The sequence below is a fragment of the Zosterops lateralis genome (genome assembly GCF_965231275.1).
Source record: "Zosterops lateralis genome assembly, chromosome: 24".
NCBI lineage: Eukaryota > Metazoa > Chordata > Aves > Passeriformes > Zosteropidae > Zosterops > Zosterops lateralis.
In genome coordinates this window covers 4,710,582-4,984,965 of record NC_139784.1, presented here as the reverse complement: position 1 = coordinate 4,984,965, position 274,384 = coordinate 4,710,582, and the positions used below count along the sequence as shown (strand labels likewise).

The 274,384-nt window shown below is 54.1% G+C and overlaps 17 protein-coding genes and 1 pseudogene across 27 annotated transcripts in view; 11 read left to right on the top strand and 7 right to left on the bottom strand.

Annotated features, from left to right (window-relative positions):
- Positions 1-33,759, bottom strand: part of FBXL20 (F-box and leucine rich repeat protein 20) — a 42,135-nt gene extending 8,376 nt beyond the window's left edge. Inside the window, exons 1-10 of the mRNA XM_083877473.1 lie at positions 33,691-33,759; positions 20,108-20,169; positions 12,722-12,776; positions 10,899-10,973; positions 8,864-8,958; positions 7,915-7,983; positions 6,850-6,945; positions 5,718-5,844; positions 1,527-1,601; positions 13-143 (exon numbers count right to left, since the gene is read on the bottom strand). Coding sequence (XP_083733599.1) covers positions 13-143; positions 1,527-1,601; positions 5,718-5,844; positions 6,850-6,945; positions 7,915-7,983; positions 8,864-8,958; positions 10,899-10,973; positions 12,722-12,776; positions 20,108-20,169; positions 33,691-33,732 — 827 coding nt within the window. The 5' untranslated portion in view covers positions 33,733-33,759. The remainder of the gene's footprint in view (positions 1-12; positions 144-1,526; positions 1,602-5,717; positions 5,845-6,849; positions 6,946-7,914; positions 7,984-8,863; positions 8,959-10,898; positions 10,974-12,721; positions 12,777-20,107; positions 20,170-33,690) is intronic.
- Positions 33,760-34,716: 957 nt separating this feature from the next.
- Positions 34,717-52,294, bottom strand: MED1 (mediator complex subunit 1). The gene is made up of 17 exons (XM_083877844.1): positions 52,205-52,294; positions 50,213-50,319; positions 49,433-49,511; positions 48,621-48,675; positions 47,304-47,436; positions 46,481-46,509; positions 46,046-46,117; positions 45,761-45,835; positions 45,305-45,378; positions 45,007-45,096; positions 43,965-44,076; positions 43,648-43,772; positions 43,348-43,466; positions 42,082-42,283; positions 41,781-41,876; positions 41,565-41,670; positions 34,717-40,539 (listed from the first exon to the last, which is right to left on the bottom strand). The coding sequence occupies exons 1-17, from the start codon at positions 52,230-52,232 to the stop codon at positions 37,293-37,295; spliced, it is 4,749 nt and encodes a 1,582-aa protein (XP_083733970.1). The 5' UTR covers positions 52,233-52,294; the 3' UTR covers positions 34,717-37,292.
- An 895-nt stretch (positions 52,295-53,189) lies between these two features.
- CDK12 (cyclin dependent kinase 12) lies at positions 53,190-82,643 on the top strand. 3 transcript variants are annotated; one of them, XR_014591727.1, is made up of 16 exons: positions 53,190-54,332; positions 60,317-61,201; positions 64,779-64,955; positions 65,913-66,052; positions 67,222-67,392; positions 68,394-68,583; positions 69,041-69,097; positions 69,606-69,707; positions 70,953-71,030; positions 71,776-71,892; positions 72,477-72,608; positions 73,679-73,896; positions 75,929-76,372; positions 78,614-81,165; positions 81,228-81,296; positions 81,336-82,643. XR_014591727.1 is itself a non-coding variant. In XM_083877652.1 (14 exons), exons 1-14 carry the CDS (start codon positions 53,296-53,298, stop codon positions 79,288-79,290), a joined length of 4,425 nt encoding a protein of 1,474 aa, XP_083733778.1. In that variant the 5' UTR covers positions 53,190-53,295; the 3' UTR covers positions 79,291-81,223. The 3 variants fall into 3 exon arrangements, 2 of the variants coding, with proteins under 2 accessions (XP_083733778.1, XP_083733779.1); XM_083877652.1 differs by lacking the exons at positions 81,228-81,296; positions 81,336-82,643 and having other exon boundaries at positions 78,614-81,223; XM_083877653.1 differs by lacking the exons at positions 78,614-81,165; positions 81,228-81,296; positions 81,336-82,643 and adding an exon at positions 77,157-77,704.
- A 16,792-nt stretch (positions 82,644-99,435) lies between these two features.
- Positions 99,436-102,216, bottom strand: NEUROD2 (neuronal differentiation 2). The gene is made up of 2 exons (XM_083877390.1): positions 102,110-102,216; positions 99,436-100,977 (listed from the first exon to the last, which is right to left on the bottom strand). The coding sequence occupies exon 2, from the start codon at positions 100,970-100,972 to the stop codon at positions 99,896-99,898; it is 1,077 nt and encodes a 358-aa protein (XP_083733516.1). The 5' UTR covers positions 100,973-100,977; positions 102,110-102,216; the 3' UTR covers positions 99,436-99,895.
- Positions 102,217-113,146: 10,930 nt separating this feature from the next.
- On the top strand, positions 113,147-118,984 carry PPP1R1B (protein phosphatase 1 regulatory inhibitor subunit 1B; the record flags this gene model as incomplete). Its single annotated transcript, XM_083877724.1, has 8 exons — positions 113,147-113,803; positions 115,354-115,414; positions 115,925-115,947; positions 116,819-116,894; positions 116,986-117,093; positions 118,097-118,165; positions 118,662-118,808; positions 118,896-118,984. The coding sequence occupies exons 1-8, from the start codon at positions 113,519-113,521 to the stop codon at positions 118,982-118,984; spliced, it is 858 nt and encodes a 285-aa protein (XP_083733850.1). The 5' UTR covers positions 113,147-113,518.
- Positions 118,985-119,973: 989 nt separating this feature from the next.
- STARD3 (StAR related lipid transfer domain containing 3) lies at positions 119,974-139,185 on the top strand. The gene is made up of 15 exons (XM_083877658.1): positions 119,974-120,034; positions 124,902-125,151; positions 127,982-128,059; positions 128,264-128,341; positions 128,432-128,485; positions 128,590-128,707; positions 129,730-129,825; positions 130,941-130,996; positions 131,708-131,800; positions 132,988-133,050; positions 134,014-134,109; positions 134,594-134,673; positions 135,023-135,127; positions 136,294-136,387; positions 138,334-139,185. Exons 2-15 carry the CDS (start codon positions 124,939-124,941, stop codon positions 138,436-138,438), a joined length of 1,329 nt encoding a protein of 442 aa, XP_083733784.1. The 5' UTR covers positions 119,974-120,034; positions 124,902-124,938; the 3' UTR covers positions 138,439-139,185.
- Positions 139,186-139,996: 811 nt separating this feature from the next.
- Positions 139,997-141,519, top strand: TCAP (titin-cap). The gene is made up of 2 exons (XM_083877613.1): positions 139,997-140,159; positions 140,938-141,519. The coding sequence occupies exons 1-2, from the start codon at positions 140,014-140,016 to the stop codon at positions 141,191-141,193; spliced, it is 402 nt and encodes a 133-aa protein (XP_083733739.1). The 5' UTR covers positions 139,997-140,013; the 3' UTR covers positions 141,194-141,519.
- A 1,643-nt stretch (positions 141,520-143,162) lies between these two features.
- PNMT (phenylethanolamine N-methyltransferase) lies at positions 143,163-145,942 on the top strand. The gene is made up of 3 exons (XM_083877406.1): positions 143,163-143,317; positions 143,462-143,669; positions 145,373-145,942. Exons 1-3 carry the CDS (start codon positions 143,164-143,166, stop codon positions 145,806-145,808), a joined length of 798 nt encoding a protein of 265 aa, XP_083733532.1. The 5' UTR covers position 143,163; the 3' UTR covers positions 145,809-145,942.
- Positions 145,943-146,441: 499 nt separating this feature from the next.
- Positions 146,442-151,506, bottom strand: PGAP3 (post-GPI attachment to proteins phospholipase 3; the record flags this gene model as incomplete). Its single annotated transcript, XM_083877389.1, has 8 exons — positions 146,442-146,958; positions 147,859-148,063; positions 149,156-149,292; positions 149,594-149,655; positions 149,787-149,849; positions 150,353-150,505; positions 150,578-150,675; positions 151,317-151,506. The coding sequence occupies 8 exons, from the start codon at positions 151,504-151,506 to the stop codon at positions 146,895-146,897; spliced, it is 972 nt and encodes a 323-aa protein (XP_083733515.1). The 3' UTR covers positions 146,442-146,894.
- A 258-nt stretch (positions 151,507-151,764) lies between these two features.
- On the top strand, positions 151,765-163,945 carry ERBB2 (erb-b2 receptor tyrosine kinase 2). The gene is made up of 27 exons (XM_083877536.1): positions 151,765-151,833; positions 155,777-155,928; positions 156,012-156,198; positions 156,437-156,574; positions 156,671-156,739; positions 157,382-157,494; positions 157,568-157,709; positions 157,780-157,896; positions 158,394-158,520; positions 158,601-158,674; positions 158,756-158,846; positions 159,309-159,508; positions 159,602-159,734; positions 159,826-159,916; positions 159,998-160,158; positions 160,253-160,300; positions 160,384-160,522; positions 160,611-160,733; positions 160,809-160,907; positions 160,998-161,183; positions 161,259-161,414; positions 161,504-161,579; positions 161,657-161,803; positions 161,891-161,988; positions 162,064-162,234; positions 162,383-162,641; positions 162,739-163,945. The coding sequence occupies exons 2-27, from the start codon at positions 155,794-155,796 to the stop codon at positions 163,065-163,067; spliced, it is 3,609 nt and encodes a 1,202-aa protein (XP_083733662.1). The 5' UTR covers positions 151,765-151,833; positions 155,777-155,793; the 3' UTR covers positions 163,068-163,945.
- Positions 163,946-163,994: 49 nt separating this feature from the next.
- Positions 163,995-166,533, bottom strand: MIEN1 (migration and invasion enhancer 1). The gene is made up of 4 exons (XM_083877537.1): positions 166,400-166,533; positions 165,618-165,715; positions 165,252-165,328; positions 163,995-164,744 (listed from the first exon to the last, which is right to left on the bottom strand). The coding sequence occupies exons 1-4, from the start codon at positions 166,486-166,488 to the stop codon at positions 164,661-164,663; spliced, it is 348 nt and encodes a 115-aa protein (XP_083733663.1). The 5' UTR covers positions 166,489-166,533; the 3' UTR covers positions 163,995-164,660.
- A 1,154-nt stretch (positions 166,534-167,687) lies between these two features.
- Positions 167,688-174,158, top strand: GRB7 (growth factor receptor bound protein 7). 2 transcript variants are annotated; one of them, XM_083877681.1, is made up of 15 exons: positions 167,688-167,779; positions 169,607-169,745; positions 169,850-169,994; positions 170,649-170,805; positions 170,879-171,000; positions 171,085-171,159; positions 171,248-171,385; positions 171,467-171,577; positions 171,695-171,793; positions 172,189-172,269; positions 172,340-172,456; positions 172,531-172,591; positions 172,673-172,760; positions 173,117-173,210; positions 173,285-174,158. In XM_083877681.1, the coding sequence occupies exons 2-15, from the start codon at positions 169,615-169,617 to the stop codon at positions 173,429-173,431; spliced, it is 1,566 nt and encodes a 521-aa protein (XP_083733807.1). In that variant the 5' UTR covers positions 167,688-167,779; positions 169,607-169,614; the 3' UTR covers positions 173,432-174,158. The 2 variants fall into 2 exon arrangements, with proteins under 2 accessions (XP_083733807.1, XP_083733806.1); XM_083877680.1 differs by having other exon boundaries at positions 171,082-171,159.
- A 320-nt stretch (positions 174,159-174,478) lies between these two features.
- Positions 174,479-176,755, top strand: LOC310918581 (retinol dehydrogenase 8-like; the record flags this gene model as incomplete). The annotated part of the gene is made up of 6 exons (XM_083877481.1): positions 174,479-174,575; positions 174,646-174,807; positions 175,287-175,466; positions 175,539-175,632; positions 175,718-175,901; positions 176,516-176,755. 6 exons carry the CDS (start codon positions 174,479-174,481, stop codon positions 176,753-176,755), a joined length of 957 nt encoding a protein of 318 aa, XP_083733607.1.
- Positions 176,756-179,179: 2,424 nt separating this feature from the next.
- Positions 179,180-214,926, bottom strand: IKZF3 (IKAROS family zinc finger 3). Of its 5 annotated transcripts, none has more exons than XM_083877596.1 (8): positions 212,590-212,684; positions 210,227-210,280; positions 208,876-208,986; positions 195,405-195,665; positions 194,566-194,733; positions 193,490-193,606; positions 186,665-186,781; positions 179,183-183,131 (listed from the first exon to the last, which is right to left on the bottom strand). In XM_083877596.1, exons 1-8 carry the CDS (start codon positions 212,639-212,641, stop codon positions 182,428-182,430), a joined length of 1,584 nt encoding a protein of 527 aa, XP_083733722.1. In that variant the 5' UTR covers positions 212,642-212,684; the 3' UTR covers positions 179,183-182,427. The 5 variants fall into 5 exon arrangements, with proteins under 5 accessions (XP_083733725.1, XP_083733726.1, XP_083733722.1 ...); XM_083877597.1 differs by lacking the exon at positions 212,590-212,684 and adding an exon at positions 214,860-214,926 and having other exon boundaries at positions 179,184-183,131; XM_083877599.1 differs by lacking the exon at positions 195,405-195,665 and having other exon boundaries at positions 179,180-183,131.
- Positions 214,927-217,151: 2,225 nt separating this feature from the next.
- Positions 217,152-224,436, top strand: ZPBP2 (zona pellucida binding protein 2; the record flags this gene model as incomplete). The annotated part of the gene is made up of 7 exons (XM_083877818.1): positions 217,152-217,179; positions 220,355-220,480; positions 220,778-220,939; positions 221,675-221,944; positions 222,949-223,034; positions 223,625-223,802; positions 224,336-224,436. The coding sequence occupies 7 exons, from the start codon at positions 217,152-217,154 to the stop codon at positions 224,434-224,436; spliced, it is 951 nt and encodes a 316-aa protein (XP_083733944.1).
- A 5,647-nt stretch (positions 224,437-230,083) lies between these two features.
- LRRC3C (leucine rich repeat containing 3C) lies at positions 230,084-238,670 on the bottom strand. 2 transcript variants are annotated; one of them, XM_083877347.1, is made up of 2 exons: positions 238,628-238,670; positions 230,084-232,730 (listed from the first exon to the last, which is right to left on the bottom strand). In XM_083877347.1, the coding sequence occupies exon 2, from the start codon at positions 232,674-232,676 to the stop codon at positions 231,879-231,881; it is 798 nt and encodes a 265-aa protein (XP_083733473.1). In that variant the 5' UTR covers positions 232,677-232,730; positions 238,628-238,670; the 3' UTR covers positions 230,084-231,878. The 2 variants fall into 2 exon arrangements, with proteins under 2 accessions (XP_083733473.1, XP_083733474.1); XM_083877348.1 differs by lacking the exon at positions 238,628-238,670 and adding an exon at positions 234,469-234,523.
- Positions 237,981-247,590, top strand: ORMDL3 (ORMDL sphingolipid biosynthesis regulator 3). 2 transcript variants are annotated; one of them, XM_083877349.1, is made up of 4 exons: positions 237,981-238,051; positions 241,925-242,125; positions 243,320-243,471; positions 243,600-247,590. In XM_083877349.1, exons 2-4 carry the CDS (start codon positions 241,952-241,954, stop codon positions 243,733-243,735), a joined length of 462 nt encoding a protein of 153 aa, XP_083733475.1. In that variant the 5' UTR covers positions 237,981-238,051; positions 241,925-241,951; the 3' UTR covers positions 243,736-247,590. The 2 variants fall into 2 exon arrangements, with proteins under 2 accessions (XP_083733475.1, XP_083733476.1); XM_083877350.1 differs by lacking the exon at positions 237,981-238,051 and adding an exon at positions 238,915-239,030.
- An 8,770-nt stretch (positions 247,591-256,360) lies between these two features.
- LOC310918845 (gasdermin-A3-like) lies at positions 256,361-259,413 on the top strand (annotated as a pseudogene). The gene is made up of 6 exons: positions 256,361-256,510; positions 256,583-256,676; positions 257,737-257,885; positions 258,081-258,231; positions 258,949-259,021; positions 259,157-259,413. The product of its transcript is annotated as a gasdermin-A3-like (transcript).
- Positions 259,414-274,384: the final 14,971 nt, after the last annotated feature.

Here is a 274,384-nt window from a genome sequence, read left to right as displayed (position 1 = left end):
GGGAAAACTCACCGGAGGCGTGGGCAGTTCTGTCCCAGGGCGTTGAGGATGGCGTCGGTGATGTTGGAGCAGCCAGAAGCACACAGGGACTGCAGCTTGTGGCAGCCCCTGCAGATGGTGATGAGCCCGTCATCCGTGATTTGCTGCCAGGGGAAACCACAACAGCCTCAATCCCTCTCCCAGTTCCAAATTCCAGCCCAAAAAAGTGTTATGGGGATGTTTTAGTGGAGCAGCAGAGGGAGGATAAACCTCGCTGGGTTTGGGAACATCGGGGAAGGGATTTGTTTTGGAGCTGGGCCAGGTGAGGGGTAAGGAAAAGTGCTGGGATTCCTGCAGGGCTTTGCAATTCCTGCTTGGAAAGACACGGGGAGTGTGTCCATCTCTGTCCCTGGACACAGGGGGTCTGTCCATCCCTGTCCCTGGACACAGGATGTCTGTCCATCCCTGTCCTTGGACACAGGGAGTCTGTCTATCCCTGTCCCTGGACACAAGGAGTGTGTCCGTTCCTGTCCCTGGACACAGAGAGTCTGTCCAGCCTCATCTCTGGACACAGGAGGTCTGTCTATCCCTGTCCCTGGACACAGAGAGCGTGTCCATCCCTCTCCCTGGACACAAGGGGTTTGTCCATCCCTCTATCTGGACACAGGATGTTTGTCCATCTCTGTCCCTGGGCCCAGGGGTTCTGTCCATCCCTGTCCCTGGGCACAGGGGGTCTGTCCAGCCCCATCTCTAGACACAAGGGGTCTGTCCTGTCCTGTTCCTGGACATGGAGGATCTATCCAGCCCCATTCCTGGGCATGGGGGGGTCATCCTATTCTGTCCCTGGACACATGGAATCCTTCCAGCCCCCTCCCTGGACACAGGGCATCTGTCCATCTCTGTCCATGGGCACATGGAGTCCATCCAGTCCCATCCCTGGACATGGGGGGGTCCATCCATCCCTGTCCCTGGACACAGAGGGCCTGTCCATCCCTCTCCCTGGGCACAGGAGGTCTGTCCTGCCCCATCCCTGGACATGGAGGATCTATCCAGCCCCATTCCTGGGCATGGGGGGTCATCCTATTCTCTCCCTGGACACAGGGGGTCTGTCCACCTCTGTCCCTGGACACAGGGGTCCCTCCAGCCCCATCCCTGGACACAGGGGTCTGTCCACCTCTGTCCCTGGACACAGGGGTCTGTCCATCCCCGTTCCTGTGTCAGACTATGATGCCACAGACAGAGAGCTCATGCCAATCCATTTTTTGGCATAAACACACATTTTTGGCACTGCAGAGCTGGCTGAGGGCCTTTCTGTGCAGGGAAAGTGTCTTTGTGGGCTCAGCTCTGCACGGGGACCAGAGGAGAGCGCTGGCAGGAAGGATTCTTCCAGCTCATCCCACAGACAGAGCTCAGAGGGACAAAAAGGAACAGCCCTGACACAGCTGAGGTGTGGAGCTCAGTGTCCCTGAGGTGCCACCAAGGAGCTGCTGGTGACAGGAGCACATTCCATGTGGGAATTCCATGCGGGAATTCCACGTGGCACTCACCAGGCAGGTCTGCAGGTTCAGGGTCACCAGCTCAGGACAGTGGGCACCGATGAACTTGAGGGCCTCGTCCTCCAGCTGGAAGGGAAAACACAGGGATGGGACTGGGAGCACTGGGAATTAAAGCTGGGAAATTGGGATTTTCTCTGGGGAGGAGGGAAAGGCAGCACAGGAGTGTTCCTGCCTTTCAGCCCATCAGGAGAAGAGCCTGGCCCCAAAAATGCTCCCCCTTGGCCTGGCAGGGACACTGGATATTATTATTATTATTATTATTATTATTATTATTATTATTACCACTATATTTTATAATATACACATATAACATTAACATTATAATCATTATTATCATTATTATCACTAGTATCATTACCATCATCAGTATTTTAATTTATGATTATTTATCATTATTTTTAGTCTGATTGTACAATTATTATCATCAGCATTATCATCATTATTATGGTTATCATCATTATTATTATCATTATAATCATCATTATTATAATTTTATTTATTATTTATTGTTATTTACCGTTATTTTTAGTCTTATCATATAATTCTCACTATTATTCTTATGAATATGGTAATCATAATAAAATATAAGTTAAAATTAAATACCAATATAAAATATGGGATGCTATTATGTTATCATATGCATTATATGTAATTCTTATTTTGATTATTGTAAAATATAAACACCTATTAAATAATATAGTATTAAAGTATTATATATATAATAATATAGTAATATTTAAAATATTTGATTTTACACTTTTATATTATCATTATGTGTTACTATTATTACTGTTATAATAAGAATTATTACCATTATTATAAAATATAATAAATAAACATTAAATAATACTATAAAATCAAACATTTTACATTATCATGTTGTTTTCTGTATTGTGTATTATTACTATTATCATTATAATTATGGTTATTTTGGTTATTATTACAAAATACAAAAAATACTAATTAAATAGCATTATAATAATTAAATATTTTACATAATTATATTTCATAATATTATATTATGTGTTATAAAATATTATGAAATTTAAATATTTATATACAGTGACATTAAATATTTGACATAATAATACCATGACATATATCACATGTTACACATAATAATAAATAAAAGTTTTAAAAAATTCTAATTATATATATATATATTAAAAATAATAAAATGACATAAAAATAAATAATAATAAACCCAATAAAAATCACTCACAACAATAAATTACAATAAATAAATAAATTCAACCTCAGCAATTCCCAGGGGTTCAATCCCACAGAGCCCCTGCAGCTCCCCAGGACTTTCAGCACCCACGGACACAAAAATGGGATTTTTTTCCCAAATAAAGACATGGAGCTGCTTTATCTCCACCCAGCAAATAGAAATGGCACTGATTGATTTTTTTAGGGGATTGTAAATGCAAAAAAACCCCATTTATTCCCTGTCCAACTCCAGGGGGCTGGTGAAGAGCTTCCACAGCACCACCTGATCTCCAGCACTGGGGGGGATTTTGGAGAAGGGAATAACCCAAATCCCTGATTTTCCATGTCCACATTGCCATTCCCACATTTCCAGAGCTCCAAATCCCTGATTTTCCATACCCACACTCCTGAGGAACAGCAGGACATGCCAGCAGTGCCCATTCCCATTTTTCCAGAGCCCTAAATCCCCGATTTTCCATGTCCACACTCCCATCCCCACTTTTCCAGAGCCCCAAATCCCTGATTTTCCAAGCCCAAACTCCCATTCCCACATTTCCAGAGCTCCAAATCCCTGATTTTCCATGCCCACACTGCCATTCCCACTTTTCCATAACCCCAGATCCCTGATTTTCCATGTCCACACTCCCATCCCCACTTTTCCAGAGCTCCAAATCCCTGATCTTCCAAGCCCACACTCCCAAGGAACAGCAGGACCATGTTGTTCATGCCCATTCCCACTTTTCCAGAGCCACAAACCCCTGATTTTCCATGCCCACACTGCCATTCACACTTTTCCAGAGCAACAAATCCCTGATTTTCCACACTCACACTCCCGAGGAACAGGACATGCCAGCAGTGCCCATTCCCACTTTTCCAGAGCCCCCAAGTCCCTGATTCTCCATCCCCACACTCCCATTCCCACTTTTCCAGAGCCCCAAACCCCTGATTTTCCATGCCCACATTCCCATCCCCACTTCTCCAGAGCTCCAAATCCCTGATTTTTCAAACCTACACTCCCATTCCCACTTTTCCAGAGCAACAAATCCCTGATTTTCCATGCCCACACTCCCAAGGAAAAGCAGGATGTACCAGCAGTGCCCATTCCCACTTTTCCAGAGCCCCAAATCCATGATTTTCCATGCCCACACTCCCATGCCCACTTTTCCAGAGCCCAAAATCCCAGATCTTCCACGCCCAAACTCCCATTCCCACCTTTCCAGAGCTCCAAACCCCTGATTTTCCACACCCACATTATTCCCAAGGAACAGCAGGACATGCCAGCAGTGCCCATTCCCACTTTTCCAGAGCCCCAAACCCCAGATTTTCCATGCCCACATTCCCATCCCCACTTCTCCAGAGCTCCAAATCCCTGATTTTTCAAACCTACACTCCCATTCCCACTTTTCCAGAGTTCCAAACCCCTGATTTTCCATGCCCACACTGCCATCCACACATTTCCAGAGCTCCAAATTCCTGATTTTCCATGCCCACACTCCCGAGGAGCAGCAGGATGTGCCAGCCATGCCCATTCCCAGATGTTCCAGATCCCGAAATTCCAGATTTTCCATACCCACACTCCTGAGGAGCAGCAGGACATGCCAGCAGTGCCCATTCCCACTTTTCCAGAGCCCAAAACCCCTGATTTTCCATGCCCACACTAAGGAGCAGAAGGACCATGCTGTTCATGACTATTCCCACTTTTCCAGATCCCCAAATCCCTGATTTTCCACACCCACACTCCCAAGGAACAGCAGGACATGCCAGCAGTGCCCATCCCCACTTTTCCAGAGCCCCAAATCCCTGATTCTCCATCCACACACTGCCATTCCCACTTTTCCAGAGCCCCAAATCCCAGATTTTCCATGTCCACACTCCCATCCCCACATTTCCATAGCTCCAAATCCCTGTTTTTCCCTGCCCACACTGAGGATCAGCAGGACATGCCAGCAGTGCCCATCTCCGCTTTTCCAGAGCCCCAAACCCCAGATTTTCCATACCCACACTCCTGAGGATCAGCAGGACATGCCAGCAGTGCCCATTCCCACTTTTCCACAGCCCCGAACCCCTGATTTTCCATGCCCAAACTCCCATTCCCACTTTTCCAGAGCCCCAAATCCCTGATCTTCCAAGCCCACACTCCCAAGGAACAGCAGGACCATGTTGTTCATGCCCATTCCCACTTTTCCAGAGCCCCAAACCCCTGATTTTTCATGCCCACACTACCATTCACACTTTTCCAGAGCCTCAAATCCCTGATTTTCCATGCCCACATTCCCATTCCCACTTTTCCAGAGCTCCAAATCCCTGATTTTCCACACTCACACTCCCGAGGAACAGCAGGACATGCCAGCAGTGCCCATTCCCACTTTTCCAGAGCCCCAAACCCCTGATTTTCCATGTCCACAGTCCCATTCTCATTTTCCATCGCTCCAAATCCCTTATTTCCATGCCCACACTCCCATCCCCACTTCTCCAGAGCCCCAAACCCCTGATTTTCCATGTCCACACTCCCATTCTCATTTTCCATCGCTCCAAATCCCTTATTTCCATGCCCACACTCCCATCCCCACTTTTCCAGAGCTCCAAACCCCTGATTTTCCACGCCCACACTCCCAAGGAACAGCAGGATGCACCAGCAGTGCCCATCCCCACTTTTCCAGAGCCCCAAACCCCAGATTTTCCATGTCCACACTCCCATCCCCACTTTTCCAGAGCTCCAAATCCCTGATTTTCCATGCCCACATTCCTGAGGAGCAGCAGGACATGCCCAAACTGCCATTCCAACTTCTCCAGAGCCCAAAATCCCTGATTTTTCAAACCTACACTCCCATTTCCACTTTTCCAGAGCCCCAAACCCCTGACTTCCCATGCCCACACTCCCATCCCCACTTTTCCAGATCCCCAAACCCCTGATTTTCCATACCCACACTCCCATCCCCATTTTCCATATCCCCAAAGCCCAGATTCCCCTACCTGTGTGCAGCCCTTGAGGGACAGGGCCCGCAGCCCCCCGCAGCCCCTCACCAGCGCCTGGATCCCGTCCTTGGTCACTTGGTCGCACCAGGAGATGATGAGCTGTTCCAGCAGCGGGCATCCCTCGCTGGGGACACACATGGAAAGGCTCATTTCCCTCGGGAAAAATCCCAGAAAACACCAGAAACTCTCATATTCCCATTTCTGTGAAGGTTTTTGCTTCCTTTTTTTCCCTGGCCAAGGTTGGGATTAATACACTTGGTGTCTGGACTTGGGTGTTTATTATTTCTTATTTATTTCCAGACTCATGAGCTGTGAGCTCTAGCAGGTTAGAGAAACAAGGTAAAATAGAGCACCTCAATCTATTTCCAATGTTATTTAATTTAATTGGGTAATTTAATTACCCAATAACAAGGTGACACCTGTATAATTTATATTTCTGACCCAATAATGACCACCCAATGTGGACCTTTTCTACCCAATTCCAGAAAACCACCTGAAACCACAAAGAAGGAAGGAGAAGGTGAAGAAGAAGGACTTAGACAATGCCCCAAATCTTCCATCTTAACTCACATGTACCAAAACCCCAAATTCTCAGTTTCTAGAATTCCAACATATTATTATGATTTGGGACAGCTCAAATAAGTTTGGTGTCCAGACTTGGATGTTTATTATTTCTTATCTATTTACAGACACATGAGCCATGAGCTCTAATTAGCAAGTTAGAGAAATGAGGTAAAATGGAGAATTTCTCTATCTCTACCAGCTCTTTTCAAGGACAACCTGTCCAATTATGAAATGCCACCAAAATTATTTTTATTTTAAACCCAATAACTAACTAGAATTCTGCAATGTGGACTCCATCAACCAATTACCCAAGAAGAAGGAGGAAGGAGAATGTGAAGAAGGAGGACTCAGACAATGCCCAAAGCCCTCCACCTTGACTCACATGTATTACTACAGACTAAAACCCCAAAATCTAAGTTTCCAGAATTCCAACGCTGCCCCATCCCACAAGGCAAAGCCCAGCTCCACAGGGAGGCTCTGTAGGGAATGTTGGGTTGGCTGGAGGATCCTAGAGGTCTTTTCCAGCCTTAATGATTCTGAAATTCCACAAAAAAATCCCTCCTACCTCAGTGCTTTCAGGGACAGGTTGGTTATGGAGGTGCAGGAAGCCAAATCCAGGTGCCTGAGTTTGGAGCAGAACTTGCTGAGGCTGGTGCAGGTGCTGGAAGAGACACAATCCTGCAATGGATTCACCCCAGGCCACAGAAATCCCACGGGATGGGCAGGTTGGGGTGAGGATGGAGGTGGGAACCTGGCACAGTGTAGCGGTGTGTTTTTGGCTTTATCAGTTTTATGTATGTATTTGTTCCTTGTTTTATATTCTTTTTTATAAGTTGTAATGGTTGGCCCCATGTCACCCATGTTCCACTCTTATTGGTTTTACCCCAACCCCAGTTATGTGTCAATCATAAGTCATCCAGCCCCTGGGCCTTGTCTGTCACTTTGGGGTCTCTCCCAAAAGTCTGGAAAGTTCCAGTGAGGACCCCAAGTGACTGGACAAGACTTCAGCTGTCTCCCCACCCGAGTTATTGATTTGTACAATGTGTGTCATTTACCTGGAGAGCCAGACCCCCTTGGGCCCTGATTTGTCCCCAGTTAGACCCATCCCTGAGTTCCTCCCCCAATAAAAGGTGTTACATTGGGGGGTTTCCTGCTTTTTTTCCCTTGCCTTTCTTCCCCACTGCTTCTGCTGAGGGGTGTCTGCTGGGGCAGATCAATAAATAAATGATGAATAAAGCCAGCAGTTAACCCAGAACAGCCTCCTCTTTTCTCCTGCTGTCGTTGCTTCACTCCTTCAATCAAGACAAGAACTCACAGGGGTCGGTGAGGTTCACCCTGTTACCAAACCCTTTTACTGTTGAGGGGTCAGGGCTGGCCCAGGCAGGGACAGACACCTCCTCAGCACAGGGTGCCCAGAGCAGCTGTGGCTGCCCCTGGATCCCTGGAAATGTCCAAAGCCAGGTTGGACAAGGCTTGGAACAACCTGGGATGGTGAAAGGTGTCCCTGTCCTGGCAGGGGTGGGAATGGATGGGATTTAATGTCCTTCCAACCCAAACTATTCCATGGAAAACCTCCCACACACCCCCAAGTCTGGATTTTTTTTGGCGCCCAGGGAAGAGTTTTACTCACGCGTCCGTGATCTTGGTGCAACCATTGAGGTTCAACACTTCGATGTTCCTGCAGTTCTGGGCAAAGGTCCTTGGGGAAAGGGAAAACATTGGATTTGTCAGTGGGATTCCAGGTGGTTTATAACACGTCAGATTGAAGTTTTACAAAACGGCATCAAACAGATTGAAGAAGAAAATAAAGAAGGCAATCAAGAAGAAAATAAAGAAAATAAAAAAATCGAGAAAGGAGGAAGGAATCAAGAAAATCAATAAGAAAATCAGGATGAAAATCAAGATGAAAATCAAGAAAGAAAATCCAGAAGAAAATCAAGAAAGACAATCCAGAAGATCAAGAAAGAAGGAAATAATCAAGAAAAAAAGAATGAAGAAAACCAAGAAAAAAACCAAGAAGAAAACCAAGAAGGAAATCAGTAAAGAAGAAAAGAATCAAGACGAAAATCAAGGCGAAAATCAAGACAAAAATCAAGACAAAAAAAAACAAACCCAAGGAAATCAAGAAAGAAGAAAAGAATCAAGGAAAGAATCTATAAAGATGAAAATGATCAAGAAAATCAAGGAGAAAATCAGGAACAAACCCAAGAAAATCCCTGATTTCTGCTGCCCCACCTCTTGCCCTGGGATGTCCCAGCCTGGAGCATCAGATTCACCCAGAGCCCATCACCCTCAGCATTTATTTTCATGAGAATTGAGAGAAGTGGCTGCTGGCTGAGGTCAAAAATGATAAATTAAGTGATAAAACTCCCACAAATTAAATTATAAAAACCCGACAAATTAAATTATAAAGATGATTAATGAAATAACGATAATAAAAAAGATTAATTAAATGAGAAATTAATAATCTCCATCACTGCTCTCCAGGTTTTGACATCCTGAGGGGCTCAGATCCTCCAGAAATGGGGATAAATTCCCCCACTCTGGTTTCCCAGCCCATCCCAGAGGTGCAGCTGTACCTTAAGGCGTTGTCCCCCACTCCCAGGCAGCCCCTCAGGCTCAGCTTCCGCAGGAATCCCCCACATCTCTTGGAAATGTTCTCCACCACTCGGCCCTGGGGGAGACAGCAGGAGCCACCTGAGAACCCCAGAGAGCTCCAGGAAGCTCAAGTGAACATTGTGCAGATTTAATGATAATTTTGGTTATTTGAGGGAAAAAATGGTGCTAAAGGGAATAGAAAATGTGGTGGGAATGGGCTGAAGGGAGGGGGAGGGAGAATTATTCAGCTTCTGAAGATGGAGAGACAAGGAGCAATCACCTAAAGCAGATCAGCTAAAGCATTTTGAGGAATTTCCTCCGTTTTGGAGCTCCTGGACACAGGCACAGACCCTCACAGGAAGGTGAGAGCAGCTACACCCCAGATTTCCAAGCACAGCCAATGGATAAACTCCAATTTCTATTCAAAACAGAGATGAGCACAACCAGCCCACGAGTTTGATTCAACCATTTGTGCTCCAAAGATCCAGAAAAGGCGTTTTAATTTCAAATCTGGATCCAAAGACCCCATTACAGCCAGGATTTATCTTTTGGAACCAAAGGGCAGAACCACTGGAGAATATTTGTACCAGAAACTCAGAACCTTCCCCTGTTCCTCACAGAACAGGATCCCTCAGTTCATCCAGGACTAACTGGTACATGGGACCTCTGTCAGATGAGGATTTTCTTCCAAAATCTTTTTTCCAATCTAAAAAAAGCCCCAAATCAACCACCAGGCTCAACACAACTCAAGCAACTATCAAGAATTTACAGGGATTGATGGATTTAACTCTGTTACAGCAGAGCCAGGAGGCCCAGCAGGAACTCTGAGGTGAGGGACAACAAACTCCAGTGTTTTGTTTTCAGAGGGGAAGCCGGGGCTTAGGCAAGGACACAGGTTTTGATGTGCAGGGACATGAAAAAACACCCAAAAACCAATGAGGAATGGGAAAAGCCTGGTTTGTATTCCCAGCCTCTCCCTCTTCCCAGGCTGAGCCTCCCAGTCCCATCTCCTGCCACTCCACACAGCAGGAACTCTGAGAACTCCACCCTAAAGAAATAATTCTATGGGTCTTTTAGGGATTTTTAGGGCACAACATGAGGTGAAGGATTCATTATGAAGACCCCAAAATCCCCAATTTCCTTCCCCCAGGTCACTCAGACCCTGCTGAGGTGACAGTGGCACTTCCTGCTCCTCATCCCTGACTCCCAGCTGCACAAGGGGACTATTTTAACACTTTCCTGCAAAACCAGGGCTGGATTTCCCACCAGGTGATGCCTCTGTCTGATGCCTCAAGCTAAAGCCACACATTCCCCATTTCCCTCCAATGTGAAATGTTCCCCATTTCCCTCCTCCAGTACGTTTTAAACAGGATAAAACACCCTGATAAGATATTTAAGGATTGGGTTTTTTTCTTCATCCCTTTTCCTGCTTAAGACAATTTGAATTTTCAGCCTCCAGCCCTAGTGGAGAATCCACATCCCACAGGTTCAGCTGTGAGGGAGCAGCTCTGAGGCTGCATCTTTTGAGGACAATTTGGACCTTGTCCTTCTCAAATCATCTTCATCTCAATTTCAATTTTTGGTATTAAGGATGCAAATATTTCATGATTCAACAGACATTCAGCCCTCGTGTTCTTATCTGAGTGCAAGGAGTAGCAGCTTAAATTCTCCCCTATACAAGCAGAGTTTTTCCCAAAAATGTACCTTTTCTACTAATTTCTGTTTTCAGGACAGACAAAAACTACTTTCCTTCCATTACTAGTTTTAAGTCTCGCTAGGGATACAGAATTCTGTCCATTTTCAAAAGCTGAATGGATTGCCAAGACTTCAAAAGACTCCCTGAAGCTGAAAGAACTGAAATTAATGATTTCTGTCTCCAGGGAAGGTAGAAAGGGTTACTCTGGGAACATGAATCCATTCTAGGCTGTAATTACATTTTAACAAGAAAAAAAAAAAAAAAAAAAAAAAAAAAAAAAAAAAAAAAAAAAAAAGGGTTTGTATGTCACTTAATTATACCTCAATATCCCTCTGGAAATCAAACAGGTCAATTCGCTGCCAGTTACTGCCATCCAGGGCCAGAACATTCCATGCCTTTATCGGGGGGAAAAAATGTAAATGTGTGGTTAATATGAAAAAAAAAAAAAAAAAATAAAGGTCAGTGGGGACCTAAGTGACAGTCTGTTCCTTGGAGAAACAACATTCTGTCCCAGGTAATTCCAGCAGGGAGAACTGGGCAGGCACCAGGAGCATTTGCAGGGAGCAGGGTCTGCCCACAATTTGGAATTCTGAGTCCTCTCAGCCAGGGAAAAGCATCAATTCCCTTGGGAGGTGCAAGTGTGAGCCAGGAGAGTGCCTGGAGCTCGGGCATCTTCACATTCCTGGCTGGAATTGTCCTCAAGGGACACCTGGGCACAGGTGAGTCCCCCAGTGCAATGACAGGGTTTGTTTTTTGTTTAAATCACCAAGATCTCCCTGGTTCCTGCTCCAAAGGAGAAGCAGGAACCCGGGGTTGGTCGCTGTGCCCTCAGCCAGGTGGGGAGCACAGAGCTGTGTTTAAAGTCTCAGTTACATCATCAAGGTAAACAAGTGGATCTTGTAATAAGCAGGAGCCAGAGTTGTGCAAGAGCCAGGGATAAACACAGGGGGGTTTTCCACCCCAAACCCCACTGCACTGAGTCCTCCCCACCACAGAGCACCAGTTCTTGGGCAGGAGTCAGGGCACAGTTACAACAGGTGACAGAACTGAGCATTCATTGATTTTTTGGGGTTTAAAACTCACTGCTGATGTTTGTTTTAAGGCTGGTTATGGCCAGGAGAAAAGCAGTGGGAAATGGCCCAGTGGCCCATAATTCCATGGGCAGTGTAGGGAATGTTCCAGAGCCTTCCTGCACATCCCTGCAGGAACCTGCCGTGCTCCCTGTGCAAACAGGAGCTGGGACAGGCCAGGAGAACACCCTGACATTGGCAAAGAATCCCTGACAGCCCATCCTGGCCAACACTGCCCTGCTGGATTTCAGCTGGGAGCTCTTTCCCTGCACAACCTGTGCTATTCAGGTGACAACTGTAACGCCCTGACACCACCCAGGGTATTTTTAAATGCAATTAACAATGTTTAAACACTTTTTTTTTTAAATTCCAATGTGGCTAGAGTAATTAAATCAGTCGTGGCTGAGGTTTGGAGGCAGAACTGATGGGTTTGTGCAGGTGTCACCCAGCCAGGATGGTGAAGACACCACTCCAACACCTCCCCTGGATCACAACCCCACCCCTGCTGTGCTGCTTCCCCTGAGAGTCACCAGACAGGGGCAGGAAAAAGCACCAGAATAAATCTGGCAGCTCCAGAGAACTGAACCTTCCAGTCCAGCTGGAGGAATTCTCCCAAGCAAATAATCCAAGTTGGGTTTCATTAACTGAAGCCCACAAAGGATAAGAATAAAAATTCATTTTATTTCCATGCTTACTCCAAGGAGAAAATGGACTGTGCAGCATGTCTGTGAATTAAAATTCCTTGTGTTTCCACCAAAACCCCCAGGATGCCATTCTGGGCTCGTCCCACATTGGGATTTCAGCAGGGTGAGCTCCCTGGACAAACCCACAATGAGGGGAGAGTTCTGGGCAAAACATCAGCCCCCTCCCCTTTGCACCTGGGCCACGGGAAAATGCTATTCCAGCTTGGAATTCCCCTTCACTGCTACTATGGGAATTTTCCAGGACTTCCAGGGGACACTAAATAACCCCAGCTGAGTGGCACAAAAAAGCCCAACCCCCCCTGGGGAGGGAGGATTGTCACCCAAATCCAACCCCTGCTAAAATCCACCAGGAAGGAGGAAGGTTCTTACCCTGGAAACTTGAGCACAACGACACAGAGTGACCACATCCAGGAAAGAGAAAATTCTGGAACAGAAATAAGAGAGACCTTATTGGTTATGGACATTTAAAATAAAAGGGGATGTGGAAAACAAAGTGGGGGGAGGCAAAAAAAGAAAAAAAAAAAAAAAGGACTGGGACAGCAAAACTTCTTTGTGATTTGGCTGAAAGCTGAACTGTGAAAGGAAGTGCAGAGGCAGCAGTTCCCAAATGGAAGCAAAACACGGCCATGGAGTCACTGGGAAACAGAAGCCTCACACCTGGAGGGGTTCCTGACCCCAAATCACTGACTGCTCACCCCAGGTGACCCTTGCAGGAGCCCCACACCGAGCCAGGACATGGAGCACCAGCAGGGAATGTTGGGCTGGCTCTGACTCCATACAGGAGTGACTCAAAAACACCTTCAGCTCCCAGGACTGGGCAGTGCCATCCCTCTGGGCAGTGCCATCCCTCATTCCAGCTCCCAGGACTGGGCAGTGCCATCCCTCTGGGCAGTGCCATCCCTCATTCCAGCCCCCAGGAGCGAGCAGTGCCATCCCTCTGGGCAGTGCCATCCCTCATTCCAGCCCCCAGGAGCGAGCAGTGCCATCCCTCATTCCCAGCTCTGGGATCAGGGCAGTGCCAGCCCTAATTCCCAGCTCCCAGAAATGGGTAGTGCCATCCCTCTGGGCAGTGCCATCCCTCATTTCCAGATCTGGGATCAGGGCAGGGCCATTCCTCAGTGCCATCCCTCATTCCCAGCCCCCAGGAGTGGGCAGTGGCATCATTCTGGGCAGTGCCATTCCTCAGTGCCATCCCTCATTCCAGCTCCCAGGAGTGGGCAGTGCCATCCCTCGGTGCCATTCCTCGTTGCCAGCTCCCAAAAATGGGCAGTGCCATCCCTCTGGGCAGTGCCACTCCTCTGGGCAGTGCCATCCCTAATTCCCAGTTCACAGGAGTGGGCAGTGCCATCCCTCTGGGCAGTGCCACCCCTCATTCCCAGCCCCCAGAAATGGGCAGTGCCATCCCTCTGGGCAGTGCCAGCCCTCATCCCCAGCTCACAGGAGTGGGCAGTGCCATCCCTCAGTGCCATCCCTCATTCCAGCCCCCAGGAGTGGGCAGTGCCAGCCCTCAGTGCCATCCCTCACTCCCAGCTCCGGGATCAGGGCAGTGCCAGCCCTCAGTGCCATCCCTCACTCCCAGCTCTGGGATCAGGGCAGTGCCAGCCCTCAGTGCCATCCCTCACTCCCAGTTCCAGGATCAGGGCAGTGCCAGCCCTCAGTGCCAGCCCTCACTCCCAGTTCCAGGATCAGGGCAGTGCCAGCCCTCAGTGCCAGCCCTCACTCCCAGCTCTGGGATCAGGGCAGTGCCAGCCCCCAGTGCCATCCCTCACTCCCAGTTCCAGGATCAGGGCAGGGCCAGCCCTCAGTGCCATCCCTCGCTCCCAGCTCTGGGATCAGGGCAGTGCCAGCCCTCAGTGCCAGCCCTCACTCCCAGCTCTGGGATCAGGGCAGAGCCAGCCCTCAGTGCCATCCCTCACTCCCAGCTCTGGGATCAGGGCAGGGCCAGAGCTCAGTTTCGGTGTCTGGATTATTCCTGCCTTTCCCAGCACTGATTACAGGGCTGGAGCAGCTCAGCTGTGAGGAAAGGCTGGGACAGCTGGGATGGCTCAGCCTGGGGAACAGAAGCTGCAGGGTGACCTAATTGTGGCCTCCCAGAACCTGAAGGGGCAACAGCAAAGATGGAGAGGGGCTATTTCCAAAGTCTGGAGTGCCAGGACAGGGGAGAATGGGGTTAAACTGTCAGAGGGCAGGGCAGGATGGGATATTGGGAAGAAATTCCTCCCTGTGAGGGTGGGGAGAGGCTGGAATGGACTTCCCAGAGCAGCTGTGGCTGCCCCTGGATCCCTGGAAGTGTCACAGGCCAGGCTGGACAGGGCTGGGAGCATCCTGGGACAGCAGAAGGTGTCCCATGGCAGGGATGAGCTCATCACTGGGTGGGCTTTAAGGCCCTTTCCAGCCCAAACCATTCCAGGATTCTGCACTCCCACAAGTGGCAGAGCCAGATGTGCTCAGCCAGGAGGGACAATGACGCCGCGGTCACTGCTGAGTGTCACCCTGGGCTGGGCACACCCAGCCAACACCCAGGACTGCCAAGGAATGACACAGCTGAGGCTGCCAGGATTCCCCTGGGGATCACAACCCACCCCCAGCTGTGCCTGCAGGAAGCACCGAGCCCATGGAAAGCTCCCAATCTGCACCAAGACACATCAATAATGTCTAAAATTCAATGGGGTTTCAATGTCGTTTTATGGTTTATGGTTATTCAAACAATCGTGTCCCAAAAGGGACGAGGTCAAGAGGAGGGTGGGGGGACATCAAGGTCTCGTTCCCTTTGGGAACAATTATAAAACTGGAGTTTTTGCAAAGATAATACAAGAGTTCACCCACTATATGCTTTAGTATTTTAATTTAGTATTTTCAACTCGAAGGCCACCCGAAAAGAGAAGGCAAATGTTGTCAGCCACAAACAACCTGAGCAGCAGGGATGGAAAAAGCCCTTCAGAAACACCAATACTGGGGGAAAAGAGTGTTCCTGATGGAGGGTAAATGCAGATTATTGATCTAAATGATAAACCAGGATGAACAGCCACATTATTCCCTCTTGTACTCGTGCACTTCCCAGGGATGCTCATGGATCCAGGGAGTTAAGGGGTTAAGATCCAAGGGGTTCAAGGCACTTCTGATCTCACCATGAGACAAATCTGACTGTGATGTGCTGGGGAAAAGCTCTGGAGAAGAGCCCATGTGCTCTTGAACACTGTCTGGAACCCCAAATTGTGGATTTCAGAGCAGTTTTATCCTCCCTGCCCACAGACAAGGCTCCCCCTGAGCCCAAAATGTCATTTACTGGTGTCCAGGGGTTTATCCAGCACCATGTCCATGCACAACAGACAGGAAAGGCTGGGAAATGAGGGAAGCTGGGGAAAATTCTTCCTTTCAAATTCCCATCACGGGAGGAAATAAAACTTCACATTCTACAGGTCACTCACTGTGGAATTTTTCTCTATTTTCATTAAAATTCCATGGGAATCCCAGACTGTTAATGACCCTCTATCAGGGCTGGGAGATCTGAGATCAATTCTCCCCCACTTCCTGCTCCTCCCTTCCCTTCCCAGCCTGCCCACACACCAACAGCAGGGATTCACCCTGGGGGAACCCCCACCCCTCTCCCTTCCCCAGCACGGAGATCTCGGCTCTGAGGAGCTCCAGAGACTTTTCCAGGGCTCCCTCAGCTCCTCCTGCACTTGCCCAAGACCCTGAGTTCATAATTCAGCAGAATCAGGCTGCAAAAAGGACTTTTTTTTTTTCACAGCAGGCACTCCTTGGTTGTGGATTTTCATATTTTAGCTGCTCCCCATGGCCCGGGAGGAGCAGCAGGAGCACAGGTCAAGTCCTGCAGGCACCATGACCCGAGCTGAGAATTCCCCTGCAGCCCTCAGGATGGGATTTTCCCTCCCCAGGGAACTGCTGGACAACATTAAAACACCCCAAGCCCCACAAATAAGCAGTGACTGAGCTGCAGCAGTAGATCAGCACTGCTTGGATCATTTTTCCCAATTCTGCATTAACAGGCCCAAAGGCACCGTGCTGGAACATTTATTTTTCCACCCAAACAGGATTCCTGTCCTGCTCCCAGCTGCCTGATGAGCCCTTTGACATCAGTCTTTTTATTCTTCAGAGTCGACAGCAGAGAAAATAATCCACAAAATTAACTTTATCATCTCACAGCGATCACAGATGAAGGCAGACTGAGCTTCCCAAACAGGAATTAGATCTGGAACTGCAGCAGATTAAATTGTCTCACTGCAAAAGGACTCCCCATGTGTACGATTTTGTCTGAACAGCTCAGCTCTGCACAATTTGGGTAAAACACACTCGCTTTGAACAATTTTCAGGTTTCAACCTCTTAATCCACTATGGGGTTTCTAGGACTCCTCACTTTCCCACTGCTGCCCTAATTAGATTAGGTCAAGACTCCTGCTCTGAGGTGAGCCAGCTTAGACCTTCAGCCTTCTAAAATTATCCACACCAATTTCTGCCAGTGACCCCCCAAATCATCCCAGTGCAATCCCAGTTCAACCCCACTCCCAGGGGCTGGACAGGGGGACAGACACCACAGCTCTGCTGCTCCCCAGGGCACAAGTCCAGCTCCTGAGGGATAAATCAGCCTGTGGGGATGGCAGAGCCAGGGCTGGGGATGTGCTGCATGGGCAGAGCACGGAGTCAAAGCTGCTTAGGCCAGGAGAGAGCTGCAAACTGCCTGACCTGCCTGTGACCCAGCAGAACAGCTGAATTCCAGCAGCCTGATCCTGCTCCTGGGCCAAGCAGGAGCTGTGCAGCAGCCCCACGTCACGCTGGGAGTGAAACCTGCTCCAGGAGGGCAGCAGAGAAATCCACCTCTGGCAGGGGAAATGCAGGCTTGGGGCTGGGGGCTGGCTCCAGGCAGCCTCAGGGGAGGAAAGCAGCTTTCCAGCAGCAGTGGGAATGCAGGGAACAGGGACAGGCTGCCCCTCTGGGGACACAAGCACAGCTGGAGACAACAGTGGATTCACCACTGGGAGTCACCGAGGCAGACACTGCCCAGGGAGGAGCTGGGGCAGTGGAGGGAATTCTGCTTTTTGCTGCTTTGGCTCATTGCTGTGTGTGTGTGAAGGCACAGCCACCTCCAGGTGTCCCCTCCTGGCTCTCAGCTGGCAGGGAACAAGGCTGGAGCAGGTGCAGCAGTGCCAGGACATGGACTGGTCACCAGGGGCTGGGGCTGCCCCATCCCTGGCAGTGTCCCAGGACAGCCTGGACAGGGTTTGGAGCACCCTGGGATAGTGAGAAGTGTCCCCACCCATGGCTGGGGTGGCACTGGATGAGCTTTAAGGTCCAACCCAAACCATTCCATGATTCCATGAGCACTGTCAGACAATTGGAGAAGGATTTTTCCTTCTCCTGCATGGAGCAGGGAATTGCATCAGGACAAGCCCCAGCGTGGCTGAGTTCCCATTCTCCTGCCCTGTGGAAATGTCTGTGCCTGTTGTTTCCTGCTGTCCCTGATCATCCCAACCTGCTGCAGAGCAGGGAATTGTTCAGGATTGAACCCAGGGGAAATGGGGAGTTGATAAATGTTTAAAGCTCATAAGTAATGGTTTGGAGAGCTGGAATTCACTGTTAGCATACTGCGAAAATTAATTACTGTGCATTGACAGTGCAGCCTTTGAAAGAGAAGCTTGGATGGGTTTTCTGCAGGAATCTCCTGTAAATGGGTGTCACTGTGTGCAGGACAAAGGCTGGTGTGTTTGGGCACTGCTCTGTGAAGTCCTGTCCCTGCTCTGGGCACTCAGACGGCTTTGGGGTCCCCTGGGCGTGGAGTGAAAGCTGCACTTGGGCAAAATAAAGAGGAGGAGGATGTGAAATGGGAGAACAACAGCCTTTGTTATCCCTAAAAATACAGGGATGGACCAGGAGGGGTGCTGCTCCTCCCGAGGGCTGTCCTGGGACACGGCCCTGGGTGCAGCAGTGACATCGTGTCCTGGAATGGGGACATTTGTCCTGCGTGTCCAGAGAGCAAGACACGAGTGGGGACATCACAGAATCCCGGGATGGTTTGGGGTTGGAAGGGACCTTAGGGATTGTCTGGTTCCACCTGCTGTGGCAGGGACATCTCCCACTGTCCAGGCTGTCCTGGGACACTGCCAGGGATGGGGCAGCCCCAGCCCCTGGTGACCAGTCCATGTCCTGGCACTGCTGCACCTGCTCCAGCCTTGTCCCCTGCCAGCTGAGAGCCAGGAGGGGACACCTGGAGGTGGCTGTGCCTTCACACAGAGCAATGAGCCAAACCTCAGCCCTTGGCTCCCCTCAGGACCACCCCACTTCCATCCATCAGAACCCTCACCCTGGCTCCAAGCAAGGCTCTGCTCCTGGGGAGCCCGATGCCCTCACACTTCTCCCTCCCCTGAAATCCACACAAAATCCCATTTACATTTCCTCACCCAACCTTTTTCTCCTCTACCCTATTCCCCACATTCCCAGTGCCACACAGACTCCCTGCCTCACCCATCAGAGCCCTTCACAACCTGCCCTCAACCTACCCCTGCCTTGTCACCTCAGCACAGGGACAAAGCCCAGGTTTGTTCCAACTGCTCCCATCAGAAAAATGAAATCACCTCAGAAAATCCAGAAAGATAATTTTTTGCCATTTTTTTGCTGCTCCACATTCCAGCCATGGTTCAGGATAAGCTGCCACCTGCAAAGCCCTGTGCAAACTCCTCCTGTGGAGGTTGTGACTCCATGTGTACCTCCCACAGGCGCCCCTTGTTCTGAGGTTCTGGTTTCACACAGGGATCTCCACAGCCATGGACAATCACTCCCTGTGTCCCAGGCCCCAATCCCAAATACCCACCCTGGCAGCAGGGAGGGCTCTAACAGCCACACTTGGTGCTCTGGGGTGAGCAACACTGGAATAAAAGAAATAGAATCAAGTGGGAAATACCCTTCCAGAGGAGGCAGTGCACTGGAAATTAAACACAGTCATCCCTTTTCCCTGTTCCTTTCACTCCAGAAGTGAGCCAGCAGCACTTCCCTGGGTCACACTCCCCTCCCCAGACTTCACTGTAACTGAGTGTTGACAGAACCAGTTTCTTGCAGTGTAAGAACGTTGTTGTTGTTAATAATTCAAGCTTTCCACCTGCCTCTGCTTTCCCCATTTCCAGTCCAACACCTGAGCTCAAAGCACTGGCAAACTCAGCTCTACTTCCAGAGCCCAAAATGAGGGACAATCACCCCCAGACTCCCCTCCTGCTTCCCACAGGGGAAGAATTATCCACAGGTCAGGGCAGAATTATCCAGAGAGACCTGAAAGGATTTTCACAGCCCACAAAGTCTGATCTGTTTGGTGTTTGCCAACAGGACCATCCTGCCAGGAGCTGAACATCTGGCTCCTATTGACAAGGGACAGGACAAAGTCTGCTTGAGTGTAGCTGGAGCAGAGGGATTCACTTTGGCTTTACACTCAACCCCCAGAGAAGCAGAATCCTGTTCTCCACATCAGCCCATCCTCATCAGAAGGATTAATGAAAGAATCCTCACTCTCATTAAAGACCTGATTTAAAGTTTCTCCATTCACTAAATCACCAGCAAATCAATCCAGCATTTAAACCCCCCCCAAAAACTTAATCCCATTTAGCACAAACTGCTGACACAGACCTTTGACCTGCCTCTGTTTGGGTCTGGCTTTATGAGTGACCCCGATCCAAGCTCAGGATTTGGGAGCACGGCAGCAAAATCCTGGATGGAAATACCAACCCACCGGTGTCCAGGGACAGGACTCACCGAAGCAGCAGCTCTTTGGGCAGTTTTTTGTTGATTGCAGCTTCATCGTTGTTTGAGAACATCTGTAAACACAAAAAAAAATGGCACAGCTCAGTCACATATCAAGGGAACAAACCCTGCTTCACCCCAGGGAAGAAGTAGTTGGTTAATGAGGTTGTTTTCAGATGCCTGGATCAGGAAATTCCTCACTGATAAATTCTGTGCTGCAGTTTCCAGTTCCTGCACTGGACCACAGCTGGATGGAGCATTACATCAAAATATCTTAAAACACTGTACAAAGATGCTCTGGGGACTGAGAGGTTAAACATAAACTGAGATTTGCAGCTGTTCCAGGGAAGTAAATGATAATTAGGATGTGGCTGGGAGCTGGCACTGACTCCCTCAGCACTTTGGGGGGTGAACCAAGGCACAAACACATCAAAATTGGGAGATTTTACAGACCAAACATCTGGCCAAGGGGCTGGAGGGGAGAGGAGTCCAGCAGCCCAAAATATCCACCAAACAGAGGTGGAAGGTGCAGGTGCAGCAGGGCTGGTTTCTGTGATGGAAAAGGTGCTGGTGAACAGAGAAACAACAAACTCTTGCAGAGCCCAGAATGTTCTCCCAGCCCTCAGGAGCTCTGGGACAAACAGGACAGATTTTTAAACCACCAGGAATGGTTTAGGGGGAGTTGTGATTTTTGGTGCTGCACCAGGAGGAGGGATAATGATGGGAAAGCTCCGTGCTCTTCCAAAGCAACGAGGCCAGAGCTGGTTCTTGTATCCCTCCAAATCCATGGAAAACATCTGGTGCACCTGGAATGGACTTTGGGACCAGGAAAAAGCATCTCAGACACTCTAAGAACAAGAAAAACTTCTCTTTTCCAAGGAGTCCCAAGGAAAACAGAGAGCAAAGCCTCATGAGGCTCTTGAGAAAAATCTAAATAAAATCAGTTCTAAGACTTGGTATTGTCCTGCTGTGGGGAAAGTCCAGCACCTCCCAAATATCCATCGCCATGACTTCCCAAATATCCTGTACCTGAGTATGGATCCATCACTAACAGCTCTTAAATATCCTGTTCCTGAACATAAATCCATCACATCTCAAATATTCTGTACCTGAGCATGGATCCAATCCCATCACCTCCCAAATATCCTGTACCTGAGCATGGATCCATCACTTTCCAAATATCCTGCCTCTGAACGTGAATCCCACCAGATCCCAAATATTCTGTACCTGAGCATGAATCCAATCCATCCAATCCCATCACATCCCAAATATTCTGTACCTGGGCATGAATCCAATCCCAACAGCTCCCAAATATCCTGTACCTGAGCATGGACCATCACCAACAGCTCTTAAATATCCTGTTCCTGAACATGAATCCATCACATCCCAAATATTCTGTACCTGAACATGGATCCAATCCCATCACATCCCAGATATCCTGTCTCTAAGCATGGATCCATCACCATCACTTTCCAAATATCCTGTCCCTGAGCATGGATCCATCACATCCCAAATATTCTGTACCTGAGCATGGATTCATCACCTCCCAAATATCCTGTACCTGGGCATGAATCCAATCCCAACAGCTCCCAAATATTCTGTACCTGAGCATTAATTCAATCCCATCATATCCCAAATATCCTGTACCTGCGCATGGATCCATCACCAACAGCTCTCAAATATCCTGCTCCTGGGAATGGATCAAATTCCAGCATCTCCCAAATATTTTGTACCTGAGCATGGATCCATCACTTTCCAAATATCCTGTCCCTGAAACCACTCCCATCACATCCCAAATATCCTGTCCCTGAGGATGGATCCAATCCCACCACAACTTAACACGAAACCCAGTGTGAAAATCCAATGTGCTGCCACTAAATGGCCCTATAAAGGCTCCAGCTGGAAAACTGGGAATTGAGGAACACCACGATCCCCCAGGATTTTAGAGTCACACACTGGGCTCCCAAATCCCACTTTGCTTTTGAATTATCCCAAGAGCCAGAGCACGGTGCTGAAGTGGGAACTCTCCAACTTCCACCCCAAAAAGTCAGCCAGCAGAAGTGTTGCCCTCCCCACAGACCCTTTTATCACTTCCCACCAGGAACATCACAAGTCCTGAGCAGAAAGCAGAGCGGCAGCTCTCAGCCCAGTTTGCTGCTAATTAAACTGAGGTTTTGCCATTCCCAGCTCCGAGGGCTCTTCCCTCACATCTCCAGGTGACTCTGGAGCCACAGTGGGTGGGGACAGATATTCCCAAGGCTGGGAGAGCAGCACCTGCACATTCTGGGATGGGAGCAGCTAATTAAATTGATTAGTTGATTGATTAGGAGATCGAGGAAATCGTGGAGGGAGCTCTAATGGAGGAGGAATGCAGAGGAATTATTAATAGGAAAACAAGATTTGATTTCTTTCCCTGAGTTACAGGAGCACACAGGCAGATCCAAACCCTTTCCCACCACTGCCCAGACCTCAAATCAGGACTCTCATCCCAAAAAAAAGATCACAGAAATTAAAGGAGCAAGCAGAGAACAGGAGCAGACTTCCAAAAAGGAACCAGAGCAGAACAAGGGCAGGAAGAGTTAAAACAGAGATTCCAGAAGCAGCCAGGAGCCTCCTCTGCCTGATCACAGGGAACTCTGCCCATCAAACCCCCCAGCAGGAAAACCTCACCTCAGTCCCAGCACAAATCCCATCCCCAGACTGGTTTCTGCAGGAGCTTCCCTTTGACCAGCACTAATCGAAAGGAATGTTTGTTTTTTTGTCCTACTAAAAATAGTCCTTGGACTTAAACCGTGACGGGGCCCAGGCAGGATGGGCTCCATGGGGGAACCTCAGCCCTGGAATTCCCCCTCCCCTGGAAGGCTGGGAAGAGCCAGGATGCGTCTCCAGACCTATTTTCTCCAGCCCGAGGCTCAGATGGCAGAGGCTGGGTGAAAACAGGCTGGAATTGGGATTTTGCTAAGTCATGGCAGCACATACAGCTAAATATACCACGGACATGGGGACCTTCTGGCAAGTCCATACAAAAATAAAGCTCTGAAAATAAAAATGTCAGAGGCTATTCTAGATTTCCAGGCATTCAAAATGCTTCAAGGGATAAAAACTAAATTCCTCAAGTTTGTTTCTCCTAACTTCTCTTTCATCTTCTTTAATACCAGGTGTCCAACAGAAGAAATTATTCTGGACAAGACACAGAAAAACACATTTTTCTTGTATGTAAATTTTGAATTCTGTGCCAGAATCCTCCATCAAGGAGCAACTTTGCTGCTGTGTGAAGCCACATGGGATATTGGGAAGAAATTCCTCCCTGTGAGAGTGGGGAGAGGCTTGGATGGAATTCCCAGAGAAGCTGTGGATCCCTGGAAGTGCCCGAGGCCAGGCTGGATGGGGTTTGGAACACCCTGGGACAGTGGAAGGTGTCCCTGCCATGGCAGGGGTGGGGCTGGATGGGATTTAAGGTCCAAACCAGACTGAAATTCTATGGAATTTAGGAAGGTGATGAAAACAGACAAAAGTGGTAAAAATGACCAAAAGGCAGAGCCGATCTCACAGCCCCACACTCAGCACAAAGTGCAATTGCCCATTTCCTTTAAAAACTCCTCCTTTGCCCTCCAGAATACCCAAAATGTGCCAAACTGGCTCCACTCAGAGCAGCCCAGAGCGAATCCCCACATTTCCCTGTTCACAGGGCAGGACACAGAGGTGCTGCTCAGGCCTTGGTCACACCAGGGCTTTGTCACCCTGAACTGGGACACTCGTGTGTCACCCCTGTGCCCAGGACAGGTGGCAGTGTCTGGGTGTCCCCGCACAAGGAATGAGCCCAGGAGGGTGTGAGGGGCAGCCGGGCCCAGCCTGGTGTTCTGCAGCTCCAGCAGGAGGCACAGCCGGGTGTCACCACTGCAGCAGCTCTTTTGGGGTGGCTGTGCCACTGACCAGGCTCCAAAACCCACGGGAGCACTCGGCTCTCTCCTGGCTCATGGAATCACAGATGGGTTTGGGTGGGAAGGGACCCTAAAGGCCACCCAGTGCCACCCCTGCCATGGCAGGGACACCTCCCACCACCCCAGGGTGCTCCAAGTCCTGTCCAACCCGGCCTTGGGCACCTCCAGGGATGGTGAGTCCATATCCTCTCTGGAAAACCCATTCCAGGCCCTCAGCATCCTCACAGGGAGGAATTTTTCCCCCTAACACCCAATACAGCCCTGCTTTCTCAGTTTGAAGCCATTCCCCTTGTCCTGCCCCTGGAATTCCTGATGGAATTTCAGCAGCCTCAGTGCCAAAGCCAACACGGTGTCAGCCTGACACCTGCTCTGAACCCAAACACCTGAAAGCAGAAAATTCAAATTTCAGTGAGGAAAAAGGGATGAAGATAATTCAGGGAATTAGTGGCTGCAAGGTTAGAGGAGGCACCTGGGTCAGTGGTGACACAGAGAGACAGAATTATCCACCCTGATGTTCATTCCAGGGAAAAAGAACCTGGATGTGGCACCTCTGGAGAGCCCGGGGCCGCCTGGGAAGCACCAACACAACACCGAGGGCACCACAGGGAGGGGAAGGACCCCAAGGGAGACACAGAGAGAGGAAAGGAGAAGGTGACGCCCATTTCTGTACAAAAATCAACCGAGAGACACCCTCAGAGGTGGGCAGGAAATAAAAGCCAGAAACACTCCCAGAAACACAACCAATAAAGTGCTGCACATCTCTGTGTTAAGCAAAGCTCATCATGCCAAAGAAATAATGCAGAATTTAAAACTATAATCTATGAAATATTAGTAAATATTCTGATTTTAAACCAACTTCTCTACTTGTGGGACAGAAACTCTGTGAGACGATGAAGTTGCAGGCCATGATTTGCTGAGGATGAAACTGCAGCTGCTGTGAGACCTGGAGCTCACTGCCCTCATGGGCCCCTCCTAACTCAGGATATTCAGGGTTCTGTGAGCTCTGCTCCACGAGGAAATGCTGGCCAGACCCTCCACAACTGCTCATAACCACAGGAAATTAAGCAATTCAAACCCAGCCAGAAAACTGCAATTATTAATTATTAGAGAGCAAATAATGCGCTCTGGAAACTGTTTTTGGGTTGGGAAAGGTGGGGAATCAACCACTGATGGCAGAAATTAAGGATTGCATCCACAGCTTGAATATTTTGGAGTTTACAGCCCACCCAGTCTGTATCAAGACATTCTGGAGATGAACCTTCCAAGCTCCCAAATTCTTTTCTGTTCTGAAAGCTCTGTGTGAATTTGTTCAGAGTTTAAACCCTGACTCTGAGATGCACTGGGAGGTTCCTCCAGCTGTAAGGCTGCTGGCTCCCAGCCCAAATTCCAGGATTTCTGGTAAAATTTGTACCAATTTTGTCTGTTATGGTCCACATGGAGATGAACAAGCCCAGCACAGTCACTGACATGAGACTCACAACAAACCTCACCCACAACTCCAGCCTAGTGGGAAAAAAAAGCTGAGCACGAACCCTAAAACAACAGGAAAAATGTGGAATTCACTCTGCATTTCCTTTGGAAAAGCTCAGTGAAGCTTTGAGACAACTGCTTTACAAACATGGTCAATATGTACTGACACCTTGCCTCGAGTTCTGCTCATTTTGGGAAAAAAAAACTTCCACCGCTGTGACAAGGCTCAAACAACAGAGACATGAGAGACATCAGTTCCCTCTCCAGGACAAGATTTGGAGAAGCAGCAGCTGGAGCAGGCTGAGCTGCCTTCCTGGAGGCAAAGAAAATATTACACTGCAGAGATAAGTCACGGTGAAGTGACAGAGAAATCCGAGGGCTCCTCGGAGGACGCCATCCAGAGAATGAAGTTGTTTACATCCACAAGCAGCTCCGACCGAGGGAATCTTCCCTCCAGCCTGTAGTTACACGGGGAATTTTATTTAAAAAGCCATCCAGTTTAATCTGCATGAAGTCTCCAAGGAAATGGCTGGCTGCTGGGTGAGGCCAGGCTGTCACAAGCTCCGGTGTGGCCGTGGGGATGCTCCATCGGGATGGGAATACGGGTGCTGCCCTCCTGCCCCGGCCACGCTCGCCCCTCTGGCTCCCAACCAGCTCTGAGCTCTGCTCAGGCAAAATCCTGACTAAGCAGGACAAACAGAAATAGACCCCGGCCAAAAAAGGCTTATTACAGGCTTAATATTCCTAAAAATAGCTGGATAGGCAGGGGGCTGGATGGGCACTGTCGTGTCGCCGGTTCCTCGGTCGCTGCTGGGTTGGGGAAGGTTAAATTCCTGCTGGGATGGAGGAGCTACCTGAGCCCAGCCTGCATTTGGGACACATTAAATAAAGAGCCTTTTTTGAGTTTTTTTTTTAAGCAGGAATGGTTCAGACCTCAGTCAAACCCTACAGAAATGGAGCCCGGGATGAAGCTCTTCCCACTGCACATCCCTCTGTGCAGTGCCCTGGAGGGAAATCCCTCAGTGATGGACGGGCAAAGGGACAAGGTCGTGCTGCTGCCACCAGAAAGGAAAACTCCACAGGCACAGGTGAGACACCAAAAACCCACTGATTCCACAACCCCCATTTCAGCTGCCACGTGTCCACATCCCACTGAAAGGGAACCTCTCCAGAACCTGCTGCTGGGCACCGAACGGGCACATTCAGCCTCTTTTTGTTCACCTGTTTTGTTCTCCTCCCTCAGTCCTGGCTGCCAGACAGTTCTCCCATCCCAAAGCGCCCCTCAACCCTCCCTGTGCTCAGCTGAAATCCCACTCCCAGCCCCCCCAGCCCCAGTTACCCGAGGGGCACCGGTGACATCCGAGCGGCTCCTCCCTGGCAGGACCTGGGGACAGCCTGGGGACAGCCTGGGGACAGCTCAGGGGAGGCAGCAGCTCCCAGTTAATCAGCTTTGATTCCCCACGAGCTGTGCCAGGAGCTGAATGAGAAAACACCTCCCCAACGTCAGTGGGATGACAGGGATGGATGGGGTGAGGCCTGGGCAGCACCAGCCCCATTCCTGCTGCAGCCCCAGCAGGAACCTCAGCTCCCCACAGGTGACACCTGTGGACTCGGTGACACCTGAGGACTCGGTGACATCAAAGGACTCGGTGACCCAGCACAGATTTCTGATGGAAAACGGTGCTGCTTTCCTCACACACACCTGCCAAGGTTTTAAATATAGAGCACTGCCCATAAGAACAACATCCAGCCCCAAAAAGGAAGGGTATAAATAAGACAAAGACTTCCTGACTTTCCCAGGACAGCCTATGGCACAGTCCCTGGCCATAAAACACCCACTATTTATTTTTGTCTTTTTAGAAACTCGTTTTAGCAGGGCAACAATTTACTACAAATACACTTAGAATGGATCAAAAAAAAAATAAAAATAAAATCAAACCCAAAAGCTGAGACATGATTCGGTATTTTCAGCTTAAATCCAAGACTTATCCAGCTCTCTGAGGCTCATCACAATTCAAATAAGCTGCTTTGATAAATTACAGTTCTGCCCCTCCCCAACACCTGCAATTCTGTTATTATTACTGGCAATATTGTCATTATTACTATTATTATTATTGGTAATAAGGTGTTTTTTTCACTGCTGGGTTTGTATCCAGCTATTATGTAAGAAGGTGCTGGGATCATTGGCATAAATATTGGGAAATAAAGTCAAATGATGGAGTCCTATATTAAAAAATCCACCTGATTTAAGGTGTGAAGGGCATGGGGGGAGTTTATCCCAAAGGAAAACTGTGGGATCAGGCAGAGATGCACAAAGGCCAGGCAGAGGGGGCCTGGCCCCTCCTCAGGGCCCTGCAGATCCAGGTTTCACCCCGGATCAGGGAGGATCAAACCCTCCCAGGGCTGACTTTCCCAATGGTGTGACTCAAAGGAAGCTCCCAGCCAGGCAGGCAGCGAAAACAGTAATTACTGCAGTGTCCCAAGCCCCAATTAATGATGGTGTCCACATGAAGTGGGATGTGCCCATGGGTGCTGGCCCTGAGTCCCTTTCCTGGCACAGCCCCTGTCCCCAGGGCCACCAGGGCTCCCCAAAATGTCCCTGGCAGGAGCTGCTCCAACCAACAGTGAAACACCCCAAGATCCCTGTGCTGTTCAACCTGGAACCGACCAGGAAATCCCTCACTGGAGTCAGACAGGAGATCATGGCATGGTTTGGGTTGGGAGAACCTTAAAGCTCATCCAGTGTCACAGGCAGGGACACGTTCCCATTGTCCCAAGGTGCTCCAGCCTGGCTTTGGACAATTCCACGGATCCAGGGGCAGCCACAGCTTCTCTTGGCACCCTGTGCCAGGGCCTCCCCACCACCCCAACCAGGAATTTCTTCCCAATATCCAAATCTCTCCTCTTTTAGTTTAAAACTTTTCCCCTCTTTTCCTTATAATTATCTGGAAAAAGCCTCGTGTCCCTTGTGGGGGAACTGGATGAGCTTTAAGGCCCTTCCAACCCAAAATCTCCTGGGGTTCTGTGAAATCAGTTTGCCAGGGCCAACATTCCCACTGTCACCCAACTCATTCACACAACTCCTGGCAGAGGGAGACGGAAGAAGCAAATCCTATTTGGGGCAAAAATAGCAATAAAAATTTGGGACACCAGTGCTGCCTCTTGGGTGTCACAGGCTGAGGACAAAAGTCATTTTCCTGGTGGACCTTCCCCAGCTTCCCTGGGCCAAGCCCCTTTTGCACAACCAATTTAATTTTTGCTTCTAAATCTCCCCAGATTCCTCTTCCCTCTACTCAAGCCACAGGGGCAGCACAGTTGGGGGGGTGTGTGAAACACAACTTGTGGTTTACATTTGTTCCTGTCCCACAATTTCAACCACTTTGAACCAAAGAAATTAAGAGTTTATTATTCACTTGCCCAAATGAAGCTCTGCTTTAAAAAGTGTTACGTGTGATGTGGCACGACACTGAAATTCAAAATAAATGAGGGTGGAGGAGTGAAAAGGAATACGAAAAATCCATCAGCTTGGACACCCCCCTCCCAAAATCTTTATTTTTTTACATTTTTTCTCATTATCTATGAGCCACATTGTTAGACACCATCAAAAAAACCTGTTTCAGCTGGGCCACCTCAGGTGTTCCCTGGGTTGGGTCACCAACAGCTTCTCTTCCCATATAAAATCAAATTCCATGGTGTTACATCAGTTTTTGCAAGGAGAGTCAGAGCAAAGTTTTCCCTGCTCCCTGCCCTGTTTGTGTCCCTCTGTTTGCACAACCCCCATGCCTTGGAACAGTAAAATTCCAGCCAGGAGCACAAGGAGCAGCCCAGGAAAGGGAGCAGGGACAACCCCAAAAGGATCAGCCCTAAAGCCAAACCCCCTGAAAACACAGGAGCAGCGTTTCAGAGGCAGGAAGGCAGCAGATTCCAAAATGGGATTAGGGTTAGTGAGATTATTCAATTCAGCTTTCTGAACACAGACAGGATTAATTATTAGAAGGCAACTCGATTTTGGAGCCTCTGAAGTTTCCCGTTTTGCATCCAGCTTAGCTCACTTCACGTCTCCACAACCCAACAAGAGCTGGGAACTGCAGAAGGGTCAGAATTCCCTCACACCAAGGACCCTGAATCCAGAACAGCAATGCCATGGATTGAAGCATTTCTCACAAGGCTCACCACACACTCTCATTCCTCAGAGACATTCCTGGAGTTCCCAAAAATTTCATTTTCCAGCAGGACAGACTGCCCCGTGGACACACAGACTTCACAGCCTGGAGCAGCTCCTGCTCACTTGGAGGGTTTGGAGACTCCCAGAGGAAGCTGGAAAGGATGGAGCTTTTTTGTGTGCTGTTGTTTTGGAGGATGTGGAGGAGACTACACAGAGGGTTCAGTCAGGGGGAGGGAATTAAAAAAAAAAGAATTGGAATTATTTAATCTTGATGACGTGGCTGAGGGAAAGCCAGGACAGCTCCAGGTGACATCCCAGGGCAGGGGAACAGGGACAAGGTGGATTAAGGACGTGCTGAGAACTTGGGCCTTGGTCAATGAGTCCTCCAAGAGCATCAGGGCTCACTCAGAAGCACCAGGAGATGCTTCCCCTCCTCTCTGCTGTTATTTGGCTGCTCTTCATCAGGCAGGAAGCAGAGAAATCCCAAATACAAGCACGGACTGGGATCTGTCGGGGCATGTTCCACATTAAACCGACACCACAGAGAATTAGGAGTCAATCTGGGTAATGTTTTCCCTTTTCTGTTTGCTTTGCTGCAGTAAGTGGTGATTTTCTCTGCGGTGGCCACACCTCCTGTAAAGGGACTAATCCCAATGTGCTCCTGAGGCCGGGCATGGCATTCCCAGGAAAAAGAGAATTCCACTCTTCCTGGAACCAGAAACCCACATGCGAGTCCAATTTAAGGAGCTTGGCCCATATTTTATTCCTACAGTAAGGAATTATTATCATTAACCCCCCTCACCACTGGATTTGTGCATTACCCAACAACAATGGCTCAGGAATCTGTTTACGTGGCTCCACAAAAGACAATAAACCAAGTGCAAAAAAAACCCAATCCAGCCTCCCCCTCTGCAATTCACCCGTTATTTCAAGCCTGAAACAGACACAAGAGATCAGTCACAGCCCCAAACTGGGCTGGTTTTACCCCAAAATAAGATTCTAGACTCAAACTGCCTGATTTCCCCCTGCTCAGTTTGGGGAACTGCCCTGGCACAAGAGGGAGGAAGAGAGAAGGGAGGAAGAGAGAGGGGAGGAAGAGAGAGGGGAGGAAGAGAGAGGGGAGGAAGAGAGAGAGAGGGGAGGAAGGGAGAGAGAGGGGAGGAAGGGAGAGAGAGGGGAGGAAGGGAGAGAGAGGGGAGGAAGGGAGAGAGAGGGGAGGAAGGGAGAGAGAGGGGAGGAAGGGAGAGAGAGGGGAGGAAGGGAGAGAGAGGGGAGGAAGGAAGAGAGAGGGGAGGAAGGGAGAGAGAGGGGAGGAAGAGGATTAACCACCTTCATGACCTGACAATATCCCACAGCTCTGAGCAGCAGCTCCCATTCTCCAGACATCTCAGCCCAATTTTCCTCATCCCACGAAATGTGAACTCTCACAGACCTTCCACTTGCACAGCACAACCATTACAAACTGGTTTCTAGGAAGCAGAGAGGAATTTCCACCCATACTGCCCCTCTGGAAAATAAATCTATTTCTAAGTGTGAACTCACATTTTGGAAGCTCCTTTGACCAACAAAACCTCACTGGAAAATGGTGGATTTAAAGGAAAACAGCTCTAAAACTTGCCAGGTTTATCCAGGTGAACAGGACAGAGATAATCCATAAAGGATTATAAATAAATAAAATAAAATAAAATTATAAATAAATAAAATAAAGGATTTCTTGTATTTATAATCATGGAATGGTTTGGGATGGAAAAGACCTTAAAATTCATCCAGTGCCACCTCCTGCCATGGGCAGGGACATCCTCCACTGCCCCAAATTATCCCACTCCAACCTGGCCTTGGACATTTCCAGGGATGGGGCAGCCACAGCAACCAAAACAGCCAAGGAACAGGATGATGTTTAAAGGCACTTCTTGTAGCTCAAAATAAGCCTTTCTACAACACACCAACTCTTCCTGTATAAATATAGGTTTTAAAAATTAATTTAGGCCTCAAAGGCTCCTGGAGCATTTTGCTTGCTTTTTCCAACTCGTCTGTTTTGTTTTTTTACTATGAGAAGAAAATAACATTCCAGCAAAGAAAAAAAAAAGACACCCCACCCAAAACAAGCCAAACAAAGCTCTTCCCCACTTTTTTTTTTTTCCCCCAATGAATTGGGTTCATCGTGTCCTGGTGCAACCCTGATGAAAAACCCTCCCAAAACTGGAATGAACTCCAGCACTGCAAAACCAAGGCTGAGGAAGCAAAGGTTGTTATTGCCCTATGAGACATTTCCCCCCAAAAAATCTGTCACCAACCCGCTTTTACTCTTTGCTCTGTAACCAGCCAATCTGCAGCAGTGCAAGATTAAGAAAAAAGCTCTTGGGAGGTTAAAAAAAATAATTAAAAACCTGTGCAGGCAAGAAGTACCCAGAACAGTAAATACAATAACCTGGATGATGCAGGATTCATGTGCAGGCTCCTCTCCGGAGTTCCCAGTGTTTTTAGCACTGGATGCTCCACAAACACGAATATTAAACTCTCAGAGAAGCTGAGCCCACCCCGGACTCACAGGGATCTGCCAGAGGAAGAAAACAATCCCACGTGCAGCAGGAGACCACCAGCATTTCCTGCACCTTCCTCAGCTCCGGGGCTGAGTGAGGAATTCCACACCGGAGCTCCAGAGCCTCCTCCGTTTACCATTAACCAGCATTTTCCCTGGATCGCCATCCCACCCCGGAGAACAGCCACGTCTTTACCATTCCAGGCTTTTTTTTGTCCCCCACACGGGCCGGGCAGGGATTTCCATCCTCCACAGCCTCTCTCAGCGGCGATGGGAAGTAAATCCCGCCGCTGCCCTTCCTCCCTACCCCCTCCTCCTCCTCCCCCGGGAAGACAGCTGGGACAACAATGCGGCTGGAATCGCCCTGGCTCCACACTCCGCTTTGTGCCATGTCCTTTGAATAGATCTCATTGTTTACCCTCCGCTCCTTCCGTCCTCTCCATCCCCCACCTCTCTGTAAGCAAAAAAAATTTTTTCCCCGGCTACTGCCCCCCAAAAAAAAAAAAAAAAAAAAAAAAAAAAAAAAAAAAAAAAAAATTAAAAAGTAATTTTAAAAAGCGGCGCTGGGGGCACTTTTTTCCCCCCTGAAGGCCCCCCCAGCCCCGCTCCCCAAAGGCTGGGGTGTTTTTTCCAGGCGCAATTCCCCACAGCTCCTGCTCCATCATCAACTTCGCTGCCAGCGCTCACACCCGCAGCAACACGTTGGCAGCAGCTCCGTCCCCCCCAAAATCCCCCCGGGAGTTTGTAACAGATAAACTGGACCCCAAAAATGGGGTGGGAGAGAAGTTTTGCACCGGCACCCCCCAAAATCGGGCAGGCACAGATCCTCCCCAGCCCCATTCACATCAGGGCTCCCCTCGAGTTTAAACCAGACGGGGGGACCCCTCCCCAAAAGGGATGGACGGGAAAGAGGTTTCACATCGACACCCCCCAAATCCGGGAGTCCAGGCCTGAGCCCCCTCCCCACACCCAGAGACACCCGGCAGACCCTCCCCAGCCTCATTCACACCGAGCCCCCCACGGGACCCCCAGAAATGAGGCGGGGGGAAGCTCCACCCCGGCCCCCCTAAACCCGGGGGTCACAGCCCTGAGATCCTCCGAGTCCCCAGGGTCACCCCCGACCTCCAGCCCCATTCACAGACCGCCCCCCCAGGGGAGTTCACATCCGCCGACGGAACATCCCCCCCGGAAAACGGGAGGAGTTTCACACCAACCTCCCCCCAAAGCCGGGGGGTCACAGCGCTGAGCCCCCCGGGCCGCGCACAGCCAGCCCCGACCCCCCAGCCCGGCCCCATTCACACAGACCCCGCCGTGCCCCCCCGGGGCCGGGGGTGAGCGGGATCTCGGAGCCCTCAGGGGGGTCTCACACACACAAAAACCGCGGCCTGATCTCCCCCCGCCATCAGCGCCTCCGCAGCCGGGCCGGGCCGGGCCGGGCCTCCCCCCGCCGGGGCCGGGCCGGGCCGGGCCGGGGCCTCACCTCAAAGCGGCTCTTAGTGACCCCGTTCATCTCCCTGCGCATGGCGGGGCCGGCCCGGGGGCGGCGGGGGGCGCGGGGCCCGGGGGGAGCGGGGCTGCCCGAGCCGAGCGCGGCCTCCGCCCGGCGCCGCCGCCGCGTCCGCTCCGGCCTCAACTTCGACCCAAAACAAAAACACTCCGCACCTGCCAGCAACGAGCGCGCTCATTGGACGGCGGGGCCGCCGCGCGCCGCGGGGAGGGGACGGGGAAAAGGGGGGGAGCACCGGGGGGGGGGGAGACCGGGGAGAGGGAGGGGAAGGGAAGGGAAGGGAAGGGGAAGGGGAAGGGGAAGGGGAAGGGAAGGGGAAGGGGAAGGGAAGGGAAGGAGAGAGGGGCGCACGGAGGGGTGCGGAGTGAAGGGTTTGGGGAGGGGAGAAAAGGGGAGAGAGGAGGGGAACCCGGAGTGCCCAGAAAAGGGGGTGCGGAGAGGAGGAGGAGGACAGCAGGGAGAGAGGGGTGAGGGAAATGGGGAGCAGGGAGAGGGTCCGGGAGCGGGACTGCCCGCGGGGACAGCGGGGATAGGGGGGAAGGACAGCGGCTGCCTTGGGGATATGCAGGAGCCGGGTTGTCCCGGGGAGGGAGAAGGGATGGGGAAGGGAAAGGACCGGGTGGACACGGGGGGGACACACGACCCAGGCTCCCCCCCCACCTACCCCGCAGGCCGCCGCCCCCATCGCGCCGCCGCCAGGGTCCTCCCGCCCCCTCCCCCGGTGCGGAGCGAGAGGCGCTGCCCCCCTTTTCCGGGGGGCCCGCAGGATCCTCCCCCCGGTGAACGGGGGGCTGCGGGGATCGGGGGTCCCGGGAACGGGGGGGGGGGAGAGGGGGGCGTCCCCCGCCCCTCCGCTCCCTTCCGGGAGCAGCGAGTTCAACCAATCAGCGCCCCGCGCAGCGATGACGTCATGGTGATGTCATTCTCGCGGGAAAATCAAGCGTGGCGGGGATGCCCTTCCGGGCCTCCCCCACAGCACCGAGCCGACACCGCTTTGTACCAAAGGGGTTTATTTGCGTGTAAATAAACATGTTCTCTGCGATATTTCCAAAAAAGTCGAAATTCCACTTTCCGCCCAAAAAAAAACCCGCCGCGGGAGCCGGGATATTCACAATTCCAGCGATTTTTCCAGCCAGGGATTTATATGTACATCATGATAATCGAGGAAAAAGAACCAGTTTCTTTTAATCTCCGTGTTCGCTTCACCACCTGAGATTAAAAGGTTTGGCTTATATTTAATTTTCACTTTATTTTTATCTTTCTGAAATACTGAAAGATGTTAAAATAATCGAGAATAAGCAAAAATACTCCAAAAATAAACCATTTCTCAGAGCCCGAGCACTGACACCCCAAAGCCTCTGCGTGGTCACGCACCTCAGCTCCCCAGGACTGACGTCATTGGAAGGGGACAGGGCACCAAAATGGGGTGAAAAGCTTTAAATCTGGGACTCGTGCCTCCTGCAGTGCCTGGAGGAGACGTTGTTCCCTCTGTTCCCACCTTCCACAGGGGGAATTTTGGATACTGAGCTTTGGTCTGGGTGAGGGGAGAGGAAACGAGTGCAGCTTGCTCCTTTAAAACAGGTTTTTGTGTCAATTTTGCTGCTGAACGGGGACTCCCTTCTGACTTTCAGCAATGCTGCACAGCAGGAAAACACAGCTCTGGCTAAGGAGCAGTCCAGAGAGCCATCCTGGGGGGATTCCCAACCTGGATTCCACTTGAAAGTGCTTCTTTTGGAAGGCCGGTGGTGCCCTCACACAACTCAGAATAGATCTCAGAAGGCCTTTTGTCACAAAAAACTAGGATTAAATAAAAACAGGCAAGGGGGACAGTCAGCTCTCCAGAGGCTGAGCTGGCACCGTTCCCAAGGGAGCCCCTGGAGCAGGATTTCCAGCTGAATTCCTCTGGGATTGCACTCCTGACATTGTCCTTGCAGCCCCCCACAGTCCAACACTGCGTCAGGTATCAGCCTTTGCTCCCTCCAGGTTTGGATTCAGTTCCTGCTTTCCTATCACTTCCAGCTCTGATGAGGGGGAGGTTGTGGCGTGCAGGACACCAGGAGCAAGGGATAAATACTGGAAAATATGAGAAGGGTGAAGCTTGGGAGAAATTCGGGCTCCCATGCTCTGGGAATTACACTGGAGGCAGGAGGAAGGGGTGAAAAATCCCTACAATTAATGGGATAGTTGCCAACCTACTAAAAAGACTTTCCAAAAAGCTGGAAACCAAACAGCTTTCCTGGGGTACCCCTGGGGTCAGCCCAGGATGGGAAATTTCAGTGGTTTTAAAAGAAAATCATATCCTTGACATCTTTTCACGCTGCATTCCCAAAGGTGAAGCACAATCTCATTCCCACAGGGAAATCCTGGCCTCCAGCACCAACAGCAAAATCCAGTGGGAGCAGGATCCTGCTCAGTACATAATTCCAAAGGAGATGTGTTTGCAGAACTCCTGATTTCCCACATTCCTCTTCAGTGAATCAGATTAAACTGCTTTTAAAAATAAAACACTCTCCTGAGTCTCTTTTCCTTTCAGGGACCACAAGATCAGCCCGGAGAGGATGCCTGAGTCATGCTCCTAATTCCAGCCAAAAGAGGAAAATCCATCTTTTAAGGAAATCAACACTTCTGCTGCAACTCTGATCCCAGCTGAGCCACTCTGGGATATTTTTCCAAGCAGGACGCAGTTCCTTTAGCCAGACAATCCTTCCCAGGGCAGTTCTCCCGTGTGTGACCACAATTCCCAGCTCAGCAGCACGAGGAGATTCCAGGGAAGCTCGTTGGTGCAGACAGGAGTCCCTCTGCCATTGAGATTTGCTGGAATTTCACCATGCTGGAATGTCACCAAAGCTGCAGAGCTGCCCAAACCCATGGGCTCTACCCAAATTCTCGTTGGGGGGAAACAAGGAGCACGAGGTGTTCCCACACGGAGGTGAATAAATAGTGAAAACAAGTGGGAAGGCAAAACCAAGGCAGCAGCAAATCCCTCAGAGCTGTGACCTGGGATAAAATCCTGATTTCCATGAAGAAACAGTGCCCAGCTCGTGCCAGAGGCACCATGCTGAGCTGGGCATTGAATGAAGGAATGCCGTGGCAATAAAATAAATTAAAAACCTCGTGGTTTTCCTTCTTCCAAAGAATTAAAACCCATCCCTAAAACATTTCCTAAAATAATTACTTTAAAACTTCCTAGATCCAAAAGGAGCTTATCCTGAATGGGAAGAGGGCAGAGGGACTGGGATGTCCCAGACCAGCCTATGTCTGTTTGCTCCATTTGGGAGCTGCTCCCACATTCCCACACTCAGCTTCATCCCCGTTAACTCCAACAGGGATGATAATACTCATAAATTCAGGAAGAATGGAAGTGCCCACAGGATGAAGGCCACAGGCAGGGATTTGGATGCTGGCACTCACATCCTCCTGCACAGACCTTGGTGGTCTGAAAACCTTGGAAACACCTTGGAAATACTGATTTTTTCCCCTCTCCAAACACACCCCGTGAAGATCCGCGTGGCAGGTTGGGGATGAATCCTTCCTTCCTTCCCTCCAGGAACCTGCAGACAGCTCATCTGGGAGAATTAATTGCCAATCAGAGCAACATCCATGAGATCATCATCTTCCTCCCCAATGAGGAACTCGGGGCTGGCCCGGGACGGCCGCTCGGCCGAGAGGATGGCGTTGCTGGCCATGGACAGAGACTGATCGGCCGAGATCGGGGACTTGGACCAGCTCTCGGGCTTCATGCCGTGGGATTTCTTCTTGTCCCTGTCCTTATCCCGCTCCCGCTCTCTGTCCCTGTCTTTGTCTTTCACTTTTTTCTTCTCCTTTTTGTGCTTCTTGTGCTTCTCGGCGCTGTACTCGGGCAGGGGCCGGATGCCGTCGTCGGAGCTGGGGCTGTTCTGGTAGGATTTCTCGGCGATGGAAGAGCCCGACTCGCTCTCGCTGTCGATGTTCTGGGGGGTGTAGGCCGGGGATTTGCTGTGGCTGGGGGAGCAGCGCTCGTGTTTGGGGGTGGAGCCGCTGATCAGGGGGGATCCGTAGCTTTTGGAAGAAGCCATCTGAGGCCTCAGACCGTCCCCGCCCCCTTCCCCGGGTTTCTGCAGAGTTACTTTGGCTTTAATGCTGGGGGAGCCACCATCGTGTTTGCTGATGATAATTTTGGCCACTCCGGTGCTTCCGACGTTTTTGGAATCCGAGTTCTTCTTGGAAGAGTCGACAGATCCTCCAGAGACAGAGACCTTCGATTTCTCCTTGTCGCTCTTCTCCCGCTTTCCCTGGAACTCCCCTCCAGACATGTTGTGCTTGGAGGACATTGTATGGCTTGAGGAATTGGAACTCGGCCCCATCTGTCCATCCATGGGGTCGTCCCCGCCAGGCCCGCTCGTGACCACCCCGTGCTTCAGCTTGTCGATGACCGCGGTCAGCGATGGCTTCTTGTTTCTGCTCGGGGACTTGCCTTTGGAGCTTCCATGCTGGTTCTGGGACGAAGACATGGAAGACCCACTGGATGAAAAGGAAGATGAAGATGCTGTGGAAGAGTTGGACGAGGGAGGCGGTTTCTGTGACATAGACCCAGAGGATCCCATTCCTGAAGACGATTTCATGCTCGAGCTCGATCCAGTCCCAGACATGTGGGACCCCCCAGAACCTGAACTGATGGGTGACTTCGCTTTAGATGACGGGGGAGTACCTGGGACAGGTTTCATGGGAGAGGCAAGTTTGTCAGAACCCCCCGAGGGCCTCGAGTGCGACGGGGAGATGTTTGGTTTGCTCATGGAAGGGTTCATGAGGGACGATGGCTTTCCTTGAGGTTTCATCTTGGTGCTGCCAGAGCCGGTGCTGAGGCCGTGCTTGGTGATGGGGGAGGATCCTGGCTTTCCCACCGACTGGGACGAGCCCTTGGACTGACCCGAACCGGAGCCGCCTTGGCTGGAGTAGAGGCTGCTGCTCATCTTTGAGCCAGAAGACCCTTCTGATTTGTTTTTAATTTTGCCTGAGGTTGAAGAGGAGGAAGAAGAGGAGGAGGAGGAAGAATGGCTATGATGGCTTTTGCTGCTGGAGGAGGTGACAGAACCACTACTCGTGTACTGGCCGTGTGAAGATGGTTTGCCAACAGTCACTGTTCCTTTTGGGATCTGAATGGTTATTTTTGGAATAGGAGGAGTAGCTACCCCGGGAGGAGTCTGGGATCTGCCCGAACTCCCTGGAGATTTGGACCCACCTGTGCTTGCTGGTGGCGTGAAGGGCCTGTTGGATGAACTGTGGGATGGGGATTTCCCATCTGTCTCCTGCTTCTTCCGCTTTGGAAGTTTCTCTTTGCTTTTGCCATCGCTGGATGGCGTCCGGCTGCGCTTCCCTGGCTTCCCATCTATCCCAGCACCTGCCATGGCACCTCCAGACCCATTGCCTTCCTTTACCCGTTTCTGAGACTTCTCTTTCCCTAAATCCCCCGTGTTCAGCAAAGGGCTCTGACCTCCACTGTGGTGCTCCATGATGTCAGAGGACCCCAGTGCTTTGCTGGCAGCTGCAATAATACTAAAATCCACCGTATCGGACGGAGTGCTCCCCTTAAATTTATTTTCCCCCCCGTCAGCCCCCAAGACTTGCACCCCCAAATTAGTTAGAGCCTGGGGGGCATAGCCCTTGAAATCATCAGTGTCTCCGCTCTGACTGCTCTCATCAAAGTATTCCTCCCCAAAACCACTCTGGCTCTGGCTGTTCAGCAAGTCAGGGTTGAAATCTACCCCGTCTGGAAAAAAATGGTTGGAGGAGTCGCTGTTGGGGCTGACAGCGGCGTCCGCGATCAGGTCGGCGGGGTCTGTGTAGGGGTTCTCGCTACTGTTGGTCTGAAAAACATCGGGGTCAAAGAGGGCACTTTGTGAATGTCCTGAACTAGAAGAATCTCTGACTGGAGTCCCGATGGGCGGGCAGTCCTCAGTGCTGGTGGGCAGCTTGGAGGCCTCCTCGGCTATATCCGAGAGGATGTCGGTGACATCGGCCCCGATGCTGTCCGAGCTGGACAGGCGAACCATCCTCTGGATACTGGGCTGCGCGTGCGGGAGCGCCTGCGGGTAGGTGGTAGGAGGAGTGCTGCACTGGCTGGGTGCTGGAGTAATATGAGGGGTGTCCAGTGTGTCTGCAGTCATGTTGACGTCAAAAATGGGGTTCTGCGAGTCAACATCCATGGAAAAGAGCTCCCTCTGGAAATCGTCCTCAGTCTGGTGCTTGGGTTTGTCGGCTGGCATGCGGGATTTTTTTTTCTTTTGCTTATTCCCCCCAGGGCCCATTTCCATTCTAGGGGAGCCAGAGGAAGAGTTCTGCCTTTCCAGAGGGCTGCTCCCATACAGAGTGGAGAAATCCTGAGGGGGATTCTCCTTAAGAAGGTTCATGAGCATGGGGTGGTTCTTGGTGTTGCTGGCTGGTGAGGATACTGGTGGTGGTGTGTGGTGGGGAGGGGTTGGACTTGAGCCAATGGTAGACCCCACATTCCCTGTGATCTGCAACAAACTAGTGAGAATAGGGTTCTGAGACACTTTGCTGAAGTCCTCCCCATGGCCCACCGAGTCATGCCTCTCTTTCATGCTTATGCTCATGTTAAACAAAGTAGTGATGGGCCCCCCAGGAAAAGTGTTGGTTGGGGTGGTGGTCCCACTCATTGGGTTGCTGCCTGTGGTCATGCCATACCCTGGGCTGCTGGCTGGGGGCAGGTTTTTCTTCACCATGTCTTCAACTGTCTCTGCAATGAGGGACAGGGCTGGCGTGTCAGCTTGGATGGTTTCTGCTTTCCTACGGATGGCTCTCATGGTGACAGGGATGGACATGCACCTGCAAGACACAGCACAGGGTCAGGCTGGGGCTGGCTGCCCTCAGCAGAGGTCACTGGGCAGGTTTTACACCTCCAGCAGGTTTAAAACGACCACTTGCACAGGAGAGCAGCAGGTCCAGGTTTTATGTCCTGCTGTTCTGCTTGGATTCACACTTCTTCCACCACTCCTATCCTGCACTTGCAGTCATGGAGGGAGAATTAATCAATTATCTCTAATAACTCACAGCTGACAGAGCATTATCTGGTAGTTAAAAAGCACAGGATGCAATCATAGAATCATGGAATGCTTTGGTTTGGAAGGGGCCTTAAAGCCCATCCAGTCCCAGGGGCAGGGACACCTCCCACTGTCCCAGGCTGCTCCAAACCCCATCCAGCCTGGCCCTGGACACTTCCAGGGATCCAGGGGCAGCCACAGCTTCTCTGGGCACTCTGTGTCAGGGCATCCCCACCCTCACAGGGAGGGATTTCTTCCCAATATCCCATCTAGAACTACTGTTTCAGTTTAAAGCCATTCCCCCTTGTCTTGTGTTCATGAAGGAATCTGGGTTGTTACTCCAGTTCTGGCAGAAAACACCTTTATCTAAGCTTGGCAAACCTGATTTCCTACAACCTTATAAAGATCTCAGGATGGCTCTGGTTGGAAGAGCTTAAAGCCCATCCAGTTCCACCCCTCCACCAGGGGCAGGGGCAGCTTTTTGAGCTCAAAAATCAGTGATAACACTCCATTCTCCTCAGGGATAACAAGTCTATAATGTGCTGAAAGCAAAACCAGGGTTCCCACTCAAAAGGTGACAGGAGTGCCCTGTGAACGTCCTGCTCTGTTCTGAATGTGACTGAGGTGAGGGAACCTGGATAAAAGCCCTGTGTAAACAACAAACTCAAAAATAACTAGCTCCAGTTCAATGTCTGGCATTGAATTCTCTGTCTGGCATGGCTCTGAGTTCTTCTCTCTTCCAAACAACCACAGAACAGCTCCAGAACTGCTGGATAAACACGAGGTGGACCAGAGCTCATCCCAGCTTACCTCTGAACAACCTTGGCAATGAAATCATCTGTACAGATGAGGGCATCTGACAGCCCTTTGTACAGCTTACAGTTCACATGGCTGGAGTCCTGCACATCCATCACCACTGCAAGAGAGCAGGGAGAGATCAAAATCCTGCCCAGAGGGTGAGGAAACCCTGCCAGCCTTCCCACAAACGCTGCTCCTGCTGCCCCTGAGCCCACACACCACACTTACCACACACCAGGGAGTCGTTCACGGGGTGCTGGAAGGATACACTGAAACAGGAGTCAGACAGAGGACAAACTTCAAACTGCAGGATCCCAGGGGAATCTGAAAGGCACGAGAATCATTAACTGAGGGAACGGTGGAGATGAACCAGAACCTCAAAACCTCCACACAGAAAAAAAAATAAGGGGATTTTTTTCCCCCCACAGGGAAAAAAAATAACAGAAGCAGAAAAGGCCTCAGTGCTTACGAGGAAAACTCCCCAGTGTTCATCATTCCCACTCCACATTCCTCTGGAGGTGGCACCCACCTTCCTTCAGGACTGTCCTCTTGACACAGCTGCCGATGAGGGTGTTGTAGGCCACCTGGTGCCGGATCAGGTTGAGGATGAGGGGCACCCGCCCCGGGTGCTGGAAGGCGATTTTGCTGATCAGAGTCCCCTGGAGGCTTCGTCCGTCCGGGAGAGGAGCGTCTTTGTTCAGGAAGTAACAGTGCTGCTGTCCTGGAAGGGCCTGACAAACAATCCCTGCTTTAGCCCTTGGGTACTGTTGGTCTCATTTTTTTTTTTCAGCCTTCTGATGTTTTCACGTTTCTACTGGAGCTTTCTTAGGCTTGTAACAAAAAAACAAAGACTGATATTTTGTAAAAAACGCATTCCTTCCAGGGGGAAGGACAAATTGATGGACTTCTAAGTTGACCACTGGGGTCAGAGAGGTGTTACTCTCATCCCCCAATCCCTGACCAAATTCCAAACCCTATTTAAACCCCAAACCATAGTAAATTTTCTCTTTCTCTTCTCACTTCTCAACTTGATGGGTGAGTGTGGTTCTTTTGTGTCCTCTAGAAACAGGTAAAAGTGGATAACGGGCATCCAGCAGTGCCCAGGTGATGCTGACACCATGTCACCTTTCTGGCTGACAGGGACAAACACTGAGGATGTTTTCCTTCCACTCTGAACAAGGAAAACATGATTTTAATTCCTCAGAAATAGTACTGCCCAACAGCATTCGCTGTTCATTCACTGTTCCCACTAAAACAGTTTCACACTGGATGGCATCTCCTCTGGGGAGAGAATCCTCTGGAGTTAATACTCATCCAGAAATTTAAGGATTTCTCCCAAAATGCTGCAATTCATTCAGCCACACATCACTGGACAAAAGGAAGGGACAGATCCTGGGAAGGCTCAGCCCCTCTGCTCTCCTCCCTGCACTCCAACAGCAAAGCACCTTTCAATAACTAGTTTTCCTAAGCACCATGGTCATCACAGAATCATGGAATGGTTTGGGTTGGGAGGACCTTAAATCCCATCCAGTGCCAGGGATTGGGACACTTCCCACAATCCCAGATTGCTCCAAGCCCTGTCCAACCTGGCCCTGGACACTGCCAGGGATGGGGCAGCCACACTCCTCTGGGAACCTGAATCCTAATGCTCCAAGAACGAGTTTTGTCTGTGAACAAACACAGAACTCATTTTGTTTATCCCACTCGGAGGACACCTGAAAGAGTGTCTGAAACCTGAAACCCCCTGAAATGCAGCAGAGGGGGTGTCCCAGGCTGGCTGGGAGCTCACACTTACGGCGTAGAAGCGCATGTTGTGGTTCAGGGGCAGGGGATCAGCCTCCTTGGACAGCTCAAACTGCGTGATCAGCTCGTACAGGGGCACAAAGGTGGGTGGTGTGTCAAACAGTGGGATACCTGAGGGGACAAGACAGGAATGATGGCACCTGGCAGCCAGGGAGAGATGGTGGGAAAAGCAGGTTTGACTGAAAACCCCCCAGCAACTCCCCAGGCACTCAAAAATCAGCAACATTTACTGATAGAAACGAGGGAACATTAATAAAACCCCAGAGATGGGTTTGACAGGTCTGCAACCCACCTGTGCAGCTCTGGAGTTTCTGGATGAAGGCTCGAGACACTGGAATGGGACGTGGGAATTTCAGGAAGAAACAGGCGGGCAAATCCACGCTGTTGGCACTGGTGATCGAGGAGAAAGATGGAGTCCTGGAAGATCAGGGGGACAAAAGGTCCTGTCAACTGACACAACATTTATGTTTGCTCAAATACACTTTGTTCCACCTTAAAAATGAAGGCACTCCTCAGAAGCACCTGAAACAGGCGTTTCTTGGCCTCAAAGCAGCACATGTGGAATTCATATAGTGCTGTGACGATGCTGGGCTCGTGCTCTGCCCTTACCCTTTGCTGTCCACAGGGTGGGAGCCCATGATCAGGGGAGCAATTGGAAGTTTGTGCATTGCCATGGTTCCCTCGACTGTCACCGACACGTTCATCCCCAGCGAGCGAGGAACTGCGGGGGGAAAGCAGGAGAAAAATCCAACAATGACATGAGCTGATGGAAAAAAAACCACTCACCAGTGGCAAGTTTTGTGGATTAAATATGGACTAAATATACTCTCCATCACTGGAAGTGTTCAAGGCCAAGCTGGATGGGGATTGGAGCAATCTGGGATAGTGGAAGGTGTCCCTGCCCATGGAGCTGGATGAGCCTTAGTGTCTCTTCCAACACAAAATATTCTGTGATTCCATAAAATATCACCCACAAGGCACAGAGTTCACTGTTCACCTTCAGGCCCAAATGGACAACAGCCAAACTGACTGTTCCACCCAAAGCTCCACTTCCCTCTTGCCAGGTGGACCAATTGTGTCATTCCCAAAATATTTTCCAAATGCATTTGCGAGTTCATAGTTTGCTCTTTGCAAAGCAAAACAAATAATGATCTTGGATAATTTCCCCCTCTTTTTTTTTTTTTTTCCTGACAACTGCAGCTTGGGTTTGGCATCGTAACAAGAGCCAGATGTCCTTGCATAAAAACAATCTTCCAGTTTGATGGGAGAGGCACGAGGGCTCTGAGGGACCTGGAATAGTGGAAGCTGCTCCTGCCCATGGCAGGGGATTGGAACTGGATGAGCTTTAAGCTCCCTCCAAACCCAAACCATTCTGGGATTCCATGTTTTTATTCAGATAACAAAACAAAATGAGATTCACTGCAAGGGAAAAGACTCTGCCTGCAAAGTGTCACCCCACAGGAGCCCAGCTCCAGCTCCAGCACAGCCACAGGGTCCAATGGTCAGTGGTCACCTGGGGTCAGTGTCTACACCTGGGCCCAATAAACCCTGTGAGTGTCCTGCTGGACAGGGTGACAGCAGAGAGAGCTGGGCTGGAATTCTGCCTCCTTCCCTCCTTCAAGCAGCAGCAGCAGCTCCACAGCTGACCTACCATTGTTCTCGTGCAGAACCACGGGGGCTCCAGTGCCATCCTCAAACAAATCATAGGGGGAGACGTAATATTTCAGGTTCATCAGGAGACCTGGGGGAGAGAAAACTCCTGATGAGGCATCCTGAGAGGTCAACCTGATCATCCCCACCCCACAAAGCCACAAAAACACACAAAGACTTTGGTCCCTCCTTTATTTTATTATTTTCCATCAGTTGATGTGAAACTATCAGCCATACTGGGGGCCAGGAACAGATAAATTTTTGTTAATTCCTTTAATTAAAGAGTGAATCACAAGTACCTCCACTCCTGGGGGTGAGATATCCAACACTGCCATGGAGGATCTTGTCCAGGGGGTTTGCATTGGTGGCTTGCCTGCAAGAGAGACAATCACAGTCTGAAACAAGCCACAGTCACACCTGAAACCAAAATCCATATGCTGAAACTGATTTCAACTCAAAATTCACATTTCTGGGACCCAAAGAGGGATTGATCCTAAACTTCACACTGTACAGGCAAAACTAAAGCTGCTTTACCCTCCACAGCATGGCTGGTTTAGCACTGAATTCACAGCAGAGAAACGTGGCCAAAGCTTTCTCAATTCAAAACACATAATCATTGAATCCTTTTAAAATCCTTTAAAAATAAACTTTTTATTTTGCCTTTTAGACTCTCCTCCAACCAAATCCTGCAGTTAAAAACTAATTTCTCAGCATTTATAGATATTTACAAAACCACACAGATACCACAAACTTACCAATACATCCCAGCCATCTTTTGGAGATCCAACTCCAAGGACTGCAGAGCCAAGTACATTTTAGTTTTAAGTTTGCTAAGAGAAAAAAAAAAAAAAAAAAAGGAAAGAACAACAAACAATAAAACAGGATAAGAAAAATTGAAAGGAATTGTGCAGTCCAAAATCTACAAGCTTGGAGGGTTTTTTTTCATTTTATATGTGTGGATATAAATAAATGTATTCTAGACTTGTTATTTTATTTTATTTTATTTTATGTATGTGGATATAAATCTATCTTAGACTTACTTGTCCCCTGGCAGCTTATACAGGTTCACAAGTCCCCTCAGATGCTTAGAAAACTCATCAAAATTTTTCTCTCTGAAAGAAAAAAAGGGAGGAAAAGTTACAAAGTATTCAAGTTAGCAACAGATAACTCTTCATTTTAAAAAGTGATGTTAATAAAGATGCTGAGCCACTCAATAAAAAAGACTTTTGCTACACGAAAATGTGTTCTTTACATGATACAGCTTTAATGTGCTGTGGGCTTTGAAGATGCCTCACACAGCAGCCAGAATCACAAGATCTGAGCCAAAGGCAGAAAATCCCCTGGAGAAGTGAAGACACTTTGTGGGGAAGGAGCAGCTGTGAAGAATTTTGTGTTTCCAGACATCAAATAGCATCAGATCATCACAGCAAAGAGAAACCTGTGAGAAAACACAACAAGCCACCCCTGTCACTCACCTCAGATGTTGCACCAGCTCTGGACAGCTCTGAAAAGGAAAGAACACACAAAGATGTCAGTGTGGGATGCAGCCACTCCAGGCTTTGTGCAGCTCAGGACAGGGAAATTCCCAAGCACCAGCTTTTCCTGGGAAGCCACACAATGCTCACAATCACACCTTGCTGTGGCTCTACTTGTGCCCCTCAAACCTGGCTGGGATAAGTCCAGGTAAAAAATTTTCCCCTTAAATTATTAATTTGAAATAAACTTCTCAAAGTATGAAGCTTTAGGTTGAAAATCTATGAGTTTACATAGGAATATTAAAGATGGGTAGTTTTGAGGAGAGGCCAATCAAACACCAAGCTCAAACTCTCCTCCATGTGCACAAGGGCAGTAAAACCATTTTCTCCCAGCATTCCACATTTGAGAACTTTCCATTCCCAGATCTGAGCTTTGTAAGAATAATTTCCCTATCCTTTCCTTTCCTTGGAAACACAGAGATAACTGCCACAAAATTCTCAGAAACATTGAGGTAATTCAAATAATTAAGCCTCAAATAATTTTGCAAGTTGTGAATCCATGGTGTGCATTGATTAGAAAATCCCACAGGAGCAAACTACTCCATGGAGGATTTTACTTCTAACAACTAGTTAGTATTTAGTACTTCTAACAACTACTTCTAACTAGTAGTTCTAGCAAACTACTTTTACATGGAGGATTTAGCAAAGGTGTAACTCTGTGTCTAAAGGAATGTCAAATAAAACCCATTTTCCTGCTCAGAAGAAAGGGAGATAAGCAGAAATCCCAAAAGCATGAAGGCTCCTCTTTCCCAGGAATACTCACCACGGGGTTTTCTCCATGGTGAGCCACCTTGACATCACAGAGCAGCCCTGTGGGGTCCAGCTGCACTTCCACATAAAACATGTCTGAGGTGATGTAACACTCGGTGCCGTTGGCGCTCAGGTGGGATCCAAGGCTTCACAAGGAAAGAGAACAAAAATTGCTGTGAGACGAACAGAAAACCCCACAAACCCCCACAATCCAAGCACAAAAAACCCACACAGAACCCACACAAAACCCCCAATCCAAGCAAGCAAAATCCTACAATCCAAGCACACAAACCCCCCACAATCCAAGCTCATAGAATCCCACAATCCAAGCACAGAACCCCCCCCCCCACAAACCAAGCTCATAAAATCCCACAATCTAAGCACACAAAACCCTCCAATCTATCACACAAATCCCCCACAATCCAAGCTCATAAAACCCCAAAATCCAAACACACAAAACCCCCCAATCCAAGCACACAAAACCCCAAAATCCATCACACAAACCCCATAATTCAAGAACACAAAACCCCACAATCCAAGCACACAAACCCCACATTCCAAACACACAAAACCCTTCAACCCAAGCGCACAAAACCCCAAAATCCAAACACACAAAACCCCACATTTCATCACACAAGCCCCATAATCCAAGCACACAAAACCCCACAATCCATCATACAAACCCCATAATTCAAGCACACAAACCCCACGATCCAAGCACACAAAACCCCACAATCCAAACTCATAAAATCCCACAATCCAAGCACACAAACCCTCACAACCCAAGCACACAAAACTCCCATAATCCAAGCACACAGAACTCCACAATCCAAGCTCATAAAACCTCGAAATCCAAACACACAAAACCCCCCAACCGAAGCTCACAAAACCCCAAAATCCAAGCACACAAAACCCCACAATCCATCATACAAACCCCATAATTCAAACATAGAAAATCCCACAATCCAAACACGCAAAATCCCACAATTCAAACACAGAAAATCCCACAATCCAAGCACGCAAAATCCCCAATCCAACACAGAAGCCCCCCAATCCAAGCACACAAAACCCCAAAATCCAAACACACAAACCCCCACAATCCATCGTACAACCCCCATAATTCAAGCACACAAACCCCATGATCCAAACTCATAAAATCCCACAATCCAAGCACGCAAAATCCCCAATCCAACACAGAAGCCCCTCAATCCAAGCACACAGAACACCCCAATCCAAGCACACAGAACTCCCCAATCCAAGCCCCAGGAGGTTCTGGTGTGGGCAGGGAAGCAGGAGAAGGCTTTGCCATGAGCCAAAGGAGGAGACCCACCCGCTCTGCCTGGCGATGGACTCCAGGCGGTCGGTCATGGCGGGCAGAGATGACACTGCATGGAGGGAACAAAAAAACAAAGTTTAAGGGAATGATCCAACATTCCCTAGGGAATGAGGCATCAGCAATGAACCAAATCTCAGCTGGTTATTCCCCTCTCAGGTCTGCTCACACTGTCCCATGTGCCCAAACAGACACGAGGGTCTGCACAGAGAAACCCAAAATATTCCCACTCTGCAAGGAGAGAATGGAGTTTCTTCTGCAAGTGGAATCCAGGTGTGGGCACTCACAGAATCATGGAATGACACAGGAAATAATTTGGATTTGCCTGCTATTGAGCATCTGGAAGGGATTGTAATTAATGTTATCCCTCTGCTAGTTAATTTTTAACTTGGATGCTCAAAGTTTTTAACATCCGATTTATGTTGAAGCTCATACATAAAATTACCACACAAATTTCTTTCAAATTTCCTGTTTGGATTGGGAAGGACCTTAAAGCCCATCCAGTCCCACCCCTGCCATGGGCAGGGACACCTTCCACTATCCCAGGGTGCTCCAAGCCCTGTCCAACCTGGCCTTGGACACTGCCAGGGATGGGGCAGCCACAGCTGCTCTGGACAGAGGGAGGATTTTCTCAATAAAAACAGCACAGCCAGTGCTGACTGTCCTGCCTGGTACTGAACTCAGCATGCTGATGAACCCCTGAGCACCAGGAACGCTGTGAAACACCCCAGCAACACCCTGTGTGTGTTTTTATGGAGAATTTCCATAGGATTTTCCACCTGTGGAGAGCACACAGAGAACACACCAACCTTTCAGGGCCTTCTGCAGAGTCTCCAAGCAGCTCACCAGGTGCTGGTGTCCCCCTGAGTTCAGCACCACTCGTTTTTCCTTGGGCAGACAGAAGAAAAAAGGTGATTTTTCCTTGTCCCTCAGTAGGAGGGAATCATGGCAACTTTTGTGCAGCCAAGTGAGGTTTATTTAGATAATTAAAAGCAGATTAGATTTCATCACCAAATTCTACCACCATGGTTCCTGTAGGTGAACAGTATCTGTTTGCAAGCAGATTGCAAAGGCAGGCCTGGAATCGATTTATTTTCTTTTAAGCAACTTGCTCAGCTGGAAGAAGAGAATGTAGCAATTTTTTATAGGTCAAAGCTGAGAGTTTTAGAAGAGGTGACAGGAAAATAAAGAGCCAAGCAAACTTTTAACACCTGAGTACGGGCAGGAGGCTTTGCTGTAGCTCTCCCCTGCCCCCTGCTCCTCCTTCCCCCACCCAGGCCAATATTTCAAATCCATTTTTGACTAAGCCAACACTGAGTGTGGAGTGAACAAACTGCTCCACCAAACAATATCCTAGAAGGGTGAGCAGCAGAAAATACAAGTTTGACACTTTTCCTGGCACTGAACTGGCAATTAATCTGTAATTAGGGGAGGGAAAGGCACATCAGGCAGGGAGGGTTTGGACATCCCTCAGAAGAGAGTGAGGTCCTGGACACAACAAAAACATCTTGAAGAGATCTAAGAATCCAACACAAAACCATCCCCAGAGGAGCCCCAGGCAGGCCCTGGCAGAGCCCAGCAATGCTCACCATGACCTGACGGACCAACTTCATGGTTTCTGTCCAGGGCCTGTTCTGGCTGTACTTGGCGTGGAGCCTTTCCAGGAGGGAGCTCATCTTGTTCAGCTTCTCCGCCTCTGGGGGACAGGAATGGTTCAGGAAAGTTTTATAAATCAGTTTAGGAATAAAACTCTTTCCACCTTCAAGCTGGAGATGACTTCAAAGAATTTACTCGCTGCTGGTTTAACCCCAGATCTCGAGGTGAGGTAAATGTTACGGAATATCCCAGGCTGTTAAAACTAAAAGACCAGGATAATCCTGTGGAATGCCTGTCTGGTAAATGCCCAGCTCCTGTTCTGCACAATCCCTGAGTGATGTGGCCCCAGCAGGGGCAGTTCTGCCAGGACAGGATCCCCATGTTTCCCTGGGGCAGGAAACTGAGGGTGTGGGGAACACGGGGTTAAATCAGTGAGGTGAGGGTTTGTGTCCTGGATTCCCTCTCTGTTCTCTCTCCCAACTTCTTGAAAGGTCTTCACACCTTCCATCATTAAAAAGCCTCAACCAAGTCATTCCAACTGGCATTTGTCACAAGTTCTGTGCTCAGACACACTCCTGTCCCACACCAGGACTCGGGGGAGTGGCTGGAGCTGAGCCAGGGAGGTTCAGGTTGGATTTTGGGAAAGGTTCTTCCCCCAGAGAGTGTCTGGGCACTGCCCAGGCTCCCCAGGGAATGGGCACAGCCCCAGGGCTGCCAGAGCTCCAGCAGTGTTTGGACAGCACTCTTTTAGGAACACTCAAATCATGTATTTTATTGCCAAGAGTCAGAGCTTTCCACACTTCCATGTAAAAAAATCCCAGTGGACATCATTCCAGAATAAACCCTGTTGCTGGCACCAGAGGGTCCAAGGCAAACATGACATTTTAGTGTCACCTCACAGGATCCTGTGATTTCCACCTGCCAAACTTCCACGGTTTGGGTTCCTTAGTGATGCTCTCCCAGCCCACAGACCTCACAGTGAGCTCTCCAAATCCAAGTGTAAGGAGCAAATGAATATATGCTGGATGTTTTGGAGTCTCCTGCTCTGGAGACATTCCAAACCCACCCACAGCCTCTCTCCAGGTGACCCTGCCTCGGCAGAGGGGTTGGACTAGATGATCTCTAGAGGTCCCTTCCAACCCCAGCTATTCTGGGATTTTGTTTTCAGGCACTTTATACCTCTCAGCTGCATCACCACAGGATGCTGGAGGTGGGGAGGGATCCCTGGAGCTCACCTGATTCAAGCCCCCTCCCCAACCAACAGCGAGTTGTCCAGAATCCCAGGAGAGAGCTGGAAGGGACCTCTGCAGATCACCCAGCCCAAGCCCCTTGATAAGGCAGGGTCACCTGGAACGTGCCCAGGTGGGTGTAGAATATCTCCGACAGACTCCCCCCCCTCCCTGGGCAGCTCTGACACCGTCCCGGAAAGAAACTCTTCCTCATGTAGAGGTGGAACTTGTTGTGTTTCGGTTTCTGGCCATCACTCCTCTGTCCTGTCGCCGAACAGAGTCCGGCACCACCCTGTGACAGCCCCTGGAGATTCCTGTCCGGATTGACGGGACCCCCTCTCAACCCTCTCTCCTCCAGCCAGGCCCGGCTCCGCGGCCCCTCCTCGGCACAGCGGTGCCCCAGATCCCAAATCGCCTTTATGACCCTCTCCCGTTTCACGTTTCGGGGCGACACCTCAGCCCCAGCCCGGGGCTGCCCAGACCCGCAGCCCCGGATCCACAGAGACCCCCTCGGATCCACAGGGATCCCCCTCGGATCCACAGGGACCCCCACGGATCCACAGGGATCCCCTCGGATCCACAGGGATCCCCTCGGATGCACAGAGATCCCCCCGGATCCACAGGGATCCCATCGGATCCACAGGGACCCCCTCGGATCAACAGGGACGCCCTCGGATCCACAGGGATCCCCTCAGATCGCCCCTCGTTCCCTCACGGGGCCGGTGGGAACCCCCGCCTCCCTCGCGCCGCACTCACCCTCGGCGCTGCCCGGCGCTGCCTTCATACTGCAGGTCCGGGGGCGGGATCGAGAGGGGCAGAGAGGGACCGGGAGAGGGATCGGGCCGGGCGGGGAGCGGGGGCGGCGGCCGGGGCGGGCCGCCCTGGCCCTCACACGGCGGCGGCCGCCGCCATCGCTGCGCCCGCGGCTGCGCTCCCGCGCTCTCGCGAGACTCCGCCGCGCCCGCGCGCGCAGGGGGTGGGCGTGGCCCAGGCGGCAGCACGCCCCGCCCCCTCAGCCTCCTGGAAGCGCGGCGGCGGCCGCAGTGCAGCTCTAACGGAGCCTTAACCGCCCGTTACCCGGCGGTGCGCCGGGGCGGGCTCCACAGCGACCCGCCGGCGGCTTTAGGGCGTAGTGCGGCGGAGCGGGAGAGCGGCGGGAGGCCGGACCGGCGGGGCGGCGGCGCCGCCATGGAGCTTTGTTGCGGGCCGGGCGCTAGGGGGCGCTGTCCCCGCCCCGCGCCCCAATAAAGTTCGCGGAGAAGCCGACGGGCCGCGCGATTTCGCGGCTCTCGCGAGAGGACGAGCGCGCGCCCCCGCCCATCTCCGAGAGGACTCGCGGACGAGGAGGACTCGCGCGGGGCGAGGGAGGGGCGGCCGCGGCGCTATCGCGAGAGTTGCGGGCGGGTCTCGCGAGAGTTGGCGGTGCCCCCGGACGGCGCCGCTCCGGTTCGGGCAGAGCGCGGGGGCCGGGCCGGGGGCGGCGGCGGCTCCGGGGCCCTTCAGGCCGGGGATCCGCGCCCAGGCCCCGCCACCGCCGCTGAGGCCGCGGGCAGCGCTCCGGGCCCGGGCCCCGCCTTCCCGGGGCGCCCCCGCGGCCGCGCTGCCCGCCGGGCCTGGGCCCCTCGGATGAGGCGGTGAGGCCGCGGCGCTTCCCCCTCCCCTCCCGGGTCCTTCCCCCCTCCCCTCCCCTCCCTCCCGCCTCCGCCGGGGCTCGGGCCCCGCTCCCCATGTAGGAGGGAGGACCGGGACCGGGGTGGATGGTGCGAGCGGCGGGCGCGGAGGGAGTTTGAAGTTCGGGGCTTTCGCCGAGTCCCCCCCTCGCCGTTCCCGAGCGCAGCGGGGGAGGAATGCCAAATCCGGAGAGACATGGGGGCAAGAAGGACGGCGGCGGGGGGTCCTCGCAGCCGGGCAGCGGGAGCTCCAACAGCAAGGAGAGGCACCGGGCGGGCTCCAGGCACAAGAGGCACAAGTCCAGGCACTCCAAGGAGTCCCCGCTGGCGGCCCAGGACGCGGCGGCGCCCCTGGGAGCGATGATCAAGCCGCTGGTGGAGTACGATGACATCAGCTCCGACTCGGACACCTTCTCGGACGATGTGGCCCTCAAGCTGGACAGGAGGGACAACGAGGAGAGGAGGGCGGAGAGGAGCGAGAGGGCCCAGAAGCACCGGCACCACCAGCACAAACGGCTCCGGGAGCTGCTGAAGAGCAAACAGGCGGAGAAGGACAGGAAGTTGGAAAAGAGCCTGGACGCTTCCAGCAGGTCCGCCAAGGAGAGGATCTCGGGATCCTCCAAGAGGCTCCTGGAGACCGACGAGCACCCCAAGGCGCTCTCCTCCAAGAGCAGCAACAAGGAGTCGCGCTCGGCCAAGGCGCACAAGGAGAAATCCAGGAAGGAGCGGGAGCTCAAGTCCAGCCACAAAGAGCGCAGCAAAAGCCATCGGAAAAGGGATGCTCCCAAAAGTTACAAAACCATCGACAGCCCCAAGAGGAAATCCAGGAGCCCTCACAGGAAATGGTCGGACAGCCCGAAACTGGACGACAGCCCCTCGGGAGCCTCCTACGTGCAGGAGTACGACCTCAGCCCGCCCCGCTCGCACACCTCCAGCACCTACGATCCCTACAGGAAGAGCCCCGGCGGCTCCTCACGCCGCCAGTCCCTCAGCCCGCCCTACAAGGAGCCCGTGGGCTACCAGTCCAACGCCCGCTCGCCCAGCCCCTACAGCCGGCGGCAGCGATCCGTGAGCCCCTACGGCCGGAGGAGATCGTCCAGCTACGAGCGGGGCAGCGGCTCCTACAGCGGGAGGTCCCCCAGCCCCTACAGCCGCCGCCGCTCCAGCAGCCCCTTCGCCTCCAAGCGCTCCGTGAGCCGGAGCCCCATCGCCAGGTGCGTGTGCCCCACCCTGGGAATGGCCGGGGAGGGCTCGGGATGGGGCTGGGAATGGCCGGGGAGGGCTCGGGATGGGGCTGGGAATGGCCGGGGAGGGCTCGGGATGGGGCCGGGAATGGCCGGGGGAGCCCCTGGAGGGAGTTCCAGGGAAGGTGTAGCAAAGTTGTTCAGGAATTTGGAGTGGTAGGATGAGGAGGGTGGGTTTAGATGGGTAGTTAGGAAAAAATTCTTCCCTGTGAGGAGCTGGGACAGGTTGCCCAGGAAAGTTGTGGATGCCCATCCCTGGAGTTGTCCAAGGTTGGACAGGGCTTGGAGCAGCCTGGGATGGTGGAAGGTGTTCCTACCCATGGGATGGTCTTGAGGGCCTTTCCAAGCCAACCCATCACATGGTTCTATGGCTCTTTTCCTCCCCGCTGGCGCCCAGTTTGGCCACCGAGTGACGAGTGTGGAGCTGCCTTGGCCGGGGCCTTGAGGATTCCCTTGGAAATGGGAGTTGAGGCTTTGGGAAAGGCCTCGGTGCGTGGCGGGAGGCAGCGTCCATGTTGGCTCCGGGCAGGGAGCGAGGCCGGGAGAGCTCCTGGGATGGAGTTACACCCACCTCTGGAGTGGCCCCTGCCTGGGGAGGCTCCCGGAGCGGGATCTGAGGCGCTTTACCTGGCGGGAAGTTCAGCCACAGAAAGTGTTTTCACCTGTTTCTGGAAGCCTTTATCTGTTTGCTGCGTGTGGGGACTTGATCCCGCTTTTCAGGAGGGCTCATTCGGGGTGGGTTTTGCTCTTCCTGAACTGACTTGTCTTTTCTTTCCCCTTGGATTAGAGACAACCACGTACCAACTCCATCTCTCAGCCTAAACTTTCTTTTCTCAGCACTAAAGTTTCTTCCTTTCCCTTCTGAAATTTGGGCAGCCTGGAAGGGCCAGGAGCAACCAGCTGGATTTTGACTTACCTCTAATTTTCTCTCTTTTCCCCCTTTTACTCAGTAACTTTGCCACAGAAGGAAACAATTATTCCAAGGTAGCTCTGCGTGTTTTATTTCAGGTGTTCATTAATCAACCTGTGACACAGCCTAATGTTGATCTTTTCTTTCTCCAGCCCTGGCTTACGTTCAGTGAGTTTCCAGTTGTCTCCATGGATGCTGTGGAGCTTTGCTTGGAGCTCCATGGCAATTCAGATGTGACCTGGAATGTAATGGCCATAGGAATGCTCAGCTCCGTGGTTGCTGTGCTGCATCCTCCAGCTCAGCAGTTCCCAAAGCACACGGGGCCTTTTGGAATTTGGTCTTTGTTAGTAAAACTCTGAACTTCAGGAATGCTGTCTTCCATGGAGAACTTGCCTTTGTCCTTGCTGGCAGTTCTGTGTTGGTTTCAGCCCCCTGGAAGCTCTGACGTAAAATCTCAGTATTCCGCTGTGATTTTACAGTGAAAGTTTCCTGCAGGTTGCTCCTGCTCTGGCCTGTTTTCTCTGTGTACACCTGGGAGGCTCTGGATGGTTTTCTCCTCTTTCCCTTCAGTCTTTTTTGTCTGGTGGTGCTACTCTGACACGTTATTTACTAATCCTTTGGAAGAGTAAGGGTGCAGCGATAGGAGGTGTCTGTTCACTGATACAACTCTGAGTTACAGCACTGGATAAGTGTCCAGCCCTGAGCAGGGGGCAGCCATTGGGAACTGCAGTGTCATCCTAAAAGTTTTCCCCCAGGTTACTCCACTTCCCAGGAGAACCTCTCTGTGTGAGTGGCTGGCTGCTTCTGAGTGCAGAAATCCAGCAGTTCAATTTCCCTGATTGATGGCAGCAGCTTGAGAGCACTTTGTGCTGCTTCCCTAAACTTTCAGAGCTGCTTTTTAAGGACATCTTTGACTCTTGACTCAATGCTGGACCCCAAACCAGACAGGTTCCAAAGGTTACTCACTGTTTACACTCAGCTTGTACCAAACTCTCTGAACCTCTGGCTTGATAACTTACTCCTCTCTCTTTCCTGGGCAGATAACTCACTGGCTCTGTGAGGTGTTCCAGCCCCTTTGGAAAACACCTGCCTGCAGTGATTGTAGTAAAGGGACAGAGGGAATTTCACGTGTTTTCCACGTGTCAGGTGAAGTCTAAGTTGTAATTCAGCGTGTTTAGTTTTGTTTTGTGGAGTTCCCAGGCTGTGAGGTGAGACTGGAGGAGGGAGAACTCTTGGTCAGGTGTGTCCAGGAGGCAGAGGGGGCTCACCTGGGGAGGCTCAGGGCTCACCTGAGGGGCTCAGAGCTCACCTGGAGGCTGGGGAGGCTCAGGGCTCACCTGGGGGGGGGCTCGGGGCTCACCTGGGAGGCTCAGGGCACACTGCAGGGAGTGGATGGACTGAGCCTTCCTCACCTTGACATGCTGCAGATGAGTATGAAAGGAGGCAGCTGACTTTGGGCAGTGCCTGATCCCTTCTGTGCTTCCTGTGGAGGGGCAGGAGCATTTTTGGGAGAGAAAACCTCTTTAACTGGCACACTCAGGCAGGGAACACCTGACCACATCTTGCCTTTCTCAGGCTTTTCTGGGACAGTTATTTCCACTGACTGACAATATGCAGGATTTTTTTTTTTTTTTTAGTGCATTCTGTGTTTTCTTTCATCTCCATGTCCAAAACACATCATTAGGGAACTGCACCCATGTGCTGGTGCTGATTGGAGGAAATCCAGAGCGTTTGCATTTCCAGTGGCTGTGGAAAACAACCCACTTCCCATCGAGGAGGATTTGGTCAGCAGGGAAAATAACAGATGTGCTTTGCCATTCTGTGTAGCAACTGTTGTCACTGCAGCTAAAACAAGGAGATGGAATTCCAGAGTCCCTCAGCTTGCTGGGGGTGGGATGTGCTGAGTGCTCATGGATAGTGAGTGTGCACATGCTGAGTCCTTGCTGTGGTGAAAGGTTGCTGGGTATTCAAAAATAAGAATTAAAGCTTGTTTCCTGAGAAATTGAGGAAGTCAGGTTTCCCAGATGATATTTCCTGTCTTTATCCTTAACTCTGTGTTGTTTAGAGCAGGTAAAATACTGAAATATCTGTAGGTGATTCTGGGTGGGTGATGTGGGGCTTTGCAGGTCACCTCTGCTGTCACCTGTTACCCCTGGCCATCTCAGCATGGAAGGTTCTAGCACTCCCTTCTCCAAAGACCATCCCAATCTTCTGATTGTATGACTTAAATAAATCTCATGGTGCTTTTTAATTTGGATTTTTACATGAAGCCAACGTTTCTTTGTTAATTCCCAGCTGTCGTGGTTGATATCTTTTATTTCTCTTTTCCAGTTCTGGAGGGACAGCAGGGTGGGTTTTAATCCCAGAACATTTTTATCCAGAAAGAGGAAGGAATGTGAGGCTGAATTGCCCCTCATCCATCCTGGATAACCTTGACAAAGCAAGTAAGGTGTGGAATGTTTTTAAGCAAGGCTTAAAAAATTAAAGGTGAAAGGGGTAAAAGTGCTATTAAGTGGCTGCAGGTAAAGCCACAAAAAAAAAAAAAAAAAAAAAAAAAAAAAAAAAAAAATCATTCCAGAGGATGGAAATGGTTTTCTTCCAGAAGCAAACTTGCCTGTGCATCTTCTGTTTATTGCCCTTTTTCTGGAACTTTATTACCTGTTTTTCTGAGATGTGCAGTGATAAAAAGGCCCCTCAGCAGGTGCTGTGTTGGTGTTTTTGGGGCTGTGGATGCTCTGGGGATGGGAGGTGAGGTTTGCTGCTGTAGTGAAGGTTTCTGGATGTGGAGCCTTTTTCAGGTCTCACAAATCAGCTGTGAACAACCAGCCTGGAGAATGGGCTTGGAAAGAGCAGTTGTTTGTGTGGTAACTGTAGGGGGTTGTTGATAGTGAAGGGAAAAAGGGTGAGTGGTGCCTGTGGAGTGAGGGGGAATGGGTGGATTTATTCCTGGTGGAACAGAGGACTGTGGATATTTGCTGCTGGAAGCTCAGGGACTCATTCCAGCCCTGCTCTAAGAGGCTCTGACCATTCCACCACTGCCCCACCCTCACCTGTCCTGGTCTAGGCAGGTGTCCCTGGTGCCTGTTTCTGAATTAGCACCATTAAATAAGATAAAATTGGACTTTTGGAGAAGTTTAATTTGGATCTGGTGAGTGATCTGGTTTGACTGCTCTGCATCCAGCTGGATTAAATTCCAGTGAGGGTGGGGAGGCCCTGGCACAAGGTGACCAGAGGAGCTCTGGCTGTTCCTGGATCCCTGGAAGTGTCCAAGGCCAGGCTGGAGCTCCCTGGGATAGCGGGAGATGTCCCTGCCATAGCAGGGGTGAGACTGGATAAGCTTTGGGGTCTCTTCCAACCCAAACCACTCCATGATTCCATGAATTGGAGTAACTCTTGGGGGTTAATCATGGGATGGGCAGGATGGAAGGCAGGGAGCAGGAAAAGGGGCATTGCAGCACCTTGAGCAATCCATCCTGGATAAATTGCAGTAGGGAATTGATAACCCCAAAACTGTTTGTGGTTGCAGCAGGGGACATCCTACAGGATTCATTAGGAATGTTTTCCATACCCTGCAAATGTCTTGGAGCTGCTGAAAAGGTAACTGCTCTCCCAGCTCGTGGTGACAGGCAAACTGCAGCTCAGACTGCCAGTTCACTGAGCAGAAACCTTGGGAAAAGAGCTGATCCTGAGGCAGATCCCATGGCACAGCAGTGTGGTGAGGAGGGGAACAGCTGTGTGACTGCAGATCCTGCTTTTTTCTCCTGCTGGTTGTAGATTTATTTTGCAAGTCTAAAGGTAAGGACTCACCTAGAGCCCAGGTGTCCTTTGACCACTGTCAGGATGAGGCTTGGGGTGGTACCTCCAAGTGGGAGAGAGGAATGCTGATCCTTGGAGTAGGGAGAGAACCCCACACCCTCCTGCAGGGTGCTGCTGGTGTTGGGACAGGAACTTCCTGTTGCCTCACTCCTCCAGTTTCCAAATGTTTATTGTCTGGGGATAATATTAATTGGTGTTGTTAATTATGTTCTGAGCATGGTTACAAGGGAGCCAGTGTCACCTGTGTTTGAACCCCTGCTGTTAAATGTGTTTTATGACTACTGTGGGACTGTTCTGAGGGAATTCTGTGTTTGCCAAATTAGATGTGTCCTGAGTAGTAAATTGTGGAGTGTCATGTCTGTTACAGTATTTGTAGGGTCTGAACTCAGAGTTTTTGATTGTCCTGTTGGCACCAGAGCCCACCACACCATGAAAGTCTCCTGCCTCTCCAAATCCTCATTCCTCCTGGAGTAGAGGAAACAGTTCTTATTAGGAATTTGATACGAGCACTGGAATTTGATATTTCCACTTCCATTTTAGTGTTTATCTGGTTTGCCCATCAGTTTCTCCTCTCTCCTGAGCAGGTTTGTGTGGGGGGAACCCTGATGGTGTGAGGTGTTTCCTGCCTCGCTTCTCTCCCAGCACAGATTTTCCATGATTATTTCTGCACACGCACCTGATTTAGAGCCCATTCTTTGTACAGGAAAACCAGGACCAATAGAGTTAAAATTCCTGGGTTTTATTTTTCTCTTCCTCCAGATCACACTATGCAAATTTGAGTTCTGATAGCAGTAAAAGAACCAGGGGGGCAAAAGGAGCTTGAAGTGCCCGATTTCCTGAGGCAGCATTCCCATGAGGGCAGATGTGTTTTATCCGTGGTTCCTTTTAAAGTTGCACATAATTCCTGTGAAAGATTCCTAAACTGCCAGCTCATCCTTTTCACTGAAGTCTCCTGTTGAGTGTGTGAGCTGTGATCTTCTCTTTCCCTTGGGGCTTGTCCAGCCTTGATCCTTCTCTCCTGTGTGACGGTGGGTCTGGCACAGGAGGGATGGATGATGATGGTATAAAACTGGTCCTGATTGACTCAAAAACTCCTTTCAGTACCTTCAGTCTCCCCGACAGGTGTTGTGGACTCTGAGCTGACCAACACAGGATCCAGCTGTCGGTGAGTAGCTCAGAGGGCGAGAGAAGCTCCGTTTCATTTCTCTCCCCGCCCTTCTCTCCCCAGGAAATCCGTGAAGTCCCGGAGCCGCAGTCCTGGCTACTCAAGGCACTCATCTCACAGCAAAAAGCAGAGGTCTGGCTCCCGCAGTCGCCATTCCAGCATCTCCCCGACCAGGCTCCCGCTGAACTCCAGCCTGGGAGCAGAGCTCAGCAGGAAGAAGAAGGAGCGAGCGGCCGCCGCGGCCGCCGCAGCCAAGGTGGACGGGAAGGAGGCGAAAGGCTCCCCTGTTTTCCTGGCTAGGAAGGAGAACAGCTTGGCTGAACTGAAGGAGGCTGGGACGGAGTCTAAAAAAGTCACCAAAACCGTTAAACCCGAGAAAGCCGCGGACACGGACTCGGGTAATTTACTGTACACCAACGCGGAGCCCAAAGCCCCTGCGGAGACAACGAAATCCAAGGCGGAGGAGAACTCGGAGAGGAAACATCCTGTTCCACTTAGGGATTCCAAACCCACGGGAACAAAAGACTCGAAGCCCGTAGCAGCGGCAGAGGACCTGGTATCTCCAAAGGAGACAGACGCAGCGGAGAAGGAGATCCCACCTCCCCTCCCCGCCATCAAATCCCCTCCTCCACCTCTGCCCACCACCACCCCTCCGCCCCCCACGCCGCCGCTGCCGCCGCTGCCTCCGTCCCCCGCAGTCCCGCCGCTGCCTCCGCCCCCAGTGACTCCCGTTCAGGCCCCTCCTCCTCCAGCCCCAACGTCTTTGCCATCTTCTTCCCACCCAAGGACGTCTACTTTATCCTCCTCTCAGGTGAACTCCCAGTCCTCTGTCCAGGTGGCTACAAAAACCCAAGTGTCTGTGACGGCTGCTATCCCACACCTGAAAACTTCCACCTTGCCTCCGCTTCCGCTCCCCCCTATTTTAGTTGGGGAAGATGACTTGGATAGGTAAGGTCACACAGCAGAGCATCATCGCCTTGCATTTAAGAGCAAAGCCTTGAATAAAGAGGGGGGGTCTTTTTGGGGTTAGTTTTACAGTTTTAAGCTTATCCTGCAGAGTACAAGCGTGGTGCTGGTGTAAAGGAGTTATTCCAGGGCTGTTCCAGGCGTTGGCCCTGCCAGGTTTGTGTGGAGAGTTTTATGGTCTCGTGCAGGTTGTTGCCTCTTATCTCTGTGGGAAACGAGAGGTTTGGCTGCTGCTTTAGTGCTGCTTTGGTAAAGGTTTCACATCACTCCTTGCTCATGTTTATTACGGGGATGGAACGTGGATCTGGGATTTTTGCCTCTCTCTGTGTTGGAGCTGTTTGCACACTTACTTTAAAATTACTTTTATTTGTTTGTTTGCTTAATTCTTTAGGAACTTGTACTCAAGGAACAGGAAAAAGCTTAACAATTCCAATACAAGAACACAAACCAGAGCTTTTTCTGTTCCAGATTCACCAGCCACACAGGCCATGCCCACATGTAAAAATCACCATTGGTTTAATTTGATTATTGTCTTAATTCCTGAGTAATTGATGCAGTTCTTTATTGCTTGAGAAGCAGGTATTGTTTGTTTGAAAAAGTTTAAAAATGCATGAAACTGCACCTGCTTCAACATTATTTCCTGATAATTTCTGATCAAAATGTGCAGACTTGGCTCTGTCCTGTAATTGTAGCTCTGGCTGAGCTGGGGGTGGTTGTGGCTTCTGTGATGAACTGGTCTGAAAACCCCACTCTGGGTGTTTCTTTTGGTGAGAAGAAAGCAGCATAATATCCAGAATGGAGTGGAGAAGAAAAAAAACCCCAAATATTTAGGGTTTTTCTCTCCTTTTCTAGCTTTTAGTATGTTGCAATGCTGTTAACTTACAGTCATCAGTGATGCTTTTTTTTTTTTTTACTTGACTTGCTTAACCTGTAGTTCCCTAAAAACTCCTGTATCTTCCCAACCATCACTAAAGATGTGCTGGGATTGGGGAGTAAAGCACATTTTTAGTGACCAGTGTGGTACCCCACAGTTCTGACTTAATACAATCATTTTGTGGTGAAGTGATACATATTCAATAATTGAATTAATTCTCGTGGGTCAATCTGGTATTGATGGCAATCAGGGAAATGTTCTCACTGCCTCCAACCTAAAAGTGAGGCTGGTGTGTGTTTGTTGCCCTCCCTGAGCTGTGTGATGTTGTTCAGCAAATATTCCTGGTTTTAATGTCTCTGTGCTGAGCAGGAGCTTTGAGCTGTCTGATGATTCTCCCAACCCAAATACCAGGCAAAGCACATCCTGCTGTTCTGTTCCCTCCTTTCCAATCCCAAAAGTCATCCTGCAAATTTCTATTTTATTTTTTCAACCACTCACACCTAGAGCTCTTTTTTTTTTTTATCACCCAAGTGTGGCTTAGCTCTGTAAAAGTGTTTGATCCCTGACCTCAGGGGTGATGAGGGTGATGCTGGGGCTCAGTAAATGCCTCTGTGTGACTTTTTTCCCAATAAAAGGATGGGAAATCCCACTTGTTTTGCTGAGTCTGGTGGCAGTTCCATGTGGCCCTGACTGTGCAGAATCTCACCCTTCACCAGCTGCCTTCGTTTTTATGAGCAAAACTCTTTGAACTGGACTTTTGTCCTTGCTGAGCCTGGGGAACATTCCAGCCCCTGTGACAGATACAGGGTTGGAAATTGGGCTTTGAAGTGTCCAGGGACAGAACACACCTTGTTCAAGTGGAGCCTCTTTAACCTCTCCAGAATTACAACCTCCTGTAATGCTTTTAGGCCTGGATGGTTCATCAGGAGAGGAGGAAAAGCTGTTTAGGAGGAATTGGTTCAAATTTTGTCCTGGTTTGATGCAGAGTTTGTGCAGATTCCTGGGAGCACAGCTCTCACCTGGCTGCTGGAATCCCTGCTGGCTTTGGGGTGGCTATCCCTGCTGGCTTTGGGATGGCTATCCCTGCTGGCTTTGGGATGGCTATCCCTGCTGGCTTTGGGGTGGCTATCCCTGCTGGCTTTGGGGTGGCTATCCCTGCTGGCTTTGGGGTGGCTATCCCTGCTGGCTTTGGGGTGGCTATCCCTGCTGGCTTTGGGGTGGCTATCCCTGCTGGCTTTGGGGTGGCTATCCCTGCTGGCTTTGGGGTGGCTATCCCTGCTGGCTTTGGGGTGGCTATCCCTGCTGGCTTTGGGGTGGCATCCCTGCTGGCTTTGGGGTGGCATCCCTGCTGGCTTTGGGGTGGCATCCCTGCTGGTTCAGGGGAGAGGAGGAAAGGAGCTCCAAGGAGCCTTTGTTGTGTTCACTCTTGGTCTTTTCTCTGCTTGGGCAGCTCTGAAGGCTGTGTTTGGTTTCCACCCCCTGGTGACCAGCCCAGGTGTCCTGGGGGAACTGAGCTTAGAGGAACCGAGTGCTGCTATGCAAATAGGGAACTGAACAGATAAAAGGCAAGAAAATGGGAATTTTTGGTAAAAGGGTGAGAGCTGGGCACTGCAGGTTCACTCTCCAGACACATCTTTGTCCTTCCCACCCTGGTCTTACAAAGAAAATGATTTTGAGGACAAAGACTGAGTCTTTTAGTGGTGAATGTGGCAAAGTTCATTGTTGGACTTGATCTTTTCCAGCCTTAAAATTTTCCTGTGATTCTCTGTAGATATTTGAACGTGATTATTCCACTCCTAAGGATTTTGGTGTCAATGGGGGGAGAGTTTCAGTCCATCTGCCTCTCCCATTTCTGGTGTTTTTTGTCTTCCTCCTTCCTCAAGTAGATTTCACAAGAGGTTGTCGTGCAGATTAGGCAGTGTCTAATAAAATAATTAGGAAAACGACCTACTTCCATCAGTTCATTTATTCTGAAGTGTTAGACCTGATGGTAGAAGCACCAAACCTGCTCCTTGCTCTAAAAACAGACCTGGGGAGGCTGTTTGGATCTCCTAATTTTTTTCTTTTCCTGGTGAGGCAGAGATTTGCATGGAGAATTCGTGACTACTCAAACCTAGGAAGTCTCCTCACTGAATACATGAAAGAGAAAGTAGGTTCTGCTCATGTAAACCAAACTCCTGATGCCCTTGGTAATTGGATTTTAAAAATCAACTTTTGGTTCCTCGGCAGCAAGAGAGTTCAAGCCACATTTGAGTCCTTGCTAAGAGGTTAAAAGTTTCTTGTGGAGGAAGGTTTAACTCTGGGTCTGTATTTACAGTGGTCCTCACTAAGTCAAGCACTTAATTTTACGGTGATAAATGGAGTAAATAGAGGAAGTAAAGGTCAGAAAGTGGGTGCTGGCTGATCCCCTGAGCTGCCTCACAGGAAACTCCAAATTACTGATACTGATGTGTGCAAATTGAGCAAGTTCTAGTGTGTTCATTTCCTGATGTGCTCCACTCTGACACTTTTCTCTCCTGGTGTATTAACATTGTAACTTTAAGCTGTTTCATTTTATATTTGGATGTGCTAATTTTGACATTTAAGCCTCACATTGTCAACCAGAGAGCTGTTGTCCTGCAGTAGCTTTTTTTGTTTGTTTAACTGGCTCTGACTTTTGTGTTGTATTAACTTTTCGGAGTTTAGTCCAAAAGAGATTCTTCCTCCAAAACCTGTGAAGAAGGACAGAGAGCAGAGACCACGACACTTACTCACGGACCTCCCGCTCCCCCCAGAGCTCCCTGGGGGGGACCCATCTCCTCCTGACTCCCCAGAACCAAAGGCAGCCACACCACCTCAGCAACCCTTCAAAAAGAGACCAAAGTAAGGCTGAATTCATTTTTTTTATTATTATTTTATTTTAATCTTTGAGGTTTTTTAAGTCCCCGGACTCGTTTGAGAGCTTTTTATTGAGGGAAGTGAGATGAAGGAGAAAACAAGTTCCTATTTCTGTATTATTCAGTATAATGACTGATTCCTGTGAGTTGTTTCACTCAGCTAAAGGCAGCTTGCCCCATTCACTTGAGAATTAATGGTAGAAGTTGCTGGAGTGTGTCATGTCCAATCTTCAGCCACATCTACCCCAAAAGCTCTTTGATTCAGCTAGAAGAAACCTCTGGGTGAGCATCTCTGTATAAAGCTCTCGTTGCTTTCAAAAGTTGGTTGTTCCAAATGAGAGATTTGGAGTCTTTATGCACTTCCTGATTGAACTTGGGCCGTGGAGCTGCACTGGCACAGGGTGTCCAGGGAAGCTGTGGCTGCCCCTGGATCCCTGGAAAAGTCCAAATCCAGGTTGGAGGGGCTTGGAGCACCCCTGGGATAGTGAAAGGTGTCCCTGCCCATGACTGGATCATATTTCATGTCCCTTCCAATCCAAACCAGTCTGGGATTCCACGATTCCGTGCTCCATGGGGAACTTCCCCTGATAACAAATTCAAGCAGTTGTTTGGGGAGCAGAATCTCCTGATGTTTTGTACAGAGTGTTTTAAATAAAAATCAAACCTCCAGCATCCTGCAAAACATCCCAGACATTCATTTTTCTCCTGCTGTAGTGTGATTATGCCATCTAGGATAATATTTCTGTTCAGCAGTGCCTGTAGTGGGAGTAGTTGGGATAATACAGCAAAAATACATTAAACTGAACATTCCAGTTCTCGGAGTGCAAAGCCGACATGCCAGAGCTTTGATTTTGGGTTTTGGGGATTAACACAGTCGGGCAGGTGGGGTTTTGACCCTGAGCTGGAGCCCTGGGGTGTCTCACAGAGCTGTTCCCTCCTGCAGAATCTGTTGTCCTCGCTACGGGGAGAGGAGGCAGACGGAGAGCGACTGGGGCAAGCGCTGCGTGGACAAGTTCGACATCATCGGGATAATCGGAGAAGGGACCTACGGGCAGGTGTACAAAGCCAAGGACAAGGACACAGGTGAGGATGGCTCCAGGTAAATTCCACCTCGAGGCTGTGGTGGGTGTGCTCAGCTCCCTGCCAGTGCTGCTCCACAAAAACCTGCAGAACCAAGAGTGGTGTCAGCGCTGGGATCAACACTTCTTCCATCAGGTGTTTCCCAAAAAGGGGCAGAAGAGCAAGAGCTCTGGGGTCTTGAGTTTAGTGCCCAGGTTCCTGCTCTGCTGGTGAGGTGTGGTTTGATGCCTGGTCAGAAGGTTGTGGTGGCCACAGGTGCCAGCTGAACCCCTGCTTTTTAAATTGTCAGGCTTTACTGCAGCAGAGCTCGGGTGTCTTGGTTTGGAAAGACAGGTGTCTGTCAGGGAAAGCTGAAACCTCTCTTGGAATGGAGGATGTAAATCCTCTCCCTCCAAATTATAAGTTTGAAATTAAGGGGCTTTCAGGCAAAGGTATAGGAGTAGGAATAACAGTTATTTACTAGGAATATTAAAAATAAAAATGTAGTAGTATGAAAAAAAGCAAATAAACAAAAAAAAAAAATGCTGACAGAGTCAGAATACAGCCTGACACCCTGTTGGTCAAGGTGTTGGTAGCAGTCCAGCTAAGTCCTCCTGGAGTGACAGATGTGGTTCTGTTGAAGCAATGATTCTGTAGAAGGGTGTAGTTTCCTCTGAAAGTCCAGTGGTGCTGAGATGGGTCTGGTTTTCCTCTGGGAATCCAGTGCAAACAGGCTGTGTTGATGTTCTGAATGCCAGGTTTGATCCAGGTGGGAATTCCGGGCTCCTCCCCATGGGATGATGGAATTGTGTCAGCCCTGCAGGGAGCCTGGATGGGCCCTGGACAGCAGAGACCCCCTGGGGGAGGATGGGCCCTGGAAGGGATAAAGAAAAAACACTTCCCCAGCCAGTTCCAACAGATGGCAATAGAATACATACTTTTGGTTACATCTTACATTGCAACCCAAGACATTGGGAAATTCCAGGGTAAACTTCTGTTTCTGCTGCAGCAGGTTAGAAAAAGCACAGGTCTCATGTGAGAACTCCTAACAGAGTAAATTTAACCAAAACTAGTAGAGGTGTAACCAAAGCTGCTTCTACCATCCCTTGGTGGGCATTTCCCACGCTCAGGACTGCTCCCAACTTCCCTGGGAGCTCAGGTGAGCAGACTGTGACCCTGCTGTGCCCTGCCAGGTGAGCTGGTGGCTCTGAAGAAGGTGCGCCTGGACAATGAGAAGGAGGGATTCCCCATCACGGCCATCCGCGAGATCAAAATCCTGCGGCAGCTCATCCACCGCAGCGTCGTCAACATGAAGGAGATCGTCACGGACAAACAAGATGCACTGGATTTCAAGAAGGACAAAGGTACTGCTGGCTGTGAGGGGTGGTGTCCACCACGGATGTGTGGGGCTTTTTATCTTCTTTTCTTCCTGTTAGAGCTGGGATTAATACACGGGAGACACAGTTTTTGTGTTTAAATTTTGTATTTATTAATTCTTATCTGTAGTGCAGTCTCACCAATTGTGAGCTCTAACTCACAAGGTAGAAAATGGAGCCTTCTAACTCTTTCCAAGGTCTTAATCATAAGCTATCCAATGATGAGATGACACCTATATTATTTATACTTTTAACCCAAAAATTGACCACCCAAAGTCTGCAATTCAGACCTTTTTCACCCAGTTAGAAAAAAACACCCAAAACCATGAAGAGGAAGATGAAGAAGGACTTAGCCAAGACCCCAAATCCTCCATCTTGCCCCGTACTATAATTTATAGTAATATAAATCTAAGAATTTAGTATAAAGTTATATTATTATTACTTACATATTACTATATACTAAAAAAAAGCCTTTACAGGGTCAACTAAAAAAAAAGCCTTTACAGGGTCATTTTTAACACTGATTAGTGGCAATAAACTTACTAATAATGTAAAAAGTTCTCTGTCTTCAGTCACTGTGGAAAAAGAGAGTTCCAGCACCCCACTGGCTCTTGTTTGGGACATTCTCTTCCAGGAGAGAGAGAAGGGAGCAACCCAAACACAAGTTCAAACCATGCAGGGCAGTGAGCCTTCAACAAATTCTCCTGTAACAAATAACCAACCAATAATTTCAGAGGAAATTATTTTGAGTGTTACTTAATTTCAGATGTCAGCTTGGTGGGGCTACTTTGTTGTTTTGGGGCTTTTACCCCTTGAGGGAAAAGGACACCCGGTAAGCTCAAAACAGCACAGAACTGTTAAAAAAAAAACAACTCCAGCATCATTGTGCACAATAAGGACTCTTTCAACAATTGAATCTCCTTTCATTCCTCCTCGTTTTTTGTGTCTCTCCTTTTGTTTTCAACCATTTCTGTTTATTTTTATCCCAGGTGCCTTTTACCTTGTGTTTGAGTACATGGACCATGACCTAATGGGGCTGCTAGAATCTGGCTTGGTGCATTTCTCAGAGGACCATATCAAGTCTTTCATGAAACAGTTAATGGAGGGTCTGGATTACTGTCACAAAAAGAATTTCCTTCATCGAGACATCAAGTGCTCCAACATCTTACTGAACAACAGGTAACCCTTGGAGATGTCTCCAAGCTCTTTTCCCTGGGTTTAGCTGTGAGCACTCAGTGCTGTCCTCACCTTGGGTGTGGATATTCTCAGGAGTTCTGAGAATAATTTTATCCATAATTAAAACCAAATGTCTGAATATCCACCCCAAAAAATTCTTTGGGACATTGGCCTGTTGGGAAGGGTTTGTGATGCAGATGACACTGAATTATTTGTGATTTTTTTTTAAATTTGTATTTTTTTTGAAGCATTCTGTCAGAAGTGGAGAGTTAAGCCTGGCATGTCCAGCAGTAATTCCTGCAGATGTGACTTTGTGAGGCTTTTCTGCTGCAGGGAGGGGTTTCCTCACCCTTTAGCTGGGGTTTAAGTAGGAGTTGGGTTTTGATGGGTCCCTTACAGCTCAGTACATTCTGTGATTTAACTGTGATTTAAACCAGGGGCTGTTTTTTTTGTCTTCCAGTGGGCAGATCAAACTTGCAGATTTTGGGCTTGCCCGACTCTACAGCTCGGAGGAGAGGTGAGGAAGGGGAAAGGGTTTATCTGGGTGGGATGAGCTTCTTTCCTCTTAGTTATCCAAATAATCCCTCTCTTGTAAGTCCTGACAAATTGTTTTCAGTGGTATCATCTAGCATAACCCAGCTGTTGGACAAATACACTCCTGGCTGGTGTTGATAACTTCTCATTAGAAGAGCAGCCCAGAAGGAGCCAAAACTTCTTCTCTGCTTGCCTTTGACCTGCCCTGGAGCAGGTTTTGCTCCAAGATCAGTCACCCTTCAGTGATGGCAGCCTGCTGAGGGTCAGGGATTTTTAGTCTTGGGTACCTACAACAAGTCCTGATTCCTGTAAAATCCACGGTACCCCCTCAGCTGTTCTTAACCCATCCTGCTGCTCTGGAAATGCAGACATTTGAAACCCCTCTTAGTGCCAGTGACAGGTGTAAGTGCAGCTGGGAAGTAAAAGCAGTTTTTCAGGGTTTTGTGGCCCTTGGGATGAGTTTTATTTGTGTTTTTTTTTTGGCTTTGCAGCCGTCCCTACACCAACAAAGTGATCACGTTGTGGTACCGACCCCCGGAGCTGCTGCTGGGGGAGGAGCGTTACACCCCTGCCATCGACGTGTGGAGCTGTGGGTGAGTCCTGCTCTGCTCCCCTGCCTCTGCAAACAGCTCCTGAGCATCCCCAGGGCAGCTGCTCCTTCATTTGGGCCAGTTCCCACAGCTGGATGTGTCCCAGCCACACAGAGATAGGATGAGGCAGGAATACTTCACAGTGCTTTGCTGTGAAGGGTTGGGGATCTGTCCTCTCATTAAAATCACTTAGTAAAAACTCCTAGAATGAGGTTTTTCCTTGGTTTTGAAATGAGAAAGGGTAAAGAATAGAATTTTCACTGTTTAGAATACAAACCAACCTGATACTGATGTACCCTTGAGATCAAGAGGGGTGACACAGCCATGGAAGGGGGGGACGTATTTGCCCTGTGCTGCTCCCTCCTTCAGTGTGTTTTATAGAGAATTTCTCTCTTAACTCTTTAAGTTGCTGTTTGCCACTGATTTTTTTTTTTTTCAGCTAAAACATTTTTAAGATATCAGGAAGTTTCAGTAGTGCAGGAGCCTGGGCAGTTCAGCCACAAAGATGGAACATTTTTCCAAGTGATTCAGAAGCAGAGACTGGAGGATCCAGCAGTGGAACTGAGGCTGGATTCCCCAGAGTGTGCAATTCCCACAGGGATGTTCCCAGCTAAACTTCAGCAGGGATTATAACACAAAGAGAGGTTGGGAAAACCTGTAATTAATCATAATTACTGACTGTGAGGCCCAGTTGCTGCTCAGTTCCTGTTCCACATGCATGGGGTTATTCCCATTCCAGCCAGGTGCCTGCATCCCTCAGCTACTTCTGGCACTGATTCCTGGTGCCTTAAGGAGAGATGCTGAGGCCTGCAGGAATCAGAGGTGCTCCCTCTCTCCTCTCTTTCCCTGAGGGCTGTGTGTGCACAAACCCAGCTCCTCTGCTGACCCTGACAGCTTTGGACAGCTGGGGATGGCTCGGGCCAGCAGAGGGAAGTTGAAAATCGAAACAAAAGCTGAACCTGGAGGAAATGAGAGCTGTGGCTCTTTCTTTCATCACATTGACACATCCTCCTTTCCCTGCAAAGAGTTAACGTGTCAGGGGCTTCCTGCACGAAGCAGCCACTTGCAGGAGGTGATTCCCAGGAGCCCAGGGCTGGGGACTCCATACACACAGGTCACTTTGTCACTACAAGCCCTGATGCAAATCACCCTCCTCAGGCAAAGCCGCTCCCGAGCACAAACGCTGCCGTGTTCAGACGCTCATCCCCAGGGTTTGGTGTCGTGACCTCTTGCTTTTCCTCCTTCCAGCTGTATCCTCGGGGAACTGTTTACAAAGAAGCCTATTTTTCAAGCCAATCTGGAACTGGCTCAGCTTGAATTAATCAGGTAAAGCTTTGCACACGCATGTCTGTGAAGGGGAGGTGCTGCAGGAGCTGCTCTCGTGCACACAGGCAGCGAGTTAGGAGAGCCCTTGTTCTCTAACCTGCCTGGAAAACAGGGCCAGGAATGCCTGGGAGTGCAGATGGGAATAGTCAGGTGTCCACATCAGCATCAGGTGTGTGGTTGCTGATTTGTGTGCCCTCAGTAAACCTTGCTGTTTGCCGAGTCCAAAAATCACAAACCTGAATTACTTGTCGCACTGAAAGTTTTAATCCTGGAATGGTTTGGGATGGAAGGGACCTTAAAGCCCATCCAGTGTCACCCCTGACATGGACAGGGACACCTTCCACTGTCCCAGGGTGCTCCAAACCCTGTCCAGCCTGGCCTTGGACACTTCCAGGGGTGTAAAGTCCACAGCCTCTCTAGGCAACCTGTGCCAGGACTTCAATGCCCTTATTGTAAAAATACTAAAATTTAGTGAATTTGGAAAGTTTAAAGTAAGAAACATTAAGATTTTCAAATTTAGCAGTAAGAAAAATAAAATCTCATTGTTTTGATTTGTTTATAAACTCAAGCTCAACAATTCCCCTCTTCCTGATACCTCCTTTTATAACACCTCATCCGAGCCATGCCCAGCCCTGGATTATTCCTGCAGCGGGTTGCTTAGGAAAGGTGTTTTCCCTGGGTTTGGTGTCTCTGTGCTCCTCCTGGCTGGATTCCACCTGGCTGACTGTGTTTCCCTGCTCCCCAGCCGGCTCTGTGGGAGCCCCTGCCCAGCCGTGTGGCCAGATGTCATCAAGCTGCCCTACTTCAACACTATGAAGCCCAAGAAGCAATACCGGCGGCGCCTGCGCGAGGAGTTCTCCTTGTGAGTGGGGCCAGGCTCCCTGTGCCCTCTCCAGACACCTCCTGTGCCTCCAGAGAGGTTCCCTGGGGCTGGGGGCTGTGCTGGGAGCTCTCCTGGGGGTGTGTGGCATCTTCAGGGGGATGTTCTGTGGTTGTGGGAGTTGAGGCAGAGGTGCTTTTCATAAACGGCAAAAATCGGAGTGGGAATGTCATGGAATATCCTCAGCTGGAAGGGACCCACTGGGGATCATCCAGTGCAGCTCCTGGCCCTGCACAGACACCCCAAAAATCCCACCCTGTCCCTGAGAGCTTTGTCCAAACCCTCCTGGAGCTCTGGCAGCTTTGAGGCCATGCCCATTCCCTGGAGAGCTGTTCCAGTGCCTGAGCATCCTCTGTGGGGGGAAAAAACCTTTCCCAAAATCCAGCCTAAACCTCCCAGGCTCAGCTCCAGCCACTCCCCACGCCTGCTGCCTGCCCTGCTGGTGCCTTTGAGCTGCTGCATCGTGAGCAATGAACTCTGGCTGTGTGGATTCCCCATAGGCTGAGGTGTCCCTCTGACACTGAGCTTTTCCATGGACTCATCCACGTTTGCCACTGTCCCCACAGCATTCCCTCGTCTGCCCTGGACCTGCTGGACCACATGCTGACGCTGGACCCTGGCAAACGCTGCACAGCAGAGCAGGCCCTGCACAGTGACTTCCTGAAGGATGTTGACCTCAGCAAAATGGCACCTCCAGAGTAAGTCCCAGCTCCCATCCTCTCCCCCTTCGAGCTTTGAGAAGGAGATAAGGTGTTTTTTTCAGTCAAAATTGTGATTTCTGGGTTCTTCTCTCTGCTCTGCCCTTGTATTTGGTCTTGTTGTTGTGCCAGTGGGTTTTTCTGTGCTGTCGGTTTTCTGCCTGATCTCAGGCTGGGTTTATAAAGCCCAATTTAATGTTTGTAAGGTGCTCTAAAGCTCTGCTGGAAGTAGGTGTAGCACATCCTTGTCTCTGCCCTGGAGAAGTACTCAGGCCTCATTAAGGCTGTGTGTTAATTGACTGCCAGGGTTGAGCAGTGTCACTCAATTTTCTCCCACTCCAATCAAGCAGATGATAAAACTACGACTGGTTTGTGTGAAAATGCAGCCACAGCTTTTGAGATCCCTGTTTTCTTCAGTGTTTCTCAAGGAAGGGCCTTTCCTAACACTCCCAGAGGTTGCACTCACTGGTTTTGTGTTTCCTGCAGTGAGATCCCAGCACATTCAGGGATGAGATCCCAGTGCAAAGTAAATTATTTTTACACTGCCTTTCCTGGCTCTAGGACCTGCCCCTTCCTGTGATGGTCTGGCTGCAGTCAGGGATCATGGAATCCCAGGATGGTTTGGTTGGAAGGGACCTTAAAACTCATCCAGTCCCACCCCTGCCATGGGCAGAGACATCTTTCATTATCCCAGGCTGCTCCAGCCTGGCTTTGGACACTTCCAGCTTCTCTGGGCAATCCATTCCAGCCCTTCAGCACCCTCACGGGGAGGAATTTCTTCCCAATATCCCTTGCTGAGTCCATTTCTCCATCTGTAAAAGAGGAGCAGCATTCCATCGATCTACAAAGCTGCATCATGGAATGGTTTGTGTGAAAAGGAACCTTAAATCTCACCCAGGCTGGCCATGGCCAGGGACACCTTCCACCATCCCAGGTGGCTCCAAACCCCATCCAGCCTTGCCTGGGACACTTCCAGGGATCCACAGCTTTTTCTGGGCACCACCATCAGTGGGTTTTGAGGACTCCCTTGGTTTCCCTGCCATGTTTTTTCACTCACTGCTCTCTTGCAGCCTCCCCCACTGGCAGGATTGCCACGAGCTGTGGAGCAAGAAGCGCCGGCGGCAGCGGCAGAGCGGGATGGCCGTGGAGGAGCCTCCGGTATCAAAAGTTTCTCGGAAAGAAACTACCTCTGTTACAAGCACAGACACTGTGAAAAACAACAACAGCAGTCCTGTGCCCCCCCAGCCTGCCCAGCTCAAAGCAGAGCCTGGTGCTGCAGATGCAGTAGGTCAGTGCCCACCTGGGTCTTGGAAAAAAGGTTCCCTCCCTGGGTGTGGGAGGTTTGTGTCTGTTTTTTTTAAGCCAGTCTGGTTGTTTCACCTCTAATTCTGCAGAAAGGGCATTCCAGGCTCTTCCTGTCCTCGTTTCTTTTATTCTTTTTTTTTTTTTTTCCTCCTCTCTCTGCTGTGAAGACGCAGAAGGATCTGTCTGGTCTTTAGAAGTCACTGATGAGCTGACTGTGAATTTGTTCTGAGCTGTGTTATTAGTTCTAAAAGAGGATGGGTGATGAAAGGAGTCGTTGAGTCACTTCAGCCAGTGGAGGAACAAATTGTAGGAATCATAGGCTGGAAGGTGTAGCCACGTCCAGGGTGTGCAAATGGGCTGAAGTTTGATCTTGTTGATACAATATATGAAAATTAGGTGTGGGAAGTGTCAGGCTGGTGGGCAAAAAGGTAATTATTGCACTTTGCTGCAGAAAAGGTCATCCAGACTGGCAGGACCTGGACTTGTGTACTGTTCCAAGCAGTGACCAAACCCCCCTGTGCCCAGAAAATAGTTGGAGGGAAGTAATGTGGATTTACACAAAGCTGCCCTGATTGTTCTGTAGAAGCCTTAGAAAAACCCAGATATGGGCTAAGGCTTCCTTTGTGTCCAATGCTGTGCTGACAAGTAACGAGGAAGACAGTTCTTGCTCCAGGGAATGCACAATCCATGTGTTCAGTGAAACATGGCAGATGGACAAAAGGTGGTGCTTGGATTAACAAACAGCTGGGAAAAGAATGTCCCGTTCTCCATTGCCTACCAGCAAGAGAAGCTCCATTTTAAGCTGCTGAAACCAAACCCTTGCACCCTTATTCCCAAAAAGTTCCAGCGTCACCGTCAGTGTGAAGGGACACCCTTGTCACTTGTCATTGGGCTGTGAAGGGAGGTGATGCCACTCCCAGGATGTATTTTAGGATAACCTGGATCCTCGCAGGTCAGGACAGAGTCCTGTGATCCCAGGCCAGCTCCCAGCAAGGAATTGCCTTCTGCTTGACCTAATTCCTTGTGCTGTGTCAGGGAACACGCCCTTCCTGCATCCCAAAGAGCAGCTCAGCCCCATCCTGGGAAACCTTCCCAGAGCAGGAGGGAGTGATTTGGATCTGTGGGGATCTCGGGAGGGGCCAAGCTGTGACTGCCCTGCTGTGGGCTCGGGGCTTCAACTGCCATCTTCATCCATTGCCCCCTCACCCCGCCACCACCATAGCCTGGTATCCTTGGGATGCCCCACTTCCCAAACCCAGGAGTGGGGCCGTTTGTCTTGGCTGAGCTGATTCTGAGCAGCAGCCAGGTGTGCCGTGGTGCTGGGGAGGTGTGGGAGCAGTGCAGCAGCAGCTCTGTGGGTGCAGTGTGTGTGCAGTGCCACGGGGTGCTGCTGCCGTGCCACCGGAGCACTGCATCCCGAAATCCTCCTCACGGAGCATCCCTGCCTTCCCCCAGCCTGGGGACAGGGACAGGGGGTGTTCAGGTGCTGTGGGACGTGGACAAGGGGTCTTCAGTGCTGTGGGATGTGGAGGAGGGGTCTTCAGTGCTGTGGGATGTGGATCATGGCTGTGGGATGTGGAGAAAAGGGTATTCCTGGCTATGGGATGTAGGAAAGGGGCTTTCAGTGCTGTGGGATATAGAAAAGGGTTGTTCCTTGCTGTGGGGTGTGTATGATGGCTGTAGGACATGGGGAGCAGGTGTTCCTCGCTATGGGACATGGAGAAGGGATGCTCCTTGCTGATAGATGTGGATCATGGCTCTAGGATGTGGAGGAGGGGTATTTATTGCTGTGGGATGTAGATCATGGCTGTGGGACGCAGGGAAGGGATGCTCCTGCCTGTAGGACATGGAAAAGGGGGGTTGTTCATTGCTGTGGGGTGTAGATAATGGCTCTGGGGCATGTGGAAGGGCTGTTCCTGGTTTGGAGTGTGGGGAGGGGCTGTTCATTACCACATGCAATCCCAAGACCCCAAACCTCACCTCCCCCGCTGTCCTCCCCGCTGTGTGTCCCGCAGGCCTGGGCGACATCACGCAGCAGCTGAACCAGAGCGAGCTGGCCGTGCTCCTGAACCTGCTGCAGAGCCAGACCGACCTGAGCGTGCCGCAGATGGCCCAGCTGCTCAACGTCCACTCCAACCCCGAGATGCAGCAGCAGCTGGAGGCTCTCAACCAGTCCATCACGGCCCTGACCGAGGCCACGGCGCAGCACCACGAGCCCCCGGCGGCGGCGGAGGAGGCCGTGGAGGAGCGGCCGCCCGCGGAGGTGCCGGAGGAACAGCAGACTCCGGACGCAGCCAGCGCTCAGGGAGACATGCAGAACGTGCTGGCCGTTCTGCTGAGTCAGCTCATGAAGAGCCAGGAGCCTGGGATAACCCTGGAGGAGAGCAACGGGGAGAAGAGCAGCGAGCAGCAGCGGGGGCCCAGGAAAACCCCGACGAGGCATCCCGAGGAGAGCACAGGTAAATGAATGTGGTGTGAGGACTGAGAGCATCCCCAGCCTGTGCTGCTGGTTGAGCCGCAGCCAGGAATGAGATCTTGGAGTGTGTTGGGGGAAAGGCAGCAGGGGAGTGGATGGGAGGAGGGAAGGGGGATAGGATGTGGTTGGACATCAGGAGAAAAGACCCTGACCCCCTCCCTGCGGTAAGTGCTGGACTGCTCAGGAGGTTGAACAGCTGCAAACAGGCAAATATTTCCCTAAAATCCATGAGGGCTCCACTGTGAATGGGCCAGTGAAGGTGAATTGGAAGTTTTGGGGATTGCCCAAAAATGCAAGGGAAGTTTAGAGGGTCAGTTCTTTCTCAACCTCCCCCAGCAATCAGTTTGCATGTCCGGAGAGGTTTTTTGGCTGCATCTCTGCGTTTTTTCCCAGCTCTTTTTCACCATCCCTTCCCTGGCCTCTTGAAAAATAAATAAGTAAATAAATAAAACCTGCAGAGATGATTTTAAAGAATTGAAATAGTGGTGAGTGCTGACGGGAGGGATAGTTGCAGCTGTGTAGGTAAAACCTGGTTCTACCCGGAGCTGATTTTTGAGCCCTGAAACTCAGCAACTCCTGAAGCTGAACCAAAACCGCTGCTTCTTATAGTGAGAGTTTAAAAAAAAAAAAACAACAGACCTGCTTGTGTCAGTGAGCTCTCGGATTTCCTTTCCAAAGGTGAGTGTAAATGTCTCCATGTCTTTTTTTTTTTTGTTTTGTTTTTTTTTTGTTTTGTTTTGTTTCTGTTGATTTTTTGAATTTATTAGCAACAGCCTGTGACGACCTCACCAAATTGTAGAAGCGCCTCCTGAGTATGTCTCAGACTCTCCGGGGAGCCTGTTTTGGCCCGATCCCACCTCCTGCAATGTAGCTGAACGTGCTGTGTTCTCGTGCCTTCAACACCCGCCCACCACGAGCCAGTTGTGATCGTGCTTTTTTTTTTTTTTTTTCTTTTTTTTTTCTTTTTTTTTTCTTTTTTTTTTTTTCTCCTCCTCCTTTTTTTTTTTTTTTGTTGTTGTTGCCCTAGTCCTGGAAGATAACTAGGTTACTGTAGAGCAGATGGAATTCGATGCCGTTGTTCTCTGTTGATAATTCTTTGGAATGATTTGCTGTCCCCCAGATCAGCTTGGCTTTTACAAATTTTACCTGAAGATTGTTTTGTTTTTGTTTTTTTTTCTTTTTCGTTGTTGTTTTATTTTTTTTTTCTGGATTTCAATACAATCTAGTTTTCAAAGTGGACTGACGGATACGGGTGGAGGGGTGGTCCTGGAAGACTACTGGTTTTCACAATAAAGTTTGACCTTTTTAATAACCAGTTTTGCCAATGTTTTGAGGATCTGATTCCAACAAAAGGTGTCCGTGGGCTCTGCCATCGCCAGGGGGAAGAGGGAGAGGAGGCAGCTCAGGTGTGTTGCTCCAGAGGAGGCAGGGCTGGCTTTGGGAGGGGAGCAGGTTGTGTCACCTCAGGGGACAGTGCTCTGCTCCCTCTCCCCCCTCCCAGCCAGGCCCCTTTGTGTTTCCTCGGCGTCTCAGGCCGGGACAGAGCAGGGGGGGCTGGGGTTAAACGGAGCTTTGTTCTTCCAGGAGGGAAACGATCCCTGATTTGGGAAGAAATCAGGGGTGAAGAAGGGGCAGGGGGGAGGAAGCAGAGGTGCTTTTCTCGTGCTCAGGACAGTCTGTACATACTCGGGGGGGTGAGCTTGTTCTGGACTCTGTTGGCAATGTCGGGCAGCGGGGCCGGGGTCAGTGGGAGGGGGCAGCAATGGGTGCCCCGCTGCCCTGGGGGTGCCCTGGGGGCTCTCAGGAGCTGGCACAGTGTGCTGGGCTCGGCTTTGTGTTTTTCCAATCCAGCACACCCTGGCCACGCTCCCCGGAGCCGGAGCCGCGTCCCTCTGGCACCGGGGGGAGCTCGGGCCTGGCGTGTGGCTCCACATCTGCCTCCTGCTCAGAATTAGCCTTTGATCCAGAGCGGGAATTCCCTGCCTGGGTGCCCAGGTGTTAGGACAGCTGTTGCCGCCGAGTTGGGTGCGCGGGGCCGGGGCGAAAGCGTTAATGAACATTGTTAATGAACGTTGATCTCCCAGCCCAGCGTTCAGACTCTCCCTCTCCGCCTCTTCCCAGAGCATCCCAGAGCGGGCGGCCTCGGCAGGGCTTGGTTTGGTTTGCTTAGAAATGTCTTTGTGTCTGTTTGAAACGGTGTTTAAAGGAAATCACCCTTCCACAGCGTGTCCTCCTGGCATTGTGCCACCAGAGAAGAGACCCCCCGAGCCCCCCGGACCGCCGCCGCCTCCTCCCGTGCCCGAAGGGGATCTCTCCGGAGCAGCCCAGGAGTTGAACCCGGCCGTGACGGCTGCGCTGCTCCAGCTCCTCTCCCAGCCAGACCCGGAGCCGCCAGCCCCACCTGCCCCGGACTACGGCCGTTCCCACCCCGCCAGGACTTACAGCACCGACAGCAGCTCCGAGGCCGGATTCGGAGCCGAGGAGCTCAACCCGGGCCAGACTCTGCTAGAACCTTCTGCCCAGCCCCTGGGGAAAAGCAGGACCTTCTTGGGCTCCGTGAGCCACCTCGGGGAGAGCAGCAACTACCAGGGCACGGGCTCGGTGCAGTTCCCGGGGGACCAGGACCTGCGCTTCGCCAGAGTCCCCGTCGCCATCCACTCGCTGGGGCAATCCTTCGCCAAATCCGAGGGGAGCAACAACAGCAACAACGTGCTGGTACATCCAGAGGCCAAAATGCAGAGTTACGGCGAGTTGGGGCCGGGAACGGCCGGTTCCAGTGGGGCAGGAACAGGTCACAGCTGGGGTGCCCCAACCCAGGCGCCGTCTTCCTACGGGAAGACTTTCCGAGGGCCTGGCCGAGTGCCTCCACGGGGGGGCCGGGGCCGGGGGGTTCCCTACTGAGATTCCCCCTTGCCTCTCTCTCCTCCTTTAGCCACAGGACTTGATTTTTTTTTTTTTTTTTTTTTTTTTTTTAATTTTTTTTTTTTTTTTTTGGCCAGAGCAAGGTCTCGTCCGCATTTCAGCTGCTGCTGCAGAGCTCCCTGGGCATCCCTCCCTTGCTCAGGAGCTGCCAGAGGGTCCCCACTGGCTTCCCATGCTTGGTTAGTGATAAAAATAATCCCAGCCCCGCAGCAAACTGAGCCAGGAGGGGAGGGATTGATGGAAAAGTAAGAATGGAAGGAAGAAGGAATTTTTTTAAATGCTGTTTTCCTCAATCTGGGCACCAGAGTTGGCCAGTGGGTCAGGGAGGGCTGGGGGAAGGTTTCTTCCCAAAGCGGTTTTTTGTTTTTGTTGTTGTTGTTTGTTTTCCCCATTTCCTTAAGAGAAAAAAAAAAAAAAAGAAAAAAAAAAAAGAAAAAAAAAATGAAAAGGGGAATTTATTGATGCAGAGGCACCTGGATGGGTTATCCCAGCAGTGGGGACCTGGGATGTGACACTGGTTATGTTCAATTTATCTGATGTTTCCTTTCTTTCCATAAAGCGTCCAGTTTTTCCTCTGCTCCAGGGCCAGTCCTGTCCCCTGTGACAGCAGCCTTAGTACATTGATTTTTGGGAAGGGTCTCTCCCTCCTGCTGTAACTTAGCAGTTGGGATTTTCTTCTTTTTTTGGTCTTTTTTTTTACTTTTTCTTTTTTTAAGAGCCGCAGAGAACACCTCCCTGAAAAAAACAGGGATTTCTGTCACTCGTAACTTCCAGAACACTTCAGGAATTAAAAAAAGGGAACAAAAATCCCAACACCTGGTGGGATTTGCCACCAGATGGGAGTGATTTGTCCCCGGAATCCTGGGCTGGTGCTGCCCATCCTGCCGAGGTCGGTCGCATCTCAGCCCTTTGAGGTTTTCCAGGTGTTCCTGTGTCATTTCCATGAGCATATTTCTATTTTTGTTGTTGTCAAGGAAGTATTTACGCTGGATTTTCTCCTCCCGCAGACCCTTGCGCTGTTCATTTCAATGAGACTTAAAAAGAGATGAATAAAACAAAGGTACCTATTTATCAGCTTTTTTTTTTTTTTCCTCCCGAGTAGGCCTTTCCTATGGAAAACATTTAATTTTAGAGCCGACAGTTGTGGAGTGTTAAAGGGGAGGGGAATTTTGGGGTGGGCCAAGAGACCTTCTTGCTACTAACAGGATTTAATTTCTTTTTTATACAGAGAGATAAATTTAAATAAATGCACCTGAATAGGGTGATACTTCTCCACCTGGGGAGATCCTGCCTTACCCAGCTTGGCCGTGGGAGGAAGGAAGGGAGAGAAATTAAATATATAGATATATTTTTTATTTTTATTTGCTGGTGATGTGCAGGGCCCGGCGGCTCCCAGCACTGGGGAGCGATGCTGTTTGCAGAATTCCCACTGGAAATTTGTAGGGTTTGGAAATCTTTTTTGTGTTGGTTTGTTTGGGGTTTTTTTGGTTTTTTTTTTTTGTTTTTTTTTTTAATTTAGTTCATGCCTGATGTGCAGAGAGGAAAAAAAAAAAAGAGAAGTTCTGTGAGACACAGAGTGCACTGAACCCACCGAGAGGCTTCAGAGGAGTTTAATTTCTTTATTTTCCTTTTTCCCAGCACCAGCTCCAGGCTGCCATGGAGCTGCTGCTGTTCCTTTTCTCCCCAATCCCATCCTCTTTGGAAGGGAAAGTCTCGTTCCTGTGCTGAATCCTCTTAGGAAGCCGATGCCTATTTATTGTCTCTCCAAATTGGCACATTCCCAGCAAAGCTGCCGGGAACGAGCCGTCCTCGACCTGCTCCTTGTGTCGGTGTCGTCCCGGCTTTGGGGGCCCAGTTTGGGGGGGTCAGCCCCAGTTTGGGGGGGTCAGTCCCAGTTTAAGGGTGATCAGTCCCAGTTTAGGGGTGATCAGCCCCAGTTTGGGGTGGTCAGCCCCAGTTTAGGGGTCACTGGTCCCAGTTTAGGGGTGATCAGTCCCAGTTTGGGGTGGTCAGTCCCTGTTTAGGGGTCACTAGTCCCAGTTTAGGGGTGATCAGTCCCAGTTTGGGGGGCTCAGCCCCAGTTTAGGGGTCATTAGTCCCAGCTGAAGGGTCACTGGTCCCAGTTTAATGGGGATCAGTCCCAGTTTGGGATGGTCAGTCCCAATTTAAGGGTCACTACTCCCGGTTTAGGGGTCACTAGTCCCAGTTTGGGGTGGTCTCTCCAGCTGGGTGTCCCCAGCCCCCTCTGGCACAGCTCCATCTCTTGCAGCAGGGCTGGGAAGGGGCTCAGGGCTCCTGTCCCACCTCCAGCCAGGGATGGACATTCCAAGCATCTGTTCCCTGGCCGATGGCAGCTGCCAGCTGTCCCCAGGGGCTCCTGTGGAAGGTGATTCTGCCATTCCCTTCTCTGAGCCCCCGACCTCACTCGTTATTCCACTCCCAGTGGCTTTTCCTAACTGGTCCCAGCACAAGCCTTTCAACCCCTGCCAGGGCCACGGGGTCTGATCCTGGCCAGATCCTGGGAGGCTGTGCCACCACTCCTGGCTTCCATCACCTCTTATTCTTTTATTTCCCCACCCTTTTATTTTTTATTATTTTTTTATTATTATTTTACCTTTTTTCCAACGCTCTGCACAAAGAAGACAAAAGGATTCGCGCTGTTGGGTGGGATTTGTGCATTTAGAAGGATTTAAGCTGGTGCAGTTACAAACAAGGGGGTGAGGGCAGCTCCCCCTTCCTTCCCCCCATCCTGGCTCTGGGTTCAATCCCAAATTCTCCCTCTGTAGCAGTTCCCAGCAGAGACGCCTCTGGTCAGACTCTTACTGTACCTCTCTCCCGAGTTTCCTTTGGAGACCGAGCGCGCCTTTTTTCGGTTGTACCTTTGTCTCTGTACAGATATTTTGTAATATATTAAAATTTTTTTTTCTTTTCAGTTTATAAAAAAAATGGAGAAGTGGAGATTGGAAAATTAAATATTTCCTGTTACTGTATCTTGCTTGCCTTTTGCTCCGTTGCTTCCCCGTGTAGCCTTTGGAATCGCACGGTAACTTGTGTTTTCCTTGGAAAGCCTTTTATTCCCTCCTGGTGAGAGGGGTGGGATTTGGCATTGCCAGCCTCTGCAAGCCCCCAAATTCCACTCTCTAATTAAGCTCCGAGCCATCATTAGCCCTGGCTTTCCCCTCCACTCAAAGGGAGATGCCCAAGCTGGAGCAGGGGATGGTTTGGTTAAGGTGAAAACAGGAAACCTGGAGCTGATGGGAAGGGGGGAGAGGGATGGTGCTGCAGGATTTGAGCTTGAAATTTGGCCTGAAAGCTTCTCCCAGCTCCTGGCAGCCCTTTGGGCACTGGAGAGGTGCCTGGAGGGGATGGGTTGTGCTCCAGCAGGGACAGGGAGCTGTGCCTGTGTCATCGCCTTCCCCCACAGAAACCCCTCCATGACATTTCTCTGTGCCGCTCCCACCCCATCGTGCCTCCTGAAGGACTCGGGAGGGTTTGGGATTGGGAATTTGCTCCTGGAATCGCCTCCCTCCTGCTCGGCCAGACCCTCCCCGGGCTGAGGAGTCTCCAGGCCGTGTCTGTGCCGTCTCCCGTTCCAGCCCCGGCTTTCTCGCTCTCCTTTTGCCTGGTTCCGATCCCTGCGCTGACACCTCTTAAAATATATCCCTGTGCAGATGGTGGGGGGGTGGCGGCGCTTCCCGGTGCCTGCGAGAGCAGGAGCGACCCCCCAGCGCCCACCCGGCTCCCCTGATTTATGGAGGGGCAGCTGGGCCCCGTGCACTCGGCTGGGTCCTGATCCACCCTCTGCTCCCTGCCCGCGGCTCCATCCCGAGCTCCCTCCATCCCATCCCATCCCATCCCATCCCATCCCATCCCATCCCATCCCATCCCATCCCATCCCATCCCATCCCATCCCATCCCATCCCATCCCATCCCATCCCATCCCATCCCATCCCATCCCACCTTCCCTTCCCGCTGCCGGCAGACAAAGCCCCACGCGGGCCCGGCTCCTGCGCCATCCCCATCCAAAGGTGACCAGGCCGTTTTAGCCCATTTAATTTATTTTGGCATTGAACTTCCCCGGCGGCAGCTGCCGTGCCAAATGGCCGGGGGCTGCCCGGAGCCGCCGCTGTAAATCTCCGCTCTGCCCGCTCGGATTGTGCTCCAGCCCGGCGTGCCCGGCCCCGTCGGCTCCAAATGTGGGGTCTGGAGCAGTTCTCCTTCCTCCTCATCCCCCCAAATGCTCTCACGGCCTTGGGGGTGCGGTGGTGGCACCATCGGCTGCTGGAGCATCCCGGGCTCCAGGCACAGCCCTTGGAGCTGCTCGGGGGTGAAGATGAAATGCTGAGGATGAGGAGGAGGAGCAGGACGGGGCCTTCCCACGGGAAGGGACACCCGCGTCCCACGGGATTCCTGCGGGAATTTCCGCCTGGAGCAGGCCTGGCACCTCCGGCTGGATTGTCCCGGTGCACACGCGTGTGTCAGGTGTGCACACACACCTGGGGTGGTGACACGGGTGTGTCAGGTGTGCACACACACCTGGGGGGTGACACACGCGTGTGTCAGGTGTGCACACACACCTGGGGGGTGACACACGCGTGTGTCAGGTGTGCACACACACCTGGGGGGGTGACACACACACCTGGGAGAGTGACACACGCGTGTGTCAGGTGTGCACACACCTGGAGTGGTGACACATGCGTGTGTCAGGTGTGCACACACACCTGGGGTGGTGACACACGCATGTGTCAGGTGTGCACACACACCTGGGGGGTGACACAGACCCAGGGTGGTGACACACGCGTGTGTCAGGTGTGCACACACACCTGGGGGGTGACACACGCGTGTGTCAGGTGTGCACACACACCTGGGGGGGTGACACACGCGTGTGTCAGGTGTGCACACACACCTGGGCGGTGACACACGCGTGTGTCAGGTGTGCACACACACCTGGGGGGTGACACACGCGTGTTCACACGTGGCCCGGGGGGTGGGGGGGGTGACTGTCACCAGGTGTCGCTCTCGGCACGGCCACCACCTCCCACCGCGTCCCCGTCCTCCTCCTCCTCCTCCTCCTCCTCCTCTCGGGCTATATTTGTCCTTCCAGCTGCTCCGGCTGTCGGCATTAAAGGTTTTTCATCCAATTTAGACGTTTCCTTCCAAAAATCCGTTCACACCTTTCCCTGGCATTTGGAAAGGGGAAAGAAGAAAAGGACTGAGAAGGATAAAACCACCCAGAAACCCCCTCGGAGGTGTTGGAGGCCGCGGGTGGGGGATGCAGAGGGCGCTGGGGCCGGATTTTAGGGGGAAGGACGGGGGTGTGAGACCCCCGGTATTACCCATCCCATGGCATCCCGCCTTTCCCATCCCTTGGGATCAAGATGCCGCATTTTGAGGCCGCGGGTGGGTTTTGGGGCGGCAGCACAGGCGGCACGGATGAGGTGCAGAGGGGATGGCAGGGGGTGGCACAGCCCCTGTGCCATGGGGCCACCTGGCCCCGTCCCCTCGCCCCGGCAGTTTGATTAAAAGGGCGGCGCGGGCGGTGGCGCAGCTGGTGCCTCCTGCCGGCCCCGGAGCGGGAGGCGCCGCCATCAGCGGCTCCAATTAACGGCACCGCGGCCCGGGGGCTTCCCCAGCCCCGAGTGCCCCCGGTGCCACCTCCCGGGGACTCCGGAGTGGCCTGTGCCCGTCCCTGTGCCCGGGCAGTGACAGTGACAGGGCCAAACCCTCCCTGCCCGGCTGAGCACGATTTTGGGGACATTCCCCTCGCTGCCACCACATTCCACCTGCCATGCCCGGCCTGCGGGAGGGGGACAGGCGAGGTGACAGCGCTCCAGCCACCACAGCGGGCACCAGGATGGGGACAGGGCCCTGGCAGAGGGGACAGGAGCTGGCAGCGCCCCCCGGGCGGGCACAGCGCCCTCCCCGCTGCCACCGGCACAGCTGAGCCAAGGCGCGGGGGGACCGAGCCTCGCACGCTTTCACCTGCCATTTAATTGGATGTATTTTTAATTAATGGCGCCTCTGGGACCAACATGAGACAACATGATCTCTGAATAGGGGCAGGGGAGGAATTGGGGCCGCGGGAGGATTGGGCCGCCGGGTGCCCTTACGCGCCAAACGCTGCCATCAATCAGCCCCTACTTTTCGCTCTGGACTTTTGGCTGGGGCTCAAGGCGAGCGCCGGGGCCGCCCCCGCAGCCGCCTGGCACTCGTGTGATGAGCGGCGCGTCCTCAGCCGAGCTCGGTGATGGTGCTGGCGGAGACAGAGCCAATCCTGCCCCAAATCTGCTCTTGGGAGCATCCCTGGGTCATGGAAGGCGTCTGGGGGGCTCCCCACCATCACCACCAGTGCTCTCGGTGCTCCCCGTGTCCCCACCGTTGTTTTGTCCCTCCCGCCGGGCTCTGGGGAGGGGACACAGCTGGGTCTGGCGTGTCCCCGCCACCTTCTGGCACAGCCCGGGGGTCCCGGCCGGGCGGTGGGGCCGGGGGAGCTGCCCAGCCCCTCCAGGGCCGGCGGGGCTCGCCCGTGGCAGGTGCGATGGAGGGCGGCATTAATATCGAGCGGCGCTGGGGGGGCGGCACAGCTGCCTCCTGCGCTGGAATGCAGACGGCAGGCAGAGGGGACGGCGGCCACCAGGGCCACCACTGCCACCACTGCCACCACAGCCCCCCAGCCACCAGGGCCACCAGAGCCCCTGGGCCACCAGGGCCACCAGAGCCCCTGGGCCACCAGGGCCACCACAGCCCCCCAGCCACCAGGGCCACCACAATCCATCCCTTGGCCACTGCTGCTGCCACCACACCCCCTCAGCCACCCCTGCCACCACATGTCCTTGGCCACTGCTGTCACAAACGCCCCTCGGCCACCACGGTCCCCATGGCCCCGTGCACCCCCAGCCTGCTGCAGAAACAGGGGGGTCACAGCCCCACAGGGGGGTCACAGCCCCCCCAGATCACAGCTCTTGGCACATGGGAGGTGGAGAGGTGATGGTTGAACTCCAGGTTCTTGAAGTCATCAGCCACAGGAGAGGGGACAGGAAGGTGCTGGGGATCCCAGTCTGGCCGTGCCCTGGGCTGGCTCCCCAGTGCTGGGGCCACAATGCCACCATGGTGTCGGGGCAATGGTGGCACATGGTGGCCTTGGTGTCTTCCAGGCAAGTGTGGTGTCACCAGAGCCCCGTGCTCGGTGACAGCAGCCATGGAGGGGTCAGACCTGTCTTGTCTGGCACCCCTGGGTGCTCTGCTGGGAGCAGGCAGGGCCTGTGCCACCAGCCCTGCTCCTTGGTGAGTGGTGGGGGCTGGTGAGCCTTGGGGGTGGCCCTGGCCATGGCCTGACCCTGACCCTGACCCTGGGCAGACCCTCACCATGGCCAGAGCCTTACTATGGCTGGACCCTCACTGTGGCTGGACCCTGATCATGGCCATACCCTGACCTTGGCCAGAGTCTCACCATGGCCATACCCTGACCATGGCCAGACACTCACCATGACCAGACCCTTTTCATGGCCAGAGCCTCACTGTGGCTACACCTTCACCATGGCCAGAGCCTGACCATGGCCAGGCCCTCAGTATGGCCAGAGCTTCACCATGGCCAGACCCTCAGCACGGCTGGACCCTCAGCACGGCTGGACCCTCACCCTGGCCAGACCCTCGCCCTGGCCAAACCCTTGCCATAGCCGGACCCTCCCCACGGCCAAACCCTTCCCACAGCCACATCCTCACCAGTCAAACCCTCCCCCTGGCCGGACCCCCAGGGCAGCCAGGCCCTCAGCACGGCCATCCCCGGCCCGTTCCCGTTCCCGTTCCCGGCCCGGCCCAGCCCCGGCGGTGCCCGGGCGGTGCGGGCGCGGTGCGGGCGCTTGATTAGCGTGATTCCGGCATTGTGATGCAGAGGCGGTCGGGGCACCAGCTGCTCCTGCCCGGGTGTTTATTGTTACCTAGAGACGCCCCTGGCTCCCGCCCAGCTCCCCCCAGCCCCGCACGATGCAAAATTTATAGCGCGGCGGGTCCCGCGTTAACTCTCTGCCTCCCGGGCGGGGGGAGCGCGCCGGGGCGGGCGCGGCGGTGGCACAGCGGGCAGTGCCAGGCTGTCACCGCGCCCCGGGCCCGCAGCACGGCGCTCCCTGCGGGGCCCGTATCCATGACACGGCTAATCCCGGGGCCGGGCAGGGAGCCAGCCCCGCCGCCTGCTGGAGGGGACACGGCCCCGGCTGCCCCCTGCCCCCTGTCCCGGCCGGGCGGTGACAAGAAGGTCCCTACATGTCGCGCGGTGTCGCTGAGGGGCTCTCAGCGCTCGGTGTCACAGCACGGGAGGTGCCACCTGCCCCCGCCTGACCCCGCCCTGCCCCTGGCCACTCCCGGCCAGCCCTGGTGACACCATGAGGCCACCGGGACCCCGCCGTGTCCCCCCCGCCGTGTCCCCCCCGCCGCAGCGCCCGCTCCCCCCCCCCGCCGCTCCCTCCACCTCTCAGCAAGTTTTTTATGTGATTACAGGCACTGCATGGTAATTAGTGCTAAACTCATTTGCACAACTACAGTTAATTGGCTACAACAATTAATTAATGTGTTGGAAATTTGGCACTGGAAAAAAAAAAAAAAAAGAAAAGGAGAAAAGAAAAAAAAAAAAGTTTGTCATCAGAGGGGGAGAAGGGGGGGTTGGTGGGGGGGATGCACCCACCTGCACCCACCTGCAGCCCTGTTCCTTCCCTCAAGTTTCCCCCGGAGCTGCAGTTCCTGCCCTGCGCTTTGTTTTCCGTTTTTTCCTTCTTTTCCGTTTTTCCTTTTTTTATTTCCTGTTTTCCTGCTTTCTTTCACCCCTTTTCCCGTTTTTGTTGGTTTTTTTTTTTGGGGGTTGTTTTTTTGGTTTTGTTTTTTTTTTTTTTTTTTTTTTTTTGCAACTTAAGCAAACTCATTTCCCTGATAAAATACAGCATGACTAATGACTGAAGCATGTAAAAATCATTGGGAAAATGTCCTTGGAAGACGAATGCATTTTCAGCAGAATAATTAACTTAATTAACAAATTCACATGCATATTCATCAGGCTATTAATGTCTTCTCAGCTCAGCTTGACGAACATTGCGGTAATAACCATCTCATTTGCATATTGCATTCTACTGCTATCCAAAAAAAAAAAAAAAAAAAAAAAAAGGAAGGAAAAAAAAAAAAAAAGAAAAAAAAAGCAAACAGGAAAAAGAGGTGGATGCACACGCGTGTGCGCCCCCGGGGGACGGGACGGGACGGGTGGTGGGTGGGGTGTGTGTCCCGGGGAGGGTCCGCGCCTCGCGGTGCGGGCTCCGCGTGCCGGCGCCGGGCGGAGCGGCGGGAGGTGCGAGGCCACGGCGGGGCCGGTACCCGCCGCTCCCGGCCCCGGCATCTGCGGCAGGCGGCGCGGAGCGGGCGCGGAGGGGGAGAAGGACCCGTAGCAGCTGTCGGCCTAATTCGGCAAACGTGCTGCTCGTGGGCGGCTTAGAAAAACAGATTAGGCGCCTGCGACAGGCACTGATTCCTGACATACGCTCGGGGTCTGCGTCTTCATCGGTGGAGAGTGGAGGAGGGAGGGCGGGGAGGGTGGGGGGGAGGGTGGGGGTGAAGGGGGTGGTTGGGGTGGTGGGGAGGATGGGGATGGAGGGAGTGATGGAGGTGAGGAGGAGGATGGGGATGGAGGGAGTGATGGAGGTGAGGAGGAGGATGGGGATGGAGGGAGTGATGGAGGTAAAGAGGAGGAGGATGGGGATGGAGGGAGTGATGGAGGTGAGGAGGAGGATGGAGATGGAGGGAGTGATGGAGGTGAGGAGGAGGATGGGGATGGAGGGAGTGATGGAGGTAAAGAGGAGGAGGATGGGGATGATGGGAGCAATGGGGATGATGGGGATGGTTGAGGTAATGGGGTAACGGGGTTGATGAGGGTGATGGGGGTGATGGGGGTAATGAGGATGAAGGGAACAATGGAAGTGAGAGGGGAATGAGAGGGGAATGGGGATGAAGGGGATGATGGGAATGATGGGGTGAAGGAGATGATGGGGATGAAGGGAATGATTGCAGTGATGGAGTGAAGGGAATGACTGGGATGATGATGAGGATGGAGTTGAAAAGGATGATGGAAGTGATGGGGATGAAGAGGTTAATGAAGGTGTTGGGGGTTATGGGGAAAATGGGAGTTTGACAGGGTTGATGGGGTGATGGGGATGATGAAGATGATGAGGATGAAAGGAATGATGGAAGTGATGGGGTGATGAGAATGAAGGGGATAATGGGAATGATGGAGTGAAGGAGATGATGGGGATGAAGGCGATGATTGCGGTGATGGATTTAATGGGATGATTGGGATGATGATGAGGATGGGGACAAAGGAGATGATGGAAGTGATGGGGTGAAGGGGTGATGGGGTGAAGGAGATGAAGGGGATGAAGGGAATGATTGCAGTGATGGAGTGAAGGGGATGACTGGGATGATGATGAAGATGGGGATTATGAAAGCCATGGGTGATGGGGTGAAGGAGATGATGAGGATGAAGGGAATGATTGCAGTGATGGAGTGAAGGGAATGACTGGGATGATGATGAGGATGATGGGGGTGATGGAAGCAATGGGGTGATGAGGATGAAGAGGTTAGGGGTTATGGGGAAAATGGGGGTGACAGGGTCGATGGGGTGATGGAGATGAACAGAACAGTGGAAGTGAGAGGGGAATGGGGATGAAGGGAGTAATGGGAATGATGGGGTGATGGAGTGAAGGAGATGATGGGGATGAAGGGAATGATTGCAGTGATGGAGTGAAGGGGTTGACTGGGATGATGATGAGGATGAAGGGGATTATGGAAGCAATGGGGTGATGAGGATGAAGAGGTTAATGAAGGTGTTGGAGGTTATGGGGAAAATGGGGGTTTGACAGGGTTGATGAGGGTGATGAGGATGATGAAGGGAATAATGGAAGTGGGAGGGAATGGGGATGAAGGGGATAATGGGAATGATGAGGTGAAGGAGATGTGAGGATGAAGGGATTGATTGCAGTGATGCAGTGAAGGGGATGACTGGGATGATGAGGAGGATGGGGATGAAGGGGATGATGGAAGTGATGGGGTGATGAGGATGAGGGAGATAATGGTGTTGGGGGTTAGGGGGAAAATGGGGGTGACGGGGATGACAGGGTTGGTGGGGGTGATGGGGGTGATTAAGGTGATGAGGATGAATGGTGGAAGTGAGGGGAGAATGAGAATGAAGAGGATGATGGGAATGATGGGATGATGGGGATGATGGAGATGACAGGGATGATTGGGCTGATGAGGGTGATGGGGGTGATGGGGGTGATGAGGATGAAAGGAATGGTGGAAGTGAGGGGGGGAGGGGGATGAAGGGGATGATGGGAATGATGGGATGAAGGAGATGTGAGGATGAAGGAGATGATTGCAGTGATGGAGTGAAGGGGATACTGGGATGATGATGAGGAAGATGGGGATGAGGGGGATGATGAAGTGATGGGGCGATGAAGATGAAGGGGATAATGAAGATGTTGGGGGTTATGGGGAAAATGGGGATGATGGGGTGAAGGGGTGATGGGGAAGAAGGGAATGATGAGGATGATGGGGGTGATGGGTGTGGTGGAGGCGATGAGGATGAAGAAGATGGGGATGATGAAGACGAGAGTGGTGATGGGGAAGATGGGGTTGAAGGTGAGGGTGAAGATGAAGGTGATGGTGGGGATGAAGGTTGTGATGGGGATGATGAAAGTCATGAAAATGAAGGGGATGATAGGGGTGATGGGGAGGATGAGGATGGAGAGGATGGAGAGGATGGGAGTGAAGAAGGTGATGGGGAGGATGAGGATGAAGCAGATGATGGAGGTCACAGGGGTGAAGGTGATGAAAGGCATGATGGGGAGGCTGGGGGTAATGGGATGAAGGGGGCTGTGAGGATGATGAAGGTGATGGGGATGAAGGAGATGAAGAGAGTGATGAGGGTGATGGGGACATGAAGCAAATCCTGCCCCCAAGAAGACCCCACTGTCCCTTCCTGCTGACTCCTCCCATCCCTGCCACACCCTGAATGGCTCCACCCACAGATGCCACACCCTGCTTGGCTCCACCCACTCACAGATGTACACACACAGGTGTCAGTCATAGAGCACAGGGGTGTGGAGGGATGGATGGATGGATGGATGGATGGAGGGATGGATGGATGGATGGATGGATGGATGGATGGACGGACGGACGGACACATGGGATGGGCAGATGAATGGGCAGGTGACATACAGACGGAGGACAGACAGAAAAGTGCCCAGGTGGTAAGAATGTGGCTGGACAGACTGGCATACAGGACTGGACAGACAGACAGACAGACAGACAGACAGACATGATGACTTTCCTCAGCCAGGAGCCATCAGTGAGGGGACTCTGTCCCTGTGTTGTCCCCTAGAGAGGGGACAGATTATTCTGTGACCCCTTGTGGCACCCAGGGCCTGGAGGGGGACATGAGGCTGTGTCCCTGGGGTCAGGTGTGTCCCCTGGGACAGGGCTGGGACGGGGGGGGGGGGGGGGTCCCCAGGACACCCGTGTGTCCCCCATCACTGGGGGGCCACTAAGGACCTCCAGACACCTGGGATGGGCACAGGCCTCAGCCAATCCCCATCCAGGGCTTGCACTGGCAGCCAATCCCGTGCCAGGGCTGGTGCTGCTGACCAATCACGGCCTTTCCTGGATTTGGTCCCGCCCACCCTGGGTATTTAAAGCCCCTTCCCGAGCTGTGCTCGGGGGTCTTTGGGGTGTCCTGGCTCCTTTTGGGTCACCCTGGGGTCCCTGTTGTCCTTCCAGGTCCACCCCCATCACAATGCCCACATCCTTTCCCCCCATGGCAGTGGGTGGACAAGGGCAGGATCCAACCCCCCTTGTCCTGGGGGGGCCCCCAGCACCCTCAGGGTCCCCACAAGAGGGGGACACAGCCCAGTGCCACCATCCCTGTCCCCACAAACCCCTCTGGTGTCACCGGGCTCCTGGGGCATGGTGGTGGCTGAGGTGGGTCACCAGCCCTCACTGGGGTAGGGGGGGACATCAGGGATGTGCCACCAGCCTCCCCCCACAACCCACCTGTCCCCATGACCACACTGGGGGACACCCCCGTGGAGAGATGGCAAAGCAACGGGGGAAACTGAGGCACGGGTCACCTGGGGTCACCACGAGGCCAGGGGACAAAGCCACCCCTCATCACATCCCCAGCACCCCGCAGTCATCCCTGGCTGCTCAAACCTGGGGAAAAAAAAATCCCCAAATGGGGGGATCCATGGAAAGGGGGGGCGTGGACCCCTCGGGGCGAAGGTCGGGTGAAGGGCGCCGGCGGAGGGGCGGGGGGAGCTGCGGGAGCACCGTGCCAGCTGTATCCGGAGAAAGGCAAATAATTCAGCGGCACCAACCGGAGAGGAACCAGCCCGCGGAGCCACGTGCCAAAATACCAGCAGTAAAGTAGTTAAATGGATCCAGCGCGGGAGCGAGGAGCTGCGAGAGCGCTTGGGCCCCCATCCAAAGGAGTTAATGTCCCACAGTATGATCGATTAGTTGTCAGACGTGATTTCAAACCAATACAAGATGAATGGCATCATTTTCCTTCCCTCGGTTTCGGCGGAATTAAGAAGCCATTAGCTAACACAAATTTTTGGCAACTTTAATAAAAAGAGGAGAGAAAAAAAAAAAGAAAGAAAGAAAGAAAGAAAAGAAAGATAAAAGCTCCAGTGTATATTTTGTAGTGAACGCTCCCCAAGGTACCGGCCGGGGTGGGGATGTCCCGGGTGGCAGCGGCGGGGCTGGTGGTGACGGTGCCAAGGCAGATGCCAACAGAGCCCCAGCACAGCCCCTGCCCCGCTCGCTGCTGACACCGCCACACCTGTGACCAGCCGGGGGTCGCTTTGTGCCGGGGCGGCAGCGCCAGGCAGGGCCGGCCACTCGGCCTTGGGGCGGGGATGGGGGGACTCGTCAAGGACAAACGGCGCACAAGCTGCTCCTGCCCCGGTGCCCGCAGGCGCGGGGCCGCCGTGCCAGCCCAGCCGTGGCCATTACGGCTCCGTGCGCCAGCTGCGGCCGCCCGATCCCCTCCGTCCCCGGGGACGGCGCAGGGGAGGGGGCTCGGGCACGGTGCCATCGCCCGGGCACCGGGGCACAGCCACAGCGCGGCGGTGGCGGGGTCAGCAGGGCCGTGGGCAGAGCGGGTTTGGTGGCCGAGGGAGGGATGTCCCCACGGAGCGGCCACAAGGGGTCACACAATCCGCAGGGATCCCCAGAGAGCCTCGGTTTTGTCACCTCTGCGGTGAAAGGACAACCTGGAGGGCAGAGCTGGGCCCAGCCGCCCTCCCGGCCCCGGATTTCGCTGCCGGATCGCCGGATTTTAGGCACCAAATGGGGTTGAATTAGGATTATTATCACAGCTGCTCTAAATGTAATTAGTTTTGCTCAGAAGTTGTTTGCTTTGCCGGGATTACGGCGCGATCCTGGGCAAGGCTAACCTGGGCAAGGCTTTAATCGCTCTGATAACGCCGGGGCCGGGTTAATGTGATGATTCCAAAGGTGTGGGTTGCTTTTTTTTTTTTTTTTTTTTTTTTTCAATTACATTTAACGAAAAGATTTATAAGTCGGGTAAAATTTAATTAGGAGTGTGAGGGAGGGTTGGGACACTGATGGCAGGACCTCAGCTCAGGCCCTGCTGCTGCCACCAGGTGTGCCCACCCTGCCAGGCCCTGATGGGTCCCATCTCCCCACCCTGGAGTGCAGGTGGATGGAAGGGGACTCCAGAGTGATGTGAAGCCACCCCTGTGCTGTCCCCAATCCCTGCCCGTGTCCCCACAGCCTCAGGAGAACTGTCCTGGAGGCATCATCCCAGCTGCCGTCTCCAGGGCACCGGGATGTGCTCCAGGCAGAGGGATCCAGCTGCCAGAGCAGCACTGGGGATGTGCCCGGGGCTCGGGGGCCACAGGAAGGGGCTGGGGGCTCCCTCTGCCCAGCACAGACTCCGGCGAGCCCAGGCGAGCCAGAGCTGCCAAGAGAAATGGGCAGATTATGGGATGAACGCAGGCCAAGGCAGGGCTGGGATGCAGCCGCCGTAAATCAGCTTTTAAGTAGCAACAAAATGGACATTTCCCATATGAAATGAGGCACCGGCTGCCACGGAGAGGGGGGAGTGGGACCCCGGCCCGGGGGCACCGGGACAGGGTGGGACCCCCAGGCCGGGGCTCCAGAGGGGCCGTGGGGATGGGCTGGAGCCAGGGAGGGGAAGGGAAGGGAAGGGAAGGGAAGGGAAGGGAAGGGAAGGGAAGGGAAGGGAAGGGAAGGGAAGGGAAGGGAAGGGAAGGGAAGGGAAGGGAAGGGAAGGGAAGGGAAGGGAAGGGAAGGGAAGGGAAGGGAAGGGAAGGGAAGGGAAGGGAAGGGAAGGGAAGGGAAGGGAAGGGAAGGGAAGGGAAGGGAAGGGAAGGGAAGGGAAGGGAAGGGAAGGGAAGGGACTGCTGTGGGGTGCTCAGGTGGGCACCACCTGCTCTCCAGTGTTCCCAGCCAGAGCTGGCCTGGTGTCTGCTGGATCCAACCTCCCCCTCTGCCCCTGCTCGGGTTTTGTCTCTTTTCTCCCCCTGTAGCCCAGGAAGGGCTGAGGAGCAGGTTCCCACCTTCCCACAAACCCTGGGGCTGCAGAGCCCGGGCTGTTCACAGAGCCCCGGGCCCGCAGGTGCCCCCAGCCCTGCCCTTCCCTCGGGTACCCCCTGCCCCCATTGCTGTCTCCCCTCCCGGCCCTGCCCGTGTCCCCGTGTCCCCCTGGAGTGCAGGGCCCTCTCCTCACCCCTCGTTGTCTCCCACCTCCCCCGTGCCCAGAGTGGGGATGGGGACAGGGCTCAGTGGGGCAGGGGGTAAACAGGGAGGGAAAACACAACCCCCACGGGGCTGCGGGGACACGAAGGGGGCAGACACAGGTGGGGACAGTGCCCAGCCGGGCCGAGGCCCCCCTGGCCCCGCAGCCCCCGGGGCCGGGCCGGGGCTGCGGGCGGAGCTGCCGGCGGTGCCGCATTCCGGAGAAGCCGCCTCCGCCGGCGGCCGGTGCCAGCAGGCGCTGGCAGGTTCGGAGCTTCGCAGCGATTCCAGGCACAGATGTCCTTGTTTTAACTCCTCTGCGATGGAGCCTGGCAGACCGGGCGGGGGAGGGGGCGGCTCTGCAGCCCCCGGGGCGGCGGGGAGCGGTGCCAGCCCTGCCCGCCCCGGCCGCGGCTCCGGGGACCACCGGGACCCCCCGATCCCCCTCGGGGCCGCCGTCCTGAGCTCCCCACGGCACAAAACCGGGGACATCCCCCCCCATCCTGCCCCCCACATCCCTCCCTGTGCCCCACATCCCTCCCGACCCCCGGGCAGCCCCCGGCCCCCGGAGCGGGGCCGCCTCCGCAGCGCGGCGAGCGCCGGGCGCCGGGAGCCTCCGGTTTTTTATGGTATCTGCAATTTTGGCAGAAATCTGTCTTTAATTTAGCTGTCCATATAAAAATCCGCACTGTATAATAATGAACAGATGCCATGAAATTTAAACTGAAGCAATGACTCCTCCTCCCCCCCCCTCGGCTGGCACTCGCCGGTGGCAGCGGCGACCCGGAGCTGGCGCTGGCCCCGGGCCCCGCCGAGCCCCGCCGAGCCCCGCCGAGCCCCGCCGGGCCGGGAGAGGGGCCGGGCCGGGGGCACCGGGGGCACCGGGGGCACCGGGGGCGGGCAGGGCGGGGGAGACACCCACCCCCATCTCATCCTGCTTTGAAATAGCGGGGCTGAGTGGGGCGAGCCGGGTCCCCTCGGTGCTGGCCCGGCCCCAGTGCTGTCCTGGACCCCCCAAACCCGCCCGGGGTGAATCTGATCCCGCAGTCACAGGAAACACGGGCAGAGCCCAGCGGGGCGGCGGGTCCCGGCATCCCGTTTGACCCCCCAAGAACCACCGGGGAGGAACGGCTGGGCACCGGGCCGGGCACCGGGGCTGGGAACGAGGCTGGGCACCGGGGCTGGGCACCGGGGCTGGGAACGAGGCTGGGCACCGGGCTGGGCGCCGGGGATGTGAACGGGGCTGGGCACCGGGGCTGGGCGCCGGGGCTGTGAACGGGGCTGGGAAGCGGGGATGTGAACGGGGCCGGGCACTGGGGCTGTGAATGGGGCCGGGCACCGGAGCTCTGAACCGCGGCTGCCTTTCGGAGCCGGGCACCAGCGCCGGGCACCGGCACCTTGTACCGAGGCCGGGCACCGGAGCTTTGTAACGAAACCGTTCACGGGGACCGTGCACCAAAACCTTCCAGCGGGGCTTTGCACCGGGGCCGTTCTCCGGAGCTTCGCACCGGGGCCGCATTGCGGGCCCGGGCCCTGCCCCAGCTCCGGGCGGGTTCCCGCGGCTCCGGAGCGAACAAAAATCCCGACAATTGAACACAACCCGGGGCCGGCACCCCTGGCACGGCCGGGCCCGGAGCAGATGTCGGCGCCCCCCCGCAGCCCCCGGCCCCCCCCGCTCGTTCCCCGCCGCCGCCGCTCCGGTCCCGGCCCCGGTGCCGCTGGTTGGGCCCCACCGACTGTCCCCGAGCCCTCCCGGGGCTTTTCCCCCGGAGAAACGAGTCCCGGGGGATGTTGGGGCCGGAGCCGTCGGAAGAGGATCCGCTGCTCTGCGGGGAGCGGGGAGTGCCGGGGCCGGGCCGGGGCTGGGGGTCCCTGCAGCGGCTCCGGGGCCGCGGCGGATCCGCTCCCGGTGGCTCCGGGACCGGGCCCGGCACGTCGGGGCCGCGTTTGCAGTCACCGACCCTAAACCGGCCCGGTTTATCCCCAAAAACCGCGGGGCTGAGGGTTCGGACACCTCTCCCGGGAGGGAACCGGGAGGAAACCGGGAGGGAACCGGTGTCTCGGTCCCCGCAGCGCCTGTGTGGGCCCGGTGCCCGATGATCCCGCGGGGAACCGGCCCCCAGGACCCCCGCGGCCGGTGAGACCGGGAGCCCGGTGCCCGACCGTGCCCGGAGCCCGTCGAGCGGCGATGAGCCCGGCGGTGCGGGCGGTGAATAAACCCAGGGCCGGTAAAAGGCCCGGGAGCCCGTTCAGCACCACGGCCGCGGACAGCTCCGGGCTCCCGGGGCTGCACCGGCTCCTGAACAGCCCGGGAGCTCCCGGGGCTCTCGGAGAACCGGCACAAACATCCCCCTGGCGCCGGCACCGGCACCGGGCACCGAGCCGAGGCTCCAGCGGGAGCAGCACCGGGAACCGGCACCAGCCCGGGCACCGCGCCGGGAACTCGAGCCCCAGCCCCCGGGGGACGAGCGGTGTCACCGCCGGGGGGACCAGCCGGGCCAGGGATCCCGGTGTGTTTATTACCGGAGAGGGGACACGCCGCCTCCCCGCTCCCGGGGGGCCCCGGCGGGGCAGAGCCGCGTTATTTCAGCGCCGCCGCCCCGCGGGTCGCGCATTCGGGCGGCGGGAGCGGCACCGGCACGGCTGGGGGGGGCTCGGCCCGGTGACCCCCGCCAGGCGGGAAAGGAAAGCGGCGAAAGCGGCGGAATGGACATTGAATATTTATTAATCGCCGTGGAAGGACGCTCGGTAAGGGAATTACAGGCTCTCCGCGATCGCGCCGGGGCCGGGACCGGGCGAGGAGCGTCCGGCGGGGCCGGGGGGGGGCGGCCCCGGGAGGGAAGGGATGGAGGGGAGGGATGGAGGGAAGGGATGGAGGATGGAGGATGGATGGAGGGGCCGGTGCATGCAGAACGGCCGGGCCCCCGGCCCCGCCCAGCGCTGGCCGGGCAGCGGGAACGGGACCGGGAAGCGGCACCGGGGAGCGGGAGCGGCGCCCGGCGCGGGGGGGGCGGGGACGGGGGGTCTTGCATATCGTTGGCCATAAATATTTATTAATCGAAATGAAACGGAACGGAAACACGAAAGCACTTCTGGTGTCGGGCAGCGGGTCCCCTTTGCTACAACGGTTTGTGGGTTTTTTTGTTTCTTTTTCCTTTTTTTTTTTTTTTCCCATTTTAGTGGTTTTTTTTCCTAAAACTTTTTTTTTTCTTTTCTTTTCTCCCCCCATTTTTTCTTTTTTTTTTTTCCTTTTTTTTTTTTTTTTTTTTTTTCGTTTTCACAAAACATTTCTCAGAAATCCTCCTCCTCTCCTCCTCCTCCCTGGTCTCTAAAAATGCTGGTTTCTCGAAGGTGGTGCGGGCAGGATCCGACAAAAAAAAAAAAAAAAAAAAAAAAAATTAAAAAAATCCCAAAAAAACACAAAAAAATACCCAACCGAAAAAAAAAAAAAAAATAGCATTATCGGCTTCTCGGCATCTCCCGGCTGAAGGAATGCGGCAAACCGGGCCGGAGACCCCCGGGGGGCTCAGCCCCGTTTGCATAGCGGAAAACCGGGGCGGCTCCGCGGGGTGGGAAAAGTGGGGATATTTTTTTTTTTTTTAATATTATCTTTTTTTTCCTTTTTTTTTTTTTTTTTTTTTTTTTCCCCTTTTTTTTTTTTTCCTTTTTTTCCCTTTTTTTTTTTTTCCTTTTTTTTTCCTTTTTTTTTTTTTTTTGTGTTTTTTTTTTGTGTGGGGTTTTTTTTTTTTTTTGTTTTTTTTTTTCCGTTTCAAGTTTTTAAAACAGGTAAAAAACGTCCTGACACACACGCGCTGCTGCGAGGAGCCCCCGGGGGCGGGGAGAGCGGGGCCGGGGCCCCCCCAAAGCAAAGTGCATCTCGCTCGGAGCGTCCGCCGGGCCGGGCCTCTTGCATAGATAGAAATTGGGGTTCCTTTCCTCCCTGCGCCTCTTTATTGCTTCGGAAAGTTTCGCTCCTCTCGCTCCCACGGGCCGGGGTGTCCAATGCCGGGGGGTCCAGGGGGTCGGGGCAGGGCTGGGGAGGGGAGAAACGGCCCAAAATGGGGGTGGGAGGGAGGGGGGAATTTATTTTTTTTTTTATTATTTTTAAAAATAAAGATATAAAATTGAATTAAAACGAATTAAAAATGAAACGAAGCGTCTCGACCCGAAGGGTCGCGCTGGGAACCGGGGGGGGCTCCGGTGGGCTGGTTTGGGGGGGGTCTCCCCCTGAAAAATAATAATAATAATAATAACAATAATACTAAAATAATAATGATACCACTAAAATAATAATAATAATACCACTAAAATAATAATAATAATAATAATAATAATAATAATAATAAATGATAATAATAATAAATAATGATAATAAATAATGATAATAATAAATAATAATAATAATAATACTGTAGTAGTTATAATAGCTGTAATAGTTGTTATTATTATCATAGTGACGGTAACAGCGATAATAATAAAAAAGAACTAAATAAATTCCATTAAATAATAAAGAAATAGCAATAAATAATGAGAAAAAAAATTAAAAGAACGAAATCGACGGTAATAATAATAATAATTTTTAAAAAATTAAGGAAAAGGGAAAAATCCTCCCAAAAAAGCACTTTGTCCCCACGGGGCGCGGGGACCCGCCGCCGGGGCCGGGTCCCCATATTGCACCAAAGCCCACGGAGGAGCCCCGGGGGGGGGGGATTCACCCCCTCCCCACCACCTCAGCGATGGGGAGGGGTCTCAGGGACGGGGCGGGGGGGGGTCAGTTGTGGAAAAAGGCGTTGAGCTCCTCGTACATGGGGCCCCGCTCGTGCGGGAGGTGCATGTCGTAGGGGAAGATGTTCTCGGAGTGGACCCCCCCGCGCATCCCCGCCGAGCCGAAGACCAGGTTGTGCGCGGCGGGGCGGGAGCCGGGCAGCGCCGAGTAGTGCATAGAGTAGTGGTAGCTTTTCTCGTGGTCCGGGGATGAAGAGTCCTGCTTGAGGGAGAAGTTGCCGTTGATGCAGAGCGGAGGGCTGAGCCCCCCGTCGTACTCCGAGCTGTTGTAGTCGGGGGAGGCGTTGCCGTAGAGACTCTCGTAGGCCGAGGCGCAGTAGCCGTGTGTCCTCAGGCCGTGCGGGCCGGGCCCGGCGGCGGGCGGGCAGGGCGCCGCGGCCAGCCGCGAGCAGGGGTACGGGTACGGGTGCACGGCGAAGGAGGCGGCGTTGGGACCGTGGAAACGACCCCCCTCCTGGCCCTGCTCCGTCAGGAAGTTGCGGGAGTTGAGCTGCAGGCAGCCGGCCACCAGGTTGGTGGTGGGCTGGGACAGCCCCTTGCACAGAGTCTGCACGTAGGAGACCAGGTCGGGCCGCTTGCCCGAGCGCAGGATCTCGGAGAGAGCCCAGATGTAGTTCTTGGCCAAGCGGAGGGTCTCGATTTTGGAGAGTTTTTGGGTTTTGGAGTAGCAGGGAACCACCTTGCGCAGGTTGTCCAGGGCCGCGTTCAGGTCGTGCATCCGGTTCCTCTCGCGGGCGTTCGCCTTCTGCCGCCGCAGCTTGGAGCGCTCCAGCCGCGCCTTCGTCATCTTCCTCTTCTTGGGGCCGCGCTTCTTGGGCCGCTCGCCCTCCGCCTCCTCCAGGCCTTCCTCCTCCTCCTCCTCCTCCTCCTCGTCCCCTGCTAGCTCCCCTTCCTCCTTGCTCTCTCCCAGCGAACCCTCGGGCGGCTCCTCGGGGAGGGCGCAGCCCTTCCCCGCCCTCTCCTCCTTCTCGCTCCGGGCATCCTCCTCGCACTCCTCGGCCCAACCGGGGAATTTCGGGACTTCGGGGACCAGGCTGGGCTCGCTGAAAAGTCGCGTCAACATGGTGGCTGCAGCGGGGGGCAAAGAGCCAGGCGTTACCGGCGGCCCCCGCTCCCCGCCCCGCTCCCACCCGCCGCCACCGGCGACAACGAATTGGGCTCGGGGCCGCCCCCCGCCGCCCCCCGACCCGGCCGCCCGACCCCGGGGCCACCGGGGCTCTCTCGGGGCGCGGCGATTCCGTCCCCCCGGCCCGGCCCAGCCCAGCCCAGCCCGGCCCAGCCCGGCCCCACCGCGGGGTCCCCGGTGCCGCCGCCCGCGCCCCTCTCCCGTTCCTCCGCAGACCCTCCCGCGGCCCCGGCCCGCCCGGTGCGCCCCGCACGGTGCCCCGAGGGCCGGGCCCGGTGTCGCCGTTTTCTCTTTGACGCCTCCAACTTTTCCCCGCCGCGGGCGCGGAGCGGCCCCGGTGGCGGCTCCGTCACCGCCTGGCCGGGGCCGAGGGGGTCGAGGCGACACCGCCGCCCCCTTTCTCACCCCCAAATACCCCCCGTTCCCCTCCGGCCCGGTCACCGCGCCCCGGCTCCCCCTCCCCGCCCCGGGGCTCCCCGCGGCCGCCGGTGAAACGCGCGGCCCGTGAAATGCGGCGGCACCGACCGGGGGGCGGCGGGGGCGGCGGGGGCGGCGGGGGGACCCCCCTCGGGGCGCGGGGGCCGCGGGCGGCGGCGCTGCCGGGGGCGCCCCCGGGGCCGGGCGGGGCGGCGGGGCCGGGGCCGGGGCGGGGGGCACCGCCCGGGGCTCGGGCCGGGGGCGCCGCGGGGGAGCGGGGGGGCGGCTCCGCCGGGTCCGGCACCCCCGGGGCGGCGACGCGGCGGCTCCGCGCTGATTTCGTTGATGCCGCTCGGCCGGCGCTGCCCGCTCCGTCCCGCCGGGACCGCGGCGCCCCGGGCGTGCCCGGGCTGGGGGGGGGACCGGGGGCGGCCAAACCCCAACAAACCCCCCTCGGGGGGGGCTCCGGAAGGGGGGAGAAAACCCCATCGGCGGGGCCCGCGGGGAGCGGGAGAACCGAGGGCCGGGGGAGAACGAAAGATGGGGGGAAAAAAGGGCGAGACGTGGCGGAGAAACAAAATCAACATGGAAGTTGCCTTTTCTCCATTCAAGTTTCCTCCGCTGCCCTCCCAACCCTCCACTTCTTACATAACTCACCTTCGGGCGGACCGCAGGAATTCTTATTTCATTGTTCCCAGCATCTTCTGGGAGCGGGACGCGGCTCCTTGAGGTGCTCCAGCCTCCTGCAGTCCTCTATCCAAAAGGAGGCGAGAGTGGCATCTCTACCCAGCAAAGGGGGTACCAGCTCTGCTGCCAGTGCCATATGGTTGGCACGTCATGCGCGAGAGCTATCACATGAGAGCTAATGATTGACATGCGCTTGCATTCAGGGAGATTTGTCTCTCTGGGGAAGGAGGACTCGCCATCTGTCACTCTGTACTCTAAAAAAAAAAAAAAAAAAAAAAAAGAAGAAGAAGGGGAAAAAAAAAAAAATAAAAAAAAAAACCTCTTCCAAATCTCCAGCTCTGCCTACACGCTGCAAAATGGGACCCGGGCGAGATGTGCAGGCGATGGCGGGGCCGGGAGGAACAATGGAGCCAGCGGGAAAAGCGGCCATCCCGGCTGGGCCAAGCGTGGCGGGGACACAGGCGGGCGCTGGGGTGAGGGGGGCGATGCCACGGGGACCCTGGCTGGGAGCTGGCATCTGCGCCTCGCCGCAAAACGCCGCGCCGGCTCCGTCCCCACCCTCAGCCGGCAGCCGAGCGGGGATGGCTGCGGGGCCAGGGCCTGGCGAGGGCTGGGGGCTGTGACCAGGCACGGCTCAGGTGGTGGCAGTGCCCGGTTTGGCCGTGGCAGGGCTGGCAGGGGGCTGCAGGTGTGGCGTGGGCAGGGCCGCGTGTCCCCGTGCGGGTGGCACATGGAGGTGTTGGCTCCCCCATGGCCATACAGCCACGCCAATGTCCCTCCACCCCATGGCACAGCCCCACAGGGCCTTTGGCAGCCTCTGTGCACACACACACACCAACACACACCTCCTTGCACACTCACACCCTCCTCAATGCACACAGGCTGAGTCTCCACCGATGCCGATGCCACGGTGGTGGTGGCCGAGGCCCGGTGCAGCCAACAAGGCCTTTGTCTGTCAGGTAACTCCTCACTGCTCTGTCACCCTCTGGCCCCCAAATCTGTCCCCACCACAGTGTCCCTGCACCCAGAAATCACTGCTGCCCTTTTGGTTGGCAGCAGCTGGGCCGAGGAACCTAAACGGGCACACGGTGTCCCCAGAAGCCCCTTCCCATCGCCCAGTGCCCGGTCCTGGCTGCATCCATCCAGGCCAAAGCCGTGTCCTGGATCTCCTCTCTCCCCACAAGCTCAGAGGGTCAGGACCTGCCTGGCCTGAGGGGTGCAGGCAGGGGCTGGGTGTCACACACCAGGCCTTACACACCAGGCGAGGGTGGCACGGCTGTGACATGGACACGGTGACACTGGTGGCCGTGGACACGGTGACAGCGGTGGCTGTGCCCACACGCAGACAAAGGGCTCACCGTGCCCGGCCACCGGGGCTTTGCCAGGGCCACCAGCGGTGCCCGTTCCCCCGGTGCAGGTGCCGGGGCTGGCAGGTGACAGAGGGGCTCCGTTCGTCCTCCCGGCACCAACCCCACGACTGTCACTCACTCACGGCTGTGGCCGAGCAGATGGCACCTGGGCTGGAGCCGGCCCGCAGGGAGGCAGGGCCCACCCCGGGCCTGATTCCTGGGCATCCTCCTGGCACGGCTCATCCCTTTCCCGCAGCACCGTTCAGCTCCCTCCGTCGCTGCCATCTTCGTTTTGCCGCGGGGTGACCTGCTGGGATCACTGTGCGCCCTCACCTGATGGCTGTGGCACTTCAGAGCCGGCTCTGGGTGAGTCACCACTCCCCTGCCATCAGTCCCCAGGCCAGGGGACCCCCAGCCCTCGGAGGGTGGCCACACCCCGGGGGTCAGGGCAGTGAAGCCATCGGTGCTCTGGTTCCTGGGGCTTACAGCCCATGGGGGCCCTGATTGTGCCTGAGGCCGAGGAAATGCCACAGTGTGAGTGGCCGAGCTGGCCCGTGCGGGGACAAGGATGGGGACAGGGACGAGCCACGAGCCCCTGGCCCAGTGTCCCCATCACAGCCTCATTAGCAGCCGGTGAGCGCGAGGGTGGGCGCCGGCATGAGGCTCATCAGCATGCGCAGAGCTTGGAGGGAGAAGAAAGTGGAGACATGAAACGGGGAGAGGAGATGAAAGGGGAGCAGGGAGATGAAAACCCAAACCGCTGCCTCGTGGCTGGGAAGTGCTGAGGGCCCTTGGCCGGACTGTGCCTGGACATGGCCCACAGAGAGGGCAGGAGTGGGATCCTGGTGATGTCCCTGTGCTGTCCCTTCCACCACGGCCAGTGATGGCACAGGGCAGAGCGGGGCAGGGCAGCCCCATCCTGGTCCTGGGGTGACTTTGGGAAGGGGCTTCATCCAGGGAGGTGAGCAGGGATGTGACCCCACAGCTCAGGGGCTGGATGGGCAGGATCCATCCCAGGGGAACTGGGGCTGTCCTGGGCAGCAGGGGCAGGTGAGGCTGAGGTGAAACCAGAACCAGGCACAGTTTGGGGTGGGAGCAGGGGCAGGGCTGGGTGTTGCCTGGGGGAGATGGTCCCAGTGACCCCGGGGCTCTGCTCCCCATCCCACTGATGGTCCTCGTGTGCAGGGACCGGCTGTCCCAGCACTGCCACCTCTGCTCCTTGGCCACCCCGTGATGTCTCCGGTGGCCTCACTGCCAGGCAGGCACAGTGAGGAGTCTGGCTGAGGCACGAAGCTCTTTCCTCCTCCAAAATCCATCCTCCCCATCCCTTCCCTCCCTCCAGCAGGCGATGGCTGCAGACAGGGACCCTGTGGCAGCGATGGCTCCATCCCCCGGTGGGTGCCAGGGGACAAGTGCCACGGGGAGGGACACGGCGAGGGCAGGGAGCAGGTCGGCACTGGCAGGGCCGGCGGTGGGAGCTGGGGCTGGGTGGTGCCGGGACGCGGCTGGGAGCCAGCTGGGCCCGTGGCGGCTCAGGGGCCCCGCGTGGGGCGAGTTTACCGGGGCTCAGCCGCCGCCACAGCCCCTCCTCGGCCGGGCCGCTCTGCCCCTCCCCGCTGCGGCCACGGGGGTCACCGCAGCTGGCCCCTGTCGCCGGTGGGGTCCCCGCTGCCCCTCAGCCAGGCCGATCCTTGCGGGGCCCGAGCGATGGATCCGGCTCCGGCATCTCCCCGCGAGCGGTGGCGGGGGGAGACGGGGGCCGCTGCCAGATGGAGCCGGCTCCGCACTGCAATATTTCTGGGAGGTGAAGGCTGGGGAGAGATGGATGCGCTAACGTGCGGCGGAGCCACCGCCGGGAATGTCACTGAGGGGAGGAGAGCGGCGGGAGCAGGAGCTGAGCCCATCCCTGTCCCCATCCCTGTCCCCGTCCTTGTCCCCGCTGCCCTCGGGCCGGGTCCCTGCAGCAGCTCCTCCCTCGCAGGAGCCGTCCCTGGGCATCTTCCAGTCACCGGGTGAGCAGGGCCCAGCTGCGGGCGGGGGATCTGGGGATGGGGAGGGCTGGGTGTGCCCTGCCTGTCCCCGTGTCCCTAAAAGTCCCCGCAGCGGTGACTGCAGGGTCATGGTGGGGAGCCTGGGAGGAGGCAGCTGATGGAGGAGGGAAATTGAGGGGAGAGAGGAGGGCCCTGGCTGAACTGGCATCAGGGGCGTTTAGGGAACTCCCTCACCTTCTGCCAGAGGAGGATGGGGAATGCTGTGCCAGGCTGTGGTGTGGCTGCCTCACCCTCTGGTCCTGCTCCCAGGGCATGCAAATTCCTGCTCATATCCCCCTCTCCTGTGTCCCCAACCTGTCCCCAACCTGTCCCCAACATGTCCCCAACATGTCCCCCCAGCCTGTCCCCCACAGTCACACACAGGCCAGGGACTTGACAAGTGCTTTTTAAGCCACACGTTGTTAATTAGGAAAATGACACCTGGGAATTGCCCAGTGGGAAACTGCCGGAGCTGTGGCTCCATGCGGGGCTGGGGACAGATAACCACGGGGTGGGGACACACAGGGGACTTGTCCCCCTGCCCCAGGCCCCTTTGTCACCTGGTGTGTTCACCCCTGCTGGGGTCAGATGTCCTTTGGGGACACTGGGGGGGTTGGGACAGGAGACCCCAACCCAGGAGCTGCCATTGTGCCACCAGCAGGGCTGGCTGCTGCTGAGGTAACAAGGCCACCCTGACGATGTCACAGAAGTCTATGACATCACAACCGGTCTGTGACATCACCAGGCTTCAGGAGTGGCCACAGCAGCCCCTCCATGGCCACTGTGGTGGGTTAGGGGCACACAGGGGTGCTGTCACCAGCACGGACGTGGCTGTGTGGGTGTTGCTGGCAGCAGCCCTGGCCCCCCCACGACAGATGGTGACTGTCTGGGCACATTTTGGGGGGCTGCCATGGCCTGGTGTGGGGGGATGCAGCTCACAAGGGTGGTGGGGGCTGTCCATAGCCATGGCCCCCTCCATCGCCCCCCATCTCACTCACCTGCCCCCCAAAACCAGGGACAGGTGGCTGGTGGCCCTCCCAGAAGTGCACTGAGTGTGTCAGGCCTCAGCCCAGCGGGTGGGCACCGGTGAAGGGACACCTGGGTGGCACCAGGGACAAAGGCCAAGGGCTGGACTCGGAACTGTGGGGCTGGAGGTGCCAAGCCCCATCCAGGGGGTCCAGGTCACATCCCTTGGGAGTGGGTCCAGCCTGGTGCTGCCGTTGGGAGCTCAGCTGCTCCTGCCAGCCCTGCAGGACAGGGGACCCCAGTGTGGGGCACCCTGGGGTGCTCCCCTATCCCCTGGTGCTCCAATCCCTGGGGACACCGGGGACCCCCATCCCACCTCCCGGCTGCTTTCGGGGACCCCCCACCCCGAGCAGCAGCACCCCCAGCCCAACCCCGAGGTGGGGGGGCCCGGCAGGGAGTGGATTTGGGGAGATGGGGAGGGTCTCCATGGCGACAGAGCGCGATGACGACAGTCGCCATGGCGAGGCTGCGTGGCCCGGCCCGTTGCCATGGCGATGCGCCTGGCACAGCGAGTCGCCATGGAGATGGCCGAGGGATGGAGCGGTCCCCATGGCTTGGGGACCGGGCTTGGGATGGGATGGGGGGAAAGGGGGTGTCCTGGGGGCTGAACCCCCTAACCCTTCACTCGGGGGCCTCGCTGGTGCTGCCGCCCACCCGGTGCCGCCTCGTGCCCGGTGCCGCCGCCGCCGCCCGGGATCATTTTCACGAGGCTTTTCCACTCCAGTTCACACTCCCATCTGACAGGCCCAACTTCTCATTTTCAGAGTAATCACTCCACTGCACTAATTGCACATGCAAATATGCAAATTCGTATTAATTAATTACTATACTAATTAGTTCTGTGGTATTTGCGAGTAATAAATCATTCGGAGGGAGCGGGAAGCTGGAGACCTGGCCCATTTACACTTCGCATAAAAATTTAATAGGCGCTCCGGCTGATCCGGGACAGCCGCGCCACCGCGCTTAAAGGCACAGAGCTGGCCTGGCACGGCGTGGGGGGCACCAACCCCCCGGCCCTGCCACAGCGAGGGGGGTCAGGGCGTGCAGAGTGGGCAGAGAAAGGCAAAAAATGGGGAAAAGCGCCAGGGAGGAGGAATAGGGGTGGTTTAGGGGGCGTGTGGTGTGAGTAGGGTGGTGGATGTGGTGGTTTTGGTGGTTTCCTGGTGGGGAAACTGAGGCAGGGAGGAGAGGCTGGGGGTCCCCACTGCTGCAGCACAGTATGGGGGGGTCTTTCCTTGCCTGGTGGTGTCAGGCCTCTCCTGGCACCCAAGGATGGGGGTACCCAGGGGTGTCACCCTGCTCAGCAGCTGGGCTGGCTCTCACCGGCCACCGCTGCTACCACACCAGAACGGTGACCACTGCCACCAGACTGGCACCGTGACCACACTGGCACCACGATCACACCAGCATCGTGCCTATGACCACACTGTCCCAGTGACCACACTGGCACCATGATCACGCCACCATCATGATCATGACCACACTGGCACCGTGACCACACTGGTACCACAATCACGCCAACATCGTGCCTATGACCACGCTGTCCCAGTGACCACATGTCACCACACGCCAGCGCGGTGACCACGCCGTCCCAGTGACCACGTTGGCACCACGATGGCTCTGGCACTGCCGCCACACCGGCGCTGTAACCGTGCCAGCACAGTGACCGCGTGCTCTCAGGGTGACCACACTGGCACCACGACACCGGGCTGGCACTGCCACCGTGCCGGCACCGCGCTGGCGCCAGCCCCGGCGCAGCCGCTCCCCGCTGCCACCTTGGGGGATTTTGCGAGCCTTTAATTGTCGTAAGCACAGATTAATTAAGCAGCGATAAACACAAACCCATGCATTATTGATGAATAAGGGTGAGTTCAGGTTGGTGCGATCGGTGTAATTAAATATAAACCTCAAGCTGCCCATTGTTAACGGACAAATTACATTACTATTGCGACACGTGTCGGGGCGCCGCGGCCGGCGAGGGGCTCACGCCCTTGCACCTCCACCCACGGCCTCCAGAGAGGGGGTGTGGGGCAGGAATGGGGGACCCCCCTGCCCTGGGGCCAGGCCCTTTTCCATCCTGGATCCGTGTGCAGTGAGGATGGTGCTCCATAGGCCTAGGGATGCATTACCAGCTCATGGATATGTGGGGACAGCAGGAGAGACAGGGTGTCCTTGCATGGCCCTGCTGGGGTGAGGGGATGTGAGGGGGCCTTGGATGGCACAGCCCTGGCACACACAGCAATACACATGTGTGCACACACAGCAATACACACATGTGGGCACACACATGAAGACCCCTGGCACACATGTGCAGATGTGCACGGCCTTGGCACACACAGCAATACACACATGTGTGCACACGCATGACGTTCCCTGGCTCACACGTGCAGATGTGTACGGCCCTGGCACACACAGGAGTACACACATGTTTGCACACGCATGATGTTCCCTGGCACATACGTGCAGATGTGCACGGCCCTGGCACACACAGCAATACACATGTGTGCACACGCATGACGTTCCCTGGCACATACGTGCAGATGTGCACGGCCCTGGCACACACAGAGGAAAACACACATGTGTGCACACACATGACGTTCCCTGGCACACACGTGCAGATGTGCACGGCCCTGGCACACACAGGAGCACACACGTGCCTGGTGCACACACACACACACACCCACACACCCCCAGACTCCTCCTTCCTTGTTCCCTCCTCCCCTACCCAAACACCCCCCTCGCAGCAGGGACACTCCCCCCTCACTGTGTCCCCTCATCCCCGACCCCCCTGCATGACCAGAGCCCCCCCGTGGGCACCACACTGTCCCCTGTGTCCCTTTGGGATCCCCCTGTGCCAGGCACCGCGGCCGTGTCCCCTCCCCGCAGGCACCGGGAGTCCCCGGGGACACCCCCAGACCCCCCCGGGGACAAGTGACAATGACCCCGGGGGGCTGCGGGAGAGTGGCGAGCCCGGCTGTGCCCCCCTGGCCCCCCTCGCCCGGCGCGGGGTGGGGGTGCCAGCTGGAAGCTATTTATTAACCAGTCATGGTTAAATTGGTTTATAAATTAACAGATGTTTTAACTTTATTCTTTCTTCTGGGAATGGAGGCAGCAAACTGGTCTGTGCTGGCGGCCGGGACCCCCCGGGGGGGTCAGCGATGGGCTGGGGGGAGCGGGGCCGGGAGCCCCCCCTTCAGCCCACCCCGGCAGGGCTCTGTGGGGGCACCACGATGAGTTTTGGGCTCCCTTGGGGTCCCACCTCCACAGGGAAGGGGGTGGGTGGGGCTTCAGGCACGTGCTACAGGTGGGTAAACTGAGGCACGCGATGTCCCCCCCCCCAGGCAGAGGAGACCCCCGGGCTGCCTCTCTGAGTCTCACCACTGCACCCCTTCCCTCCTGGAGCCCCCCAGACTTGCCCCCCATCCACATTTCCCCTTTTTCCTCCCCGTATTTCCCAACAAAATTCCCCTCTCCAGGATTCAGCCCCTCCTGGGCCAGGAACACCCTGTGTGCATGAACCCCCCAAACCAGCCCAGCCCCTGCTCTGGTGGGTGGGTGCCCACCCCGGGGTGCTGCCCCAGGACCCCCCAGTGCCCCCAGCCCCCAGTCCCAGCCCGTGGTGTGGCTGTGAGGTCTGGCCTGGGCCTGGGCCGGTGTTTGCCAGTCAGGACGGCTCCACTCCGGCCACCCCGTGCCAAAGCCCTTGAGTGGCTGCCCGGCTCCCACGGCCGTGCCAGCCCCGGGTGGCCGTGCCAGCCTGGCCGTGCCAGCGCCGGGAGTGACATCTGTCACCGCGTGCCGCACGGGCCACACGGGGCTGGGGAGGGCACCCATGGCACCAGGACAGGGCACACCCGGGGCCGTGCAGCCCCCTGCCCGCCCTGGTGGGTGTTCAGGGGTGTGAATGCTCCTTGTCGGGCTGGGGACGCGGCCACCCCTGTCCTGGCAGGTGTGGGGACACAGGGACACGGCCACTCCTTGTGACAGCGTTGGAGTTCCTGCACTTTTCCGGGGGTAGGGGGTGGGAGACCACCCCACATCATGCTAAAAACATGGGATTGGATTATAGGGGAATCCCCCCAGTCCTGCCAGCTCTGGTCAGTGCCTCAGTTTCCCCATTGCATCCCCCAATGGTGCCCAGTGTTCCTTGAGCAGGGCAGTGAGTGCTCCTTCCCCAGCCCCCCATGAAACCCCCATTTAGGGAAAGTCCCTCCCAGGTCCCCCTTCCCCTGTGCAGCCCCCCAGGTGATCGCTGGGGGGTTCCCAGCAGCGAAGGGGTTAAGCCCCCCTCCCCCTGGGGCTCCCACGCGGGCTCTGCTCCCACGCCTGTTCCCACTCCCGCCATCTCCTCTGCACCCAGGGGAGCTCCGGCCCCCACCCGCCGCCCCCGCTGCAGCTCCCGGGGGGCGGCTGCACCCACGGGGGGTCTTGGGGTGCGGGGGGATCTCGGGGGGCTCAGCCCGGGGGGACCTGGGAGGGGACACACGGGAGGGGGGAGGGACACCCACACAGGGCCGGGCGGGGGACCCGGAGGGGGATAATCGGGGTGAGGGGCGCCGAGGGGGGTCCAGCACCCCCGCCCCGACCCCCGCCCATCCTGTGGCCACGCCCCCTCAGTGCACAGGCCCCGCCCCCCGACACTCACCCTTGGACCGGTGTGTTTGTCCCCACGACGCGCTGTCCCCGCAAGGCCCTGTCCCTACGATGTCCTGTCCCAGGAAGGCCCTGTCCCCGTGGCAATCTGTCCCCACAGCCCTGTGTCCCTGATGTACCCCGTCACCACAACACTGTCCCCATGGCACATCCTGTCCCCAGCGTGCTCCACCCTGGGACAGTTCATCCTCATGGGACCCTGTCCCCACCATGCCCCATCCCCAGCACACCCTGTCCCCACCATGCCCCATCCCCAGCACACCCTGTCCCCACCACGCTCCATCCCCAGCACACCCTGTCCCCACGATGCTCCATCCCCAAGGGACCCTGTCCCCACGCCACCCTGTCCCCACGATGCTCCATCCCTGCTGTCCCCCCCCCACCACGCCGCTCTGTCTGTCCCCATCTCTGTCCCCATCTCGTCCTCACTCCTGTCCACCCCCACACCCCTCTGCCCCCGCTGACACCGCGCCACGTCCGTCCCCACGGCTCCGGCTCCTCGCCAGTGCCCGCTGGCAGGGCTGGGCGGGGGGCGAGCGCTTCTTTCCCTCAACCTGCTGCTATTTTTACTCCCTCTCTGCGGGAGGATTCGCTGTTGCGCGGAGCTGCAGCCCCCGCGGCACCGCGGCACGGGCACGGGGACGGGCACGGCACGGCACGGGGTGCCCACGGTGCCCGTCCCGGCGACGGGCGGGGGGCCATGTGCGCCACACGTGCGCCTGGAAGGTGCCCCCGTGTCCCGGGCCCGGTGTGTCCCGTCCCTCCCCGTGCCGAGCTGCAGGTGCCACCCGCGGGTGACGGGGCGTGGGCGGCGCGTGCCGATCCCGGGGGGCTGCGGGTGCCGGCGCTGCCGCAGCGCAGCGAGGGGAGGGGAGGGGGCCCGGCCACCCCCTCACACGGCGGCTTCGTGGGTGGGAGAAGCGGGAACAGCAGAGGGATGGAGCCCGGGAACCTGTTGCCATAACGACTCCAGTCCCGGGATGGGGACGGTGCTCAGAGCCTGAGCCGGGGGACACTCGGCACGGCAGGGCCAGCCTGGGCACGGGGTGATGGAGGGACCCCTCAACTTGTCCCCAGATTTTGGTTTCCATGAAGGGAGAGCAGGCTCTGCTGGCGCCTGTCCCTGATTTGTCCCCACCCAGGTGGGCACTGCGCTCTGCCACAAGGACAAGTTTGTTATCTATAGCCAGGCTTTGTCATCAAGAGCCCGGCTGGTGTCACGCAGAGACAAGATTTGTCCCCCAGAGCTGGACTTTGTCTCTAGAGCCGGGCTTTACCACCCAGAGCCGAGCTTTGCCGCCCAGAGCCAAGCTTTGCCACCCAGAGCCGGGCTTTATCACCTGGAGCCGTGTTTTGCCGAGCTCTGCCGCGTGGGGCCGGGCGGGCGGGAGGCTGCTCCATGGCTCGGTGCCACTCGGGTAAATATTTTGCTGGAGCGGTGGCTGCTGGCCCACGGCCACCCGCAGCCGTTGGAGCACCGGGAGATCCGGGGGACGGAGCCAGTTCCCAGCTCTCCCTTCCTCGTTCCTGCTCAGAGGCGGCTTCCATCGACACCGCCCCGGGACATCCCGGGAGGGGACGAGCCACTGCCGGCGACCCCGCTGTCCCCCGGCATGGGACCCCGCTGACCCCCGCATGGGACCCCGCTGTCCCCCCTGTATGGGACCCCGCTGTCCCCCCGCATGGGACCCCCTGGTTGTGCCCCTTCGGAGGGGCCGGGAGAGGTGCCCTGGATGTCCCCGCTCCCCGCCTGGAATGTGCAGCTCTGGTGCCGATGGGAGATGAGCCCCCGAGTCTCCAGGGGGGACGTTTTGTGTCCCGTGGGATTTTCTATGGGGAAAATCTCCAAAAGCTGGGGAAGAGCCAGGGCAGGTGGGCACAGCCCTGGGTGAAGACACAGCCCCTCTATCCCTGGCACCCCGGGGGTCACAGCCGGGGGTGGGGGGACCCCCAGCACACAGGGGATGGATTGTTTCGGGAGTGTCCCCAGGGATGTCCCCTGTACAAATCCCCAGAGTGGTGTCCCTGTCCCGTGTGGCACAGAGCAGCCGGGCGGGGAGAATTTGGCCGCTGCCCACACAGGGGTGGGAGAGGTGTCCCCCTGTCCCCTGACCCCCCCCAGCCTCTGGGGACACTCAGGTATAAGGGACAAGGACACACATAGAGCCACCCGTCCCTGTCCCAACGCAACCGGCCACTGCGGGCCGGGTCCCCCACGGCAGGGAAGGGGTTAAGGACCCCCCCAGGTTGGCTGAACCCCCTGTGGGGCTCCCCAAGGGCTCATTACCGCGGCCTCGGCCCCCCTGCCCGGGGAGGGGGGGATGAATAATTCAGCGCCTGGTAGGAAGACGTGTCCTCCCTCCCTCTCCTTCCTCCTCCTCCTCCTCCTCCTCACCGGCTCTGCCTTCCCCACCTCCCGCCACTCTCATTCCTCGCCGTACCGAGCCCCGGGTGCCACCGAACTCCGCTCGGTACCGGTGCCAGAGACCCCCCTCCCCCGGCTCCGGCGACCCCCGGCCAAGGCCATGGACCCCAAGGAGCGCAAGAAGATCCAGTTCTCCGTGCCGGCCCCCCCCAGCAACCTGGACCCCCGCGCCGTCGAGATGGTGAGGGGGGATCGGGGAGCGGGATCGGGGAGCGGGGCCACCCCGGGGTCCCTCCTCTGTCCCCGGACAGAGCGCTGCCGGTGACCTCGGGGCCAGGAGGGACCCCCGGAATGACCGCCTGGGACCGGAGGGGACACGGGAGAGCCCCGGGGCGCCGGAGGGAGGCGGGGAAGGACAGGGGGGACGAGATGGGGACAGAGCGGGACAGGAGGGAGCGGATGGGACAAGGGGGATCCGAGGGGACGGGATGGGACCGGGAGAGCAGGACAAGGGGGACCCGAGGGGACAGAGGGGACAAGGCAGGGGATGGGACAAGGGGGATCCGAGGGGACGGGAGGATCAGGATGGGACAGGCAAAACAGGACAAGGGGGACCGGAGGGGACAGAGGGGACAAGGCAGGGGATGGAAGGGGCAGAGGGGACAGAGGGGACAAGGCAGGGGATGGAAGGGGCAGAGGGGACAGAGGGGACAAGGCAGGGGATGGAAGGGGCAGAGGGGACAGGGGGGATGCCTTGGGACAGATGGGATGGGACAAGGGGGAGGTGGGAGGGGACAGAGGGAGGGAGGGGATGGATCCGGAGGAGATCGGAAGGGACAGAGGGGACAGCAGGGAGAGGATGGGACCGGCAGAGCGGGACGAGGGGGATCGGAGTGGGCAGGGCATGGGACGGGAGGGACAGACTGGACGGGGGACACAGAGCGGGACGGGATGGGGGAGACACGGGGACGGGACGAGAGAGCTCCAAGGTCCCGGTGGAGCTGCGGTCCCGCGCAGGGAGAGTTGTGCCGGGGGACAGGACAGGACAGGGACAGGGACAGGGACAGGGACAGGGACAGGACAGGGACAGGGGCAGGGACAGGGACAGGGACAGGGACAGGGACAGGGACAAGGACAGGGGCAGGGACAGGGACAGGGACAGGGACATGACAGGGACAGGGACAGGGACAGGGGCAGGACAGGACAGGACAGGGACAGGGACAGGGACAGGGACAGGGGCAGGGACAGGGACAGGGACAGGGACAGGGACAGGACAGGGACAGGGACAGGGACAGGGACAGGGGCAGGGACAGGGACAGGGACATGACAGGGACAGGGACAGGGGCAGGGGCAGGGGCAGGGGCAGGGACATGACAGGGACAGGGACAGGGGCAGGGGCAGGGACAGGGACAGGGACATGACAGGAACAGGACAGCCACGGCACAGGAGAGCAGGGAGGGGATGAGACAGAGGGCACAGGACAGGGATGGGGTGAAGGGGACAGGACACGCTGGGAGTCGGGGCAGCCACCCCCAGCAGTTGTCCCCGATCCAAGGGGACGCACCCAGCACACGCCGGGCCCGGAGCCCCTCCGGAGGAGCCGGTCTGGGACTCTCATGGGACTGGGACGCCCTGGGGACACCCCGGGGACCCCGTGCCGGGTGGGCTCGTGGCCCTGCACCCACAGGCGCACACACGCTCACACACGTGCAGACACGTGTCCCTGGGGCGCAGGGCAGGGGACAGGGGACCCGGGGCGTCCCCAGCCGGTGACACCCCGCTGTGCCCCAGATCCGCCGGCGGAGGCCCACGCCGGCCATGCTCTTCCAGCTCTCCGAACACTCCTCCCCAGGTGAGCGGAGTAGGGGCGGGACACGGGGCAGGGACGGGAGGGGGTGGCAGAGAGGGGACATGGTGTCTGTCATGCAGTGTGGCATGTCTGGGATGGGACAGGGCGGCCGGGAGGGGACATGGTGTCTGTCATGCAGTGTGGCATGTCTGGGATGGGACAGGGTGGCCAGGAGGGGACATGGTGTCTGTCATGCAGTGTGGCATGTCTGGGATGGGACAGGGTGGCCGGGAGGGGACAGGTGTCTGTCATGCACGGTGTGGCACGTCTGGGATGGGACAGGGTGGCCGGGAGGGGACATGGTGGGGGTGGGATGTAGTGACACCTGTGGAATGGGATGTCTGGGAACAGAGACGGTGGCAGGGAGGGGACGGGGTGTCAGATAAGGAAGGGGTGGCAGGGAGGGAACAGGGGTAAGCCCTGGAGGGGGGTCCGAGGGTGGGCAGGGCCCTGCCCGGCTCCCTGGCTGCCAATGTCCCGCTCACCTTTCTCTCCCCAACACCGCTGACACAGAGGACGAGAACCTGCCCTACCAGGTGAGTGGGCGCCGGGACCCCCCACCCAGCCCCGCTCCCCTGTCCCCTGTCCCCCGGGGGGGTTATCGGGGCCCAGCCCCGGCGCCCGGAGCTTATCGGCTCCTTCCCGGCTCGGGCACACGGCGCCCGCCGGGGACGGGGATGGGGACATGGAGCCGGGCCAGGCTCTGGGGTTTGGCCACGGTGCAAACCAGCGTGTGACCGTGGCAGGGTCACCTCGCAGTGTCCCCAGTGCCGTGTCCCCAGTGCCACATCCCCAGTGCCGTGTCCCCAGTGCTGTGTCCCCAGTGCCACATCCCCACTGGGGGGTCCCCATGGAGGGGTCCTAAACACAAGGTCTCCATAACAGGGTCACCATAAGGGGCACCCCAAAACTGCGTCCCCAAGGCAATGGGGACCACAATGCCACGTCCTCATGGCATGTCCCCATAATGGGGGTCCCCAATATGGGATCCCCATGGCAGAGTCCACATGGAGACCAAAACCACGTCCCCAAGGCAATGTCCCCATCGTGGGGACTCCAATGTCCCGTCCTCATGACAGTGTCCCCATAATGGGGGTCACCAACACGGGATCCCCATGGCAGAGTCCACATGGAGGGGTCCTCAGGATGGTGTCCCCAATACCCCATCCCCAGTGCAGGGTCCCCAACAGAGGATCCCTATGGTGGAGTCCCATCATGATATCCCCAACCATGTCCCCAGTGCCACATCCCTTTAGCAGATCCTCACTGCTGGGGATGGGGTGGGTGTCACCCTTGGGTCCCCATGGCATCCCCCCCACCTGGCCGGGGGTTCCCGGCTCTCCCGGGGCCGCGGTGCCTCCCGTGGGGACACCAGGCCCCTCCATCCCCACGCCGCTCCCCCCGCAGCGCTCGTCGGGCGAGGGCTGCCTGCTCAAACCAAAGAGGACCAACCCGTGTGCCTACACCCCGCCCTCGCTCAAAGGTACCGCCCGCGGGGGGAACGGCGCCAGGGGGGCGGCCGGGGGGTCACCCCGCTGCTCCCGGTGACACCGGTGACACTGGCGTCTCCCCAGCCGTGCAGCGCATCGTGCAGTCCCACCTGGAGAGCGGCATGGGCGGCGGGGACAGCTCCGACGGGGAGCCCGATGACGGCTGCGACCCCGACAGTGCCCTCGAGTCTGGTGAGGGGGACGGGGGACACGGGGATGGGGCTGGCGGGGACAGGGGATGAGGGACAGGGGTGTGAGAGCCTGGGGGATAACAGGGATATGGGGATGGGGCTGCCGGAGCCCAGGGGATGCGGGGACAGGGATGTGAGAGCCTGGGGGATAACAGGGACACGGGGATGGGGCTGCCGGGGCCCAGGGGATGAGGGACAGGGGTGTGAGAGCCTGGGGGATAACAGGGATATGGGGATGGGGCTGCCGGAGCCCAGGGGATGCGGGGACAGGGATGTCAGAGCCTGGGGGATAACAGGGACATGGGGAGGGGGATTCTGGAGCCCAGGGGATGCGGGGACAGGGATGTCAGAGCCTGGAGGACAACAGGGACACGGGGATGGGGCTGCCGGGGCCCAGGGGATGTGGGGACAGGGGTGTCAGAGCCTGGAGGATAACAGGGACACAGGGATGGGGCTGCCGGGGCCCAGGGGATGAGGGACAGGGGTGTCAGAGCCTGGGGGATAACAGGAACATGGGGAGGGGGATTCTGGAGGCTGGATGGGGCTGCTGGAGTCTGGGGCGTGGGGACAGGGGACTGCCAGAGCGCAGGGTACAAGGGGACATGGGGACACAGAGACAAGGATGCCGAAGCCCAGGGGATGTGGGGACAAAGGGACAGGGCTCCTGGAGCCCAGAGAACACGGGAATAGGATTGCTGGAGATTTGGGGAGATGGGGACGGGGCTGCAGGACCAGGGACGGGGATCATCATCCCCTGTAGCCCCCGGGGACACGGCGTGTGCCGGGGCTGGGACACGGGCTGGCCGCTGCCGGTGCTGCCTGTCCCTGCTGCCCGTACTCCTTGTCCCTGCTGCCCACTCTCCCGCCGGGCCGTGTCCCCGTCCCCCGCGGGCCCGGGTGACGCCAGGCGGACCCCCGGCCGCTGTGTGACGCGGCAGTGCCCGGTGCCCCGAGGCCGAGCGTGCCTCGCCGGGCCCCGGCCTCATCGACCCCCGCCCGGGCAGCCCCGGGGAGCCAGGGCAGAGCCGAGCGCAGCTACTTCCCCGCCGGGCTCAAGGCGCACAAGCGGAAAGGTAACGGGATGGGGACGGGAGGGGGACGGAGGTGGCGGAGAGATGGGATGGGGGGCGGGTGGGGATGGGGATGATGGGATGGGGGTGGAATGGGGACAGTGTGGGGATGGGGATGGCCGGAACGTGGGGACAGTCTGAGGAACAGGGATGGCAGAGGGATGGCAGGATGACAGACATAGTGGAGGTGATGGTGGAGAGACAGGAGTGGCAGGAGGATGGGGACAGTGAGGGGACAGTGTGATGGAGGGATGGGGATGGTGTGGGGCAAGGATATGGGGGTGGTGGGAGGATTGGGACAGCAGGACAGGGATGGCAGAAGGATGGGGATGATGGGGACACAGTGACAACGAGGGGACATGGCTACTCCCTCGCCTGCTGCATCCCCTCACCTGGGGATGCTGGGTGGGCACCGGGGCTTGGGGCCATGTGCCCCCCACACCTCAGCGGGGTCACCTCACCCTGTGTGTCCCCGGGGCCGCCGTGCTGGCCCCCACAGGCGGGCAGAAGGTGTCCTTCGCCGGCGGCATCGACGAGCGCGAGGAGGACCTGAAGTCACTGACGGTGTCAGAGATCCCCGAGGACCCCGAGGGAGCGGAGGGTGACGAGGAGGAGCCGGGGCAGGAGCAGGACGGTGGCACTGGGGGTACGTGGGGCATCACCCCCCACCTGCCCTCCCTGCTGTCCTCAATGCCATCACTCCTGGTGCTGACACCTCGTTTTTTCTCCCCAGAGCGGCGACACGTCGGCTTCGCCGAGGTGCCCTCGCGCCCCATCGGCACCGAGCGCCACTCGCCCACCTTCCCGCTGGGCACCAGTTAGCTGGCACCGGGCACCGGCCCCCCGGCCCCTCCTGGCCCCCGCAGCTTCGCCTGTGCCCCCCGGCTGCCCCCCGCCCGCTGCCTGCGCTTCGTCTGCCGTGCGCCATGTGCCGTGCCATGCTGGGCCATGCTGGGCCACGCTGGGCCATGCTGGGCCACCGCGCCGGGACACGGCGGGACCCCCGGCCACGGCCGCCCTCTCCTCCCCACGGGCTTCGTGCCCACCCGGCTGCCGGAGCCGGGGATGGGACCCCCGGGCGCTGGCGGGGTCTGGGCCCCCCCTGGCTGCTGCCCCCCGGCCCCAACCGAGCAGAGCCCCCTGCCCGCAATAAACGGCTGTACAGAGGCTGGAGAGTGTTTTGGGGGGCTGGGGGTTCCAATCCCCTTTGTGGGGGGGTGACAGACTGGGGGTGTGGGGCAGGGGATGGGGGGTCTGCGGGCTGGAGGAGGAGATGTGGGACAGGGTGCCCCACGAACACCCCTCTCTCCCATAGGGAATGGTCTGTCCCTCGCCCCACTGATTCCCCCCCATGTGGGGAATGGTGTCTCCCAGCCCCATGGATACTCCCCCACCACGGAATGGTCCCTCCCAACCCCATAGTCACCCCCCCTCACTGGAGAATGGTCTCTCCCAGACCCACTGGCACACCCCCAAGGGGGGGAATGGTCTCTCCCTTGCTCACCCCGTAGACACCTCCCCCCTCCACACGGGGAATGGTCTTGCCTTCACCCCACTGATTCCCCCTTTAGGAATGGTCTCTCCCGGGCCTATTGATTCCACCTCCCACCAGCAATGGTCTCTCCCAGCCCTACTGATCCCCCGCATGAGAAATGGTCTCTCCCAGTCACAGTGACTCCCCCTGCCATGGGGAACGGTCTCTCCCAGCCCCACTGATCCCCCCTCTCGCGGTGAATGGTCTGTCCCGGCTGCCCCCGCGGCCGGCGATGGTCGGGGCCGGCCCAGCCTCGCTCTGGAGTTTCCCTTCCGGGGTCAGAGGCGGCGGCGGCGCCGGAAGCGGCGCCCGGCGGGACCCGGACCCGGCACCGGGAGGTACCGAGGGGTTCGGGGGGGACACCGGGGGCGCTGAGGGCCATTCCCGGCCCCGGGGCTGGGGCGGGCGGTGCCGGGCTGTGCGCGGGTCCCCGTGGCTCGGCGGGGCCTCGGTGCCGCTCCCGGGCCCAGCAGCGCAGCCGCCGGTGGGAGCGGGACGGCTCGGGGCTGTCACTGAGGGCTCCGTCCCGGTTCAGGACCCGGTTACCAGCACTCTACGGCCCGGGAGGCCTCGGGCAGCCCCAGGGATCCCGTTTGGGCCTTCTCGTCCCCGGGGCGGTCCCGTTATTCGCCCTGTCCCCGCTCCACCGCCGCTCCCGGAGCCTCGGGGGGATCCCGGGAGTCCCGGCAGCGACACCCCGAGCGCGGCCCAAGGGTGAGAACCGCTCCGGTCCGGGGTCAGCACCGGTGTCACCCGCGGGGAACGGGGGGCCGGGGCCGGGCGGTGCCGGGGGCGCTCCTGGAGGCCCGGGGGGCTCGGGGGGCTCCCGGGGGTGGCGGCGCTGCCTTTCCCTCAATCCCCGAGCTCTGGGATTCCCGCGGGGGCTCCGAGCCGGGGCTGGGGCTGTGCCGGCACATCCCGGGCTTTTCCCGCTGCTCTGGGGGTTGGAAAAGCCCCGGGCTCCATCCCCTGCCCGAGGAACGACCGGCCCGGAGCGCGGGGTCCCTCCCTGGCTGTGCCCCGAGGGCTCCACATCCCGCCCCACATCCCAGCACATATCCCCTTGGGAACGGTCTCTCCCGACCCCCGGGGGCAGTCACAGCTCGAGGGTCCCGCGGGGGCTCCGAGCGCCGAGACCCCCAAATGTTGGGGTGGGTTTTGGGACACAGGGAGGAGATATACTCTGTATTTCACCCCAGATCTTGTGGAAAGGAGGGACAATACGGGATGCTGCAGGTGGCTGCGGGACAAAGCCGCTTTTCCCGGGGCTCTCCGAGTTTCTCCATGTCAGGAGGGGAACAGCTCCCGGGGGTCTCGGTGTCCCCACTAAACCGAGGCCTCTGCAGTGCTTTTGCAAAAACTGTTGGATCTTTCCCAGCTCTGTTTTGGATGTAGGTTCTACCTCTGGTTTAATTTTGACTTTTTTGTTGTTGTTGTTTTGGAGGGAAGCTCAGACACCCCTTAGTGCCCAGTGTGGTTCTCCAGGTGTTCTCTCACCTGGCAAACTCTTCCCTCTGGAATATCTCACAGTGATCCCTTTGCCCCCGGGATGGCTCAGGGGTTTTGGGGGTCCCGCTGTGGGTGTTCCCCACCCTGGGCTGCCCCTCCCGGCAGAGGGGACAGGAGGAATTGTCACATGAGCCGGGGGGAAGCGGGAGAGGAAGGAGAAGTGGAGTCACGGGGTGGGAACAGCTCCTGACTGGGAGACGGGTCATTAATGAGCCAACGGGGCTGGGGTTGGGACAGGCCTTGGCACAGCCCCTGGGAGTGTTTTGGTGGACAGTGTCCTGCTGCAGCTGGGCTGATGGGGTTTTGGGGTGATGGCACTGAGCTGTGGTGGCACTGGGGTGACAGTTTTGGGGTGGTGGCACTGGACTCATGGGGTTTTGGGGTGGTGGCACTGGGCTGACAGGGTTTTGCTGGGTGTTGGTGCTGAATACTGGATCAGGATTCCACCACCCACCTCTCCTCTGTGTTTGTTTCCTGCTGGGATCTGTGGGATGTGGTGTCACCCTTGTCCCTGCAGCCTCTGTCACCTCCTAATCCCCAAACTGGGAGGTTTCCTCAGCAAAAATCCTTCCCTGGAGTGTCAAAACCCCTTTTGTCAAGTCAGAGAAGCCCAGAAGGTCCCTGGGGTGTCTCCCAGGCTGTGATTTGTCACCCAGGGTGTCCTCCTGAGATGTGATCTTTCTCTTGGGATGTCCCCTGGGCTGTGACCTGTCACCCAGAATGTCCCCTGGGCTGTGATCTGTCACTTGGGGTGTCTCCCAGGCTGTCATGTGTCACCCAGAATGTCCCCTGGGATGTGATCTGTCTCTTGGGGTATCCCCAGGCTGTGATCTGTGCCTTGGGGTGTCCCCTGGGCTGTGATCTGTCACACAGAATGTCCCCCCAGCAGTGTTTGCCCCTCACTGGAATGGAATCCTGGAATCATTCAGGCTGGAAAAGCCCTTCAGGATCATCAAGCCCAACCCTTCATCCAGCACATCCCTGTCACCCCTGACCCATGTCCCCAAGTGCCACATCCACACAGTTTTTGGCCATTCCAGGGATGTCGACTCCATCAATACCTGAACAGCTCCTTCCAGTTCCTGATTGTCCTTTCAGTGAATAAATCCCCCTGATGTCCACCCTGACCCTCTCCTGGCACAGCTTGAGGCTTTCCCTGTGATCCCATCCCTCGTTCCCTGGGAGCAGATCTGACCCCCTCCCTCCTGGCCCCGGGATGCGGAGGATGCTGGAATGCATAATGGAGCACCGGGGCGCTCAATAATTCATCTGTCACCCAGGAACTGCCACGTTTCTCCACATCCAGCCCCTACTCCCAGCTCTCAGCTGCTGGAGGGAGCAGTGGAAGGGTGGGGGAGCCTTGCCTGGGATTCAGACATTCCTGCTCTGCCCCACAGTGCGGGTTCTCCCTCGGGAATCGGATGGTTTGGGAGGGGTGTGTGTGTCCAAACCGGCCTAACCCTCCTCGGGAAGGTTGGGATTAATGATGGATGAGCCGCACCAGGGTGCTCTGGTGCCACGTCCTGCCGTGTCCCCATGTCCTGCCGTGTCCCAACACCCCATTGTGACCCTGCCCAGCATCCCAGGATCGGGTCCCTGGAGCCTCTCCGGGTGATTTTAAAGCGCTGTGAAAGTTGGGGAGGGGCTGCCTAAGTGCAAAGTGCTGTTGGAGGGGAGGAGGAGGCGGCGGCAGCCCCGGCAGGGGGGGATTTATTATTTATCCCTCACAGATGTCCTTAACTTTTGTCACTTCGAGCCGGGCCCGGCATGTGGAGCAGCTGATCCGAAGTGACAAGGATTCCAGCTCCTTCCCAAGCGCCTCCGAGTGGGACTAACAGGGATTTGACAGGAGTCCAGCTTTGTTCCCTTTCCAGCCCCGGCACTCCCGGGGGTGGGATGCAAAAACCGCTGGCTCAGGGATCCAAACTGCCCCAAATGGGGCTGTGCTCGGCTCCTGCAGGTGCTCCTGGAGCTTCACATTCCTTGGGATTTACACTTCCCACACATCTGGGCACAACCTCCTGGCCTTTTTTTCCGTGGGATTTCTGGTGGACAAACCTCACTGGGATCCCGGCGGGCACAGAACTGTCAAGGCAGGAACTCACACCACAATCCTTTTTTTTGAGGCAAAACATCCTTGAGCAGGAGGATTTAGTGCAGGGAAGGAGTTTGTGGCTGTGCCGTTGCCGTGGGTGACTCGGAGGTGACAAGGCTGGGGCTGACAGATCCCTGGCCCGACCTGTTTTTGGGATCCTCTTTCTGTGTTTGTCCCCGGCGTGTGCTCCCGTCACGCTGCCTTCCCACAGGGCCCTCCTTGTGCTGCGCTGACGGAGAGGAAAAATTTCAATACAATGGTTGGCACAGCTGCAGGAAAACAGCCCCGGCCTTCCAACACCTCACCCGTGCCGGGATCGTGTGCCCGGCACTGCCAGGCGGGGCTGGGACAGGGAACAGCTCCTTCCCTGATCCCGGGACAGGGAGCAGCTCCTTCCCTGGTCCTGGGATGAGGAGCAGCTCCTTCCCTGATCCTGGGACAGGGAGCAGCTCCTTCCCTGATCCCGGGACAGGGAGCAGCTCCTTCCCTGGTCCTGGGACAGGGAGCAGCTCCTTCCCTGATCCTGGGACAGGGAGCAGCTCCTTCCCTGATCCTGGGATGTAGAACAACTCCTCTGATCCTGGGACAGGGAGCAGCTCCTTCCCTGGTCCTGGGATGTAGAACAACTCCTCTGATCCTGGGACAGGGAGCAGCTCCTTCCCTGGTCCTGGGATGTAGAACAACTCCTCTGATCCTGGGACAGGGAGCAGCTCCTTCCCTGGTCCTGGGATGAGGAGCAGCTCCTTCCCTGGTCCTGGGATGAGGAGCAGCTCCTTCCCTGATCCAGGAACAGGGAGCAGCTCCTTCCCTGATCCCGGGACAGGGAGCAGCTCCTTCCCTGATCCAGGAACAGGGAGCAGCTCCTTCCCTGATCCAGGAACAGGGAGCAGCTCCTTCCCTGATCCAGGAACAGGGAGCAGCTCCTTCCCTGATCCTGGGACAGGGAGCAGCTCCTTCCCTGATCCTGGGACAGGGAGCAGCTCCTTCCCTGATCCCGGGACATGGAGCAGCTCCTTCCCTGCTGTCTCCCTGCTGCTCTGCTGGCCCAGTTGGGCATCAGGCCCAGGGTTCTCTCCTGGCTGTGCAGGCTGGGGTCTGTTCCAGTGGGATGCCTGGCTCCTGAGGCTTTGCTTTCCCTGCAGAGGGAAGGGTGGGGTGGCTCCATGATTTCAAGGAATGCTCCCAAAACATCCTCAGACCCCTTTTCCTGTGCCCACAGTGTCTCCATGAGGTTTGGGGTCCATTTTTCTTCTTCCACAACATTTTCATGAGGTTTGCAGCTCCTTTCCCTGTTGCCTTGGCATCTCCATGGGCTTTGGAGCTCCTTTTCCTACTGCCATGGCATTAAAACCTATCCAGTCCCATCCCCTGCTATGGGCAGGGACACCTTCCACTATCCCAGGTTGCTCCAAGCTCCATCCAGTCTGGCCTTGGACACTTCCAGGGATGGGGCAGCTCCTCTGGGCGCCCTGTGCCTGACCACCCTCACAGGGAGGAATTTCCCCCTGGGATCTGATTTGCTCCTGGGGTTATTTGCCATCGGGGTGGGACAGGAGCAGGGGTGTGGCAAGGCCTGAGGGTCCCGTGGCGTGTCCCCGCAGGTGACGCTGCCGTGGCCGATGTCCCCGACCCCGGAGGATGAGCAAGCCCACGGACCTGCAGCACGACCTGGAACGCAGCCTGCCAGCCATCGCCTCCATCAGCTCCTCCTTCTCCCAGAGCCAGGGCTTCTCCCCGTACTTCTTGTCCCCGGAGAAGAGGAAAGCCATCTCTGATGTGAGGAGAACCTTCTGCCTCTTCGTCACCTTCGACCTGCTCTTCATCTCCCTGCTGTGGATCATCGAGCTGAATGTGAGTTGGAGGAAACAAACCCGGGAATCTTTGCCCTTTTTAAACTCGGTTCCCTCTGTTAATTGCTCTGTTCCCCCACTCCCGGGACAGATCTTTGTTTGCTGTTCCCAGCGCTGGCCAAGGAGCCGCTGTTCTTTAGTGTAAACTAAAGTCCAGCTCGTTTCCTGCCTCGGGGCTTTGTCGGGGCTGTCCGGGGTTGTTAACACCGTCCCTTTGTTGTGCTGTAACAAGATCCAGGGCCTCTGCAATCACCAAGTGGAGCCAAATTCCCCTCCTGCTCCCCTGCCCTGATGCAAAGCTCCTCCCTGGGTTTGCTGCTGCCTGCTCTCAGAGCATCAGAGGAGCAGGGGAGGATCCTCCGGGGACTTTGATCCCAAAATTCTGCTGCTAATCTCTGCTTTGGGAAGCTGGAGGTGCTGCTCCACCTCCCAAGGGATTGTTGAGGGGGATGTGAGTGGTTTGATTCCTTCCAAAGCAACTCACAAGCTGCCGTGTTTGCTCTTGTGTTGCAATAACAGGGAAAATCCAGTTTATTTACCTCAGTCCCACCAAGTCCAAATCCCTCCCTGGGCTATATTTTGTTTTTATTTTCCCTGAACCGGCCCTGGCTGGTTTCAGGTACTCCATGTCCTCCCCTGGAACACCCGGAGCAGAGATGAACAGATAGACCCTGGGCTCTGGCCTGCATTTATCAGCACTGAATCCTACTGCTCCCTCAGCAGCTCTTATCTCTGCCCTTCTTATCTCTGGGTGTCTGCACTTAACAGACTGTCCGGGCCAGCAGCTCCTCACCCTGCCCAGAGCCCCCTGCTCCCCACCCCCCTTAGGAAAAACCATCTCCCAGCCAGCATTCCAGCAATGCCAATGGTGTCCTGCCCGCCCAGCTTGGACCCCGGCCCCCCTGCCCTTGTCCCAGTCCTCTCTCACTCACGGGGAGGTGCTGGAATTCCAGCCCCCAGGAGATAATCCTGGCACGGTCACCAGGGTGATGCTGAGCGTGTGTGGGTCGTGCAGGTAGCCATTAATGAGTGACTAAGTGCTGATATTTGGGCCCCCGAGCTGAGATGCTGCATATTTAAAGCCATTAGAGCAGCTTATTTGCCTGGTTATGAAGAGCAATGGTTTGATATCATGACTAATGCCTTTTTTTTTTCTCCCTTTCTTTCTTTTTTTATTTTTTTTAAATCCAACCGTTTCCTTTGCTGCGAGATAAGCCGAGCAAATTGCCCCTCGTTAAAAGCAAACCATAATTGTGCAGGCTGGGTGCTCTCAGAGCTAGGGAGATGCCTCAGGTGGTTCATCTGCCTGGTGCACAGCCTGCGTTTAAGCTGAAAACAACCCTCCCCAAAGCTTTCCCTGTGTCTCGTCCTTCCTGCAGCATCCCATGGAGTCGGGGTGTGGGGATGAGGCTCTCAGTGGCCACTGAGCAAAGCTGGCCCAAATCCCGTGGCCACAGGTCAGCTGGAGGCACAGCCCAGCTTTGCCCCCTCTCTTTTTGCCCCTTTGTTTTGTATTGAGCCCCATCCCAGACTGGGAGGGATCCCTTCCCAATCCTTGTGGTTGCCTGTGCTGCCCTTGGAGTGCCAGAACAACACCTCTGCCAGGGACTCGTTCCTTGCAGCCCATCCACCACAAACACCCCCCAAAAACCATCACCCAAAGCTCTCCCTGTGTTTCCTCCTTCCTGCAGCATCCCATCGAGCCAGAGAGGGGGGAAAGAGGCTCTTGGTGGCCACTGAGCAAAGCTGGCCCAAGTCCTATGGCCACAGGTCAGCTGGAGGCACAGCCCAGCTTCACCCCCCTCTTTTTCCTCCCTCTCCCTGGGTTTTAAGCCAGAGCCCTGACCCAGAGGGATCCTTTCCCAGTGGCTGCCCTTGGAGTGCCAGGACACCCTGGCTGCCAAGGACTGGCCCCAGATCCACCAGCTCGTTCCTCACAGCCCATCCACCAGCTGCTGGCTCCACCAGCTCCCGGCCAGCTGGGCCCCTTCCAAAGCCATAGCCTAAAGGTGAAGCATTTGTTCCAGTTACCTGAGCCCAGCACTTCCTCCCAGCCAGCCATTCCAGGCTCCCAGGATTTATGGTGGCCAAAGGACCAGGGCTGTCAGACCCTGGATTAGCTCGGGATGAGCTTTTTCCGTGCTCCTGTCAATCCCAGAGAATGTTTTTGCTTCTCTCAGATTCCCTTGCAGCCCGTGGCTGTGCATCCCCCTCTCCTCTCTCTTCCCCTTTGCCAGCAGGTTTGATCCTGCTGGTTCCCTTCTTCCATCAGATTTCCTGGAGCACTGCTGGGAGCTGTGGGAAGCCAGCTGGAGGGAGAAGGGACCCCTCAGTGCTTTGCATGGGGAGGATCCTTAAATCCCCCCAGGTCCTCAGTGACCCCGAGACCCCCCACAGGAAGATGTTTAGTGTGTTAGTGAAGGTTCCTGAGGAACATCTCCTCCCATTCCTCTGGAATCTTCCACCTGGACAAGGTGGGCAGCAGTGGCAGGTGTCCATCCAGGGGCTCCAGCCTGTGAGGAACTGGTGGCACTGGCTGTGCTGAGCCGAGGATTTGGGTGTTGGAAATCACCTCTTAAAGGTGTTAAATGCCCCTCCTGCCCCACCCGTGCTCCTCACTGTGAAATCCTGGAGGGAAACATGTGGCAGGAAACGTGTGGGATCCTCCCTGGTCCTGTGCTGGCAGAGGAGCCCACGCTGGGCCTGTGGGACCATTTGTGTTCCAGGTGCATTCCCTGACCTGGCCACAGCCCCGGGCACTGCTTGGCTCCTTCTCCCATTAGTTTCTTATCAGTGCACTCAACAGCTTCCTGCTTCCCTGTCTCCCTCAGACCAAGGTGGGCATCAGGGAGAACCTGAAGAATGAAATCATCAACTATGAATTCAAGAGCTCGTTCTTTGATATCTTTGTGAGTATCTCAGCCTCCTGCAGGGCTCTGGAGCTCCGTGGGGCCAGGAGGGTCTGGGGTCTCCCCTTGCCCACCTCGGTGAATCCCTCCTGGTGCAGCCTTGACCCATCTGTTCCCCGGGAGCTGGCGCCTGTCCCTGCCCTCCCAGCACCTGGCAGAGGGACAAGGGCAGTGACTGGTGTCTCTGGGTGTTTGTTGTTGCAGCTCTTGGCTCTGTTTCGCTTTGTTGTTCTGCTCTTGGGCTACGCCGTCGTCCGCCTGCGCCACTGGTGGGTCATCGCGGTAAGGAGGCACTCTGGCCTTTCCTGGGGGGAGTTTTCCCTCTCCTCCAGGGATTCTCAGGGATCTGAGCTCTGGCCACTTGTTTTTCAGGTCACTACACTGGTATCCAGTGCCTTCCTGATCGTGAAGGTCATCCTCTCCGAGGTTGGTTTTCCCTGGGCTCGCAGGAAGTTGCTTTGTGATTTCTCAGTGCTGTTTTATTCCCTGTTTGGGTCAATCCCTGTGGTTTCTGCTTCTTTTCCACACAGCTTCTGACCAAAGGGGCTTTTGGGTATTTGCTTCCCATCGTCTCGTTTGTCATTGCTTGGCTGGAGACCTGGTTCCTGGATTTTAAAGTCCTAACTCAGGAAGCAGAAGAGGAACGATGTGAGTATTTTTGCTCCTGTCTGGTGGGAGTTGGACAAATCCAGCCAGGCCTGGGTTTGCTGCTGCTCTGGCAGCACCTTGATCTGACATTTCTGGGAAAGGGATCTCCAGGCTGCCTGGGATGGGAAGTGCCTGACTCAGTTCTGTTATGGTCAACAAGTCCCTTCAGGGGCAGAAACACCAGATTATAAAAAGCATCTTTTAATTGAGGGGAGAAAAATGTGCCAGATTTCCCAATGGCTGGGTCCTGCAGCCAGACATGCTGGAGACAGAGCTCAGCTCTGCATGGGAGAAAGTGTTTGGAACCAGGGAAGCAAATGCCAGGCAGAGTGTTGGACTCCCTGTCCTGATATCTGTGTTTGGATCTGGCTGGAGCCCTTTCCAGGAGGGCTGCTGCAGTCACAGACACATTCTGTGCCACAGGGTGAGTTATGGGGTGTGAAATTCTGCGGTCTGTGGTCTCTGAGGTCAGACTGAGCAGGGATTTGGGCTGACCTAATGCTTCACACATCACCCTGTAACTTCCAGGGTCCTTCTAGGGAGCTGGCCTGGAATAGCTGCCCATTCCTAAGGCAGCACAAGGAGTTTGTCCCTCTCCCAGGAGCCACTGGCTGGGAAATGGCACCAAACTAAAAGGGGCATTTGTCAGGCGGGGCTCAGTCAGAAATGCTCTGACTGGAAAGCACCAGAGGATGTTTGGGTCTTGCAAGGAGGCTTTAAGTTGAAAAATGATCAAGTGTTTAATGCCTCTATTGGATTAGGCTCAGGTTCCAAATTGCTTCCAGGGGAAGCTCTTATTTAATTAGATGCTTAATCGCCTTTGGATTATTTGACAGGCAGAAGAGCCCATTGATCTCCGGGGCAGATAAAACGTCTCAGACAAAAGATGAGGCAACAGGAGCTGAGGCTGGCTGGTGTCAGTGGGAAAAGACATGGGAAAACGTGGGAAACAAGAGGGTTTTTGGGCAGGGCTGGGGTCCCAGAAGCTGCCAGGTGTTAAATCCTCCTGCTCCCATTCCCAGGGTTCCTGGCAGCCCAGGCTGCAGCCTCAAGGCCACTGCTGTACCCCCGAGCCCTCTCCGAGGGACAGTTCTACTCCCCACCCGAGTCCTTTGCAGGTAAGGTCACCTGTGTCATCACCTCCCTTCCTGTGCTCATCCCACCATGGAATTCCTCACCTCCATCTTCTCTTTCCCGAGCTCTGCCTCGTTATCCCAACCCTTGGCAGAGCCTCCAAGAACTGACACTGCAGAACAGGGTCCTCTCTCTGTGCCTGCACCTGGGCAGGGGTGGCACTGCCACACTCTCCATGTGGCACCTTTTTATCAGAGCCACCCTCAGCCCCGCTGCAGCTCCGTGGGGAACTGGAGCCTTGTGTGGGCTTGGGATTAAATGCTCTGAGCTGTGTGCTTGGAAAGTGCTGCCCTGGGGTGAGGGCATGGGGGTGGGTGGTCACAGGCAGGTGAGGATAAGGGCTGGTGGCTGTGTCACTGCCCTGTGCTGGCACTGGAGAGCTCCTGGCATGGGAGTGTGGACATCTCAGCTGGATTGTCCTGATGTAGCTGACACCTGGGATGAGCTCAACCTTCTGGAGCATTCGTCCTGGTGTACCTGAAACCTGGGATGAGCTCAGCTCTCCAGAGCAGTTGTCCCAGTGTGACTAACACCCAAGACAAGCTCAACCCTCTGGAACACTTTTCCCAATGTGGCTGACACCTGGGATGAGCCCAGCTCTCTGGAACACTTTGCCCAGTGTAGCTGTCACCCAGGACAAGCTCAGCCCTCTGGAACATTTTTCCTGTTGTAGCTGACACCCATAACAAGCCCAGCTCACTGGAACACTTTTCCTGGTGTAGCTGAGCCCAGCTCTCTGGAGCAGTTGTCCCAGTGTAGCTGACACAGGGATGAGCTCAGCCCTCTGGAATAGTTGTCCCAGTGTACCTGACACCCAGGATGAGCCCAGTTCTCCAGAGCAGTTTTTCCAGTGTAGCTGACACCTGGGATGAGCTCAGCCCTCTGGAACACTGTTGCTGGTAAAGCTGACACCCGGGATGAGCTCAGCCCTCTGGAGAGCCAAGCAGGTGTTCAGGGAGACAGGGCCAGAGTCATCCTCACTGACAGCCCTTCCTGTTGGGTGAGGGACAGGGATCAGACACTGTCCCCCATGAGAAGGGAGGGAGGTGGGACTGGTCGGGTGTTCATTAATTGTGAGTTAATTGGTGCTTCCCCATAGGTTCAGACAACGAGTCTGATGAGGAAGGTGTGGGGAGGAAGGCCTTGACAACTCAGGTAAACAGGGCCTGGCCCTGCCTTCAGCTCCAGGCTGATCTGGGGCTGTGGGAGTTCTCCCCAGTCGTGTGGTCCCATGAGGTTCTGCTGCCCCCCATTGCAGACCCCTCAGCTCTGGGGACGTGTGGCTGAGCCTCCTCTGTGCCACGGGGCTGGTGGCATCGTGGTCACTGCAGGAGGGGTCATCTGAGCCCCCCAGCTTTATCCCACTCCCCAGAGCTGTGTGCTCTTCCCTGCAGCATCCCACAGGGATGTGTTCTGGCTCTGCTCCTGCCTGTCCCTCTCCCTTCCCCCTTCCATCCCTGGTCCTTTGGTCACATTCTGGGATGGCCATCACCTCACCTGTCCCCATGGCTTGAGGAGTGGCCCTTGACCTCCCCAAAACCTGGCTGGGCACAGCCTTTGTGCCCTTTTCCAAGAGATCCTGCTCCTGCTCAGCCCCAGTTCTGGCTGCTCCAGGAAGGAAGCTGCACATCCCAGAGCCCTTTGCCTGCTGGAAACCTTCCTGCTAAGGCGGGAGCAGCTGGTGTGTGGATCCAAGCCAGGGTGGGGAGCGTGACTTGGAGCTCCAAAACGAGGCCTCTGTGACCCAAATTAAGAGATTTCTGATCCCCTTTCCCTCTGCCAGCCCAGGGAGGGGGGGAGCAGCCTCACACACACTCCTCGAGCTGCCTGCACGCCCAACTAATGAAATCTTCCCTTCTTTCCCAGGAAAAGGAGTATGTCCGACAAGGCAAAGAGGCCATGGAGGTTGTGGACCAAATTCTCGCCCAGGAGGAGAACTGGAAGTTCGAGAAAAACAATGCAAGTGTGGTTTTTCCTCCCCAGCTGGCAGAGGGCATGGATGGCTTAGCAAAAACCGGGACAAACGAGGCTTTGGAAACCTCCTTGCGCCATGAAAAATTAACAAGCGTTACAATTACCTGATTGAATTAGGAATCTATTCCAGTTCAGTTAAATGTAAAATCCCCTCTTATTTAATTAGACGTTTAATTGCCTTGCAGTTTGACAGGAGAGGGCCCTTCCCTCCTCCCTCTGTCCGGAGGTTGGGCAAGGGTGGCTGGATCACCTTTGGGATGCAGAGCCATGGGAAGGAGCAGGGGAATGTTGATCCCACAGCTCCAGCCCTGCCTTTGCTCCATGGCCAGGTGCCTTTGAGCCTGCTGGGGGCCCAAACTGGCATCTTGGCCCATGTGGGGCACTAACTGCTCTTCCCACCCCCAAAACCACTGGTGTCCCCCTTCCCCAGCACCTGGAACCTGGGTGGGTGCTGGGGTTGTAAATTTGGGCTGTGGCTCTGCCTACTCCAGACTTTTCTGGGGTGCACAGAGCTTTTTTCTCTCTCTGAAGAGCGGAGAGAAAGAGGAGGGGTTTGCCCCCCAAACCCAACCTTGTTCCATGAGGTTGAAACACGACTTGGGCGGGGGTGGGGGGTGCGAATCCTACAAACTGCTGTCTCATCTGGTGTTTCAAATTCCCCTGTCAAGTGATCCTTTGTCTGATGCCAAACTAGCTGGGCAGATTGTTTTCTTTTTCCAAAGGGGGATGGATTTAAATAGACTAATCAGAGTTTAACACAGGGCTAACGATGAAAGGTTTTCATCTGCCCATCCCCGGCCCCTCCGGGGAGGCTCCTCTCAGCCATAGGTAACACCAGCAGCGCTGGCAGAGAACCCCCTTCGCACCCCGGTGCTGCTACAAAGAGAATGTGACCTTGACGTGGGGTTTGCAGCCTGGCACGGGGCGGATTCTTTTTCTGTCTCATCCCTGCTGCCTCTCTGGATATTGTTTTGTTGATGGGAATCTAGGCACGGCCAACTGAAATGTGCTGGGGGTGGTTTCTGTGCTGAGGTCGCTGCCTGGTGTGAGCGGCAGGGGGTGATTGGGGGCTGCAGGGGGTGACAGGAGCCTCAGAGTTTTGGCCAAGTTCACCCGAAATAGAAGCAATCCCTTTTACTGATAAAAACACAACTTTCTCCTCTCTTGCACAGGACTTTGGTGATGTTGTTTACACTTTTGAAATCCCTTTCCACGGCAAGACCTTTATTTTAAAGGTAAGAACATCCTTGGGCTCACTCCTTGGTCTGTTTGGCACGGGGGAATAGCCACGGCTCAGCTTTCAGGACAGGTCAGGCTGCAGAACACACTCCCTGTGCTTGAGACAGATGAACAGCACTAGGGAATCTCTCCAGGAAAACCCCTTGGCCGGCAGACAAACTCCCCAGTAAATATCCAAGGCCCCAGACTCCGCTGGTAGAGTCAGGAGCAGGTGACTGCAAGACTCGCTTCCAACCCCAGCATCTCGGACTAATCTGACCAAGGAGGCTAATTGGAACTAATTGCCAGCAAGGCCAGGGCTGAGCGTGCGTCTGCTGCTGCCTGGCACGGGGCAGAGCCGCTCGGAAGTGCCTTGCTCCGTGCCCTCTCCCAAGCTGGAGTGGCTTGGCTGGGAACCACGCTTTAATGAAGCGTCGGTGCTGCCGTGGCTTTTCTTTGTTCCAGTGCATATGTTGCCTCGCTGGCAGGAGCTGCCAGTGGAGCAGCTCTGTGTTCACCAGCAAAAGCTGGATGGTCCCACTTTGCTGCGTTAACCGTTTGCCTCCGAAGATCCCCGCTCCCGTGGGGATTGCAGGGGGGAATGGAATGGATGCTGTGTGTGCTGGAGCTTGGAATGGCTTGGGGAAAAAAAGGAAAGAGTCAAAAATGCAACTTCCCGAAGCAATGGTGCACGGGAAACTGCTGAGGGTGGGAGAGGGGCAGACAGACAGGCAGAGCTCAGTGGCTCCCAGATCCTGAGGTCTGTGTGTCCTCTCTGACCCCATGTGTGCCCTCCAGGCCCCTGGGAGCACTGGGACAGAAGGGTGACAGCCATGGCTTTGCATGGAGGGGAGCCAGGCAGACCTCACCCCTCCCCTGTGATCCCACTTGTCCTTTGTGTTTTGCCCTGTTTTCCTTAAAAAATAATCTCCCCCAAGGGGAGCAGAGGGGCTGGCTGACTGCTCTGGCTCTGTCCTCAGGCTTTCCTGCAGTGCTCTCCTGAAATGGTTTACCAGGAGGTGATTCTGCAGCCCGAGAAGATGATCCTGTGGAACAGAACAGTGGCAGCTTGCCAGGTGAGCGTGCTGGACAAAGATGGCTTAATCACAGGAGCTCCTTGGAGCGGAGAGCTGGAGCTTCCCCGTCCAACACAGGCTGCTGGCGGTGCTGGAGCCGGGCTGGATCCCAGTCACCGAGGCGTTAAATCTCCGCCGCTCATCCGTGCGCTCCGCGCGCGCCGCGGCAGCCGGCTGCACGCCTGTGCCCGGCCAAGAGCCCGAGAGGTGGGCAGGGACGGGGGCCAGGGCTCTGCCAAACCTGCCTCTGCCTGGTGGGAGGGTCTGGGCCTCGTGGTGGAGAGCTGGAGGTGACACCTGTGTCCCCCAAAAAACCTCAGGAGATGAAACCGTGCACGCGACGCTCATTGCCCTCTGCCCCAAAAGACCCTCTGGTGTGATGCTGATTTGGGGGAAGATTTGCTGTATCCTCTTGGCACGTGCAGGCTTGGAGGCACAATCTGAGCAAATAGTCCTTTTTATTTATCCCCCTGCCCTTCCCCAGATCTTGCAGCGGATTGAGGACAACACGATCGTCTCCTACGACGTGGCGGCCGGAGCTGCTGGCGGGGTGGTGTCCCCAAGGTCAGTTCATCCCACACTGCCCCAAACACCCCCCAAACCACGGGGAGACCCCTCTGGGGCACTGGGAATGCTCTGGGCTGCTGGGAGCTCTGGTGTCACTGTGGTAGGGCTGGTTGGTTCTGCAGGTAACGCTCCCAAGGGCGAGCAGCCCCTGAAATTTCCTCCAGACACTCCTGGCAGGATTCTCAGAGCTCCAAACCTCGGTCAGTCGGGTTCCCAGAGATCAGTGCTTGGCTGTGCTTTGTCCCTGTGTTGACACAGCCCTGCCACAGCCTCTCCCAGCAGTCCAGAGAGTGGGATCTGCCCCCTCCACATCCCAGGTGTGTTTTTAAGCCCTTTCTTTGTGCAGGGATTTCGTGAACGTGCGTCGGATCGAGAGGAGAAGAGACAGGTACGTTTCCTCAGGGATATCGACCACGCACAGCCTGAAGCCTCCGCTCTCCAAGTACGTCAGGTGAGAGGCAGGTGCTGTTTTTTCAGCTGGGATCACGCACTTCTCCAGAGCTTCAAGGCAAAGAGCCACTTAACTGCAAGCCCTGCTGCCTTCCTGGCAGGATTTGCAGGAAGCTGAGCTATTTGTGGAGCTGAACCTTGCTTCCCTTGTTCGTCTCCCTTTGTTCAAGAAACTCTCTGCGCTGTCAGCGGTGCTGGGGCGTTTCCCAGCTCGGGGGAGTGGAGGTGCTGACCAGTTACAGCACAAACCCCATCCCGGTCCCACATCCTGTTTATGTAACTGTTAATTCCCAAACAGGAATTTCTGAGGGGCAGTAAACAGCTGGCTGTGGCTCCAAGCCTCTCACATGCCTTTTGCTCCTCGTAAACCGCTCACTCACCGAATTTGAGGCACTGAGGGGTGAAACGAGGATGGACCAGCTCCCAAAATCTCAGCAGGGCTTTGGCCTCTCCCCTTCCAAAGGGACAGGCTGGTGATGGATCCCGGCGGGGTCGGGCTCATCAGACAAGGACTCCTTGTTCCTGCCGGGGCCCAGCTGTGCTGCCGCGCGCTCCAACTTCGGTTTTCTCAATAATCTGGTTAAAGTAATTGACATTTTATCTCAGAGCCCTTGGAGCTGCCTCAGTCTATTTAGGAACTGGGGACTTTCAGGGCTTGGAAAAATCCTTTAAAGAACTCACACAGCAAAAAATAGCGTGTTCTGAAGAGAGAAGGGAAATCTGTATTTGGGCTGTGTGTGCACAGCTCCCGTCTCAGAGACGGATCAGATGGTGCTGGGAAGGATCTGGGGGCTGGAGTGACAAGTGCTGAGCCTGACCCGAGCACACAGAGCTTCCTGAGACCTCTTGTTTGCACCCAGGGCTGTGCCTGGGAAAGCTTCCCGTGGGGAGCAGCTGGCACGATCCAGAGGCAGAGCTGCTGCTCCACCGGCAGCCCTGGCACCAGCACTGCCAAGGCACCTGTGGGAAAGCTGCCCTGCCGTGCTGGCTCGTGCACCTGGAGCCAAGGCACACACCTTCCCGGGCTCCCAGCATCTGCTCCTGCCCCCCTGGGCTCTGCTCTTCACTGCCAGGCTCAGCTCTGTGTGGTGCATCCCAGAGCTACAGAGAATTCCCAGCCAGAATTCCAGCCTGGCTCTGCCTGACCCTCTTGGCTTTCCTCCACAGGGGTGAGAATGGACCTGGGGGATTCATCGTCCTGAAATGTCCCAGCAATGCCAAGGTCTGCACCTTCATCTGGATTCTCAACACGGATCTGAAGGTAAAGCCAGTTCCTGGGTGAGGCTGCTGTGTCCTGTCCCCAGCTCAGCTCTCCCCTCTGCCCTGGGGTCCAGCAGCCCAAGGCCCTCTCAGGGATCCCAGCAGCCATGGAAGTGGCCCCTTAGCAAGCCCTGCCCTGAAGGGACTCAGGTTTGGCAAGTGGGGGTTAAACCACTCCCAAAATCCCCCTCCTTTCCCAGAGGGAGTTTGGGAAGCTCTTCCTTAATATCTCACTTAGGGGTTTGACCTCTGAGTGCAGGGCTGGGGGAGAGGATGTTTTTATCCTCGTTGGTGACCAAAACCAGTTTGAAGCATGGGAAGTTTTGTGCTTTGCCACTCCCGGGAACACTCCAGAGGGGCAATTCCCTGCTCCTGAACCCCCTGGCACGACCACAGCCACCCAAAACCCACCCTGGAGGGAGGGAGCTGCCGCGGGTCCGGAGTTATTTGTGGAGCGGCGTGTCCTTGCCGCTGTCCCGGACAAAAGGCAGCGCACGGAGGGACCGGGATGGGGCGGATGCGGGAGCGGGAGCGGAGTTGGCCCCGTTCCTTCCTCCGCGGAAGGTTGACGTGGTAACGGCGCTGCCGCAGCAGCACAAAGGCTCCATTCATCCCTCGGCTGTGCTGCAGCGCTGCGGCCCCCTCCTCTCTCCTCCCCTCCCCTCCCACGGCCCCCTCCCTTCCCCCAGAGCCCAGCGGCTCCTGCCTGTCTTGCCAAACGCTTCGGGAAAGGTTTTGGGGAAGCGCCGAGAGCGGGACGGAGCAGAGCGTGCCCTTCCCGCCCCGTTGTGCCAGGGATGTGTTTTCCTCCCATCACGGGCAGGTTTTGGGAAGGTGACAAACCCCCCCCGCGGTGGGGCTCGGAGAGAAAAGAGGTTCCTTGTGCTTCCCGGGCCAAGCGCTCCCAGCGCCGCCTCCGCCGTGGAAGGAATGCCGAGCTATTAATAACCCCCAAGTGCTCCCACCGCCTTCCCCAGGGGCTCTGCCAGCGCCCGGAGCCCTCTGCAGCTCCTCGCTCTTCCCTTTGGCCCTGGAGGAGTATTTATAGCCCATGGCTCATCCCTTCCTGCTCCTCGGGGGAGGGAGGATTCCTCACGTGTGTGTGTTTGGGTCCGGAGCTCCTGTCGGGAAGTGGCTGAAATGGCCCCTCGCACTTTTCCTGCCCCTGTGCCCGAGGGAAAACCCGCTCCAGGAAAAGATCTGTGCTGGACCACCCCAGTCCCAGGGGAGGAGAGTGTCCTGTGCCTGCCTGACCCTCGGGATGGGTTGGTCACTCATCCCTCTGTGCCCCTGGAGCGGTTTCCAGCCCTGCCTCAGCTCCCTCTCCCCCAGAGACAAGGATTATTATTTTTTCATGGCTCTCCCACCACGGAGCCGAGGCCGAGGCGGTGGGGGGTGAGTCGTGCAGGGCTTTTTTAGAGAGATAGAACCACACTGCAGTTCCTCCCCCGGACTGAAGCTCCCTGAGAGATGCAGCTCCGCACAGCGGTGCTCCTGCATCCCTGGATCCCTCTGGGGTGGGGTGGGATGGGGGCAGACCCCAGCCCCAACCCTCATTCATGGCTTCTGCATCCCTGGGATGAGATGGGAGGGGGACAGCGCTCAGTCCAGCCCTTGCTCATGGCCTCATGTCCCTGGAACCTCCCAGGGTGGGATGGGGGACAGTCCCCAGCCCAGCCCTCACTTCTGTCCCTGGAGAGACAGGTTGGGTGCAGCCCCCAGCCCCAAATCCTCTTGTCCCTGCACACCCTGAAGTGGATGGGAACAACCCCCAGCCCTTGTCCATGGCTCTGTGTCCCTGAAACCTCCAGAATGGGATGGGGGTAGTCCCCAGCCCTGGCTCATGGCCCTATATCCCTGTCCTTGGAACCTCCCAGGGTGGGATGGGGGCAGCTCCCAGCCCCAAATCGTCCCTCCCAGCCCCGTGTCCCTGTCCTGTGTCCACAGGGTCGCCTGCCCAAGTACCTGATCCACCAGAGCCTGGCCGCCACCATGTTCGAGTTCGCCTTCCACCTGCGCCAGCGCGTGGCCGAGCTCTGCTCCAAGCCCTGAGGACATTCCAGTGCCCTCTCTGCTCTGTGGGGATGGGGACAGGACCCTGCACCCGCCCAGGGAGGGGTCCCCCCACTACCAGCCATGGGCTGAGCCAGGGGGGCTCAGCCCCCTTCCCACCACGGTTGCCCTGAGTCGGGGCCCTGGACCCGACTGTTCCGTGCCAAATCCCTGCCCTGCCCTCCCCGGGGGCTGGGCCGGCCCCCCTCCCCACAAACGGTTTGGGGGCTCAGCTGGCACCCCCAGATTCCTATTGCTGCACCCCAATTCCTTGAGGAAGAGGGGACAGAGGTGGTGGCCATGTGGGTGAGGACTCAGCTGAGCTCTGCCCCCCGCCAGTGGGTGAAGGCACAGTTTGTGTCCCCCCCCCACCCACTGTGACCCCAGGGCTGCGCCCCCCACCCCATGGACAGTGCTGGGGACCCCCCAAAAAACCTCCCCTCGGCACTGGCCGAGCCCCCTCCTCCCCAAACCTGCAGCTGCCGGCGGAGCCAGCGCGGGATTTGCCTTAAGCAGAGACTTTGATCCTTTTTGGGGGTGCAGGGGGGGGTGTTGGGGGTGGGGGTGCGGGGGCGACTGCGTTTCTCTACCTGCCAGCGCCGTGTGCTGCTCTAAAAACAGCAGCAGCAGCAGCAGCAGTGGCAGCAGAGCGGGGCCGCCCACACACGGGGGCTGCACTGAGGGAGGGGGGCACCCACAGCCCCCCCTGGGCTCTCTCTGCACCCCCGGGGGCCTGGGGGTCCAGGCCCCCCCAGATCTGTGGGGGTTGAATTAAAGCCTTGCACTGTTTGCAGCTCCGTGTCACCCGTGTGGCCTTTTGTCACCCAGTGAATCAAAGGGGTGTGGGCAGATGTGGGAGTGGGGTCACCCTGAAGCCCCCCCAGCACCCAAGGGTGGGGTCTCCAGGGTCCTTGGGTCACTGGCTGTGGGTGGCACTGTCCCCCACCCCGTGGTGGCCCTGGCAGCTCTATGGAGCTGGAGCATTTCTGTCTGTACCAGCTGTCCCCATTGTCCCTCCAACCCTGGGTTCACCCCTTGGGGTGGGACCCTCATGCTTGGGGACAGCTGGGGGGGCTGGACCCCCATGTCCTCTCTGTCACCAGCCACGTCCACGTGAGCCCTGGGTCACTGTCACCTGGCTGCTGGCCCTACAAACAGCTCATTTGGGGGTCCCTACAGCCCCAAACCCCTGTCCTTATGGGGGGGACACCCAGGGAAGGACCCCAATGTCCCTCTGAGGTCAGCGGTGCGGCCGCTGTGGGTGGCACTGGGATGGCACAGAGGTGGCACGTGGCACCCCAGCGCCGTGGGGGGGACAGGGAAAGGCCAGACGTGCCCTGGGCAGGTGCCAGGGGGGTCCTGCCGGTGCCATCACGTTGCTGGCAGGGTCAGCCCCACATCCCCATGGCGGGAAGCAGGGCGGGGACACACCGGTGGGTGCCACACACGTGTCCGAGGTGCCACCGCCCCCGCTCCCCCCCCTTGGCAGCGCCCGGTGCCAGCGGCGTGTCCCAAAATAGCCCCAGCGGGGCCATAAAAGCCGGGCGGGCACGGGAGGGTGAGGAAAACGGCACCATGGTGGGCCCTGGAGTGATGGGGGGCTCCAAGGGGCTGCTCTCAGCCCGCCTGGGCTGCTCTGTCCAGGAGGAGGACGTGGGGCGGAGAGAGACCTTCAGTGCTGAGTGGCTGGACCTGGAGCTCAGGACCCGGCCCGAGGATGGGTGAGGGCACAGCCAAGGGCTGCCAGGGGTCTGAGGGGCTCTGGGGACACAGGGGGTACAGGGTGCTGGAGGATTTGGGTTTTTTTTTTGTGGGGATTGGGGTTGTGGGGGGCTCCGAGGGTTCTGAAATGTGGGGTTTCTGTGGGCTTGTGGGGAGCTCCACATGTCTCAAATTGTGGGATCTCCATAGGGTTTTGGGAGGCTCTTAAAGGTCCCAAAATATGGGGTGTTCATGGGTTTGTGGGGTGGTTCCAAGGGTCCCAAAACTGGGGGTTTCCGTGGGGGTTTGAGGCTGTAGGAGACTCCAGGGGTGCTGATGGGGTTTTGGGCAGCCCAAGGGTCCCAAACTCAGTTGTTTCCATGGGGGTTTTGGGTTGTGAGGGGGCTCCAAGTGTCCCGAATTATGAGGTTTCCAGGGGGTCTTGGGGCTTTCTGAGAGTTCCTGTGGGATCAGGGAAGCTCCAGGGGGGTTGTCCAAGAGGGATTGGGAAGGTCTCAGAGGTTCCTGTAAATGAATGGGGGCTCCTTATGAGGTTGGGGGTGGCCGGGATTCCACAAGGGGCCAGGAGAATATGGGGGGTCTCCGGGGGGGTGGTTCCTGTTGGGCTGAGCGGGGACATGGGACATGGGGGTCTCCAGGGGTGGGGTAGGACATGGGGGTCTCCAGGGGTCCAGGGTCGGGGTAGGACATGGGGGTCTCCAGGGGTCCTGGCGGGGCGGGGTGACCCCAGAGGGTCGCGGTAGGACATGGGGGTCTCTCACACCGGCCCGTGCCCAGGTGGTGCCGGCGGGAGGCGGACACGCAGCGCCGGGAGACGCTGGAGCAGCGCGGGGCCGTGCGGGTGCTGGAGCAGCGCTCGCCCTGGGGGATGCTGCGGCTGGGGGTCCTGGGGCAGCCCCTGACCCAGCACCTCCTGCCCTACGCCCGCACCCTCCCCGTGCCCCTGTTCGCCCCCTCGGACCTCCGCGGCGCCAAGGGCGGCATTCCCCGCACCCTGTCCCGCTCCCTGTCGCACGAAGCCCAGCGGGGCTGAGAGAGGCAGGGGGGCTGGGGGAGGTCGGGGTGGGGGGCAGGAGGGTGATATTGGGGGGCTGAGGGGACCCACACGGCTGGGTCTGCTCAGCCCCCCCGAAGAGGCGGCACAGGAAGGCGGGGGCAGGTGGGGGTGGGCTCCCATTCGCCTGGGACCCCACCCCGCTGTGGGCGTCGTGGAGGCCGGTGGGGATGAGGACCCCGCGGGTCGGGGGGCTCCCACCCTTCGGGGGGCTCCCGGCAGCTCCGGCGTGACTCAGTTTCCCTGGCGAAAAGAAGGGAATGAGAGGATGAGGAGCGCTGAAACCCGCCCGGGGCTGGAGGGCGCCCTGGGGGGCTGGAGGGGGGGGGTGGGGTTGTACAAACCGTGGTCTTTGTACGGCAATAAAACGCCTACCTTGGCACGGCAGCGTCTTCTTTGGGGGGGTAAATAGGTGGGGGGCAAGATTTAGGACAAGCGGGAGCGTTTGTGGGATGGGGGAATGGAAGAACAGGGGGAAACTGAGGCACAGCAGCTGGAGGGACCCGGTGTCTTATGGGACTGGGGGGGTCTGGGTGAGGAGGGGGGGGGCTTGTGCTTATATAACCCCCCCGCATCGCCCACCTGGTGCCAGGATCCGCAGTGCCCAGATTAGCTGTTCCCGCTCTGGATCCCGCTGTCCCTGGGCCCCCGCCAGGCCCTGTGCCCTCCCTGTGCCCGGCCCCATCCCGGCCCTTCCTCCCAGGAGCCGCCTGTGCTCCACCTCCACCCCCGACGGCTCCAGCACAGGCAGAGTTTGGGTCCTTTCAAAGCCCCCAGCCCCATAAATGGGTCCCACCTTGCTCCTTATCCCGGGGTGCTGGGAGCACTGGGAGCCCTGGGAGCACTGGGAGCACTGGGGGCACTGGGAGGACTGGGGGCACTGGGAGCCCTGGGGGCACTGGGGGCACTGGGAGCACTGGAGGCACTGGGAGGACTGGGCGCTCTGGGAGCACTGGGGGCACTGGGAGCACTGGGGGCACTGGGAGTACTGGGAGCATTCGGGGCACTGGGAGCACTGGGGGCACTGGGGGCACTGGGAGCACTGGGAGCCCTGGGGGCAGTGGGAGCACTGGGAGCACTGGGAGCCCTGGGAGCACTGGGAGCACTGGGAGCCCTGGGGGCAGTGGGAGCACTGGGAGCACTGGGAGCACTGGGGGCACTGGGGGCACTGGGAGCCCTGGGAGCACTGGGGGCACTGGGAGCACTGGGAGCACTGGGAGCACTGGGGGCACTGGGAGGACTGGGGGCACTGGGAGCCCTGGGGGCACTGAGAGGACTGGGAGCACTGGGAGCACTGGGAGCACTGGGAGCCCTGGGAGCACTGGGAGCTGGCAGAGGAGGTGCTGAGTCCTGCCAGAGCAGGGCTGAGGTCCAGCACACTCAGCTCACTGGTGACGGAGAGCTCAGATGGGCCCAACCCCTTCCCATCTCCATCCCAAACCCCACTTCATTCCGATGCCTTTCCATCCCAATCCCATTTTAATCCCTTCCCATTCTCATCCCCATCCCATTCCACCTCCAATCCCTCCACATTTCCATTCCCATCCCATTCCAATCCTTTCTCACTCCCAATCAACACCATTCCTGTCCCTTTCCATCCCCATCCCTTTTTTACCCCTATCCCAATCCCCCTCCATCCTCCTCCCATGGGACACTCATCAGCAGGGCTGGGGCAGCACAGAGGGGTCACAGCCACACCTCGGAGTGGGGGGGACACAGGGACAGGATTCCTGGATCCCCGCAGCCCGGGAAGGGAAGAGCCGTTATCAGCTCCGGGCTGGATCCGGCCGCGGCCCCGGGGCGCTGGCGCTAACCGCGTTAGGCGGGATGGATGATGGATGGAGGGATGCGGGCTGGATGGATGGGGCCGTCACGGCTCCCCGCGGCCCCCCCGGGCCGGGCAGGGATAAAAGGCGGCGGCGGCGGGGCCGGAGCCGCAGCCCCTCGCCATGAGCAGCCCGGGCGAGCTCCGTGAGGGCTACGAGCACTTCGACCCCCGCGCGTACCTGCGCAACAATTACCTCCCGCCCCGCGCCGACTTCTCCTCCGAGGAGTTCGTGGTGCCCTGGAAGCTGCGATGCCTGGCCGAGACCTTCGCTAGCGGTGAGGGGAAGGCGGCGGGGACCCCCCTAAGCCTCGCAGTGGGGTGGAGAAACTGAGGCAGGGAGCTCCTCTGGCTCTCCCTGGTTTTCCCAGTTCCCTGGATGGGTTTGGGGACCAGTCCCACATGTCCTGTCCCTTTCCCAGGTGAGATCCGGGGCCGGACGCTGATCGATGTGGGCTCGGGCCCCACCATCTACCAACTGCTGAGCGCCTGCGACCACTTCGAGGAGATCGTGGCCACCGATTACCTGGCGGTGAACCGGGAGGAGCTGGGCCGGTGGGCGCGGGGCGAGCCCGGAGCCTTCGACTGGAGCCCCTTCATCCAGCACGTCTGCAAGATCGAGGGCCGCGGGTAGGGGGGCCAGGGGGGCACGGGGGGGCTGTGGGACCCCAGGAGGAGGGTGGTGTGTCCCTAAAATTAACTGATCCAGCTCCTCACAGATCCTGGGCTGACCCCTGTAGGGTGTTGTCCCCAAATCCTGTGGGATCACAGCCATGTTTAACCACAGATGCTGAGGTGATCCCTACAGGACCATGTCACCAAAATCCCATGGCATCACGGCCCCACATCCTTACAGACACTGTTCCCAAATCCTGTGGGCTCACAGCCCCATGTCCCTGCAGATGCTGGGGGGATCCCTGCAGGATCCCAGCCTCTCACATCCATGGAATCCTGTCTATCCCTGTGGATGAAGGGTTGATCTCCATAGGAGCCTGTCTGCATGTCCCTGTGGGTGCCCAGTTGATCCTGTTCCCACATCCCTGTGGCTCTTGGATCAATCCCTCCTGGATCCCATCCCCACATCTCTGCAGTTGGTTGATCTGGTTGATCTCCAACCTCTGGTTGATCCCCAGGAGTTCCTGCCCCTTTGTCCCCGTGTGTGTTGGGTTTGCCCCAGTGGAATCCTGTTCCTGGGTCCCTGTAGGATCTGTAATTGGCATCCCAGCCCAGATCCCTGCAGGACCCTGTCCCCATATCCCTGTGTGAGCTGGATTGATCCCATCCCCACAAGGCTGTGTGTCCCGGGTCAATGCCCACCTCATCCTTACTTCCCTGCACAGTCCCGCCCCATATCCCTGCAGAATTCCACCCTCACATCTCTGTGTGCTGGGTTGATCCCATCCCAACACCCTTCCGTGTGCCAGCTTCTTCCTGTCCCCACATCCCTCTGTGTGCCAGATTGATCCCATTCCCACAACCTTGCATGTGCAGAATCATCCCATCCCCACACTCTCCTGGGTGTCAGGTTAATCCCATCTCCTAATCCCCGTGGATCCCCATCCCCAGATCCCTGTGTTTGCCAGGTCAATCCCCTCCCCATATCCTTGTGTGCGCAGGGTTGATCCCATCCCCAGATCCCTGTGTGTGCAGGGTTGATCCCATCCCCAGATCCCTGTGTGTGCTGGATTCATCCTATCCCCACATCCCTGCATTTGCCGGGTCAATCCCCTCCCTGCATCCCCGTGAATACCCGATTGATCTCATTCCCACATCCCTGTGTGTTTGACTGGTCCCGTCCCCACATCCCTGTGTGTGCCGGATTGACCCCATCCCCACATCCCTGTGTTTGCCGGGTCAATCCCCTCCCTGCACCCCCGTGAATACCCGATTGATCTCATTCCCACATCCCTGTGTGCTGGATTGCTCCCACCCCACATCCCTGTGTGTGTTGGACTGGTCCCATCCCCACACTCTGCGTTTGCCGGGTCAATCCCCTCCCCACATCCCTGTGTGTGCAGGGTTGATCCCATCCCCACATCCCTGTGTGTGCCGGATTGACCCCATCCCCACATCCCTGTGTTTGCTGGGTCAATCCCCTCCCCACATCCCCATGGATACCCGATTGATCCCATCCCCACATCCTTGTGTGTGCTGGGTCAATTCCCTCCCCACATCCCCGTGGATACCCGATTGCTCTCATTCCCAGATCCCCGTGTATGTTGGACTGGTCCCATCCCCACACCCTGCGTTTGCCGGGTCAATCCCCTCCCCACATCCCCAGTGCCCCACCCCACTCCCCCCCTCCCCTTTCCCCTGTTCCCCCGTCCCCTCAGGGAGCCGTGGCAGGACAAGGAGCGGCGTCTCCGCGAGCGTCTCCGGCGGATCCTGCCCATCGACGTTCACCGCCCGGAGCCGCTGGGGGCCCCGCTGCGCCCTCCGGCCGACGCGCTGCTCTCCGCCTTCTGCCTGGAGGCCGTGAGCCCCGACCGCGCCGCTTTCGTGCGGGCCCTGGCCCACGTGGGGAACCTGCTGCGCCCGGGGGGGCACGCCCTGCTGCTGGGGGCCCTGGGCGAGTCTTTCTACCTGGCGGGCCCCGCTCGCCTGCCCGTGGTGCCGCTGGAGGAGTCGGACGTGCGGGAGGCGCTGGCGGCCGCCGGGTTCGCGCTGCGGGAGCTGCGGAGTTACGCGATGCCCCCCGCGCTCCGCACCGGCGTGGACGATGTGGACGGCGTGTTCTTCGCCCACGCCCAGAAACCGCTGGAAGCCTGAGGGGGATCCTCGGGAAAGGCCGGGAATTGTCACCCGGCCCGGCAGCCCCAAGGGTGGGTGGGGTGGGCTGGAAGCGCTGCTGACCCCCGGCTGGTTGTGGGGATGGTGATAATAAAGGAGGAGGTTGTGACAGAGGATGGAGATCTCGGGGGATCAGGGGTGGGGAGGGAAATGGGGCACAGGGAGGGGGAATGGGGGGAGAGGAGGGTGGGAAATGGGGTGCAGGGCAGGGGAGGATGGGATGGGGGGGTGGATTCACAGTAGGGGGAAACGGGGCACAAAGGGGGGTGCAGAGGGCAAGAACAAGGGCAAGAGGTGCAGGACAGGGCAGGAAGGGGGTGGGTGAGGGGGTACAAGATGGGTGGGATATGGGGTCTCTGAGGGGGTTGGGGAACACTGATAGAGTTTCGGGCTCATGGAGGGAATTTCGGGGCACATGGGGTGGGACACAGTGAAAGCAGGGTGGGAAATGGGGTAAGGGGTGCACTGTGGGGTGACAGCCAAAGGGAATGGGGTACACTGGGGGTGGAGGAGGGCAGACACAGGGGCTGGGTATGGCAGGGGGGGCACAGGGTGCCCTTGGGGCAGGGAGGGGACACGGCGAGGGGCGACAAGAACCCAGCACGGCACAGATTAAATTCAGCTTTATTCACATCCCACAAGACACCCGGGGAGGGGGAACGGGGGGGCACGGCCCCTCTGGGCCGGGAGGGGGCACACCCAGCCCCAAGGCACCCACACAACACCCCCCACCCCTGCCAGGGCCACCCAGCAGGGCCCCCCATCCACACAGACCCCCCAATCACCCACATGTCCCCCAGCAGCCACTGTCACCTCATGGGGGTCCCCAGCTCAGCACGGGGAGGGTTTGGGGGGGCTCATCTGTCCTTGACCCCTCTGTGCCCAGCAGTGGGGGGTTCCCAGCCCCCTGGGGAGATGGGGGGGGCATGGGGGAGAAAAACAAACCTCAGAAGGCAACCGGGGGGGGCAGGAGGCTGCGGCCGGGGGGGGCCGGGGGGTCACTTGGCACAGGGCAGGGCAGGGCCCTGGGGGGGCACGAGGGGCTTCACCCCCCCCCCGGCAGCTCTAGTCCACTTTGAAGAGGTCAGAGTTGGCCTTCAGGAGGTAGAGGCTGTCGTCCATCAGGAAACTGGGGGGGGATAAGGTGGGGGCTGAGGGGGAGGCTCAGAGCCACAGCCCCCCCTGGCTGCCCATGCTGGGTGGGGAGGGGGGATTTGGGGGAGCTCTGAACCCAGCACTGAGCACAGCAACCCCGGGGCTCATGGGGAGCAGCACGGGGGTCCCTCCAGCACCCCAGGGGTAAGAATGGGGAGCCACAGCACCCTGATTTAAAAAGGGGAGGGGTCTGTGCATGCCCTGGGCAAGAGAGGGACCACAAACATCCCATGGGAAACCCACGGGACAACGGAGGCCCTGAGCACCCCAAATTATCAAGAGGGATCCCACCCAGCATGATGTGGGCAAGAGAGGGGCACCCAGCACCCCAACCTCAGTTTCAAGGGTGAGGCTCCCAGCACCCCATGGAAAACTGAGGCAGACCCTGAGCACCTGAATTTTAACAGGGGGTGCCCAGCACGCTCTGGACAAGAATGGAGTGCTCAACACCTTGATTTCAAGGGTGACACTTCCAGCACCCCACAGATCACAGGGGGCCCTGAGCACCCCAATTTCAAGAGGGGGCTCCCAGCACCTCAATTTCAAGGGTGAGACTCCCAGCACCCCATGAAAACAGAGGGAGGTCCCAAGCACTCCAATTTCAAGAGGAATCCCCAAAGAGGGTCCCAAACATCCCATTCCCCCCTCCCAACATCCCAATTTCAGGAGGGGTCCCCAAAGAAGGTCCCAAACATCCCATTCCCCCCTCCCAACATCCCAATTTCAGGAGGGGTCCCCAGTATCCCATTTCCCCCTCACATCACCCCCAGACCACAGCAGAGCCCCCCAAAAATCCAGAGGGAAGTGCTGCACCCCTGAGAAAAATGAAGAACCCCTCTTCCCTATTTCAAATGAGGAGGGGAGGGTCACTGACCTGTAGAAGAGCACGTTGAGGGGGATGGTCCCGATGTGCCAGAGCGCGTGGGCGTCCAGCACCCAGAGCAGGGGCGGGAAGTCAAGCAGCTCGAGCAGCGCCAGCGCCTGGAGCAGCAGCACCGCGGCCGCGCATTTCCACACGTGCGGCAGGCGCCGGCCCTGCCGCAGGCACCACCGCAGCCACCACGCCACCGTCAGCATTCCTGGGAAAACCGCACCGGGAGAGGGGTCAGGGGTGCCCCGGGGGATGTAAAGCCCGGTTAGAGGGCCTGGGAAAATAGTGTGGGGGGGGATCAGGGAGAGGGGGGTGCTCAAAGTCTGTCAGCGTTCCTGGGGAAATGGGAAAATGCAGGGAGAGGGGGTACACAGATTGTGGGGAGCATTTCTGGGAAAATGGGGAGCTCAGGGATATGAGGATACCCAAACCCCTTGTCAGCATTCCTGGGAAAATGGGGAGCTCAGGGACATGGGAATACCCAATTCTCTGGTCAGCATTCCTGGAAAAATGGGGCTCAGAGACAGGGGAGTGGCAACCCCTGGTCAGCATTCCTGGGAAAATGGGGCTCAGGGACAAGGGACACCCAAACTCCTGGCTATCATCCCTGAGAAAATAGGAGAACACAGGGACAGGGGGTTCCCAGACTGTGGTCAGCATTCCTGGAAAAATGGGGCTCAGGGACAGGGGAGTGGCAACCTCTGGTCAGCATTCCTGGGAAAATGGGGAGCTCAGGGACATAGGAATACCCAACTTTCTGGTCAGTATTCCTGGGAAAATGGGGCTCAGGGATATGGGGATACCCAAACCCCTGGTCAACATTCCTGGGAAAATGGGGCTCAGGGACAAGGGACACCCAGCCCCTTCCAGTCAACCCTCCCTATTTCCCTGGGAAAATATGAGGGTTCAGAGACAGGGGGATATCCAAACCCTTGGCCAGCATCCCTGGGAAAATGGGAAAACACAGGGACAGGGGGCACCCAGACCATGGTCAGCATTCCTGGGAAAATGGGGCTCAGGGACAGGGGACACTCAGCCCCCTCCAGTCAACATCCCTGAAAACGTGAGGGTTCAGAGACAGGGGGATACCCAGATCCTTGGTGAGCATTCCTAGGGAAATGGGAGTTCAGAGATAGGGGGGCTCAGGGATGGGGAGGACTGACTGACCCCTGACACAGCCCCAGTACAGCCCAGCAGCTCCCATTACAGCCCAGCACTCCCCAGCCTGGCTGCAGCTAGCTCCAATAGCTCCCAGTCCATCCCAGTGCCTCCCAGTCTATCCCAGTGCCTCCCAGCTCACCAGCAGCAGCGTTGGCCACCAGGTTGTAGCCGTAGTCAAAGCGCACGAGGCTCAGGTAGGAGATGTGGCCGGCGAGGAAGAGCAGGAGGAAGGCCCTGAAGATGCTGATTAAGGCCGGGCGCTGCAGCCCCAGCGTCCTGTGGGGAAGGGGCACGGTCAGTGTCCTCCCAGTATGGCCCAGTGTCCTCCCAGTATGGCCCAACATGGCCCAGCACCTCCCAGTATGGCCCAGAGTCACCAGTATAATCTAAGTGATCCCTAATGCAGCCCCAGCACAGCCCAGTAGTCCCCAGTACAGAACCAGCACAGCCCAATGGCTGCCAGTATAGAAGTGGCAAGGTCCAGTGACCCCTCCCAGTCCGCCCCAGTGCCCCCCAGTCCGTCCCCAGTGCCCCCCAGTCCGTCCCCCAGTCCATCCCCAGTGCCCCCAGTGCCCACCTGACACAGCACAGGTACACGGAGTGCAGGACGACGGCCGAAGCACAGAAATAATCCAGTTTCTGTGGGATTTGGGATGGCTGAGCCATGCTGGCAGTGTGGGAAGTGGGGGGGGAGGGTCTGACACCCCCCAGGTGGGGCTGGAACAGGACCCCCAGGGCCTGGGGACACTCTGGGGGTGCCAGTCCCTCACCTCCGTCAGCGCCGTGTCCCTCGTGTGGAATACGGTGGACCAGAACCAGGCGTTTAAGGAGACCTGGGAAAGGGGGAAATTTGGGATTTGGGGGGATGTGGGTCAGGGTCCCCCCAGGTCAGGCCTCACCTCCCCCTCATTTAGGGGATGAGGGCCCTGGGAATGGGATGGGAGGAACAGCTGGAGCTGGGTGGGATCAGGAGGTTATGGGGAAGATCTGGGGGGAGATGGGAGGAAAATGGGGGGTGGGAAGGGGAAGGAGAAAAAGGGAAGGAGGGAAGAGGGAGAAAGAAAAGAGAGGAGAGGGGAAAAGGGAAGAGAAAGGAGAGAAAAAAAAGGAAAGAAGAGGTGAAAAGGAGGGAAAAGGAAAAAAGGAAAAAAAGGGGGAAAAAAAAGGAAAAAAAAAGGGGAAAAAACGGGGGAGAGGGGAAAGGGGAATAAAGGGGGGGGGGGAAAGGAGGGGGGGAAGGGGGGGGGGAACCGAGAAAAAAAGGGGGAAAAAAAACCGAGAAAAAAAAGGGAAGGGACAGGGAAAAGGGACGGGCTGAAGGGCAGGCAGGGCTCACCCAGGCGAAGGCGACGCAGGTGGGGTAGGTGGGGGCAGCAGGGGGCACGGCCGCCCGGTAGCGCAGCAGCATCACCAGGCTGGCCAGGCCGTTGAGGAAGGAGGCGAAGGCGGAGGCCGGCTCCTGGAAAAACAGGAACCGGGAGAAGGGCCACTGGGAGGGGACAGGGTGGGGGTCAGAGGGCACGGGGGGACCCCGACCTGCGCCCCCAGGAGCCCCCCTCACCTTTCCATGGAACTGGGGCACGCGGTGGCCGCCCTGCTGGTACAGCCGCACCGTCAGCCACATGCACTCGTACTTGCACTCGTCCCGGCACGTCCAGCCTGAGGGACACACCAGTGCCTCCCAGTATGCACCAGTGGGCAACGGGAGTGGGTGGGGTTCACCCCCTGGCACCGGGGATCCCCCCCTCCAGGCCTCACTGGGCATCACTGAACAGTCTGGGAGGACACCCAGCCGTGCCCATGGTGACCAGTAGCATGCCCCAGTATGGCCTAGTGTCCCTCCAGATAGTTCAAGGATGTTCAAACTGGTCCAACACTTCCCCTGGCAGAGTCCAGTGTCCCCACGGCATGGCTCAGTGACTCCCCAGTATGGCCCAGTGACCCCACTTGACAGTCCAGCACCTCCCAGTATAGACCAAAACCAGCCCAGTAGCCACCAGCATGACCCAGTGACCCTTAACCCAGCCCCAGCACAACCTAGTGACCCCCAGCACAGAAGCGGCACGGTCCAGTGACTCCCCAGCATCACCCAGCATTTCCCAGTCCAGCCCCAATATGGGCCAACAGCCCCAGGCCAGCCCAGGGCTCCCCAGCACTTCCCAGTTCGGCCCCAGCGCCTCCCAGTCCCCCCAGCCCACCGGGGGCGTGGCTTCAAATTGGGCGTGGCCTATGAGAGGGCGCGGTCCCAGAGAGGGCGTGGCCTCATGGCCCGTCAACCAATGGCCGCGGGGGGGCGGTACCTGTCAGGCCCATGTAGAGCGGCTGCCGGGCGCGGAAGTGCCGCAGTGCCGCCCCCGAGCAGTTCTGCCGCTCGCAGCGGCTCAGGCACTCCCGGTACAGCGGTTCCCGATCTCCCTGCGAGCCCCGGGCCGGGCCCGGCGCCGCCGCCGCCATGAGAAGCAGCAGCAGCAGCGCGGCCCGCGCCGCCATCGCCGCCCGGCCCGGCCGCTTCCGGCTCGCCCCGGAGATGGGGCTGGCGCGGGGCACTATGGGATATACCGCCCCCGCCGGTCGCGGGAGGTGATGGGATACAGTCCCCCGAACGGGAGGATCATGGGATATATCCCCCTTGTACACTCTGCAGAGGCTCATGGGATATATCCCCCCTCAGTTACTCTGCAGAGGCTCATGGGATATATCCCCCCATGGGGCCCGGAGGTCCCGGGGCACTGCGGTGACCCTCCGGTGTCCTGCGGGGACCCTCCGGTGTCCTGCGGGGACCCTCCGGTGTCCTGCGGGGCTCGAGGCCAGTTCAGGGTAGGGCAGCCTGAGGAACTGAGGGGTCCCGGCCATGCGGGACCCCCGGCAGCGGCCGTGGGATGAGGTCCCGGTGGCGTCCTGGCCTGAAGTGACAGTGACGTGCTGGACCCCCATTCCTGCCCCCATGGAAGGCGGGACCCCAACACCCAGAGCCCCCTCTCTGGGGCTTCTCCCTCGTGGCAGCCTCGGTGGTGCATGTGGAAGCCCAGGCTGGGGTGACTAAGGGTCCATGGGGGGCAGAACCTGCCCCGTGCGGGGGTCACTCCTGGCCCCCCATCCCGGCTGCTCCCGGTGCGGTGCCTGGCTCTGCCCGGCCGGGGGTGCGGGTGGGGTCCCCACCTCTGGGAGCCCCCCCTGGGGAGGACCCCGCGCTCCAATTCCCTCTGTGTGCCTGGGGCAGTGGGTGAAGGTGGAACAGGTGGGGGACAGGTGCCAGCTCTTGGTCACCTCCTCGGGGACCCGTTAGGTGCTGCTGGACTGTCCCTGTCACCCAGGACTGTCCCTGTCACCCAGCACAGCCCCCAACCCCTGCACCACTCCTGGGTGCCAGGTCTGTCCCCCCACCCCTGGGACTGTCCCCCCAGACCCATGAGCGGTATTTCTGTCCCCCTTCCCCTCCATGGGTGACAGTCACAGCCCCAGCGAGGCAGATGAGGGGACAGGGATGGAGGGCGTGTCCTCCCCCTCCAATTCAGGCGACCCCCGCCCCCGGGATGGCAGCAGGACCCCAGGACAGGAGATCCCCGGGGCTGGGGAGTCCGGGCTGCTCCCCAGGGAATGGGAACGGGCGCTCTGGGATGGGCAGTCCCCAGCCCGAGCTGTTGTGGGGGGACGGATTGGAGCGGAGGGGTCCGGGGTGAGGGTTCCTGCTGCTCCGAGGGGGTGGGAAGCGGGATCGGAGCCAGGGGGTCCCCAGTGCTCCGGGCAGTGAAAGGGGGTCTGGGGCGGGGGACACCCGGGGGATGGGGAGGGAGAGCGAGGGGTCCCCGGCGCTCCCGGGGGATGGCCGGCGGTGATTCCCAGCGCTGCGGAGAACGGGAGGAGGGAAGGAGAGTCCGGGGCGGGACGTGCCCGGTGCTGCGGGAGGCTGGACGGGGGGTCTGTCCTGCTCCGGGCCGGCGGGAGCGCGCGGGGGCGGCGGGAGCGCGCGGCGCGCCCTCGCCCGAGGCCGGGACCGGGATCGGGATCGCGAGGCGGAGCCCGGGAGCGGCGGGAGGCGGCGGCTCCGGCTCCGCAAACTTTCCCGGAGCGGCGGCGGGGCCATGGGCCGCGGCCCGCGCTGAGCACCATGATCGCGGCCGGGGGCTGCCTCGGCGCCGGGCTGCTGCTGCTGCTGCTGCTGCTGCTGCTGGCCGCCCTCTGCCCCCCCGCCGCCGCCGAAGGTGGGTCCCACGGGGCGGCTCCGGGGGGCACCGGGGACACCGGGAATCGGGGGGACCCCGGGCCAGGGGAGCGTCCCCCGCGCCGCCACTTCGCCCAAAGTTTTGCACGGGACCGACCGGGAGCGGGGGGGCACCGAGAGGGAGAACCGGGAAAGGGAGGGGGGGACACGGGGGGCGTGACCGAGAGGGCACCGGGGGGACAGCGGGGGTGGGACCGAGTGGAAAACCGGGAGGGGACCGAGGGGGTGCTGTGGGGGAGCCGAGGGGGCAGCGAGAGGGGACCGAGGGGTCCCCGAGTTGGGAACGAGAACCGGGGGCGGGACCGGGCAGCTCTGGGTCGTGGGGTCCGGTGTGCCCGGGGGTGCACGGTTGGAAGTGACGGGACCGCCCCCCCCGGTCCTTCCCCAGTCCCCCCGCTGCCCCCTCGGTGCCCTTGGTTCTCCCCGCCGCGGGCAGCGCGACCCCGGTGTCCCCGCGCCGGGACCGGGGGCCGAACTGGTGTGTACTGGGAGGCGCTGGAGCCGCGGGACAGGCCCTGCCCGCTGCTCCCCGGCCCCCCTGGCCGGGACGACCCCCGGTGCCGCGTTCTCGGGAGGAATTTAGGAATTTGTGCTCCGGTGCAGCCCGGAGCGGGAACCCCTCCGCTGCAGCCGGTCCCGGGGCTCCCGTACCGCCGGGAGAAGCGGGGACGGGGGGCTCAGCTTGTGGGGGTTCCCTTCCCGTGGACATCGGGAGGCTCCGGGGTGCGGGGCGGGCGCGGTGCCGCACGGAGCGGCTGGGTGGGCGGGTGGGTGCGTCCCCGTCGCTCCCATCCACATTCTCGACGTGCCGCACCCAGCCCAGCCCCGGGGGGAGCGGGGAGCCCGGCCCGACAGCCCCCGGGCCTCGGCCAGGCACCGCGGCAGGGCCGGCAGGAGCGGGGCCAGCAGGGGACGGGGCTGGCGGCCCCAAAGTTGGCATCAGCAGCCCCAAAAGTTGGATCTTGCTGCCTTCCTGTTGGGGGGTAGCTCCAAACACCGGGTGTTTGGAAAGTTGGACTGAGCCGGTGTGGGGTGGTGGGACAGGGACGTGAGGACAGCACGGGGCGGCCTCCGCTCCTGGCACCCCACGGCTCACTCTGCTTGGAGGGTCTGTGCGGGGTGAGCTCCCGGTTAGGGACACCCGGCGTGTCCCCGTCCCCGGGGCCGGATCGGTGTCCGGCAGCCCCAGCTGGGGCAGCCCCGCGGGCACGTGGCCGACGGGCTTTGCCGGACACCCGCGGGTGTTCCATGGTGGCACCGCCCGCTGGAGCGAGCCAGGCAGGAGGGACCGGTCACTGCCCTTCCCAGAGCCCAGACAGGGACCTGGGCGAGCAGACAAGCGCCTGGGGCACGGAGCCAGGATCCCACCGGGATCTGGCGCTGCCTCTCGCCTGTCCCACCTGCCCTTTGCCCCCGGGGAAGCCCCAGCACCCCGTGCCTGTGCCACAGCAGGTGTGGGCAGAGACCTTGAGCTTTGGCCGCCCAACACAGCGGCACGTTCCCTTCCGGGATCCCCCCTGGCGCAGAGCCGGCCGGGTGGGAGAGAGCCGAACTCCACATTCAGGGGGCTTCCTCCTTCCTGGCCATGTTTTCCCCGGCTCAGAGGCCTCGGAGCAGGCGGGGGAGGCGAGTGCCAGCCGGGTCTCCTGGACACGGGGCCGCGCCCGCAGCTGCCCAGCACCGGGGGCTGTCACTCAGCCGCGGAGCAGCCGGGGACCGGCACAGCGAACCCCCGGCTGACTCCCGTGTGCCCCCTGCCCCGTGCTGCCGGTGCCTCGGGGCTGGTGGCTCTAGGAGTGACACTGTGGTGGTGGCAGCGGGGTCAGCGCCGGGCTGGGTGTCGGAGCGGGGCTGGGGTCTGGCGTGGGGGGGTCCCCCGGGAAGGTGTTGGGGCGCCGGGGGCCGCGGGCGCGGCGGGGCTGGGCCCAGCCCTGCGTCACCGCTGCTCCCCAAACACGCCCGACCTGAAAAGGCGGTTCCAGCCGGGAGCGGGCGGCCGGGGCCCTGTGCCACCCGCGCCGTGACTCACCCGCCCGGGGCCTGGCACCCAGGGCGGGCTCTCTCGCCCCCCGCCCCGCCTGGTGCCGCGGGGATGCTCTCCCGGCCAGCAGCCCCCCACCATGGGGCCGGCCGGGCCCCGCAGCCGTCGCCGCTCAACAATCGGGTCTTGTCTCGGCGCGGCCGCCCCGGCGGCGTGGGCAGCGCATTCCTGCCCGGGGCCCCCGCTCCGGCCCCGCGGCTCTGGGGGTCCCAGCCCAGCCCCCGGCAGTTCCCGGCCCCCGCCGCGGGCACGGGGCGACACCGGTCCCTGTTGTCCCTCGAGCGGGGCCCGGAGCCAGAGCGGGAGCAGCTTTGCCGCGTGCCGGGGTGGGAGCCGGGGGAGCCACGATCCAGGAAACCCATCGGAAGCTGTTGGGAGCAGCCCCGGAGATAACGGCGGCCGCCGCATCCGCGGCGTTTCCTGCGGGGGCCGGAGCTCGATGTCCCCCGGGGGAGAGGAGGGGTCGGGAACCCGCTGAGCCCCCGCTGTCCCCACAGTCTGCACCGGCACCGACATGAAGCTGCTGCGTCCCTCCAGCCCCGAGAGCCACTACGAGACCCTGCGGCACCTCTACCAGGGCTGCCAGGTGGTCCAGGGCAACCTGGAACTCACCTACCTGCCCGCCGACGCCGACACCGCCTTCCTCAAGGTGCGCAGCGGGAAAACGCCCCGAGGGGAGGGGGGGAAGGACAGGGGTCCGGTCGGCCCCTCACCCGTGTCCCCCCATCCCAGGACATCAAGGAGGTGCAGGGGTACGTGCTGATCGCGGAGAACCAAGTGAGCGGGCTGGAGCTGCAGAGCCTGCGCATCATCCGCGGCACGCAGCTCTTCCAGGACCGCTACGCCCTGGCCGTGGTGGGCAACGCCGGCCCCACCGGGGCACCGGGGCTGCGCCAGCTCGGCATGAGGCACCTCACAGGTGGGGAACCCCTGCCTGGAGCTGGCACGGGGTGCTCGGGGATGTGGGTCAGTGCTCCTGCAGTTGGGAGATGCCAGCTGTGGTCTGGGGTGGGTGGTGGGTCCCTGTCCAGGTCTGGGTGTCCCCAGGGTGGGTCCCCACCCAGGATTGGGAGGTCCCTACCAAGGACTGGGAGTCCCCACAGGGCTGCAGGACCCCCCTGTCCCCATGCTGACCCCCCCTACCTGTCCCCCCACAGAGATCCTGAAGGGAGGGGTGCTCATCGAGAGGAATCCCGAGCTCTGCTTCCAGGAGACCATCCTCTGGAGCGACATCCTCCACCGGCACAACGAGTTCCGCAGTGAGATCCAGGTGGAGGCCACCCGTACCCGCAGCTGTGAGTGCCCTGGGGGGTTTGTGGTGCCAGGGAGGGGTCTGGGGGTTCCATTCCAGCCCCCCTGGCACCCCCTGCTCACACTTCCCCCCTGCACAGGTCCTGACTGCAGGGCACTCTGTGCTGAGGGGCACTGCTGGGGTGAGAGCAAACAGGACTGCCAGACATGTGAGTGTGGGGCCCACAGAGACTCTGACCACCCCCAGGGACCCCCAAAGCCCCTAGGAACCCCTTTCCTTCCCTCCGTATGCCTCTGCTCCACTGATCCCACTTGGCACCCAAATCTCTGTCCCAGAGACTCCCTGGACCTTCTACTTGCACTCCCAAATTGCTGCTCCACCGAGCCCTACTTTCCACCTAAGTCTTGTTCCCAGAGACCCTCTGGACCTTCCATTTGCTACCCCAAATCTCTGTCCCACCAACCCCTATTTGCCACCTCAATCTTTCCCCCAGAAGCACCCTGACCTTCTGTTTAGCCCCCAAATCTTTGTTCTGATGAGCCCTACACGGCACTCAAATCCTGGCCCTAGAGATCCCCTAAAATCCCTGCTCTGGGAGCCTCCCCTTATATCCCAAATCCCTCTCCTGAGCACCTCTGCTTACACCCCAAATCCCAGCCCTGGGAACCCCTACTGACACCCCAGCTTCCTGTCCCACTGCCCCCACGTGGCACCTGAATTCCCACCACCCAGATTTTTACTCTTTTACACTTACCCTCCAGCCCCTCATCCTGGGGACTCCCCCATTGCCTGGAGTGAGGGGGATCTATGGGGGTCCCCATCCCCAGCGTGTCCCTCTGTGCCCCCACAGTGACCAACAGCATCTGCCACGGCTGCCCACGCTGCAAGGGCACGAAACCCACGGACTGTTGCCATGAGCAGTGCGCCGCCGGCTGCACCGGCCCCAAGCACTCCGACTGCCTGGTGAGGATGGGACTGGGGGCACAGGGGGTCCTGGGGGGGGCAGGGGTCTCACACAGCTGTGTCCCCTCCCCAGGCATGCCTGAACTTCAACCGGAGCGGGATCTGTGAGCTGCACTGTCCCCCACTCGTCGTCTACAACTCGGACACTTTCGAGTCGATGCCCAACCCCGATGGGCGTTACACCTTTGGTGCCAGCTGTGTCAGCCAGTGTCCCTGTGAGTGACACCCTGGGGGGGTGCAGGGGCAGCCAGTGTGGCCCTGACCTCCCCTCCTGCCCCCCTCCAGACAACTACCTTGCCACAGAGGTGGGCTCCTGCACACTCGTGTGCCCCCAGAACAGCCAGGAGGTCACGGTAAACAACATCCAGAAGTGTGAGAAGTGCAGCAAACCCTGCCCAGAGGGTGAGAAACCCCCCTGGGGTCTGGGGGAGCTCTGGGTAACCCGGGAATGTGGGTGAGCAGCCCCCAGGGGCTGGAAAAGGGGGCTCTGGAGACTGTAGGATTGTGGTTGAGCAGCTCCTCAATGTCCTGGGGGGCTCTAGAGGTTCCCAGGTGAGCAGCCCCCCAGTATCTGGATGGCTCTGGGGACACCAGGGGTGCAGGGGAGCAGCTCCCTGGAGTGGCTCTGGGGACCCCAGGGATGTGGGTGAGCAGTCCCCTGGGGGCTGGGGTTACTCTGGGAACCCCAAGGGTGTGGATAAGCAGCATTCCCAAGTCTTGGGGGGCTCTGGGGGCCCCAGGGATGTGGGTGATCAGTCCCCAGTGCAGCTCTGGGGTCTCCAAGGCTGTGTGGGGGTGCTGCTATGCACTGTGTGGGTACCTCCATGGCTGGTGGGGCAGTGTTTTTGGGGCTCAGGGGTCCTGGCTGAGCTCCCCAGCCCTTTTGTGCCCCCTCACAGTGTGCTACGGGCTGGGAGTAGATTTCCTGAAGGGCGTCCGTGCTGTAAATGCCTCCAACATCCAGCACTTCTCCGGCTGCACCAAGATTTTTGGGAGCCTGGCCTTCCTGCCTGAGACCTTTGCTGGGTGAGTGCCTGATTCCCCTCCCTGAGCCCACTGGGACCCCCAGTGGGACCCCCCCCCAACCTCTCTCCCATCCCTGGCAGGGACCCCAGCACCAACACTCCACCCCTGGACCCGAAACTGCTGCGGATCTTCGAGAGCCTGGAGGAGCTGACAGGTGAGAGCTGGGGGAGCTGGGGAGCATTGAAGGCTCCGGGTTTGGGGGGGACATGAGGTGGTGACACTCAGCTCCCCCCAGGCTTTCTCTACATCGCGGCCTGGCCGCCTGATATGAAGGATCTGGGAGTCTTCCAAAACCTGCGGGTGATCCGGGGCCGGGTGCTGCACAAGTGAGCAGGGATGGGGATGTGGGGGGACACAGGGGCACAGGGGGACGTGGAGGGATGCAGGGGGACACATGGAGGTACACAGGGATGTGTGGAGGGACACAGGGACATGGGGTGACACAGGAAGATGGGATGGAGAGGGGACATGAGGAGATGCTGGTGGACATGGGGGAACACGGGGGTGCAGGGGGTTGTGGGAACACACAGGGAGACATGGGGACATGGGGGGAGACATGGAGGATGACAGAACACAAGGGGATATGGGTGGGATGCAGAGGTTGCAGGGGAGAAGTGGGTGGGAAACAGGATGCAGGGGTTGCAGGGGAGACATGGGTGGGAAATGGGATGCAGGGGGACACAGGGACATGAAGGGGCCCCCATGGGGTGCAGGGGGACACGGGAAGGACATGAAGGATGTGAGGGGACACAGGGACACGCGTGTCTCACCTGTGGGTGTCTCGGCAGTGGCGCCTACTCGCTGACACTGCAGGACCTGGCGGTGCAGGCGCTGGGGCTCCGGGCCCTGCGGGAGATCAGCAGTGGGATGGTGCTCGTGCACCACAACCCCCAGCTCTGCTTCCTCCAGAAGGTGCCCTGGCAGAGCATCTTCCGCAACCCTCGCCAGCGCCTCTTCCAGACCCACAACAAGCCCCCCGAGCAGTGCGGTAAGTGGAGACTCATAGGGGTGGGTGGAGTTGGTGGACCCCCCCCCGCTATTGCTGACAAACCCCCTGGCGCTGACGGTGCCCCTCCTGCAGAGAGCGAGGGGCTGGTTTGCTTCCACCTCTGTGCCCAGGGGCACTGCTGGGGCCCCGGCCCGACCCAGTGTGTGGCCTGCGAGCGGTTCCTGCGTGGCCAGGAGTGCGTGGCCTCCTGCAATCTCCTGGATGGGTGAGTGCAGACCCTGGGGAGTGACAAATGGAGTTCCCACACACACTGCAGGGTAAGACCGGGACCCCATCCCTGCCCCTTTGCCCTGCAGAGCCATCCGGGAACACGCCAATGGGACGCGGTGCCTGCCGTGCCACCCCGAGTGCCAGCCCCAGAACGGCACCGAGACCTGCTTTGGATCGGTGAGGACAGGAACACACACTGGGTGGGGTAGGGGGTGCCCCCAGACACCTGGGTCCCTCAACCCATGCTGATTCCTGCAGGATGCAGACCAGTGTGTGGCCTGTGCCCACTACAAGGACGCCCAGCAGTGTGTGCGGCGCTGTCCCAGCGGCGTCAAGGCCGACGCCTCCTTCGTGCCTGTCTGGAAATACCCCGATGAATTCGGGGTGTGCCAGCTCTGCCCCACCAACTGCACCCACTCGTGAGTTAGGGGTCCCTAGCTGAAAAGGGGGTGGCCAGGGGGTGCTGGCAGCTGCAGGGGGCTGCTGACAGCAGGCCACACCCCGTGTCCCTAGGTGCACGATCCGGGATGAGGATGGATGTCCGGTGGACCAGAAGCCAAGGTAGGAGTGTGGCTGTGTTGTGCCACCGCCACTCTGGGTGCTGGGGGTCCTGTCCCCCACACTGATGGCCTCTTGCCATGCAGCCAGGTGACGTCCATCATCGCTGGTGTGGTGGGGGCTCTGCTGGTCATCGTCCTGCTCCTCATCACCGTCATCTGTGTCAAGCGCCGGCGGCAGCAGGAGCGCAAGCACACCATGCGGCGGCTGCTGCAGGAGACCGAGGTGGGGATCTCCCGGGGGACAGGAATGGACCCTCAGTGCCTGGGAGGGGTCAGGAGCCTGGCCCCCCTCACCTCTCCATGCCCCACAGCTGGTGGAGCCACTGACACCCAGCGGGGCACTCCCCAACCAAGCCCAGATGAGGATCCTCAAGGAGACGGAACTCAAGAAAGTGAAAGTTTTGGGTTCTGGTGCTTTTGGTACTGTCTATAAGGTGAGGAGTGGGGACAGCACAGAGGGATGTGACCCTCCCTGCTCTGCACCCCCTCACCTGCTTGTCCCCCCTCAGGGCATCTGGATCCCCGATGGGGAGAGTGTGAAGATCCCGGTGGCCATCAAAGTCTTGCGGGAGAACACGTCACCCAAAGCCAACAAGGAGATCCTGGATGTGAGTGTGGCCACAGCACAGGCGGGGAATGGGGCTGGCAGCGGCTCCTGCCCACTTTGACCTCCACCCTGACCCTCCTCCTGCCCACAGGAGGCCTATGTGATGGCAGGGGTGGGCAGCCCCTACGTGTCCCGACTGCTGGGCATCTGCCTGACCTCCACGGTGCAGCTGGTGACGCAGCTGATGCCCTATGGATGCCTCCTGGACTACGTGCGGGAGAACAAGGACCACATCGGCTCCCAGGACCTGCTCAACTGGTGTGTGCAGATTGCCAAGGTAAGACAGGGGACCTGGGCAGCTCTGGGGGGTCCTGGGGGAGACCAGGGACAACTGGACATGTGCCACCTTCAGGGGATGAGTTACCTGGAGGAAGTGAGACTGGTGCACCGGGACTTGGCCGCTCGCAATGTCCTCGTCAAGAGCCCCAACCACGTCAAGATCACTGACTTCGGGCTGGCCCGGCTGCTCGACATCGATGAGACAGAGTACCATGCTGATGGTGGCAAGGTAGGGCTTGGGGACTCGGGGACAGCAATGTTCTCCTTGGTGACAGCCACCCCTTGGTCCTGCTCACCTCTCCATCTGCCCTGTCCCAGGTCCCCATCAAGTGGATGGCGCTGGAGTCCATCCTCCGCCGGCGCTTCACGCACCAGAGCGATGTCTGGAGTTATGGTGTGTCACAGTGTCCTCACCCTGGGGGGCTTGGGGGGTCCCAATGCACTGCTCACCCCCACACCTGTCCCCTCCAGGTGTCACTGTGTGGGAGCTGATGACGTTTGGGGCAAAGCCATACGATGGGATCCCTGCCCGGGAGATCCCGGACCTGCTGGAGAAGGGTGAGCGGCTGCCACAGCCGCCCATCTGCACCATCGACGTCTACATGATCATGGTGAAATGTACGGGGAGGGCACATGGGGACAGGGAGGGGACAGGGCATGGTGTCACCCTGCTCCTGGCCCTGATGGCACCCGGCTCTGCTCCAGGCTGGATGATTGACTCTGAGTGCCGGCCCAAGTTCCGGGAGCTGGTCACCGAGTTCTCCCGCATGGCCCGTGACCCCCAGCGCTTCGTGGTCATCCAGGTATGCAGGTCCCCGGGGGTCCTGTCCCCTCACCAGTGCCCTGGGGTGAGCACTGACCAGTCTGACCCCCCCCAGAATGACCTGGTGGGGCCGCCTGGCTCCATGGACAGCACCTTCTACCGGGCACTGCTGGATGAGGAGGACATGGATGACCTGGTGGATGCCGAGGAGTACCTGGTGCCTCACCACGGCTTCTTCAGCACCGACACCTCCACCACCTACCGCAGCCGCATGTCCTCCATGCGGGTACGTGGGGAGCGCTGGGAGGGGGCTCCCAGTCCTGGCACAGGCATGGAGGTGACCTGTGCCATGTCTGTGAGGGGCAAAGAGATGGGATGGGATGGTTCCTGGGGTGGGCTCAAGTGCCTGATCCCATGTTCTTTCCCACACCCAGAGCACGGCAGAGTCTCCAGCCAAGGTGGAAGAGGGCGAGGGCTTGGCCTCCTTCCCCTTCCCTGCCCAGGGCCTGGCGGAGGGGCCAGAGGGCCCTGTCCCTGAGGTGCTGGATGGGGACAAGGTGGCCCTGCAGAGCCCCCCGGGGCGGGAGCCTGGAACCCTGCCCCGGTACAGCGAGGATCCCACTGGGCTGGTGGCCAAGGACGGAGAGGATCCTGAGGGCTTCACTGTCCCAGCCCCCCACAGCACCATGCCAGGTAGGGAGGGCACAGACAGACTCTTGGGGAGGTGGGGGGGAGTGTCTGTCTGTCCCACAACCCCTGGGGGTTCTCTAACATGTCACTCGCCCTGCAGAGTACGTGAACCAGGCCGGGGAACATCTGCCTCGTGCCCCCCCATCCCCGCCGGACAAGCCCAAGGGGCACCAGGGGAAGAATGGGCTCATCAAGGACCCCAAGAACTCCTTCCCAGGGCCCTTCGGCCACGCCGTGGAGAACCCCGAGTACCTGGCACCCCACGGCTCCCCTGTCCCTGGCCCCTTCAGCCAGGCCTTCGACAACCCCTACTACTGGAACCAGGACCCTGCCAAGGGCGGGGGCCCCGAGGGCGGCCCTGGCACGACGCCCACGGCCGAGAACCCCGAGTACCTCGGCCTGGCCGGCCCCGACGCCACGGCCGTGTAGGAGAGCCCCCCCCCCAACTTCACCAAGGCAGCTCAGGGAGGGACAAGCCACGGCTGTGGGGCTGGGGGTCCACCCCTCTGCCCAGGGGTGGCACCGGCCACGGAGGGCTGGGAGAGCCCAGGACGCTGTGGGACAGCACGGCAGCAAAGAGTGGGGACAGAGGGGTCACCCTCGGTGGCACTGGCAGTGCCCAGGGAGCTTGGACCCAGCATGGCTCGGAGAAGGACAGACCCTCTGCTATCCCCACTACTCCAGGGCTGTCCCAGTGCCTGGGACACGTGGACTTGCACTGAGGGCAGCTGGACTGAGAGCAGTACTGGCTGCTCTGGGATTTTTTTGGACGCACCGGGATGTATATTTGATAATTGTACATTGGTTGTTTTTTCTACTCTGGTGGTCTGTTTGGTTCCCCCTCCTGCGTCGGATCCAGCTCTGTCTCCCAAGGACTAGCATGTCATTCATATCCCTTCCCTTTTCCCCCTCCTTTTTTCTTCCCTTTTCCCCTCCCTTTCCCCTTTTTTTCCCTTTTTCTTTTCCCCTTTTATCTCCTTTTTCCCACTTTTTCCTTTCCCCTTTTTCCCCTCTTTTCCTTTCCCCTTTTCCCTCCTTTTATCCTTTTTCCCTTTCCCCTTCTTTTTTCCTTTTTTCCTTCCTCATTTCCTTTCCCCTTTTCCCTCCTCTCCATTCCTTTTTTCTGATCCCTTTTCCCCTTCTCTGTCCCCTTTTCCCCTTTTGTCTTCCCTTTTCCACTTCTTTCTTCTTCCCCCTTCCCTTCATTTTCTCCTTTTCCTTCTCCCACTCCTCCCTCTTTCCCCTTCCCCGCCCCTCCATCACCCCCCACCACTTGCCTGAAGGATAAAATTCCTGCTCCCAGGCAGGATCCAGGACCGTGTCCCACCCCCCATTCCCGAGGGACACCAGAGGAGCCACATTCTCCATCCTTTATTCCGCCCAGGCCGTTTGCTTTATACACAGTATAGAATAAATAGGGGGGGCCCCCCCGCCCCGAGGCCAAGGGCAGGGTCATTCCAGGCAGGAATCAGGAGCTGGGAGCCTGGGAATGGGGAGGGGGGGGATGTGAACACACCTGTGGCCGTGGGGCCGGGCCGGGGTTCCCATGGCCGGCCCCTGCCCCGGATTAAACAGTGACAGAGGGACTTTAATCATTAACAAATCCTGGGGGAGTTACAGCCAGTGGATTCCCCTTGGAATGAACCTGCTGGGAGCTGTTCCAACACCTGGCCTGGCTCCCCATTCATGGGAGACCCCCAGATTCCCAGGGGGTGAGGGAGGGGAGAGGCCAGCACAGAGAAATGGGGGGGTTGTGGGGACCCCCTGTCTGGGGACCCCCCTGTGCCCCCCCAGGGAGGTGCAGCTAATGAGGGGGGAAGGCAAAGGCAGGTGGGAGACCCCCCCCCCAGGCCACGGCTACACCCCACAGCAGTTTGGGCAGGGGACAGAACGATCCCCAGTGCCACAGCTCTGCCCTGGGGGTCCCCAGGAGGCTCCTGAGCTCCCCCGATGTCCCTGGTGCCCCCCAGTCGTGCAGGGATTTAAGGAAGGCAGCGATGGGACCCCGTTGTCCCCGGGGGGCTACAGGATGACGCAGGGGGGGCGGCTGTTGGTGATTTTCTCCAGGGGCTCCCCATTGCGGGCTCTGCGGATGGCCTCGATCAGCTGAGGAGACACAGCAGGGGAGGGGTCACAGCCAGGGCTGGGGACACATGGAGGTGACAGGGACAAATCCCAGCCACGGCAAAGCTCTGAGAGCAGTCCTGGCTGCTCTGGGAATTTTTGGAAGCACCAAGATGTGTGTTTGATAATTGTACATTGGTTGTTTTTTCTACTCTGGTTGTGTTTGATTCACACTTCTCTGTTAGATCCAGCTCTGTCTCCCAAGGACCAGCATGTCATATCCCTTCCCTTTATCCTTCTTTTCCCCTTTTTCCTTCCCCCTTTCCCTCCTTTTTTCCTCTGTCCTTTTTTTTTTTCCTTTTTTTTTTTGCCCCTCTCTCCCACCAGCACCCACAGCAAGTCCTGGCAGGGTGGCAGGAATGGGAACAACTCCAGAGGGTGACAAAACAGGGACCCCGTGGGCAGACCCCATCACAGGAGTGGCTCAGTGCAAACCAAACACCCCCAGCCCAGCCTGGCTGACCCCGGGACCCCCGGGTGGGTACTCACGTCTTTCTCATAGGGAAATCCCCCATTCTCCAGCTTGGAGAAGACGAGCTGCCCGTTGATCTCGATCTCAAAGGCACCTGAGGGCACATTGCAAGGCCCAGCCCTGAGCTGTGTCCCCCCCAAACCCCTCATGGCATCCCCAGCCCAAGCCCCGCCATGGTAGCACTGGGCTGGCTGAGCACTCAGGGCACCCCCAGGGGCGCCTGCAGACCCCCAGCTCTGCCCCTAAACAGGGGACAGGGAACAAACCCCCCTGGGCTTCCTGCCAGGCTTAACCCACCCCAGCCCCTCCCCAGACCCCCAGCACGGCAGTGGGGGTGGCCTGGGGTGTCCCCACCCACCCCCGAGGCTGCTGGGGGGTCTCACCGGTGCCCCCCAGCCGTGACTCGATCTCGATGTCGGGGTACTCGTCCCGCACGGCGCTCGCCAGCTCCTGGTACGTGGCCTCGAAGCCGCAGGGCTCGCTGGGGAGGAGGAACCGGCTGAGGGGGGGTCGAGGCACGGGGACCCCCCCCAAACCTTCCCCTCCCCAGCCTGTACCCCCACAACAGCTCTGCTGCCTCCCGCACCCCCCGTTCCCAATGCCCCACTCAGGAGCCCTCCCCAAAACCCCCTGAACGCCCCTTCCCCTCCAGCCCCCCATACCCCAATAACCCCCCATAACCCCCCCACCCTGCAGAGCCCCCCAAATCCCCTACAACCCCTTCCCCCGAATTCCCCTATAACCCCCCTCAGCGCCCCGATTCCCCCACCCTGCAGCGTCCCTCAACCTCCCTACAGCCCCCTCCTCAAATCCCCAGAGCCCCCTCCTCGACCTCCCTTCAGCCCCCTCCTCAGCCTCCCCAGAGCCCCCTCCTCACAGCCCCCTCCTCAACCTCCCTACAGCCCCCTCCTCGACCTCCCCACAGCCCCCTCCTCAATCTCCCCAGAGCCCCCTCCTTAGCCCCCCAACCTCCCTATATCCTCCTTCTCCCCCCAGTCCCCTCCGTGCCTGAACCTGCCCCATGCCTCACCCCAGTTCCCCCAGTTTCTGCTCCCAGTACCGCTGTGGGCAGCACCCCCCCCATCCCGGCTCGTTCCCGGCCCCGGTGTCCCCCTGGTCCCCTCGGTTCATCCTCCCCCGGGCTCCCCACGGCCGCGGGGCTCACCAGTACTCCACCACGATGCGGACCCGCCGCTCGGCCCCACTCTCGGCCCCGTTCCCGTCGCCGTTCCCGCTCTCGGTCCCGCCGCTCATGGCCCCCGGTGCCGCCGCGCCGCCGCTTCCGGGTTGGGTGACGTGAGGCGCCGCTTCCGGCCGCTCTGCCCCGCCGGGCTGCTCGTCTTGTCTGCTCCGAGACCTCCGCGAGACCCGCCGTGACCCCGGTGACCCCCGGGGGACCAAAAATGACCCTCAGTGAGTCCCCCGTGAAATTCCCGGTGACCCAAAGTGACTCCCAGGACACATCTAGTGATCTAAAGTGACCCCCCGGGGGGCCCAAACTCACCCGTGTGTCACCTGCAGTGACCCCGAGACCCACAGGGGACCCAAACAATGATCTCAGTGACCCCCGTGTCACCTGCACCCACCCCCGGGGGACCCACGGTGACCTCCGGGGGACGCACACGGAACCCGTGGGACCTGAAATGACCCTCACAGGAGCTCTCCAGTCCCATGGGAACCCCCACTGCTCCATGGGACCCGCACCTAAAACCCTTGTGGGGGTCCCATGGGGCCTAGAACCCCCCCACACAGACCAATAGGACCCCATGGAACCCTCAGCATCCCCTGCAGGGACCCCTGAACCCCTCCATGGCGACACCTCTCACGACTCCGTGACCCTGTGGCACCCCAAGTCCCCAGTGGGGACTCCCAGACCCCATGTGGAGACACCCACAAGGGACCCCACAGGACACACACAGAGCCCCTAAGGAACCCCACATCCCACTGTGTTCCCATATCCCAAATACCACCCCCCCAACCTTCCTGGAAGGGCTCTGAGCTGCATGAGACCCCCATGACCCCCCACCCATGGTCCCACCTGGCAGGGGTCCCTTAGGGGACAATGGGGACATCCCCCTCCCACCATGGGACCCTTCCAGTCCTCACTTTGGGGGTCCCAGGGGAGCCCCAACCCAAACCCCACACTTTGGCACTGGGGACTCCCAGGGCACGGGCTGGGGGTCTGTGGGATCTGCACCCCCAGAACATCCCAGGGGACCAATGCCCTGTGTCCCCCCCCGGCCCGGCTGCCCCAGGGGTCACCCCAGTGCATTGTGGGAAACTCCCCATCACCACCCCAGGGGGGTCGTGGGAGGTGGGTTTGGGGGGGTCCAGCCCCCCGGGGCTGAGCCGGGGCCAGGCTGGACCCCCCACCGCGGGGCTGGGGGAGCCCCCCTGGGTGCTGGTGGGGGGCCGGTGCCGGGCAGCAGGCCCGGGGCGTTGTGATGTCAGGCGGGGGCGGGTGCTGGCGCAGGTAGATAAAGCCGGGGAGAACAGGAATCCCTGGTCCGGCGGGAGGGTTGCCGGGACGCGGCGGGCGCTGCAGGTACGAGCGGGGCCGGGCTGGGGGCTGCTGGGGGCTGCTGGGGGCTGCTGAGGGCTGCTGGGGCCGGGGGGTGGCGGCTCATCCCGGGCTGTTGGCCCCATCCCGCCGGGAACGACCCCGGAGCTCTCGCTGCGCCCGCACCCCTTCCCTCCCTCCTTCCCGCCTTCCTCCCGGCTCTTCCTCCTCCTCTGCCATCCCGCCGTGCCTCCCCTGCTGCCTCTGCGCCCCCGGGGAGCCCTGTCCCCCCAGCCTCAGCACCCACCGGGACCCCCACCCACAGCTGGGGTCCTGTTCCTCAATCCCGGTGGTCCCAGCACTCTGTCCCTTATCCTGGTGACCCTGTGATTCCATTCCTTAACCCTGCTGTCCCTGGAATCCCATCCCCTCATCCTGGTGGCTCTGGGGTCCCGTCCCTCAGCCCTGTTGCCCTGGGACCCCATCCCCTCAATCCGCTGGCCCTGGACCCCCTGCTCTGTAGCCCTGGTGGTCCTGGGGCCCATCCCGGTGGTCCTGACCCCCTCCAGTCCCCCACCCCATGACCCTGATGGCCCCTGTCCCTTAAAGCTCTGTGTCCCTGTTTGTCCCACGCCCCCGGGACACCCTGTGTGTCCCCACCCTGCTGGAGCCCTGCCACGGCCACCGGGCCAGGCTCACACCGGGGTGACCTGAGGCCATGGGGCTGGGCCGTGGGTCGGTGCCAGGGCAGTGTCCTGGTCACAGGGCCCTGTCTGTCACATCCCGTCGTGTCCCACCTGCAGCATCACCCTGCCTGACCCCTGACTGTCCCCGTGTCCCCACATCACCCCGGGGTCCGGCCAGGGAGGGGGGACCCGGCCTGGGCAGGGAGCAGGGATGGAGCAGAGGGTCCTGGCGGGATGCTGCGATGGGGACAGTGACACGGCAGGGACAGGGACGGGATGAGGATGACATCAGCCCTGCCCAGCCGCGGACTTGGACCCCGAGAGGTGGCAGGAGGTGGGGACGGGGACGGGCAGCGGGCGAATGATTAACGTGGCCCTACACGCTGTCCTGGGGCCAGCCGGGTCCAGCGCCCGCGGCCACCGAGTGCCACCGCGGGTGCCACGTGTGTGTTACGTGTGCCACGTGCTGGCGGGGCCGCGGCACGTCCCCGCGGGTCAGCCCGGGGCCGGGGCCGGTACCGGAGCGCGGCCGGTGTCCCAGCGCGGTGGCACCGGGCGGGGTGGGGACACGGGGGGCTGTGCCAGCTCGGGGGGGGCTGGCGGCGGTTCCCACGGCGGCTCCCTCGCCCCCGGCTCCCGGCGCGGCCGCCCGGGCCCGGATGCCAGGGCGGTGAGGTGGAGTTGGGAGCGGCCGCCAGAACTGGTTTGGCCGGACCCGAGGAGGTGTTTGGGCTGAGCCGCCGCCGCCGCCACGCTCGGCTTCCTTCTCTCCACGGCGCCGGCCTGGCAAAGCTCAGCCTGGCTAAGCACGGCTCAGCCCAAAGCAGTGCCCCCAGACCCTCAGTGCTGGTGCAGGGCCGCTGGTGAGGGTCCCGCGTGGGATGTGGGGGATTCTTGGGGGTCTCGTAATGGGCTGTGCTCACCATCAGTGTCACCCCCCAGCACCTGCACAGCACTGGGGAGACTGGGACACCCTTGGCAGCCACCTGGGGCTCAGCCAGACCCCAGGGCTGGGGTGCTGCTTGTCTGGGCACCAGGAAAATACCCCTGGGTGGGTGCCAGGGGTGGGAGCTCACATGGAGTCCAGGGGCTGCCCACACCTGGCCATGGCCCCCTAAATGTGGCCACGCCCCCCCCAAGGGAACGAGGGCCATCACATGGTGCCAAACCCTCTTTCTCCCCACAGATAATGCCATGGAGGGGGGGGCTCAGCAGAGCAGCCTCTGGGAGCCCCCCGAGCAGGATGAGGGTCCTGGTGAGCGGGATGGGGGCGAGGGGCTGCCCGAGGTCAAGCGCTCCCAGCCCCTCTTCATCCACGGCAGCAGGTGGGTGTGAGGCCTGGGAGGGGGGTCGGGGAGGTTAAGAGGGGGGACAGGAGGTGCTCAGGGGGGTCACAGGGGGCACAGAACTCACCCCCCTGTGCCTGCAGCCGACAGCCGCCACAGGAGGAGCCACGAGCCTCGTCGCTGCCCAGCATCCCCAACCCCTTCCCCGAGCTCTGCAGCCCCTCCAACTCACCCATCCTGAGCAGCCCGGCCCTGGGACAGGGACCCCCCCGTGAGGGCACCTCCCATGTGAGTCAGGGGCAGGGGGCTGGGAAGGGGGGCTGAGACCTGGGACAGGGACACCCCTGCCACTGCTGGGGAGGGGATTCTTGGTCTTGGGGCAGGACCTCCCCAAGGAGGGCACCTCCCATGGGAAGTGGGAGTCAGGGCATTGGGGAGAGGGGAGGGCCTCAGCTCTCTGGCAGGAACCTCCTCCTATGTGAGTTGAGGGTCTGGGAAGGGGTCTCAACCTTTGGACAGGAGCCCTCTATGGAGGTCCCACCCTCCTGAGCTGAGAGGCTGAGGGGCTGGGAAGGGAGACCTCAGCCCTGGGGAAGGGACCACCTCCCACATGAGTCAAGGGGCTGGGAAGGGGGGATCCCATCCTTGGGATGGGGACCACATCCCATATTAATCAAGGGGCTGGGAAGGAGCGATCCCATCCCTGGGATGGGGACCACCTCCCACATGAATCAAGTGGCTGGGAAGGGGGATCCCATCCCTGGGACAGGGACCACATCCCATATTAATCAAGGGGCTGGGGAAGGGGGGATCCCATCCCTGGGACAGGGACCACCTCCCAAAAGATTTGGGCAGCAGGAGGTGAGGAGGGTGGTCTCACCTGTGGTTCTGCAGGGTCCCCTCGTGCTGGGGGGGCCCTGACACCCCTGTCCCACCTCCCAGGTGGTGAAGGTGTTTGGTGAGGATGGTGCGTGCCGTTCCCTGGAGGCGTCAGCGGGGACCACGGCGCGGCAGCTCTGCGAGACCCTGGTGCGCAGGACACGGGCCCTGCACGACCACAGCTGGGCCCTGGTGGAGCTGCACCAGCACCTGGCCCTGGGTGAGCGGCCGTGGGGACACTGTGGGGCACAGCCCTGGGGAGCCCCGACCCTGCTGACCCCCTGTCCCCCCAGAGCGCTGCCTGGAGGACCACGAGTCAGTGGTGGAGGTGCAGAGCTCCTGGGCCCCGGGTGCCGACAGCCGCTTCGTGTTCCGCAAGAACTTCGCCAAGTACGAGCTCTTCAAGAGCAACGCGGTAGGTGGGCACCCTCTGGAACCCCCCCGTGGGGACCCTGAGCACCCCAAGGGTGGTCTCTGCTGACCCTCTGTCCCCCAGCAGTCGCTGTTCCCCGAGGTGATGGTGTCCAGCTGCCTGGAGGCCAACAAGAGCATGGCACACTCCGAGCTCATCCAGGTATGGGGCACCGTGCCCAGCTGTGCCCTGGGGGCTCTGCCGTGCCCTGGGGACCCCACCGTGCCCCTCAGCCCTCGTGTCCCCCCAGAACTTCCTCAACTCTGGGAGCTGCCCTGAGGTCCAGGGCTTCCTGCAGCTGCGGGAGGCCGGGCGCAAGGTCTGGAAGCGTTTCCACTTCTCCCTGCGCCGCTCGGGGCTCTACTACTCCACCAAGGGAACCTCCAAGGTGAGAGCAGGGGGTCCTGTGGGGAGGGGACATGGCCAGGGGGTGCAGCAGGGCCAGCCCTGACACTCCCCCTACCCCCAGGACCCCCGGCACCTCCAGTACTTCGCTGACCTCACCGAGTCCAACATCTACTACGTGACTCAGGGCAAGAAGCTCTACGGGACGCCCACCGAGTTCGGCTTCTGCATCAAGGTGGGGATGTCCCTGCCTGTGGCGGGGTCATTCCCTGCGCCTCCCCCTGCCAAGGGCTCTCTGTCCCCTCAGAGCCACCCGGGGGCTGCCCCGTGACGGCTCCGGCCTCTCCCGCAGCCCCACAAGGTGCGGAGCGGCGTGAAGGGCCTGAAGCTGCTCTGCAGCGAGGATGAGCAGAGCCGCAGCTGCTGGATGGCCGCGTTCCGCCTCTTCAAGGTGGGCCCCGCCCCGGTGCTACCGGCCCCGTGCTGGGGGGACGCTGGGATGATGGCAGAGGGATGCTGGGGGAACCCAGGAGGGAATTTGGAGGGATAATGGTGGAATTCTGGAGGAATACTGGGGTGATGCTGGGTGGCAGCTGGAGGGATGATGGAGGGATGCTTGGGGGATACTGGGAAGATGCTGTAGAGATACAAGGGGGGGAATGTGGAGGGGTTCTAGAGGGGTGCTGGAGGGATGACCCCATCCCAGTGAGAATGTTTCCGAGTGGGTGCCCCTGTGCCCATGTGGAGTGGATGCAGAGGTCCCCACCCCTGCACTGGGTGGCTGTGGAGGTCCCTGGGTGTCCCTGGGTGCCCCTCACCCCACAGCTGACAGGGCTGTTCCCCCAGTACGGGATGCAGCTCTACCGAAACTACCAGCAAGCACAGGCACGACTGAGCCCACCCCCCTGGATCGGCCCCACACCCCTGGTGAGTGTCCCCTGCCCCCCGCAGCCCCTGGCCCGTGGGGACCCTCCGGTGACCCCCCTGTCCCCCACAGCGCAGCGTCTCCGACAATGCCCTGGTGGCCATGGACTTCTCAGGGTGCACGGGCCGGGTGATTGAGAACCCCAATGAGGTGCTGACAGCAGCCCTGGAGGAGGCACAGGCCTGGAGGGTGAGTTGGGGTGCTGGGGAGTAAAGGGGAGTCCCCCTGAGCCCACCCTAACACCCCCTCCTTTGTGTGCCCAGAAGAAGACGACGCACCGGTACAGCCTGCCCACAGCCTGCCACAGCTCCCCCCTCAGTGCTGGTGAGACGTGGGGTCAGTGCCCAACGGGGGTCCCTGCCCTGAACAGGGGTCCCCCCAGGCCTGACACCCCTCTCCCCACAGCCATCCACCGCACCCAGCCCTGGTTCCACGGGCGCATCTCCCGGGAGGACACCCAGCAGCTCATCGGCCGTCAGGGCTTGGTGGACGGGTACGGGACCCTGGGGTGGGGGGATTGGGGTCCCTGGGGCTCCTGGGGGGACTAATGGAGCCCTAATGGAACTCCAGGGAGGTACAGGAGCCTGAGGGTCTTGCAGATCCTGGGGGGGGGGGATACAGGACATGTGTGGGGGTTGGGGTGAGTGGTCCCAGGGGGGTTGTGACTCCCAGGATTTTGCAGGGTTTGGGGGGATGCACAGGCTCCTGGGGGGACACAGAGACTGCCAGGGATTCCAGGGGGTACCAAGCTACTCCCAGGTCTTCATAGGGGGTTTGTGGGACCCCACGGGTGACACCGGGAGGGCAGAGGGGACCTGGGCCCAGCAGTGACACCCCTGGGGCTCGCAGGGTCTTCCTGGTGCGGGAGAGCCAGCGGAACCCCAAGGGCTTCGTGCTGTCCCTGTGCCACCTGCAGCGCATCAAACACTACCTCATCCTGCCGGTGAGTGCCACCGTGGGGCTGGGGGGGCCAGGGGGGGTCAGGGAAAAGGTTCCTGACCTGCAGCCCCCCGACAGAGCGAGGAGGAGGGTCAGCTCTACTTCACCATGGATGACGGGCAGACGCGCTTCGCCGACCTCATCCAGCTCGTGGAGTTCCACCAGATCAACCGCGGCATCCTGCCCTGCAAGCTGCGGCACTACTGCACCTGCGTGGCCCTCTGACCACAGCATGGCACCACTGGGAGGCTTTGGCACAGCCTGGCACCACCAGCATGGTGGGGTTTGGCTCAGTCTGGCACTGCCAGCGTGGCTCGGCACAGTCTGGCACTGCTGGCATTCTTTGGCTCAGTCTCACTGCTGATGTAGCACGGCTTGGTGCAGCCCAGCACCACTGGCACGGAATGGCTTGGCACAGCCTGGCACCACTGGGATTGTTTGGCACAGCCTGGCCCTGGTGATATGGCATGGCTTGGCACAGCCCAGCACCACCAGTGCAGTGTTGGCACAGCCGGGCACTACTGGCACAGCTTGACACAGCCTGGCACCAGTGGGATGGTTTGGCACAGCCCAGCACCACCAAGCATAGCACAGTTTGGCACAGTTTGGCACAGTCTGGCACAGTTGGGTGGTTTGGCACAGCCTGGCACTGCCAGTATGGCACAGCTCGGCACAGCCCAGCACCACCAGGATGGTTTGGCACAGCTCGGCACAGCCCACCGCCAGGACCTCCACACTCAAGCACTTTTTCCCCTCCACCCTGCAGCACCAGCCCCGGGTCTCCCTGCGGGGGCCTGGCACTCCTTGCCCTCACACCAGGGGGGTTTTGGGGTCCCCAGGAGCAGGATCCCGGGGTGTGGGGGTGAGGGGGGCACCCATCACCGTGTCCCCCACATCTCCACGAGGCCAGTTGAACTGGGACATGTTTTATACCAGTGAAAATAAAGGTTATTTTTGCAGAGCTCCTGCCTTGTTCCTTCCCATCCCCAGAGCCCCCCAGTGCTGGTGGCACACGGCTGGCAGTGTCCCCATCTCCCACAGTGTCCCCAAGCCTGGCAGTGTCCCCACGTCCCGCCGTGTCCCCACAGTGCCCCGGGTCCCACACAAAGGCCCCTCTGTGCTCCCCGGGCACCACGTGCGGCTCAGCCACGCGGCCGCCGCAAATCCCCGGGAGGGGGGATTATCCAGGGGGGATTAAGGGCCCGGATTTGGGGGGGCTGGGGCAGCTGCTATAAAGGCGGGGGGCTGGGGCACGGCGGAGGAGGCCGTGCCATGGCTCCCAAGACGGTGCTGATCACCGGCTGCTCCTCCGGCATCGGGCTGGCGCTGGCCGTGCGGCTGGCGCGGGACAAGCAACGCCGCTTCCGAGGTGAGCGGGGTGGAGGGACCCCCCCGGCCCCGGGGAGAGCCCGCGGGGGCTGAGCCGCCTGTGCCCCCAGTCATCGCCACCATGAGGAACGTGGGCAGGAGCGAGGCGCTGGCGGCGGCGGCGGGGCCGGCGCTGGGCCGGACGCTGGAGATCAAACAGCTGGACGTGTGTGACGAGGGCTCCATCCGCGCCTGCCTTGACAGCATCCCCGGGCGCCACGTCGATGTCCTGGGTGAGCCCCGGGGTTCCCCTCCCACCGTGAGCCCGGTGTGGGGACCCTCCATGATGGGGACCCCAGCGCTGGGGGCTGTCCAGGCAAGCTTGTCCTGTGCTGGGGATCATTTGTGCCCCCAACAAGGGGCCCCTCTGTGCCAGGGACACCGCATGACCCTGACCCCTGCACCGGGGACTGTCCATGCCAGGGACCCCCTGCCCCAGAGACCCTCTGTGTTGGGACATTCCCTGTACCAGGGACCCTCGAAACTCAGGACTTCCCATTCTGGGGACCCTCGGAGCACTGGGGAACCCCTGTGCCAGGGCAGGGGCCCCTCATGCACAAGGGACCCCACGACCCCACACACCAGTGACCCTCTATACCCTGCACACCCAGGACAGCCCATGCTGGGGACACTGAGAACCAGGGGCACCCCATGTCCAGGGTGTGGGATCCCCCTGGCCAGGGCATGCCCCACTGATGCCCCCTGCCCCCAGTCAGCAATGCCGGGGTGGGCATGGCGGGACCCCTGGAGTGCCAGAGCCTGGCGGCCATGCAGAGCCTCATGGACACCAACTTCTTCGGCCTCGTCCGCCTGGTCAAGGAGGTGCTGCCCGACATGAAGCGGCGCCGCGGGGGCCACATCGTCGTCATCAGCAGCATTATGGGCCTGCAGGGTAGGGGAAAATGGGGTGCCCTGGGGGGACCAGCTCCCACCCAGCCCTGACCGGGACTCTTCAACCGTCCAGGCATCGTCTTCAATGACATCTACTCAGCCTCCAAGTTCGCCGTGGAGGGTTTCTGCGAGAGCCTGGTGGTGCAGGCGCTGCGCTTCAACGTGGCGTGAGTGCAGGGGCAGGAGGCCGTGCAGCCCCTGGGCCCAGAGGGTCTGGGGGTGCCCAGTGCCCAGTGCCCCATCCCTGGGCAGGATCAGCCTGGTGGAGCCGGGGCCGGTGATGACGGAATTCGAGACGAAGCTGTACGAGGAAGCCGAACGCGCCGACTACTCACGGACCGACCCCGAGACGGCCGAAATCTTCACCAAGCTCTACTTGAGGAACTCCAGGGATGTGTTCACCAGCCTGGGCCAGACCCCTGAGGACATCGCAGAGGTGAGAGGTGGGCAGGGGGCCCCAGTGGGCTGGGAGTGCCCTGCTGGGCTGGGCTGGGCTGGACAGAGGTGTCAATTAGCCCTAACAAGGAACAGCGATGGGGCCAGCAGTGGGGCAGCTCACGCCCAGACAGCTCCATCCTGGTGGGGCTGAGCCTGGCTGGGAATGGGGATAGGAATGGTGATGGGATGGGAATAATAAAATGGGAAGGAGCTGAGGATGGAGATGGGAGGGAAATGGAATGGGAATGAGAAGGGATGGAGATAGGGGTAGGATGGAATGGGGTGGGATAGGATAAAGATAGGGATAGAATGGAAAGGAGTTGGGGATGGGATAGGAATAGTGGTGGGGTGAGGTGGGATGGATTAGAGATGGGGATAGGATGGGAAGGGCTTGGAGATGGGGATAGGAAGTGAATGAGAAGGAGTTGGGATGGGAATGGGGATAGGAGGGGAATGGGAAGGGAGGGGATGGGATTGTGAATGAGCATGGAGGTGCACATGGGGGTGGGATGCAGACAGGGTTGAAAGGGGATAGGGGTGGGAATGGTGGTGGGCTGGGGCTGGGGTGGGGCTGCGGGGACAGGAAGGGGACAGTCCCACGCCCACGTGCAGCACACCCTGCGGGTGATCGAGGCGGCGCGGCCCCCGTTCCGGCACCAGACCAACGTGGCGTACACACCGATGGCCGCGCTCAAACACGCCGACCCCAGCGGCGCCCTCATCACCGACGCCTTCTACAAGCTGGTGTTTAAGTACGACGCGGTGCTGCGGTTCGGCCTCCGCGCCATCCGCCTGCTCCGCTGGCAGGCACAGAAGGTCAAGGCGGGCGCGCGGCTCCTGGGCTTCAGATAAGCCCTTTGTGTCCCCTGGGCACTGCCCAGCCCATCCCGGGGCGGGGGAGAGGGAGCCGGGACCCGTGCAGGGTTTCGCTTCCTGTTCCCGGCCCGAAATAGCTCCAGCCGCCGCCGTATTAAAATGGGGAGGGTATTTATAACCAGTGCCTGGTGAGCAAGGCAGAGCAGCTTCCTCCGGGAGTGCAGCGGCCGTGACGGGGCTGGGAAGGGCTGGCAGCTGTCCCCTGCCTGCCTCCTGCTCCCCTGGGGCACCTGTACCTCCGACCCGGGGCATGTGACACCCAGGAGACCTCACCCCGTCACGCCCTGGTGCTGCATCCTCCTCCCTCCAGGCGCTGCAGTGGGGTCGGGAATGTCCCATGGTGGAGGGTCCTGTGTCACCCCTGCCCGGCACTGAGCCCTGGGGCACTGGGGCAGCACAGGAGGTGTTGGGAGGGCAGAGAGCAGAGTGTGAGGGGTGTGTGGTGTGTTCAGAGGGGCACGGGAGGGGCATTTGGGGTGCAAAGGGCGTGTAGGGAGCGGTGCACAGTGGGGGTGGGATCTATGGCAAAGACGGGGCGCAGGGTGGGTGCAGGGGAGCCCAGCAGCTCACTCTGCTCCAGGGGCTCCCCTCCAGCTCCCGGTGGCTGACGGCGGGCTGGGTTCACCCTGGGCTTGGCGTGTGGGCACTTGGCGTGACAGCACCGGGAGGTGAGCGCAGGGGGAAACCGCAGGAGGCCCGGCATGAATCAGCCCTGCTGCTCAGAAACCTTCCTGGCTCCCCCCGCACTCCCCGGCGCAGCCCCCGGAGCCTGGGAAGGACCCCCAGCCCCTGGTGACAGGGCTGGATGGAAGCGGCTGCAGCTCCGTGTGCCTCTCACGTGGCCTCTCCGAGCCCCACAGGCTGCAGGGACCGTGGGGACAGGATGGAGGTGGGGAAGGAAATATTTTTGCATTATCCCCCCCTTCTCGCACGAGTTAATGGCAAAGCAGCGGTGGGACCGTGGCCCCGGGGTGATGGCAGCACCTGTGGGACGTGCAGGGGTGACATCAAAGCGGTGACAGTGTCACTGCCTCCCCCCCTGCTGCGGTTTCTGCAGATTTGACTAACTTTCTCCGCTTGGGGGGCAGGATGGGGGTGGTGGTGGGGGTGACTCTGCCCGGCCCTGGGGAGCAGCAAGGGGGGGGCCCTGGCACAAAGCCACAGGTGTGGGAAACGGGGCTGAGGGAGGACAGGACCCTCCTCATACACCCTCAGTCCCGTGGTGTCCCCCAGTGCCCAGGGGAGCTGCAATGGGGCTGGTACTGGGGGAACTGGGGGGAGCAGGATGAGCCCCAGAGCTCAGTGAGGGTGGGGGGCAGTGGGGTCTGGGGGGAGCAGTGACAGCCCCAGCCCCGCTCCCACCCTTGCTCTCGGCTGTCCCGGACAGAGAGAGGGGAAACAGGGAGCTGCTATGGGTGAGGGGATCCCCAAGGGTTGGGGGAACAGGGAGCTGCTGTGGGTGAGGGGATCCCCAAGCAGTGGGGAGCACCTGGGTTGTGTTTGAGGCTGAGGAGCATCACCTCCTACCTGGAGCATCCTCCGTGGCCATGGAGCACCACTTGGAGCCCAGGACTATCACCCCAGCCCACCATCGCCGCAGCCCCGCGGGTGCCGGGGTGGAGGCGCTGCCGCAGGGGCTGGAGCCGTGCGGATTGGAAGCAGATTCTTCTAAAAACAATCGTCTGCTGGGACTTTCCTGTCGCCGGCGTGTGACAATTGCCAGCCGCTCCCCGTGTCCTCGATCCCCCGAGGATTTCGCTGCCAGGTGCCGACTCGCTGCCATGCAAATGCGGCGCCAGATATAACCCGCCTGGAGGGGCTGGAGGGGCCGGTTCGGCGGCTCCCCGGGGGCTTCACTTCCCTCCCGGGGCAGCGAGGGGGGCATCAGGCGTGACACAAACCTGCTGCCCCCGTCCTGGTGCCCCGGTGACAGTCACGGCCCTGTCCTGGCTTGTGCTGCTCCCGGTGGGAGCCCCGGGGCTGCAGAGCTCCCCCAGGGCGGTGCCAGAGCTGGGGGCACTTCCAAAGCCCCTTCCCGCTGTCGCTCAGCACAGAGGTGCCTCTGCTCGCCCCCTGCCCCCCGGATTTAGGAACCCGACCCACGCAGAGGGTGGGAAAACGCCGCTGGGTCCTCGCCGGGCCGGCGCGGGCAGCGTGACTCAGTGCACGGCTGGGGAATTGGGACACCGAGGAGGTGGTGGCAGTGACTCAGTCCTCCCTGTCCCCTCCCGGCACCGTCGGGTTTTGGGTGCCAGATCGCTCCCCGCGGGAGCAGGAGCCGGCCGGGATGCTCCAAGGATGCAGACCAGCACCCGGAAGTTTTATGGGATTTTTTGTGAGTTAGGCAGCGAGTTTCAACACGACGACAGGAGAAACGAGTTCCTCTGTGCTCTATCACGATTACAGCTATCAGCAGATAAGGATCTCTCTGTCACAACACCAACTGAAGGTTTCTGTAAGCCTGTAAAGGGGTTTGGCTCTTGGCAGGAGAAGGCTGAGGGGTTTTGGATCAAACCAATTCTTATTAAGGGACAAACCAGGATGGGAAGACGCCGTGGGACTGGCTGTCCCGAGCCCCTTCGGTCTCACCCAACCCTCGGAGTCTCCCGGCAGCAACAGGGGAAACGACCCAGTGCTTGTGTCGCAGCCGGGCTGGGAAGGAAGTGAAGGGAAAAGAAAAAAAGGATCCTCTGACTTTCTTCTCAGTTTTTTTTCGTTTCTGTTTCTCAAGCGTGTCCAGCTCTTGCGGCAGAAGGTGTCAGGGGGGAATGAAACAAGCGCGAACAACGTCAGCCTGGTAAAGCAGGTGCTAAAAGGGCCGGGGGGTTGGTGTGAGCCTCCACCCTCCGCTGCCGGGATGTTTCCATCTGGCTGACACAGCCCCGGCGCCCCTGGGAACCACGAGCCCACCTCAGAGCCCAAGCGTGGGGCTGAGCTGCCTCCACCCCACAGCCCTCGGGTTAAATCGTTCCTCTATTAACCAAAACTGTGTCCAACACCATTTTCCAGCAGTCAGAGGAGCACACGATGTTATTTTACACCTCTGACTGTATCAGTTGCTCCGCTGAGTAACTGGTTCTGCTGAGCACAGCCTCCACCACGGCTCGGCACCTCGTGGGGACACACCACAGTCACAGGTGTGCTGCTCACAGGTTCCATCACACCTGTGGGATTTACAGGTCCCAGAGGTGATGAGTACTGACAGCTCCAGCCCCAGAGCTCATTCCCACCCTCAGCCAGCTCTGCTGGTTGCCCTCAGCTCTGTTTTCATGGCTGACAGAGTGGACACTTAATAACTGACGTTTTAAAAACTTCAATAAACCTTTAAGCACCAGAGGTTCATTTCTTGGTGCCAAAAGCTCCTTCCCTGAGCCTCCCCTGCCCACTCTTGGGGTGTAATTCATCAGTAAATGAAGAACCAAGTGAGACAGACACACAAGGCACTGGAGAATGCTCCAAACCTGTTCTAGACCAAAATAATCAAGACAGGAGCAGAATAAATCAATCTCCTGACCAGTACCAGTGGTTTTCTCATCTGTTTTCCCAGACAAGGTGGTTTCCAGAGCTCCTCCTGCCCTGGACCAACACAGGTCCTCAACATCCAGACCTAATCCAGTGGGATTCCCATCTCCCAAGCCAGCAGCTCCAGGGCAGCACCGGGACAGGGGTGAATGATGGGGTGTGAAGGGACTATTGAAGTATATTCTTAGATGAATCCATTACTCGATCCACTTCTGGAAAATAAGATTTTTGGATGGCTCCAGGAGATATCTCTCTGTGGATTCCTTTAAGAACCTTTGTGCCTTTGCCTGCCCTCAAGTCAGGACATCGTAATTATTTAAATATTTTATTCATTTATTGACAATTCTTTGGTCTTGAAAACTAAGCCATTGAAAAGCAAGCTCGTCACAAAATTGGAAATTGATAAAGACAACTACAATGTCCTAAAAATGTCGGACTTAAAAATGTCAGGGCAGCAGTGGAACTTTCTCTTTGTTCTCTGGGAATTCTCTCCCTCCCTTCCCCTCCCTTTCCCTCTCTTTTGTGGACCCAAAAGCCTGGCCCTTGGGGCTGATCCTTGGTGGAACTGCAGCCTCCCTCACAGGAGGAGCATTGGTCACATTGTGACACAGGTGTTCACTGGGGGAGGGCCAACATGCACCTTTCTCATGACGGGGCTCTGGGAAACATCCTAAACCTGCTTTGGAGCTCCACATAGAACAGCAAAAGAGTTTTCCTCAAGCTCAGGAACAGCAGGATCCTGGATTAGCACTTCCACAGCTCTCTGGATACTCAAGCGCACTGCAGGCTGATTTATCCCTCTCCAGACCCACCCTTAGTGGGAAAAATGAATGTAAATTTCTTAATTTGTACCTTAAAATTCAGGGAGGAAATAATTGAGCCAAAAGAATTCAGAAGGAGGGATGAATTCCAGTATTTCTTGACCCTCAGCTTCTCCAGCCTTCCCTCAGGGAAGTGATTGGATCACCAGAGATAACATGAAAGCACCACAGCTCTCAAACCACACAAGGGATGCAGAAAGTCCATCAGAACACTCCTAACTATGGGATACAAAAATACTTTGCAAAGACTAAACCTGCACTCAGCAAAGCCGTTACCAAACCCCTCTCCAGCACAGGGACACCGACACAGCTGCGGGGCCATGGGGAGATTCAGAGAACTGTTGTAAAAACCAGCTTCAAAGGGATGGCACCTGCTCAGGGTGTGGAGCAGCACCTCCCCAGGGCTGTCCTGCTGCAGGTGTGGCTCTCACACACCTGCCTGGAGTCTCACCTGTCCACAGCCAGCCAGGGCCACCCTGTGGGGACGTGGATGGGACGGCCACATGTCCTGCTGTGGGAGCAAGGCAGAGGCACAACACACAGCACAGCTTCATCCTCATTCTCTGCACCCATCAGAAAGGAGGAGTTTCCAGCAAAGAAAATCAGGATTTCCCCTAGGCCACATGGATGTGCCAACTAGTGACCTCACTGGGTATCCCAAAAATATGTACTGTTGAAAAATCCCAACCTTAACTAGGTCTCATTTCTTGTTTTCCTCTTACTGAGTAACTTTAAAGAAAATCAGCAGTGGGGTAAGAAAAATGAAAGTGTGCCACACTCTCATTAGGGCTTAGGGGAAAAGCTTTAAGGAGGAATTAATAATCCCTCCCTTTTCCTGCCCTCGTTTTCCTTGTTTTGGTGATGAGCCACTGGGAGGCCATTGGGATTATAACTAGGAAAAGCTCCTCCAACACTCCTCTGACTAAACATCTGAATGAGCAGGGGAATTGGCATGAAAACCTTTTCTGCTGACTTAAAGCAAACTCTATAAAAACAAACACAAGTTAAAAATTGAAAACATCATAAATGGCTCTGAAATTTCACAAAAATAAAGTTCATATCAAAACCAGTCTCTGCTCCTGGTGTTTCCCACAGTCCCACTCACCACAGCAGCCAGGCAGAGATGCTACAGAACACTGAATTATTGGGAAAGACAAATTTAAAATGGTGCCACCTCCTCGTGACACACTTAAAACTGGCCTAGAAAAATACTCAAGAAATTTCATTATACTAATTAAAACCCCAACCAACCAAGCCTCCCCTCCAATGGAAAACACAGCCTTTGACCTTGGAGAACCGGTCCTTTCACTTGAGCACGACTCTGTGCTCTCCCCGAGCTATGTGTGAGGAGAACTCGTACCGGTCATGGCTCCGGTAGCCGCAGACGTTGCACTCGAAGGGGTCGCGGAAGCCATGGCAGCCCATGTGGATGGTGAACATCACGTAATCCAGGAAGAGCACGCGGCAGTGGTCGCACCGGTACACCCCGATGGCCTCCCCTTCCTTGTTGATCACCTTGAAGGCGTCGCGTGGGCAGATGGCGGGCGGCTTGATGATGTCGTACGGCCTCGGGAAATCCTTCAGGGCCTGGAGGCCGTTGCGGGTGGGAGCCGAGATCACCTGGCTCTGGTGGAAGGTGGGGTTGGGCCTCTCCTCGTGGTTGCTGTCAGTGTCTGTGGAGTCGTGGCCGCTGTTGTTTGGGGAAAGGCCCCTGTCGGATGACAGGCTCTTGTCCCTGAGGTGGCCGTGGCTCTTGTCGGCCTCCAGCACGGTGCCGTTGGGGATGTCGGCGCGGGGCAGCGGCAGCGGGTACAGGCTGCTGATGACCGGCACCATCTCGGCCGTGGGGGCCGGTGGGGTCTGCACCAGCGGGCGCAGGGCCTCGGCCCCAAGGTAGGTGATGGCGTTGTTGATGGCCTGGTCCATCATGCGCCCGTGCATCATCTCGCTCTCCTTTTCGTACAGGAAGCTGGAGTTGTAATTGACATCGAAGTTGGGTCGCTTCTCACCTGAAAGAGATGAGAGATGATAATTACCTGGGTGAGTAAAGAACTGTGATGACATTAAACGCTGTGATGACTTTTCTAAAGGGCAGACATCTCTGGGAATAGGGCATGATATCTTCTCTGCTGAAAGAGGCTGTTCTTAGACACAAGTAGCTTTTGGGTGGGGTTTTTCTGGTTTTTTATATTGTTTTAAACCTCAGGCTTAGAAGCAAACCAGTCTAATAGAGGAGGTGGTGAGGGTACTTTCTGAGAGATTTATCTTTCACGAGTCCTTGGACACTGAAGTCAGTTTTCTCCACTGTCCTTTGACAACTACAGCTTCCTCTGCACCTGGCTTCTTGGACCTCTACACAGGTACTCAGGTAATCTAATACTGGCAGATATAAGCATAGATATAAACCCCCCTCAGTTAGGGTCACTTGATACGGGGTTGGTGAAAAAAAATGTTTTCCTCTGGGTATGCCGGGGCTTGGAAAGTTCTGGACTGGACAGAAGTAGAGAAGAGCGCACCTGAAATTCTGCTCACACTTCTCTGGGCAGCACAGTGCATCTCCTCTTCTCTGTGCCAGCTGCAAGGAGGAAATAAACTGCACCCCAAAAGCACTAAAGGCATTTTGGAGGTGAATGTCTAGAAATAAGTAACTGAATTCTGTGGTTACTAAAACCATAAACTTGTTCATAGCTTAAAAAAATACAAAAAAAGACCAGATGAAAGGTTTCACGTGCAAGTGACTTGCAAACATTAGATCCACGAATCTCTTAGTTACGGTAACTAGACTGGTGCAGATGTTTATCAGTCACCTGTCAACACCGTGACTCAATGTGTATGAAACTCGTGGGGTTTCACTGCAGAGGCAGAAAACCAGGAGCTCACGTTTCTCTTCTAAAACACTCCAAAAGGTTAACGAACCACAAGAGTATAACTGCTTCCAGCCCGCAGCACCGCTCGCCGTCCAGCTTCATATGGAAGGAAAAAAAATGCCTCAGGACTTTTGGGTGACTCATAAAACCAGCTCCAGGCAAGTGAAAGAAGTGAATAAATTGGAAATTTTAAAAAAAAAAAAAAAAAAAAAAAAAAAAGGCAACAAAAGCAAAAATAGACAAGACTCCCTAAAAATTTTGGTGTTAAGATTCACTGTTGTAAAGATTAAAAAACACAATCTATGATCATAGGATTGTGGAATATCCCAAGTTGGAAGGGACCCACCAGGACCATTGAGTCCAACTCCTGAATGATCACTGAGGGTCTCGCAGTGCTCTGTGATTCCACTGTCCTGGTGGATTTTAAGGTCCCCCAGGGAAAGGCTCTGAAGAGGGGCCTGGTGCAGAGTTGGAGAGCCAAATGCAGGGTCTGGTGGTACCTGCCCTTGCGTGGGGCTTGTACTGGTGCACACGAAGCAGCTACTGGGGATGGAAATGTGAAAAATAAAGTGGGTGAGACTCCTGGTGCTTGTCTGAATCTCTGCAGAGCCCTCCAATTCGAATAAAGGGGTTTTTCTTCCCATCAATAGACTTCATTCAGAGAAAAGAAGCAAACAAAGATGCCTTGTTAGTGTATATCCCTGTCCCTGCTTCCTGACTAAATGAGACATCAGCACTCATTCCCAGATTTCCCAAGGAATCCCCGTGCTGGCCTGGCAGATCTGAGCTCTGACCGTGACAGGTCAGAAAGGCACAGGAGTCAGGCCAAGGTCGGGCAGCCTGCTCCTGAAAACATCCTTCCCAGAGATACAGAGGAGTGAGGGGGGAATGTTTTCACATGTAATTTTAAAAGAAAAATCACAGAAATCCTAGAAAAACATCAAGTTTCAATTGGTTATTTTGTGCCTTTAAGTGATCTGTGATGGGTTCTCCAGCATCTCAACACAAACACCTGTGTGTGCAGTGCCAGTTCGTGCCACCCAGCACTAGCACAAATCCCAGAGGATCTGGGCCACACAGGAACTCATTGGCTGTCAAAGGAAACCCCAAACCCACTTGTTCTTCATGTTAGGCTTACGCTGAGGGGGTGCATCCTGCTGCAGACGTGTTTAATAAAATACATAAAGGTCAAACTGGTGGTGATTGCACAATGAGAGAGCTGAAAAAAAAGCTAAAATAGAGGAAGCTAAAGGATTACAAACCCATTTGCAGCAGTGCTTTTTGAACCACAGTAAGACATATAAGGGCCAACATATAAGCCCCACAGGCCCAGTTTCAATCCTGAGCACCAAAGGCACTCAGATGGAGTGGCTGTGCAGCGAGGTGACCTTTAGAAAGCCACACTAATGTAAAATGAATAAAAAAATGAGAGCAGTTTTCATAGATGAAAACACAGTGCTACTACCCACCAAACTCACTAAGAGCTCCACTACCTTCAAAAAACTAAGTTTCCTGTGGGGATGGATCCATCTGCACAGCTTTACCTGGATGGATCTGGCTGCACAGCTTTACCTGGATCAATCTGGCTGCTCAGCTTTACCTGGATGCATCCAGCTGCACAGCCTTAACTGAGCAGATCCAGCTGCTCAGTTTTACCTGGATGGATCCATCTGCACAGCTTTACCTGGATGGATCCAGCTGCTCCCTTTACCTGGATGGATCCAGCTGCTCACCTTTAGCTGGCTCTAGACCTGGTGCACCCCGTGCCAGGGGTTTGGCTGCAGCAGCTGTGGGAGCCCTGCCTGCCCTCCCAGCCCACATCTCTCCCTCCCACATGGGCCCCACTCAGAGGGTGAACTTTATATTGAGCCATTAAAAAAAAAAAAAAAAAAAAAAAGACAAGCACTGTTGCCTTATATAACCCTACAAAGAGCACAAATAAGGCTTCATCAGCACTAATAATATATAACTGCTGAGTAAGGGTTTTCCTTAGGAAACAGGGTTGTACTTTATTTTCTCTAAAGGTAGGTTGATGAAATAAGACTGGCCAAGAGAGTCAGGTGTTCGCTGAAATCCACAACCTGCCCAACTAGTATTTAAGATCCCCAAAATGCAAAACTCTGATCACATAAAATTAAATGCAAAGAAAATACTATGGAAACATCTGCTTGCTTAAATTACCACAAGAAAGGATTCAATATATTTTAATCAAAGACAAATTTAGGAGGATGACTAAGAGAAATCCAATACTTTTCTGTCTTTAGGCCTTATTCCACACATGAATCCTGCAGGAATCTTCAGCTCCTGCTGAGAAAACATTTACCTTCCTGTTCTTTGCCTGTTCTAAATCCTAGCAGAGAACATTTCAAATACATAGGTACAAAAATGGCACATGGAAACTCATAAAATATGTTTATAAATCACCTACATAAAGACACAAGGCACAACAGTAGCTTCCACCCAGTTTAAGCAGCCAACAGAGTAAATTCTTTTCATTTTAATCAACCCCTTACAACAAATCACTAAAACCCATCACAAAAACCAGTCTTACTTTATTCTTTTGTATTAGATGCTAAGCCTGAGCAGGATATTTAAAAGAAGCAGAGGCATTGTACTGTTTGTTACCGACCCACACGTATTTAACTGTTGCAGATGAAAAGGGGTTTTGTTCTTACCAATAAATTTCTGAGGCATTGAGCTTTTTCTCTTTGCCACGTTGCTCGCTAGCCTGTCCAGCACAAGGGCTCTTTCAGTCCCCATCTCTGCCTTGATGTGCCTTGCCTCCACGCTGGCTAGGTTGGAAAATGTGAAAAGGAAGGAAAAAAAAGAGAAAAAATACACAACACGTAGGTGAAAAGGAAAAAAAAAAAGATTAAAAAAAAGGAAGAGCTGACTGTTTTAATCTCCAATTGGCCACACAACTGGAGGAAACAGTTTGGAGATATAATGCAAAGTTGGTTTTGCTTTTTCTGTCATTCCTGCTCTCTGGGTACCCGTTGTGGTCAGTGGCAGCACAGCCCTGAGCTCACTCAGGGGGGAGCACAAACCAGAGCTGTTGCCAGCGAGAGGAAGTAAATGAACTGGCTGGAAGGTTGGTTAAATTGCAGATAGAGAGAGAAGCTCTGCTGGCCTTTCTTTTTTATTCTGAATAAGGCTGGGTGACACCTGCACACTCAGTGTTTCGAGCTGCAGTAGGAGACACTCAGTGTTCTTTCTTAACTTTTCAGATATCAGTCATAGATGTCCTAATGAATCACTAAGAAACTTGTATGATATATATCAGTGTTCCAGTAAAATAAAAGCAATAAAACTTTTCAAAATTCAAAATTTCAAACTCTTTTTTTCTGCAGGTGTTACTGTCACTTAATATTTTTCCTAAATGGACAGCTAAAACTAACTATGAATTTTCTCTGTGTTTCCTCTGTGTTTTAAAGCTTGCTACAACCTCCCAAATTTCTAATTTTTGGAAAAATACCTGTGCCCTGTGATGACTCCCTTGGGATTGGGCCAATTAAGGCTCTTCCCATTTTCCAGAGCTCTCCTCAGCTGTGCTAAGCAATGCCCAGCACTGCACAGAAGCTGTGCTTGCTCTCAGCTCCTGGAGGCTGCAGAGGCCTTGAGCTGGAGACCTGCCACCTCATATCGCTACTACCACACTAATACTGATCGTAACTGCTGTGGCTTCCCCCAAACCCTGCTCACACCTCAACAACAGCCATCTGGACTCGTACTTTGATGTCAAAAATTAAAGAGTAAACTCATTGCTAAGAGTACCAGTGGCAGGGATCACTGTGCTGAGAGCTGGACACATCTTAATGGACTGCAGGAGTCTGTAGGAGTTGGGATCTACAATCTGAGGACAATGAGGAGTGATTTACTTTCCCAAGGTGGTATAAAAGGTTGGATCTCTCTGTGAAAGAGTCCTGGTTGCTGTGTTACTGTACATACCCCAATGAATCTAAATATAGAATAGTGGAAACATGGAATGATTTGAGTTGGAAAGGACCTTGAAGATCATCCAGTGCCATCCCCTGCCATGGGCAGGGACACCTTCCACTATCCCAAGCTGCTCCAAGCCCCTGTCCAATCTGGCATTGGACATTTCCAGGGATGAGAGAGTCACAGCCTCTCTGGGCAACCTGTGCCAGGGCCTTACCACCCTCTCAGGGAAAAATTTCTTCCTAACATCCCATCCAACCCTGCCCTCTGACAGTCTAAAACCATTGTCCCTTCTCCTGTCACACTCTGCATGTATAAAAAAATCCTTCTGCCTCCTTTTTATAAACCCCTTAAGGCACCGGTAGACCAAAATGAGGTCTCCCTGCATATACGAATCATAACCTAAGAGACAAGCAGTGCCGGTGGAAATCAATAGGAACACTTCAGTATCACTTCAGTCCTGCTAAAGGCAGATTTATTGAGTATCAGACTTAAATTTCTGTTTGCCCAGCACAGCAAGTGCTGAAAGTGCAGCTTCATCCTTCCCAGCTCTGCAGCCCTTCCCTGAGTGTTTCAGTCCGTCCTCTGTACCTGTTTGTCAGTGGTGCTCCTGATAACAAGAGTTTCAGTCAGCACAAACCATGACTCACCAAACCTCAGCCAGAACTATTTGTTCATGTTTGTTCAGCAGTTTGAAAACGTAAAGTGTTTCAGAGGTACTTGGTGCCACAAACACCAGCTACAAATATGAGTCAGGGAGGATGGGATAACAGGGCCTGGCTCCACTCGGTCACAGTCCTGGAACCTGGGGATGTACGTGACAGCCAGCCCTGTGCAGGCCATGAAGTGCCTTGAAGGTAATAACACACTGCTCTTCTAGTCTCAGTTTTATTCCAAATTACTCCAGTGTGTTTGGAGGTTCCCATAAATATATTCATCCCTGCTCCCAGCATGAAATACTCAGACACAACGTAAGAGCTGCACGAAGTGAGACAAAACACCAAGTTAAGGTGGCACTCTGAGGGAAGGGAGTGTAATCACCTGCTTGGGCTTGGGCCAGAAACTCTATTTGGTCTGGAAAATTATAGGGTTTTTAATTTTAAGATTTCAATTTAATTCTTATGCTCCCAATCTGGATATGCATCTTTATATTAACTTTAGATGACTGTAGTCCAAAGTTTGAACCACCCCCAACCCCAAAGCCTCATAATCTTGGCTGGATCATTGCACAAGTCATTAAAAACAGTAATCTAAATTTTAAAAACCCCAACAACCCTGAACAAAACAATACAAATGGTGCTGTGTACTCAAAAATGTACTTTTTTCTTTGTAAAGAAAGAAGAAAGAAAACACAATTCACCCATATCATAAAAGCAGCTCCCTGGTCCATGCCAGTTCTTTGTTTTTATGATTTTGTTGTTCTGGTCCCTCTTTTTCTCAGTCTTTACCTCCAGAAGCTGCACTCTGAGGACCCTGGGTTGCTCTAGTAAAGCTTTAATTCCTCATTTTCAGAGTCTTTCCCCCTATCCTGGCAGGACTCAGCTCAGAGCTGCTGTCAGCCCTCCCAGCCCCAGGAGCACACTGGAAGCTGCACGTCGTGCATCAGGGATGACTTGTCAACATTATTTATGTGCCACCAAGGGAACTTTAATTGTTAAATTAATGTCAGGAGGGCAGATGAGGGCTTCCTGCAGGGATAACACAGCCTTTCCTCAGAGGAGATCTGCAGAGACAGTAACTATTGACCTACATAACATGTTCTGGGACTTCTGTAGAATCAATCTTGCAGCTTCATGGTTTTCTGTCCTTTTATTTTAATGCTGAGGGGTTTTGCTTTCACATTAAGATTTTTGACTCCTTGCTACTGGCTATTTTTTCGTAAAGAAAAAATAATCTCTATTTATGGGCCACAAAAGGTCTTTGACAACATTTTCACAACCCAGCCTTAGGGAAACAGTGTCTGCTCCCAGTAAGACAGAGGTGGTTATACAGGTTCTCACCCACAACACTGCTCTCTGTACCCAGAAACTAACTGAAAATTATCTCATCCAACTTTTTCTTCTGGATCACATATTAAACAATCCAAGAATAATATTTATTAAACAGTTTTTTAATCACTCCAAATTCTCAAAAGACTTCTCAAATATAGAGAAGTAATCACGCCCTCTGTCCCTCTTCAATTATTCTCCCTCTGGATGATTCCACTGCATGATTTAAATAACTAATTACCTCACTATAACATGGATCCAAAAATAAAATTCAGTCTGGACTAACAGAAAGGTCAAATGCTTTGCTCAAAATTATACTGAGAAAAAATAAATTTAAAAAAACCCAGAAAATCCAGACTTCCAAAGCACTTGAACGTACATCAGCCTGGCATCTTGGGTTATCCTGCAAGCTCAGGGCTCTGATGGCTCAACAGCAGAGCCAGAAAGCAAAAAAAACCCTCTGAGGATGCTGAAAGAAACTCTGCAGCTCAAATAAATCCCCTTGTCTCTCTTGATCAGATTTGATCAGTGACTCTGGAATTACATGGGAAGTTGGGCTCCTAAGCACGGAATTTTGTATGTATAAAGATGGGGTTGATCTCACCACTTTTAAAGCTGGGTGCCCCTCTCCTGCTCAGCCAGCACCAGGGCTGAGGATGGTCTTCCCTGACCCATCTGAGTGGTCTGTGTGCTGCTCCCAGTGCTGCTGCCTGTCTCAGGGTGTATTTCAGGTGCAATCCTGCCTGGATAAAACACTTCCAGAGGAGCATCTTCCTGCCACAGTGAATTATCCATTATGAAGGACTCTTTATGTTGTCTGGGTGCTGGGTGAGGAGCCACCTGTCCAAACAGTGCTGTCCCCTGGCCATCAGGGGTTCACTGAGTGGTTTGGCTTGGAAGGGACCTCAAGGATCACTTTGTACCACACCCCTGCCATGGGCAGGGACACTTTCCTCTAGCCCAGGTTGTTCCAAGCTCTGTCCAACCTGGCCTTGAATCCTTCCAGGGATAGGACATCCATCTCTGGGCCACCATGTCACCCTGTAGCTGAGGAGAGAGTGGCTGCTGTCCCAGCCCCAAGCACACACCAGCACTCGCCCTGCACTGAGCTGTTCCCATAGTGTGGTTTCTGCCACACCAACCAATGTGAGTAGAATTTTTAGAATGTGCAGATACTGCTAGCAAAGCCCTCAAGTACAAAGCTGAAATTAGAGGCATTGCTTCCTGTAGCATCTCCGTGTGGTCACTCAAGAAGGGAGAGTGGAACAGAGCAGGGTGATTGTGCAATGAGAACAATGTGAGAGAGATGGTTATCAGGGACAATGCTCCAACAATATTGTTATATGAAACTTCTCTTTTTAGAAATATTTCCACATTTGGAACATGCAAGAATAGCACAACTGTCCTGATGCTTTTAAATATTTTAATCAGTTAGGGATGATGAATGTAGAGTACTTTTGTATCTAAAGATGGGTCCATGTGAAAATCTTAGAATTGTGGAATGGTTGAGTTGGAAGGGACCTTAAAGGTCACCTTGTTCCACCCTCCTGCCATGGACAGGGACACCTTCCACCAGACCTGGTTGAGAAGCTTGAGGGGAATTCAGAAAAACACCAAAATTTAATGTGATGCAGAGAAGTAGGGAAAGGGTCAGTAATGGAAAGAGGATGTTTACTAAACACAAATACAAAGTGCTACACTTAGGGAAAAAAAAGAAAAGGAACGTAGTAAATTACCTCCTGGGAGTCTTTCCAGCTTTCCCTCTCCCTGGTTCTGTCTCCCAACATCCTGTTGATACCAGGGAATTGGATGGAAATGCCTCAGGAGTCTCCATTTTTCATAAAATTTCCTACTTCCCTAACAACACTGCAATACATGTAAGGGTGTAAATGTCTCTAAGGCAGGGGAGCCACCACTTCTTGGCACACTGGGAATTCACATTCCCTGTGACCTGTTAAGGCTCCTACAGTGCTGCAGCAAGGACTGCACCCCAGGCTGAGGATAAGGGAGGAAACGTTTCTATTCTGAAATGCATCTAAACCATGAGAATAATTTCAAAGCAGAAACCTGCAGCAGGTTTTGTGTTTTCCATTTTCACGGGTGGTCCTGTCGGGTGATTGTCATGATAGTGAGTGGGTACTGTAACATAAACCACAGTTACAATGTGTAAGGCTTCTCACTAAACCCATTGAACTTGAGCTGATAACCAGTTACTTTTACTAATGCTCTAGGAAATATGTCACTTGCTGACAAGAAGAAAGCTTCCCCCAAAACTCTTAAAAACCTCCATGAAACACTTAGTTAAATATGGTTCTCTGGGAGGCTTTCTGCATGTGTCACAAAGCCTGAAACACCAATCTAATCACTCTGCACAGCGTAGGGATTCCTGTACCCAAGGTTTTCATCACATACCAGTGGCTCTTCACACTGATTTTCAGGCCTGGCTTGTGATGATTCCTGCAGAATCTTGTCCTTACTATCGTTGATAAAGTTATTAGGAGGAAATTCCTCCCTGTGAGGGTGGGGAGGGGCTAGAATGGGTTTCTCAGAGAAGCTGTGGCTGCTCCATCCCTGGAAGTGTCTAAAACCAGGTTGGACAAGGCTTGGAGCAACCTGGGATAGTGGAAAGTGTCCCTCCATGGCAGGGGGGGCACTGGATGATCTTCAAAGTCCTTTCCAACCCAAACCCTCTGTGATTCCATGTTTCCATTATTTGGTATTTTTTCAAGGCTGCACAACAAAAGATGGGAGCCTGAATTCTTAAACTGCAGCCTCAGTTCTGCTTAGACCAGTCACAGAATCCTTTGGGAGCTCACAGCCACTCCCTGACTCTGAATGGGAGGAGTAATTTTTTCGTGACTTACTGGTGCATTGTGAGACTCAAATTGCACAATTCATTTTAGGATTTGAACACTTCAGGTGAAGTGGGGACAAAGATTATGGTGATTACTTTTCACCAAAGTATTTTGGAACTGCAGCAACTGAGACTGCAAAATGGAAAATAAGAAAAAACCCCATGTTTTGATACCTTAAATCTTTTGCAAAGGCAGCTCTATTCTCAAAGCAGCCCTTTACCTCTCACTCCCTCCTAAGCTGATCTGTCAGTGATTTTTGGGATATCACTCCCTTTTCATGCCCTGGATCCAGCCCACTTAAACAGCTGCAAATTCTAACAGTTCTTATTCTAAAGAAAAGGAACTATCAAACACACAGAGACAGGAACAACTGTTGTCAACAACTCATGCTGTAAAATGAGCCACGTAAAACCATTAATGTAGGAATAATTTAACTCACTGAGCATCACCTCCAGAAATGCTGGGTACAAGGTATTTTAGATGTTTTATACAAAGTAACTATTAAAGAAAAAAGTGATTAAAATAAAAGCACTGTCTAACTACCTGCCTGAGGGCTACGATGAACCAGCCCCTTAAGAATGTTACAGCCCCTCAGGTTACTGAAAAGGAGTGTAGGAAAAGCTGTTCTCAGGCTGTGGGTTAACAGCTCACCAGATGCCCTTTTATAAGCCCTGTAATGTACTGAAACCCCAAAACCACTGTAATGTGATAAACTCACCAGGCTCACACATGCCGGCGTTCTGCAGGTAAGTCCGGCACCGCTCCTTGTGCTCCTCTAACGAGCTCCTCTGCTTGTAGCTCCTTCCACAAAACTCACATTTGTACGGCTTCTCCACTAGAAAAAGAAACAGTAAAATAATTAAAATAACCACAAGAGACCACTAAAACACTGTCTTGCTTGAAGAGTGATGGTTATAGCATTGTACTGTTGGGGGGACAGCACCACACTGCTGGTCTCGATTAAATCAGAATCTCATTTATCCTTGGCAGATAAGCTCATTTTTGACTTTGATTCTTTGTGAGGTTGAACTTTTTTTCTGAACAGTGCAGAGATAACATCTATCATTTAGAATCAAGGTTTTCTTTCTGAGCCCCATGTAGAACACAGGGTACAGATAAATTCAAGAGCAAGCAAAACCTGGATCCTGCAGAACTGGGGCAGCTAAGATCGAGTTATACCTGACTTGTTATCCAAGTCACCTCAGTTCTGTGCCTCCATTTCCCCATCTATAAAATGGACAGAACACCTTATCAGACTTGAGAAGACACATCTGTTGAGCATTTTAAGAGATTCAGATGAAAGGCACTACACCACAGTGAGGTGGCAATAGTCATCCGCCTGCGATTATGCTCCCGGGATTTTCCTCACAGCTCAGAATGGGATGGGAGGAAGGCTCAGCAAAGCACGTCTCACACTCCCCTCAAATTCAGAGCTTGCTGGCACAGCCAGCTCCACTCGTATGAAAATGAGCTGACAAGGTGGTGATGGGTCAAAGGTTGGACTTGATGGTCTTGGAGGTCTTTTCCAACCAAAATGATTCTGTGGTTCTGTGAAAATACCATGGAGTTATTTGTGCAAGCAGGTTTGTGGGCTGTGACATGGATTCCCGTGGCCCCTCTCTCTGCTCCAAGAGCAGAGCCAGTCCTGAGTTGGTTCCAGGAGCACCAGTGAGTGGCCACTGCTCTGTGTTGAGCCTTGCACAGCCTGAGCAAACCTTGCTGACTGTCTTTTCCACACAGAGTGTCCCAGTGACACACATCCAAAACACATGGAGTGCCTGTGAAGTCACTTACCAGAATGTGTCCTTAAGTGACCCGTAAGCGCATCCCTCCTTTGGCAGGCATAACTGCACAGGTGACACTTAAAAGGTTTTTCCCCTGTATGTAGTTTAATGTGGCGGAGGAGGTTTCCCTTCTGAGTAAAGGAAGCTCCGCACTGATTACACTGGAATGGCCGTTCACCTTAAAATGACATACAGAAAAGGACATTTAATGGTTACGTGGGTATCATGCTGTCCTCTGCCTTTTTGGAAGAGGAAAGAATGAGATATTGGATTGATTTCTTTCTATAGAAACACACAGAGTGTGACTTCAGTGGGAGGGAGGTGCAGCTCTGGTGTCAGAGCTGCTCGTAGCATATGTAGGACTACGGAAAACACTGCACAGTTCTTCCATGGAAAGAAGTGCTCCGGAGGAGGCTGATTCCAACAAGCCAGCAATTTTTAGAAGGAAAAAAAGTCTTATCTTACTGCAGGCTGAAACTTAAGATGCTCATTGGTTTTTTGCCAAAGTGTGGCACAGAGAGAAATTTATACACAGACTGAAAATGGCAGTACAAAACCAAATTAACTTCTGCTTTGTGCCAGAAATACTGCATTACATAGTGCCTTTCATCCAAAATTCTTAAAATGCCTCACCAACTTGCTTTTAATAATATTCAGTTCTGATAAGAAGAAAGGTGGGTAAAGTGAGGCACAGAACAGCGAGTAACTTGATAACGATCACATGTGGCATCAAAGATCGAACAAGGAAACTCTGATTTTGGTATCCTTTTTTAAGATAACTAGTCTAAATTAAAAATTATCATCTTTTCAGTACTCCAGCTCTTACAAGAACAACAGAGGGATATTTACCAGTGTGGCTACGCTTATGAACCATCAAGACATTGAGGCTAATGCAGGCTAATCCACAGATATCACAATTCATCTTTCCACTAGCTGGCCTGACGTTGTCATATGAACCCGAGTGTCTTTCCAGTTTAATGCTCTCATATTCGTTATATTCTCTGGGATATGTGTAAGGCAGTTCGGATTCTTCCAGGTTTTCCATAGGCTCGGAATTTAGAGCACTCTCCTCTCTTTCACTGTATTCACCTTTCACTTTAATCACATCATCTGCAGGTAAAACAAAGCACAGGAGTGAAAAAAGACTAATCTTATGCACAGTGAAGTACCTTAGGGGAAAAATGCACTAAAAATTATATAAAACAACAATATCAATCTTCCTAAAAGTTTTACTGAAATATGCAGATGAAGAAATGGAGTTGAGATGTGAAACTTCACTGGTCATGGACACTTAATGACACAGTGAGATAACCCTTGAAAGCAATTAATTGGTAATTATCTCTGATGGAGAATTTCCTTTTACAGATTTTGAAAGTACAATACAGTACAAACTTCTCCTGAAATTACTAGCCAGGATTCAAAAGAAAACACTTTTTCACACCACTCACAAGTATTATTTTCATAAAAATCAGCATTTCAGGTTGCTTCTGTGAATTGGAAATACAGAAAGACGCAAATTAAAAAGAGTAATTATATCTTATAACTTACACCTTCTTGTGGAATTTCTGGTGCTTGGAACAAGCCTAGGAAAATGTCTGATCAGTGTAGGACTCCCAGTTCTCCCATGGGATAGATTCTCACTAGTAAAGCCTAATCAATAATCCTAATTTTCACTTGCAAATCACAGTTTTTATCCATAGCTCTCAGACGTGTGAGGAGCACATGTGTGAGGAGTTGATAATTTTGATTAACTAAGTAAGTAAAACTAGCAGTGGCAGGATAAGGGTTTCCTGATAAAGGAATGTATCCCAGAAGTGCCAAACTATTTGCCTGAAGTAATTTTGTGAGGATGTGGCAAAGAATCTGACCCCTCCTGAAGATCAGCATCCATGGCCTTCAAACAGGCTCTTGGACCTGTAGCCAGTCCAGAGGAATCCAAAGGCATTGCCTAAGTGAATGCAGCTCCATGACAAAGGTGGATGTAACAGGCAACTAATGATTTACTAACAGAGTAAAAATGCAAGCACACTGTATAAACAGCTGATGATTCCCAACTTAGGGTGTTAAATTTCCTTTCCACAATTAACTCCAACACTACCAGCAATTCCATTAAAATCCTCAATAATTGCCATGATAGCTTTTTTCTGATTAAAGCTGGCTGAGAAAGTTTGGGCCGTTCAGCCTGGAGAAGAGGAAGTTGTGTGGAGACCTCAGAGCACCTTCCAGTGTCTGAAGGGGTCACAAGAGAGCCAGAGAGGGACAATTCAACATGAGCTGGAGTGACAGGACAAGAGGGAATGGCTTTAATGTGAAGGAGGGAAAATTGAGGTTGGGTATATGGAAGGAATTCCTCCCTGTGAGGATGGGGAAGCCCTGGCACAGGGTGCCCAGAGGAGCTGTGGCTGCCCCATCCCTGGAAGTGTCCAAGGCCAGGCTGGACGGGGCTTGGACCAACCTGGGAGAGTGGAAGGTGTCCCTGCCCAGGGCAGGGGGTGGGACTGGATGAGCTTTAATGTCCTTCCAACCCAAACCATTCCATGGTTCTCTGACAAGAGACAAAGGCTGAAACTCAAGTTGTGCCTCAAGCTACCGAGTGAAGACGAGCACCACGAGATGCACCACACGGCTTCCTGTTTGAAAGTCTTGTTCTCTGGCCACCTGCTCCTCCCTTCAGCTGAGGGTTAGACAGTTCAATCTGGCACTGAATCACTTGTCCTTTCTCCAAAGTACAGAACACGAACTGCTGAATATGTATTAGCTCTGGTTCTGAGTAATAAACCACATCAAATGCCGAGAACAAACAATGGATGGTAGTGAAAATGAAGTGGCAACATAAAAGCAACGTTGAAAAAGAAAGATCTGGCTACCTAAACTTTCATGAAATCAAAAATTTCAGCTATATTTTAGGGAGAAAATCACTCCTCTGTCCCAACTGATTGCATTAAGCCCTGCCAATCTGTCTGACTTTGGGCTGAGCTAGGGGAAATAGGTGGGTGATGGTTTCTTTGTCCTACACAAGACTCCACAATAGTGTGGAAAACTCTGAGATCCCTCTTGTGCTCCTCTTGAATGGGGATATTGATGGAAGAATGGAGTTTTCTCCCATACTGTGTGTTTTTATCCCCTCTCCTGGAAAATATTTAGATTTTGCTGTTGAGACTTGCTGCTCCAGTCCTGGATGAGCTCGGGTGGACTTAGGTGTTTGCTCAGAGGGCTACAGGGAGCTCCAGATTCACCCAAAATTGGGCTGTTTTTCTTTGTGGTTCCTTCAGTACCAGCTCTGCTTCACATCCCATGGATTTCTGCTTCTGCAGAAACAGGGCTTCCTCTGCAGGTGCCTTCTGCTGCCAACTACATGTCCAAGGGTATGAGCGTGATCTTGCTATCAAGACTCCTTCAAAATTAGTTTATACAACCATTTCCATCACTCCAAGGAAAAATGATTGCCAGTTGCTGAAAGCAGATTTCAACACCCACCCCTTTCCCAGAGAAAAAAAAAAGCCAACTTTTTTGGTTGGTTGGTTTTTTTCCTCTCAAAAGGAGGCTGTTCCAAAATAATTTGCTACATCCTGCCCAGCATGGTAAAAGGAAGTACCCAGTGCAGCTGCACCTTGTTGGTGCTTTCAGAAACAATTTCAATTCCTACTTTCTATTTAACGTCTCACCTTTCGTCTGCATCACACGCCGTTGTTCAGCAGTGGAGGCCAAGCTGTGACCTCCAAGGGAGGCTTCTGTGCCATTTGCTGCTCTTTCTCACCACAGTTCTTGGCTCACAGCTCCAGAGCTGTGCCAGGGTCTGTGTGACACAGCGTGGGTGCTGGTTTGAGCCCCCCATGGCACATCCTTGGGGACAGTGAAAACTGGGCAAAACAACTTATGATTCCACCATGGAAAATAATCACCTCTGCAGTTTCCATACTGCACAAGAGGCTTGTGTTCCCTTGTAATAACAGAGGAAGGTGCACCTGAGTTTTGATCAAGGCTGTTCCATCACTGCCTCTGCAAAAACCAGGGGCTGTTTCAGCTGCCCATGGCATCCAAAATTTGAGTGTTTTCCTGTAGGTATTTGAAGGACTTTCACAGAAAAATTCACCTTCTGATTACTGGGACCAGGAGAAGCCACAAGGGAAGAGGCTTTTTTAACCCAAATATAAAATAGAAGCATCAGGATTTTTTCACCTGTTATAGTTTAGAGGCTGCTTCACCTCCTGATAGCCAGACAGGACACAGCTTTGGTGCAGAGCAGTCTGAGGAAAAAATGTCTTGGTATAGGCTGGACTAAAATGAACCAAGTGATTGCAGAGTCTGGAGCCACCAGATTACTTTTTCAGCCCAGACTTTTCTCTGTACTGACATGCACAGGGAATACCATGTGATCAGGAGATTGGCAGCTGTGTGGAAGGTGTGTATCTGTCACTTAAAAATCATATCAACATATTTTATTAGATCAGGGAGTTTCCAGGCTGGCCTGCCTTAATCAAGAGGAAGGAAGCTGTGACTTCATGTAGAATAGGGAAATTTAACTAAGGAAAAACACAATTATCCCTAAAAACACTAACAAAGCTCCCACAGTGGAAAAAATAATTGCTGTCATCTCTTCTATTAGGCAAGTAAAGAGGTTGTAAGAGAAAAAAAAGCATTCATGAAGTCCAAGCCAGGGAAGTATTTTTCTTGAGGCAGTTCATGGAGTTAATATACACTGAGAAAAAAAAAAAAAAGCTGCAGCTTTTACAGAACAAAGTGGTGGTGTGATGCGTTAAGGCTGATACACATGGTTTCATTTCCTGGGGAGATGATTACAAGATGAAAGACATACTCCAGAGTAATATTTTTGTTTCACCTGAAACACTGTAAAAACAATGGGTTCTGGAAAAAATCCAAAATAAAGCTGCGGTGGCAACTTCAGACTGAGTCACCACCCAAACAGTGCTTGTGTGTGCTCTATAAAATGATAGAATCACAAAGGGTTTGTGTTGGAAGGACATTAAAGCTCATCCAGTCCCACCCCCTGCCCTGGGCAGGGACACCTTCCACTCTCCCAGGTTGGTCCAAGCCCCGTCCAGCCTGGTCTTGGACACTCCCAGGGATGGGGCAGCCACAGCTTCTCTGTGCCAGGGCCTTCTCACCCTCACAGAGAGGGATTTCTCCTGTATATCCAACAAGAATTTCCCCTTTTTCAGTTTAAAGCCATTCCCCCTTGTCCTGTTACTCCTGTTCCTGAAGCAGAGCCCCTCTCTGCTTTCTTTTAGGTCCCTTCAGATACTGGGTGGCTGCTCTGACATCTCCACACAATCTCTCTTCTCCAGGCTGAAAATGCAGAAATAAAAAAGTCCAGAGAGCCAAATAATTAGAGCAAGTCGGAGGGTTTCTGAATCTTAGCTGCTTTCTCTAGGAGGAAGTTTCAGAAGGAAAACCCCCCAAATTTTCCATTTAATCTGAGACTCTGGTATCAAATACAGAGGAGAGAACATAAGTTTTGTCCTGTTGTTAAGCAAAGTTTACCAGGAGCGATCGGAAAAGCACGAGGAATAAAACCCAGAAGCCATTAAAGACAACGGCAGGAAAGGGCGATGTAGCTCAAGTGTTTTACAAGGAGCGGGGTCATAATCGTGAAATCCTCAGCACATGCAAAAAGTCAACTGGGTAACAAAGAAACTTAATCATCTTAATGTGGCATTTTAATGATGCTGCTGATTTGCTGTGCCAATTCAGAGATAATGAGCCCCTAATGCTACAGATGTTCAGCCAGACTAAAGGAAAAAAAAAAAAAAGGAAAAAGGAAAGCTTTTCTTGTATGCCATTTCCTAACTATCCAATTAAACAAATTGTGAAAGCATATAAATAGTTTACCAGGTTTTGACAGCTGTTAATGGGATTCAGATGCCGAGGAACAAGAAGGGAGTCGATACGGGGCATATTGAAGGGTTCTTGTGACTACCTGGGTTTGACAGGTATTAACTGATGATTCATCACCGTTATCCCCACAAAACCCTACAGACACATGCCAGAGCTGCTCCCCTCCCAGAACGAGACTCCGGTACCTAACCCAGCCTCAGACAGAGCGTGGTGAAGCTGAGAAAGTCAGCGGAGTTTCCAAATTCAAAGCAGAATCCTGCATGTTTGTGAGAAACACCTCAGCAATGGAATCAACACACTGGGGGCAAAGATAAGTCATCAATAAAAAATTTCCATATTCCTTAGTGAATAAAGAGAGTAGTACATCCCATAAAAATTATAAACCAGGGGAAAACAATTAAAATAAACAATGCTATGCCTATTTTTTTTTCCTTAAACAGAATTAAAACAATTACATGTATATGCTGAAGAAAACAATTACATGTATATGCTGAGAATTTGGAGACTGTAACTAACAAGGAATTATAAAATGTGAAGTGACAAACAGCAACATGAGATTTTTTTTTGTGAGGCAACACTATCAGAATTAAGACAACTTTTCACCATGTTTTTTCTTCTACTCCACTGCAGATATCAATCTAGGGAAGGGAAAAGATTTCAAGCCTTTTTGGCCCACCCTGGTTTGTTTTCCTGCTGACTCCAGCCTGGGCTCCCTTTTTCCCAACAGCTTTTATGAGATCATTGTTTGCCAACAAGGAAAGAGCAACCACCTTACAGCAGAATTAACTTGCAGTCAGACAGCACAGACAACCACCCCAACCAGGACATAACAAGAAATGCCCTTGGAGGGTGCAGCTACTGGGCCTGTCCCATTCCTTAGATCCCTTTTTGTGTCACTACGGGCCAAAGCAGAGACTTCTGCACTGAAAGTCCCAAATATTGCATTTATTACTTGGACATACCAGCTTTGAGTTTATTTTATCTTTGTGCTTTTTAGTATTTTCTTAGTACTGTTGTTCAATAGTCATGTTATACCAAAAACCTAGTACTTATTTTGATTAGATACTTTATAAAGCAGACATGAGTGGTAATTCCTAAATGACCCAGTGCAGAATGCACCTGGTGGAAATTTCACTTCTAAATATAGGAGAGAAACTTTCATCATTCCCCTTTGTGGAGTGCAGGCTCAATGGTAATGAGTCTCCTTGGTTTTATTGTGACTTGAAACAAAAATAGAAACAAATCAATTTGAAATGCAGCCCTGAGAATTGGAAGGAAAATAAAAAAAATCAGCCAGGCATCATTTTCCAAGTGCTCAGATGTGTATTTTCTACTTCATTAATACCAGTGCCTCTCTATCATTAGAGCATAGTGTAATTTATCTAGTTGTACAATTAATTGCAAAATAACACCAACCAAACAACACACGTCATTTCCAAGCTCATGTGAGTCAGGAAACTTGAATTATGTAACTGGTTATTCAAGCATCTTACTTAAAACAATGGTTTTTCTTATAAAGATTAATATTTGTGTGGAAATCTATGATTTCAAACACAGTATTTCCCCTCTGTTATAATTTTCTGCCTAATCATACTCTAGTGTTTTTCTAGGATGTTAATTCAAAAGGTTTCCAAATAATGTTGAAGTTTTACTAACAGAAATAGGGGTAAAGGAGAAATGTTCCCCAAAACTGCATGTCCCCAAAGCTGGAGTTAAACAGAACAAACTGCACAGCAATGCTGTGCAGTGCTGGGTTTAGAGAACGAAATGGAATTCAACTTCATTTAACTGCATTTAAATGCTCTTAACTGAAACTACAAATAGAATTTGGGGAAGCAGAATGACCTTCCCTGGGACAAATTGACCTAGGGGCTGAGAAACTATGGCTAGTGTATGCTGAAACTACCATGGGATTTTATTTTGGTTGTTTAGTTTGAAAAAGTGGCAATAATTTGCCATTTTAACTCAAATTTCTACACCCCCAGTGCTGGAGGGGAATACAGGGGGAATGCCACCCCACATCCTTAGGCCTGCAGGGCCCAGATTTTCCAACACCTGTCCCAGATGAAATTTGTTTTAATTTTGACACCTGTTGATGCTATCCTTTCAGATTTGAATATCTTTAAAGTCTCCCTCTTACAAAGAAACACAGGAGAAGATGAAACTGCACGAGCTCTTCCCTTCCTTTGCCGTTAAGATACCATCACCCAGAGAAAACATTTCTGAAATTACAATTCCTGAAGTCCAGCAAGGCAGATACAATCACAACCGTTAAATCAGACTTCAATGAGACAGTTAATCAGAGAACATCTGGACCCAACAGTCAGACTGAGAAAGGCCACATGTTAAATTCAGATAATCACTGGCATTACTTATATCAAGGGACCAATCACTAATGTGTCCACTCAGGCACGGTCGACTCTGGTCAACTGCGCTTCAAATGAACTTCAAACCTGAGAAATCCAAAGTATAATTTCGTTTAATCTCTGTAAATTTGTCTCCCAGGACCCTTCCTGACAATGCAATATATCCTTGTAAGAAAAATTGAATACTGAGAGAAAATAAGGTAAAACAATACGAAGAACAGGAAAATCCGTGATAAATACCTGAGGGATTCTAATATATATAGGCTGAAGGCATGAGCTTGGCTCAGATGAACACCTTGAACAGTGCACTGATTTGACTGAACCATAAAAAAATTCCAGCAGTAAATATTGAATTTTGAATTACCCTTGTGTTGTCTCCTATTTGAGGTCCTTTAATCAAATATTTGTAGTTTACTTTTAACATAGTCTTCTAGAGGAGGGAGTGCATCCGCTGTGTGTTCCCTTAGTAACACTGATCTTACAGCTCTCTCCCAGTATAAACGTTCCCAGGACTCTGCGATTCAGATCTGCACAACAAATCCAGCCCTTCCCGGCAGACAGGATTACTCAAAGCGCCCGTCCGGGAGCACCTGCAGCTCCCAGAGCCGCTCCTGGAGGTGGAGCTCCTGCACCAGGAGAGGCAGGAGAGGAGCGGGGCTGGCACTGGCGGCAGGTGAGCGCAGCCACACGCTGCTCCACGGGAGTACAGCGAGCAGAGCTCCGAATTTGCAAAGTTCCTAAAGCTCCTGCAGAGCAGGAGAAGGAACTAAAGCCGGAACAAGAAGTGGAGCGAATGCAGAGTGATGGGAGACGGCAACGCCGGCCCGGGGAGCCCCAAGGTGAAAGAGGCGCCGAGCATCCGGTGAAAACTCTGCATAGTTCAGTTAAAAGTCAGTCAGCAACGAGACACAAGAGCCATCAATCCAATGCTCAGGGAATTATTTGTATATATTTTAGCAAAGTTTTGACTTCTGTGGATCTGTTTCCCTTTCCTGATACTTTTCCTGCAACACAAACAGTGAACCTGTCCCTTCAACTCCCATTTTGTGCCAAATGAACAACCTGGTTTGGGGGTAAAATGTGACTCATCCCCATTAACTGATTTCCTTTTCACCAATCTATATTTCCAAAAATGGATTATTTTCTACGACCTGTGATTTGAGTTCCCAGGGCCATTTTCTGCATCCGTTATTTTCTGCTAGGGGGAGTGAGGAGGAATCACAGTTCATCTGTCTTGGACTAGATTTAATTTCAATGCCAAAGGAATAAATATTTATCTCACCTGTAATTTCAGGGAATTATTTTGTATGGATCCAAGAACAAGTGAAAAAAAAAAAAAAAAAAAAAAAAAAAGGAGTTTTAAAAGTTATGGAATGAAGCCCATCATCTATTGAATGACTGCATCTATCCTCTTCCCAGCCCTTGTTCTGTCTGAGAGCTTCCACTGGGAGTCAGGATATCTCAAAAGTAAATTCTATTTTCTATTCACTATAATGGGTTAATTAGAATGAGAAATTGCACTTTCTGATTATCTCCAGGCAATCAGAGTATCCGAGTGTCTGTGTCAGTGCTGAGTGCTCAGGATAGTCCAGCTGATGTCAATCATTTACAGGCTGGGTGACACCACCGCCCCGTTGATGTCACCGAGCGTGCCTGGCAGCATTCCTGCCGCTGACGGCACAGTCTGAAGAGTTCAAACAAAGTCAAGAGGATCGTTTGTTGATAAGGAAAACGCGGCTTTCAGTCCCAGTAGAGCCCCCAGAGAAGCCTGACCCGTTCAGCGCAGACTCCTTGTTATGTTTAACACTACAGAAATCCCCTTGCAGTGAACTTCTGCTGATGTTGCGAGATAACCCCGAGTCCCATGAGCGCCGGGGCTCGAGCTGGGCTTGGGAGATGTAATATTCTGATAAAAAACGGCACTTCCTTTCCAGGCAGATAAGTGCGTGTTCTTGCAGCACCGCTGGAACCTCTCTGAGCGCCCCAGTGAGGCTCTGTCACCTCTCCTGCCTCACTCCAGCCTTTCAACCGCCCCCCTCACACACCCCAGTGCAGCAGCAATTAACATCCATAAACCACAAATGTGGCTTTTATCTCTTTTTAGCTCACAACCATGAAAGCTCGCTGACATTCATAACACCCCAAAAGTTGTCTGCCTCAACAGCTGAGAGAATTAAGACATAATTAAACATTCGTGCTTGACTGCGACTCCCAGAGGAAAGAACGCGGCTTTTTTAATTTAATTTTTAAATTAAAGATGTGTCAACTTTGGCCACCAAAGGTAACAGTGTTGGGGGCACATAAAGGAACAGGGGAAATCAAGCGCTTCCCCCCTGCTCTCATTGCTTGTCTCTTTTCAGACTAGACACAGGAAGCACCATGGGAACGGTGTATTTTTATGGTTGCAGGCGAGCATACACCATGTGCACCACAGCGTGCAGCTTCCAGTCCCTTGAGGCAAGAAAAGGGGGTTTTGTTTCTTTTTTTTTCCTTCTTCCCCATCAAGCTTTTAATTACCATTTTACTATAGCCTGCTGCCTAATTGTTTGCCCGATACTTAGCGCTGATCATCACGGCAGCCTGTTTAACAGAGGGGGTGGAATAGGACAAGTTGAGTTGTTTCCATGGAACGGCATCTCACCTGTGTCAGGACAAATATAAAAACACCAAAAGCTGGTTGTTTGCACAGGCTCAGAGAAGTACAAATATGGAACTATTTGCTGGAAAAGCGGAATTTTTTAATACCAAATGAGCCCCAGTGAAGCTGTTTCAACCCTATACATTAATTTAGTGCTTTTATGAACTCTATGTCAGCTTTTAAAAGGATCCCAGCAGCACTTTTAGCATAAAGGGTTCCACCAAATCAAGTCAGACATCTAGATTTAAGCAGGTCCAGCTTCTGCTCAAAGCCTCAGAATAATTCCCCACAACATACTCACAGTGTCACCCATGAATAATGCAAGAGTCACAAAAACATGTAGTCCAAGAAACTGGAAGATTCCTACTCACTACGGATGGCTGACAAGACATGGAAAAACCAGACATAATCGTGCTGTAGAAAAACATGTTACAGACATACTAAGGCAGTGGAAAGCAGGTTATCGAAGGCCTGATCTCTCTCCATGAGTCAGTGGCCTCATGTTCCCATGATGGCCTTCAGCAGATGGAACAAAGCCCGGGGGCACGGATCGTGCGGGGGTTCAGGAGAGGAAAAGGAGAGGTTTCTGTGTCGCGGGCTGTCATCAGCGATGAATTGGGAAGGTGCTGGAGTGGAATTGCTCACTCACAAACATGATTAACATTCATGAGAATCACATAAACATTTTTCATTATTTCTATTTAAATTTGATATAAAATGAGGGGATTAGTGAACGTATCAATGTGCCAAATAAAGAAATGGAGCTTTAAATTTTTTTATTAACCTATAGGTTTTTCAGGTGTAGGCAGGACAAAAAGCCTTTTCCCAAAAGCCATCACCAATACTGATGATATTTCTATTCTGTGATCCTGGAGAATATTATATATTCATTTTTACCAGGGTTAGTGATCCCCAAACGATAATCCTCCCACCAGGACAGCACTGTCAGAATGTGGTTTCATTTATAGAAGTCAGATAGTAGTTACTGACCCACAAGGTCTGCTCAGGGACTAACAGAGCTGTTGCTGTTTTATAGAGGGCATGACATGAAAGCTGAGATTATTTGTGAATTTCAGTCTCCAACAACAACTGAACTAGTGTTGTTGGAAGGAAATTTAAGTGCACCTACTGATCATTGCATGGCCTGGAGTACTAGCACAGCATGCTTAAATATTTAAGATTTATTGTGCTTCCGGTATCAGAATGACTGCAGAGAACAGTGTGTGAAGCACTGAAGCAAACACAATGTATATTTTATTTTGTGCCATTTTACACGGAGATGCTGGAGGTACCTTTTTTGTGCATTTATAGCAGCTTTCTCCTTGCAGTTGTGGCTTTATTCCTACAGTGAGCAGCAACGAATGGGGCACTGTGGTACTGAAGGTTCATACTCACTTTATAATGAATGAGCTGTAATGGGTAAGGGAGGCTGCTGGAGGGAAATGATGTTTTATTGATATTTATAGCATTGTCTTTGAGATGTAAATTTTCAGTGTTTGCATTCCAGAACAAATGGTAAAGAGACTTTTAGAGATCAGCAGCAATATAAAAAATGAATGGTAAGAGCAGTACTGACACAGCCTCTCACGTGTCCAAGTCGTTCCTGACCTAAATGTATGGAAACGAGGGTGAGGAATGTTACTGTAGGCACAGGGCAGCCAGAGAACAGGAAAAGGACTTGCTTCATGCCTGGACGCTGCATATGAGCAGTATGGACGTGGCTCCTGGAATGGGAAGGTGAGAAGAGGCTACAGTAACTCCTCTCAGGTGGTCAGTACTGAGGGGTTTGTGAAAAAACCCTGTCCTGGCTTCCTGCACCCACAGCTCAGCGAGCAGGAGGAGTAAAGAGCTGGGACATTGGGAAAGCACAGGGAGAAGTGAGCTAGTGAGAGTGGAACTGGTGCAAGGGGTGGACAAACAGCTGGAGCATGGCTGTGAATATTTTATGTCCTGTGGGATCTGAGAGATCAGCTGCCTTGGATGTAGAAAATGCTCAAGTCCTCCATATTCTGTCTATTCTATTAAACTTCTGTATTTAGGGTAAGCAGAGCAGAACTCACCTGCCCAAGGCAGGCTCTATATTGCAGACATTTATAATGAGATAATCTCAACTGCAGAATCCTGCTAAGCAGCAGCTGCTCTGGGGACACGAGGTTTTTCACCCTAATCCAGACACCCAAATTTGGTCAGAAAACCTGTGTGATGTCTCTCTATAAATCGTCCAGAAAGACCAGACACCAAAAGAGTTCCAGATACTGGCACTGTAGATCCTTGAGTGAGATTCATCTCACCACTCCCTTGAGTGTTTCATGTTTGCTTTCAATTTGTTAACCAATAAAAACATTTGGTCTTTAATAATGCAAAAGTATAACCTCTGCAAAATAATCACATTAATGTTAGAGGGAGCAACCAAAGCTACTTGCACAGCCAAAATACATAATTCTTCAGTGATTTACTTGATTCATGTGATACAAACTCTACCTCAAACTCCAACCCAAAGCCACAACCATAATTTCTCTTGGTGCTGCTGCACTGCCATGGGCCCGTGGCACAGAAAGGCCCTGTAAAACTGGTGACACCATGTGTGCTGTCCCCAGGACACGTGCCCCACATCCTCCACCAGGTACGCTGCTCACTGGTTGTGGCTGAGGCCCTGGCACGGATGAACTCTGTCAGATCATGGGCAGGAACTGTTGTTAATGCTGAGATTTCAGTTTAGGAGCTTCTACAACATGGAAGAAACTCAACATCTATGTCATAGACACACGTAAATCCCTGAGCTCCGAGGGCAGTGAGATTGCCATGTTTTGGGGGCTGCTGCTGTTATCTTCTATCTATAAATGAAGAGGGTTTGCTGGTTTTTAAAGACAGTACAGATTAGTTTACTCTTTAATTTAATCCATATGTTTTCTCTCAGACCTCGAGGAAGAGAATTTTCTTCAACAATAAACATGGAAAACTGACCAACCTCCTCTTAAAACTGACCAACCTCCTCTTCACTCACAGTTTAAAGCACAGCATTGCTGCTACAGTTTTAAATTTTACAGGTCTGAGTGGTCCTGTGAACTTGAGGAAACCTGTTCTTTCTTTCAAAAAATGAATAAGATATCAAGTTATTTTTTAGGTATGAAAGTACTTAGCAGCATTAATAAAAATTGCAGCCCTAACACAGGATTTGCTTATGCAAACTGCTCTTAGGAATTTGTTACCACACACATTGAAGGATCACCAGATGCACTTGCTCTTTTATCTTCCCATCCATGTTTCATGGATCTTGTAAAACTGACCTTGGTAAAATGCACGCGAGGTTCCCTGATGGAAAAGTGTTGGTCCTCTTTAGAGTGTGGTGAAATGCTCCTAATTAATTGTATTGCTTTTCCTTTTAAAGGCAGGTTCTCATAGCATAATCAGATTAATAAAAAGACAAAATACAACCATTATTTATCCAACTCTACTTTACCTCCTGCTTCTTCATTAGACTGATTGTGCTCCTTCATATCTTCCACATTATCCATGCTTTCCATTTCCTGGGATTTGTTCAGATTACAGTCTGTCAAATCCTCATGTTCTTCTGGAAAAACAAACAAACAAACAACAAAACCAAAAAATAATTAACTGTTTCTTCTCCAAGAAGATTTCCAGGTGATTCCCTCAAAGAAAGCACCTGCACACTCCCAGCACTGCTGACAGTACCCACAATGTTATTTCTGCAGATGCACTGGTTGTACTTTGGGGAATGATTTTACTTCCCAAAATTCTACACAAACTCTCACACATGCCTGGAACCCATTTTCAGCTTTTGCTCAGATCTAAATATTCTGGGGGTTGCTCTAAATTACAGCAGGAATAAAGTCCTGTATATCTAACTCTATCATAGGTGCTCTGACAACTGCTGTGAGCAGGGATGGAGCTCCTTGGAACAAGGCAAAGGAATCACAGCTCCACTTTGTTCTTTTGGGCAAAATATTAATCATTCTGGCCCCAGGCCAGAAAACTGCTCAAGCACATGTAATCAAGGCCTCTTTGAACCCACTTGCACTTCTCTGCTGATTCCATGTGTATATTTTTAAATATCAACATTATCATGCAGACCAGCATCCCAGAGATCCCAGCCTCTCTCCTCAGAAATAAGGACACATTTTTAACTGTAGTGAAATTTATTCTGGTGAAGTGTTTCAAATAGAGCCTCTTTCATTAACCCCATGATGCAAACTAGTTCCATATGATGTGTATTTCTGTAAATTTCGGATCAATATTTCATTTAAAAAACAGACAGTATTTTCTTTCAAACATTGTGAGAATTTTTAAAATTCACAGTAATACTGTGAAATTCCTAGTAAATTCTTTAACCTACTGACAGCTGGATGGCAGCACACCCAATCCTTCTCAAGCTAAATATTACATTGGAGCTGAAAAGAGGCTCGACTTTTTGATTAACAAGAAAGTGAAACACTTGTCAAACCAACTCAGGAGGTTTGTTTTCATATTTTCAGAAATGCAGTCAACCAAGAGAATTGTATTATTCTTGCTTCCCTAATCAAAACTTCCAGCTTTCTCCTCAAAATATTTCCTTTCCTTCTATACAGTGTTTTTTCCCCACTTCACTCTAATTTTCTGATGTTAAATGAACTTCCCAGTTTTATTTAATCTCTAAAATTTACCCTTTTTGCCTTTAATGCCCCTCTTTGTACTTTTGACTCTGTTATTCAGTGTCCCGGGACCCTAAACCATCTGCAATTCATGTCTTTTTCTCCATTAAAATATAAAATTGTCAAGAGAGGGTGGAAAAGCAGAATTGAACAGCACAGTACCTGCAGCTATGGGCTGTTCCTGAGGGTTACTGAGGTCCATCCCAGGCTGTGAATCTGCAAAAGACAGAAAAGCAGCCTGAGGTGTTTAATATTTTGAACAGATCACAACACGGTTGTTACAATCTTATAAATTCCTGTTTTCTTGGCTGAAAATAAAATTGAAAAGGAAAAAGTTTCAAAGAATAAAAATCAAATTAGTACCTTGCTTCACTTCTTTATATCCTGAGCATTGGCCTGTGCCCAGAAAAGGGATTAAGTATGATTTTCTAACTTCAAAAATTATAGAACAGAGTACCTTATCCTTGCGATTTACTCATTGAGTACTCTGTGAGCACAGTGCAGCCATAGTAACCCTGTAGGAAGTTAATTTCTCTAAAGCACAAAGACGTTTTTACATTCCTTTGCCAATACAGAGGGAAATCCCCATTATCTTCACAAGATCTACTTGGTTTTCATGGGAATGCAAGTCTAATTCCCACTGAGAAATTCCAAAAGGGATCAAATGCTAGGAATTTTAAAAATTTTTCAGAGGACTACCCGTGCAGCCTGGTTTCCCAGCGTGTGGGGGCTCAGCAGAGCTCTGAAGCCAACAAAGCTGCAGGTATTCCCATTGCCCACTCCAGTGCACAAAGTTCAGCTGTTGAGTTGAACTGGAGGCACAGACCTGAGCTGTCCCATTATGTCTTTACTCAAGGCTTCCTTGCCTTGAGATTTCATTGTTAGGAGGTTGAATTCTTAACACAGACAGAGTTACCTGCTTCCTTCCTCCCTTCTTTCCTGTAGCTTTTTCCCCCTCTTTATTTTTTACATGCCATAACATCTTTTATCAGCCTTGAACCTAAAAAATAATTGTTTCTGGAGCGGGAAAATTTCTTCCTGGCAGTTACATAACAGAAACACCCAGGCAACAGGCATGAGGTGTTAACCACGGGTGACATTTACCCCATAATTATCTGTCTTTACCTCCTCTGCATATGGAACTTTTTTGTGGTCTCTGCAACGTTAAAATATAAAGCTCTGGTAACTCTCCAGCGAGGCAGCATGGTATCAGAAGAGGTACTCCAAAAAACTGCATGAATAGAGGGGGGGATAATTTGTGCAACAAAATAAAGGCCTTGCATCATAAAGATAGTCACAGAATTAAATGACAAAATGTTCAGATATTTACTGAATCAATATTTTGAAATAAATAAGAAAGATCACGGAACTGCATAGTTATGGCCCTTAATTTCTCATTTTCATTTTATTATGCCCGGAAAATTGAGGTGAAAGAAGCATATGGACCAATTTATACAGCAAATAATGAGGAGAAAACATCAGTAAATTCTGGGTAAGTGAACAAAATTCTCTCTAATATTGATTTTTACTCTAAACCTCAATGAGTTGCCCAGAGAAGCTGTAGGTGCCCCATCCTGGGAGTGTTCAAGGCCAGTCTGGATGGGGCTTGGAGCAACCTGGGATAAAGGAAAGTGTCCCTCCCCATGGCAGGGGATGGAACTGGAGGAGCTTTAATGCTCTTCCATCCCAAAACATTCTGTGATCCCATGAATACAGACACTTAAACTACACAAACCCTTGTAATTCTTCACACAATTAAAAGAAATCTCCCTTATTCTGTAACACTTGATTTTGGTTTTAATTGCATTCAGAATCCCTGCAGAGTTGCCCCATTTGGGTGATGGGGGTCAAAGCCCCACGCTGAAGCCCCAAGTTGCTGTTGAAACCTCAGCAGCAGTTCTGCATTCCCCTGAGCTCCCAGGAGGTCACAGAAGAAAGGACTGGAACCCCTACATGACTGCTTGAATTCCAGAAATTTTACATATATTCCTGGATAACTATATATTTTTAGGAACCACTGGATTCCTCAGGTTTCCCTGGCAGCTGCAGGACAATTTGCTGGAGAATGGCACTTCCCGAACCCCGCAAGGGCCAAACAGGACCTGCTCAGCCTCCTCAGACATTCATCTCCTTCCTGCTGGGATGGAGTCTATGAATTTATTAATATTTTGTTGAACACAACAGTTTCATGCCCATGATGGCTGCTAGGAAGGCCAACCCTTCGGAAGAGATAAGAACAACGACGCACCATAGGATGTTTCTCTTCTTGCTTGAGAAACATTCTGGTCTTTGTCTCACTTTCAAGCCTCCAACCTCCCCTCACTAGCACCTGGTTTCTTTACAGCATCAGTCTCCAGCAGCTTCTTAGTGGTCTCCTAATATTTAACCTCAGGTCTCTTTCCTGACTATCCTAAGCCAGCTCCTTCATGAAGACATGTGGGTAGATTCCACCCTTGATTCTGTACCAATAAGGCGATTTTTCTACCAAATGTTCAGAAAAACACACGAGGCAGGAAATCACTTACAGAACACGTTTGTCTTCCCAAGCTTCAAAGAGCTCCACTGGCTGGGGTGCATGGGAAGAGAACGCCCGTCTCTGTGCGCTGCAGCCGAGGCACGATGTGCATTTACAAAGCAGAAGTAAAATTCGTGTGCTTTCAAAACCAATCCTTGGCCATCCCGCGTTCTACGTCAATAGGCAAAGGGAGCCAAAATATTCAAATATCTTGCTAAAAAAGTGCTGTGGTATTTTAGTATGCAACACTATTCATACTTTATCCTGGTATTTGGTCAGAACAACTAACCAGAAATTTAACCCCCCTAAAATGGATATTTTTCAGATGACTGATGGTTCCTTTCTGTCCTTAATACAGAATGGGAGGTATATCTTGAGTTGGGAGGTATATCTTGAATTATTACATTTTCATCTGTTTCTCCCCATGATGAAACCAGAATGCTGCCTTTTTCCTGCCAGTTGCACTTTTCAGCCCAACAGCACAGGGAAGGGGACACTTTTGAAAATCCCATCTGCTCTCAGTCCTTCCATCTGAGTATATGGAGTAGAAACAGTTTCCTTGTCTGAAGTCAGTGCCTTCACTGTGTACAACACTCAGTCTTTTCCACCCCAACAAGTCTTTGCCTTCAGCCTACACTGGGACATTAAGGAGAGAGATTTTAGCTGATGTCTCCACTGAATATACTTCTCCAGCATTCACAGCCTCCATGGCTTTCCAAACAGGGCACCTGGGCCAAGTAAACTCTTTGTGGGGTCTCAGATACTTTGCTGCTCTTAAGCACCATGCAATGTGTGAAACATCATGGTCATTTTAAGTGCACGTGTCATTTTGGGAAGAAATCCTGATCAGCAGTGTGTAACTCAGGAGATTTTTTTCATATTGGTACATACAACCTTCTAAACCCAGCAGAATAATTCAGTGGTTCAATATAGGATATCCTGAATAATAGAATATCCTGAGTCAGAAGAGACCCACTAGGATCATCAAAGTCCAGCTCCTGATCCAACCTGTTGATCCCAGCCCAGAACCTGGAGCTGACAGCTCCAGCTGGACAGTTCTTTCAGTAGTCACAAAACCAAACCAGTCATGGAGAGATACAATTAAGTTAATGACCAATTTTCATTCAAACACTCACTCTTGCCAGGGCCTGTCTGCTGCTCTGTGACCCAACAAACCTCCCCACACATGGATAGTCCAGGTCAGCCATGTTACCCCTCAAGGCACAGAGATTTTTCCAAGACCCATGGAAACACTCCTGGAAATTGCTGTATCCAGGGATAACATGTCACAACACTGTTGCGCTAACTTCATCCCCAATGCAACAATTGCAGGCACGTTAATGGATCCTCATCGTCCTCAAGTACAGACCCAAAATCTGAAGGATCATTTCCATGTTCACTTTGAACGCACAAGAAATAAGAACACCAAAGAAAGGACTTCTTAGATAACCTCAGTTATAGTGAACCCTGTTATTTTCTAATTGTAGACTATTCCAACACACCTCACAAACTTTCTTCTCTTAAAAAGACAGCGATCCCAACTCGATCAAGAAAATGAAGCCGCATTTCTAAGTGCCAAAGTGCCCTCAAACCCATTCTTTCAAATTAGTTACTTCTCTCAAACAACAACATTCTCGATTTGGTCAATTCAATGACTGATTATTTACATACAAACAGTTAAAAAGCCTACAGCAAAGGAAAATGCATTTTTAAATAGACATCTGCAGCTAAGTTAAAATAACCAAAAGCCTCAAGTCATTGAGACAGAGCAAAATCTAAACTGGAGCCTTAAAGCTGAGTTAGAGTAAGAATCTGAGTTTGAAATAAGAAACCAAGTGATGCTATGCAAAGCTTCTTTGCCCAGATTATTAAAAACACCAGAAACATTGCTTTTCTATGACAAGTAATTATTCCAGAACCCAATATTAACTCCCAGATTGGTTTTTGCTGGCTCTGAATATTATGGGCACGTTTTACAGGTGAAAAGAAAGGAGACATCCTTGAATTCGTTAAACCCCAGAACACGAACAGCAGATAAAGTGCGCTCTAAACCCCGGCTTTATCACGCGCTTTGTGATATCTCCGAAATTAAACAGAGAGGAGGCAAAAGGCCCCGTTCGTTTCCCGTTTAATTGCTAGACGAGATTCGATTTCTTTTCTGGAGCCTGCGATCTGTTTGCAGCAAGCGCTGAAGAAGCGGCTGAAAGCCCCCGGGCGATGGAGCCGCTGCGGGCCCCGGCGGGGCAGAGGGTCCGGGGGAAGAGCGGGGTCGTTTCTCACCTTCCATGCTCTGTTCGCGGGTCCCAGCTCCACCTGCCCGCTCGGGCTCTGGACTGCCAGCGGAGCGCACCGGCCTCGCCTCCCGCCCGTCACCGTGACATCCGGCTGGGCGCTCGGCGGGCGGAGAGCGGCGCCGGGTGGCGGGGAGAGGAGCCGACCCCGTCCCGGCCCCGGTCCCGGGCTCGCCTGCCTTGGAGCCGCTGCCGGTGCCGCTCGCAGGGGCACCCGCCCCTCGGGAGGGGCAGCGGCGGGGCAGGGGGGCTGAGGGCACCGCGCCTGTTTTAGGGGATTGGGGGAGCCCCCAGCCGCTTTCGTCCCCAGAATGAGCACACCTAGGACTGTGTGTTAAAGTTAAACGGCTGAGATAATGGTAAACAGAACTTAGGTTGAGATGGATTTCTTAAGAAAACAGTGTTGCTACTTAGTAGAAAATCAATAAAACAAAACAAGTATGAATTTCAAAGTTCTCTAGTACAGACTCCGAGAAGAGGTTCATTCCACCTCAGGCCTGAACAGGGCTCTGAGAGACCTGACCAGGTCCAGAATATCCCTGCTGAGGCAAGGGGTAGCAGCAGGTGACATTTAGAGGCCAGTTCAGGCCCAAAACGAGTTAATGAAGTGAGAAGTGAAATTGGGATCTGAGCTCATCACTTGGATCTAAACCCAAAGGCAGTAAGCACGAATTACCATAGATCAGGAGCAGGATAACAACATGGAAACATGATTCTCCTACTCACTTCCTGTGTGGTGCCAACGGCTGCTTCTTATGCTGCTGCTTTTCCATTGCTTGGAAAAAGATTCTAGAAATAAAATGGTTAAAAAAAAAAAAAAAAGGGATAATCAAGCAATCATTGGCTATTCTAGGCAATCTCTATAACCCCCTTCCAGAATAATTTAATAATTAGGCAGGTTTCCTGGTTCTACAAATTTTAAGGAAGCCCTGGAATTGCTGTGCAGCCATCAGAAACCTCTGGTTTCCACCCCAGGATTATCCACAGCCATTTTCTCTTACTGCCAGATTTGTTCTCCGATTTAAATCTCTACTTTCTGTCATGTTTACTCTCGGAGAAACAAATGTATCTTCACTCTGTTTTTATTTTAAGGGCACAAATCAAACAAACCTGTTTTTCCCAGCCTATAAAAATACCCCTGTGCTAATTGTCCCTCTCCTTTGTGTGATCCCACCTTTGGATCACTCACCTGAAAAATCAGAGACAGAACGTGTGGTGTGCAGCCTCTCCAGAGCCCTGCAACAGGTCCTTCACCTGACTCTGCACTCCTGGAAATATCTCTACATATTTCCTAGGATAAAATATTCACCTTTTTAATATCTACTCACTCCATAATGAAGTTTACAACTGCAGATTTTTGTCTTCTTCTACCATTTCTTACTGATACTCTATTAACTAAAAAAAACCAAAACAAATCTCAAGAAAAAACAAACTCCAGTGATCCAGGTTTTAAACACAAATATAAATACCCAAATTCACATTTTATCCTATTAAATCCTTCCTGCAAAGCTTTCTGTTCTTAAAAATAGCCCATTCCCCCTCTTCTTCCCCCCCTCCCCAAGCTTACAAATCTATAATGACAATTTACCAGTCTGGGACTTAGAAATATTATAGCATTGAAAATAAATGAGTCATTTGGCTAAAGACACTAAGAGTTTATAAAGAACCAAAACTGCATCCAAAGCTTTATAGTAGAGATACTATTTCATAATAATTAGCAACCTGGGGACTGATGGGCTGTGCAGGATCTGAAAGGAGCTATAAACATCCTTAGGAACTGAGGCTGCTCGGGCTGAAATATGACTCGTTTATAGCAGACACGTTACAAACTGAATCATTTTGCCTGCACAGTGTCAGCATGAAATGTTCACTTTGAGTAAAACTGAAAACATTCAGCACATGGGAACGTGGGATCATCTGAGGTGGTCCCGGTTCTGACCTGCTCAGCAGCTCAAGGACATTAAAAATGAAAACCCTGACACAGTTCTTATACCTTAACCGACCACTTCAGTTAATGTGCTGATTTAAGGAAGAAGAAAGCTTGAGTAAAACTATTTTCCATCAATAAAGTGGTACCCCATTTTTCACACTTTTATTTTTGTATTCTTTACCAAATTTTTCTTTTCTTTATTAAAGGAAACTCATAACTTAAGTGTTTTTTTTTACATAGAAGCATTGAGTTAAAACTTTCACAGCTGTCTATAAAAATAACTCTTATGCCTGTGTTGGTTGGTTCCATATTTGTTATGCAAATACTGTGACATCATTTTTGGACACTAGCATGGCCTGGAGTGATAAATATGATCTAGGTAGGTAGGATAAATACTATTTTGCTAGTTTCCAGAGCCTTGGCCACTGTTCTGGTCTTGAGTGCCTCGGAGCGTGCCCTGTGGTCAAGCGCAAGGACCCTCCTTTCCCTGCCAGCAGCTTCCAGAGTGTTTCTGTATCACCTGCTCTAGAAACAAAATAGTTACATGTTTAAAAGTTTCAAATCGATAGGTAGCAAGTTTTCCAAAACATGTTGAAAGTTACTTGCAGTGATACTGTGGCATTTGGCTTCATTTTCGAGCCAACACTGCTCTCCCTGATGCTTACTTTCCCTCCCAGCAAGTGACAAAATCACGGAATACCAGAGGAGTTTGGGTTGGAAGAGACTTTAAAAACCATCCAGTTCCACCTCTGCCATGGCAAGGGCACCTCCCACCATCCCAGGTTGCTCCAAGTCTCATCCAAACCCAGTCTTGGACACTTGCAGTGACAACTTCCCTGGTGAATCCATTCCAGGGGCTCACCACCCTCACAGAGCAGATTTTCTTCCCAATATCCAATTTGAAATTCCCATTTTTAGTTGAAGCCATTCCCCTCGTCCTATCACTCCAGACCCTTGTCCAAAATCCCTTTCCAGCTCTCTTGCAGCTGTTTTAGGTACTGAAAGGGATATTTCTTGCTTTTACGTGGAAAAATATGTGTCCTGTAATGACTTTCTCCAGAAACCTGCAGCTGGAGAACACCCAGCACTCGCAGCCCCTCAGGAGGAAAAGCCACAGGATGTGCCCAGCTCTTACTTTCAGTCTTTCTCACAGCAAGTTACAGAAACACTTAATCACAGAATGGTTTGGGTTGAAAGGGATCTTAAAGCCCATCCAGTTCCCCCTCCTCTCCCTTGCTGTGGGCAGGGACACCTTCTCTAGCCCAGGGCAGCTTCGACACTGACAAAGCCATGATGGAGCCTTTTCTGCCCTTGTCCCCCTGTACTTCCTTCTCCTTGTCCCACAGCCAGAGAAACCACTTTAGAGTGAAAAAAACACAGCTCACTGCGCACTGTGGAGGAGCGATGTGGGGCTGAAATGTGACAGCGGGCTCTGAGGGGGTGGCCGGGGCCGTCCTTCGCTGCCAAGCGCCTCAGGGGCCTGAAAGCGAGAAAACAACAACAACAACAACAAAAAAAAAAACCTCTCCCCACAACAAAACACTGTTTAAAAACCTCAGTGGAGTGCTGGAGAGGAAGCAGAATGTATAAAAAACAGTATAAAAAGCACTAAGTGTGGGCGAGGGCTGCGGAGAAGGAGCGAGGGACCCCGACGGGGACGCCTCACCCTTCCCGCCCTCAGCCCTGAGGGGACGAAAAAGGGCGGGAAGCGCCGGGCGCGCGCGGGGATGGAGGCGGGGGGAGGCGGGGGCCGTTAGCGCCCCCTCGCGCCCGCGGCGGCCGTTGTGAGGGGCGGCGGGAGCATGGCGGGGGGCGGCGGGAGGATGGCGGCGGGCGGCGGGCGGCCCCGCTGCCCCCCGGGAGCTCTCCTGGCCGTGGCGGCCGTGGTGGTGGCGGCGGGATGGGGTGAGCGGGGCTAGGGGGTAGGGAGGAGCTGCGGGGCTGTGTTGGTGTGCACTCAGAGGGTGGTAGAGGGGATCGGAGCCCGCTCTGCTGAGTGTGGGGAGGAAAAGCCATAGAAACTTCCCTCAGGGTGGAGGATTGAAGCCCTGTTAGAGGGGACAGAGCGAACATTGGTGGGTACCGCTCCACTCTGGGGACAAATGTCCCCTAAAAACCTTCCCTCAGAGTGGGAGATGAAGCCCCTCAAGATGGGGGCTCCATTTATCCCATTGGTGGGTAACACTGCACTGTAGGGGACAGATGTCCCCAAAAAAAATCTTCCCTCAGAGTGGGAGATGAAGCCCCTCAAGAGGGGACACAGTGAGCTCCATTGACACCCCACTGGTGGGTAACACTGCACTGTGTGGGACAAATGTCCCCTAAAAAAACTTCCCTCAGAGTGGATGATGAAGCCCCTCAAGAGGGGACAGGTGGGCTCCATTGACACCTCACTGGTGGGTAACACTGCACTGTAGGGGACAGGTGTCCCCACAGAACCTTCCCTCAGAGTGGATGGTGAAGGTCCTTAAGAGGGGACAGGGAGCTGAAGTCCCTTAGGAGGGGTTGGCATAACTTACAGTGACACCCCACTGTCCCTCAGGCTCAACTCTGGATCACAACAGTCAGGCAGAACCACCCCAGTGTGCCCATGACCTGAAAAAACCCCTATTTCCAATAATTTTCACCTCTCCTGGGGATTCTTGTCACAGAAACCTTCGTCTGACACCAGTCTGCTTTTCCAGAAGGGAAAAGATGGAGAGACTCCTACCCTGTGTCATCTCAGGGTCGCACTGTGGAGCCTTCACCTTACAGTCAGATTTTATAACTATTTTAGTGGCTTTTTGTAAAGAGGAAGGTTCATCTGGTCTGGAACATGGTACATCCAGGCAGGTTTGCAACATGGGCACGAAAACAATTAAAAAGTGACAGGTCAAAAACATGGAGCCCTGCTTGTTGTTAAAAAAAACATAGAGAAAAAGGAAAAGTAAGACAAAAACAAAGTGAGGCAAAAACCAGGGTGAAATGAAGGACTAACTGTCACACATTAAGATAGATCTCTAATATTCCAATTACTTTTCCCTACAGTGAGAGCAGAACTGAAGGAAGAGCAATATATTGATTTAATTGGAAAGAATGAAGTTTATGGTGACACCAGGCATGAAGGTACATTTGTCCTTCTAGTTTTTACTGGAATTTGGGGTTTTAAACCCAGGGAACATTATGTAGCACTAGTGCAGGTGGAACCCTGTATGCACAGGAACAAAAGAAAGGGGGATGAGGATGCACATATATTTGTCCCATAGTGCTGCTGGAAGCACTGATGAAAATTTAACATCTAAATGAGGGTTTCAGTGAAAAACTGGGTACTTTTTTTATGCCTGCACCACAGTTTGTGTGTGGGACACAAGTGCCTCCCTTTAACAGTCAGCACCAGCCACACTGTGGACAGTTCCAGGATATTAATTAAGAACAAATGGAGATTAATCTTTAATATTACACTTTGCAAGTCCAAAACTGAAAAATACACTTTAAACACAATTTTCAATTTATTTTTATTTGTGGTTTCATTTAATTTCAGCATTTTACATAATTCACCTGATTCTGTATTGCAGTGAATGTGTATGTTAAGGTGTTCACAAACAGCCCGTTCCTGGTCTGTATGGATTTGGCTCTTTCTCAAGAAAGAATAATAGATCCCAACTATTTGTGGATTGGTCCAGATGGAAGAGATTTACAAGGTTAGATGAGACTAAAAAAATCACATATTTTCCTTGTTTCTATTCACACCCCCCTTAGCCCTTTGCCTGCTATTTCCACAAGTTCTGACATTAAACTCCATTTCTCTTCTCCCTCTAAAAGTTCCAAATACTTGAGCTAAAAGGAAATTCATAGTAAATCCTAAAAGTCAGAAATTTTAGATAATTTCAGGCTAAAGGGAATCAGCATCATTATGCACAGGAACAAGATTTCATCTTCAAATGTTCTAAATGCATCAGCAAGTGGACATTTCCTGTAATCCAATATTTCTATTTTAGGGCAAGAATACGTGAATCTGACAGAGACAGGGAAGCTGATGGTGATGGGTTTCAGGGTGTCAATGTCTGGTGCCTACCTTTGTACTCTCTCACACAAAGTCATCGAAACTTCAACACAGGAAGAAACAGAATTGGTTGAGGCCTATAAATTCATGGTTTATGGTAAGATTGCTAAGTTAGGAGTAAGCACATGGCCTTTGCAGGTCGATAGATTTGTGAACTCTGTGTTTATTGCAAGGCTTGATTAAAAAAAAACACAAAAATAATTCGTTAAAATGTTATCCCAGAATAGATTTATTATTTTTTTTAACTTATACACACACATGCGCCCTCTCACAGTTTTGGAAAACATTTAATATCACTGTTCCCAAAAATATATGGCAATAAAATAATCTTTACCCTTTGGTACAGTATTAACTTCAAGAATTCCAGAGTTATCCAAGATCTGCACCCCAGGCCCTTCCACCTATTGCAACCACTCTTCACCAGCATCACTTCCCACTCACAATATAACAACCCAAAGATGCTTGAGAATCACTTTTAAATAACTTTTAAAATGTTTAAAATAGATTTTAAAATAATAATAAAATTAATCCTACACCATAATTGCAAAAAATTGGCACCAATCCATTTCAGACACACAGCTTTGCAGACATGCTGGTTCTGTGCCATTTTACTATTTACCACCTTTTTTGTTTTTATTATTTGGGAACAGCTTCTCCAGTAAGTACATAAATTCCTGTACACTTCAAACTAAACTGTCTTTTGTTATTGAGTCAGCTCTGTCAAGGATGAACTGTTGTGACATAATTAATGACTGTGCTTTATTTATTTGTTTACTTACTTTTGAATCACAGCCCATATTTCAGATTCAAAGAACTGATAACCTGTCTTAAGATTCGATCTGTGATTACACCCCAGACTCACACCCAAGCTATTTCCTCCCAGCCTACAGGGAAGCCGACCATGCCTATCAGGTGACTGTTCGCTTTACCACAACACGCTGCAGGCTGAAAACCAACGGCTTGTTCGTCGAGAAACTGAACAAAATCCTCAACGGCACCATCTCCCACCTGACCTGCCACATCACAGACTCGTCCTACAAGTGCTACTCTATCAGGACGCCAAAGAACGGCCTCCAGTATGAGCTGTTTGTTAATTTTCTAGGTAATCGACTTCAGTGCTTGTTTGGGAGGGATCGTTTATTGTTATAAACAATTTGTGAGTGCTATTGAATAATGTCTGAAAAACAGCGGAGTCGAGAGCACTTCCGAAAGTTGTTCCGGGTTTTTTGGGGGGTTTTTTTTTTGAGTCCCTGTATTTTTTGTTGTTGCCCACAGATGGAGCTAAAACGCAGTTTTTATGTTAAATTTAGCGTTCAAGTTTTTGCAATCCTAGCGAGAGCAGTTACCACCAAGGTTAGAGAGGAATGTGGGAAGGAGACAGCTCATAATATGCCTTGATGTCACTGTCATGTTTAGATTTTCAGTATTTGATTTTTAGTAAGTCTGGGACCACTCTGGTTTTAGAATCACAGAATGGTTTGGGTAGGAAGGAACCTTAAAGCTCTTTCAGTTCCCCCTCTGCCATAGGCAAGGACACTTTTCACTAGACCAAGTGGAAAGTCCCATCCAACCCAGCCCTGAATTTTTTGTCTGATTCTAGGAAACTCCACAGAGCTAAAGCAGGAGCCTCACAGCTTCCTCATGGCAATACTAAGGTGGTTTAGCCTCACAAGGCTAAACAGACAAGTTAACAGACAAGTTAAATTAGCCCTGATGCTGCCTAGAGATGGTTTATCACTGTGAGAAGGAAGATACTCTTTAATTATCTGACCCCATTTGGTCCTGTATCTGTTCTCACCACACACCAAGAGGGACCATCCAACAGGTTACGGAATAGTTTTCTGGATATTTTCCCCTAAGTAAAGTCAAGAAAATTGCATGACCCAAAGATTTTTAATTTTACATAAAACTCCAGACCTTTTAGGATCCTGAGGGTGCTGTGTGAGACATTAGTTCCATTCTCTCATACTTCCCCCCTCTTCCCCCAGTTTTGTATTGGTTGACATCTGACTCTTACTAATCAAAGGAAGGAACTGGATAGAAACCACAAGGACCTAATCTATCTTTTTTTCCCCTTTTTTCATGGGTCTTTCTTCCTCTAAACAGTCAATCCATTCAGACCAGGATGGGAAGAAGTTTGCCACAGGATTCCTTACGACTGTGAAGATGTGACAAACAGTAGAGTCCGACAGGTTCTGTGTCAGTCCCTGCCTCTTGCTCGTGTCTTTCCTGCCTCTTTAACACCCACCTCTGCCTTAACTCCTGCAGATATGACTTGTAGTAATCCATCTTTACCCAGATTTTGTGGGATTAATGCTGTAAAAGATGATTCACGGATTTAAAATAATTCCATTCAGGAAGAAAAATGGGTTTAGAAGTCAAATTAATACAAATAGCTTAAAAAAGAACAGCTAAAAAAATCAGGCTCATTACTTGCTTTGTACTTGCTTCAAATTATAAAGAAAGATAAACATTATTATTTATATTGAACTTCCAGTCCTCTTAATGGTTTTTAAAATTTATGATTTGGTCAGTGGAATGCAATTTAAAGTCTACTGTAGCCAATTTCTAAAATCTGTTCTCTCTGCCTTCTAAATATTAAATCCTGGGATCAGCTCACATCTTAGGTCTGATTCCAGGCCCCTTGAAGCCAAGGAAGATTCCCTATTAAGGTGACAAGTCAGTGTGTGGAAATCAGGACCAGAAAACATTTCCTGCTATTTTTAAATCAACAAAAATCAACTGACTGGTTTTTTATTCTCCCAATACTTCTGAATTTTAGGCAGCAGAGCGAATTGGAAAGTTTTTCCATCAGCTGAGGGACATTTTGAAGAATGAGTTTCACACTGTTCCTACAATACAGTACGTGGAAAACAGTTTCTCCATGACTCCCATCGACAGCTGCCGGCCAGGTTTTGGGAAAAACCACCACACCCACCAGAACTGTGCCAGCTGCTGCGGTAAATATAAAATCCATCCATTTAAATATAGCTCATTGATTTAAATATAGCTGATTAGCACCAGGCACAGAGCTCTGGGGAGGATTAGGGAAATATTGGGGTCAAAAGCAGGGATATTTCTGTTCATCCTTTGGGAAGACATTCGCATTGTGGATTTAAAGTAATGATAGGAAATGAGGCAGTGGAGCGTGTCAGTGCACTCACAGGTGTAGCTGCATTTCCAAGCAAAATAGAAGCAGTGCAGTGGGTTTTTATCCTTCCAGGTCACTGGTGAGTGACAATCCTCAGGATCCAGAGCCTGTAAGAAGCAATTCCCTTAATGAAAGTCCTGCTAGAAAATTCTCTGATTTTTCAAATTCTTTTGCAGCACCTGCTGCAGGTTGTGGAGTTGGGGGGAATTTAGCCAGAGTCTCAGGGAGCTCTGGAAGGGAAGAAGCTCCCACAGGGCCCTGGGAAGGCTCATGGGAATGTCTGATGGGCCCCCCTGAGAGGGGGGGAAACTGGCTGGAACCCCAACTCTGTTCTCTTCACAGTGGTTTGTGGTCCTGGAACTTACAGTCCCAACAATGAGGTGACGTGTCGGACCTGTACCAGTCCTGGAGCCAGAATATACGGAGCAAAATCCTGCTATTAAACTGGCAGAGACTGGAAAACCAAAGAGCAGCTGTGAAAGAATTCTTGGTGTTGAGGTGTTCTTTTCATTTTAGCTGCCAATCCTGGAACCCTCCGTTCCCTTTGGAACAAAACATCCTCATTCATACACCCCTAGGTTTTCCCGTGTTTCCAGGGATCCCTTAGACTGGAAAAAGGACTGCTTAAAACACAGCATTCGTGCAAGGAAAAGTAATTAAATGGGAAAAAAAGGAAGTTTGTCACGTGGCTTAGTGCAGAGTCTGTTTCTTGGTGGTGGCACCAGACACGCCGCAGCTTTGTGCTGCTCAGAGAACACAAAGGAGCTACAAACAATTCCAGGCAGGACGGCAGGTGGCTGTGGTGGAGTTATGTGCCAGACTGGCATATGTCAAAATCTCTGTGAGGAATTTCTAGCAGATATTAACAGAATTATTTGATCTTTGAGATTTAAAAGCATTACTTCCCCCCCCCCCCTTTTTTTTTTTTTTCCACAATTCTTTCACTGTTTCTGAAATGTTCCAGCCTGGACATGAGGAGAAAGGAAAATCATGTCTCCAAGACAAAAGAGAGGGTGAGTAACAGATTACACAGCCCAGCATTCGGGAGGATTAAGGACCCAGGTTATGATTCTCTCCTTGTCCCCAGAATAAAGAGGGAACATTCCAGAGGGAAGCAGAGAGCCCACAGAGCCTCTTCCACCTCCTCCTGCTGCATCTTCCCCTTCAGCTGCACCAAACCCTCGTGCAGGGCCCGGCTGGCCCCAGGTGCTGCAGGAACAGACGATCCTCTTACACCAGCTGTGAATTCTTGACCAGTTCACCGGATGATACAAATTGCCAAAGCACTGAGCTAATGGGAACGTTTGCTTCCCAGAGAAACCTCACCCCAACCCGGTTTGGAAGGTTAGCTGCTGGATCTGCAGTGATCCATCACCCCGCTCACAGAATGAGTAAAGATTATTTGACCACTATCAAGAACTTTGTGTGTAACTCCAGCTATTCCCCAGCCCCAGCTGAGCCTCCCATGGCACAGCTCCTGGAACATGGCCTTTCAGAGCTTCTTTCTAAGCTGTTCCCTGTGGGAGTTTTGACCTTCCAGACTCACTCTGCTGAGACATCAGAGAACATCAGAGGACTCCATTTCTATGCACACACTGAGCTGTGGAAAGCAGTGCCCAGCTTTCCTCCTTTTTTTTTCCACAAAGGAAAACTAAGTCAAGCAAAAGAAGCATCTCCCACTCAACATACCCAACTTCTTAGAACATCTTGAAATTCCTTGGTGGGTATTCATCCAAAAATCGACCCGATTCAACCCAGTTTAACTTATCCATAGTGACAGGAACACAGCAGGAGATGGCACGGGCACAGACCCCGCTCGGAGCTTTTCAGAGTCATTACTTATTAAATACTGAGGAATAAAGTGTGCTGTAATGAGCATTTCCACTGCCCTTGGGCTGATTATCCTTGCTGCCAACTGGACACCGCGCACGGCTCAGGCTGAGACAGATGAAGCAGCCAGGCTCGGCGGTGCTGCCTGGTTCTCTTGGCCTATTTCAGCAAGAGGAAATGCCACACGCATCAATTATGAGAGGAAAAAAGCTTCAAGTACGTACTAAGTGCAGTGGAAAGTCACAAATGAACTCTATTCCCTCCTGAAAGCTCTTAGAGCACCTCCATTTCTTCAGTGGATCTCAAATTGGAAAAATTTAAGTTGGATACACAGAGGAAATCCTTCCCTGTGAGGGTGGGGAGGGCCTGGCACAGGTTGCCCTGAGAAGCTCTGGCTGCCTCTGAATCCCTGGAAGTGTCCAAGGCCAGGTTGGGTGGAGCTTGGAGCAACCTGGGATAGTGGAAGGTGTCCTTGCCCTGACAAGGGGTGCAGCTGATGAGTTTTAATGTCTCTTCCAACCCAAACCACCCTGGAATTCTATGATTCTAAAAGTAGAAAAATAGCTCAAATATTTAAGTATCACATTGCAAAGGAGTTTGTGTCAGTAATTCTGTGGAGACTCATAAAAACCTGACAGGAAGTGACTTCTCTCTGACCTTTCCTGTGTGAAAGTCCTCTGCATCCGGCCCGAGCTGGGCGCCTGGGGCAGCAGCTGAGCCTTTCGTTGCTGACACCTTCCCTCACACCTCTCTCTTCCCTGCCACAGCTCAGGATATACAAATCCCTGTGATCAGCTCTCACCTCAACTCTTCCCATCCCTCTCTACCTCCCACAGCTGCAACAGCTCCTGAGGAACTGTGAGATCCCTTTTCACTGCTTTAAACCCCCCTCAAATTCTCCTCTTCTGCTTGGCTCTGGCTTTACGGGAGGAATCATGGAAACCTGGGCTGTGCCTGATGCTCTTGGTGAGGTGGGGAAGCTGCATCATCCCTGTGAGGTTCAGCCCTGTGAACCCCCACTTTAACCTGCCCTGATCCCACAGCTCAGACCTCACTCCGTGCCAAGGACCACCACAACACCTTGAGAACACTGAGGAGTCCTCACAAATAATAAATGTAGAACTTCAAACTTTCTATCCTCCACACAGACTTCCTGGATCTCAGCACATACTGACAGCACACGAGAGCTTTGAAACATCCACAAATGGGAAAAATAACAGGAATAATCTGCCAGCTGGAAGCTGCAGCCCATTGTTTTCCCATCAGAGCTGCCTGGAACAACCCACTTGAGAAACACTTAAAGAACACGTGTTCAAACATTCACTGCAGAGCTGGAAGTGGTGACGGGATTCATCCTTCGGGTGACAGTGACACTTTGCTCTGGTGGGAAAGTTGTCTTGTAACTCCCAGCAGCAGCTTCATTAACCCACAATTGAGATTTTCCCCTAAATTTAAGCCAAGAGGAGTTGAAGGAGCCACAGTCCTGCCCAGGACACAACTCATGGCCCCTGCTCACAGGTGATAAGGAGAGAGGCTGTGGGAGGCAGGAAGAGCAGGTGCCCTGGGATTGACACATCCCAGGTACTCATCACACCTGGAATGGGTGTGGTGCAGCCCTGGCTAATCCAGCCCCCAGGAATTCCTCCAAGGACACATCCAGGAGCTGTTTTGGTGGAAAGTTCCTTGAAAACAAAGCTTGACCAAGAGTCAAGGGTGTTCCAAGAGTGCCCAGGTGACACTGAAGGTGTCACAGCCACAGGCCCCAGGTGCTTCCACAGGAGGATGAACCTGAGCCCCAGACCATGGAGGCTGATGGCCCTGAGTCTCCTGAGACAGGAAAAATACCTGAAACTATGACATTTCCCTCTGAGAGGGAAAACTTTGAGGGTCATGCAATTTTATTAATTCGTACAACTTCATCTGAAAAGAACAGCTGTTGGACAGCTGATCCCTGGACTCAGCCATGCCTGCCTTGGACGAGTGATGAGAGGGAAAATCACCAGGGAGTCTGGTGGGGAGTGTGTGGCTGGCTGAACTGCTCAGCTCTCTACCACAGGCAGAGGAAGTGCTATTGTGACTTTTAGATCTGCTTCACTTTCCTACCCACTGAAATTAAATTTTCTCCTGCCCAAGGAGGAAACCATTGACCACACAATGTGCCCAGCAGCCTTCCTAGAACCACTGGCATCATCGGATTAATGAATCCTGTGCAGGCAGTGAACAAGGATGATTCATTATTGGCAGCAACGCAGCTGTACATGGAATTTTTGGGGGGTGAAAAGAAATAAATAAGGTCCCTGAGTGAAAGGCGGGTGATGAAGTGTAGCCTGGCTTTAATCCCAGTATAATTGCTGCCATCACTCCTAATTATTGATAAATATTTTTCTAATTGTGGAAATTAAACAATTAGACATCCTTCCTTCCCTCTTGGAAATCAAATCAGTTCAAAGTTCAGGATGCAGTCTGGGGCTGCCACTGCGGAACACGCTGTACTTGTGAGCTGGGGAAAACAGACCTTGTCCCAAAACTTTCTCCCAAAACTTTCTTCCAAAATTTTCTCCCCAAAGCCCCCCCTGCCATCAGCCCTGCTGCTGGGAGCATGGACCCACGAGCAGGGTGTCCCCTGGCATTGGATATCCTGGAGGTTTCCCAGGAGGACTCCTCCATCCCTGTGCTCCCAAGGGATTCCAGGGGCAAGCAGGCAAAGAGCCATTCCTGCCAAAGAGGATTCAGGTTGTAGATCTTGCCCCAGTGACGTTTTCCTCCATCCTGGAGAGGAGAAGAGGCTGGTTAATGACCGGGCAGGCAGAGCTCCTTGGAAGTTAATAACAGAGATTTACCAGCGTGCTGGAACACACAGAAGGAGGTCACGCTGTTAATTCTCGTGCTGCTGATCCCTACAGATAAATCTACATCAGGAAACGAATTACCCAGAGAGGGGTATTGAAAGGGATGATTTTAATTCCTTGCTGCAGAAGTGTTGCCTTTAACGCTGAGCCGCTCGTACCCACCATGCCGAGCAGCAGCTCCCGCTCTCAGCAAATCTGGTCCACAGTGCCTCACAACTGGAAAGAGCAGGATGAGAAAAATCCCTCCTTGAGATTTAAGCCGTCTGCAGGATGGAGGCTGTGTCCCCCTCCTCCCAAGACTCCAGGTTGGCCACAGCAACCCCAGGAAATATCCCCATAAACTCATTTTTCTGTTCTTCCGCATTCCCTGTCACACCTGATTAAATATCTGACACTACTGACAGCCTAAGCCCAGCACAATTCCATCCATCCCAGACCAAGTTACCTTCCCAAATCTTACTGCAGATTTTTGTTAGACTTTTTATGTATTTTATCCCCCTGTACACCCACACAGGCCAGTGGCTGTTCCACATCCAGACAAACCCTGGAATCCATTTCCTTTCCCTTGTGCTCATCAGTGTGGGCTGTAACGAGCCTGATGGTTTCCATCCAAGTAATTCCATAGACAGGATCCAGAGCAAGGCTGACCCCGGGGGACTCAGCATCATCCAGCCCCGTGAGAGGGGACACCGGCAGGACTCCAGGGAGCCACGGCCCCACGGACAGGGTGGCAGCTGGGGCCACGTGTCCTGCGTGCCCCCAGCCCTCCCCAGCTGCTCCGGCAGCCGCGGGAGGAGGATCCCCAGGGAGTGACCAGAGCGGGGGACGGCAGCCATCTGCTCCAGAGCCCGGGGTCTGCGTCTGGAGACAGCCGAGTGACAAACAAGGTTAATGTCCCACGAGCGGGAACTGTCACTCTGCGTTAAGGCCCGGGTTTCACCTTCCATGGCACAAGACTCCGGCGTGGAACAGGCGGGGAGAGGCGCCGGCAAAGCAGGACGGGGCTGTGACCTGAGAGGCCTCCGGTGGGGACCAGTGAGAAGGTGGTGTTGGAAGGGCTCGTCCCTCCCGGCCGTCATGACCCTGCCCGTGCGCCACGCGATGCCAGAGGCTGCTCCGGTGGGGACGGGAGGGCAGGGAGCAGAGCAGAGCCTGGGAAGCCGCTCCACGGGGTCCCGGGTGTCGCAGGGACCGGCACCGTGCCAGCGACCTGAGCCGAGCCGCGGGCGTTCATTATTGAAGGCTGGGGCAGGGTTACCGGAGGGACGGGTGTCCTGTTTCTGCAGGCGCCTGCCCACAAAGACATCGGCTGTCCTTCCTTTGCAGCCGCAACGTCACCAGAGCCCTGTGACCCACAGACACATCAGCACACACTAGCCAATGGCTCCAAAGTAAAAGCCAAATTTATTGTCGTATAAAGAACTAAAATGTGCCGTAACCCAAACACGGATGGGCCGGGTGGTCCCGGCATCCCCCATGCTGCGGGCACAAGTGGTGGCCTGGGGGGAGCAGCCTGGGGGGGTTCAGTCCGGTCCCCCCCAGCCCGTTTTCTCCTCAGCCGGTTGTAGAGGGGGAAGGAGCTGCCGTGGGGCTGCAGGGACGCCCAGATGGGAGCTGGGGCTGAGGTGTTTGTGCGTTGCAGAGCTCCTGCTCTGTGCTGGAATTAGGCACTTGTGGAAGGGCGCGGGCCCTGCTCCTGGCTGGCTCAGTCCCACGGCTCCCACCGGTACCGGGGCATGAGGGCACAGGCAGCAGCTGGGGCTGGAGCTCTGCCTGCGCCAAAATGCGCTGCCCACACCAGGGGCTGAGGCGAGGCCAGGCAACAAGGCAGGTCTGGCCCGGTACAGAGGAGGTTCCAGCAGCTTTGGTTGGTGCTCTTGGTGAATTAAGGCAATTTTACATTGGTTGGTTTTTAAAAAGGCCAAAATCAGCAAAACCAGATGTCCCAGAGACCAGACAGGCAGGTGGAAGAGTCTGGGGCTGCTCTGGCTTTGCTCTAAGTTGCCACTTGAACCCTGCATGCCCAAAAGTGGGCACTGACCCTCGCCTTTGCCAGCTCTGTGCTCAGCATCACCTCCACCACTACCACCAGGAACCTCCAGCCCACTACTGGAAGTGTCAAGAGGGAACTTTGGGATATTTTAGGGGAGATTCAGGCTCCTGACAGCAGTGCGGGAGTGGGGAGAGGAGGGAGGAGCTGTGGCAGCTCCTTCCATCCCACTTCCCATCACAGTGACCGGTCAGCAGCTTGTGAGGTGGGAGCTCCCCTCCGGCAGTGACACGAGCAGATGGCCAAGGGTGCTGCAAACACCCTCCCACATGGTCCCCGAGAGCACCGAGGGGAAACCTGCTCCCCCAACATCCCAGCAGGGGCTGGACCCACTGCCAGGACACCTAGCTGCCCCTCCATCAGCACCCACATCCCTCAGCAGCCCCAAAGGGCTCTGCTCCAGGGAGTTCATTCCCCATTTGGTTCTCATTCCCCACGCTCTGAGAGGAAAGGCCCTGGGGTTGCCCATCAGCTACACCTTGTCTGAGTGTACACCTCTCCCATACCCCTTGCCCCACCTGGCCTGAGAGTCCCGGGAAAGGGGCAGGGAGATGAAACGGAAGATGGGGTGGCACCAGCCGGCGTGTCCCCACCCCCTGCCCCACCTCTTGGTCCCACTGGCTGCCGTCACAGCCCGTGACCCTCCAGGGCCAGTGACCTGGCAGGGCACTGGGCCTGCACCTGTACTGCTCCTCCCCACTGCCCTCCCAGCAGGGAGCCAGGCCCAGGCTGCCCTGGGCTGTTGGATCATCCCTTGGACAGCCAAGGGTGAGCCGGGGAGAGATGAAAACACCACTTCCATTAATGCCCCAAGGGATCTCTGCAAAGGAAATATAAAATGTTTTAGATGATGTCCAAATGTCCAGGCCAGTTGGAGCAATGGCCGGATGCCATTTCTGGGTTGCTCCAGTCCTCCATAACTTGGGAGGATACTGCAGATCCTCCATTCTCATGGCTGATATCCATCCCTGACCTCAGCCTCCAGAGCCAGGGACTCATCAGCTGTTACTGCTGCTGCTGGGAGGAGAACAGAACAAATCCACGAGTATCTCTGTGCGGTGCCAGTGGCTGGTGACAGCTTCTGCAGCTGTGATGACCTCCTGGAGTGGCCTGTCCCCAGCTCCACATGTCCCCATGTCCTGCAGGATCCTGGTCCTCACACCACGGTGCTGATGGTGGACGACTCCTCTGATCGCCTCTGCTTGCTGGGCAGTGACTTGAGATATTCCAGGTGCCGCCGGGCGTCCTCCTGGTTCTGCCTCACGTAGTAGACCAGGTAGGAAATCACCATGGCGAACCAGCCGAACATGGTGACCAGCATGGCAATGTCTGTGGTCTTCTTGTACACGTTGCAGAGGTCCGTGTCGGCGATGACCTGCAGGAAAGCTTTGCCAACGTGCTCTTCCTGCGTGGAGGACTCGCACACGACGCCCCCCGAGGAGTCGGCTGCCAGCTCCACTGCACGGATCAGCTCCTGCAGGCGACAGTCACACAGCCACGGGTTGTTGGACAGGTTCACCTTGGCCTTCAGGTTGCTAAAGGTGTCTTTGCTGACCGACACCAGCCTGTTGGAAGACAAGTCCAGGGAGTGCAGGTGCTCTGCCAGGCCCTGGAAAGCCCCACTTTCGATTCTGGCGATGGCATTGTGCGACAGATCCAGCTCCAGCAGGAGCGGCAGGTCCCGGAAGGCATCACGAGGCAGGAAGGGGATTTGGTTGGAGTCCAGGTAGAGCTTGTTGGTGTCATTGGGGATGTCTCTGGGGACCTCAGTCAGCTGAGCATTGCTGCAGCGAAAGGTCTTCAGCCCCTCCTCTTCTGAGGGGTAACAGCCCTTGGGGAAGGCAGCGGCTGGGTGAAGGCAGGAGCCCAGGAGGAGGAGGAGGAGGAGGAAGAGGCTCTGCAGGAGCAGTCCCATGGTGATGGGGCAGAGGAGAACCCCCCGTGCCGCAGTCATGGAGCTGCACTGCCTTCCTTACACCCACAGTGGATTCAGCTGGCCTTGGCACATCTGAGACAGGGACAACAAGGGGACAGTGTCAGGCTAGGGGAGACAGGGGCAGAACTGTCTCTGCACTGGCTGTGAGCGCCACATCTGACCCTCACCACTAAGCAGGGACAAGGATGGAGACCAGGACAGCCGTCATGGCTCACGCTTTCCCCCATGCCCGGCCATCACCTCGCTCTAGGCTCCTGCGAGGCAGGATCAGGCCCCAGGGGCTGGGCACGTCTCCTGCGCCGGCAGCTGGGTTCTAACAACCGGAGACGCTCGGGCTGAGCCAGAGGCGGGGTGAGCTCCCGCCCTGCCAAGGTCACGGCGCCGCGGTCGCTGCTCGCAGGAGGCCGATGCATCCTGCGGCGGCCGGAGGACGCACAGAGCGAGCCCCGACTCCGGGCGAGCGGCCGCTGCAGGCGCTCCCCGGGGAATGCCACGGAAAACATGTACAGGCAGAGGCTGAGCAGGTTCCTGCTCCCGGCTCCGCTCTCCGGGAGCGCCCGGGGCACATGGGGCGGGTTTTCTCCTTCCGAGGGGACCGGCACAGGTGGGTGCTGGTTGTTGCTCTGCTCTGCCCACTGCCACCCCACCGTGGGGTCGGGCTGCTCACACCGCCCCGTAACCATGGGCCCCATCCAGCCCTTGATTCCGGAGGGGAAAAGCGTCAGCAGGAAAGAAACAAAAACAGAAAAAGGAAATTCACTGGACCTGAGCGTGCTACGAGTTCCCAGGGTGGTGGCAGCAGATAAGGGCAGTGTCTGAGCGCTCCGAGCGCTGCCCGGCTCCCCCAGCCCTGGGTCCCACCACGTCCGGGGGTCCCGGCCTGTCCCTGTGCCCGCCGTGGCAGCGGAGCTCTGGAGGCAGGATCCGGGTGCTCTCCCACCATTCCACACTCAAAGCCACTGGCGCTAACAGGCGTCTGTGTCAGGCAGAGCTCAGTGCCGAGGGAGCCCCGAGCTGCCACCAGCACAGCTGCCTGCTGGTCCCGGCGCTCCCCGGAGCACCCAACACCGGCAAACCCCCCCCGGGGCGCTCACCGGGGCTCCTCGGTGAGGTGCAGGGGTGGCCACACAAGGGTGGTCCCCACAGCACAGGCAGGTGAGTGCCGGGCACTGTCACGGCCCTGCCACGCCACAGCCCAAGGTCACACCTGTGCAGAGCTGACCCTGCACTGCCGGAGCCCCGGATCCAGGAGGGTCCTGGGAGGGAACCAGAGCTCAGGGCACACCAAAGGCACTGGGATCCCGGAGCCCCACACTGCACCAGCCCCCCAAGGCTTCCAGAGGTAACCTGGGGCAAACACAGCCCCTTGGTACCCTCTTCCCGCTGCCCGGGAAACCACCGGAATGAGCCGGACCGGTGTCCGGGGAGAGCTGCTTCATCCACGGAACCGGGACACCCCAGCGGGTGGGGTGAGGACCAGGCACGGCAGCGACCGCAGCCAGCCAGCCCCTGCCCCACCGCGGGTTCCCAGTCCTCAGCAGGGCGAGAGGATCCCCAGCCCGACCCCGGGGTTCCCGCCAGCCCCAGGGAATGCGCTTGAGGAGCCGGGGGCGGTGCGGACTCCGGGATTCTCCGCGAGCCCGGGGATGCCCGGGAATCCCCCCGGCCCCGCTCGGCACCGGGGGCGTCGCAGGCGAGGGAAGCCCCGGTGCTTCCCCGGGGGGAGCTGCGCTCTGCGCGGCGCTGCCGGCCCTCCCCTCCCCTCCCCTCCCCGCCTCCCGCCCCGCCGGGGGTCCCGGTGCGGACTCACCTGCCGGTGCAGCCCCCGGCGGCGGAGCGGCCCCGCGCCCCGGGCCGGAGCGGCCGCGCCCCGCGCAGCGCGGCGGCCCCGGAGCCGGCGGCGGCGGCGGCGGGGCCGGTGGGCGGGATCCTCCGCCCGGGCCTCCCCGGGGCTCCCCGCCCCCGGCCCGCCCCGCCGGGGGGGCCGTGCAGCGCCGAGCACCCTCGGCCCCGCGCCTGGAGCCTTTCCCAGCTCCTGCCCCACGGGAGAAGCGCTGCCCCGGGTCCTCGGACAGGGAGGCTCGGGAAGACACCGGGGAGCCCCAGTGAGGAGCTGCCGAGACCCCCGGCCGGGAGCAGCCGGTGCCGGGGTGTCCCGGGGCACTCCATGGCCTCCGCCCCGCCGTGTCCCCGCCGAACACCGGTGGGAGCCCGCCCGCCCTCCCGGGACCTCGGCGCCCCCCGGTGCTGCCCCGCAACCCCCAGGAATCCTCTCACCCCCTCCCTAGCTCTTCGGGGGGAGCAGGACGCCCCTACTCCCATCTGGCGGGGTGACGGTGCCCCCCCGCCCCGCCCCGGCATCGCTTACTCGGGGAAACCCGACCCGCGGCGGCGGCACCGGGCGGGGCGAGATCCGGGGGAACCGGAGTGGGTCCCCAGCTCAGCCTCCGGCTTTCCGGGCCGGGGACGGCCGGGCTGGGCTGCGGCTCGGGCTCCCGGATCACCGGGGAGGGTGGCTCAGCACCTTGGAGAGCGGCCGCCGTTACCGGGCCCGGGGCCGCCGGGAGGGGACGCGGCTCTCGCTGCCCGGTCCCGGATCTCCGGGCGGGACAGCCCGGCCCGGGCACTGCCGCTCTCCCGCTGCTGCTGGGGGAGGATAAACCGTTTAGAAGGTGCCTGGTCTGGATCTCGCCTCAATTAGGAAAAGGGAACCTGACGGCAAAGGAGACACGGATCCTCCCCAGAGACCCCGCACTCCCCCGCGCCCCCCGCGCTCCCCCGGCTCAGGCCATTGCTGGCTCTGGCACCCTGGAAATGCTCAAAAAACATGTGGATGTGGCACCTGGGGACGTGGTTTAGTGATGAAGGTGACAGTGCTTGGTTATTGATTGGAGCTGATGATCTTAGGGGTCTTTTTGATGTTTCCATGCCCGTGGCCAAGTCGGGCCGGTGCCGGGCTCACCGGGCACGGCTGTCCCGGGACACCCCGGGAGCCCGGCGGGCAGCAGCCGCCAGCCACAGCTGGTGCTCTGGAGCACTTCTCTGGCATCTCCCCATCCGGCCGGGCCGGAGCAGCCCCGCGCTGCCCATCGCCAACCCCGGCGCCGCCGGGAGCTGCTGCACGCCGCGGGAGCGGGATGGGGGGGCGTGTTGGGATGTGGCGGCTCCGGTGACACAGCCACCCACCGGGGGACGGGGCAGAGGGGCCAGGGTGACAGGGAGGCTCACAGGGACCCCGAGAGGCGGTGGGTGATCCCGGCAGCGGGAATGGCCCCACGGGGGTCCCTCGGGGAGGACACGGCACCCACCAGCACAAAACCTGCAGTGCAGCACGACCCACGCGGACCCTTCCCACCGCAGGGTGGCTAAAAATAGCCGGCACCGGCTTCGTGCTGCCACCACCGAGCTAAATATAACCGGCATCGAGCGGGCAGCGACCGGCAGGGCGGGAGCTGAGCACGGCCCGGCACCGGCAGCGGCTGGGAGGGAACGAGGCCCGGGAATCCACCCGGGAACAGCCCCCTGGGCACGGAGGGAACGCGGATGGGGCCGGATCCCCCCAGGGAACTCCCCGCCCCCGGTGCAGGGGTTCCCTGGGCGGATGAAGGCGGTGCGGGGAGCCCAGGGAGCGGGTCGGGTCCCCCCCGCGCTCCAGCGGCAGCGGCGGCTGCTGCATCACGGAGAGCGATGAATATTTATGGGCGTTTAAAAATAGCTGCTGCATTGTGCTTCCCCCTCACGTGCGGAGCCAGCGGGGTGCGGGGAAGCTGCTAAATTGGATGTCACCACGCAGGGAGCTGCTCACTCAGGCAGGAGCGGGATAAAAATAGAGCCTGCTGTGCGTGCGTGGATCTCCTGCAAAGCAGGAGCGGATCCCGCGGGATCCCCCGCCCCCGCCCGCGGCATCCCCGCACCGCGCCCGGCCCAGGGGCACCGCGGAGCCGGGCAGGACAGCGCGGTGACAGTCAGTGGCCTTTCAACTGCTTTATCCCACACGAACGTCTCTCCGTGCCCAAGGCAGGAGGCAGACACTGCTGAGCTCTGGCTCCGGCATTGACCCCGTGCCCTGCCAGCAGCGGGTGACACCGGGCAGCCCCGGGTGCCCTGTCGAGATGTGCGGCCGGAGCCGAGACAGGAGGGATGCAGGCGCGGTCAGGACACACAGCTCAGGGCAGAGGCACAGGGGGGCTCAGGGAACCTCGACATCGCTGTGACTCCACCTGGGCCAACACCAGAACCCCCGGGGGCTGCGAGTGGCCCCGGCAGAGTCGCCTGTGGCCGCGGGCAGCGGGAGCGCCTCGCTCGGACTCCGCTCGGCTCCAGGGGCTCCGCACACCCCCAGGGGCTCCGCTCGGCTCCGGGGGCTCCGCACAGCTCCCGGGGCTCCGCACAGCTCCGGGGGCTCCGCACAGCTCCAGGGGCTCCGCTCGGCTCCAGGGGCTCCGCTCGGCTCCAGGGGCTCCGCACGGCTCCAGGGGCTCCGCACAGCTCCAGGGGCTCCGCTCGGCTCCAGGGGCTCCACTCGGCTCCAGGGGCTCCACTCGGCTCCGGGGGCTCCGCACAGCTCCAGGGGCTCCGCACAGCTCCAGGGGCTCCGCACAGCTCCAGGGGCTCCGCACACCCCCAGGGGCCCCGCACACCCCCAGGGGCTCCGCTCGGCTCCGGGCAGGGCGTTTGCAGCCCAAAGCGGCTCCGGCGCTGCCCCTCCGCCGCTGGCAGAGCCGGCACAGGCACACACAGGGCCCTGCACAGATGGCTGCGGCAGCCGTGGGCCGTGCCAGCCCCACGCGATGGGCTTTGATGGTTGTGCAAACAAAAGCGGAGCCAGATGGTCTCCCCCGCGCTCCAGCGCTGGAATCCCGCGCTCGCTCCCAGCCCCGACCTTGGCCCGGTGTCCCGCAGCGCTGCCGGCCCGCCCGGGCTGTCTGCACAACGCTGCCGCCGGGATTGTCACGGCATCACGGAATCAGAGTGGTTTGGGTGGGAAGGGACTTTAAAAACCACATTCCACTATCCCAGGCCGCTCCAAGCCCCGTTCAACCCGGCCTCAAAGACTTCTAGGGATGGGTCAGGCACAGTTCCTTCGGGAAGTGCCCCGGTGTTCCTGCAAACCTGGGATTTCCCCGAACGGCGGGGGCAGCCCACCCTCCCCGGGCAGGCTGGACGCCCCCAGCCGAGGTGGGACCCGCCGTGAGCGGAGCGGGCGGTCTGTGCAGCCCCGGCCCCGCCCCCGCCCGTTCCCGTTCCCGTGGCGGCCCCGCCTCTCCCGCCCTGCCGGACTACAGCTCCCGGCGTGCCGCGCGGGGCGGGCCCGGGGGCTGCCGGGAGAGCGCCGGGAGAGCCCCGGGAGCCGAGCGGAGCCGGGCCGGGCCGGGCCGGAGCGGGCGGGGGCGGTGAGTGCGGGCCGGGGGCGCGGGGCCGGACCGGGGGATCAGCCCAGACCGGGGGGGAGCGGCCGAGCCCCGCGGCGGGGCCGGGGAAAGGTGCCGAGCATGGGCCCGGCCCGAGAGGAAAACACTCCAAAAGAGAGAAGCGGGGGCTGGGATGGAGCTGGGAAGCGGCGCGGGGGGAATGGGGGGGTCTGTTTGGGTAATGCGGGTCCCCACGGGGGGTCGCGCTGTGCAGAGCCCGGCCCCGAGCGGGTCCTGCCCCGGCCTGCCCCCGGGGCACCATCCCGTCCCGGGAAAACGGGGAGGAAAGTGGGTCTGGGACTCCACTGAGCCCGGAGGAGCCCAACCTCGGCCTTCTCTTCGTGTCCGAGATCTCCCGTTAAATCCCCCAGGAAAGGCCGAGGCGGCAGGATCCGCCCCCAGCCGGGGCCGGCCACACGTGTCCCCGCGTTCCCCGGGTCCCCTCCGGGGTCTGGCAGCCCCGGGACCCCGAGGAGGAACCGGACCGTGCTGGGGCTCAGACATGTCCAACACGGCCCGGGGCTGGAGGGACACGGAGCATTGTGTTCCCAGTCTCACCTCTCACCCAGCACAGCCCAGTTCACCAGCGGCCCCCGTGTCCTCCCCGCTCCGGTTCATCCCTTGCCAGCGGCAAAGAAGGGTTTAAAGGATTTGTTTGGGAGGTGGCAGCTGTTGCTGCCAGAGATTGGGATCCGTGACCCGTGGGATCATCATCACCTTGCAGTCTGGGAACACTCAAGACAAGATAAGCCCTGAGCCCTCCTTCCCTCAGCAGCCCAGTGAAGGTCCTGCAGCAGTGCCAGGATCAGAGCATGATCCTGAAATCCCTGGGGAAGGGTCACAGCACTGGCAAGTCATGGGATCATTTATTTAGGATGGAAAAGGCCTTTAGGATCATCAAGTCCGTGTGTTAAGCAAAGGAAGAGGAACAGATGATGGTCACACTCCTCTGGGGACAAAGGTGAGGAAGGAGCTGCCTCTGGATAGAGAGCAGGACAGGCAGGATGAGGCAGAGGGAGGGCTCAGCTCCACCATCACATTGTGCCCTTTGTCACTGGCCACAGCTCTGACTTTTCCCCTCCTTGGATGGCCACTGTCCAATGTCAGCACAGCCCTGACCTTCACTCTCAGCCTGGTGCAACATTCAGGCTTTTATGTCCCATAGAAGAGTGGGAAAGCAAAGCCTGGCAGCAGCTGCTCTGGGAATCCTTCCCATGGTGGGCTGTGCCTCGTTGTCCTGCAAGTGAACAAATCCTGGGGTGGATTTAGAAAGCAAACATGGGATGTGGGGGTAGGGACAGAGCTCTGGGAGCTCGTGTGCCCTCAGCCAGGCTTGTGCAATCTGAAATTTGGGAGAGCTGGGCCAAGGGCTGCAGAGCCCAGGGCAGAGCTGGTGAAATAGTTAAGATGGAGAAGGACAAAGTTGGAGATGTGGAATCACCCTCATTGCAGCACTGAGTGCTTGGTGTGTTGGTATCTCCTGCAAGAATGAATTAACCTCTCATATGTTCCAGCATCACACCCCTCTAATTCTTTATTTTACAAGGAAGGGGAACTGAGGCATAGGAAGGAGAATTGCTTCACATACAGCTTCCAAGTTGTGCCCTTTCCCATCCAGCTGTGGGTCTTCAGCTGCTCTCACTTGTAGAGGAGACCAAGTCCAAGCTGTTCCTTAGTTTTTGGAAGTTACACTCGTGGTTGGAAATTCCACAGCACCAGCACCAGCCATCTCTGGCTGCAGGGAGCTTCCACAGCCCTTGGATAACAGTATCAGGAAAGACTCCTGGAGAGAGGGGTTTTAACTGCTGATGAAACTAGATTTTAAGGCCTCCAGCGAGAGCACAGATCCCTTTCTGTGGGCAGTCCCTTCCCACATCCCTCCTCCTGCACCTCCACATTGTTCCAAGACTCAGCCCTGTGGTTCCTCCTGCTGCACAGCTGGAATCCCACAGACACAGCTCTCTCTGTGGAGCATCCGACTGTTCCTCACGCCTGTCTCCAGCATCCTCCAGACTAAACAAGCCTGTTTCCTTCCAGCTGTCCTTGCAGGTCATATTTTTCCTACACCTCTGCTCATTTTCTCCAGCTCCTCCCAGGACTGGACAGTGTTCACCAACATCCAGGAGAACTATTTCCCATGTCTGGCACTCAGCACTCCTGTTTACACGTTCCATAGGGTGTTTTGCTTTTTGTTGTTGTAACAATCTGACTCTTTTTGGGTCATTTAGGCTTCACCCCAACCCCCAGTTTTCCTTCTGAGAGCTCTTGGGAATTGCAGCAGGTTTAGCACAGAGCTGCTCCCACTGCCAGGGGTGAAGTGCTGAACTCTGGCTGTCAGTCCTGTTTCGAAATCAAACTTTGGGTTTTCTCTGGAATATCCATAAGATGATGAGCTGGGAGGTGGACAGGGGACTGAGCACCCCGCAGACCTGCAGCCTATTTCCTGGAAACAAAATCCTTCTCCAAGTATGAGCTCCCTGATAGAGTGAGGTGAGGATCTGCAGCAACAGCTGCCTGTGTGCATGGAAGAGGTTTGGGAGTTACTTGGAGCATTCCAAGAGCTGTGGATTGGAGGCTGGCTGTGAATCCCAGCCCTGGGCAGGAGTGGGGATGGTGCCAGCTCCTCAGACAAGGCAGGCCCAGCACTCCACGAGGGAGCTGGGAACAGCTGGCAGTGAGGAGAGTGTGATGTTGGATCTGGCTCGGGCTCGCCTCCGGAGAGCTGGAGGGAACAGCAACACGGCTTCCAGCTGTGGGAAGCAAGAGCAAAGCCATGAGGCCAGACATCAGGAAACAGCCTTCACTGTGGGGTGCTGTAGCCAAGGAGGATGAACTGGATCATCTCATCAAACTCCTCTTCTGTGAGACACAAAGATGATTTTACATAAGAATTTTCCTGATCTTGGTGTGAAGACATTCAGCTTTACAGTGGGTTTAGTTTGTGCTGTTTTCTGTAATCCCTGGATACCATGAGCCAGAGCTCTCCTGCTGCCACTGGCACTGTGTCAGTCCAGAAAGCCACTTGATACCTTCACTGTCTCAAGGGCACCACTCCTAGGACTTGCTCTGAGAGGATGACACTCTTTGCTTCCTCTCCTTCCTGGCATTGTCCAGAAAACCATCTTTGTGCTCCTCCTACGTGGCAGTTGTTCTTTCCAGGTAGGGGAAGGGCTACCTCCTCCACAGCTCTTCCTCCTGAAACATCTCCCAAGGCACTTTTCGCTGTTATCTCTCCCTTTTTAAGTTCCTCAAGAAGAATCTCATTCCTTCCCTGAGGGGCAGTTTTTTTTTTTTGTTCCTCTTTTTTTCCCCCTCTGTAAGTTGTAAATCTGAAGGCAGAACATGTGAGGCAGAGTAGGAGACCAGGAAACCTCCGGAGCTGTGCAGAACCCTGTTAGTTTAGTTAAATTAATTAGGAGATCTGTTGATACAGAGCCTTTCCTCTGCAAATACTCTGTTACCCTTCCCAAGTTTAAGGCATGCTGACTCCATAAACATGCAGAAAGCTTCCTGTGCTGTTTCCATGATTAACACTGGGATGAGGATATAAAAGTGCTTAAAAGTATCGGTTTGAGTTTTGTCAGGCAAATCGTGGGATTGAACCTCGACACCTCAGCTCCAGGAAAACATCTCAAATCACAAGAAGCTTCTGTCACAGACAAGCTTCCCACACATAATTCCCAAATCTCAACCACTCCCGGAGTTAGCGACGTCAGCTCTAAGAATGGCAATAACGAGGGGCAGAGGAGGGAACTGCCTCGGGATTTTTATAGCAAACAGCGAATTTTGGGTTTGCTTGGACAACTGGCTGGTGCAGTTTGGATCCGCGCTCTGACCTGGGTGTTCCTGTTCCAGGGGCTCCCGTCAGCCACGAGAGGCAGGATGAACGTGGGGACGGCGCACAGCGAGGTGAACCCCAACACGCGGGTGATGAACAGCCGCGGCATCTGGCTGTCCTACGTGCTGGGCATCGGGCTGCTGCACGTCGTGCTGCTCAGCATCCCCTTCTTCAGCGTCCCCGTGGTCTGGACCCTCACCAACATCATCCACAACCTGGTAAGGGAGCGGCGTGGCCTGGGGCACGTGCAGGGATCCTTGGCACAGCTGTTCCTCTGAGCAATCTGCTGAGATCCCTGTTGAAACAATTTGTTTGTGTTTCCAAAGATGCCGGGTGTGTTGCTCAAGCTCCAGCCCTCAGCCTGTACTGGTGCCTCTGGGTCATGGATTTAAATCCAGCTCAGGTATAGGTGAGGCAGCAACACCTGGTGAGGCTGCTCAGTGGGGATTCATTTCCTGCAGGGCAAGTCCTTTGTTGTGTCTCCTTCCCAAAGGGGTCTGTGGCAGGCCTGAGACACTGGAAAGGCATCATTGGGGTTGGTAAAATCTGAATTGGCCTCGTAAGAGTTAAGAAAAAACAAGATTAACCCTCAGATTTTGTTCTGCATAAAGTAAAAGATTAGTCCAGGAACTGATTCCTCCTTCTGAAGATCAAGTCCCCACATAGATCCCCTTGGGCACAGGGGACAAAAAAACTTCAGGGAGGGAGCCACTGGTTGTGTATCTTTTATTTTAAATAATATCTCAGCCTGGGAATATTCCAGAGACAAAAATGACAGGGATTGAAGACCCTCATGATAAGTTATTACTAGTGAGAGATAAAAACCTCCACAAACGCCCAAACTGGAGCTGCTCAGGAGATAAAAACCTCCACAAACCCTCAAACTGGAGCTGCTCAGGAGATAAAAACAACCACAATCCCCTAAACTGGAGCTGCTGGCTTCTCATCCGTGTCCCCAGGCAGTTTTAGATTCTGGGGACAAAAAGGAATTTAAAGGCCAGGAGTGGCTGTACTTCGGAGCTGTTGTGTAGCTGGAATGTTTGTGACTTGTGTTCCCCTGGTAATCAGAGGGTGACAGACCTTCTCCCAGCACGTTTTCGGGGAGCTTTCTGCCGTGCCGCAGCGGGCAGGCGCTAATCTCCCGATCACAGAGATCCCAGGGCTGTAATCTTGCCGCCGCCTCCTTGGCTCACACCCAGGAGCCGAGCGAGAGGCCTGACGTGGAGCAGCCGAGCTGCCCCGGCCTTTCCCAACTCTCCTTTTCCTGCTTCCCCGGCCGCTCCGGGTTTTCCAGCAGCGCCACATCCCTCTAGTGGAACGGCGCGGGGGTGCAAGCTGGCAGATCCGCTGCCCTGCATCTGGGGTTTTTGGGGCTGCAGGGCCCCGTGTGCCTCACGCTGTGTGTCCTGCAGAGCATGTACATCTTCCTGCACACCGTGAAGGGAACCCCCTTCGAGACCCCGGACCAGGGCAAGGCCCGGCTGCTCACGCACTGGGAGCAGATGGATTATGGAGTCCAGTTCACCGCCTCCCGCAAGTTCCTCACCATCATGCCCATCGTCCTGTGAGTATTCCGGGGTGGCTGAGCTGCCTCGTGTCCCAGTACCCATCAGCGTTCTGTCCTGGGAGAGAAACACATGGAATGCCACAGCTCAGTTTGTCTCTCTCTCTGTTCCCACCCTCCCTTTCCAGGTATTTTCTAACCAGCTTTTACACCAAGTACGATCGGATACACTTCATCATCAACACCATCTCCCTCATGAGCGTCCTGATCCCCAAACTGCCTCAGCTCCACGGAGTCCGGATCTTTGGGATCAACAAGTACTGAGCGGCGTGGACGGTGGAGGAGCGGGGCAAAGGGGGAATTCCTCCTCTCCAGCCCTGTCTCTTCCCACGCAGACTGGGGTGTGGTTTCACAGCGGCTGTTTAAACGCAGATCCCAAGAGACACATTCCGCATGCTGGATCCTCGTGCCCAATTAATCCAAACCAGCTCCAGAGTAGAGTTTAGTGCGGAGCAGGACGTGCGACACCGGATTTCTCTTATCCCAGGGTCATCAATAGATGCAAAACCACTGAGACTTTGAGGTACAACGAGGATGAATTCTGGGAAGAGTCTCATCAATTCCAGACATGGAATAATGAGGATAGGGATGAGGGGAAAAGCTTTTAGTGCTGGTACTATTGCTGTGGTAAATGCACTTTAAAATATGTTTCCCTTCCTGAAGCTGGGTGCTTTGAGCAGAACGTGAGGGAAATCCAAAGGGATACAGCCAGACTTTCCCAGGACTGGATTGTTTTGGGGTCTGATTTCCAGTTTTAGGTGGGAAGTGGGAGGGGAAGTGAACGACAGATTTTTATTTTGCAATCGTTGACACCACTGAGAAGGGAAGTTCTTTTCCTAAAAACAGCACAGGAGGGAATGACCTGCAGTTTGACCTGCAGTTTTGGTTTCCTATAGCACCATCCGTGTGGTCCAGGGAAAAGGTGGATAGATCCTAAATCATGCTTATTATTTTCAGTTTATACCCAAATCTGCCCAGGTAACTCCTCTCCCCAGCCCAAACTGCTGTTTTTAAGTGCACAGGGGCTCAGTGGACATTTGGATCAAGGGCTGGAGGCAGGTGATTTAATGACTGACAACAAATTCCATGGAGCTCCTCAGAACATGGACATGGACAGGTGTGGCTGAGGCTGACAATTGGTAGGTACAGGAGGAGGGCTGATTGCTCTAATCAAGCATGCAGCCATTCTTGGAATTTTTCTCCTCCCTTCAGCTCCTTGGTTGCTTAAGTGGATGTGACTGGAATTTGCCAGTTCTCCATGGAGTCAAGGGTTGGATTTCTGGCTTACCTGGAAATCTGTCCCTCAGCTCCATGCCCAAGGGCTGTGTGAGCAGCAGCACCAGCAGCAGATGAACTGACCAGCAGAAGGAGTTAATTGGTCGCTGATGATACATCCTTTCACAGAGGAACAGAATTAAGCCTTTTTCATCTAAAATTGCCACCTAAATAAAGCAAGCTTAGCTTTCCTGGCTGAGACAGCATTTACTGTTTTGCTGAAAATCAGAATTACCTGATTTTCCTTTGGGTTGTGTCCCAGATGGAATGGGTTTTCCCTCACTCTTCCCCTGTAACCCCACAAAAACCTGTATTTTTGTTGTCTTAGTGGTTATATTGGCTCATCTTTTTTGACAATGGTATAAATCTTTTAAACCTGATTTTTTTTTTTTTTTTTTTTTTGTCCCTGCAGTAGCAAATCCAGCTTTAGAGGCCATGGTGGAGAGTGTTGAGGTTTTGGATGGTCTGAGCATAGGATGGAAGGGGGAATTTCAGATTTGTTACTACTCCATGCATAATTTTAGGCAAGTTGCTTCACTACTCTCTCAGACTTCCTATGGGACTGCTACAGGGAAGGGAGAATATGGAGTGTACCTCAAAGGGCTGCTGGAATGCAGGGAGAATCATTTCCTATTGTGTTTGAAAAGTGGAAATCCAAATGAAAAGGAAGTTTCAGGTAGAAGCAGGTAGAAGGAGAAGAGAGTCTGGCTGGAGACCCAGGGTATTGACAGATATGCAATTTCCTTGATGGGCAGTTCAAACCTAGGATAGCAGAGCTGCTGCTTTAGCTGAGGTACTCTCTACCCTAATCGGCTCTTTAAGCTACTAGACAATGATAATTGTGATAAAAATAGAGATATTTCATCAATCAGCTGAGAAATGACACAGACATGAGCAGTATTCCTGCAGGAGAGGCCGGTCCAAGGAGGGGCAGGTCCTGGCAGGGTGGCTGAGGCTGGACCTGAAATGCTGATTGTGGTGCTGAACAGACCTGAGTGTCTGCCCAGACACCACTTCCATCTCCAGGGGAAATGAAAGAAAACCAATTATTGCCATAGAAAACGTGGGAAAAAATTATTTTTGCAACAGAAACAGCCTCTAGATGCTTTCAAACATGACTCCTCACAGACAGACATATGCTGGGTATTTCTATGCATATGCACATCACAGATTTGTAAATTTAGAATAATTATCAGTTGAAAGGATTGGCTTTTTTTCATGAGATACAGCAATTCCCAGAGTCTCCTTGAAGGCATTAACACAGCTGTGGGTTTGAACACTTGTGTACTCACTGACACTATGGACATCTGATCCTGTTTCATTAAATTAAAGATCAACTGAGATAGAAAATGGGATTATAAACTTCTCAAACAAGCAGGTTCTAAAGCCTGAAGCCCGAAACTTGTAATTAAGGTTCTGCCTAGCAACAAAGATAAATGTTTTTTGATTTGTCTCCTTCCCAAAAATGATCAAAACAACAGATACCAGAGTTGCATGAGACTTACTACAACACAGGTGTGGCATTTTTCCATGCAATAACCATGGGAATACCCAACTTGGACTCAGTTAATCCAGTCAAGAGAAACATAAGTGGAAACAGAATAAATATGGAAAGAAGCAAGTTGAAGAAATATTTCATGTTCTATTGTGGTGAGTTAAGTATCTATAGATGATTAATAAGTATTTGAACAATTACACATCGGGTTGCATCTTCCTTAAGATTCCAACTTAAGGGTAGGTGTTAGGATCAATCAAAAATAAAAAAACCAGGAAGTTAATTTTAATTAAAGCACCATTCTTAGGTGTAGCTGAGGCAGTCTGAAGTGAAAGAACAACATGAGCAGGCTGAGGGGTGGTCAGATGTGTCCTGGCAGGGAACAGATCAGGGGTGAAGCCACATTGTGGGAGGAGAAACAAATGTGAGCAGAACTCCTTCTTTGATACTGGAGTTTTCCACAGGTGTCTGTATGGAGGAGATAAGTAATTGTTACTGATTTTAAGTGGGATTCTGATCACATCACACTTGACAGATTTCCTCTCACATTTGTCCTGTGTCATGATCAGGGCAAATTCCTACCTGGAGAGATAAATCTCCTGTGATAGAGAAAAAAAATCCTGGTAAGAAGGTATTTTAAGCTTTTCTGTTTTGTTCTGGAATGAAAGAGAAAAGCTTTTGAAAGGCTGGAAGCCTTCTCAGGAACTGGCAGCAGCCTGTCCCATCTTGTATTTGGCAAAGCCTCCTCAGCCACTGTCAGCACCACGCACGTTTCCAGGGGGTACAGCAGCCCCTGCTCCAGGACAGAAAACCAGCAAGTCCTCCCAGCCTGATGCTCCTGAGTCAGGGATCCTGAACTGGGAGTCATTTCACAGAGCTACCAGGCTGGCAAACAGTCCAAACCTTTGTAGGAAAAAGCCTCTAAAATAAACTAAATGGAGGGCTACTTATTCTCAAGTACTTTTATGTTTGAATCACTGTTCAATTTTGGGTTGTTTTTAGAAGCTGGGTATTGGCCCTCGCGGAGGGGACAGCAGTGGGTTAACACATTAATATTCCTCCTTGTGACTTATGTTGCTTTATCATTGCCTAGAAAATATCTTTTAAGCATGCGAGTGTTGGTGTGTCCATACCCTCCTTGGATCAGTTAAATCAGCTGAATTAGTTGGGAGGGTTTTTTAAAGGAATGTTCTGTACAAAGTTTTAGGGTTTTTTCCCCATAGCCTTCTTTTTGCTGTGGATACAGGAGTCTCATGTAGAGAACTTTCTAAAATAAAGTGTGAATATTTTTATTACTCCTTTGTACAGTATTCTAAGAGAGACTAATAAAAGTGAAGTATTCAGGTAAAAATGTGCACTTGAGTCCTGGAATCTTCACCTGGATGGATTTTGCTATCAAACAACCATGGCAATGACTACAGGAAACATGGAATGGCTCAGGTTGGAAGGCACCTGAAGGCTCATCCATTCCTGGGCATGGGCAGGGACACCTTCCACTATCCCAGGTTGCTCCGAGCCCCGTCCAACCCAGCTTTGGACACTTCCAGGGATGGGGCAGGCACAGCTTCTCTGGGAAACCAGTGCCAGGGCCTGACCACCCTCACAGAAATGAATTTCTTGTCAATATCCCCCTCTGAGTCCATTTCTCCATCTGTAAAAGAGGAACAACATTACCTGGCCCTATAAAGTTGAACCATGCAATGATGGGATGGCTTGGTTGAACGGGACCTTAAAGCCAGCCCAGTCCCACCTGCTGCCAGGGGCAGGAACACGTTTCTGTCCAATCTGGTCTGGGACACTTCCAGCAATGGACTTAGATCTCCTGCATCTGTAGAAGTTTGAGTTCTCCACAACCCTTCTAACTGACTCTGGATAAGCTGCTGGGAACAGCCAGAGATCCTCCAGCATGGATCAGGTGTAACACTGCCCCTGCCCAGGAGTTGCTTCAGGGAGCCCCCTGTTAGTTAGGTAAGAGAAAGCTCAAGAAAGGGTCACTTTTAATATTGAATATTCAGTGAACATAAGTACCAGAGAACCGTTTTGTTGAAACTCCAGGACCATAAAAGGACTTCCAGTAAGAGGTGGATGCAGGCAAATTAGTTCTTGGGAAAGTGATGTTTATGTCTTAGATAAGCAGCTCATTGTAATGAATATGTAAAAACTGTGGTAAATACCTGGTCGTACAGTCCAAGCACACACACAGTTTAAGGAGAGATCTGCTGTATGTCCGGTGCAGATGAAGAATGCCTGCCTTCTAACACTTCAAATTGTTCAGAAAATTTATTCTGGGTGATTTCAGTATCACCAGAGAACACAGCAGTTCTGCACTCTGCTCTCGACACCCCCCAGCCAGAGGAGGCATCCACCCCACAAACAGGCAAGTGCATTATCCCAGAGCTTTGGGTAGGGGAGAGGGTTTGTGAGAGCTCTCTTTTAAGTGCTCTTGTTTAGTTTTCCTCTTTTCTTGGAGACTTCCAAAACAATGTGTCATGGAAATGCTTCTAACATTGAGCACACGAGGCTATTTTTCTTTGGAATGGTTTAAACTGAAACAAACAGGGTAGCACTGGATGGGATATTGGGAAGAAATTCCTCCCTGTGAGGCTGATCAGGCCCTGACATAGGCTGCCCAGAGAAGCTGTGGCTGCCACATCCATGGAAGTGTCCAAAGCCAGGTAGGATGGGGCTTGGAGCAACCTGGGAGTGTGTCCCTGATCATGGCAGGGAGAGGAATGGGATGAACATTAATGTCCCCTCCAACCAAAACCAGTCTGGATTACCCCCTCCCCGCCTCCCCCCCTGTTGGAGTCCAGGGCATCCCTCTGGGTGCCCTGGGAAGTCACAGACCTCGGTAGAGAGGCCTGGGACCTGAGAAAGAGGGTCTGGGGTCTGTGCAGGGGGGTTTGCCTGGCACAGAGCCCAGGAAGACACAGTCTTTGATTTTGGTCCATGTGAAAAACATCCAACACAGAGAAGAATTGCAAGTCACAAATGTGTTACTGAGAGTAGTGTGGTTTTCACTGTGCAGAAGATTTTGTAGTTTTGGATTTTTAGAATGTAGATGCAAGGAGACAAGATGGAGGAATCTGGGTGGAACCCTGGGTTCTTCTTCTCCCTTGGCATCCATCTTCTGCAGTGACGTGGGCACAAAGTAGTTTCAGTGGATTGGTCAAAGTAGACATGACCCTGTTAGTATAGGTGATAGACATTGGCATAGAATTGTAAACAATGGGTACGTAGTTATCTGTATAAGAGGTAGCGATCTCCCATCACACAGGGGGAGTCGCTTTGTGTCCGAGCTGCTCTGAACATCTTGGCTGGACACAGAGAATTGTAAGATAAGAACTAATAAACAACGCGAGAAACCGAGAAAACCAAGACCTTGAGACTCCTCATCATTCTTGTGCCGAACACCGAGCACCGAGCTCAGCACAGAACACAGACACAGAGTCAGACAGCAGACCCTAAATCCTTCATGGGTCAAGAGGGAAAATCACTCCCTTCGTGCCCACACGAGCCACCAGCCAGCTTTGGAATCTTGGGTGAGAAAACAACCAGATTAAACCCGAGACCCCCCCCCGCCCCTCAACTCCATTGTGTAAAACATCTGAAAGGCAAAACTGAAACTTTCTGATAAAAACAAGCTCTCTCAGAAACCAAACAGGGATTTCTTTCTGGCTGTCAACACCAGCTCTTGCCTGCAGACCACCAGGGCCTGCCCAACAAGGCTGGGCTGGGCAGGGCTGATTTCTCTCTATTTTGGGGCACGTTAGTCACCCAAATCAGCACCCTGAGTCTGCCAAGTGCATTCTCTCTGCGCAATCACTGGGGTTACCAGCAAAATGGGACAAATCCAAAGAACCTCTGGCTCCTGCTGCTGCATCTCCAAGTATGCCCGGTAACAATCCTGTGAAATTTGTGTCCTTGGATAATGTGGGTTCATTATTTTGAAAATTTCTTCATAATTAAAGGAATGCATTGTTAAAACGTTCTGCTAATATTTCAAGTAATTTATCTTAATTTGTGTTGCCTCTTTCCCAAGGCACAAATCCACTTTGCTTTGCTTCAAAACCTCAGCCAAAGAAGAATGTTTAAAAAAGCCACCAAATTCATTGTGAAACAAATGGATCCAAGCAAGAAATTGGTTCCTGTCAACAGCATCGCACACAATGAGCACTTCAGGCTTCTCTGTCTAGTGAAAAAAAACCCCAAAACCAAAACACATATTCCACCTGAATCCCTGCTACCAGTGGACAGGGTTCACACTGGATGATGTGCTGCTGCCTGGAAGAGATGGTAAACCCATAGGTAAAGCCCAAATTCATCCATATTAATTTATAAAATACCATAGATAATATTTTTGAACAATTTGTGGCTGAACTCTACCAAGTTCCAGCTTTCCTGTGTTTGATATACTTACAGTGATGAGTTGCTGTAGTCCTGCTTAACATAACACAAGGAATTATTTCAGAGTCCATCTATCAAGTTTCCAGCCAATTTCCTGTCAAGAAAACCAGCACAAACAAAGCTGATGGAGATGTCAGGGTTCCCTGTGATCCTGCAAGTGTAGAAGTGAAAGGAGCTGCCTCCTCATCCAATGAATTTTCTATCACAGTACAGAAGAAGAGCATATCACTACAATCACTGGAGGCACTGAAAAGAGAAAGGTAAGGAATGAAAAAGGGAGCACACACAATCCAGTCATCCCTCTCCACCATGCATCAGATCAACAATAGGTTTTCAACAGCCTAAAACCAAGATTAAGACTTTAAGACATGAATTTCCCCTAACTAGGCCATGTTAGACAGTGAATGGAATGACAAGGTCACCCCTTACCCTCCTCTACTACAGCCTTATCCCCTGATGTTGTTTGATGCTGGCCAATTGCCAGGCACTGACAAAAGTCACTCACTCTCTCTCCCCTGCTACAGCTGGGCAGAGGAGACAAAAAATATTAAACAAACACTCCATTAGTTAAGGACCTAGAGAAAACACTCAAAGGGCAAAAAAAGGCTCATCTTAAAGGTACAAAATTAGATTATTACCAACAAAATCAGAGCAGGATAATGACAAATGAACTAAGCCCTTAAAAACACCTTTTTCTCCCCCAGACCCTCCCTCCTTGCCAACAACACCGCCAGGGAAAGGCCATGGGGTTGGGTTTTGGCCAGTTCATCACCCAAGGTTTTCTTCTGCTGCTCAGGGACAGGAGTTCTTCCCCTGCCATGCTGAGGGACTCCCTTCCCATGGGAGACAGTTCTCCATGAACTTCTCCAGCGTGGCTCCACATCTCACCAGCAGCAGTCCTGCCAAAACTGCTGCAACAGGAGTCCTTCCCATGGGCAACAGTCCTCTCACAACTGCTGTGCTGTGGGTCACTCCTCCACAGGTGCAGTCCTCCAGGGACAGGCTGCTCCAGCCTGGCAGCAGGGCCCCCTCTCTCCACTGGCTCTCCCACTGCATCACAGCCTCCTCCAGGCATCCACCTGCTCCAGCATGGCCACCTCCCCATGGGCTCTGGGTGGATCTCTGCATCCCTGTGGAGCCCCATGGCCTGCAGGGGCACAGCTGCTTCACCATGCTCTCATCACAGCCTGCACAGGAATCTCAGCTCTGGCACCTGCAGCACCTCCTGCCCCTCCTTCTCCACTGACCTTGGTGTCTGCAGGGTGTTTCCCTCACATGTTCTCACCTCCTCCTCTTCTCTGGCTAGGAAAAATGTGTGTCCCAATTTCTTTTGATTATCTCCTGAAGTATGTCATCACAGAGGTGATACCAACATCTCTAATTGGCCCAGCCTTGGCCAGCAGCATGTCCATCTTCAGAGCCATCAGGGATTGGCTCTGCTGGACATGGTGGAAGCTTCTGGCAGCTTCTCACAGAAGCCACCTCTGTGGACCCCTGCTATGCAATTGGGTGTTCTCAAAGGCATTTTCTTAAGTTTCTGTCTTTTCCATCCCATGGCACATCTGACAACTTCAGGACTGAGTCTGTACCAGAAATAAGGGCCCTTGCTGTAGAAACAGGTGTCTCATGTAAAAAACTTTCTAAAATAAAGTGTGAATATTTTGATTTCTCCTTTGTATAGTATTCTAAGGGAGACTAATAAAAGTGAAGTGTTCAGGTAAACACTTCCATTTACCTCCTGGAATCTTCACATGAATGGCGTTTGCTGTGATAAAAGCATGGCAATGCATCCAGGAAACATGGAATGGCTCGGGTTGGAAGGCACCCTAAGACTCATCCAGTTCCATCCCCTACCATGGGCAGGGACACCTTCCACTAGCCCAGGTTGCTCCAAGCCATGTTTAACTGGCTTTGGACACTCCCAGGAATTGGGCAGGCACACCTTCTCTGGAAAACCTGTTCTGGGGCAACACCACCCTCACAGAAAAGAATTTCTTGCCAATATCCCCTCCTGAGTCAATTTCTCCATCTGTCAAAGAAGAGCAGCGTTACATGGCTCTATAAAGTTGATTCATGCAATGATGTCATATTTCGGCTTGAATGGACCTTAAAGCCAATCCAGGGGCAGGGACACCTTCCTCTCCAGTCTGGCCTTGGACATTTCCAAGGATGGACTTATATCTCCTATATCTGAAGAAATATGAATGTAAATGCCTGGACTGTGATTCGAGAGGCCATTGAGAGGAGGGATTTGACTACAAGAGGGCAGATGCCAATGTGACAAAATTACTCAGATAAGTATTGCCCAGCCGCCTGGGCGGTAACCAAATTCCAGCCAACCAGGTTCAAAAGTATTCAAAAAGGCTCCTCAATAGCCTATATAAGACCTGTGCACACCACTAAAGCTGTCTTTGCTGCATGAACTTTCATGTTGTCTCTGTCTCCCCCGACCGTGATAAAGAAATTCAAGTTATCCACAGCCCCTGTAATAGACTTTACTCAAGGAAGAGTTACAGAAGCGACAGCCCATTTGTGGAAGCAGAACACTGGTGATGACAACAGCAAACTGCTCCAGCTGGGAGTAACTCTGGACAATAATAACCCTGGTGTCAACACCCAGGGATCCTCCAGCAAGGATCGGATCTAACATCGCTTTGGGGAGCCCCTCGTTAGCAAGGTAAGACAATGCAATTTCTTTGCTCTGGAGTTGTGGTGGTGCCAGCATCCTGAGCAACTCATGGCTCTGGTATTTAGGAAACTGCTACAACTTTGGCAGAGAGCTGGAGAACCTTTCTGCAGTCCAGCTGCTCTCCAGAGGCCACATCACTTCAGCAGCCCCACGGTCTGTTCTGCATGTCCCTCAGTCCATAAACTGGGACTATCCCAGAACTTTGGGTAGGGAAGAGGATTGGTGGGAGTTCTCTGTTAAATTGTTCTCTGTCTCCTGTTTAGTTTTTCTCTCTTCTTGGAGACTTTCAGGGGAATGAGTCCTGTATGGGCTGCTATCATTGAGCACACAAGACTATTTGTCTTTGGAATGGTTTAAACTCAAAGAGGACAGGGTTAGATGGGATATTGATAAGAAATTCCTCCCATGAGACTGGTTGGGCCCCAGAACAGGGTGCCCAGAGAAGCTGTGGCAGCCTCATCCCTGGAAATGTCCAAGGCCAGGTTGGATGCAGCTTGGAACAGCATGGGAGAGTGGAAGGTGTCCCTGAAAATTGCAGGGGGAGAATGGGATGAGCCTTAAGGTCCCTTCCCACCAAAACCAGTCTGGATTTTTCAATAACCCCTCTTCACTTCCTTCCCGTAAAACGTCTGAAAAGTGAAACTGAATTCTTCTGATTAAAACAAGCTGTCTCTGAAAAAAACCCAGGTATTTCTTTCTGGCCCTCAAACACCAGCTCTCCCCAGCAGACCAACAGAGCCTGTCAAATGAGACTGGGCTGGGCTGATTTCCCTCTATTTTGGAAGACACTTGTCCCCAAAATCAGCACCCAGAGAGTCTGCCAACTGCATTCTCTCTGCACAATCACTGGGAATCACCAGCAAAGAGGGACAAATTCAAATAACTCACAGCTCCTGCTGCTTCTTCTCCAAATATACCTTGTCACAATCCTGTGAAAATTGTGTCCTTGGACAATGTGGGTCAATATTTTGAAAACTTCTTAGTAATTAAAGAATGCTTTGTTACAACATTCTGCTATATTTCAAGTAATTTCTCTTAAAATTTTTGTCTTAAAATAATTGCCACTTTGCTTTGCTTCAAAACTTCAGCCACAGCAGAATGTTCGCAAACCTCACCAAATTCATTCGAAATCAAGTGGATCCAAGCAAAAGATTGGTCCCTGTCGAGAGCATCGCAGACAATGAGCACTTCAGGCCCCTCTGTCTACTGATTAAAAACAAAAAAACCAAAACTGTATATCGCTCAGCTCCCTACTACCACCATACACGGTTCACACTGGATGATGTGCTGCTGCCTGGAAAAGATGGCAAACAAATAGGTAAAGCCCAAATTTATCAACATGAATTAATCAAATACCATAGATAATGTTTTTGAACTATCTGTAGCAAAACTGTACCGTGTTCCAGCTTTCTCGTGTATGATATTCTTAAGAGTGCTGAGTCTGTGTAGTCATGGTTGAGATAACATGTGGATTTATTTCAGAGTCCATCTATCAAGTTTCCAGCCAATTTCCTGTCAAGAAAACCAGCACAAACAAAGCTGATGGAGATGTCAGGGTTCCCTGTGATCCTGCAAGTGTAGAAGTGAAAGGAGCTGCCTCCTCATCCAATGAATTTTCTATCACAGTACAGAAGAAGAGCATATCACTACAATCACTGGAGGCACTGAAAAGAGAAAGGTAAGGAATGAAAAAGGGAGCACACACAATCCAGTCATCCCTCTCCACCATGCATCAGATCAACAATAGGTTTTCAACAGCCTAAAACCAAGATTAAGACCTTAAGGCATGAATTTCCCCTAACTAGGCCATGTTAGACAGTGAATGGAATGACAAGGTCACCCCCGACCCTCCTCTACTACAGCCTTATCCCCTGATGTTGTTTGATGCTGGCCAAATGCCAGGCACTGACAAAAGTCACTCACTCTCTCTCTATTGCTACAGCTGGGCAGATAAGAGAGAAAAAATTAAAAGAAGGGTTCATGAGTTAAGGACCTAGAGAAAACACTCAAAGGCCAAAACAGGCTCACCTTAAAGGTACAAAATTAGATTATTACCAACAAAATCAGAGCAGGATAATGACAAATGAACTAAGCCCTTAAAAACACCTTTTTCTCCCCCAGACCCTCCCTCCTTGCCAACAGCACTCCCAGGGAAAGGCCATGGGGTTGGGTTTTGGCCAGTTCATCACCCAAGGTTTTCTTCTGCTCCTCAGGGACAGGAGTTCTTCCCCTGCCACACTGTGAGGCTCCCTTCCCATGAGAGACAGTTCTCCATGAACTTCTCCAGCGTGGTTCCACATCTCACCAGCAGCAGTCCTGCCAAAACTGCTGCAACAGGAGTCCTTCCCATGGGCAACAGTCCTCTCACAGCTGCTGTGCTGTGGGTCACTCCTCCACAGGTGCAGTCCTCCAGGGACAGGCTGCTCCAGCCTGGCAGCAGGGCCCCCTCTCTCCACTGGCTCTCCCACTGCATCACAGCCTCCTCCAGGCATCCACCTGCTCCAGCATGGACACCTCCCCATGGGCTCTGGGTGGATCTCTGCATCCCTGTGGAGCCCCAGGGCCTGCAGGGGCACAGCTGCTTCACCATGCTCTCATCACAGCCTGCACAGGAATCTCAGCTCTGGCACCTGCAGCACCTCCTGTCCCTCCTTCTCCACTGACCTTGGTGTCTGCAGGGTGTTTCCCTCACATGTTCTCACCTCCTCCTCCTCTTCTCTGGCTAGGAAAAATCTGTGTCCCAATCTGTTTAGATTTCCTCCTGAAGTATGTCATCACAGAGGTGATACCAACATCTCTAATTGGCCCAGCCTTGGCCAGCAGCATGTCCATCTTCAGAGCCATCAGGGATTGGCTCTGCTGGACATGGTGGAAGCTTCTGGCAGCTTCTCACAGAAGCCACCTCTCTGGACCCCTGCTACCAAAAACCAGGCCATGGAAAACCAACACGTGCCCCCATCTGTGTCAGCTGCTCCTGGTGCTCCAGACACTTCCAATCTTTCTCCTCTTTTAGGAAAATCAACATGGATCATTCCTTCATTCAACAACTACAGAGAACAGAACTATACCTGGTCACTGAAACCCTCGAGGCCTCGGAGGAGGCTGAGTACAAGGAATCCACCACGGCAGACACGGGCTGCATGGCCAAATTTTATGCTACATTCTCTGCACAGGTTTGGCTTCTGTCTCCTTTCTTTCCCAACACCTGCACCCAGGTGTTCTAACAGGTTGTTTTTCTTGACCAGGGTACCAGAGAGAACACCCAAGGCATAGTCATACCCAAGGGCTGCACCCTGGCCTTTAGGACCATCCAGATACACATTAGAGATGGAGCATGGTGTAAGTAACTTGCAGAAATGAGCAGTCTCTCCCTTCCAGACAAGGTGCACAAAAGGAAGAATATTTTATGAGGAATCACCATACCCCAGATATATTCTAAATGTGTTTGCAATGAGAGGGAGGCAGTGTGAAGGACAGAAATCACTTGGGGGAGGCCAGACAGCACATGCAAGGTCAAAGAGCTACACAAGAAAGATGCTGTTTGGAGAGGGGTCTGTAAGAAAAGGAAAGAAGGAAGTCTCTGATTTTTTTCCAGAGCTGCAAAGCTCCTGCTGACAAATGGCACAGAGAGCAGAGTTTGGGTTTGTTTATTTTATAATCAGAAGAAAAGTAACAAGGTGAAAACGGGGTTTGTGACCAGCAGCGGAAGGCTGGTACAAAACATGGTAAATGTCCTTTTCTTTTCTTTCAGATCCAGGTTATCTCCTAGAAAGACGCCCAATACTCTGTCCTCTTAGCAGGGTGGTTTCACTTGACAACCATTCACCTGTTTTGGGTAAGATGGAATCTCCCAGCATAAAAAAAGTCACCAGGAGAGATGAATTTTCCTCTTCCCTGAGACGTCACAACTGCCCAAATTCCTTATCGCTTCAAAAACACTCATACAACAGTTTCAAATTCTGGGTTTAGAAATGCCTGTGAACTCCTAGAACTCAGATGACAGATTTCAACTCCTTCTGGTTTGCAGGTCCCCCACAAAGAAAATTAGGAGTAGTGGTGACGGAAGTCAAAACACGGTAAATATCCTTTTATTCTCTTTCAGAGCTGCGTCATATCCCAAAGAAAGTAAAGGTAACCACAAGTTTACAAGGTGAGCATAAGTAATGTATTTCAGAGCTTTCACTTGCACAAATTTCAGCTGCTTTGGGTAAGATGGAATCTCCCAGCATAAAACAAATCACCAGGAGTGATTTGCATTTGCCTCTTCCCTGAGACATCACAATGCAAAATTACTTATTACTTCATGAACACTCATACGAGGGTTTCAAACTCTGGGTTTAGAAATACCTGTAAACTCCCAGAACTCCAGTAACAGATTCCGTTTCATTCTGGTTTGCAGCTCTCCCAGGAAAACAGATAGTGGAAAAAGAAGTTAAATACTTCTGTCGAATTTTCTCCAAGATGTATTCTGACATGCTGCTCCTCATCTTAAACACCATCAAAGCTGTCATGAGAGACAACAAACTCCTTCAAGAGCTCAGCCAGAAAGTAAGTGAAGCTTTTCTTACTGCCACCTTTTAGAAATACAGACACATCCAGGACCACACCTCTTGCCCCACAACTCACCTGCCCTGGGCCACAACTGTCCATCCAAAATTCCCTCACTCAGCACATCTCTCTGCTCTGGACAAGCAGCAGCCTCTGACCTCAAATCCTCACATTGCTTTTCCTTGTTCCTTGCAGATGGAAGAAGTTGCTGAGCAGAATGATGGTTACGAGCTGAAAACTCAGAGCCCAGACTTACAAGCCCTGTTCAGCTCCTTACAGCATTCTCCAAGCGATTGTCTCCGTCAGCTGGCAGAGGGAATCACCTACGTCCTTGACGCTTTGCATGGTGAGCCTTTGGGTCTTTAAGAGGGAAATCAAGGCAGGGATGACTCCCAGTCCTGCCATTCCCTCCTGCCGCCTTCTCATACTCCTCCTCCTCCTCCTCCTCAAGTGGAATCTACATCCCAGTCCCATGGAAGGGAGGGGAGAGGAGGGAAACCCCCTCTGCACCCATCCAGGGCCTCCTGCTCCCTCGAAGTGTGCTCACAGCTTCCTCCCAAGGCCCAGCCCACATCTCTGCTCTGCTGACCAGCCACAGCACCCAAGCAAAGGGCTGCAGCTCTGGCTGGGACAGTTAGCTTGGATATCAGGGAAAGGTTCTTAGCCCAGACAGTGCTCAGGCACTCAACACACTCCCCAGGGAATGGTCACAGCCCCAAGGCTCACAGAGCTCCAGAAGGGTTTGGACAATGCTCTCAGCACATGCTCAGATTGCTGAGATTGTCCTGTGCAGGGATGGGAGTTGGACACCAATTATCCTTGTAGATCCCTTCCAACCCACTATTCCATGATTCTGTCAGTAACAGCCAGATCACTCTCACACTCAGCCTGCACAAATCATTTCCATTAAAATTTCAGAAGAACCTCTGACCAAAGGAACATTTCCTACAAGGAATGATCACCCTTCCCATTCTCTTCACTCTCTCCCATCCTGCTCTCCATTCCCATCCCACCACTGACCTTGGTGAGAGGCTTTGGATCCAAACCCAGTTTCTTTCTGCAGAATTAATGGAGGAACAACTGCTGCTGGTGCTGGAATCCTTGGAAAGAAGATTGTGTCCCAACAGCTGAAGCTGGTGAGAACACACATCACACTTGGCTCCTTTCAACGGGGCATAGATTATTTTATTTATATCAATATCTCCATAATTACGTCACTACTTCTTTACTGGTTAAAATTCTGATTTTGCTTTTTTAATTGTCATTTTAAGGTTGAAAACCTACTGAAACATGATCTGGAGAAACAGATACAGCCTTTCCATGTGGATGCCAGCCTGCTCTCCTTCCCACACAAGGAGGAACAGATGTTAACCATTGCCCTGGTGGAGCTGAGTGGAGTGCAGCTCCAGGAAGATGGATCAGCTCTCCCTAGGGATCAGCCCTTTGAGGATGTGGCAGCCCTGTTTGTGGCCCTGTACACCCTCAACCTCCTGAGTGCCTCCAAGTAGGAGGTACGTGGCCCTGCCCAGGGAAGATCTTGGGAAATCTCTGCTGACAAGAGAGTTTTCTCTCCCAATATCATCCTTGTTGATGCTCAAGGCTGCTTTGGCTGGCAAAAGCATATTTAAGGCTGGAAAATCAATTATGGATGCTAAAGGCTGGATATCAAAGTGGATTTCTCTGTCAGTCTCTCCAAGAATACTGAGGGACAACAGGAAACATCCACAAGCTCAAATAATCACAGGCATGTCACAGGTGCCTTATGTAATCCTGCTTCCATCAAAATGCTGCTGCTGTTGCTTCTGCAATCAGTAACTGGGAAAGGGATGGGCAAAGGGAATGCAAAGGGGAAAGGAATGCAGAGGGAAAGGGGAGATGCAAGGGAAAAGAGAAAGGCCACACAAAGGCAAAAATTAAATGCAGAGGAAAAGGGAGGAAATGAAAAGGAAACAAAAGCCAAAGGAAAACCTCAACAGTGATTCACCCTGGTTGCCCTCTGGTTCAGCAATAAGTTCCATTAACTGCTGGTTGTAGGAAGTGGGGAGGATCCCAAAGGTTTCACTGTCCCTTCCCTGGTCCCATCTCCCCTGGATGCTCAAGAGACATGGGCAGCACTTCAGAGAAACATGATAAACACTCTTCTTATCACTTTATAAATAAAGAGCTGCTTCTTGCTAAGCAACTGGGTGTTCTCAAAGGCGCTTTTTGAATTTTGTGTCTTTTCATTCCCATAGGACATCTGACAACCTCTGGCCTGATGCTATACTAGAAATAAGGGGCCTTGTTGTGGATACAAGAATGTCAGATAGAGAAATTTCTAAAATAAAGCATGAATATTTTGATTACTCCTTTGGTACAGTATTCTAAGGGAGACTAGTAATAGTGAAGTATTCATGTAAAAGTCTGCACTTGAGTCCTGGAATGATGGCTTTTGCTGTCAAACAAACATGGCAATGTGTCCAGGAAACATGGAATGGCTCAGGTTGGAAGGTCCTCTAAGACTCATTCACTTCCAGCCCCTGCCATGGGCAGGGACACCCAAGTCACATCCAACCATGCCTTGGACATTCCCAAGGACGCAGCAGCCACGGCTTCTCTGGGAAACCTGTGCCAGGCTCTAACCACCCACATTTACAAGGAGGAATGTATTGCCAATATCCTCTCCTCAGTTCATTTTTCCATCTGTCAAAGTACAGCAGTGCTACATGGCTCTATAAAGTTGAATCATGCAATGATGGGATGGTTGGGCTTGAAGGGACCTTAAAGCCAGTCCAGGGGCAGGGACACCTTCCTGTCCGTGATGGCCTTGGACACTTCCAGAGATGGGCTTACATCTCCCATATCTGAAGAAATATGATGGCAAACAGCTGGAATGTGAGTCTAGAGAGGCCATTGAGAGGAGGAGGGATTTGGCTACAGAAGGTGGTGCCACTCTGAGGCATTGAAGACTGTAGTCAAAATAGATAGTGCTGAGATAATGTAGCTAGGACTTCCCTTTTGCTAACAGAAGCCAGACTGAAGGAACTGATAAGGAACTGATAAATCATGAGAACTGTCAAACTAGGGCTTCTGCATCCTGAATAATCAATAGACCCCATGAACACAATACAATCATAAATCAAACAGTCCTGAGAAAAACAGGATTTAGCTGTCACAAACACTAAAGGTTAAAAAGTCAGAGCTGAGGAAGACAATCTTACTTCATCATTTTGGGACCCCACCCAATTAAAAAAACCACCGACCCATTTCAAAGAACAAACTACGCATGCTTGGTGGCTTTTTGGGTTAATTACCATACGAAGCGGGGAATGGGAGGTATCAGAGCTATGAATATGCATTTGTAGTTTGTGTATTCAATACTCCTGTAGATAAAAAGACCCTGTGATGATCTGTAAATTGCGCGTGTGTTTCTGGGAGCGATCCCACACGCTGCCCGGCGTCGTAATAAACATACACTTTCTAACTTTAAACTGTTAGAGAGTCTTTGTCCGTCATAGTTGGATATTGGTATTAGATCAATGTCCATAGTTTTTTAATAAATCATTTTGGCGAGCCAGGTAGGAGAACTGCTCTTTCTGGCCGTGGGGCCGGTGGGGTCTAGGACCCCTCAGGGCGCCCACCCAGAAGTTTTCGGGGTGAGGGCTCCTCAGACCTTACCGTCCACCCGGGGAAAGACCTGAACCTCCTGGAACTACGGACAAAAGGTATGTTTAAAGAAAAATGTATTGAATGAAGGTACCTTTGAATAGAGGCGGCTTATAAGTCATAAGAGACGTCTTATGCAAAGCAGAGGCCTGGGTTTTGGAATCTCCGAGGAGTATTGTTGTTGTGTTGTTGTGTTCCAGGTAGAGCTGGTCACTTGTTGGCTGCATTCCAGGAGGGGAAAGCAGCAGCAGCATAGAGATGCTGTATTGGGGCGTAGTGGCTCCATGTTTGGTTTGTCCAGGTAAAGCTGGTCACTGTGGGCTGCATTCAAGGGGGAAAGCAGCGGCAGCACAGAGCTGCTGGTATTGGGAGCGTAGTGGCTCCATCCATGGTTTAAAGGTGCACTTTGGTAAATTCATAATCTGAGAGGCTAGCCTGAATTTTTGAGGTGAACAGGGTCCCGTTTTGAGTTGCGGTCACGAACGCTGGATGTGTGTGTATTCGTGTCTGTTTGGGTTTTCTTTAGTGCTTAATTTGTGTACCGTATGTGTGTGAATTGTGATTGTTTAGGTTTTCTTTGTGATTAAGTACCGTATGTGTGTGAATTGTGAAAGTTTGTGTTGTAAGTGTTTTTGTTTTTAAGAAATTTTAAAACCCCCGCCGATCCGCGGAAGGATATCTCTGCTGAAAAGCAGAGGAATTCGAGGGGGATGTGTTTGGGCCGTGACTGGAGGGTGTCACGGAGAGCGCTGTAATTTCTGACTGCATAACTGATAGTGTGATTTTAATCAGTGTGCTGTTCAATAGAAAAACATCTGTGGGTGAATAGGCTGTTTGTTGTTTATAAGAAGAAAAAAAAAAAAAAAAAGTTTTGGGTGGTTTTTTGTGACATATCACAGTGATCAGGCAGGAATCTGGGTTGTCCCGGTAACCGGCAGGGAGCCGGGATTTGTCGCCTCCGGCTGTATCTTTGAAATTCTGAAAAGCCTGATGTGTTTGTTTTAACTATTGTTTGTTTGTGGAATACAGTTTTAATTGTAAAAAGAGCCAAAACTGCCTGACCGAGAAACCCCCCGCTTTTTCCTCAGTGCAAAAATTTGTGGAGTGTTTTTGAACCCATTGTTTTGTGAGCCTAAAAAAATTGCTATCACATAAACAGGTTTTAGTGAAGGGGGACAGTGTATAAGAAGTTGATTGCAAATTTTCTTCAATTGTTAACTTTTTGTTTTAAGCACAAGAATTGGAAAGCTGGTTCAAAGAGTTCCCCTGCCCAGGGATGGAATTTCAGAAACCCTAAAAATTAATAACCAGTAATTTGAATTATGTGTCTGGGTAATCGCGTAGGTTTTTCTTTTAAATAAAAAGAATTTTTCCTTTTTTATGTAAACACAAATTCTTTCTTCAACAGCTGGTGCTTCGAGCCTTGTTTTAAAGAATACATATTGCTAACTTTTTGTTCTAAGAATAGAAGGAACAAGAATTGAAAAGCTGGTTCAAAGAGTTCCCCTGCCCAGAAACGGAATTTCAGAAACCCTAAAAATTAATAACCAGTAATTTGAATTAAGTGTCTAGGCAATTGTATGGGGTTTTTCTTTTACAAAATTGATTAAGGTCTCCTTTTCCTCAATTCATTTAGAGATTTGGGAAAAGGGTGCTAAAGGCTATTGAAGTGATCCAATAGGGGTGCTAAGAAAATGAAGTTTGTAATCAAGCAGCATTTATCAGATCCCAATTGCTGCTTGATGCCATAACAGAAAAAAAAAAAAAAAAAAAAAAATTTCTTGATAAGACATCGGGGCAATAAAACCCTAACACCTGTAACCAGTAACTATGTAATAGTAAAAGAAGCAGCTGGCCAACCTAAAAAAGGCTTACATTTACAAACCATTGAAGTTTAAATTGGGGAAACAATAGAGAATCCATCGATTTTTATATATGCCTAATGCTCCACCTGCACTTTTAGGCAGAAATCTGCTAAAGCAGCTGGAGGCAAAAGTAATATTTAAAAATAGAAAAATTATTTTGGAGGTAAAGAATGAACAATATGTAAAACTGTTAAAAAAAATGAAAAAAAATAATAATAAAAAAGAAAATAGAATAAGTGTTTCCTAGAGTGTAAGCTCCTGACATGTCGGCAGGGCAAAGAAAACTTTTTAAAGATAAAACTACTGAAGGAGTGTCAGTTTAATTTCAACACTCCTATCATGCCAGTAAAGAAGCCTGACAAGTCATAACTTAGCTGTTAACAAGATAACTGAAGGCTTGTATTCAGTAGTTGCTAACCCTTATATCTTGTTAACTCATTTACTGTTTTAGATGTGCACATGCTTTCTTTTGCCTCCCTCTCCATAAAGCCAGCCAGAAAATCTTTTCATTTGAGTCCTTTGAGGTGGTCCGTGCACAAGAGAACCTCAAACTGGATGGAAGATATTTAGAGAGCAGCTTGCAAACAGTCGCTCCAGTATGCAGAAGACCTCCTAATAGCTACCCAAATCCAGAGAACATGAGTGGACCGGACGGTAAGCCTCCTAAACTTTTTGGGCTTGCAGATCCCAGAAGAAAGCCCAGCTGATGAGGCAAACAGTCATTTACCTAGGTTAAGAAAGCTATTCAGGCCTTTGACCAGCTAAAGAAGGCCGTCATGTCAGCTCCAGCCCTGGGACTTCCAGACGTGAGTACACGGCTCCTAAAGGATGGCCAGAGTGCCTCAGAATTCACTCTAGGCCAGAAGATGCCTGTGCTAGTGTCCCATACAATGTCTGCAGTCCTTGAAGAAAAGGAAGACATTAGATCTCCCCACAGAGATTCCTAATGTACCAAGCTATACTGGTAGAACAAGACGATGTTAAGATTGTGGTAACTAACATTGTGAACCCAGCTTCCTTCCTCAGCGGGAGTATAGGAGAACCAGTGATCCACGACCGCCTGGAGACCATCGAAACCACCTACTCCAGTCACTCGGATCTGAAGGACACTCCGATTGAGGATGCTGAGACCTGGTTTACTGACAGAAGCAGCTACGTTGTCAGTGGAAAGAGGCATGCTGAGTATGCAGTTACCATCAGCAAAGAGGTAATAGAGTCTGGACCATTGCCCACCAACACCTCTGCACAGAAGGCTGGACATTTACTCAAGGTATGCCTTTAAGGTAGCCCTTGCACACGGAGTCATTTGGAAAAAAAATCCTAAAGCTGCTAGATGCTGTGCAGCTACTTGAGAGGATGGCACAGATCGCATCAAAAAGTGAGCTCTAATTGGAAGAATATGCTGGTGGACAGAGAGGCAAAAGACGCAGCTAAAGGTGAGGTACCCGATGAGACAATTGAGGTAGCACTTATCCCAGATGGAAAAAAAAAATTTCAATTAAAGGTAAGCCAGTATATAATATAAAGGGTAAAAAACTTATTAAAGCAGAAAAAGCAAATTATAATCAGGAAGGGTGGGCCATGACAAAGAAAAAGAAGCTTGTAGTACCATCCTATTTGTTGTGGCCATTAGTGCAAAAAGAACATGGGAAAACACACTAGGGAATAGACATCTTGTATAGTTATTTGAAGGAAAAAAATGTGGCCAGAAAGTTACAAGGTACAGTGATACAGGTAACCCGTTAGTGTAGTCTTTGCCTCCAAACTAATTCCAGAAATACACCAAAGCCTAAAATGGGACAAATTGGGAAAGGCTGTGGACCTAGGCAACAATAACAAATTGATTTTACAGAGCTGCCCAGGAAGGGAGGATATCGTTACCTATTGGTGTTAACTGATACCTTTTCAGGATGGCCAGAAGCCTTGCCCACTAGAACGGCTAAAGCCCGAAAAGTAACCAAAGCACGGTTGCAAAAATAATACCGGGGGTAGAGTTCCAGCCACCATATCCCCAGATAGAGGGCCACAAGTATATGGTGGCCCTAAATAGACAATTTAAGAAATATGTGGCTAGAGCTCAAAACAAAAATTAGACAACCTAGAAATTAAGTCTTTTGCAGAAAAGTTCTTGGAACCACAGTGAGAAGGAGCATTCCAGATGCTTCTTACTACTTTCACTGCAATCAAGATCAAAGAACAGAAGGCCTGGATCCATCACTCCTGAGTGAAGAAAGGCCCAGAAGGAATCTGGAAGATCACACCAGGCGACGATGAACTAAAAGAATAGTTATTATAGACACTATGTGGAAAGTTGTAATTATTGCTGTAATAAGCTTAACCATAACAAAGGTCAATGCAATACTGCATAAGTACAATGTGACTGAGATAAACAGGTGCCAAAGAAAAGCTTATGATGCTTACTCTCGTAAGGCTTTAAATAAGATGCTAAAGGTTATGGGAAAGAAATGTCCTCCATTTAGACTCAAAATAGAGGGGTGTGCAATAAAAGAGTATGACTCAAATACCTGTAATAGAAAGGCTGTGATCCCCAGGTGCCATCTAGAGATCTCTCACTGAGGTGCTAGGAACAGGGTTGGGAGTATTTCACCTATAACCCTGTGACTAGTACAGTGACAGCCTTTGTTGTATCTTAAAGGAAATTAAGGACAATTAACTGTAACACAGAAACCATCAAAGGAGTATTTAAGAGGCTTGAGGAACATTTATCCCATCATTAGTGGGATGTGCCTTTTGAGTGGTCTCCAACAGCAACTGGTATACTAAATGCCTTAGTTCACCCTATAGTTGTGTTGCTTATTCTGGTTAGTATAAGTTTAGTTTTTTCTGTTGTGATGCTTGTTTGGAACTGAAAGATGCTACGATGAATAGCAGCCTTAACCTCATTATAAAAAGTGTATGGCTTGGTCTTAAGAGACACTAGCTGTACAGATTAGATTGATGAGAAAGACTCTTTTGAGTAAAAGAATTTACTCACTTTAAAAAGAGAAGTGGGGAAAATGAGGCATTGAAGACTGTAGTCAAAATAGATAGTGCTGAGATAATGTAGCTAGGACTTCCCTTTTGCTAACAGAAGCCAGACTGAAGGAACTGATAAGGAACTGATAAATCATGAGAACTGTCAAACTAGGGCTTCTGCATCCTGAATAATCAATAGACCCCATGAACACAATACAATCATAAATCAAACAGTCCTGAGAAAAACAGGATTTAGCTGTCACAAACACTAAAGGTTAAAAAGTCAGAGCTGAGGAAGACAATCTTACTTCATCATTTTGGGACCCCACCCCATTAAAAAGACCACCGACCCATTTCAAAGAACAAACTACGCATGCTTGATGGCTTTTTGGGTTAATTACCATACGAAGCGGGGAATGGGAGGTATCAGAGCTATGAATATGCATTTGTAGTTTGTGTATTCAATACTCCTGTAGATAAAAAGACCCTGTGATGATCTGTAAATTGCGTGTGTGTTTCTGGGAGCTATCCCGCACGCTGCCCGGCGTCGTAATAAACATACACTTTCTAACTTTAAACTGTTAGAGAGTCTTTGTCCGTCATAGTTGGATATTGGTATTAGATCAATGTCCATAGTTTTTTAATAAATCAACTCTGAGGAGAAGATAAGCAGGTAGCTACTGCTATTGAGCTGGGTGATCACCAAATCACAGCCAACCTGGTTCAAATGGAGAGCCTTGAATAGCCTATATAAGAGCTGTGCATGCCACTAAAGCTCTCTCTGCCACATGAACTTTGATATCATCTCTGTCTCCCCTGACCATGACAAAGAAATTCAAGTTATCCACAGCCCCTGTAATAGACTTTACTCAAGGAAGAGTTACAGAAGCGACAGCCCATTTGTGGAAGCAGAACACTGGTGATGACAACAGCAAACTGCTCCAGCTGGGAGTAACTCTGGACAATAATAACCCTGGTGTCAACACCCAGGGATCCTCCAGCAAGGATCGGATCTAACATCGCTTTGGGGAGCCCCTCGTTAGCAAGGTAAGACAATGCAATTTCTTTGCTCTGGAATTGTGGTGGTGCCAGCATCTTGAGCAACTCATGGCTCTGGTATTTAGGAAACTCTGCTACAACTTTGGCAGAGAGCCTGAGGACTTCTCCCCAGTCCTGCTGCTCTCCAGAGGCCACATCACCTCAGCAGCCCAAGGGTCAGCTTTGCATGCCCCCCACCCCACAAACAGACAAATGCATTATCCCAGAGCTTTGGGTAGGGGAGAGGGTTTGTGGGAGTTCTGTGTTAAGTGCTCTTCTTCAGTTTTCCTCTCTTCTTGGAGACTTTCAAGGGAATGAGTCCTGCAAGAGCTATTAACCTTGAGCACTCAAGGCTATTTATCTTTGAAACGGTTTAAACTCAAAGAGGACAGGGTTAGATGAGATATTGGGAAGAAATTCCTCCTGTTGCAAGAAATAAAATACAAGTTCCTGAATTCAGATGAGTGTTGTTACTGTAAAGTACCTTCTCAGTTAAATACTATTGACCTTACCTGTTCTAAGGCTTTCTCTGTTAAATACCGTTTACCTCAGACCTATTGTTATTGTAATTGCAAATGCCTTTTCTAAATGTTTTCTCTGTTAAATGCTACTTACCTTGTAGCTCTTCCCAGTGAATCACCCCTGCCTCTCCCCACTGCTCCCTGCATGGCAATCGATGACACCACCCAACATGCAAATAGAGAACTCTCATAGGCCTTAGCCCCTAGAGGAACTGGAATTGATATCCAAAAGCTCCTAGAGCCAGCGAGCCATTGCCCAGACCAGACTCCAAACTACGTCAGTGAGCAGGGAAAACATTAGGTTACCTGTAGGGGCTCCTTGTCTTGTCACCATAACTTAAATAGTACCTTCTCTGCATGACTACCCTAGACTTGCCAATAAGCCAGTGTTTTCCCAGGGCCCCTCACCAAGACGGAAGCCCCAGCGCTGCCGTGTGGCAAAGCTGAACACCTCCTCCCCTGCGTCGTCTATCGGGAGCAGCAGTGGTGTGTGTGATCCCTCGGGCCCCCACGTAGAGCTGACCTTAATAAAGGCATTAAAAAGGAGGAGATCTCCTTGCCCATTCATTTTAACTGGGCACTTGTCCGGGACAGCCACGCCCAGTAGGCGGTCCTGAGACGGGATAGCTGCCCATCCTTGGTCCTCCAGGGACAGCTGGTTACACCAGACCCCAGGTCAGCCGAGGACCAGTGATGCAGAGGAGCACCGGGATTGGTAAGAGACCAGTGGCAGGAGTAGGAGGCGGGCGAGTGAGGTGTGAGTGAGAAGGGGCTGGCAGCTCCGACCCCTGAAGTAGGACCCCCAATTACCGCGGTTTTGGACTCCCGCGAGGGGCCCGGCCATGAACCGGGGGGAAGTAAGAGGAGTGAAGGGTAAACAAGGCGTATCCTGGGGGACAGTGGGCTCCCCTCCCAATGTACAGAGGAAACCAGAGTGTGAGTGGTATGCGCCAAGGGTAGGCCCCCCAAGGGCTAGGCAGCCTAGGTTGCTCCGGGTGCGTGGAGAGCCTAGGTGTGGTGTGAGTCATGCACACTCCCTGGAAGGGGGAACAAAGGTTCCTACCAGGGTTGGGGGTCCCCAGGCTCCACCAGTACCAAGTGCCCACAAAGGCCCTCGCGTCCCAGGGCTGGGCCAGTCGTATTGAGAGGTGGTGATTGTCACAGTCCAGTCCTGCTAAAGCTTTGGGAAAAGGGCAAGGCTGGGGAAGGAGACTGTCAGCCTACTGCCTAGAGCACAGGGGTAGGTAGTCCAGGAGGGCAAGGAAATCACCATATAATTCATACAAGTATCCCCTTCGCCAAAGCCAGCTTGCGGTGGGGAAGGTGGCTTGGAGGCAAGGGGGAAATATTCCTGCCAATACACACTTGCATCCCTTGAGCTGAAGTTATTTCCTCTGGGGAAGGGATAGCCAGGGAGCAGAGGGGCAGGAGGTTTGGCTGCAGGCCGACCTTGCTGAAATTCTTTTTGGACAGTACTAAGACTTGGACTGGGGAAGGTCCTGGGAACGTCTTAGTGCTAGGGACCCCACTGACGTGAATCAGGAGTGCTCATAGTCCCACTTAAGGGGGCGAGTCACAAGGGGTAGGAAGCCTTGGGAAAAGTGCAAGGTTAAGAAGCCTTGGGAAAAGTGCAAGGCTAACAGGTTGTGAGATCCAGCTGGAGAGTGTGTGAACCCAATCTTTCCTGTTCTTCCTGTAAGAGTGCTACAAGTAAAGTGAGTGCATAAACCCCATCCTTCTCATGTGAGAGTGTTAATTGAAATTTGGATTATTTAGAAATTACGTTGCCCGTCAGTAAGTTTCTGTTCAAGTAGGGGCACCTTAGAATTTTGAGTAAAAGAGGACCAAGATAAGTTTTAAGTTATTTAGGAGTTGTGTTGCCCATCTTTAACTTTCCATTTGGGTAGGGGCACCTTAGAGTTTTAGTTAAGGTCCGATTGAAAGAAGTAAGTAATGGAGAAGTGCGTAGGGAAAGAAGCTGAAAAGGAAGAAGTGGAAATTAGAGAATATTCCCCCTAGTAGCCCCCTGGGGCAAATGTTTGATCAATGGGACGCACAAGAGGCCACAAAGGGCCTAGACAAAATCAGAATGATATACTATGGCATGGAAGTCTGGCCCAAATCAAAACTACTAGGGGAGTGGCCATGGTATGGAACCAGGGACCCATAGATGTGCGCCCAACTAAATCAGCATTTGAAGGCTCAGGGAGATGTTGATTTAGCACAGCTAGCCTATGCAGCTTGTTGGCGGAAAGACACCACAGAGGATGAGGCTGTAAAAAGATGTAAATTACAGGAACGGAAAGAGGGTGGTAAAAGGGAAAGGGAACAAGAGAAGGAAGTTAATAGCAAATGGGACCCCCTTGATTACCTACCTCTCTATCCTCCCGTTTACCCAGCAGTACCCCAAGCTCTTCTCCCAAAACCCCTAGTCTTACCCTTACAGCCTTCCCTGAATGCTCCAATAGTATCTTTAATTGAACCCTCACTTTCCTCCCTTTCAAAACCCTTACCTGTTCTTTCCCTAACAGCTGTAATACCCTTACCACCTCCACCTGGCACCCCCTCCCAAGTTACCTAAATCCCCCACCTCCCCCACCTTCAATCACTCCTTTAACCCCATCCCCCATGACCCCTGTGACTAACTTAGTCCCTTCTCCCTCACCCAGTACTCCCAGTTGGGAGTGGAGTTTATCCATGTCTAAGTCTAGCCCCTCCTTGAGCAACCATCAAACCCCTATATCTCCCGCTCCTGATCCAAATGTAAGCCTCATAGAAGGGCCCTATTGTAACACCAGATCTAAGGCATCTAAGACAGAGAGACTCTTTCCCCTGAGGGAGGTCCCTATGGGCTGAGTGGCCAGAGGGGTTCGTTTTGTAAATGCTCCATTGACGGCCCCTGAAGTCCAGGGATTTAAGAAAGACCTGGGGAACCTTGTGGAAGACCCCGCAGGTATATCCAGTCAGGTGGATCAGTTCCTAGGCCCCATGATTTACACCTGCGGAGAGTTAAATTCTATCCTAAACATCCTATTTAATCCTATTTAATTTAAGAAGTTAGGATGATCTGGACTGCAGGAATAAGAATCTGGGAAAGAGAAACTAGATTAGGGCTCCCAGGCCACCATAAATTGCTACTGGTCGACCCTGGGTGGGACCCAAATCAGGAGGAAGGGAGGAGAAACATGAAGGATTACTGATCTTTGATGGTAAAAGGGATAAGAAAATCAGTCCCCGAGATAGCAATACAAAGGTAGCTTTCGATGGTATGCAAGGAAAGGATAAAACCCCAGCAGCCTGGCTAGATAGATTGAGGAATTTCCAACTGTATTCAAACATCGATCCTGACAATCCTGAAGGCCAAGTCCTCCTGAAGGTACAATTTGTTACAAAATCATGGCCAGATATAAGGAGGAAACTGGAAAAAATCGAGGACTGGCAGGAGAAAGGAATTAATGAATTGTTGAAAAAGGCTCTGAGGGTGTACCTAAGAAGGGAAGAAGAAAAAGCTCAAGCAAAGGCTAGAATCATGGTAGCCGTGGCCAAGGAGAGCGTAGGGGCAGGCAAAAACCAGCCAAGTGGAAATAAACCCAGGCCCCCATCTGGGGAAGAAAAGAGTAAACCAGTGCCACCTTGGGTTAATCCCAGGAACCCTGGAGAGAGCAGGAGGTGCTATTATTGTGGGGAAATGGGGCACCTGAAAAAAGATTGCCGGAAGCTCTCACTTGATGAAGTCATAGCTCGAGAGCAGGATACTCTGGAAAAAATCCTGAGAGGGGACAATAGTGATGATTAGGGGTGTCAGGGGCTTTATACTTTAGGGGACCCCATGAACCACCAAGAAGAGCCCCTAGTAAACTTTGAAGTGGGTTCCCAAGGTGAGGGATATGAATTTGTTGTTGACAGAGGAGCAGACCGACCAAGTCTAGTTAGGGGTAGGGATTATTCCAAAGAATGGTAGGATGGTGGTCCAAATTATGAAATTGACTACAGAAGATATAGTGGAGATCAATCCAGAAGTATGGGCAGAAGAAGGGAAATATGGTTATCTAGATATCCCACCAATTAAAATAACAATGCAAAAAGAAACCCCTCCCATTCAGGTCAGGCAATATCCCATATCCCCAGAAGGCAGGAAAGGATTGGCCTCGGTGATTGAACATCACTTAGTGGAAGGTATCCTGGAACCATGTATGTCACCTCGTAACACCCTCATACTAGCTCTTAAAAAGGCAGAAGGCAAATATCAGCTGGTCCAAGACCTGAGAGAGGTAAATAAAAGGACTATTGCTAGACACCCTGGAGTATCCAATCCTTATACTCTCAAGTCAAATCCCGAGATAGCATGCCTGGTTTTACAGTCATCAATCTGAAAGATGCATTTTTAACATGTCCATTAGTGGAGGATTGTCGGGATTGGTTTGCATTTGAATGGGAATACCCCGATAAAAAGAGAAAGCAACACTGAGATGGAAATGCCTACCCCAGGGGTTCACAGAATCCCCGAATCTTTTTGGGCAGGCACTGGAAGCACTATTAGAACAATTCATTCCTGAGTGTGAAATACAAATCCTACAGTATGTAGATGACTTGTTAATACCTGGAGAGGAGAAAAACAGAGTGAGGGGGACTGGTATCCAGCTACTCAATTTTCTTGGGACCAAGGGCCTAAAAGTGTCCAGGGACAAATTGCAATTTCTAGAATCCAAAATCACTTATCTAGGGCACATAATCGGGGAAGGATAGAAAGAGCTGAGTCCCGAAAGAATATCAGGCATCCTATCTATACAGGCACCAAAAACTAAGAGAGATGTAAGAAAATGCTTAGGTCTTTTTGGGTATTGTAAATTGTGGTTAGACTAGTACACACAGAGTGTAAAGTTTCTTTATAAAAAGCTAGTAGACTCTGAACCTATAGAGTGGACAGCTGAGGATGAGAAGCAACTAAACGATCGCAAAGAAAAGTTATCTTCTGCACCAGTTTTAAGCCTACCCAATCTTAAGAAAGAATTTGATCTGTTAATAAACACAGAGGAAGGAATCACTTATGGGGTGTTGACTCAAGAGTGGGGAGCGTGCCAAAAGCCCATAGCTTACCTGTCAAAACTATTAGATCCAGTAGCTCAAGGGTGGCCAACCTGCCTACAAGAGCCATAGCAGCTGCAGCTATCCTGATAGAAGAAAGCCAAAAGCTGACTCTGCAGGGAAAGGTTAGAGTTCATACTCCTCATGATCTTAAAATGGTCCTGAGTCAAAGGACCCAGCATTGGCTAATGGATTCCAGAATACTGAGATATGAAATCATCTTGAAGGACATGGGTAACTTAGAATTGGTTACTTCAAAAAGTTTAAATCCAGCCCAATTTCTATCGGGGGAACCCTTACCTGAGTTAGAACACGATTGTTTCAAACTTGTAAATTTACAAACTAAAGGGCTGGACCCATATCACCAGAATTAAAGGACCAGTACCACCTCCCAACGATAAACTGGACTCAGCACTATCACCCACCAACTCTTTCCAGTGGGTTGCGATCCAAAGCCCCACACACCTCAAAGTAACTTTTAAGAAACAGCCAAAGACTAGTTAAAAAAATACATCAATAAAGAAAAAATAAAAACAAAAAACAAGGGAAAAAACCCCACACCATATCTATATCTACTATATCTTACTGACTTACTATATCTTACTGACTGTTACTAGTTGTTATTACTGTTGTTGTTAGTAGGTAGTACTGTTGTTAGTGATTTTTACTGATTGTTGTCGTTTGTTGCTGAAATACTAGTTGTTGCCACAAGGGGTTAAAATAAAGGACCAGCATCTCCTATAGAGCATTCCCCAAGGGGTTACTAAATTAATAAGAAGTGGGGACAAAGAAAGGGCTCTGCTATCATTCCCAGAGAAATCCCCAGACCTAAGAGGCAAGACTGGGTGAGGCCAAAAAGCAGGTGAGCCATGAAGCCCACCATACCAGAGATGGCTCATACCAGACCCTTGGGAGGACTAATGTTAATCTTACACATAGATAACATAGAGGGAACAGGAAATGAATGCACAAAGTGCTATCACCCTCTTTATGATGGGGAAGATCTCGGGTCTCTGATTAGAGTCCATACAAACATAAACCCCACTTTTTTTAATCGTTCCCAATTAGACACCTCCCAAGAGGATGGGAAAATATACTGGTTTACAAAAAATACAGCCTCATTTAGGCAACACCTGCTTGGAGAGTGGCCTGTAGGAGAAGAGTGGTTTTGCTTTGAGCACGAGGGATTAGATGACATAGCGAAGGAAAAACCATTAATAGTGAAAAAAGGAGATGCAAATGAACCTATAGGAAAGAATCTGTTCATCCATCTTGATGGAAAAAGATTAGTAAAAAACTAAACCTTACAAACTGATGGGTTTGCGGGAACACCCGAATGTCAGAAATTTGGCCGTGGGAAGGAATCAGT

What these genes read in the sequence shown, in the direction of transcription:
- MED1 (XM_083877844.1), bottom strand. Translation starts at nt 52,232, where the DNA reads ATGAAGGCAGCGCCGGGCAGCGCCGAGG. An exon ending in CACCCTGTGGACAGCAAAGG is followed by an intron (nt 43,773 to 43,964) that starts GTAAGGGCAGAG and finishes CTGATCTTCCAG; the next exon opens with GACTCCATCTTTCTCCTCGA. An exon ending in ACAACATGCGCTTCTACGCC is followed by an intron (nt 42,284 to 43,347) that starts GTAAGTGTGAGC and finishes ATTGTTTGTCAG; the next exon opens with GCCCTTCCAGGACAGCAGCA.
- CDK12 (XM_083877652.1), top strand. Translation starts at nt 53,296, where the DNA reads ATGCCAAATCCGGAGAGACATGGGGGCAAGAAGGACGGCGGCGGGGGG. An exon ending in CCCTTCAAAAAGAGACCAAA is followed by an intron (nt 64,956 to 65,912) that starts GTAAGGCTGAAT and finishes TCCCTCCTGCAG; the next exon opens with AATCTGTTGTCCTCGCTACG. An exon ending in AGCAAAATGGCACCTCCAGA is followed by an intron (nt 72,609 to 73,678) that starts GTAAGTCCCAGC and finishes GCTCTCTTGCAG; the next exon opens with CCTCCCCCACTGGCAGGATT.
- NEUROD2 (XM_083877390.1), bottom strand. Translation starts at nt 100,972, where the DNA reads ATGTTGACGCGACTTTTCAGCGAGCCCAGCCTGGTCCCCGAAGTCCCG.
- STARD3 (XM_083877658.1), top strand. Translation starts at nt 124,939, where the DNA reads ATGAGCAAGCCCACGGACCTGCAGCACGACCTGGAACGCAGCCTGCCA. An exon ending in GGCGGGGTGGTGTCCCCAAG is followed by an intron (nt 134,674 to 135,022) that starts GTCAGTTCATCC and finishes TTCTTTGTGCAG; the next exon opens with GGATTTCGTGAACGTGCGTC. An exon ending in TTCTCAACACGGATCTGAAG is followed by an intron (nt 136,388 to 138,333) that starts GTAAAGCCAGTT and finishes CTGTGTCCACAG; the next exon opens with GGTCGCCTGCCCAAGTACCT.
- TCAP (XM_083877613.1), top strand. Translation starts at nt 140,014, where the DNA reads ATGGTGGGCCCTGGAGTGATGGGGGGCTCCAAGGGGCTGCTCTCAGCC. An exon ending in AGGACCCGGCCCGAGGATGG is followed by an intron (nt 140,160 to 140,937) that starts GTGAGGGCACAG and finishes GCCCGTGCCCAG; the next exon opens with GTGGTGCCGGCGGGAGGCGG.
- PNMT (XM_083877406.1), top strand. Translation starts at nt 143,164, where the DNA reads ATGAGCAGCCCGGGCGAGCTCCGTGAGGGCTACGAGCACTTCGACCCC. An exon ending in GGCCGAGACCTTCGCTAGCG is followed by an intron (nt 143,318 to 143,461) that starts GTGAGGGGAAGG and finishes TCCCTTTCCCAG; the next exon opens with GTGAGATCCGGGGCCGGACG. An exon ending in TGCAAGATCGAGGGCCGCGG is followed by an intron (nt 143,670 to 145,372) that starts GTAGGGGGGCCA and finishes CCGTCCCCTCAG; the next exon opens with GGAGCCGTGGCAGGACAAGG.
- ERBB2 (XM_083877536.1), top strand. Translation starts at nt 155,794, where the DNA reads ATGAAGCTGCTGCGTCCCTCCAGCCCCGAGAGCCACTACGAGACCCTG. An exon ending in GGCTGCTGCAGGAGACCGAG is followed by an intron (nt 160,523 to 160,610) that starts GTGGGGATCTCC and finishes CATGCCCCACAG; the next exon opens with CTGGTGGAGCCACTGACACC. An exon ending in CTTTTGGTACTGTCTATAAG is followed by an intron (nt 160,734 to 160,808) that starts GTGAGGAGTGGG and finishes GTCCCCCCTCAG; the next exon opens with GGCATCTGGATCCCCGATGG.
- MIEN1 (XM_083877537.1), bottom strand. Translation starts at nt 166,488, where the DNA reads ATGAGCGGCGGGACCGAGAGCGGGAACGGCGACGGGAACGGGGCCGAG. An exon ending in CGCATCGTGGTGGAGTACTG is followed by an intron (nt 165,716 to 166,399) that starts GTGAGCCCCGCG and finishes CCTCCTCCCCAG; the next exon opens with CGAGCCCTGCGGCTTCGAGG. An exon ending in GATTTCCCTATGAGAAAGAC is followed by an intron (nt 164,745 to 165,251) that starts GTGAGTACCCAC and finishes GTGTCTCCTCAG; the next exon opens with CTGATCGAGGCCATCCGCAG.
- GRB7 (XM_083877680.1), top strand. Translation starts at nt 169,615, where the DNA reads ATGGAGGGGGGGGCTCAGCAGAGCAGCCTCTGGGAGCCCCCCGAGCAG. An exon ending in CACACTCCGAGCTCATCCAG is followed by an intron (nt 171,160 to 171,247) that starts GTATGGGGCACC and finishes GTGTCCCCCCAG; the next exon opens with AACTTCCTCAACTCTGGGAG. An exon ending in CCGCGTTCCGCCTCTTCAAG is followed by an intron (nt 171,794 to 172,188) that starts GTGGGCCCCGCC and finishes CTGTTCCCCCAG; the next exon opens with TACGGGATGCAGCTCTACCG.
- IKZF3 (XM_083877596.1), bottom strand. Translation starts at nt 212,641, where the DNA reads ATGCACCCCAGCCAGTGGAGCTCTTTGAAGCTTGGGAAGACAAACGTG. An exon ending in TGGGAAGACAAACGTGTTCT is followed by an intron (nt 210,281 to 212,589) that starts GTAAGTGATTTC and finishes TGTCTTTTGCAG; the next exon opens with ATTCACAGCCTGGGATGGAC. An exon ending in TCATAAGCGTAGCCACACTG is followed by an intron (nt 194,734 to 195,404) that starts GTAAATATCCCT and finishes TGTCATTTTAAG; the next exon opens with GTGAACGGCCATTCCAGTGT.
- LRRC3C (XM_083877347.1), bottom strand. Translation starts at nt 232,676, where the DNA reads ATGACTGCGGCACGGGGGGTTCTCCTCTGCCCCATCACCATGGGACTG.
- ORMDL3 (XM_083877349.1), top strand. Translation starts at nt 241,952, where the DNA reads ATGAACGTGGGGACGGCGCACAGCGAGGTGAACCCCAACACGCGGGTG. An exon ending in CCAACATCATCCACAACCTG is followed by an intron (nt 242,126 to 243,319) that starts GTAAGGGAGCGG and finishes TGTGTCCTGCAG; the next exon opens with AGCATGTACATCTTCCTGCA. An exon ending in ACCATCATGCCCATCGTCCT is followed by an intron (nt 243,472 to 243,599) that starts GTGAGTATTCCG and finishes CTCCCTTTCCAG; the next exon opens with GTATTTTCTAACCAGCTTTT.